General features: G+C 39.4%; 7 protein-coding genes across 14 annotated transcripts; 3 read left to right on the plus strand and 4 right to left on the minus strand.

The window, feature by feature from the left end:
• Positions 1-16,092: 16,092 nt before the first annotated feature.
• Positions 16,093-111,871, minus strand: ksr2 (kinase suppressor of ras 2). Of its 4 annotated transcripts, XM_058636234.1 has the most exons (22): positions 111,236-111,871; positions 101,661-101,801; positions 100,575-100,725; positions 88,358-88,393; positions 86,790-87,291; positions 67,642-67,814; positions 53,773-53,842; positions 52,376-52,459; positions 51,623-51,708; positions 50,430-50,450; positions 50,090-50,199; positions 48,824-48,992; positions 47,949-47,990; positions 46,304-46,373; positions 43,317-43,365; positions 42,040-42,401; positions 37,548-37,644; positions 37,328-37,461; positions 34,974-35,108; positions 33,218-33,347; positions 30,375-30,508; positions 16,093-19,819 (listed from the first exon to the last, which is right to left on the minus strand). In XM_058636234.1, the coding sequence occupies exons 1-22, from the start codon at positions 111,407-111,409 to the stop codon at positions 19,813-19,815; spliced, it is 2,877 nt and encodes a 958-aa protein (XP_058492217.1). In that variant the 5' UTR covers positions 111,410-111,871; the 3' UTR covers positions 16,093-19,812. The 4 variants fall into 4 exon arrangements, with proteins under 4 accessions (XP_058492217.1, XP_058492216.1, XP_058492215.1 ...); XM_058636233.1 differs by lacking the exon at positions 16,093-19,819 and having other exon boundaries at positions 26,845-30,508; positions 50,090-50,196; XM_058636232.1 differs by lacking the exon at positions 16,093-19,819 and having other exon boundaries at positions 26,845-30,508.
• Positions 111,872-113,532: 1,661 nt separating this feature from the next.
• On the plus strand, positions 113,533-118,518 carry rfc5 (replication factor C (activator 1) 5). Its single transcript, XM_058636762.1, has 11 exons — positions 113,533-113,703; positions 114,272-114,336; positions 114,777-114,913; positions 115,011-115,090; positions 115,190-115,263; positions 115,878-116,037; positions 116,164-116,245; positions 116,374-116,503; positions 116,787-116,864; positions 117,709-117,763; positions 117,872-118,518. The coding sequence occupies exons 1-11, from the start codon at positions 113,657-113,659 to the stop codon at positions 117,969-117,971; spliced, it is 1,008 nt and encodes a 335-aa protein (XP_058492745.1). The 5' UTR covers positions 113,533-113,656; the 3' UTR covers positions 117,972-118,518.
• wsb2 (WD repeat and SOCS box containing 2) lies at positions 118,479-128,668 on the minus strand. The gene is made up of 9 exons (XM_058636761.1): positions 128,453-128,668; positions 128,082-128,250; positions 127,188-127,396; positions 126,970-127,101; positions 123,083-123,183; positions 122,343-122,539; positions 121,113-121,202; positions 120,899-121,015; positions 118,479-120,018 (listed from the first exon to the last, which is right to left on the minus strand). Exons 1-9 carry the CDS (start codon positions 128,490-128,492, stop codon positions 119,805-119,807), a joined length of 1,269 nt encoding a protein of 422 aa, XP_058492744.1. The 5' UTR covers positions 128,493-128,668; the 3' UTR covers positions 118,479-119,804.
• A 271-nt stretch (positions 128,669-128,939) lies between these two features.
• On the minus strand, positions 128,940-136,847 carry vsig10 (V-set and immunoglobulin domain containing 10). Its single transcript, XM_058637180.1, has 9 exons — positions 136,552-136,847; positions 136,130-136,450; positions 134,051-134,356; positions 133,178-133,468; positions 131,215-131,499; positions 130,813-130,926; positions 130,652-130,664; positions 129,951-130,090; positions 128,940-129,870 (listed from the first exon to the last, which is right to left on the minus strand). The coding sequence occupies exons 1-9, from the start codon at positions 136,601-136,603 to the stop codon at positions 129,779-129,781; spliced, it is 1,614 nt and encodes a 537-aa protein (XP_058493163.1). The 5' UTR covers positions 136,604-136,847; the 3' UTR covers positions 128,940-129,778.
• Positions 136,848-138,491: 1,644 nt separating this feature from the next.
• On the plus strand, positions 138,492-140,733 carry pebp1 (phosphatidylethanolamine binding protein 1). Its single transcript, XM_058635955.1, has 4 exons — positions 138,492-138,696; positions 139,261-139,370; positions 139,731-139,831; positions 140,239-140,733. The coding sequence occupies exons 1-4, from the start codon at positions 138,562-138,564 to the stop codon at positions 140,454-140,456; spliced, it is 564 nt and encodes a 187-aa protein (XP_058491938.1). The 5' UTR covers positions 138,492-138,561; the 3' UTR covers positions 140,457-140,733.
• Positions 140,734-140,804: 71 nt separating this feature from the next.
• Positions 140,805-200,005, minus strand: taok3a (TAO kinase 3a). 3 transcript variants are annotated; one of them, XM_058635952.1, is made up of 21 exons: positions 199,853-200,005; positions 177,390-177,519; positions 170,833-171,069; positions 169,026-169,097; positions 167,925-168,026; positions 167,563-167,608; positions 166,180-166,276; positions 165,690-165,803; positions 165,330-165,421; positions 165,018-165,111; positions 162,527-162,608; positions 159,468-159,635; positions 158,275-158,472; positions 156,412-156,549; positions 149,710-149,946; positions 148,764-148,892; positions 147,673-147,876; positions 147,002-147,241; positions 145,804-146,016; positions 145,186-145,368; positions 140,805-142,180 (listed from the first exon to the last, which is right to left on the minus strand). In XM_058635952.1, exons 3-21 carry the CDS (start codon positions 170,962-170,964, stop codon positions 142,019-142,021), a joined length of 2,703 nt encoding a protein of 900 aa, XP_058491935.1. In that variant the 5' UTR covers positions 170,965-171,069; positions 177,390-177,519; positions 199,853-200,005; the 3' UTR covers positions 140,805-142,018. The 3 variants fall into 3 exon arrangements, with proteins under 3 accessions (XP_058491935.1, XP_058491936.1, XP_058491937.1); XM_058635953.1 differs by lacking the exon at positions 199,853-200,005 and adding an exon at positions 199,374-199,574; XM_058635954.1 differs by lacking the exons at positions 156,412-156,549; positions 158,275-158,472; positions 159,468-159,635; ... (9 more) ...; positions 177,390-177,519; positions 199,853-200,005 and adding an exon at positions 150,465-150,604.
• Positions 200,006-202,932: 2,927 nt separating this feature from the next.
• On the plus strand, positions 202,933-213,477 carry suds3 (SDS3 homolog, SIN3A corepressor complex component). Of its 3 annotated transcripts, none has more exons than XM_058636884.1 (13): positions 202,933-203,119; positions 204,678-204,747; positions 205,093-205,148; positions 205,990-206,061; positions 207,255-207,274; positions 207,383-207,539; positions 207,735-207,830; positions 208,652-208,713; positions 208,810-208,831; positions 209,487-209,516; positions 210,103-210,208; positions 210,915-210,999; positions 212,622-213,477. In XM_058636884.1, the coding sequence occupies exons 1-13, from the start codon at positions 203,008-203,010 to the stop codon at positions 212,718-212,720; spliced, it is 987 nt and encodes a 328-aa protein (XP_058492867.1). In that variant the 5' UTR covers positions 202,933-203,007; the 3' UTR covers positions 212,721-213,477. The 3 variants fall into 3 exon arrangements, with proteins under 3 accessions (XP_058492867.1, XP_058492868.1, XP_058492869.1); XM_058636886.1 differs by lacking the exon at positions 202,933-203,119 and adding an exon at positions 203,601-203,869; XM_058636885.1 differs by lacking the exon at positions 209,487-209,516.
• The last annotated feature ends 74,881 nt before the right edge of the window (positions 213,478-288,358 follow it).

Raw genomic sequence — 288,358 nt, forward strand, 5'->3', positions numbered from 1 at the left:
ATTGAGATAACACATAGTTAACAGATGTCAGGGACATCAGAAGGAAAGGTTTAAAAGAAATAAAAGTTTAATTAATTAACAAACAAAACAAAAAAAAGAACAAACAAAACAAAAAAAAGAACAAACAAAACCATGGGACAAAATCATACCAAACCAGACACTAAATACCAAGGAGATGCAAAACCTTAGGAGCGAGAGAAGAACTCAGTGTTGAGTAATGTGAAAGGTTGGTTAAAACACAGAAATAAGGACAGGCAATAAGAAAGATCAACTGACTGTTGAACTTCTCCAAATGAGCTATTGAGTTGACATACACATAAGTTCCCTATGGGCTATGACAGAAAAACCAATAGTCAGCTTACTGGTAAACAGAGTTCGGACTAAATTCCTCTGTGACACTGGAGCATGTAAATTAGTGATCAGACAAGATGAAGGGTGAAGAGATATTCCATTACAGGAAGGAGTGGGTTTAAGGGGTAGATCAGCTTCAGGTCATGTTGTCATCGAACCACTAACTAAACAAATCCTTATCATAGATCTACAAACCACATGAGCTTCTTTAGCCATATCCTCATTGTGCCCAGTAATTTTACTATGGTGAGATTTAAAAATATTATAAATGAGCTAGGAATCAGTGTAATACCCATATCTAGAGGCATTAGAGCATTCAGAATCTCAAAACTAAATGCACCAAAGAATAAATTAAGTTAAGTTTAAAGCTGTACTAGAATGAGATGGTAAACCACACTATAAGTGCAGACTTAACAACAGCAGGCCCAGGATCAGTGACAGAAAAACTAATTGAACGAATTCAGGTTAAGGTAACCACCTTGGAACCAGTGGATCTCCATTGTATGATGTATTATAATCAGTATGGGGACAGAGATCAAAATATGACAAATAGTTATTTAAGGAACCACAAACTTAGGCTGAGATTAACAGAACTCTAGTGGGACACAAATGGTAAGGTAAGTGCGACAGTAGAGCTATGTGAACGATCTGAAACCTTGTACAGGAGTACTATGGTCCCTCATGTATCTTGCACAAAACCAAGAGAGCTAATCTGGGAAGATGTCAGCATATTTGTTACTAGAGCAAAATAATCGAGGGCTCCTTGGGAAACTCTCAGTTCAAGTGTCCAGTACTCCTCAACATTGAAAACGTATCGCGTGAAATTAAACTGAAGCAAAAAAAGGTATAAAACAAGTACATCTTAGTGAGAAGAACAACTTGGATATGAATGAATGATACGTATTGACACCAGCAGGTACCAGCAAAATTATGGTCAAAAGAAAAAAAAAAATGAATTGAATGAATTTCTGTGATTAAATTACGCAGAAATAGCTCAATCCCTATTGAGTCTGATTTCCTCAGGGTTCCTCAGCTAGTTTCAGTTCTCCAAAATAATAATAATTATCTGAGCTGCATTAATGTATTATTATCACAACCCCATCTTACTATTGAAAGATGTAACCCTTTAACATTAATGCCACACGAAGGCGACGGTCAAAAACATGATTCCATTGCAACTACAGAACATAGAGTACTACCAAGATCAGACCTACAGGATGAACCACTTACCCACTCAAACATTGTGATGTTTGTAGATGGTGTATGCAGGAAAAGGCCAGATGGTACAATTGCTAGTGGGTATGATGTAGTTACTCTAACAAAAGTTCTAAAAGCAGAAGCATTACTGGGACATTTCTCTGCACAAGCAGCGGAACTTGTCGCCCTAACAGAGGCATGTAAAATGGTAAGAAACAAAGCAGTTACAACCTATACTGACAGTCAATATGTGTTTTCAACATTACATATTTTTGCCCAACAATGGAAAAACAGGGAAATGGTCACTTCCACAGGAATACACACAAAGATTTGATATAACAGCAATTTGATATAATACGGCATCTAGCCTTGAGAGATGCTCTGGGCTCTGTATGCCCCTTTGTGGCTGGTGTAGACCAGATACAGTGTGTTATTTCCCCTTGTTGGAAAATCCATGTGTTGGTGGATTTTTGGGATCACACACTTAAGGTCTGCATGGTTAAAGTCTCTAGCCACGGCCAGGAATCTATCTGGGTGTGCTATTTGTTGCTCATCGATAGTGTGGTAAACTTCACCCAGTGCATTGTTTCTGAGGTTGTTGTTCTTGTTGGGTGGGATGTAAACAGCGACCTGTACACAATCGCAGCACACAGCCCGCCACCACGGGTTTTACCTCCCTTAACGAGGGCTCTGTCTGAGTACGGGATGTTGTCGTTCAGCCATGTTTCAGAAGGTCCATCTTGTTGTCCAGGGAGCCGACGTTGGCCAGTAGAATGGTTGGGATGGCCGTTTTTTATGGGCAAGCCTGGCTCAGACACCTCTGAGCTTACTCCTCTTCTGCTTCTTCTCACGCCGGGTCAATGGACCACACTTTAGGAACCAGGTGATAACCCATTTAACAACTGTGTTGGGTATACAAATAAAATACCACTGCAGTTACCACCCACAGTCAGCAGGGCTTGTAGAAAGAACAATCCAAATTAGAAAAACAATGGCAAACTAAAAACTTGGGTTCAATGTCTACCTGCAGTAACTTTGAATATACATATACTGTATTACCAAACTCAACAGCCCTTTGAACCCTTTGAAATTCTCTATGGAAGAACGTTCAAAATACCACAAATTAGCTCTAGCATTAAATGATGAAGAATACTATGTAGGTTTGTCAGACACAAACAGAGTTGATGGGGATTATGTGGCTGTGATTGATGAGTACGATGATGCCAGCAATCATGCTGTGTTGAGTCTTGCAGATGTTTTTATTTTATATACTGGATGATGACTATATGGATTGTCTCTTATCTTTGAGAACATTTTCACTTTAACAGTCACTGAATATTTTTTGAAACTATGTGAGATTAAGTCAGATGGGAAGGTTTTAGTTTTTCATTTGGTTACATAATAATTCTGGTTTATTAACATTTTGGATTGACTGCGAGAACTGTATTTGTTTAATAATAAAATAAATCCTCCAGAATACAACTTGCCTAATCACTGTGCATGCAGTGAACATAACATTTAAATAAACTCACAATGTAAGTGAAAAGCTAATTAGCCAAACTAATGTTCTAGTGTCTCCAGTTGAATTTCATTAAACTTTAAGATGACATATTGAAAAGAGAACTTTAAAAGATAAGTGGAAAACATTAGTCACCGCAGACGTGATGGTTTAGGTTTTTTTGTCTCAGTGGAAATCTGTAATATTTATAATCATTAAAAGCAGGCCTGACTGACAAAATGCACCTATTTCCATTAACACTTTTGTTAAATAAATACAGTAAAAACATGTAGGCAAGTCGACTTGCCTACATGTGTTTCTTCAAGACATTTCACTTCTTGACCAAAATGTTTCTTCACTTTGAGGAACTAGTGAGAGACTACCAGGTTAACCTGTCAAGAGAGTTGTTATGTAAACAGTGCAGACTCACCCTTAGCCTGGAGTCAATGTGTAAATGAGAGTAGACACACAATCTGCTATTGTGTTATTGTTTGAGTTTAACTTGTGCTGTTCTTGCGATGAGTGCTACGTTTCACATAGTTTCTTTCACTCCTCCTTCAAACATGAATTTTTTGACCAGGGAGTCCTTTGTTAATGAGATAATTGGATAGCTGAGTTGTGGCCACAGGAGATGGCTTTTCTCCAGAGAACAGGTCAGGACAGTCCTCTCTGCCTGGTTAACCAATTTGCTTTGTTTTGCATGTGTCTGTTTTGTTCTTTCGTCGATGGGTGCAAAACAACTTGTGCATGTAATTAGGACTGTCCTGTAAGTCAAGCAAGTCCAGTTTCCCATATCTACACTTCTGATGATAGATTTACCAGGATGGCTGAGAACCTTCATTATTCTTCTCCTGAAACTATGGCCCTCTTTCTCAAAACTCCACACATACAAACCAAATCCATAGGCCCATGTGGCCTATAATATTTAGAAATTCCATGCATATTTAATGCCGGACATACAGTATTCCTAAATAGACACACATGAAACACGCACGCGCACACACACAGACACACAATCTAAGATTGAACAAGTTTTCATTGAATTCTGGAAAACAAATATTCCACAAACTGTAAACTGAGCAGGCAAAAATCAAACTATTATAAACTAAATGAGAAATAAACAATGAATACCCTACCAGAAATAAATTATGGTTAGTCCGACTCCTTTAAATTAAGACAACTTTACACACTTATCTATTGCGTGAACTTTGAAATAAATGATGAAAATGATGAAAAATAAATGTCACGATTCTCCGTTCATGTCAGTTTGCGTCCACGGTTCATTGAAGACGACTTCTTTGGGCTGTTTTGTTTTGGTTTTGGAGCAAGAACCCACATTCGGCAAGCACGCCGGACACTGGAATTATGGTGGCGATCTTCCCCAGTTTTGCCCCAGTCAGGCTAGATTTCCCCCCAATCCCTTATGATTGTTTCACCATCAGTTTGGGAATTCAACCCTCCATACCCGCAGAGCTGTCATCAGTGGCACTGCATCTCACTGCACGTCTGAACTACAACTTTGTCAGTCTACATCAGTCACATGATGACACGGAAACTCTCGCTGAGATGAAATAAAAAATACCCTTTAGAGTTAGGTTCTCTTGTTAACATATCTCATAGGTATCTGAAGATCTAATATGTCATTGATTGATTTGGCATTTTTTCCACCGGATATTTTGGCCTTTGACGATTTTTTTTTTGCCAGCCAAATTCAAGTCGAAAAGCCAGCATATACCTGCTAACGTAAACCCTGCACCAAAGTTATGATTTAGTTTGTATCACAATTTTCGACCCACTGAGGATGCTCACAGGTAGATTATTTACTATGCAGAAGATGCAATCTGACAGAAATAGGAGACTGCAAGGTGGTGCCAGGGGAGAGTGTGGCTAGGCAGCATCAGATGGGACTCTGTAGGATGACTTTGGAAACCAAGAAGAGGAAGCAAGTGAAGGTGGTGATTAAGGACAGAGATAGAGTATGTTAAGAAGATGGAAAGAGCACTTTGAGGAGCTGATGAATGTGGAAAATGAGAGAGAAAGGAGGACAGATAGAGGGGTGCCTTAGGAGGTGCAGATGATTAGTAAGGAGGAAGTGAAGGCAGCTCTGAAGAGGATGAAGAGTGGAAAGGCAGCTGGTCCAGATGGCATATCTGTGGAGGTCTGGAGATGTCTAGGAGAGATAGCAGTGGATGTTTTGGAGAAATATAGAGAAGGTCACGAGTCAAAAGGTCACTGTGTCTTTGTGGATCTAGAAGAAAGTTTATGATTGGGTACCAAGAGAGGAACTCAGGTATTGTATGAGGAATTTGGCAGTGGCAGAGAAATGTGTGAGGGTGGTGCAGGACATACTATATATACCTGGATGACTGTGAAACAGGTGCTACAGTGAAGATGCAAGGAGAAGAAGTAGTCAAAGTGGGGAAGTAGTCAAATACCTGGGGTCAACCTTTCAAAGCAATGGACAGTGCGCAAGAAAGGTGAAGACAAAAGTATAGACAGGGTGGAGTGGATGGAGACGAATGTCAGGGGTGATGTTTGACACAAGGATAGCAGCAAAAGTGAAAGAGAATTTCTAAAAGACGGTAGTGAGACCTGCTATGATGTGTGGCTTGGAGACAGTAACACTTTCTACAAGACAGGATGGGGAGCTGGAGGTGGCAGAGCTGAAGATGCTGAGATTTTTTTGGGAGTGACCAGGATGACAGGTTTAGAAATGGGAATATTCGAGAGACAGCTCAGATTGAGGGATACTGATTATATTGCATACAATGTTGAAGATGGAGATGCCAGGCAGGAGGAACAGCGGAAGACCACAGAGAAGGTTGGATGTTGTGAAGAAGGATATGAGGACAGTTGGTGTGACAGAAGAGGACACAAGACAGAGGACAAGATGGAGGCAGATGACCCGCTGTGGCAACCCTGAAAAGGAGATGCCAAAAGATGAAATGGTGCAAATAATCTTCCTCCATGAATGTCAAGGTTAAAACTGTGCATCATTTCTAACTGTAGTGTGTAAGTAATCATACAAAACACACAAAAAAAAAAAAAAAACATTTCCACCTCAGACAGGCAGAGAAATTAGCTTCTGTAGTTTCCATGTTTCATGTATGAACGTCATTCCTAAGGACACCGACATGACACATAATGCTGCTCATGCCCATCGCCCATTTCAGGACGCAAACATAACCTATCGTTGCAAACCAAGTCTCCCTCTTGACATAATCGTGCACTGGAAAATTGTTTGAACTCTCCACCACTGAGTCAACCTCACTGAGGTACCTATGTATGCAATGAGAAATAACATCAATCCAGACATTACAGCCCAGCTACATGAGCAGCTCTTATGGTTTGCCTCAAAATAGAAGGAATTTCCTCCATTTATAATAACAGGTTAAGACAGATGTTCTTGAAACTTCCTCTGTGTATGTCCCCTGTTATTATTTTGAAGAAACACATACCGTGCATTTAGGTAGATAGATATGGAGCCAGCCAACAAAATTGAGTTGATATGTTCAAAGTGGGGGCCACACGGTGGTGTAGTGGTTAGCACTCTCGCCTTGCAGCGAGAAGACCCGGGTTCGAGCCCCGGTTGGAACAAGGGCCTTTCTGCATGGAGTTTGCATGTTCTCCCCGTGTGTGCGTGGGTTCTCTCCGGGTACTCCGGCTTCCTCCCACAGTCCAAAAACATGCAATGTGGGGATAGGTAAATTGGACACTCCAAATTGACCATAGGAGTGAGTGTGAGAGTGAATGGTTGTTTGTCTCTATCTGTGTGTGGCCCTGCGATGGACTGGCGAACTGTCCAGGGTGTACCCCGCCTATCGCCCGATGTAGCTGAGATTGGCACAGCACCCCCCGCGACCCTCTGGTTGAGGATGAAGCGGTAGATGATGACTGACTGACTGACTGTTCAAAGTGTTGACTTATATAGGGTGAGTATCTCTGTAAGAGTTCAAAGATAAGTAAGATGAGAGCGGCCTTTGCTATAGACCAGCTATTTATTAGTCAGTATGTCCACTTGCAGACATAACAGAGTACAATTCTTGGATATCATCCTCATGCACACAGAAATGTACCAGGGCTTATTGAAAAAAAAAAAAAAAAAAAAAAAAACACTCTGAATCCATTTTAAAGTAGTATCTTTGTACATGCACACACTCATTCAGGACACACATACACCCACAATCCACATGTCATTATGTCAATCACTTCCTGCTTGAGTGGTACCATCTGCCCTCTCATAAAGCCACACACCATGTGGATCACTGTGCAAAGCCCCTGCTTAGCCCCGTTACGTTGCACATTGCTCAGAGTTAAGACGTGCAGTTAAAATTACATCACTTTCTTTTTATACATCTTCCCCCTTTTCCCTCATGTGTCCTCAGACCCTTACTTATTTTTGCATATTAGAGAAAAGAAACAGACTTGCATGCATGTGAATGGACATTTGTGTAGCTAGAGGAAATACATTTTGTTATGCCTGTATGACTACGATACATGTGCCAATGATTTGCTTGTCACATTTTATCCATGACTTACTGCTCTTACATTTCTACACAGTGTTTTTACTGTGATGGTCTCCGGCAGCCTCTTGAACCAACAACCACTCTTTTACCAGAGTGACAATCCATCATTGCATTCATTCTGAGCACATTTACTATACATTTAGATGAAGGAAGTATTATCACTGCACTAGTGCGGGCATACATGTGAATTTAAAGTGAATGAAGACTATAAAATGTGCATCGACATATACAGGTTTGTCTTTTCTCATCTTGCTATACACTGCTTACCTTTTACTAACATTTCCAAGACATTTAGTTAGTGAATGTTTTCAACAAATGCTCTTTGTTTCTATGGCAACTTTTAATTAAACATTCTGCTATTACATTCTGTGGGGATCCATTGTGGAGACTAAAAGCTTTATTAACATTTAATTTGCTATCAATCGGAAATAATTGTTTACAGCCAATATATACACAATTTGATTGTATGCAATAATTTCACAGTGTCACTTGTGAAATCAACTGAACAACGGATGGGTTGATGGAATGATTAAACATTGCACTCAACTAAAGTACTTGTGTGAAGGGATTCAGTGCAGGTCTGGGTGATTTGGTACTGATTACATATGTATTTGTGCACTTCGGTCAGTTTCACTGTTGTAAGAAAAGTCAATAAATGTTTTTTTTATCTCATGCAAATCTGAACTTTATTTGTTTTGCTCCAAAAACACCAAATCAAATACCTTGAATGTTAATAACTTTTAATAAAACTGATTCTCATTCAGGTGTACTTTATTTCTATAGTCTTCTAAGCATACACACACCATTTCAAAAGGTGTCAGAACCTTTGCACACTGGTTTCTTTTCCTGTGAAGTAGATTTTGATTAAAGGATTGAAGGAAATGTCTGCTACTTCAGTTTTTACTCCAGGTTTTACATCTGTTATTTTGTGATATGTGACTATTTCCCAGCTTGTAAATGCAATAGAAATCTTGAGTTTATTGAATTTTTTGCAGACTTGCCAGGTTTATTGGTTAAGTCTAATGTACCTTACTGTCTCTGTACTTTAGTTTTATAGGTTTATGAGACATAAATTGCATTACAAACTGAAGAGACTGAAAGGGCAGATGGGCTCTTTAATGTAGAGTACATCTGCAATCTAACCGGTTCCATGATATATTTTTCAAATGTTTAGTCCACAAAATAGGCTCCAGGATAGCCAAAGGACTTTGATGAATTTGATGAATGGACCGTTTCTGGTGTTGTGTATCAGTCTGGAAACTCCCTGAAACTCTGTTGTCTAATCTGGAATTTGGTTGATGAAATCATACAAGCCTTACTCAGTTTCCAGATGTAAAAAGGCTGTCTAACAATTAGCTGAAGTTTTTTTGATGATTTCATTTCAACATCAGCCTCACGATGTTCTATAGAGCAGATACAACTGAATCATACAGATCATAAATGCACTGCTACACAAAGAAGAGACATCATAGATCAAATCTAGGAGAATTTTTCCCCTTACAAGTAACATCTCCCTCTCTGACGTGTTATTTATGGAGCACTTTTCATATGCAAAAGCAGATTCAAGGTGGTAAAGGGAACATTCAAAAACAGCTAAATCTATAACTTAAAGTCATTTAATTCAGACCTCATTGACAGATCAACTAGTATAGCCTACCTGATGGTCACTAACTGACTGCCCATGCTCTTGCAGTGCAAGGTCAAAAACCTTAGCAGCGAAGCAAAGATGATAACCGGAAACAAACAGGCGATTGTAAAATTGTAAAATTCACAATTTCACTACAGAACACAGTAAGACCTGGGCTCATGAGACCACTAACGGGAGGCAGTGGGTTGTGTCCATTTAGATTTGTCAGAGTGTAACCTGCTGTTGCTTGCTTTTCCACACTTACAGCTATATTTACATTGAAATGTTTTGAAAATTCTAACACATTTGTATCTGTGAGTTAGTTCACCATGATAAGCGATAGTTGGCACAAAAGTCCATCTCACAATCGATAACAAGGTGCAAATGGTGGATGTAAATAAAGGGGCAAGTAACTGTTGATATAAGGTGGTGATGTGTTGCTGCCTTGAATCATATTATTGTCATAATATTTGGATAATATTATAGTATTATTTATTTCATCACTCGTTTCTGCCTTTTATCATTTTTTCTCAGTGAAAAGTGTTAGTGGGAGTGTATTTCAGTCAATTCATTTTCTTAAAAGTCCTCTTATTCTCCAATATATGTGACATTTTAAAACATTTCTAATTATCTGTGTTTTAAGTGTATAAATGAACAAGTTGAAAATGTGCATAGAAACAGGCTGATGGAATCCCATAAAAGCGGATACCTGTTGTTCTAACTGTTTTGTAAAACACACAGAACAAACCCTCCAGTGCGAGGAGAATATGTAAATGTGTTTGTACTTGCTGTTGCAAATTACAAAATACATGTGCATGTTTGAACCAAGATTTACTTCCCAAAAGACCTACATATCTTTTGAGCTGGAAAAAATTGGCAGTGGGAACGGAGGAGGAGGAGGAGGAGGAGGAGAGATTCCAGAGGATCTGAAATATAGTGTATTTTCCTCTCAGCATGAGTGTGAGAGGCTCAGATATGGCGAAGCTGTGCTGGAGAATTCAAAGCGAAGTGGGCAATGCAGGCAAAAATATGGTTAAATTGAAAAAGATTAAATACTGTATGTAAATGCACAGCTATACCAGCAGTTTCCCCGTCAGCTTTGAAGTGGAGAGTGCATAGCTTTTGATGTGATCCAAAACAGAACATCAATGTTGCTGACTGTTACGCCCGGTCGCGGGGATGCCAGAGCGTAATATAAAAACACTGACTCCCCCCCTGTAGCTCTCGAGCGAGACTGAGAATCTGTAAAGATCAGTGGCCCAGCGAGGCAAGAACACAGCCAGGGCATTTCACACAAATTATCTCACTTGAAAAGAAAACACCCACTCTTTGTTGGCACTGAAAATGTCTTTTAACCATATTGAGCACAGCTAAAAAAGGGTCAAAGCTACAGGACCGAAAAGAGCCAAGGGCAGCGCTGCACATGCCAATGTGCCGTTCGCACTCTGTCAAAGTCACAGGCAAAATAATTATCGAAATAGATGAGCTCCACTTTGTGACCGCATGTCAGCCTCACAACAGACTTGATGATGATAACTGCAGCCTGGGTGGTGTCAGCCCTGAAATGCTTGTGGGTGGTTTCCAAGAGTTTGCAGCATATAAGATGTGGGAAGTATTATATCCGAACCATATCATATTTTACATTAATACTACTGTCATCTTGTGGAGAAAATTATTGACAATGCAGATGTGAAGTATTTACAGCTTAAGCAAGGCAATGCTTTATTTACATGTTACACAACAGTTAAATAGCCTCTCTCAAGGCAATAACATCATTTAACACTTAGAAAGTGTTTTCCTGCCTCCAGTCACACTTTGTATGTATAATTTTCCTACCACAGTCATTTCTGAATGTTTTGTTATATGCAGTAAGAGACTTAAAGTAACACAACCAGCTTTCTTTTCTTTACGGCCATTTATCTAGATCCCACATGCCTTGCCCTCCAGAAATCTTCCGTTTTATGACAAAGAACATAGTTCAGAGGCAGGTTAAATGATGATACTTGGCTGGAGGGCTGGAGAACAGGTACAGAACAGCATAGCTAAATTGGGGAATAGAGACTTTATGTCAACATGACTGCAGCCCTGCTTTCCACCAAGTACATATAGTTTATATGTAAAACTCTAGAGCCCTTCACTTCTCCTGGAGCATAGGCCATTGACGATTGTCCTTCAGCAAGAAAGTTCTGTGCCCAGCTATCCCCATCCCAGTCCTGTCAGCTTGACGTCTGCGTCCAGGTCCCAGCACCAGTGTGTGGCCAAGGCAGACCCACTTTCTTCTCAGGATCTTTTGCTCCATGGGTTACTGATCTAAATTAATGATGACCTCTGGCCAGCAAATTGAAAGGATCAGACACAGACACTGATCGATGAAGGTCTGGATTTTAATCATGGTTTTGTAGTCCTCTATATTTCTGCTCCGCACAACAGTACAGACATGCTGTTGGAGTTGAACAGACACGTGCGGGGGCTGATCTGGATTCTGGACTTCCCACTTGCACCTGTCCCTCCTTGCTTATCCATCACACTGTCGCGGTATGCAAAGGACTCCACCTCCTCTAGGGCTTCACCTGGCCTCTATGGATGTTTAGTCCCACCTGTGCTGAAGCATTGAGCAGATGTGATGACTTGTCCTGCATCTACTGGTAGCTGTGTGACAGGGGCACATCAGCAAAATTGAGGTCATCCAGTTGACTCCACAGTGCCATTGGATCCCATTTTTCTTTCCGCTGGTTACATTCTTCAAAATCCAGTCAATGGACAGAACGGAGAGAGCAGGAAATCATGCCTCACTCCTGTCTTGACCAGGAAACTTTCCGTCAGCTGCCCATTGTGCACCATTCTGCATGACTGACTTTTGATTTATCCTATTATTGTAAACACCCCCTTACCATGAATGTGTGCTGTGGATGTAAACCATTAATTGTTTGTTTGCTGTGACTGAGCACAACAAACATGGGAGGGGTTGAGAATTTACCCGAACTGCAACTCAAATACCTGGCAATACCAAAGGTTTAACAAGATAGATCACTTTAACTAACCTTATATTGTATTATTATCGTAGAATTTAAAAAAAGATGACAAAAGGAAAATGGTGCACAAAAAATAAATGTATTTATTTATATAACCAGCTTTGATTATTTACTAAAGCCTTTGACTTTTTCCCTTGGTTTTTACAGACCTTTACCATTTGTGATTTGTTGCCCAATTGAAAATATTACAAATGTACAGCATGTATTAAAGGTTCAGTAGTCTGGACTTGTGGGGCATTATTATAATGTTCTGTTGTGTTAGAACTCTGACTAAACACCAAGATAAACCTTGACCTCACCCAATGAAGACAGAGTTGAAGTAAGTTTGACCATTTACTTAATAGTTCTGTTATACTCCCAACATGCACCATACACATGGCGCGAGTTGCGTCATCAACACGCAACATGCATGCGCAGCCTGAATTTCCAACTCCACCAGTAGATGTAGTATTAATCCCCACGCAACAAGCAGAAAAAAACATTTCAACAAAAGAAGAAGTAGTCACCAAAGATAGTCATCCGAGCCTTGAACTGTCGACCCTTGAAACCGGCTAACACCCCGACTCCCCTGCCCGACGGGCCTTTCTGCTGTGAACAGCTGGAACCAGATGAGTCCAAAGGAGCTGTAGCATCGTTCCCTTCCACTTTGGTAGGAATGCGTCCTATCCCCTGCCTCCAGACTTGTACCGCCACCCTATGGTGAGGTGGGATACTACAGGACCCTGACCCACGAGTATACCTTGGAACGGAGACATGGGCCATTAGACTTCATCATTTAGGTTGAAGCATGAGGTGAAAACTGAACAAGCAAATAAACAAATAAAACCATTGTCAGATTTCTTAATCACAACTTCCTGAAATAACAATCAACTAAATAATAATCAATGTAAATTGCTTAAATTACCTCTTGGTATAACTGCTACCATTGCATTTAAACTAAATACACATTAAACATGAATTGTAATGGAATCATTTTAAAATAAGTTATTAACAATATTTCAAATAAAGAGTAATTCATATTTCACTTTTAACATAGCAAACATTGACATCATCAACTTACGGCAGTGCTTCTATGATGTTTTACCAGAACAAACATTTCTGGACAGCATGTCCCATGGCTGCTTTGTTTGCAGCCAAACAGGAAGAAACCAAACAGGAAGTGGCAGCACCATAACTAGGCTTTAACAGGAAGTGATGTCACAGTTCAGAACAGTAAAAATGCTTAGTTCATACAGATAATAATTAACCATTAACCATTTGGAAACATGAATTAATATTAACAAATTATTTTCCAAAAGAAAAGTACAGAAAGTGAAATAAATTATTTAAGGGTAGAACTCCAGCACCAGCAACAACTTCTTACAAGAAATGTAATGTTTTAATGTTTTAGCATTCTACCAGTGAACTATAGTTATAATTATCTGTCATCGTCAAAATTCAAAAAGTAAGATTTCTGTATTTTCCATGTGTCACACAACAGACAGACTTGTGGTAAAAATCCACTTACTGTACTTACTGTGCACCTAACTCTGACAATATCATAATATCTTTTTGGCTTGCTTTGACAATGATTCCTCAGATCAATTAATTGACATTATGAATTCCTTAGTTTTAAAGCAGGCAATGTAATTCATTTATTCAAATTGAGCAAGTGTAATATTTGTCAATCCACTGACACTGACACAGGTAGAATTCTGGATTTACAAGTCCTTCACACAGCAGCCGCCTTTCACTCGTCATACCATGAAAGCACATTAACTTTGGCTCTTTTCTACTCAAGTGTGCTACCAGTCAATGACAGCATGACACTGAGCCAGGGTGCAGAATACCAGGACCCTGACATTGAAGCCAGTCACAGCCATCATAATCCCTGCTTTAGATACGTTGACATGTCAAAATGTGTGATTCAGTTAGGAATGAAAACAGAACAGGAGTAATGTGTACACACCTACTGTATGGCTCATTCTAGCTTTGTTCACAAACTAGAAGGAGCCAATACTTCAAGCAAGATGACAAAAAAATCATTTCAACATTTTTTTTAGCTCTGCACGTTGGTAAAAGAAATGCAACATTTTTTTTTTTTTTTACATAATCCCAACCGCCTTCACCATCACCATGTATATTGCTATTAGATATTCTCGATTATCTTAGCAAGTATGCCACCTGAATGGATGTACTTATGGTAATATGATGGTGTAAGAGAAAAACTTATGATATGGTCTTCTCTAAAATTAGCAGCTTTCCTAGCTTTCCACATTCCTTAGCACAAACCTAAACAACTCAGGACGGTGACAGCTGCAACTCGCTAATCACAAAGGCCTCGGTGTGACACCCATCACCCATAACTCAACTACGCAGTCCTCCCGAAGGTCAGCATTCCAAAACCTTTAAATACCATAACTTTAGGACTCAGTAGACTGACTCCAGATTTCTGACTCCAGAAACTCCATCCTTGGTTGGCTCTCTTGATAACTAAATATCCACAACAGTTGGTAGTTGGTTACATTGTTTAAGAACAGCTGTGTTTCCTCCACATTGCCTCACCTGTGCTTTCTCTTCAAGTAAGAACAAATGAGCCTTGAGGCTTGAGTTATTTAATCCACATCATGGATGCTTCATGTATCATGTGTCCCATTAGTGCATCCGTCGTGTGCACCCTTGGAAATAAAGGATTTGCACATATTAATCATGCGCATGTGGTGGAAAGTGGTGGCATGTAGTTTTGCTGTATTTACTTTACAGTACATACATAAAAATATGCAAATTTCCATTTAAAATTTTAATTGTGAATCAATGCTATGTTATGCTGGAAAAGGTGAAGAAGTCATGTGCTTCTCAAACCTTTTAAACCTTTTATTTCCCCAACCATTTAGAAGCAATGGTCTGAGCACAGACTGTGAAATCATGTTGCATTTGAAATTCTCTGATGACTGGTGGGATCAATGTGCTCACTTGGTCTTAAACCTTATCATCCTCCAGAGGCTATGACCATGAACAACTGTATATAGTTCACACGGGGCTGCTTTTACCTATTAGAGATTTCAAACTTGACTGCATCAGGTGAAATGACCATACCTTGTTTGGGTGAAGCACAAAAATGGCTTCCATGGGAGTGGCAAACCATCTGAATTTCATGATCTATCAGTCAGAGGATGAGCCCACTGGTGCTACTGATCTCTGGAATTTAAATTAGTTTTGATGAAACTTCTTCCAAACAAGAGCAGTTATGAATTCTGTTGGGATGTCTTCTTTAGAGTCAACAGGAGAGTACCTGAGAGAGAAGTGGACCTACTGCAAATACATGCTACACTTTCAGTGCCTTGAGAAGCAGCGGATATCATTTCCAAATAATGACCTTACTGACTGGCATTCAGCCATAGAGCTGCTGCTAATCTGCCTTGCTTTACTCATGCTGTGTGCTTCCTCCGTCTCATCTGCTCAGGCTCAGTTAAAAAAGGCATCACTCTGTGTGCAGCATGGGAATGTCGCCACAGACACGAAAAAACATTTAAACTTAAACATTTATATTTAAACATTAAATAACAGTTTTAAGATAAGCAATATCTTTTTTGTGTTATTTTTCCTGATTTGTGTTGTACCGTGAAATCTGAAATTCCACTGACAGTACAAAGAAAGATGATAAGACAAGAAGCATGCAGCTGATATTCCCCTAATTGTGAGGAGACGTTCTTCTCGTGTTACTCCAGTTTCTCACTGGCGTGACATCACACCATTCAAGCTGCGATTCAGCTGAAACCTGCAGTTTTTATTTGCACCAGAGCTCTGGGGATAGTAATGCTTATGTATTAATTTACTAAACCTACTGTGTAAGTCAGACTGTGGAATTAATAAAGACACAGATTATGACTAGAAGTTTTTATTGACGTTTTTTTTTTTTCCTCTTCTGGACAGCAGAACAAACCCAGATGTTGCACAAAAAAACACACATTTTATTACAAGGCCTAAAAATTGTAATTCATGGACATTCATTTAAACAGCAGAAACTAAATCCTTTCTGGACGGGTAAAAAAACTTTTTATAAACTTTTTTACTGTACAAAATTTACAAATGAAGATCCCTTTCAAGCCTTAATGTTCTTTTGAGTAAGGACATTGTTCTGTGAATGGTGGAGCTAATGGTCATAAAGGAGTTTTTTGTCATGACGATGTTGATGGTAAGGTTGATGCATGATTTGCTGGGAACAGGCATGGAGAGATTGGGCAGCAAAAAAGCATTTTTAGATACAATATGTCAACAACAACAAATAAGGCAAACAATATGAAATGGTTTTCAGAGAGCGAAGCCCTGGACAATAACAGCCCTCGAATAGAGCTCACAGTATCCACTCAAAGGATGACAGTAGAATCAAAAGCAGATGTCAGGAAATCAGAGCTTGGTTGGTGGCATCCATGATCCTGATTTTTTTTTTGCTCATCGGCATCGGCATCATCTGCTCGTGGCGGAAGGCAGAGGCTGCTTGACATCATTCCGTACATTCTCAAGTTTTGACAAATATGATTAAAAGTGACACAATTTCAAACCTTTCGCAAACAAAAGTGTTGGACAAATAAATACAGTGAGAAGCCCTTTCACTGTGCTCTGTTGTACAACAAGATTTCTCACAGACTCCCATGTTTCACATTGTTATTAAAGAACACAGACCTGCACTCTGTCATGTTTGTTATCATCAGTGTTGGCAACAAACCATGCACAGTTCAATTTAAGTTGGAAAACAAAAAAAATCTGCTCATCTGCAAGCAATCATTTGCATTTTTACCACGGATGAGAGTGCAACACCATAATTGCATCACCTGCAATTTTTTTAATTTTTTTTTAAATTGGAGGAAATTAAGTGAACAAGGAAAATAGAAGGAGTTATTTGTAATAATACCAATAATAATAATTATTATTATTGATGTCCTGCCTCTGTGTTTGATCTCAACAGCATCCTGATTACCCAGTGCACGGAGGAAAGTCAGAGTGAATTGCAGAGAAATAATTCTAACAGGGTCTGAGGCTGTGGCCACCGACTAATAAAGAATGACAAGCTCTATTGTCTGAATAGAAGTGAATTAAACGAACAGGAGCCAGGAAACAACTTTCAAATATTCAACTAGGGTCGGTGCCAAGATTAATTCCTATTTGTGTTGTTTTTTTTTGTTTATTTCTTTTCACCACAACATACATTTTAGAAATAAAAAATATAGAATTTCCAGTTTATTACATAGATGCACCATTAGCTCAGTCTAATGCAGTCTATTTCATAAAGTTTTAGCATTAAAAAAAATACTTGATGGTCTAATTAACCAAATAAACTGAGCAGTTCATGTAAGTACAACCTATTATCTTAGATAACATTATGTATGTAATCATTGGCTTAATCAAACCTTTGTCCTTTGTGTGAATTGTGTGCCCTGCCTGATGTTTTCAATTATAAGAGCCTGTTCAAAACCAATTGGCTGTTATTATTTGATAACTGGATACTGTTTAGGAATGGCTCAATATCCCTTTTCCTTGCCCGATACCAATATTACATCCTCAAGTATCTACCGATGCTGGTATCAGTAATTGTATGCATATTAATCTAAGAAGCTGTTAGCAACACATTTGTGCCATTTTAAGCAATTTCAAAGTCATACATTCTCCAACCGTGTCACAAATAATCTTCTTCCACAAAAAAAGACATAAGCAGCCCACAGTACGACTCGACCAAAATGTTGTTGCTGATTTTTATTTACATTTTTGCAGTCTGTGCATAGTGAAGCATGCGATATATAGGATTTTTGGATTGTATCGCACTGACATATTTCAAGTGTATTTGGAGATATTTTTTTTCCATAAAAGGGGAAGCTGAAGGGATTATGGTTGTTGTCTTTTTTACTACAGACTTGTCCCAAATAGGTAAAAGTGATTTCCAGGCTGCCTGTGTAGCCCATTGCAAAATTTACCCGAGCATAGCTTCTAGTGCTCTCATAAGGGAGTCTGCTGGCGGGTTGAGCTCACATGCATTCCACTATATGCAAATAACAAGAGATATTATGACATAGATATTGTTTTTTCCTCAGAAGGGATTTATTGTTCAGTCTGGACAAATCTGTAGATTCCCTTGTTAAAAGAAATTAGGTTACACTGAGATTTTCTGTTTTAAATCTCTGATTTACTTTTACTTACGTGTGTTGCGTTGCAATATTTTATCCAAAAGTGACTACTTCTTCAAGCTTACAAATTAAAATTTAGGATTTTAACGAAGCGTTTAGGGAAATGTATGGAGTCACTTGGTAGCTGTAGGCAGTTTTTTTAACTTTGTTTCAGGTTTACAATGTCTTTTTAAACAGTACAAAACTGACTGATTAGTAGTAGTAGTAGTGTTTTTTGGAAATGCTGGGATTATCAGGGAAATCTGGGCAACAAAACTGAATATTTTTTAACTACTGCTGCTGCTGGTGAGATGCCATCGAGCCACTCACCCTACAGACTACACTGGACGTATGTGCACATTCACATTATTGCACGTTCAGACTATCTTAAATTTGGTTAAAATTGGAATTTGGTGTGGATTTGTTTGTTGTACGGGTAAGATTCATTTTATTACAAATGCACATATGAAAAATTAAGAAGGGGGAGGGGAATAAATAACTTTCAAAACAAACAAATACTGTACAACAACAACAAGCTGTCTTGCAAATTCTAAAATTGTATGTTCACAAATTGGACATGTTCAATGTTAAAGTTAAACTCTTCTGCAAGTCATGGGAAATTTTACATTTGTACAATCCCCACATTGCAGATGTCCACTGAGTCAAAAGAAAAAATGGTAAAATAAAGTGTTTTGGAGAATTGTCTAATATGTAAAAAGAAAATATAAAATATTTGTATATTGTATATTTGAGGAGGTTCCAATGTGTTTTTATGGAGAGGAAATTAGAACGCAAACATAAAGGTTTTACAAAATATTGTTTGAATACAACATATTCAATCATTGCAGAAATGGAAAATACTAATGACAATCACGTCAAAATTTTACTTGAGTTGACACTGCCATTCAAATGAGTTTGCCATTTAAATCAGCAACCATGCTAATCTCATAATGTATCCCAATGAGTCATTGAAACCAACATGTCTATGGTGTGAGCTGTGGTGACAGAGCTGAACATGAGATGTTGTATTAAAAGAGACATATTTGCAGCTGAAGATGATTTGCAGCCTGATGTGAATGCTCATGTTTTGTACACACATTACAATTCCTCAACAGAGAGACATGGGTGTTTTTGGGGAAGGGCTTCAGGCATAGAGCGGAGAAAGGCCTCTTTGTATGAAAGTCTGCGGCATGTGTTGTAGCCCACTCTGGCAATAGTGGGCCACTACTGACCGCTAAAGGGTCCAATCAGGCATTAGGGGGAAACATGTATGTGTCAGCGCTGGAGCAAGAAGGAGGAGCAGGAAAGGTGGGAGCTGTGGTAGCAGAGTGGGGCAATAAGAGGAGGGTGGGTGGTTGGGAGGCAGGGCAGCCAGGCAGTGGAGCAGATATTGGAGAGCTGAGGACGAGCTTCATGCAAAGACACGGTCCCATCGATGCCTTGGTTACAGCCTGGAGCAGGAAGGGGGAGGGAAGGAAAATGGAAACAAAATTAAAGTGGAACACGGTCTTACAGGAAGAAGCCGAACTGTCAACAAACTAACGTTGATGCAAAAATGCAGAGCCCATGACCTTTAAAATACCCAAATAGGTTTTTATGTTAAGGGTGCTGATGACAACAGTGAGCATTGAGGCGAAAACCAATGGCTTAAGTTACAAACTTTGCACCTTTGCACTTTGATATTTCAGTCACAGATCATTTTTGCAATTGACCAACAAAATGCTCCTGATACACTGCCATGTGTGAAGAGTTCAAAGACACACAGACACTTGTCACAAATCCCTGTCAGCTGAATTAAACCTGCTCTTCCTGTCACTTCCCCCAATGACCAGTCAATCGTTCAGCTGTTCAGCTGTAGAGAAAATAATTGAACTGACCAACTACATGAACGCTTTTAAAGCCCCTTCAAAATAAATACTGTACTGCTGAAATATTTAGTGATTAAGGGAACAACCTTAATGAGCCATCCTTAAACTTTATATTTTTAAGAAAATAACAACCCCTTGAAGGCTGAGTTCAAAATCACCAAAAAAAATCTAATGCTGTGATTATTAAGTGTTCCCTTAATTTTCTGACTGTATTACTCAATCAACTTTTTTCTATAAAAAAACAGTGGATTGCTTCAATAACACCAGACCAGATTCTCTGACAAAAGTCGATTCAGTGAACATAACCTTGTTGACACTAAAGTTTGAAGTTGACGCATCGACTTTAACAGCTATGCATGTGTCATTTTTACTCAGCAAACTATTTCATGGGTGCCTCATTAAGCATGAGATACAATCTTAGGACAGCAATTTGTTTTTCCAATGTTCTTCAGGATGGACCCCTCTGGATATTGTTATGTTAGATGAAGGGAAATGTGTCATCACCCAAAAGCAATCATGCTGACTGTCACCAAATGAAAACCAACTAACGAAAAGACGAATAAACTGCCCAACAATGCTGCAGTGTAAGTTATTCTTAGGCTTTACATTCAGTTTTCATTCATCCCTTTCTCTCCTCTTTTGTATGAATGCATTGATTAAATTATTAGAGGCACAGGCATAACTGCTTACATTTTAATACACAGATATGGGGGAGTTACGAAATCTTCTCATCATATTCTTGGTATGAAAAAATAATGATTTTCCTTTCTAAACTTCTGCATTGACTGGTTAGTATACAATAAAATCAAGGGCTCATCTGAACATAACCACACAAAAACACATAGAGTCAATTACACTCACATATCTTTAAAAAAAAATCAAGGTACTGACAAGCTATAAAATATACATTGTTGATCACTGCATGTTGTGCAGATCAGAAATAGCGAATTGTACATTAAAGAATGGGTCTCAGTGAGTCTGAGCGGCAGTGTCTTTGCACATTATCTGCCAGATGGGCCAGGAAAGGGCCTGCTAGAGGGGAAGACAGGGTCACATCCTCCATCTTCATCCATTATATAAGATTTATTTTTGGGATGTACATTTCAAACCAGCATGGGTTTTCTAAGTGGTTGTCAGACAGTCAGCCACACTCTCTTGTGCATGATGTGGAATGACCACATAAATGTCTTCCACAGATAGATCAGAGCGACTGGTTGCATCAGACAGTAAGACATTTCCACCTCATGTTTTAGCTGCAGTATTTTCCAGCATTGTGTTAAATCTATTTGCTCTTTGATTCAGGACAACAGCTGCGTGGGATTTGTTGTGATGCACCTCCAGGTGTTGCCAGCATGTTTCTTTGCCGCAAGGCCCAACAAGCATTTCCTTTCTGGCACAACTTTCAGCTCAGTGAAGCTGAACCTTTAGGATGCCCCTTTATACTTCATATGATATGGCAAATGCTCCTGCGTCCACCCTCCTATCTTTCAGTCTGTCCTCCAAAAACCTGCTTTAATGAGATACGTCTACAGCATAATGAGCCATTTGGGTGTTTTTAAATGAATAAAGACAACCCCCCCCCCCCCCCCCCCCCCCCAGTCCTTAGAGACACTATGTGGCAGAGCTAATTCTGCTGCTCTAAATTGGCTATTTTCAAAGACATGTATCATGCGCTTCTTGTTTGTGAAGGAAAACAGTGAACCAGTGTATTTAACCTCATGAATCAGATCAAGGGCCTAACACTTAGTGGAATCCATTATAGCCTATGTCTTGAGTATGTGGCGTGTCATGCAAACATGACCGAAATGTTGCAGTTAAGAGAATATATAAGGAATCATGGTGGCAAAAAAAACAACCAGAAAAAAACTGCCTACAGCTCCATACATTTCCCTAAACGCCTCGTTAAAAATCCTTCAGATTGTTGCGGTAATGTACATGTGAGCAGAGAGAGCAACAAAAGAATAAGAGGGAGACAATACACAAATCATAGCATTGGACGTCTGTGAACTTCTGGTTGCAAAACCTCAACAAGGAGCTCATCAAAATGTGATTCTCGGGGGCCTCAGATGTGGTGTTTAGATTCCTATTTGTGACGTTACCACCACTTTCTACTTGCCATTACAATAATGGCTTGACCTAACAAGAGCAACAAGAAAAACAGTCTGCTTCCATCCAGCTATAATGTGTGCAAGAGTTCACACTGCTGTCATCAGTCAGTCAGTTCCTCATACTCACATTCCATCCCAGTAGCTGGTGTTAGTGGACAATTACGGTTGTTTGCCTTTTGAGTCAAGAAGAAAAGGCAGAGGTGTGTGCAGACACATTACACAGTACAGTACACATAAGCATCCATCATCGCTGTTTTCTTCTTCTTGAAAATAATAGCAAAATATATTGTGCCACATGGAGCATGCACAGAAGGAGCGGATCCTGTCTGCACAAACTGTAAGCAGACAGACCATTGCAAAATGAAATAACCCAGTCAGGGCTTGTTAAGAGACGTTTTTTGACTAAAGGTCACATAACACGCTCACTGAAAAGTGACAAAGAGAAACGTTGGCAAAAGGATAACATCAGGAGACATTCCTTGGAGCATATGGCTATCGTCACATCTGGTTCTTGCTGGCTCCTGCTGGTATTACCCTCATCCTCCTTCTACGACTCTCCTTCATCATTCCCACATACAGCTTTGCCACTGACTGCGTGACAGTCATAAGTAACTGACACGCGCGGTATATACTCATCTATTGTGGATTTAGGGAAAGGGTCACAGAATTTGAGACCCCACCACCCACAAGCTTCACCATTCAGGCCTCGTACTATTTTTTTATTATTATTATTATTATTTTTTAGAGGACACCGACATCAGTTAGTTTGCAGAGTGTGTGTGAGTGAGTGAGAGTGCACATATTAACACTTTTTTTTTATTTCATTTCACCAGGAATTATTATACAACCATAGATGTAACTATATATGTTGTGCTTAAATAACCATATTGCAGTATAAGTACCAGAGTATGTGTGTGTGTGACATTGTAAAGACACCAAATCTATCAACTCCATGGAACTGGACCATTTATACACTGTTGCTTTTGATATCAATGATAAAGTTAGCCTGTATGTGTATTACCTCATTTAATAATCTCTGTAAGATCAATTGTTTTCATTCTTCATTCTAAATGAACTGTAACAAGAAATGCACTGAACCTTGTCAGGATTCGACACTCTCAAGGATCTTGACAGAAGTCAAACATTCATGCTCCGATGGGATTCCACCTCCGTGAAATTGGGAGATGCCGATTTTTTACACTTCAGTGGCTGAGCCTGAACTTCTGGCCGTGTGGACAGGTAAAGTTCTTATCTATTGACTTTTCATTTCATTTTCCTGCTCTGTGGCCTGACTCACTCCCTCGCTCTCTTTCTTTGTGTCTGGTGCCACACACGGACACAATCAAACACATACGTTCTTTGTTGCAACTATTACATTTTGTGTCTTCTGTATTCAAAGGGAAGCAGTGGAGGATTTTTGTCATAAATTACACATGTCGCTGCTTTTACTGTTGATGATCTGATGATATGACGTTTTGTCAGAGTATCCATGACAACACCAGCATACACACACTCATCAGTCTACAGGTGTTAAGACAGTTGATTGAGATCACAGAATTTGAACTGTTTGAGGAACTTTTCTGGTAGTTGTTTCTCCTTCCCTTCCTTTGATAATGAAAAATAAAGCTGGGATAGGCAACGTATTAATGGTCAATAATTTCATAATAACCTCGACAATAACATTAATAAGCATGATGCAATAGATCTGATGGAAAAATGCCGAAGCAGTCGGGGACAGGCTGATTGGAAAGCGATTTACTGGATAACCAGATATCCTGAGGACGGGAGAGATGGAACACTGCTAGAAAACACACTCATGTCAGGTACTGTCATTGATCACGACGCTGAAGTTTGCGTCCAGAGTCCTGGTTGGCAGTTCAATGTGTAAACTTAAAGGAAACAGAACTTACAATGATCAAGATCATTTTTACACTTCTTGCTGATGTTAAAGTGCGTGTATGTAAAGCCTTACTCTATTTTGAGACACACTATGACGTCAGTGAAACCTTAATTTTATTTGACAGTTTGGGGTGTGATCATTGTAAGTTAACTTTTACTTAAGTTTCCCTTTAACTGTAGACCAGGAACCTGCAAATCTGGATGCCAAATTCAGCATCGTAACAGACTCCAATGCTAACTTAAATAGCTTGCTTTTGTTTGTTCTTTCTTACACGCATTTATTATGTTTTTTGTTTCTTAAGTCTTTCAAGAATAAAGTCATAAAATGAGAATAAAGTCGTAATCTTTCGAGAATAATGTTTTAATCTTTTGAGAATAAAGTTATGAGAATAAAGTCAGAATCTTGTGGACTGGGGAAGAAATGGCTGGTAGTAGTCGACTGCAGGCTATATCTGGTAACATCTGCCTTCTGTTGCTGTTTAATAATAATAAATTAGATAATGATAAAAAAGAATCTCATATTATTACGACTTTATTCTAATAAAATTACAACCTCATATTTGTAATATTATGAGTTTTTAATATTACGACTTTATTCTCATAATATTATGACTTTATTCTCGAAAGATTACGACTTTATTCTCGAAAGATTACATTTGTTTTCTCTTCAGTTTGCCCCTAATACTGCGTCGTATGTCAGCATTCTTCCAAGAATTGAATAAGGGTGTAAGTTTATCAGAAAGTTGAAGATGTAATGCTGAAAGAATAATAATGAATAATATCCATTTTAACTGTTTCTATACTTGTAAAAAGCAGGTATTAACAGATATATTCAGTCTGTCAGTTTATGTGATTTTTTTTTTTACTCGATCTCCATGTGCACAATACGTCTTGCATGAGCATGTGATGTTCCTCATCCAGAAAACATAAACTATAATCACAAAAATGGGACCTGAGAGACTCCCAACAATTATTTGTTTTTTATTATTCTCCTCTCTCAAGCAATATGTAATTGTTCTGCTTGAATGTGTCTGGAAAACTACTCTGCAAATGAATCCGTCTTACTTTCATGTTTTGTATCATTTATAAAAGGTGTCAATCATGAGAGCCACAGGGTGAAGGATTGCATCATCAGTGTATATTCATCATACATAACAAAGGTTCAACCGTTTACAAAATGTAACAATTAAGTTTCAAAGGAATTTTATACTTTTAAACGGTGACTGGACACTGAAAGGAAAATCAGTAAAGCTCATTTCTAAATGTCTTGACCTGAAAATAACAGACTCATTAGCCAAGTAGGTTGTGTCAGCATCGCCATTCATGGAAGTTAATACATGGATTTCTCACAGTGTGAAACAATTGGTGTGATATGCGAACAGATACTCAATTTATCTTTCTAGTTTAAGGTTACGCTTTCACTGAGAGCTGCAGAAATGCATGTGTTAACAAATTAAAGAAACATCATCTAGCTCTGGGTCAATCACACCAATGCTGAAGCCAAAAACTGTCTAATATACTCTGTGTAGAAAATAAATGATGGTAGAGAATCTATTTTCAGAGACATAGTGTGGAGTATCCATCCATTTTCTACCACTTCATCCTCAAAATAAGGGTCAGGGGGAGCGCTGTGCCAATCTCAGCTGACATAGGGTGAAAGGTGACAGTTCGCCAGTCCATCACAGGGCCACATAGAAACAAACCTCCATTCACTCTCACACTCAGTGTCCAATTTAAATAATCCCCATATTGCATGTTTTCAGACTGTGGGAGGAAACTGTAGAACCCGAAGAAAACCCGTGCACACATGGGGAAAACATGCTCACTCCATGCACAAATTGTTCCGACCAGGTCTTCTTAGTGTGGATTTTAATGACTGAAAATTTTAACCCACCTAAACTTTGAAAAATACTCTAGATGTTAGGAGATTTTAGGATTTAGCAACCGAAAAGGGGTACATTTGATGTTAATGACTTCAAAATGATAAACACTATACTTAATTTAAGTGCCATCTATACCATAAGTGATGATAAATGTAAATAATAGTAAATAACTACCTTAAATGTGGTGTTAATTCTAAATTTCTCTCCATGTCCCTGTTTACTGGGTCGCAAGAGTGACATTCATTTTTGAAATTTTTATTTTTTTGTTGTGTGTTGTTATATTTATTTTATTGTCTTTGTAAAACATAGTGAGGGACGCTGTATAATACTGCGATACCGACAACTGAAGCCAAGTGTTTGTGATGGAAATGTTTTTGAGGTCTGTCCTGTTAGTCGACATTTTTTTTTTACAATATTTTAAGCTCTACATACTGTTTGCTGAACGGTGGGATGTATTTACCCTGCTTGTGTTGTAATGCCAGTGAAGAAATGTTTGACTAGGGGGGACAATTAAGTTTATCTATCAGTGTGTAGAACAAGGATCATACAGCCAAAAGAAAAACAAATGAGTAATTATAAATGAAAACAATTATTGAGGTGGTACAAGCACTGGTACAAGCACTCTCCACCAAATGTGTTAAAAATCTCAACCAAAGTAAAATATGGAGAAGGGCTGACTCGGGGGGGGGTTGATGACATAAAAGAAACAGAAAACATCCAAAATGAAAACATATTTTTATTGTCATACATGATGAGTGCAAATAAAAGACCTTGTGATTAAAATCTACTCACCACTAAGGCATCATTAAATACAAGTTTGTTGAAGCTATCGTCTAGAATATAAGGACGACATCAAGAGGGGGCAAAAAACAACACAGTAATATGCAACTAAAACAGAGGGAAAGAAACTGAAATCAACAAAAACTAAAACAACCAAAATAAAACACAACACAATTTTACATTCAAAAGAAATAAGTCAAAAGAAACCCATAAGAAATATCTGTATTATGGTAATTGATGATAAAACATTTTCAACAATCTGTTATGTACACTTGGCACTAATGTTAGATCTTTGATTGTTGTCCAGTTAGGTTTTCAACTCTAGCATGTGCACAGGTCTTTTTATTCAAATGCAAGTTTAATGGTGTATATAATCTACAGTATATAAATATACTGAGGCAATCTCAAACAAAGATATTGAAAAGTTTTGCAAAGCCTGACGTATAACTTCTTTAGATATAGAGATCAGACTGCTCAATGGACAACAGTTCATCAGAAAAATGCTCACATACTTTTATATATAGTGTTCAAGGATTTTTTTTTTTCATAACAATAATTTATCTTTGATAGTCCATCTCATGCACTTGGAAACTGTAAACAGTACAAATATAAATGATCCACTTACAATATTTGAATCCCAGCAATTCCAAAATAGACAGACAGACTCCAAAAAACAGCAGCAGATTGTTTGTATGCATTTTCCAACACTGGCATATGTGTAAATAATGAGGTGGAAAATGGCTATTTACCATGATTGGATTGTCTCCACTTTTTTGACGTGGCAAGTGAGAATCAAAAGCAGTTTACAGCTCAAATGATGCCATGACTTCCAGCTCAAGATATGACTCCGATGTGTTATATCTCCAAAACATAAATTTTTAAATACATAAAAATTTACAGTATGAAGTAGAAAAATGGCCTGGGGTGGTTGTCAGCATCCTGATATGTCTTTTCTGATATGTTAAAGGGAAAGTTCAGCCATTTTTATGTTACATACTTGTTAATCAAATTCAACCTTTAGGTTTATGCAAATAATAATAATAAAAAAAGAAATATGACAAATTCAAAAAGCTTGAGATAAACGATTAACTTTTGGGCTGAGTTGCAGTCAAGAGAAGCAGAGTCTAGCCCGTGATTTAAAAAAAACAGTGTGTACGATTTAGTGGCATCTAGGGGTGGAGTTGCATATTGCAACCAACTGAAAAACCTTTACTTCACACGACACGTCCAAGTGTGTATGAGAAACTGTCCAGCCCTCCCAAGAATTTAATTTGTCCATTCTGGGCTACTGTACAAACATAGTGGTGCATCATGGCAGACTCTGTGAAATAGAACTCACTCTGAGCGTAATGTTATGAAAACAAGCGTTCAGTATTTTCAGGTGATCATGAATTAATGAATCATAGTTATAAATCATATATTAAAATCCTGTTAATAAATCCTCCCCACTAATCCCACACTCAAGTTTGTTTTCGTCAAATGAATTAGACAGAATGGAAAGGCTTAAATCCAAATTTAAACCAATCAATAATAAATAATAATAAAAAATAAATACATCACCACTTGTAAATGTAGCCTATTTCTTGTGAGTCATTGGACCTAACTGAGAAACATTAAAACAACTGCAATCTCTTTAACTCATAATTTAAAATAAACTAATAAATGCACGTGCACTATCATTATTATTATTATTATTATTATTATCATTATTATTATTAGATCATGAATCTTTGAGTTGACTCACAATGGTGGACATATCCAAAATACACAGCTTAAATACACAGAAGACTAAATTAAGATTGCTGTTGTTGGGGGCTAGAAGTTGAGTTGTAATTTAAAGTGACTACAACATTGTTTTGAAGCCACACCTGAACACATTTAAAAGACGCTGAAAAACAAACTCAAGGTGTTATTTGACATTTCTGATTTTGTTTTAAAGGTTGTGCGCTCCTCCCTTTCATGTGCCTAACAGTCGCATCATTACTCAACTAGTAACTTTCGAAAACTTTGAGATCCAATAAATGGATCCAAATAAACGATTTAGTAAAACAGTCTCTTTTGCAGAAAAGTAATGTCATATTTTCAGTATACACTGATTAGAGTCTACAAGATCCATATATCAATTTAATTCACTTAAAATGACTGTACTGACTTTACCAGGGGTCTCAAACTCATCTGACCTGGGGGCCACTGAGTGCCAGTAAAGTAAAAAAGTCAGATTGTTTTGAGAAAAAGATACAGAAATAACAATATTTATGATGATATTTCACGTCATTTCAAAAATAAAAGTGTTTCTTTTGATATGGAACAATAAATAGTTCATAAAATAAACATATTTATGATACAAAATCAATCTATTCATTAAAAAAACCAATACAGAAATAACTTGATATTAATGATATTATATGAAATTAATTGGGGGACCTCATGGGCCACAAGTTTGAGACCTCTGGGCTATACAGTTGCAAGCATTGAGTTTTGACCAGTATCTAATATATTCTGCAGCTATCAGTAGCTATTTTAAGAAAATGATACACATTTGGGGGATGGGGGCTCAGTGGTAGCATTTCTGAAGGGTAATTAGTTCTGCAACAACTGACGAGATACATTTCAAGTGTCAGCAATTTGACAGAGCAGCGTCAAGCTAGGGAGTCGTGGTCTGACCAGCGGCTACTGTGGGATTTATTTTCCCCAAGGCTGTTATTGTTCAAATGTCTCGTTTATGTTCACAGGCAATATTCAAAGCACAGGCTGATCATAGAACAGTCTCCTATTAATAAGTCATGCCAACACATCCCCACACGAGCAGTGACGCTGGATCCTTCACATTCAAATGGTTTTCGGTGTAAATAAGAGGACACTGTAAGTCAAATAAAGCTTCTGAGACAAACATGTAACTCTGTACAAACATCAACACATGACACCATGAGGTAACGCTGAGATAGAATGGTCTACACAGTTGACACACATAAGAAATGGCAGAATAGTGCTATGACAATATACAATGTGTGATGTGCAACAGTTACATTCATTCAAAGCACAAAAAAAAAGAAGAGAAAAATGAGGGAGAAAAAAAAATCTACATTTGTTGTTTTTTTGTTGTTTTTTTTCAAGATGATGGGATCAGTCAAAAATTACAAGCAAGATACATCCAGGAAATAAATCAAATACTATGAAGGGAACACGTCAATAATAATAAAAGAGCAACAAAGATAAAGGAAAGATATTCAGTATGGTTTAAATCAAACCAAAGGAAATTTGGGAAGCTGGACAGTCAACTTATCTGTACACACATGCCAACATTCCATGAAAATACACACAGCACGGGCAGTTTTTATCACTGGGCTGGCTTTTGGATTCAGTGCATTCTTTAAAGAGGTGGGCTATTTATGGAGAGTTATGGTGGCTGACTTTTAATTGTTGCTGATTGTTTGCTGTTTTGTGTCCCTAAAAGCTCATTTGACATACTCAGCTGACTTCCAGAAGTGCCCAGGGTGGGAAAGGCGGCGGTTCCGTTTTGGCAACTTTTCCAGTAAATCTACTAGCTTGGAGAAGCTGGGTCGCTCTTCCTGCTTGTAGGCCCAGCAGAGTAGCAGAATGTCCTGGAGAAAATACAGAGATACGTGGAAAAAACATGTGTTAAACATCACATTTCATCACAGTTAGGGTATATTTTAAATTTCTAATTTACGTTTCACTTCATATGCTAAATTCAATTTAATGAATGGGTAAATAACAGTCCCTGGATTGACTTTATTATTTATTATTTTATAAATAAGCACAGATACAGTGTACAATGACAAAATGAACACTGCTGTTATGATTAATGCTGCTAATTGGCAACACCAATCCCTAAAATAACTTAAAAAAACAAATAAAACAAAACAACATGCATATATATATATATATATATATATATATATATATATATATATATATACATATATATAACAAAAAAGACCACTAAACTGGTGGCTAAACAGGTGTCTTGTATGGGTATCCTTGTGAGGATCAAACACGTGTAAACCTAAGGAAGTGAGGCAATTTTGGGAAAGTCAGGACATTTTGGCTGGTCTTCACATTCTGTCACTGCTTAAAAGGTTTTTTTGGCAGAATGACATCAACTGCAGGGCCAAAAGACCCACTCCAAGGCAAAAGCACTTGTCCAGAGTGGGATGACAGAGCTGAAGAACAAATGGTTGCCAACTGGGGAGACACCAGGGGTTTCTTCAGTGCCCCCAAAGCTCTGTATGGGCCTAGCTATCAACGTCTAAATCCACCGAAACACTGTAGTTGAAATGGAAACCGCCAACCACATTCCCCAGCAACCTATCAACCAATCAAGGAGCACTTGACTGACGCCCTCCAAAAATGAGGACCTGAATACCATCAGGAAGCTGAGCAACAACAAGGCCTCTGGACATGGACACTCATTTGTCACGTCCATTGCCTCCTTGATAAGATTGGGAGGAAATCCCAGCAGAACTGAAGGATGCCCTGATTGTCAGCATCTTCAAGAAGGGAGATAAGGCGGACTGCCAGCGATCTAGCATTAATGGGAGCTACACGAAGAGCCGTAATCTCTCTGGCTGCTGAAGAGACCTGGCTCAGTGAACAAAAACTGAAATCCACACTGCACTGTCGGAGCCGGAAGAGAAACCTCCACGGGCAGCTGTAACAAGTCCAAAGCCAGCTGAGTGGGAACGACAGGCTGAGTCCATCGAGGGCATAGTGCCCGCCAAGATGCAGAAAAGACACCCAGAGAGAGGCAGGGATTAATCAAGCCAGCAGATTTCCAGTAATTTGATTTTCACCAAAAAGCCGCCTCTCTTCCCTCATTCTTCCAGGTGTCTGCAGCACAGGTGGGCCATCATCATGGATTAAAACAAAAATAAATCTTTTGACTGAAAGTTTTTTCTCCTCATTTTTTTATACCATTGACGAAAATCTGTCATCACGACAGAGGACTTTAATCGCTGGCCCGTATGGATGCCAAGATTGGAGGGAGACTTGAGATTTGATCTCCTTAATCTAATTTAAAACTCGATTCTTGAGCAATTCTGATGTCAAGAAGTGCTCGATGATCATACACTAGCAGAGAAGAGACATCTGTGAAGCAGTCACTAAACAGTACAACAGCAAAGACAAATCCAAACAATCCTAGCAGGCAGCTGGCCGTACACAGTGGTGCCATCTTGCAAAGATGTAACCCAGTTGCAGTTTTAAACTTGGGGGCTTTTTTTTTGCACAAACTGCTGATACTCCTCTCATTCAGACAGACACAGTTCATATTCTTTAAGTCGCCGTGCTTTGGTTGTCACATTGTGTGAAACTAGACGCATTTTTCTATGTTCTGGTAGATAATCAAGTATGAAAAGTGGAGAGCTAGTTGAAGAGAATATTTTTAAAGAATTGAACACACTCTAGGGTGTGATGTCATCCGCTGTAGCTGTGACCCTTCCACACAATACACAACAATGTCAAATTCTGGAATAGGCTGAAAATCCCATGAATTTCTAACTGTAAGTGCAAAAATGAGTGAAGGTCATGAAAGAGCCGAGTGCTGAAAGTCCCACTTTGTGTGAACGTTTTGAAGTTTGAATAAAGTTTTAACCCTAAAGTATGTCAAACCAGTAAGTGGTAGAAAAAGAGTGTATCGTGAAATCAGGGTGTGATTGGTCAATGCTTGCACAAATATTTTCAGCCATGGAGGGACTGGGGACACTGAACCTCACCGAAACTCATCGTCAGTGGAGGCAGGAGGTGTTTCAAGGACAAAGGAGAGAGAGGGGACAACTGGAGTACCATGTTGAATAGTGCACTTCAAAGACAGTAAAGGCCAAAAGCTCCAGGGGAGAGAGGACTTGTCAGACTCTGAAAAACCCCATTAATTAGACTAGCTCAGCACTGACACTCTTCCTAAATATAAGCGTAGAATATCAAGCCAAGGTTTTTATATCTAATAATATATTTTAATTACTTAATTATAAAGCTGGCTAGCAAATTATGTCATATTATAACCAACAGGGTAATTGACATTAATTTATTAATAATGATGTATAAAAAGTGTAATTTTATTCTTTAGAAATGTTTTTTTTTTTTTATTTAAAATGTATTATTTATTATTCTGTGTAACTGCCTATTGTCCACAAGACCCACTTGTGGAGGACTTCTTGAATCCAGCGCCAGATTAATTATTGCTTTCATCATGCAGAGCACGTTTTTCAGAAAGAGAACGTGTTGGAGCAAAATGAGAAGAAAACAATGACTCATGAATTGTGACAAAAGCAAAGAAAGATTAAGACCCTTACCGATATTTCCTTTCCCATGCCAGTTTGAGCAAGGTTGGGCTTCACCCCGCTGCCAATCTGCCAAATGATCACCTCCGCTGGTTGACTCTTGTAAGGCCATTCACGTGCGTGTAACTCATACCAGATGGTGCTGGGAGGACAGAAATATGGATCAGGTCACTATTTTGGATCATCTCTTCAACAAAACAATACCTCTGTCTTCAAATTTACATTGTGCATCAAGTTTGAAAGAAACTTCATCCAGAAGTTTAAAAATTCCTAATTACCACTAATGCAAAATAGCCACACACGACACTCCCTGTGCAAACAAGAGGTTGTTTTCATTCTCCTTCTGCATGTCAACTAGCATAAAAATAGCTCTTTGCCAGAAGTACGGGATAGAATAAAATGCTGGCTGATTGTTGATGAATATGTAAAACAGCCATGGGAGTCACCTCTAGGTAAAGCAGAGGCTAACAGAGCAGCTGGACATAGTGCATCAGCACTGCACCAAGTCCCTTTATAGCGACAAAAACCTCCATTTGGGGGAAATCTGAAGATGCAATTGTGTTAGGGGTTAACAGAATAATTGCCATTATTCTGACAGGAATTGCGATGTGATTTGCGATATCAGAGGGAATGGTAATTGTCGAAAAACATATTTAAAATGATAACTGTGTGATATTTGTGCAGATCTGTGAGAAACAAAGATGTTCTCTTCAGTCCGTAGAACAGGGTGTGTATAGATCAAGACAATAATTCATCTAAAATAAGACATTTTACAAAAATGGTGCCACCCTCAAATTTAACAACGTGGCTGGTAAAAAAATTCTATTCCAAAAGCATTACTTCTCTAGGCTTCTCGAACACATTTTTGTTAACTTGAATGCGCTTGTGTCGACATTGCCTAAATTAAACCTGAAAATGTAACATGCCACAAAATGGCAACCTTAGTACGTAGTGTCTACATTTCAGCTCAAGGTTACAGACACCAGTTGTTACTTCCATAAATATAAACCCACAGCATCTCTTGACGAGCGGAGACTGCACTTGGTAGGCAAACACACACCAGACTCCAGGTGCTTAAGGAGCCCAATTTTAAGAACCATCCATATCTCACAAGTGTAATCAGAAAATCACTTCATTTATTTTCTGTCTCCTCTACTTTTTCATTGCCTTCTCTGACTTAATCAGTTTGTTGGCTCCTCACTGTTCACACGTTCCCGCTTCCTGCAATTTTCTAATCAGTTTCAAATTTAAGAGGGTAACTCCCCTTTTCTGTTTTCTGTTATTCGTTTAACTGAGCTTCCAGATATTTACTTGCACCCAGATGAACCAGTCATGTGTCTTTACTCCTTTGCTTAACTCCTCCAGCTGTTGATGCTTATATTTGCTCACCATTTCCTCCTGCCGGGGCCATCATAACCAAGACCTAATTCATAAAGGAGTGTGTGCTAAGTGGAGGCTCAAGAATATAGACTCTCCCCAGCAATCAGTTGCATGGGTTAAAATCTGATATTTTTGAAGCAATTGACATTTAACATTGTTAATAGTCACAGCTTTAAACATCTAAAGAAGCAAAATCCTTCCTTATTATATTATTGCTGTGTACAGAGTGTTAGCAATACAAATCTGTATCAATAATGACATCTCAAAGCCAGTTAATGAGAAGTCCATTATTGTCGTGTTGTGGTGTTTTAGGATACATCTCTGTTGAGAATTTAATCTGTTCCCACACAAACAGTATATATATTATTTGTTTTTGTCAAAGACTCACCCAAAAGCAAAAACGTCTGACTGTTTGGAGAAGGGAAGCTTGTCCTCCTCCGTGTCTGGAGAGAGCTGTTGGATGATTTCTGGGGCCAAGTGACAAAGCCAACCATTGGGGATCCTCAGTTTATCCTCTCTCCGACTGCAATATGAAAAGTTGCAGAGAGACAACCTGTCAAAAAAAGCTGGTGTGCTGTTGCAATACCTCAGCAAAATTCTTAAAAAAAAAAGCTGCATAAATGTTCGATCCATTTTATGTTGACTGCCAATGAGGTTGTGTTGGCGGTTTGTCTGTGAGCAGGTTTACCCAAAAACAAATGAACACATTATTTTTGGGTCAATAAAACACCTATTTATTTTGGAATAGATCTGAGAAAGGTGGTGGACATAATTGGGAAATATTTCATGTTCATCTTAATCTATTGTATATCTGTGGGTAATACTGTGCTTTAATAATCGTGTTCAACCTTTGTTATCTCATTTCTGAAGGAGCAAATGCAGTGCATTCAATTTCCCCTCGGCGATTAAAAAAACATTGTGATTGGGATTCTAATTTTGATAATGCAGAGATCATTATGAAACTCAACGAGCACAAACCTTTATGTGGTATAGTGAATATTATTATATAATAATACTTTATTTATTTACGCATCTACCTGCAACGTGCAATATTTCTCTAGCCTTCATTCATTGTATATAATGTACATATATTTTTCTGTACAAAATGCACATAATTCTACACACATAATAATCTCTTGGTTGTTTTGTGTTGTCTAATTTTGAATGACTGTTTTTTGCTGCTGTAACAAGTGAATTTCCCCTTTGAGGGATGAATAAAGTTTATCTTAAACCTCTGGTCAGGCTACTTATTTTGCCATATAGTGTAAATATACCTCCCCTATCTTGCAAGGTTAAAAATTGTTTTAAAACTAATCCTGAGTCTGGATTAAGTGGATTAGGATTGCCACCAAATTTCCTCCTTGGGCTAAAACCCATGTCCCCTGAAAATGCAATCAAAATCTCTTTTACTTTCTGAGTTATAATCTTTTCTACCATTTTATTGTGTTAACTAACACGCTTGAAATTGAGTTCTGTTTAATACTACAAACATATCTCTTGAACCTGGCGGGTTTCCCTGTTCAAAGTAATATTAGGTATTACACAAATGACATAAAAAAATAATCTGAAACATTCTATTGCCTGCAAATTTGCTCTTTTGTCATGATTCATATTGTGCATTGGTCGCTGTACTTTTCTCATCATAAAAAAGTGGGTCCCTGCATGGTTTAGGAAACACTAAATCACCTCCATCACCCACCAGAGCTTTAAAGAAAACGTATGATGAAATAATGAAAATAATAAAGCCATGACCTCAAAAATACTATTTAGAAATAAGAAGCTTCCACCAGTACCGCGTTAGCTTAGCTTAACACATAGGACAGGATCCAGCTAACCATGCCTCTGTCCACTCTAAAACACAAACAACACATTTTATAAATAGATACAGAAATGCAAACATGACTTGTTGGTTTTTCTGGGAATTAAATGCTGTTATTTATGTGGTAAACAGTGAGTGGGGTCCTGCTGTCGTAGTAACGTTGCCAAGCAACCAGCAAAGACAATAAACAGTGCTAATTACTCGGCTTCAGTGACGCTGGTATGCAGATGTTTGGACGTTTAAAGCAACATAATGTAGGATTTCAAGATCATTTTTACGATATATCAAGATACAACAGGGTGAATGGAAAACCCTGTCAAGGTCTCCATCGCCTGCATTGGCACTATGGAAAGTTTGTGTCCAACATTATACTTTATGGCATTTGTCACAGACCGTCACTTTTTCTCATACTGAACAAAAAAGCAACAACAAACACCAATAAAGTGCAAGATTTGTAGGAAGAGTTTTAAAACAATATTCAAATATGTAAGTTGACAATTAAATTGTCTGTGTAATCTATACATTAGTGCAATATTTTAGATTAATTAAACTAAATCATTTATGGAACATGAGGGGGATTTCACTGTTAATGTGTATAATCTTGCACCAGTAATACCATTTTTCATTTCCACTACAAAACAGAAAATGTTTTTTTTGTAGACACTAAAAACAAAACCTCCTACAATAAACACCAGGATTAAGACTTAACTGGCAGGTGTGAGCATTACAGCTGCAGAAGGTCTGTAAAAGTGGACCTAGTGCAGGGTCTGACTACATCAAGTGCTGGTGTGTGTGGTTTTGACAATATTGCACATACCAACTATTAGTTCCATTATTGTCATAGTATAATACTGTTCTGACTTTAAGACAAAACCCTGTGTTGCAGGACAACATGCTCCTGCCTCTGACGTTACAGTGATTACCTTCCAGCCTGCAGAACCCCAGATATGGTGAAGAGTCCAAAGTCAGTGATGACGATTTTGCCATTGTCATAAAACACATTCTTTGACTTCATGTCTTTGTGTAAGATCCCCTTAGCGTGGAGGTAGCCCATCCCCTGTGGACAGAGTGGCATGTGACTGGTTTGCAAGACGAAGGTCATTGCCAAAGTCTTCAGAGGAATCCGTGGTGAGTTGTTCTTACCTTGACCATCTCTTGTGCAATCTGTCGAGTCTTGTTAACGTCCAGCACTACTTTGCCATCACGTACCACGGAATAAAGTGTCCTGCCTTTACACAAGCTGAGAAATGAGAGAGGAGTTAAGAATAATGACAATGACAAAAGCCAGCTGATTAGAACATGGTGTTTTCCTATGATTTATATATTATTTGCTGTTATTGCATAAGTGTATAATAGTTTTCCTCGCGCCACATAAATGCAGGTCCTAGAAAATAAAACATTGAACTTGAATGTGCAACAGAAGCTCCTCGTGCTCGGGGCACTGATCGCTCCTCTCCCCTCAGCAGCAGAGCTCAGTTACCAGGTGCAGATTAGGCATCTGTGACAGGTCGTGTCACGGCAGAATGAGCAGCAGTGCATTTCAAAAATGATACACGTCACTGTAACAACGCTGCAACGCGGCTTTTGTTTCATTTTCAAAAACTGCTTTCTTAAAAAAACTGGTGACACGACATACATATTGTTGTATGTATAACATATTTTTTGTATAATATTTTTTTATATTTTTTCTTTTTATACATATGTTTCAGTTTATATTTAGACTGTACATAGACTTGCATGCCTCTTATGTTTCTATCTTGTAACATATTCTGGAGCTGCTGAACTGTGAATTTCTTTGTGAGATGAATAAAGTATCTATTGATCTATCTACATTTATCTACTCAGACCACACAACGTTTCAATCACTTCTTGTATGTACTTGTATTTTTAATGTTCAATGTATCTTTGTCTTTTGGCTTTGAAGTGAAACACTCGTACGCTTAAGATAACATGTGTGAGACATCTATAAGATCATGCTCAAGGATAAACTGTCTAGACTGAAACATGGACCCACTCTGTGCCAGGGCGAGGCTGTTACCGCTGAGGTTTGTGGAGGTGGTATCATATTTCTGGAGGGGTGTCATCACTGTGGTGTATTAATAGACTCTCCCTGACTCTCACCTGAAGCCCTCATGCCTGACTCTGCCATGCAGGTGACCAACAAAGGACCTGAAGCATACAGCTCATGCATATTCATTACTTAGGCACCACCTGACAGCGGACGCATTTTCAGGTGCTCTCTGTCCTCTGGGTCTTTCAACCATAGCAGCTAGTGTCACTTTGCATGTATGAAAACGTTTGAGAAATTAAAAAAAAAAGTCATACTATGACAAAAATGATCGTGTAGCTGAGAAAAACTACTTTGGATGAAACAGTGTACAGGATTTCAGGCCAGCATGAGTCCACATTGTTGGTGTAGTTGCTGGGAGCTTATATTTCTAGTCATATAGTTGCCACCAACCGCTTAAATATTTTGCAGACTAGCTTAATCTGCTCCTCATTTCTTTTGCAAAATCAGAACTATTTTTGCACAACTGATGTGGGCGTAACTTGCTGGCCAGCTGCAAACAGCAGACAGTGATTCACACAGTTGTATTTCTGCAATATGTTATTCAGTAAATAGGTCCAAATCTTATCATCATTACTGACCTGAATTTTCACCATTTTTTCACCTTTTCAAAAAATTTTATTCCATTAAACTGTGCAATTTGTTTTTGACAAATAACAAAATAAACCAGTCCACATATCTAAGGCTTAATAACAATGTTTTGTCACGTTGCACTTTGGGCTGTATGACAATGACGATGGCTGCATGTTTAGCATCCATGTTTTACGCCTTCACTTCTATTCTGTGTAATGCAAGATGCAGAATTCTGATGGATAACAGAGCCATTTGTTGCACTGACATTTGCATTATTTGCAGCAATCATCATTGAGGGTTTTCTGAGAGAAAACAAGCTCCCCCCCATACTCACCACAGTTTCATCTGGCATTAACTGCCATCAAACAGCCCCAACAAAAAATCACTACCACCACTGTGAATGTGATGGGAAAAAAGAATACATTTCCCATTTAGCTATGTTTCCTGAAGCATTTTCTTAGGCCATGAAATCAGCATGAAAAAACATTCCCTTCATTCTTTAGTTCTTTCTTGACAGAGAATGAAAATGAAAAAACAAAAGGGTTTAATTCAATTATTATTTTACTTCCACCTTTGTCTGCAGCAAGGAGCAGGAAAATATCCGAACCATTTTCTTTTGAAGATGATTTGCTCCTCTAATTAATTAAACAAAAGCGTATTCATTTAACAAGAACACGGCTCCGTCTTCCTTGCCACAGAAAATCAAAACACTAATCTGTAAAATTATTAATGTTGTTCAGTATGCGACAGAATCAAGCTGAGTTCACTCCGACCCTTTACACTTTGATTATCTGCTGCTGCAGCCTGCACTCAGGGTAGTTATGCCACTGACTGTGCGGTGTGCATGGTTCCTGCATTCAGCCACAGTAGCAGACATTTCTAACGATAACCTCCGCATGCTTCAGTTTCAGCCACTCTAAACCCACAGAGCAGATCTGCAGCTAATTACAATGACCCCGTTGGGACAAGGGCTGGCTGTGGAGGCTGTGCAGCTGTCAAACAACAAAGTGACCACTCCAGATTTCAGTGAAAAAAAACTCTCACTCTCCTCCATAAACTCCAAGAAGTCCCGAATAATCACTGAAATTCCGTGAATAGATCACATCACCCTGGTCCCTCGACATCTGCACTGGCCCCCTATTAGATTTTGCATAAACTATAAACTATAATATTATATAAATTATAATCTCCTTCCGTATGTTGGGCGCCTTGGGCCTTTATGTAACCCTGTCATCGTTGTTGTGGCCTGCATGTAAACCCCCAAGGCAGCCCACGCGGAACAAAGTGAGTCCCTTTCTCGGGACAAAAGAGCCTTTTAGGGACTGCCTGTACGAGTCTCTATTTCGACCATCTTTTGGATCCATTTCTGAAAACCAAAACATTATACTCCGCAACTCCACGGACCACGGAGTCGAACTACGGAGTCAGACAGGACACAATCATCTCACCGTCTTATAGTGACCCAAGTAAGAGGCGTATAGTGTGACTTAAATAACTGTATGATTTTTTTCTTATACTCGTTCTTTCTTTCTGTTTCTTTGAACTTTGGCACCTTTGTTCTCTCTCCACCTACAAACTCTCTGCAAAACGTGGTGTGGTCATTGCCATTACACACACTTCCAATTTAAAAGTCGCAGCCATTTTGTTGCCGGAAGCAGGCGCGGCGCATTGTTTGCATTACACCCTATCTTTCCTGTTTTCCTCTCTCACTCTCTCTCTCACAGACACCCACTTGATGTATGATGATAACAGACGTGTCTTTTTGTTGTACATAGTTTGTTGTGTGCCAATAGCTATAATTGTTGAAGTTTATTGTGCTATTTTGACTTAATAAATTGTTGCAATTGTGTTTGCAAGAGGGAGTTTCAGGGGCGTTTCCCTGTGTCTTTTGTGCATGTACATGGTGACAAGCATTGGTTGAGAAAGCCAGTGCACAAATTTACTCCTTCAACGTTGTTATTTGAGGTATCTGCTAGAATATTACATACATATATACATACCAATTTTTAGACTGATTTTAATGGATAAATGAATACATTTCCCCTGGCTTCAGGGTGGTGCCCTGATTTGGCTGGTTAAATGTTAATGACATTCCCTTACTTTTTCTAAGTTGATAAATAAAGGATTATTCTTCATAATTATTTAATTATTATAAATAATCATATAATTGTCAAAAAAAAAATTCTCCCCCAACACCTACAAGGTTCTCCATAACCTTGCACCTCCTATACATCTCCAACACCCTCCATACCTACTGTACCACTCAGCATTCCTCCTCATCCATCCTCCTCAATACCACACCTGCTTGATTATCTTCCATGGGCTCCAGAGCCTTCAGCTGAGTAGCTCCTTGGCGAGAGAACTCACTTCCACAGTCCATTCATAACACTCAAAAATCCCACTTCAAAACCCACCTCTTTCAGATTTCTTACGCTCTCTATCTGTTCTAACAATGCTGATATTTTTAAATTGTTATTTTTGTATTTCTTTATGGTATTAGTTATACTTATTATTATTTGGAAAAAAATGCACAATTCCTATGAATCTCCTGACATGTGGAAATAAAGTATTTGAACTCCAGCAAATGGATGTGCATGATGCAATGTGACAGCCAATCAATGGACGGATTAAGCCCCTCCTCCTCCTCCACCTCCTTTCTTTTCCAGAAGAACTCCTTATTCATATGCTGAAAGATCTTGCAGCCAAGTTAGCGCAAATGACGCGAATCAACAATCTGCTTTGTGGTGGGTCCGAACACAATAAATGTTGTTTTTCACGTTGTAAAGAAATTTGCATTTTTCACATATCATAAAGCTATAAATTGCGATCTTTTATACTTGCACAGAAAACTTGCAGGCTTTATAAACATGTTCAAATAATTTTAAGTGAACTCAAGCAACAAATTTCTTTTTGCTACAACTTGTGACTAGATGAGCTAAGACATCCCAGCAAGTTCTGGCTACAGTGCCAGTAGAGTTACATCTTTATCCTTACCTAGTGATGATGGCCAGATGTGGTGGACTCATGCAGGCTCCCATAAACAGGACCACATTCTCGTGGCGAGTGTTGCGGTAGGCCATCACCTCACGCTTGAACGCCTTGAGCTGGTCCTCATTGTCACGCTCGATGTCAATCAAGCGAATTGCCACCTCGCCATGCCAGCGTCCATGGAAAACCTTGCCAAAGCGTCCCTTGCCAATCATCTCCCCAATCTCCAGCTGCTCAAATGGGATGTCCCACTCCTGCAAAAAGATGCTTGTCTGGCTGGCTTTGCGCGGGAAGTTGCGAGCCGACAGAAGCGAAAGGTTCATCTCCTCAAACTCGTCACCGGAGTCCTCGTCGTTGCCTTCCTCGTTCTGCATTAAGAAAAATGTAGGTGTTCCACTGTAGCTGCTACATGTTCACATTTAAACAGATTTAAAATGTGTCATGACTAAAAAAGCCCTTAAAAAACACAAAGAGGGGGTGAAAAATATTCAACTGAGAAGGGAAATATATGTTCTGGCAAATGGAATTGAGCAGCTTGAGGATTAGAATGAGCTAAATCCTCCTGCGTTTACAGGGGGAGTTTAAGAGAAAAAGAAAACACTGTGGTGCCTTGTGTCTTTATACATACGTACTCTTTCATGAATGAAATGTACTAAACCTCCAGAACTGCAAGAAAAGCCCTTCATTTACAGGATATGAATATATACACCATACATTAATGTATCATTAATAAAGACTGTTTGATATCATACATCATCGCTGACATGTTAAGAGAAAATGTGAAAAACAACATACTTATGTGTTGCCTCAGATATAATTTTGTCAAGATGTGTGCATTAGAAATACTGACTGCTATTTAGGCAATTATGAACATAAATAGAGTTCTACAAAGAGAAAGCAGCCAGAAGGAAAAACTGGCAGATTTATTCTGATTTGATTTTAAATATGAATTGAATTGAAAATGACCTATTCAAAAATGCCCGCAGGATTATTATTCAAGGCAATATGCATCACATTTTCTCAAATATATCATTGCGAGATTCTTTTCCTTTTTTCCTGCTTCTGATGCATAACTTAGCTTGAGGCATCTCGAAGAGATCAGACAAACTGTGTTAAACGAGATAACAATGCAAATCACTGGGACACATGATGATGTAAAGCGGTATTTTGTCTTCATTCAGATTCACAAGCAATTTAAATTTAAAAATGTTGTAAATGAAAAAACTTTCAGGCACACGCGAGTCTATCACAAAGGTCACACTCAGTTTAAAATAAAGACTTACATCTGATGTAGGCTCAACTTCGATTTGAAGTAAAGGGTTACCCTCATTCCTGAAAGCAAGAAAAACAAGTATGTAGAAACACATTTTTTTTCCCACACAAAAAACTGGTGAGCTCGATGTGGTTTCAAATTGTGTTTGTGTCTTTATTACCTAATAAAATCTGAATGATACACTTGGTATCCTGACAGTGTTTTAATCATTATTTAATCAGCATTTATTTTAACATTTGGGACATTATTTGAACATGTCTATTGTATAATTGCCTATTTTTCTTATTAGGGCATAATTTAATTTGAGGATGACAATTTTTGGAATTTTGTTGTGTTTGCAGAATGACTACAAAATCCTACTTTCCTTCCAAGATCGTTGAATCTTGAAAGTTTTAAAAACAGACAAAAACGTTATTACACTTATGTACTGTGTATACTACCACACTTGCACAGCATGTATACTAAATATTTTCCTGCACATGACCATAGTTATTTCTATAAGGTCTCCACCTTATTAAAGTACCTTGAGAAAATGTATGTGTATGAGAATAAGATAGCATGTACCTTTATTGCCTGTTATTAAGGGAAATTCAAATGAACACAACGGTACTCGGGGGGGAAATGTCATGAAATATACAGTAAGAATAAAAGCAGACTGTATGATAAATATGATACCATAAAGTACGATCAATTCCGACATCACTTTCAGTAACTGTTGAATTTGTGATTGCAATGTGAGATATGGTTTCCAAGTGATCAAGTAACCAACTTTTAATTAACTGATATTCTGATGCTTATTTTTGTTAGGAATAGTTACAATTTTCTTTGGGACTTTTCTGCTCAATCAGTCTGTGGTTGTTTTAAAACACACTGAAAATACTTAGTGCCACATGCTTTTATTCTGTAGATCACCTGCAGTGGAAAAATCCATATTATACAAAGACTATTTGACATATAAATGAAAGTGTGAACAGAATGAAATGCAAGAACGGCCGCTCCTAATTAGTGGTGGCATGTTCTGACCCTAATTTCTATTTTCACAGTCATTTTATGAAGTTTCAAGTGCATTTGTGCCCTGGTTCCCTATTAATTTCTGACCCCGGTATGTACGCGGTCACATACTCCATGGGTGCCACTGACATGACACAAAGGAACCTGCTTTCCCTCTTCAGCCCATCCTCCACTGTCCCCATAACTGCCTGTGTAACATCAGCATGTAACATCTCTCAACCTTTCTGTGGTATATTAGCACTGCCTCACAAAGCAATCCTGGACTCTGGGCAAAGACCACAGGTGAAGCGGCATATAAAATAATGTGTGATTCCTGTGGCGCCAAGAGTCTACCACCAGTTCGATCGCTGCTCTAATGAGGCGATCCTGCCGGGTGTAGAGGTCTAAGACAGGCCCTAATTAACCCTGGGATGAGGCCATTAAGACCACAGAAATCTAGCAGCTGCCACTGCAAGAACATACAAAGATGTAGGAGAAGAGGGACAATAGCATTAATTTAATCAGGAGACTGCGAGCATTGGCTTCGGCTCTCCCTGTCACCCTCAAAGGAAGCTGTACAGATAGATGGACTATGGGTTTCATCATTGTGTTACTTACTACTGCTGTATTGCATTATTGTTGAATTGTTGAAAAAAAATGTAAAATAGTAAGTAGATGATAAGGTTTCTCTTTTCATGCTTTTTGATTATTTACCAGCATTCATGTGACTACTTGAATCAAGAATGAACTGAGGTAAAGGTTATATCTCCTCAGTACTTGAGAAGCCAGTGTAAATTGCAAATTGTCCCATTGGTAAAGGGGGGGGTGATCCGAGTGACTTAATTAATTACCACCCAATCTCTAAATTGTGCTGCCTGGCTAAGGTTCCTGAGGCGTTAGTTAAAAAACAATTACGGGTCTTCTTGGATGCGTTTGATGTTCTTTAACCACCGTAAACAGGGTTCAGGCCGTGACACAGCTAGTATCAATGGGTATCTCTCCCACTAATTTACTGAGAACACTTTAATATGATATATTAAAATGTTCTATGAGACTTTATCATAACTATTATGCAAACAAGCAACAACATTATATCCAAGGTCTATCAGTGCCACATGGGAGTTGTAATTGTTGAATACTTGACACACAATAATTGTTGTCTCTTTATAAACCATATGGCTAAGAGGAGCTGGCAAAGTGCAGCTACAACAGTCACAATCGGTTCCAATGATTCTATAAAGACACTTGACATACATTTGTGTGTCATCAGAAATATTGTGCTAATTAATGTAACAGTGACCATCAAACAACCCCATTCTATTCACACACAAATGGAGCTTGCCGTGACATACTGTATGTATACCATTATTTGCTGTCATATTTTGTTCTGATTCTTATTATTTCCAGTCATTGCTTCCCATTAGTTATCTCAAAGCTGGCAGATGCCACAGGGAAGTGGTGTGAAAACATTAAATACACATTTTCATCATCATTTGCTGTTGACTATTCCCTTACAATCAATGGGTACAGTCCATATTTCATTAAAATTGACCGTGTGCTTGTAAAGTGACTTCCGCTTCTTGTGATAGATTGAGATCCTGATCTAATTAACATCTGGGTCGTAACGCATTTCATCAATCCTCCTGCTCTTTGGGTTGTTTTATCATGACCACTGGCTTCCTCAAAGAGCCAGTGGAAATCTGGCTGGCATCCCTAGTGTAGCATGAACTAAAGGCCATGCTAACATTAGTCTGGGATTCTTCCTCACGTCAGCACTGAAATTGTCAGCCAAATATCTGCGCTCCAATAAATCGGACTTGGCCTCTGATCATCTGCCACACGGAGGAAGTGAGATGGAGGAGAACAAAGAGAGAGAACAGAGGTGAACACAGGAGAACAAAGGAAAAAACATAACTTAAAGAAGAGATGTAGCTGAGGACGACTGGACTGGCTGGACTTTCTAAATGTATTTCTGTTTTGTTGAATAAACTCTCTATTATGACTCACCCTGGCTCAGACACTACAGGATGGAGGATGACCTGCGGTGCTCTGCTGGGCGGAGCCTCTGGAGCAACATCTGCAAAGAGTCAAAAAATAGAAAACCAGTAAATTAGAACAAAGGAAAACCAAGATTAGAATCCTAAACATTGTTTAGAATGCTTCCGGTGATATCTAATATCTAATAAATAATAGACCTCTGCATTAGTGATTCATGAAGACACATTCATGTGATCTGATCCAAAAGCCAATGAGTTTTTTGGGCCATAATTATTATATAATTATATATAAAATATAGAAATATTTTTTTGGAAAAAACAATACAAATTCTGTAATGCACAATGACGTCTATGGACCTTGTTTGCATGTGTGTGTGTGTGTGTGTGTGTGTGTCATTGTGATTATCAATGGACCTGCAGCATTTACTGCATGTCATATTATGATAAAACTCTGTACTCTTCTGTTGAACATGTAAAATGCAGCGGGGTCAGCTGTTGGCGCTTTGAAATTACCTTTGAAATACATCGGAAGATTTGTTGCCACACTAGCCATCTGTGTTGGAACATTCTGACAATTTGTGACATAAAGTGGCAGCAGAAAACGTTCCCTTTGTGGCATGGTGTATTACAAGCCTGGCAGGAGGACCTGTTTTTGTGTTTCTGTGTTGCGTGTGAATGGATATTTGCAAGGATTTACTCCTAAGACCAGCAAGCCAGGAGGTTTTCTAGGCTATAATTATCCAGTGGTGTGAAGCGATCACCTTTGTAGAGACAAAACAAGACCCACGATTTACAGTGAATTTAATTTGAATTAAATGAAATGAATGCAGCACATTTTCCACTCAGGTTTCGGCTCCATCCATACAACTCCATATTCGTTTTAAGATGCATAAATTCCGCCCCGGTGTCCACATGACCCCAACATTTCAGAGCTCAACAATTTGAGAAGTTTACGTAAATGAAAAGCTACATTAACACTAACTTTCACGGTCATTGGCTCGTGGTAGAAATACTGTCACAGAGGAAAGATTCAACTTCCTGTTTACACCAACATGTTTATGCCCAGTTTACATGGAAGGATATACAGTATGTGATATATGTTTTAGGCATATTACTATGGACTCAGGTTACTTCTGAAATGCAGCTAAAATGCTCGTCTGGAAATGCAGTTTTTAAAAGAAAATGTAGTCGTATGGATGTAGCCTTGGATTGATGGTATTAGCAGTGTTTCACCACGGTACTATGCAGCATGCACCGTAGAAGGTAGATGATTATATCTACGTGGGAAGGAGTCAGACACAGTATGTGTGGTTACAATTATTTCCAAAAATCTGTCTCTTCCCCACATCTCAATCTTACTTTTCTTTTCTTTTTCTCACACCACTTCAGGTTGTGTGCGGTGTAATAACCTGCAAAATGAGCAAAGGCTCTGTGGTGCCAGTGTGGACAAAGGCAAAGAGTCCGGGCATTGACAATTCATTACGAGGACCGACTGAGAAAAGCAATGAGTGGGTGTCAGGGCAGAGAGTCTTAAAGCAGGCCAAGATGAGGAGAGGAAAATCATGGCGACATCAAAAGAGCCCTCCTCCTCACTTATCCCGGGCAAGTTGCAGTGCATTGTGGGTAGGGGTAATGATCAATTATGAGAGGCTTACCTGGGAAGATAAATTGTTGCTTGTATTTGAAATAACTGGAGGCTGCAGAAAGAGACAGAGGGGAGAGTTGGAGTGTGAAGCGTTGCCAAAGCTAATCCGTCTGTTTGTTTACACTCAAATTAGTAAATGAAAGAATGATGAGACCGAGTTCTGCTTCACAAAACAAATACAAAGTTCACACAAAGATACTCCTGGTTATTAATTTACTCATATCAACTACTGATAGATGCTAGTCTATGATAGATATAAGAATAGGCTGACAGTTTTAAGCCTTGTAAGAAGTTTGGCATAGGCTGTTTGTCAGTCAGTCCACAACACCTCGACGACTGGGTTGACATTAAATCCCACAGTCATTCACAGTCTCCTCAATAATGTGTCCTACTGACATTTCCTCCATTGCCATCATTAGGCTGACATTTGTGTTTCTGAGTCACCGACTCAAAGAATAAAGTTTTATTCATGCCCACCCTCAGGACTCATTTTGATCATTTCGGTGCTTCTCACGACGTCAGAACTGACATTGGCTTTACACTCAGGTTTAGCCTCATCAATAATCCGGCTTTATTTTTTTGGTACAATTGATCCAAGGACTTAAGTTGGACTTGAGCTGAAAATATCATGTTGTCAAGGCTTCAGATACTCAGTCATTTCTCATCTGGGAATCTTATTGAATTACAGTCCTCTCGACACTACAACACTGGAAACTGACAATTATTGGGATACTGAAAAAAACCCTGTATATTGTGTAGATTATGAGGCAAATGTTTTTTTTTTTTTTTCTCTAAGCTTATTTTTGAAACGTTATTCAAGATCAAAACCGGTTAGGTTGATAGGCTCATACACGATTTGTGATAATCTTGTCTACAAGGCAATACCTGTCAAGTTGAACTGTTTCTGTTGCCGTGCAGACTGTGGGGAGGGGTGTAGTGGCGAGGGGGGCGTGGCACTGCTGGGCAGAGGAGGCGCTGGAGAGGACGGAGTGGAGGAAGTGGTGGAAGAGGGGTTACTGCTTGAGTCCGGTTGGTACGGGGCTGGGATGTGATCCTAAGAAGAGAAAGAAAGAAGACGGTCAACAGATTTAATATGACAGATTTTGAGTCTCTTTTACACAATGGTTGAACTTTATTTTTAGCCTCTCTGTGTCACAATACTAAACTTCTAGATGGATTTTCCACCTTCCAGGCACTTGGTTTTCATTAATTTTAACTTGCGTAGATTTGAAACATTTCTGACAGAGGTAATCAATCTCAATGTGCAAAATGCTGTGGTTTTCCTTTCTGGCAAAGATAGATTTTTATTGTGTAGGGCTGCAGATGTTCACACACTGGAAGCGCTCTTACAATTATAATGAGAGGTGCATTTAATGATGCTCCAACATGTGGAAAAATAAGATTAGCTAAAAAGGAATCAAGACAACTACTTTATCATATTCACGTCACATTTGTGCATATTGGACTCAATCAGCTGTTTAATTAAATGAAATCATTAGGTGAATCGAGATTTTGTTGGGAAAATTCAAAGCTCTTTTTTTTTATAGGCCGTTCATAACATCTTCAACTCGTGAAAGCGAAGCTCAGGGGGCATCAGTGGTGGGCCTTCACGAGTGGAATTAGACTGACCTCCTCATTATGTTTGTTAATCGGTTTTAATCTGTTAAATCTGTTTGAGTGAGTCTTATGTTTCGTGCTCTGTTCATGTTTTGTTTTGTGCATTATTACTGCCCAGCACTCTGGTCAACCGTGTTGCTTTAAAGGTTCTTTAGAAATAAATTGTATTGTATTGGATTGAAATGTTGATGTTGAAAATAATAAACAAGGGTCTGTTAACACAAACAAGCTGTGCATCTATAATGATCTCATATTTGCAAGATCATTTGGTTTTCACAATTTCTACCATACTTTTGCTCTCTGTGAGTTACTGTGTAATCAATTGTTGAATGCGCTGGCTGCAAAACATTCAGTGTATGAGGAGAACTCATCTGTGTAAACATTTATACCGCAGAAGATACTTTTTTATGGTGTCATGATCCCCTGGGAAAGACGGGATGACTCATAACCATTCCCCCACAAAATGGAAAATGTGTGGTATGCAGGACAGGTAACAAACAAACTGTAATGCCCACTTTAGTTTTTCACACTTGCCTTGTTGATTTTGTTGGTTTTGGGGAGCGTCTGACTGATGTGCAGGTCTGTGTACCTGAGCGGGTTGTTGATGTCACATGGCACTGATTCAGTCCGTACCAGACGAGCTACTACAGAAAACAAGCCCAGAGGAACAATGCAACACTGAGAGAGACACAAATCAACACAATACTCATCAGATAGTTTAAGTAAAATGAGGCAAAACTCATTAACAGCACCTGCCTATAATGGAAAATTAGAAAAATGCCCTTTCTTGAACGCCATCATTTGTTATCTCATACAGACAAAAAAAATCAAACTGTCTTCCGTCGAATAAAAGAAGTCTAATTAGTGGCCTTACCTTGAGTCGTTCCTTGTTGATCTGGAGGGGGGAGAGAGGACAAAAGAATCTCAGTATTGATAGCAGATGATGTACATTCTTCTTCTCTCTCTCTCAGTACAAATATCACATGACGCAATCACATCTGTCACACGTAAGTGGCTTTATTAAACAGTGGATAACTTATTTTTATCTGCTTAAACAAGCAGAGGACCTTTGACTTTTTTTGAATAGGAACTTTACTGGAAAGACGTGTTGGCAGTGGTTTCAAGGGACTGAAACATTGAAACATACAATGTGAGGACAGAAAACTGTGGCATGGTAACATGGATTCACAATCTAAACATCTAGTTTTAATCCAATCAGCCACATATACACAACTCAATTTAAAGCTCTTGTCTTCAGTGACCTTCGGGTTCTGAAATTATAAGTTTTGAGCAAGTTGACATAAAAGTTCTTATCAATTACCAATTTTAATTAAAATGGTAATTACGTTATATTCCTGATTAAGAGCAAACATTTGCATGTATCCTCTAAATCCTGCACAACCATACTTTACATAGAAATATATGTTTAAAGCTGCTGTCAGTGATGTAAAATCAGAAGTGTAAAAAGAGGCAGTTCTCTCCACTTATCAGCTAAAATGCAAATAATAAGGGGTGAGGGGAATGCTAACGGGAGCAACAGCTTTAACAAGTTTAAAAGCAAACATTGTACTGTAATGACTATTTGCAGGTGGGCGGAAATGCAGGAACTCTTGCAGTTAACTGGAAAGACAATCTGGTTGAGTGCTGAATTTGAACTGAGATCAGATATAACTGAGGAGCGGTGTTAACATGAAACAGGTGTTAGACGTTTTGGGCATATCTATCAATCACTGGGGGCCGGAGCAAGAACCAGAGTTCTGCAATGAGAGTGGTAAATATTTCATAATTAATACTATACTATAATACAGCACGAACAATAAGGACAAAATGGCCTGAAGTGACACATACTAATTTTGAGGTAATTAAAGACAACCATATCATTACTAGCTCCAGCAGGTGACATCTCACACCAAACATTGGGGAGCAAGCAGCAAGCACAATATATAAATGAGTAAATCTTGACTGGGAAGTTTCTTCTTTTGTTGGGAATGAAAACCACCTCCCGACAAATCCAGCCTCTGCACCAGATTAACACATAAATCAACGGAAACATACAACACAAAATACCTTTGAGAGATTCTCGTCCACCTCTCTGTATGATTAGTAAATGGCAAGGTGGGGCTTCTTTGGTGCATTTGTTGTGGCACTTCAGCCTGGTTGAATACCAAAGGACATGGAATTTGATTAGTGTTTGCTTGTTGTTGCTGCTTCTTTTGCCAAAGAGTGTTTTCACCCATATCTGGTGTTTGTTTATGGGTCACCAGAACTGATTTGCAACAATATGAGCAGTGGGGGAGGGACACATGACATGTTTTTGTACAAAAAGATATTTACATTGCATTTCTTAAAATGTCATAATAGAATTTATTACAAGATTACGGGTAAAAATTAAGTAAACAAGAAAAGAAAGCAGCTGAAAAGTTGTTGTTTTTTTCCTCTTACATGAAGGCAGAAGTGAATGACTGTGGCCTGATGAGGCCCAATTGAGATTAAACCCATCTAATGTGAGTGACTATAGAACATACGTTAAATCACAGGTGACAGGTTGGGCCATAGGACATGGGTTAATGTGGTCGACCCTGGCTTAGAGATAATTGTGGGTAATGTGTTGCAATAATGGACCTGTGTAGGCAACCTATGAAAAGTGGGAACATTAACATGTAGAGAAAAAAACTAAGAGATGGAATTTGCTGATTTATTATTGTATAAATGTGTCACCTAGAAAATGTATTTAAAATTCCTATAGCTATAATCAGTAAATAAGTGTCAGCAAACACAAATCCCAACCAATTGTGCAAATAATTATCAAGAAAAACCTACTTGCAGTTTTTACATTTCAGTCCAAACAACATTCCCTTTCCACACACTATGCATGTCTGGGACATCCAATATTTTGTGGAAAACCTGCAAGCAAAAGAAGAGAGAGAGAGGAGGAGGAGGGAGAGAGAACATAAAAACACATGACAACACTTTCAGCTTGTTGCACATTCAAATGACATACAGCTGTGGATTAGCATGAGGAGATCACAGCTTCTGACCTTTTGCTTTCTTCAGGCTCACTCATTATGACAGGCGGCTTTTACAAAAGACGGCCTCACATTCCCTGTGTTGCCTTTCTGTGAGCATAATAGATGCCTGAAGAGGGTACTTCAGTGAGCGAGCTCACCTTCCCACTCTCCAGCATTTGCACATTTGGTTTGCGTCCACTTCGTTTTCATTTCTTCGGTAACCTTGTGCAAATGCACACCTTGTTTCACCTTAGACATCTTAGTCGCTCTGCAGTGCAAGACTGAGGCCATGAAGTTGATCATCAATAAGATGATTTGTCCCAGTTATGGGAGCTTGAAGGTCTCAATCATTATTTAGAAGTCCAACACAATCACTGGTCAAACAAACAAATCAACAGTGTGATCTGTTATAACCACCGATTTCCCCACACTGGCAGAACAAGCAGTTAAAGCAGGTCACCGTTGTTGCCTTCAGTACGGCTGGCGTGCTAATGGCAAGTGACTAATGCTGTTTGACAGAATCGAAATGTGTTTAGTAGGCCCCTCCTTCACCTCAATTGAAGAGACATCTCCACCACCTGATGTAATTTATAGTGGACGCTGCTGTCAAATATGAATGATGATGTGACGGCTGAAGATTCGGCAAAAAGAAATCTTTCAGCAGAGACGAGGCAATAAAGCTGCAGTGATCTATTGTGACCAGCAACACAAATGCACTTATTCGAAGAGGCCAATTATGTTCAAGGGCACACATTGAGATTATGCAAAACTGACACCTCACGATGTTGGTGGGAAAAAATGATATTTCTCTTCAAATAATACAGAATCTTCAAATAAAGGCACAATAAATTACATTTGCGCTCAGGCTGGCTGCATGTGACTTTCAGCAGGCATAAAAACTCATATTGTGTAGCGTTACCGAGGTCACACATGATCATAATATGATATTGTGCCATACACAGGGGCAACACAATGTGCTTTACATAAAAACAAAACAGCAGTTGAAAGTTGGAAACATTAAAGTACACAATTTGAACAAAACCCACCCAATTACAACATAAATAGAGCACATAATATAACAGATATGATAATATAAAGTAAGATAAGCAAGAGGCCATTTGAATTTGACCTGCATTCCATATCTAATGTGTTAGTGTTTCACAAACACACACACACACACACTCTTGCAAACACGCGAGAAAGGCCTACCTGTGTTTTATTGAGTTTCCCAGATCTCTTCGGGGAATCTGTGGGGACCAGCGAGGCACTGAGAGAGTGTCTGGGGAAGAAGAAACAACATAATTATTTTCTCTTTTTGGTAAATGCTCACACAATTAACCTCTTACAAAAGAAAAGCTATCTGTAGCATTTTTCAGGTTTTGAATTTTCTTTCAGGCATAAATACTGTCTGTATGTGTCGGTACAGAAGCTATTTAAAAAATAATCCATAAATGACTCTATTAATCCGTTCCACTTTTCAGTTTTGCAATTCATAATCATGCATCTGCTAAATGGCTGTGGGGAGCACATGCTATGCAAAACATTGGCTACTTTCTGTAGGTGACTGAGGTGATGCTTCAGCTCTCTGGCTCATGACATATAGGATAAGAGCACCATTTGAGTCCCTTTAATTGATATAGCTGCTTTAAATGACTGCCAGAGCAAAAATGTTTCATCCACATTAGTGACAGGGACTTATCTTCACTCTTCCTCTTTTTGCAGACATCAATTACCCTAAGGAGGTGAGATTTTTTCCTTATAAACCGTTTTTATATAAAACCATTTCTTCTTTATCTTAGTGACAGTATGAGCTGCAGGTGACACAGTATTAACAGCTCTACTTTGGACCGCTAACTACCACTGGTGATGTTGCTAAAAAGAATAACTGACATTTTGTTTGTGGGTCTGTGAAAACCAAAATGTATTCTCTGAACTCGTTAAGTTTTTCTAATTTTACTCGTTGATGAACACAACCATATGGGTGAGAGAGGTAGTCTGAGGTATTATTGGGGCATATGCTAATTCACTATACGTATGCATGTCAAATATACACACTACCATGCTGAATTTGTGTCATAAAAGTAAAGTAAAAAGCACAATATAGTGTCTGGCAATAACTCAGTGACAGGAGAGATGTGCTGAAAAATGCAAATGCTGTTTCTCATTTAGTTTTTTGTTTGTTTTTTGCATTTTGTGGCATTCTCAGTTTTAAAGTGAAGGTAAAACCCCAAAAAACAAGTTGGTACCATCATCATTACCATTTAACACCAGCCTGGTGGGACCACCATCAGGGCCAGCAAGGCCTTCTCTGCTAGCCTAAACACCTGCAGAATCTTGCAGACTTATGTATGTGTATATAGATAAATGGCAATGAAATTGTTGTTTTAACCAATCAAATTTTAAGTTGGTGACGGCAGAGCCATCTAGCAGGCGTACAGTAGTGTCAGCGTTTTCACGTCCTCTGATTGGATGGTCAAAGGAGTGTATACCAGTCACAGCTACCAAACGGTATCTGTAGCTGTACTTGGATGAGAGAAAGTTGTATTTCGCATGTTTGCTGCGAGTTAACAGCCGTTTTCTCAACCCACGATGGCTGAAGGAGGGGAAGAAATTCATATGGTCGCAGAATTACTGACAAAGTCATTTTAAACACGGAGGAAAAGCTGGGTATTTTTAAGAACGGGCAGGCAACCTTGCGTTGGAACTGAAACTCACAGACATTTGTGAGATTGAAGAGGATGGATTTTGTCTACAAATAAGCAGGATTTTTGGTGAGTAAAATTGTCTTTTTTTAGTAATATCCTCATTAGGTTATTGATGTTTTTTTTATTTGTGTCGCAGTTGTGGCTGCAGTGAGACGTTTAATTGTGCTACATGGGTTTGTCGCTTTAATAATGGCATTTACTCTGGCTACATGAGTTAACTGTGATGCAACGACTCGTTATACTGCATTTCTGCATTATATTGATGGTTTCTATAGCCATAATGATGTTATTAGGAGGTGAATTAATCCAGGAAGGATGCCACTGAAGGCCTAGGTGCTAAATGCACGGCCCGCCACTGATACCAGATAAGTTTCCAAAGAGAAGCATTTTTAGTCATGGCATTACAAAGACTATAAAGCCCTCAAAAGATTTTTATAACATGCAATGACCTTTAACAGAAAAAAGGTCCCTCACCCCTGTTGTATGATAAGGCGACCATTGTGCTAACTGTATTCCATTTATGAGAAACTCTTGCTTCAAAAGATTTTCACAACAAAAGCCTTCCGCTTGGTCCATTAGTGTTTCCAATGACTCAGTAGCCAATACATTTATTTGCCACCTCTTAAGTCTAGGTGAGAACAGCAGCCGACACAAAATATGTGAAGCACAGAGATAAAAGTGCATTCTTGTAACGCCGTGTCTGGCAATAACTCAGTGACAGGAGAGCTGTGCTGAAAAATACAAATGCTGTTTCTCATTTAGTTTATTTTTTTGCATTTCTGTGGCATCCTCAGACGGTAAAACAGCTCAGTCAACAAATGAGCTTTAAAAGTGGCAGCTTTCAAGTGACAAAATAAAACCCAAGAGGACACACATGAGATCATTTGTGCTGAAGAGCCTCAGAGGGGTCATTTCCGTGACAATAACTACTTCTCTGAGAACTTGCATCCAAAGTTATTCAGAAATGACAAAATATTTTACTCCTAAACAACTTGTGGATTACAGATGAAAGCAATTTTAAGAAAGTGGTGGCAGACATTCCCTCACTGGATGAATTAAACCTGGTTGGAGCCAATGTTAACAGTCAACCATGGTTTCTTTTAATAAGGTTAATGGCATACACATTCTGACACAGTCTTACATAGGCTTCTTTTCTTCTGACTGTCTTAAAGCATATGGATCCATTAGCTGGTGATGCCCTAAGTCAGTGCTTGTTTAAAAACGTGTTATACGTTTCATTCAACGGTCTGTTCTGCATTAAGATAAGATCTCACACACACGCCTGTCTGCTTCTAATTACTTAAAATATAAAATAATCATTGTGGATATAAACAATTATTTTAGATATTTGACTATACCATGTAATAGCACATCATGTGCTGTTGTTTGTAGTAAATTAGTGCATGTGAAAAGAGGACCATACATTGGCAAAGGCTGCTTTTATAAGACAAATGGGTGTTGTAATGCACTTTATCTCTCTCTCTCTCTCTCTCTCTCTCCCTCTCTCTCTCTCTCTCTCTCCCTCTCTCTCCCTCTTGCGATGATCATTAATAAATAATAATGTTTTTGCATGTAATTTGTATCGTTTTATCAGATTTTGGGCCGGAAATCATCAGCTCTATCTGGCAACACTGGTAGGCAGAGGCAGTAGACGTCAGCATCTGCCTGCACGTGTGTGTGTGTGTGTGTGTAAAATCTGTTATTGCACAGTCCAACCCAATCATCTACCTCATTTGTCTAACATTTTCTGCACTGTTGTTTATTGTAACCCTTCTGTACAATCATTTATTTACTGTTTAACTTATTTGTTGAGTTTCCTAATTTTAGGTCGTGTCTTTACGTACGCAGAAAAAAGAAAAAAAACTGTCAATTTCCTTGTATGTTCGCTCATATGTGGCCAATATAGTTGATTCTGAGTCACACTTCAGTCATGTCTCCACATTTTAATAATAATGGCTGTTGGACTGAAGTAGATGCTCTCAGTTTAAAAAAAAACGACATCTTTTCATCTGGTGAGGGGCTCACTCAGCCTTATTTGATGATTACATGGCAGCTACTAATCCTCAGTCATCGTCAGCTCTAATCTCGTGGTCCTGGTTCCTAAAACACTCCTCTTCCCATCATCCTCTGGTCTCTCTGGAGGCCTAGTGCCTTCTCGCTGCACTCCGATGCATTGCCCAATTACACTCAATCAATCTGATAACTCAATAAAGGGGGGAACTGACATCATCTGCTTCTTGTCGGCCTTGTTGGCGACTGGCAGATGATTGGACCTGTCATCAGCTTGGTTAGGGCCGTTTGTCATAGTGTGTGCACTGTTGACATCGCTGTTTGTCTTCGGCAACAAAAGCTGATTATTCTGTTGTCTCTCTTTGACGCCAGTCTTTGACGATCCCCTTGGTCCTCAAAGAACAGGGGTGTGCAGCTTGACATTGCTAAGCACTTTGTAGAACAAGCTCACTTGTGTACTCACACATGCCAGTCATAAAAAAAAATGGATTGAAAACTCAGATCATGCAATAGACCTAGATGAATAGATGAAATGCAAGAAAACGTATTTGCAAGAAAACATGGAGCACTGCGCCGTGCTGCAGAAGGGCAGCGGGCTGTGTCTGTGAGAAGTGTGGCGAACCCTGCTGTAAACACCTGCAGAGTATGAATGTGTATGACATCATTTTGGTTTAAGATTCTGACATTTAAGCCCATGTCTGATCTATCTGAGCCCTATCTGAGAGCCATAGTCTACATGCCAATGTAAATCCAAAAGGACTAAAATGTAGTTGGTCTTGGAGACCAAAACCTGGTCCTAATGAGGCAGAACCTCATTTCTGAGGAAAGTTTAGAGCTAAGATTTGAATTATGGTTAGGTTAAGGTTAGACTTAGGCATTAACTGATTAAGGGTCAAGATTAGAGATCATGTTTTGTTTAGGCTGTCCAAATGAATGGAAGTCAATGAATTATACTTAGAAGAATATTGCGGCAAAACCTGTGTGTGTGTGTTTGTGTGTTGCGTGCGTGTGTGCGAGTATTAGTGTGACAGATGAGCACACAGGAACCCCAAGGCGCCAGACAACAGTGTCCTCCTCCATCTTCTCTGATAGGCTTCAGCTTAATTAAGCCTATGCTTTCCCCCTCCTCCACTGACTGGTCACATGATGACAAACATTGGGCCAAGGAGGTTATGTGTGTCTTGTGTGTTTTAACAGAAATACTTTCTGATATACAACACGATTCTGTGTGTCTGTGTGAGTATAACATGTAAAGGAGGGATTGGTGTGTGTGTGTGTGTGTGTGTGTGTGTGTGTGTGCGTGTGTGTACGTGCATTAACAAAAAAAGGAACTGCTCAAATCTAGGTGCCTATTTAGATTCAAATATAGTATATGTCATGTTATACAACGAGGCCTTTCCAAGTGATTGACGGAGAGCTAAACATGGCTCATCCCCATGGAGGTGAAATATAGATACAATGCGCCGCATTAAGCATAATAAAATTGTTATTATTCTCATTTTTGGCAGCGTCAATAATATATCATCTCACCCACACCTTCACTCCTCATTTAGAGAATCAAGGTTTGACAGCTCTGTGAGCAGAGAGTGGCAGTCCGGTCGTTTGGATAACCTTGAATGCAATCAAAAGCAAGGGACATATGTATGATATAATCTGTGGCTCGAAATACCAAACCCCACAATATACAGTTTCAACAAGAAAGCGCAGCCTTAATTAAAAAAAAGAGTCAAACATTATGTGTTGCATGTACGTTCTGGACTATTTGGAGCAAAGGAAAAAAGTGAATAGGACAGTAAAATAATGTGTGGGTGTTTTCAGCACAGTGTGCTGCATTAGTGTTAAAGGTTGCTGTGCACATACTCTTGTCTTTCCTGATCTAGTTGTTTTACTGTGACTTTTCAGAAGGTCAACATTCACTGACTGATCAAATATTTGCTTGGAATTGCATTAAGAACTAAGAGAAGGATGGAACTAATATGGCGTTTCTCTCCCTCTCTATCTCTCTCCAACTAAATATCTCTATGTGGGGGGGAGGGGGGGGATACTGTGATGAACAAGACACAAAGCCAGGTTTCACAGTTTCTATGACAACAGCTACACGTCGATCAGCCTTTTTGCAGAATATCATGCTGTCATCTTTGACTTTACAAATAACACACAAACACACACGCACACTCACTAATTCCTTGTGATCAACTGACAGCAGCAGCAATCACAGCAGAAGAAAAATAGCAATTATCTTGGATGAAACAAGTATCTCTGCAAGGCCTTGCAGATACTTGGTGTTTCCACAGAATGTGAGTTTAACTGTGTGACATAACAAGCATTATATGATGAATTAATCATTCATTCAGTCTCCTTTCAACTTGCTGTCTCTCTCTCTCTCATTTGTACAAGAACAGACTTTTACATGCTACCCAGCTAATTAGCTATTACTGTAGATTGTTATTTATGACTTGCAGGATTGACAAGTCAAGGTGAGCAAATCACAGAAACTAAGGGGTATCTTGTTTAATGTGTGTTAAGACAACCTCTCAATAAAGATACAGTAGGATTCAGACAGACTCCTGACTTGTGATGGTGTTTAACACCTGCCCTGTCTGTGTTAAACTAACTATGGGAACAAATGTAGAACTATTGACCAGTTCTCTTGTGTATTGAGTGGATTTGTGACCCCCTTCTCTTCAGGGTTTCATTAGTTGGAAAGAGAAAAGAGCTTCAACCCTTGGTGCTCAGATTACTTGGGTAATCTGCCGTGGGAATAATACCCAACTCCTTATATGGACATCCTGGGGGTCACATATTCAGGCTCTGTAATGTAATGTAACATATATGTATATTATGTATATGTATATATATATAAAATTGGAGCAGGTGAAACAGCTGGTTAGTTAACCCAACTGTCGATCAACAGTCAAAAATACAAGCAATGTTGGCCACAACTAAAGTTCTGCATGAGATAAGCAAATTGTTTATGAAGTCCTTGAAAGTTCAACAATAAAATTCTGAATAATATCAGACACTTTAATTCACTGGTAGTTTGTTGTTGTTTTTTTCCACACAAAGTTTAATTCTATGACAATTGTTAGAGAAGTCAAAAATGGAGCAGGTTCTTCTCAAGTTCTTGGACATTGTAAATAAAAAGTAATGCTAAACTGAGCTAAACCCAAAAACAAGTTAACGCTTGTATTCAAACTGCAGATCGTTGCCACCAATCCGATTACATTGTTTATTTTTGAATTGTTTATTTATGATACTTTACTTTATGAACTGTCCAGGGTGTACCCTGCCTATCGCCTGATGTAGCTGAGATTGGCACAGCACCCCCCGCAACCCTCTGGTGGAGGATAAAGCGGTAGATGATGACTGACTGACTGACTTTACTTTATGATACATTTCTCTATCGCCACTCAGTACTTATTTAATCATGCCACGGGAAAGCATGTCATCATTAAAAAGTCAATCATTTTCTTCAAGCATTACACCTGGAAATGTGTTCCTTTGACTGAATTACGTTTGACGCAAATTGTCTGTAACTTACTGCCTAGCCTTGTCTTTTTTTTAGCCCTAACCCTATCCTCATTAACACTTATGCCTAATTGAGTTAGGCATAAGTTAAAAATACTGCGCTACAAACGTAACTATGGGTCATATTCAGGGTTTGGTCAAAATGACCCATAGTTGGAGGACAGGTTGACACAGGGGTATGTGCTGGTTGAGTGTCAGCACTGGTACTCGACATCCCAGTGAACAAAGGCATCACTCAACTGTGAGAGCTCACTCTGTCAGAAGCTCAAAAATTGTGCCTCTGTGTGCCAGAAAATGCATTATTGTTTATGGTCCAAATGTAAATAGTCTAGACAACCATTGAAAGCACTTCACAGAACAGGCCTTTTCACTCATTATCACACATTCAGCACGTCTACTGTAAATACCTTTCTATTACACTGATGGCACAGCTGCGAAGTGCAATTTGGATTTCAGTGTCTTACCCAAAATCTAGAGAAGTCAGAAAACAAACCACAGACCCTATGGATACACTCTTGGTGTAAAACTTTGAAGTCCTTTGAGGCACATTTTGTTTGTGGTGTTGGGCTATAATATAGCTGACTTGACTCCTGACCCACAGCTGCCCTCTTGAACAAACAATAACTTCATCATAATACTTGGAACAAGACCAAAAACGCCTAGTATTTAAGTCGACCATGAAGACAAAGAACAACAAATGTAGCCTTTTAAGTCTGCACTGCACAGTAAAAGAAGAAAGAAAAGAAAAGAAAAGAAAAGAAAAGAAAAGAAAAGAAAAGAAAAGAAAGCAGTTGGAGTCTGAACATTGACACTGACTGATCCTAAACAGACAGGTCTGGTAACCTCAATCAGGATTGTGAGTCCTTAATCTTAAACATAGACCTAGCACTGGCTGACCTGGCTCACACACACACAGCTGTCTACTTTATCACACATCACCACTCCTTTGCCGCTCCAAAAATAATAACTAGAAATCCAAAGGGTTTGGGAAGTGATTGTTTTTGTGTTATTACTGTAAGTAATATCAATGCTTACTTTAAGCAAATATATAATTCAAATATCTACAAGAAAATGAGTAGGTGAAAATCTTAATGAAAGAAATGAGTGTGAAAAACAAACAGTCTTTTGCAGATTTAAGGGCTCAAAAGATTACAAGTGATATGGTTCGGCAAATGTTGAAAATATAAAATGACCTTAAAAAACACAGAAAAGACAGAGATAGACCTTGTTTTCCTTCTGGGACCAATTACTTTCATACTCATATCAGACATATCAGTTACACTGCACAAGTAACTGCTCTCAGCATTTAAAACTGTGATAAAAACAGAGTTTTTCAGCAGTCAAACCTGTGAAGGGGAAAAGAGGGGATTAGGTCACATTGTTGTGAAAAGTCTGCGATATTTATGAGTGAGTTTTGCCCGCCAACCTGGAACCTGGAACCTGGAAACTCTGGATGGAAACACGAGTGACTCCTTGCCACAGCAGACTTATCTTGGGTTTTAAGGTTTATAGGCATCATTCAAAACAATAACATCGAACTTGCTACTTCGAATGTTGCAGTCCAATCCAGAACAGCAAGATTTTAATAAAAAGGCCTTAAAATCTGTGTCTGTAGCACTATCTCGCCATGTAGCCTGGAGCAGATGTGGGGTTAGGGTTAGTGTGGACACAATACCTCAATGGATTATCAGTATGCAAACACCTATATGACCATCAGGTGTTAAGGAAGAGAGTGCAAGCAGGGTGGTGTGGGTGGAGACGAGTGTCAGGCGTGATGTGTGACAGAAGGTTAAGCAGCAAAAGTAAAAAGGAAGGTCTATAAGATGGTAGTGAAACCTGCTATGATTATGGTTTGGAGACACTTCAGGCGGGAGGAAAAGAGTAAGACCACAGAAGGTTCATGGGAGGACAAAAGACAGAGGGCAAGATGGAGGAAGATGATCCACTATGGTGACCCCTTAAGGGAAAAGCCAAAAGAAGAAGACGGTCTTGCTTGCAAACCCTGCAGACACCATCCCCTTCAAGTAATTCATCCATTTGGTCACCCCACAACTGTCCTGCTCTGCCCTCATAGTCAAACCCATCAGATTCCAACTCTTTGGCTTATTCAGCAGTTTCAAACAGCATGGGGTCCCCGCGAAAAGTATCTTTAGAAAAGTCATGCGTTTCTCCAGGGTTGTCTTCCAGAGGGGACAACGTGCACAAGAGTCAGGGTTTGGATGTGCGGTGTTAGCATGCAACATGCTAAGACACACCAGGTGGGCATTGTGGGCATCCTCTCCACCCCTTTTGCCCATTTATCCACAGTGGGACTGAGATGTTTTAGCTGCTCTGCTCCTCGGCTCTGGAACACCTTCAAGTAACATCTCAAAACACACCTGGCTTAGCCCTCATAATATATCTCATTCTATTGTTGCTGTTTTGTCTTATCTTATCATTTGGTATTTACATTTTTTTTTTTTTTTAATTTGTATTCTAATTGTTTTTTAATTGTTTTTATTGGTGTTCTGTAATAATTTTTGTAAGTTGACTTTGAGAGTCCTGAAAGGTGCCTATAAATAAAATACATTATTATTATTATTATTATTATTATTATTATTATTATTATCATTGTGTCTGTCTTGTACAGGGAAAAACCATAGGTGCTCAGGCACGGACGTACTTAGATGTCCTATGAGCTAAGCTTTCAAGACCCAGTGGAAGCATCTTCTTTTCTAGAACCAGAATGTGAAGCAGGATTCCCCTACTCATTCATTGGACCTTGTAAAAAGCCAAAAGAGTGTCAATAGTTTTGCCTAAAAACTATGCAGCTGAGACACAACTCTCATAGAGTGTCAAGTACTCAGTGGTCAGGTGTGATGTTGCAACAGAACAACTCTTGTGCGACACAAAAAGTACTGACAAAATACGGATAGTCAGCAATCTCATATGCCTGAAATAAGCCATGTGTTTCAGTGTGAAATGAATTATTTAATTAAAAGAATAGTCTGATCAACAGTGAAAAATACGATTATATCATCACAGGGAAAAATAACTTTGACTCACTTATGTTCAAATCTGCTGTTTGGCCTGGAGGGGGTGATGATTTAGATACCATTGAGAACAGTAAAACATAAGAATATGCAGACTATGACTCATAAATGGTGGAATCCCAATGCAAAAGGGTGCATCAAACAAAAAAACAAATACAGAGTAAGTTAGAGGTTTTGGGGCTAGTTTGGAGGTTTCAAACTAGACTGTTCTATCTCTATCTCCTGTTCAAAGCCAATCATATAATTTAAAGGTTGTTCTCACACAATCACTGTGTATCACCACTGAAAAACAAAGAGTGGAATGTGGAATGTTGTGGTGTTTTGTTTTCGTGCAAGTGTAACCGTCAAGAGAGAGAGAAGTGATGAAATAATGCTAAGCTACATGAGTATGTTTGAACAAGGATGTTTATGAAGTTAAACTCTCATTCAAAAGAGGAATTTATGGAAGAGAAGTTGCTGTCACAGAGCACGAACCAGCAAATTTAAACTGTGCAGCCTTTACCTGACTTATCAGATGCTCCTACTGTGCAGTTTTTACAATTCCTTCTGGCATTTGGAGAGAGGTTTTATTTAGCACATGGAAGGTAAACTGAAGGAACTGATTATATTGTTGAGGCTGTTTAGTGCGATGAGCCTGACTACCCGCAACACAAACTCATTGAGCTGGAAAGCAACAACAAGCTGAAAGCTACAGCAACAACCCCCCCTTGTTTCAAGCATTGAGGATATTCTGGGGAAAGATGTATTGAAGTGTGCATCCCTGTTTGAGAACTGAAGTGAGCTATTTTAGAAACTGCCTGTTCCTATCAACACTGCCTGGCCCAAAACTGTAAAAACCAATTGCAAGTGCAACAAGCATCAATATAATGTGACACCAGACACCACACCAAAGATATACAGCTTCAGTCAAAACTGATTCTGAGAGGTTAGTGTGATGTATGTGTTTAATAATTGAGTAAGACCCTCACACGGTGTTGTAAAAATTGAAATGGCCCTGCAGAAAAAAAGGTTTCCCACCCCGTCATAAAAGTTACAACAATGTGCTAGGTCTTAAATTGTAAATGTCAAAGTACTTAAAAAAAATATGGTACTAAGTTTTCATATTTTCAATTACATTTTCCACATAATCAGAGCTCAAACTGTTCAATGTGTCACAGTGTTGAGAGGTCTTGGGCTGGGGTTCTTATGTGCTTTAAAATAATCAATAAAGCATTAGGAAATGATTTAGTGATCATTAATGAAGCTCTTAATCACACTTTAAATCCCTTTCTAAAGAGTATGTGGTATAGAAAAGCTTATCTATTGTGGTTTGAACCAAATCGCAGTTGCACCCCTCTCTTAATATATGTGCATGCATTACATAGTGAGACTAAGCCAGCGAATTTATATCCACAGGGTTCATTTTTCGACTCAATGTCCGTATTTTTAAAAGTAATGCATGCCCTTATCTCAGTTTGATTATTCCATGTCATGCCCCTACTAACAAATATGCACTGCTTTGTCCCATCTTCATGTTCTTCAAGGTCTACAGCTATTCACCACGATAAGTGACTCCCATACATCACTCCTTTCCTTGACACGACCTCCATTACTTCATATTATGTCTGCCTTTCCCCATCTCCTCCTAAGACTGATGGCTTCTGGACTACGCTCATCATGCATCAGTCAATGAGGCTGCCAGTGTGCAGCGACACACAACCTCCGGTCATTATGGCACCAGCTGATTGTTCATTTGTTGCCGAGTTGTATGTTAAGTAAATTTTAATAAAAGTAATTATGGCGGTAAGAATGATGAGTGGCCTATTTGTCTCCCAGATATCAAGCATCAAAAGTGACTGCAGTGTCTGTCTACACTTGTTTTGCCCAGATTCATATAGCTGACTTTGACTTAAAGATATAATTATATAACAATCCTGCACTAAACATTATAAACTGCATTTTTTGAGTAGGGTACTTAAATTGGGGGTTCTTACTGCAATGAATTGTATAAACTTAAAATTGTATGAATTTGCAATCCACAATTGTTTTATTTTCCAGTATATCTTGATTGGGAATCAAATGAATACAAAGAAAGTGACCTTGTGAACTTGAATTTTAAATGTATTTGATTATTTCAAATCAAAAGAAGAGCATTTAAGTCAGAAATGTTTATGCAACAGCATTTGACCTTTACAGGAGTTACAGTTTAGCTGCCTTCTCGGTTTCATATAGGCTGTGAATTAGGGAATTGGGCAGATGAATGAAAAGGGATGCAGTGTGAACAGATTAGATTAGATTAGAATAATTAGAAAAATACAATACACAGAGTTATAAAAGATGGCCGTGATACAGAGAACCAACAGAATACTTTTTCACCATCTCTCAGCAGAGATGAAGCCTTCTTTATTTATTAATTTCTCTCCCTGACTAAGTGACTCATTGTATTCCAGGGTTTTATTAGTTGCATATGCCACACAACAATCATCAGATGTCTTAAAAGTGTCACACCAACCCCCGAGGTGACAGCAAAATAACAGGTTAACAACTTGCACAGTGTGCAAGTTTTCTCCTACACACTAACCTTCAACTCTCTGTGTATTACACAGCGGGGGTGGGAATCACAGGGTACCTCATGATACGATACGTGGGGGCATCACTTTATTTAAGAAATTGTGTATTCATTTCTTTAATGCAAAGTGTATATATTGTATTTTGTCTGATCTTGTCTGTTTATATCTTAGCTTAGCTTTGTTTGGTTTGACTCTTTACTTTAAAATCACTTTCATTTGTTAATTAAAATATCTATATTAGCCCTGGCATATCAATTAGTGCACGAGGAAGGATGGCAAATATTATTAGTTAGCCAGTGTATTGTCTTTGGGTTGAACATTTTACTGCAGATGTCAGAAACAGGTAATGACTACACATTCCTGTTCGCTGCTTCACATGTGTCATCAAACTAGGTCTTCTGTTTGATTGAGAGACCTCTAGCTGCAGAAATAACATACTGTATGTTTAAAATGAATTGAATGTTGTCTTGACCTTTTAAAGCAAAAAAGTAAACAGCAGATTTGTGAGTCTAAAATAACGCATTCAGAAGGGAAATTAAGGGTCTGAGATCACAGTGATTTTTGACTTCACACTACCAAATTCTATTCAGTGTAACTTCGAGTCCAAGTGAACGTTTGGACTAAATTTGAACAAATTCTGTGAAGATATTCTTGAGACATTGCATTCACAAATGCATACACATTTTGTGAGGGCGCTGTGACCTTGACTTTTGAATTTTGACCACAAAATTCTATTCAGCCATTTCTGAATTCACAACACTCTTAAGACTATTCCTTGGAGGTGTTACTGAGATCAAAATTATAAATAATAATGCATTTACTGAGGTCACAATTGCAAATGTACGTCCAAAATTGTAATAGTTCTTCATTGACTTCAACTTTTTATTTTTTTGTTTAGTTCTTAAGATAATGTGCACAATCTGCATTATGCATATCTCTGTTCCAGACGTGGAAAGCACAACAAACATGAATTATATCACATTCATGTTTGGCTTACAGTCTGGCTGCATGTTTTTGAGGAGATGATACAACAAAATGTAGGGTTACAACATCATATGACCTCAGCTCAAGTTTCACTGCAGTATAGACTTGACGAGAGCAGAATGATATACACAAAGTGAAACATCGCCAGAGTACTAAATAAGCGCACGTCAGAGGGGATTTCAATATGCAAGGGGTGTATTAAAGGCATTAAAAATCTTATTTCATAAATGCTTGAGTGTGAGCTCATTAAAAAGAGAAAAGTTCACTTACTTGCAGAGGGTGTTTCAGCATGGACAGGAGGTGTGGAAGGAATGAAGGAGGGGAAAAAGAAGGATCGCAGGGAGCGTTCAGTGTGGAGTGGTGAGCGCTGCGTGGGCAGATTCTCGCAGCTGCCCACACTACTGTGGATCTTAAGGTTCAAGGGCTTGGTCTTTTTCTTGGCTCTGTGGAAAACAAAAAAAATAAAACATTTAAGTGATTAACTCAAATCTCAACAATGGTTAATGATATGCTTTGTGCACAGGAGAGTCAACTCCTCACGCCAGGACTCAGGGACACTCTTTTAAAGATACAGATGTGCACATCTGGTCAGAGAAGACAGTTGGTTTGAAAGCGGGCTGAAGGAACTATGTCAATATAGAGAAACCATTTCTTAACAGAGGTGGTGGTGCAGACTAGCTGTTGGTAAATCTAGTTAGAGTCCATGATTTGCCAAGAGTTACACACGAAAACCATTGTTTATGTGTCTTCTTCTGCTCGCTGTGAGCACATTTCATAGCAACTTTTTACCTCTGCATGTCTCATTGAATCTATGGGGGCCCTGTAAAAGGTCTCTGAATGGTTTTGGAATCCCAAGGCTCAGCAGCTATCTACCATCTTCACTTTTATAACAAAGACTTTTATAAGATGTCAGGGACTTGCTTCCTATAGCTATGAATAGCTAAGGTGTTGAAAGCATAACCATTTTTACTTTCAGGGAATTATACACTAATGAAAGCAAAAAAATTATAAATATAGTTTCCTATACAAATTGATTCTTCTAAGTCCTTCACACTGGCTTTTAGATTTAGTCTAAGTCCAGGGAGACGGTATAGCTGTATCAATGTCACATTCTTACTTCTTGGCAGCTACTTACAAATAATATGTTAAACATATTATTAAAATTTTAGTTGTTCATGTCAAATCTCATGTCACCAATAATTTCTCATAATTGCAGGCTTTTATTTTTCCAACCTGGGGTCATTTGTGGGAGACCTGTTGTTTCTGAATTGCTTTTTGGATAATTAAGCTTTGAAAGTACAATTTGTCTTTGTCAGCTTGTCACACAACTTGTTAAAGTAAACCTGTGTCGCTACAAAATCACCAATAAGTACACAGAACCCCAAGTGGCACCGAAGTAACAATGGAATGAGTGTCACAGCCTACTCACTTGTTCTGGCTCATAATTACATGAGATATGTAATTTGATTGATACATATCTCACTGATCATTACAGCTTGGAATATTTCAACTGCTTAGTTAATTGGTTATTGTATTTTCTGTCTGAAACCAGGTGCCTGTACTGTGAAGCCGTGATGTTATCAACTGTCTTTTAGCATAAGGGTATAATCAGCGATGTAGCAGAAACAAGCGATAGAAGAGCAAAATAAATGCAAGCCACTATTTCAAGACACAGAAATACATATCACATAAGTCACGTGATGTGTGGAAAAGAAGATCACTGAACCAACACACGGTCTCCCATTAGTTTCTGAACTGCCAATTTAAAGCTGTTTGTCCAGCACCATCTTGTGAGAAGAGACCATATTAGGATCAAAGGCTGGAACTGGGCAAGAAGTGCAGTGTGGGTATTAATGGTAATGCAAGACCAGCAGGTCACCTTAGAGGACATCTATTGTTAATCACACCATAGCCATACCTTTTACCCTTTATTTGACTCCGAATTGGACCATCATTTACACAATGGACATTATGCTGTATTTAAAAAGACCTGAAAATTGTGATCAAGGCCATAAAGTCTTCAGTAAAATGTTTACGGATGTTATAAATTAAGTATGTGACTTCTTTTTGCTTTTCTTTTACAGCACCTCTGTTAAGAGACAAGGGTTTTCTCAGGCTTAATTAACTTTTTTTTTTTTTTTTTAAATACCTCTTAAGCTGGAATACATTTTAATTCATCCTTGTGGTGTTTGTTTTTCTAATTTGTATATCTTAATTTGTTTTAAGTTAAGGGGACTTCCTTTTGTATGACTTTTATACATGCTACTTTACTGAATGTACTGTGCTAAAATTAAGATTGCTATATAAAAATGGCATCTTCATATGCTACTTTTGCAGGTTTTCTCAATCACTAGTGTATTTTTCTGTAAAATCCACATATTTGTCTGGAATTAAGTCTATAAAAGAACTTGTAAACTTATGTCTGAGTGATGCGCAGGCACTAGACAGGCTAGACAGGGAAAGACAGGTCAAAGAGAGCGATATGGAGACTGGGCCAGAAAGACAGGATGACTAAAAAAAGAAGCAGAAAGAATTAGGAGTGACAAAAGAGTGATTTGAAAACCCAAAACAGGCCTAGAGACACAAATCCACAAATAGTTTCATATGCATCATAACAACATTTCTTAGGTGACAACACATCTGCCAAGCAGCAGCACATAGTTCAAGATCAAACATCGCAAGATGTGTTGTGGTTTTATGAGGGCATCCACCAGTGTTAATATGCAGAGGATGAACAAAAACAAAACAAAACAAAAGTACCACAGCATACTCATTGCCTAAACCTTGCCACATTGCTGACCAGGAACTTGTTATCATCAACCTAATTTCCTTATATCTGCCCAAAGCCCCACAAATAGTTAAAACAACATCAAAGTGGTGTAAATTCGGTTAAAAAAGTAAGCTCACACATTTCTGTGGTTTGCAGCAACTACGGAAAGATATGATCCTTGTCACAAGGTTTGAGGGACAAGTAAAAAAGGATGAAAATATATTCATCAAAAATAGACATTTTAAGTTAAAAAAAAAAAAAACTCAGGCTGTGAGCGAGTAATGATCATTAAATGTTAAAACCCAGAGGAATCTTTCCTCCATGTCAGTCACTGACTCAGGCAATTAGACCCATAAACCAACCCAGCACTTCTTCACTCCCATCTCCTGCAATAAGGAAGCCGCCTGCAGGTTATCACTTCTCCCTCTTATAGCTTTTGTCAGCTATTCCGATTAGCCCACTTTATCCCATTTGACTCTAAATTAAACCATTCATCTCCCGGCATGTGTGCCTTCATCCTCTCCTCTAATGACTTGTAGACGTTCAGGGAGGGAAAAGTGAAATGGATGTAAAGAGAGGGGAGAGGATTCCCAATTTTGTTATTTAAAAACGTGTATCAGTCGAGGGAATGGGGTGCTGTCAACTCCAGAGTAGTGAAAGTGTCTATTCAGAGTGGGTTTTTTTTCTCTGTGGCTTATGAAAAGTTAAAGGAAAAAGTGAAACAGACATACAGAAGAAGAGAAAGGTGATTGACTCTTCACATGTCAAGAGAAATCAGTGAGGGTGTGAAGAGTTGAGTTTCCCTTTGATCTCGTCTGGGGCTGCATATCATGATGCGTCTCTCACACATGGAAACCACTTGTGTTTTCATTTTTAGTCTTTCATCCCAGACCCACCAGACCCGGGTCTCCCAAAAATGGTAAACAGGGAACACTAAAGGTGTTTCCCGCCAAGACAAAAATCCTCTACTGTGCCATGTGCCATTACCTGCTTCTTTCATGTCACATTCTCTTAAATGTTCTCAATTTTCTTCAGTAAAGTTAGATTTTTTATTTGTTAAATACAAATACTTTGGGATTGATGTTCTCTATCTTGACCCCTTCCTACCAGATACAGGCACTTATACATGACTGAGGTGAATCTCTTGGTCTCTGAAATACCACACATTACATTGCGATGTTAATATTTGACTATTTTGAACTAGAATAGAGTCTCCTGTCACAGGCCAGATTTCTCCAAGTCTGTAAAAAGGAGGTGGAGCTGAAGTCAAGGTCTGTCTTTGTCCTTTGTTTGTTTTAACTAATGATCGTTGGCTATTTTGCACAATGAATTAAATGTATATCTGCTGCGACATGAGTATGCAAAATATTATGTTAATTTCTTGACAGAAGAGACTAAATGACCTCTGCAGTTGGGTGCAGGACAAAACATATATCTTGGTGCATCCCTAGACAATTGTACCAATTTTTTTTTGACATAATTCTTCATAGACACACATTTCCTTGAGGTTTGTTCTTGAGTTTTCACTTGAACAACATTAAAGCAAGGAAAAGTGTAATCTATCATGCTCACACATTCACCTTTACACACACACGCACACACACATCTGGAGACACTAGTAATTTGTCAAGGACAAAGTAGAGAGCAGGAGACCTAATGTACATTCCTTCTAAATGATATGTTCATCCTTTCAATTACAAGCACTATTTAAGTGGCACCACTCAACAGTGATGCAGTGATAAAACAAAACATTCAAGCCTTGTCTAATTAACACTGGTGTCCATCAAGGTGAGTCATTTACCTGCAGGATTCCATCTGCATATACCTTGACGTTTCACCTCAGAATTATGCACAAAGCTCTGCTGAGACCCATATGGCAATAAAAGCACCCTGTTACTTTGTATGCAAATGGGAACATGGAGTAATATCTCTGCCAGCCACAGCTCTTTGCTGCTTTAATAAAGTTGAAAATGAAATAAAGGTGGCTAGAATAATGATTACAACAGAGAATGACTGAAAAACACTTGACCACTTTTCATCAAGTTCTTCAGAAGACTGTGACATCAATCCGGAGTTGAATCAAAGTCTTGTCTCATCTGATGACGTGTTTTAAGTCAATTCTTAATCTAAATGAATTATGTGTTTATTCACGGGTACAATCATCCATAATATGATCAAACTAATAGCATTTTCAAACCTTCAAACGCTAGATTTGCGTTATCAAAACCACGATGATGGCTGAGAAAACCTGTGTTGTTTGTTTACCACAGATCCTGACGAGTCTCACAACCCCTGTACCTAGACACTGTCGCACTTTTTCCGCACACGTCAATACTAAATATAACACCGTGTTTGTTAATGCATGTGTGCCATGGACACAGCAAGGGCGTGTCTGGCAGCCCGCTGTGTGTAGGTGTGTGCCTGTGCCCACAAGCTTGGTTCTGGTCGTGGGTTGATGTCTCATCATGACGACACCTGTGGGTCACCTGTTGTGATGGTGCGGATGATAATAACGCAAGGATGAAAAAAGAAAAAAAAAATATCTCTCCTTCCTTCCTTCTCTTGTTATCTCCTCTTTAACTGTCAGTGTCTCTCACTGGGATACGGGTGGGTGTCAGCTCGCTGTGAGAGGGCAGGGGGGCGGCACAGTGGGGATGGAAATCGTGCAGCTGGGAGGAAACCGCACGACAAGCCAAGGTGGAAAAATAGAGTAAAACAATAAAGGGCTGGAAAAAGAGAGCACACCTGTGTGAGAGAGTATGAGAGAGAAAGAAGAGGTGGGGGAGTCAATGACCAGATGAGAAGTGAGGCCAAATGGAACCAGGGAGCAGGGATAGAGGAGTGACAGGTTGACAGGAAGGCGGAAGGTGACATGTCGTCTTTAGCTTTTCAGGGATGTGTGTCGTTTGTACGTTTGCTGCACAGCCTGACTAGATAAAAAAAAAAAATGTCCCCACACACTGTTGTCAAAAGAAGCCATGGTTATGTGGTTAAGGACATAATCAAACACATTCTCACACACTATTTTTACTGCGAGCTGCACGTCTCACAGCCAAATAGAGAGCAAAAATGACCTTTCACCTCAGTCTCATGTGCGATAAACACACTACATCCTGTTCCTGTGTCAAAGTAAAAGCACTCTAGCATTTCAGTTCCTCAATTCCATTCATTTCACTGGAATTTACACTGTAGTACAGTATAAAAAAGTACTTATTTCATGATTTTTTTTAAAGACAAACACAGCAGAGATGCTCCTGAGTAAACAACAGAGCTGTGTGAGACAGATCAGCTCTGTCGCCGCCACACGCTGCACACATGGTGCAAGAACCACTTACTCTGACTGTAACACTTATTCTGCTCTTTGCAGAATGCACAAAGCTCCATGGTATCAATCTGTGTAATGGAAGCACACCTGCAGTGAGAGACTATCGGGAGCTTGGGTGGAGGAAACAGAGAGTGTTGTCATGGCGATGGAGGAAAGTATCTGTGCTTGTCAGTTAGACGTGTCACTTTTAGTCCTTGTTAAACCACACTGACTGGCCACTTCATTAGGTACAAAGGACACATGATAAAGTGGCATGAGTGGCAGACGGTGTGGGCTTCTTAATCCATGTGCTTTCAGAGATCGTGTTGTGGATACATTTGTGGTCATTTGAGTTAATGTCGCTTCTCCATCATTTCAAACCAGTTTGGTCATTCTCCTCTGACCCTGACATCAACAAGGTATTCTCTCGCAGAGTACTGCTGCTCACTGGATATTTTCTCTTTTTCAGACTATTCTGTGGAATCCCTAAAGATGGTTTAGGGATGGTTGTTAAGACCAGCCAGTCTGGCACCAACTAATTTGTGCTTCTTGTACTTGAATGGTATCTTCCGGCAGCAGTTCACAAAAACAGGTGATGTCATGGGTGGAGGGTTGGTCCTTCTATATATTTTTCAAAGCATCTGGGATGTACAGATCTTAAGGAGGGGAGAGGACAGCCTATACTTTTCTGGGCAGTGATGATGAAACTCTGGAGTGCTTATTTTCAAATTGCATACAACAAAAAATACACATTGATGTCAGCACACTCTCTATGGAGCAGTGGTAGACAGCCCCAAGCAGTCCCAGAGTGAGCACAGGTGTCTCTGCTGTGCTTTCTTGATAAGTGCTGTGCTGTTTGTGCTCCACATCAGGGTCTCCTCAATGTGGTCGCCAAGAAACTGGAAGTCAGAAACTCTCTCCACGGAGTCCCCATTGATTTGTAGTGGCTGTAAGTCACTCCTGTAGTCCAAAATCAGCTCCATGGTCTCGGTGGCGTTAATGTCTACTCGATAAATCCCTCCGTAAATTACGACTGGTCCAAAACTCAGCACGCAACATCACTAGAACCCCCTCCATAAACCATAGAACTCCTGTTCGCCAGCAACTCCACTGGCTCCCTGTTAAACATCACATCACATACACGATTCTGCTCCTCACTTGGCCTCTCGCCTATGGAACAACTTACCACATGACAACAGAAACTCTGATTCTCTCTCCATTTTCAGTCTTTATACTTTGTACAGAGACCTGGAGTGTCCTGAAAGGTGCCTATAAATAAAAATGTAGTATTATTATTATTATCATTATATCCCTACCCTTCCTCTCTGTACAACTCTAACTCACCCCTAACTGACATGATTGAGTTCCGAATCAATACAAGATTCCTGAGAGTTCAAGCTTCTCAGGCTAGTATCATATTCTTTCCTAGTTTCCTGTCATTAACAACAACTATACATCCGTCCTCTGCACCATCCGGTGATAATTTGTCATTTCAACCGACATCATATATATATATCCACAAAAGATTCTGTACTGCACTGATAGCTCAGTTTAAGATGATAGCAGCATTATTCAGTGCCCGAAATGCTCTGCGAAAGCCCACAACCAGAGAAAGTTGTGACAATCGATGGCGAAAATTCTTTGGCATCTGACTTTTGGACGCTCGCCATGATGGAACTGGATTTCAAAAACCCTTCTTGCGTCTTCTGTGCCTCCATAAACTATTCTGTCTGCGCGTATCTCATTTGCTGCTCAATTGTTTGGGATGAAAAGGAACAAAGGACCATTCATCTCTGAAGTTTTAATCTAGTACAATACACCAGGTGCAGAATGACAGTTTTCATGATGGAAAAATGGAAAAGTGTTCAGACTCTGCACTGGAGCTACAAAACTTTACTGGACTGAAGAAGAGAACATTAAAACCTGATATGGGCTCCATCACAGAACAAACCATGTATGGGAAAGATGGACAAAGATGGAGATAATGATACTTTTTCTATAACAGAACTGAACTCAACAGCTTTTCTTTATGCCGTGTCGTATGTCTCATAACTGTGTGTGTGTGTGTTTTCTCTTGTGTCAAATTGAGCCATAATTTGCTTTTTTCTATTCAGTCAAAATGAAACAATAACTCAAACCTAAAGCAGCAGCTGCAGAGGTAAACACAGCAGCGTGGCCAGCAGTCATGCTGGTTATGTGGTAGGTAAGGAGCAAAAGCACAGTAATAAACAACAGAGGGGAATAAAGAAGAACAGGGGTCGTGGACATCTAAGCACAGATAAAATCGGTCTTGACTTGAACATCAGAGCGAAACACTGACAACACATCCCCCACTTGTCGGTCTGAATAAATGATGAATGGTGCCAATATCTTTCAGGTTGTCTGGTAATAAAAGAGCCTGATGTTTCATAAATCAGTTGGCAGCGGTCAATGTGGCCTCTTTCACTTCTTGGTCTCGGTCATGGCAATTGCTTTCTAACTCAACTACTAATGTATTGTTTTTGTTTTACTGCTTGACAAACTGAAATGACATGATTTTGTAAGGAAACATGGGATTCATATAATTAAATCTGTAAAATTAACTGCGTGCTATGTCTTTCCTGCAGCTTGGCAATCTCTCCTATATGTCACCTTCTTAGAAAACAATCACACAACTTTCAAGGGAAACATCTTATGACCATCTTAAATCCTCTTATCTGCAGGAACCAGCTCACACTCCTTCACAAATTATCACAAAAAGCCATCGCATTTTCCACAAGAAACAGAGGCATTTGGGCTAACTGCCACTCTTAAACACTCATATAAATTCATAATCATGACTCCAATTTCTCCGCTGCCGGCTAAGGCTGCAGCATGAGCGCTCATAGACGTCTAGAAGGATGGAGGACAAGGGTCTTAAGGGCCTGGTGTTGACATGCCCTCTCACCTGCGGTCTCATTAGTGGCAGTGGCTACAAAGCTCGGATTAACATGGATGAGCTTTTGTCCACACAAAAACCAAGATACACACACACACACACGGATGCAATTGCTTTCTGCCCACCCCCTCACCGCCGAAACACCCATGTATTCTTTCACTTCATTCTGTGAAGTACAATTAATACGCATTGAACGTCCAACACACCAGCATGCGTGTGTCCTGGGCAGTGACAGATTTGTATCTCAGTGAATCGCCAGGGGAGCCAGGGACATAATTGTGGCTGGCTGGATGTGATTTATTTTCTCTGTAACAAAAGGTAATAAAGCATCTTCATGGCACAGATATGTCCATGAAACAAAGCTAAGCTGCACCAAAAATGACTCCTCCCACTAAAGAGACTGTTAAAGTTAATGCAGTTTTTCTTTTTTCTTTTTACACTTATTTGTTTTGGAGTTGCTCTGATGCTTTCTAGTGTTTTTTACGGAAAAACAAATCTTAACACAGATGCTTAAATTCAATGAATTGTCTCTGATTGGTTGTCAAATCTGTTCAATTCCAAACTGGACAAATCTCTCCCAAACAAGTGATTTATCCCAATTCTAACATAACCCGTCAATTAAAAAAAAAAAACTTTGAGTTATAATCTCACCAGAAAGAAAACCACTGAACTGTATATTGTATCCAAGTTGATCAGTAAAGTGACGTTTAAGTCTCAATGCCAAAACAGAATTTAATTTCTTGCTTCTTGTTCATCAAAAGCCCCATATTTTCAAGACAGTTTAGTTATATAATACTTTTATTTTTGGATTTAAAATCTCACTGGTCCAGGTGCCAAAGAATGTTCCCACCACGACTAAACTAATAATTATTATTATTACATTATTACTAACTACTGAGACTTATGCTTCAGTAACAAGTTGATTCCTGTGAGCAAGATTTTTCTCAGAGCTTGTAAACTTCATCATCAGATGAAGTCATAAATCCTAAAGCCAAGGGCCATTGTGCTACCATTACAGCAATGTACAGGTTTATGTGAACGTGGAATGACTATATTTAAAACTGAGGCAATTTTAGAATACTTACAGAAAGTCTCACCAAGACATGTTGCTGACTTGCTTAATTTTGAGGTCTTACATAACTTGCATTAACCCTTAGAACACAGAGCATTTTGGCTGCTTTTTTCCATCGCTATGTTAAAACATACAGTACATACAGAGGGTATAAGAATGTGCAATATAGAGTGTCTTATATCCCTTTTTTTTAGCACAATCTACGCAATCTGATGAAAAAAAAATATTTTACCAACTATAAAATGAACCCAAAATGATTCAAATCGGATTGAGTTTGTAAAATTTGGAAATATGTCATAGTGCAAAGTTCACTTGGCTCATTTTTATGAACAAAAAGAAAAGAAAAACACTGTCTATTTTGTGACGTCTGCACAATTATTGCTACTTTATATCACTGCTAAGAATGCGATGTATAATGAATCATAACTCTGACACAACAACAACAACACATAGGATGAAAAAAAACACACCCCCAGGATGTCCATATAAGGAGTTGTGTATTATTCCTACAGCAAATGACCATGGATGCACCTCCGTGCAGATCTGTGCCACATGAACACTATGGGTTAGAATACCTAAACATTTATCTATATTTAAAAAAAAAAAAAAAAACAATAACAGGATTCATTCCTGCACAGGGGTTAACTTATTTGAAATCACAGACTGTACCTCTGAATTTCTTGCAACACATAATTGCCTCAAAATCAACACCAGTGAAAAAAGAAGCTCAATAACAAAAGTATTTTCTACTTAATTGGTAGCTGTTACAGATGCTATGGTAAAAAAAAAAAAAAACATTGACACGTTCTCAAAAGAGATGCATAATGAGTGTGGTTAGCGAAGAAAGAAAAGGAAACAGAAAGAAGAAGGGGGAAAGGAAGGAGATAGAGAAATATATGATGTGTACACTTGCTCAGTGAAAGCAAACAGCTAAATTAGTCATGGAATAGATGTAAATTTGCTTCCCCTGAGTGTTGCATGGTGGAATTATCCTGAGAGGAGCCGAGGGTGAATCATGCCAACCCTTGGTGCCATGTGATTTATTAGCAAACATTCAATTCAATGAGAAAGTGCTTAACATTCTAAAAGCTTTGGAAGTCTTATAAGGTGGCATTTACTGTATGATATTACCATTTCCACTGGTGGGGGGAGAGTAAGACAAGAGAAAGTGGAAACATATACACTACTTCCACTGTGACATGCCAAGTGGGGTGGTGTGACAGAGGGAAAACTCGCTTGGCCTTTTCCACGCACATGTAACTAATCATTAACATAGACAAGGAGATTTATTAATTGACACTTAAACCCAAAGAGCCTCTCTGCTTTGAAAAGGGCACGGAGTGTGTGTGTGTGTGTGTGTGTGTGTGTGTGTCCGTGTGTGTGGAGGGATGAGAAATAAAGACAGGACAGGGAGAAGGGGAAGACAGGCTGCAACATTAGCAAAATTGCTGCCGCTTCTCCCTGGAAAATGAAATTGTCCAGAGATGATGACTTATGCTGGGGACACTGATTTACACTTGCTGAGCTATAGAAGTGGACAGATAAAAAAATATCCCTCAATTCTCTTTCCTCTCATGACACAGACACCTGTACAATATCCTCCCCTGACAGACATGACCACCTGCTTTTATCCTCTGATTAAAAGTAAATATAAATATAGGAATTGTCTAGCCTGTTGCAACACTCGTGGATATATAATCAATTGAGTATTTATTTAAATTGTTTACCAATGTTACACTTTTTTAATGTTTCTTTCAAAATTGTCATTGTCATAGTAATTTTTCTAACAACATGGTTGGAAAAGAAGTCAGGTAAGTAGGTAGGTAGACTACAATGAAAGTCTACATAATCTGGTACTCCCAACATACTATTCTACCTGGGAAATGCACTGTTGAAGCGTCATAGTCATACATTTGTGGGACATGATCTGCGATCTGCTGGGAGACATCTAAATATGATGACACAGAAACTATGAAATGTCCATAAGGCTTGGTTCTTGGGTTAGAGATATGTTTTGTCTATGAGTGTCTACAAAAACAAATGTATCTGTGTGCTCAGTCAAGTGGGAAGCAGTTGATTGATTGACTGTAGAATGTGAGTTCCACATTTCAAAGTCAAATTAGTAAACACCGGGAAAGGATGGCATCATTAGGTAACGCTGATGTTGTTGACAAGAAAAAAAACTGACAGGAAAATCAATAAATTACTGTCTCTGTTGGAAATATGAGAACACCAAAGCACATTTTAAAAACATCAAGTGAGTCAGATCGCGCACTTCTAAAAAAGAATTCTGAATTGATTTTATAATGGACACAATCAATCATGTCACGCAAGGTTTGCAGTGATTTGATTACATTTTCAGACGCGCGCACCTGTAGATGCTTCCGTCATCACATCAAAAAACCAACTGTTGCATTGGCCTCACATCAGCCACATCAGTTCTCTTTAACCTTTCTGGTTCTGGGCAAAATGGGAGAAATGAGAAATTCTCTTTTTCCTGATTTCTTGTTTAGCTTAGAAATTTATTTATCAACTCTGTCTAGTTTTGTACCAAGTGTACTAAGTGCTTGCATTTTCTTATAATATACCTTCATGATAAATTAAGTTAATATCTGGCTCATATCTATATGACACAGGTAAGATGGATGACTTATCTCCACTCTGTAAGGGTGTGTTCACACCTCATAGCTTTGTTGGTCCACACCTGATGGAAGTTTAAAACACCTGTCATTTTTCAGGTGGTTTGGTTCACATTAACAAAGACAAATATCAAATGGACAATGGAGCAATGGCAGGTTAATGGCCATCTGCCCTGCGGCACTGGTGATTAGCAGCGCCCCCCGAAGGCCAGCAGAAGGTCTCCTCCTCCACAGGTGAAATAGTGCATTTAACTTTTAGCTTGCATCATCACCAGCTGTGAAACAGCTGACGATGCTAGTTCAACTGAGGAGCAGGAAGTTGGGACCTGAGGGTTGGAGCTGCATTCTCATTTCCACTGGGATATGTGGATGAGAACACCAAGGATGTAGCTGTAATGGTTCTAGTGAAAGCACCTTTGACCTTTGACAAAATAATCAACCAGTTCCAAGATCACTTGCAAGCTTCATTCACACCGACTCAAATGAACCATACTGGGAAAACACACCAGGGTTTGATTCAACCACACTAAACAAGGATTAAATGAATCCAAAATATTCTAGATGTGATTGCTACCATCTTGATATCTCATGACTGTGTTCACAACATCAAATTCCCACAATTTTTTTATAGCATATAATGATCAATCAAAACCAAACTTGTCTGAAAAAAACCTGTGCTCTTTGTACAATGTACTTTTTAGCTCATGTCCAATGCAGAGACGTGTGGTCAGGGGAGCCATAAATAAATTAGTCATTAATAAATTAGTTTTCTGTGTTATTCCTATAATTTTGATCATATTTATAGTCAAAATCTTATAATTTATTATATACACCTGTACTTTCCACAGTCTGGCTGATCAGACATAGAACCACAGTGAAAAGGCACAAGGTGAGGCAGACAATGCCTTGCCGCACTGAAAGTGGGCACATCAGGTGCTTGTTGCTGCAAATGCGCTCTCGCCGCTATAAATGTAACATTCTTTCTATAAACTGTCGATTTAATTGAGTTTGAAAATACATCGGACCGGAAGTAGTCAAGTGCTTGAAGTCGCTGTACGTCTGGAACAAAATAATTGTAAGTATCTAAAGTTTATAATCTGACAAATGTTAGATAATTACAATTATCTATTTTGGGGAAAACAGTGACTCCATGCCTGTGACTACTTCCAGTCCATTGAGCTGTTGCTCCAAAACTCAGTAGCCAATCAGCAGACAGCTTGCTACGCCCCGCCCATGGTCAGAATTGCCAACAAAAAACAAAGAACAAATCAGGGAGTGCAAAGTGTATTTTCAAACAATAAAACATAATATTTTTGAATGATTAAATCGATATTTTATTTGCTTCTTAAAAAGTGTTGCTTGCTTCCTGAAAAGTGTTGTTTGAAAATATTGACACAAATCTAATTCCATACAATGTGCATGCTGCCGATAGAGAATACACTACGTTTGTGGGCTTGTTTGTGGGTTCATAGATTTGTAAATCTGACTCTGAATGAGTCAGTGTCTCACCAGCCATGAACCTCATTGCACGTCCAATCCATGGAGGAAGCTGGGTTAATGATCAATACTGTCAGCGTGGGGGCGATTAAAGTGTTTTAGCTGTTGGTGTTTGTTTGTTTTGTTTTTTTGAATCATATCCACATTACAAGCGTAAAATGAATGCAACACGAATGCCGACAAAAAGTTCTAGGTTATAAAGTTAATCAGGTAAAGTCAAATGAATGAAATATGAACAACAATCTACAGCGATACGTTAGTACAGAAATGCAAAAAGAAATGTTTGGTTGCTTTACATCCAGGGGAGGAAATCATCTGGACGCTAATGTAAGGTTGGACCCATTAAAAAAAAGACGACTTTATCGGCTTCCACTTTAAAGAAAGGACACTGTGTCACTTGCAAATGACTTCATGCTTCAAGGCACTAATTGGCAAGATTGTGCTACTTGTTAAAGGCATGCCTGAAGTTCTAATTTTACATTACATCTATCAACCAGCAGAGTCATTACCATAGGAACAAGAGGAATCTGCTCAGGGTGAATCTCTGAAGACCTGCTGGAAATTTAAAAGTAATTTTATCCTTTGTATCTACATGCCACCGAGAATATTATCAGTATGAGAGGTCTCTCCACTCTCGACTGAAGGAGAATTAGATGTGTTTAAAATATATTATACGGGACAAAATGCTGACATGGTGAGATCGAGGTTATACGTTTAAAGGGCCATGACTAGCATGAGCTGACTCACCAGTTAAAGCTCCACTGCTTCTGAAGTTGCTTGTGCCTTTGGCATCAAGATTAATTATCACATTTGTTTAGAAATAATTATTTATTATGTATTAATAACTCTAAAAAAATATGTGTCTGTATGTGTGATTCTGCATCGCAAGTAGAGTAATTCCCTTTCTCTGTAACTGTCGGAGACATTTTTCATTTATCTAGTTCTCTTTCTGTAAAACAGTTTAATTGTCAGATGAACACATTTCAACATTTTTGGCCTTCTTTCCTCACCACACTTTATTTCGCTTAAGGCAACAGATTCCAATTAAAGGACAAAAAAAACGTGCCGTTTGCCCATGACCTCTGAGGTTTTCTGATCACCACCCACCATGTTTTATGTTGCCTTTTAAAATTATAAGTAATACATGTTGGGAAATGTGTTGTGTCATTAAGCACAAATAGGTCATTGGGCAATGATTGTTGATAGAGAACTGAATCACAGTTTTGTTGAGGCACATAGACCTTGCTCATAAATTGAACAGTTTACAGAAAACAGAAAATCCCTTTTTAAAGCTGAAAGGGCCTTCCTATGAACATGACTACACGCTTAAGTTTGTAGAGCAGCTGCACTCATTGTTCACAAATGGAAACAAGAGACAAGAGAGGCTCCTCTGCTCCCAAAACAAGGGTCATGATAACACTGGAGGTCTTTGTTACTTATTGTGCAGCTGCTTTGGACAAACATACTTTATCTGATGAATGCACAGATATTTACTAAATATATATATATATATATATATATACATATATATACATATACATATACATATATATAAAGCAATACAAAAGGTTGGATTTTCTGAATTTAAGTGCTAATAAAGACAACATTCGTTAACATGTATTCCTTTTCCTTGACAAAGTTGGACTAAGTTGGTAGTACTTGCTGTACTGAGAATCAATACCTGTCCTCTGCTCAGTCACTTGTAAAACATAGAAGTGACTGATGAACTTAACAGTCCAGTTCAATGGCTAAAGGTGAAGAGAACTAAGCATCCAGTGAGCCAAACTGATCCTTGTGACTATAACAAAAGGCACTTTTCCTCAGCACAGCGTTGTTGTTTTTTTGCTTGATTTTAGCAATAACCTGGTACCTGGTCATTTTTTTGTACTCTGGTGAGCTGAGCCAATACTATGCGTGACGTCGTCAGACTGCTGTGCACTGACTGGCAGAGTGTCGGCACTGGAAGAAGCATGAGCAAGACACTAGACACAAGAATCAAATTGAACAATGCCTGTAGCTCAATTAAAAAGACTTAAAAATCTCCCAAATTTAGCCCGAAAATGGTGTATTTAGCGACAGCACTGCTGAAAGCTTGCGATCGCGAATGGCGAGCCGCATCACAGCCCCTGCCGTTGTATTTTAGTTCAGTGACTGTGTCAGACGGAGTTTGTGTGCCAGTCATGCAGGAAGTACTGAACAAATCTTTTTAATGAACAGATTCTAATGATTCAGTACACTTAAAGAAAGCCACAGCAATTTCATGCAGCCGTCCTATGATGACTCCACCCACGTTGAGGAAGTACTATAGCAATGGAAAACAAACTAACCGTGCCAAGCTGAGGCGTGGCGTGCTGGGACTATGTAGTGGAAACGTGCCAAAACAAACAAATAAACTGTTCAAAATACAAATGTATGTGGCATAAAAATTCATATATTTGGGCTTCCAGAAAGCAGGTGGTGAAATATCTTCCTTAACAGGTAAAAGTTTTTGCTTTTTTAATCATCACAACTTGCAAAAGTGGCAGCTGTTTCATCTCCGGGGTGAGATTCTCTTGAATACATAGATATCACTGAGTTCATTGGTAAGGGGGCAATTTGCTCATTATTTCTATGGTGGAATAGAAACCAGCGGAAAGGAAAACACATTATCACACAGACAAACACATTAAACCAAGAAGCACAGAGCTATAAAGCAGAAGATGAGGGCCCACACAAACAGACCAAAGCATTTGCCTTTTTATTTAAAAAAAAAAAAAAAAAAAGGAAAATGACGGGAATCATTTTCTCCAGCCCATGATTGCAGAAACTGGCATTAACAGTATCTGAAAAACAAATCTTGCACAGCTGAAGAGGAATTTACATAGGAATGAAGGTTATTATGTTTTGAGACGGCTGTTTGGATTCTAAGAAAACACTTAATGCTTTTAAGAGACAATAAACATTAAGAAATGTGTTTTCAGGGAGTATTAAGCCAAAAAATACATGAATATTAAACATACTGATAAAACAAAAAGCTGATTTGCTTATCAATTACCAGTGCAGTGGCAAATACCTATTAATGACAGAAGTTTTGCAAAGTTAAAAACACTTAACTTTTGTTTGTATAAAGTTTGGTACAGCAGTTAAGTACCGGTAATCTCTTGTCTGTGAAGTATGATTTTTACATCTCATTAAATAAGGTGTCACTTCTAGCCGTCAGTGCCAAATTCAGAACCTCACTTTCCCCTCAGTCATGGTACACCGAGCGTTCTTGCTCATTCAGCTCTTTGTGTCGCATTACTGTATGCAGTGATGATGACACATCCTGCCGCATCTCATTAAGATAAATTGAGAAAACGTCTCCTGGGGTCAGAGGGTAATCTCTGGTTATTGTGTCCTGGCCACAGTGCCAGGCAATTAAGCAAGAGAAAATGAGGACCTGCAGAGCACAGCCTGCTTATTAAAATCACGAGGTTAGTGACAGTGGGAACCATGCATAGAGGAGGAACAGGGCATTGTAGAAAAGCAGCCATTAACCAAGGTGAGAAATAGCATCTTATCTTAATAAAAGATTCAAGACACTGTGTTACGGCATGAACCTCCATGCTTCTAACTTCAGGTATTTAGTCTTTCAATGAGGGAAAAAAAAAAGGCAGATGCCAACTTTGGAATGAAGCCAGTTCCCATGTGTATATAAACATATGAAATAAACAGACTCATGCCAGAACTGAACTACCAGCCTGATGCTTGCCAGCGCCGTCCTCCAACCAATTATGATGTATCATGAGAGGTACTTGGCGACCAGAGTGGCCAGCAGATCTGCCCCAGTCTTGATAAGTTGCAACATTTCCAGGAACACACAGGCCATTGATTAGAGCGACTCGGCTCACCGCCTGCAGTCTATCAGTGCTCAGGGACCGGTAATCAATTCTCTAATGCCGTTTGAGCCTGTTCACCACAGCTACGATCCACTCCTCACGGCGCAGATGCACCGACGCACGCACAGTGACACGTGGCCACAGTCCTGTCCACAAGGAAGCACGCAATGAACCCAACCCAGATGGCCATCATGAAAGCAGATGACAACTCCCAAATATTAACTTACCAAGTGTAGCAGTGAAAGGGCACTGTCTTCTAATGGCATTATCAAAATGAGTGCAGCTCTCCTGGGGCAGACTCTGGTTCCTCATTACCTGCCAGTGGTGGACCCTGTTTGTGGCCAAATCTGATCAGCATAGCACCAGACACAGACATGGCCGGTCAGGAACTCAGCCCCAGGCCCCTTATCTCTATTGACAGACTGTTGGCTCTATCAATAATTCCTCCTAGGAAATAATCTGATTGGGCTCTGGTGGAAAAATTGTGTTCTAGTAAAACGAAAAAGAAAAGGTGGAGCTCAAACTTTCTGTCTGTATGACTTGAATGAGTGTACGTAATTTAGGAAGGAGACCTTGGACACATCATGGTAGGGGGAGTGCTTAAGAACTCTGAGTGCTCGCTTCAGGCACTTTGCTGAAATTGACTGACCAGCACTAACTTGGAATATTGTCTCTAAGAAACTTAATAAACAAGACGACATTGACAGGAGAACAAACTTGTGCAATAAGAACCACGTCGCCTCGATCCCAACAAACAAATACTTAACACTGTTAAACACCCACAAACTTTCTTAATACATTCTAGCCAGTTGTATTTTCAATATGTTCAGCATTAGGAGCCTCGTCTTACACAGTCTTTATTCAGGCAACTGCTACAGAAAACGATGTATTGATTAAATGTAAGGATTAATCATCATCATCATTGCATTTTTGTATTTCTGCTGAAATCAGTGAGGTGTCTATATAACCCAGTAGTGGAAAGTCGCCTACTATATTTACTTTTGTACTGATTAAATGTAGTCAGGTACAAGTTTTTCTATTTTGCTTTCATGACAAATGTCACTGCATAAACCAGAACTGTTACCAAAATTCTTTGAGAGCATATAAAAGCCTAATTTTTCAACAATTATGTGACTAAAAATGAATAAATATGGAAGATTATTTACCCTGTATAACTAATTTGTGGTGGTGGTGTGTTTTGTCTACTACTTATATTGATAACGTTTATCGCAAGTGCTTTTATTAATTACTTTATGACCTTTCACGTCACTCAATTTGCAGTTGTGTTTTTTTTCACACTGCCTCATAGTTTGGGTCAATACGTAAACACACAAAGCTCTATTCAGGGGATTCAGCACTTACTTTGGTGTCTGTGTGTCATCCAAACGGTTCCCCAGCTGGAACTCATGGGATTTGCTGCGGTGCAGCGTGGTGAAGCCAGGCAGCAGATGAATGAGCTTGCGGCTGGGCGGAGGTGGCGTTCCTGGGGCTTTCACTTTGTTTCTTCGCCGCATGGGAGGAGTGCCTGGAGGGGTCATTGTGTTGATTACCAACGGAGTCCGAGGAGGTGTGTGGCCAAAATGCCTCTGACGGGGTGATGGGGGCAGGGAGCGATGACCGGAGTCCAAGAGTGGGAAGAGCCCTGTGGCCGAACTGTCAACAGTGAGTCGTTCAACGTACAAAGGGGGGTGCAGGGCCTGCGGGCTGTCGCACATGTGCTGGTTGTACTTGGACTGGACTTTGGGGCTTTGGGACAGCTGGAACCGAATCCACTGACTGGCCTCAGGCTGGCACACTGGAGTGTTTTCTTTGCCCGATTCAGAGGTGGGCCACTGGATGGACCAGTCCTGCTTCGACTGGCTCCCTGTTGATGGGCACAGAGACAAACACTGTGTTAACGTCAACACCCGGTTCTGATAAAAAAAAAAAATGCATGTTAAGGAGATATAATAATGATCAGCAGTATTATCAAGCAACGCATATAGCTTTGGTTTAATCCGCCCAGGTCATTAAGCGTTTTAACTCTACACCTTCTCCATTAAAATGACATCTGACAAATGAAACAGCTAAATTTTAGGAAACAATATTGTGGTCACTGGATTTTAATATAAATCAAGGGTTTTTTTTGCAATCAACAGCCCCCTGGTGGCAATTCAATGAATTTTCATTCCCTGTTTGACGTCACAGAGAAAACTGTAAGACTACAGTCTATGGCTGCACCAACAGATGTTCGGCCCCACACTGAAGAATCCTGGTATTTTAGTGCTCAGTAAGTGCAGCATGTGAAGATTATGTGAACAACTATATGCTCATGGAGCATCTGGTTGTCTCAATTAGCTTTCAAATAAACACCAAGGACCTTGTCATTGGACACTACTGACTCCTGAAAAGTGTGAACTTGTGTGAAAGTTGTTGAATAATTCATCAGCAGCGAGACCACTCTGCGGAAACTTGGGCAATTAAAAGCAAAACTGTCTGCGTGTCTAGATACCACTTGTGTTGAGTGAGAACGTAAGATTTTTTTAATATAATTTGGGTGAATATTTGCGTGTATTAAGTTCTAATGAATTGGTTCTTGACATGCTCTTAATGCTAAAAAATCCATTATCTTGATTGGAGCAGTGAGAGTAATCGTGGCAGCAGGCGGACAGTTATGACCAGCACATGTGCTCAATTTGGGAAATGAAAAATTAACTTTGCTTGTTATCTGATGTCAACATTTGAGAAGAGCAGCGGTGGTCAAATACACTGATGACGATGAATTAACTGGTGAAATAAAAGTGTGTGCCATGACAGAACAGGGCAAAGCTGCATGAGTCATAACACAAGCACAAGACGTCCACTGACACTGAACTTTCTGTTGAATGGGAAAGCAAGAACAAGTGAGCAGCCAAAATGAGTGTTTTTGAGCTCAGATGACAATACTTTACCTCCGTTACTGTGCAATTTATCCTCCTCAAGTTGTTCTTTAGAAAGAAAGAAACAATGTGTTTATTGATGTGGCAGAGACACAGCTGAAATAGTCTACAGCATCCTTGTCTTTAAATCTGCAGTTATGCATAGCCAAAAAGCTGTTCAGCAAAAAGAAAAGGTTGGTAGAATTGATCCTGGGTGCATCACAGACGATGCATCTCATGCAAGACTGAGTTTAGATAAAATTGACCCCACGGTCTCAGAAAAAAGAAAATGACTATTGACAGCCAGGCCACCATGAATGTAAATCTCTGTCAACAACACCATACACTTTTGTGTGTCATTATTTTCCATCCCTGAGTGACACTGTCTCTAAGGAATGCTGGGCATAAAAAAAAAATAAAAAAAAAAACACCACAAACTTCAAACACAATATCAACACCACTGAGATCAAATGAACCAAGAAAAATATCTATTCTAAAAAGGTCCCAGAGGAACTGGAAACTGGATAGGGGAAAAAAAAAGCCTGCAGCCTTTCCTATTCTGTAATGTTATGAAGAGGCCACAAGTGACGAAGTTGCGGGAAGAGACGGATGCATAAACACAAGGGACATAATATACATGAATTTTCAAGGGTCTCAGTTTTCTATTTTAAATATTTTTCCTGGTCTTGACTCGAGGTTGTCGACCTCTGAAAAAAAAGTCATCACATATTAGGCCTGCAGGTTTGTCCAATGTCCAATTTTGGATAAGTAAATCATTTTATGAATCAACAGTGTGTCAAAATACATGGAACATGCAAACCCACATCTGACTCTGCAGTCCACACAGTTATACGACCATTATAGGATCATTTAGAGCATAACTTAAGTATTATTGCCTTTTAACTGATTATTTCAGTTCAGTGTCACCAGTGAGAGCCAAGCAAGTAACAGAACCTCCAGAAAGTTATATAGTGTAAAACATTTTTATGCATATTTTACAACTTCAAAATGAACTTGAACGCTAATTGGATTTAAACATTATCAGCTGCACGAAAAGTTGATCATCAACAGATCAAGAAACTGACAAGACTCCATGGATGGAAGGCTCCTGCCAGTTACTGAAAAGAAGGCTGACTATATTGGTCCGTGCAAATGTTTATTTGTTATTCTTGCTCTGATAAATGAAAATAAATAAGTGAGAAGTGAGGGAAGATTTTAGTTTTTCATTTAGTTGCATAACGATGCTGCACTCTAATAGATTCCTAATAATTGTGCATACATAGATATTCTCCTGAGACAGTCATAACTTCACTTTTACTTTGTTAATTATTCAGGTTTGAGGTTTATTAACAGTTTGGGTAGAGTGCGAGAACTGTGTTTGTTCAGCAATAAAAATGAATCTGCAGGAATACAACTTATTACAACACAAATAATTGTGCGGGCAGTGTATACTTTTGCATAACTCACACATAACATTGCAAATACATCAAATGATATCACTACTCAGGTCATGCTCTCTGGCTTAAGTTCTCTAAAAAGTGAACCTGGTGTTGTCCACCCAGACCCATCTCATAAATATCTGGACTGTTGGACTGACAGCTGTATTTCACACACAAGGATCTGGTTGTAGCTTTGTTAGAATCACAATCACTCTTGCCCCTTAGCAGAGAGTGACATCTCAACCTTCCAAACCCCTCCAGGAGCTTATCAAGATGCAGAATGGGCGAGAGGGCCTGAAAGAGTGCTCAAGCACAAATGCAGAAAATGATGAAGAGGACGCTCAATCAAGCCTCCTTTATTAGCAAGAATAAGACCACAACAGGCCACTCAAGAATGTACCAATTCAACGTGACCTCAAATGAATGACTACAACTAATGAGTTATAATGAATTATATCACAGAGGCTGGACAGATTTTTAATACCTGATACAAAGGGTGCCAGTTTGCTCTGTGCATTTCAAAATGAGTTCCTTGCTAATATCAGTGGATAGTTTTTTGAAAATGTCAAACAATTACATGTAGTTTAAATAATGAGCTTAGACTCCGGCAAACAGCAGCCTCACTTCAGAAAATGCTTTTGACAATGTTTATCAAGCTGGAATGAAAATCCACGGCATAAGAAGCAATGAACTTGAATCACACTTAGAAAACTGTTCACGTAACGAGTCAACTCATCAAGCCCACTTGTATCTTAGCAACTGCTTCAGCAAAACAGTAACAGAACTTAAATGACTTATTTCACATGATCACACCTAAGCAGAAGCCTCAGCATCACTACGAGATGAGATGAGGAGCACAGAGTGAGCATAACCCCATCACAATTGTGTGGCTTTTGCTTATTAAAGAGTGAGTTTTAGAAGTTTATGTAGGGGAAATAAGATAGAAAACAAAAAAATATGTTACGCCTTAATAAAGGTGTAATTTACCACAACCTTTCTTCAGATCTGCCACAGAGAGAACACAGGGGTCTTTGAAAGAGGGGAAGCATAAATTCTTACATAAATTCCGCAGAAGAACAACGAGAACAAGGAACGATAATTATGCAAAACTGAAATGGTATAACAGTGTTTTTACTTACAGTGTACATGTACAGTACACATGAAAATGGTCTATATCGCTGAGCAAATAGCACACAGTGATTTTTGTCTACGGACTTCTCTCGCAAAATCCACAGGACTGAGGCAGAAAAGGCTCAGCTGTCGTGTATGTTTCTGCGCCTTTAAGACAGTTCTTCCAATCATCATGCAGAAGCCCAGCATCCACGCCCACTCCATTGACTCCAAGTGAAGCTGAGCTTCCGTGGAAGTGATGTGTTCAATAATCGTCGAGCTCACACCAGTAAAAAAAAGAAAAACAACATTCCGTGTCGTCCCATAGGGAACAGGTGAAGCTGAGTTTCAAGTGGTTTTAATGTGGAGGCTGCTACGGGAACACCCCGTAAGATGATCTGTCGTCTGTGATAAACAGCTGATTCTGAACAAACTAGTGACACGTTCCAATCACGTCCTAGCACACGTTTCTTATTGAAATGTAAACGTAAATACAACACAGTACATATCTGACGACATTTTAGAAGAAGCTGAGCTTCCCTTGCTGTCTTAGATCAATCGCCACTGCTACACATAAATAAAGTAACATGTCCACAAATTTAAACAGCACTATGACTGATTTACTGTGAAACTAATGTGACAGAAGTGCAATTAGCTGTAGAAGTAGTGCTGTGTGTACAAGTGGCAGCCATCGCAGCTTCACTCGTCTCCTTATTCTCTCACACAAACATGTTGACATTAGACACATACTGTATGTCAGATTTGTTAAAAACATAATTATATTCTCGTGACCAGATATTACATCAATGTGTGTTTGAATAAAAGTTGGGGAAAGACAGATTTGTTTTCATACAAGAGACGCATCCAAGACGCATTTAATGCCAGTGTGGACAGTCGTACTTAACACTATTTGTCTGAGCAGATCAATAGCTATGTTTACATGGACACAAGTAATCGGAATAAAAGCCTGTTCTGAATAAAAATATATCATGTAAACATGAAAACTCTGATCCGATCGTGACTTCTTGTTTTGGTGCTTCTGGTGACTGATCCACGTAAATGTCACAGATGCGGAAGAGGAGGAAAATGAGACGGATAGTGGACAGCGAGGGGACAAGCAGACACAAGTGGAAGGGAAGAACAAAATGGAGCTAAAATTAAAGATGGGACTTACTCCTGAGCACAAATACTATATCAAATCTAGATAATATACTGGATTGTAAATGTAGGGAATTATAGTTGGCTATATTAAATGAGTCAAAAACTGTTTAATAGGTGATAATCAGAAAAATCACTTGATCAAGACTTCAGCATGTGGGAGTGGTCTGATCAGATTTGATTGACAGTAAACAAAAGGCCAATACAACTGTAAATTAATTAACCTGATTTTGGAATACTAAGAGAAACAAATTCATAACTGGAAAACTATTAAGCATCACCTCAAGAAGAAACGACCACTTGGAATGGCCGTAAAACATTTGGTAGAAACGTCATACACATAGAACTTTAGCGTTTTGTTGATTATGTATGCAAATGTATGTGCTGCTTTTCAATTTTAATCAAAATGTAGTATTTAGTTTTAATGGACGGTTGCTGTCCACTTATTAGTCCTATAGTTATGTTGTGTTGTCGGAACCAGTGACCTTCTTGCTGTGAGCCAAGCCGCTTCACCATGGTGTGGCCCTTTACACAAATCCTCTACAAAATCAGTTTCTTCCATGCATAAAGTTGCTGATCAAATCGAAACAACATCACTGTGTTCTTTTCACCACATCATCACAATTCTACAATTTTTTCCTCTCGAATGAAAAACCCTGCGTCTACAAATCAACTGTTGAACCGAACAATGCACCTGAGACGCATTAAGGACTCGAGTGATTGATGTGAATAACACAGCCCAGCTGTAAATAGGGCAATCTTAACCAACAGTGAGGCTTAGAGGGAGGCAGATAACAGCCACATAATTGGACTAATTACCTGTGGATGTATTGATTCTGTAGACTTAATAGCAGAGAAATGCCACAATGACGGAAGCTGGTTTATCTTGCTGTGCCCTAAAACTGAATTTGGCCCAATGTCTACATTTGTGCAGCATCTCTTAGGAAACCTGGCTCTCTGTGGACTTACTTGCAGTGTAAACAGTGGGACACAAAGTTAGATTCTAGAAATGCAGTAAAAAAAATGCAGAAATGGAATACAAAACAAGTGTATTTTGGTTGTATTACCACAGAATGACCCTTACTATACCTAAGGTGGGGGTCTTCTGTAGAGGCTGCCATGTTAGACCACCATGTTTTTAACAGATAAAATAAACTCATGTTTTAATGATAACTGGAGGCTATAGGTTCTACATGCTTGGAAGGGAAGAGCAAGGAGAGGACTAAATTTTACACTTGGTACCTTTAGCAGTCACGAAGGACCACATGGAGCAGTGTTTCTAACCCGTCGAACACAGAATTTTGGCTGCTTTTAATATTATTACGTTTTATACATACAGTATATACAGGGGATGAGCAAAAAGTACTCAAAATGTTTAAGATCGGATTGAATTTGTGAAATTTGGAAATACGCCGCAGTTCAAAGTTCACTTGGCTCGTATTTATGAACAAAAAGAAAAGAAAAATTGTCTATTTTGTGACTTTATATCACTACTTAAAATGTGATTAATCATAACTAAGGGTTACTGTGAAGCTAAGGGTTAAATAGGTAATCAGAACCTCAGGGATTCTGTGGCACACTGCCAGGGAGTGTGCCATGAAATGTTTCCAGTTAGTTTTCATTTGAGGTGTGGCATTTTATGGACCAAACAAATAATTGATTAATTGAGAAAATAACTGACAGTTTAATTGATAATAAAACTAATCAGTCGCTGCAGCCCAGTGTTGATAACTTCCACAGGAGCCAATGTTGTGCTAAAAACTATTTATAGACAAATTATTCCAGAGGAAATACATAAAGAGATGCCAGGAAAAAATGGGAGTTTGACCAATGTTTTTTTTTTTCTAGCTCTCCTTCCCTCGAGAACCAACGTCACTACGTTCTTTTTCGCCTCTTATCGTCGATGCCTTTTTTCTCACCCTCATTTTCCTCTCATTTTATTCCGCTTCCCTCTCCCCCCTTGCACTTGCCTCCCCCGTTTCTCTTTCCTCTCCAGCGATCTGCTTCCCTTTCCTCTGCCTCTTTTCATTTCTTGCTCTTGCTGATGGCATTCAAAGCCAATTAGGAGTTCATATGTATGTGAAGCTGTCTCAAAGCGGAGCATGGGGACTTTCCTTTCAGCTTTCGAAGATTACAGAAGAAAGGTACCGTGGCAACATGTCGTGCTGAGCAAAGATCAACACTATTAGCCTGGACAACAAAAAAAACTCATGCTCAAGAAGTTTTCCTTGTGAAAATATGTGTAAGAGTGTGTGTGGACCTATCTAAAAGGGCAGGCTCTTTAATGTGTGTATATTGCGGCACAAAGAACCGACCGGCTGCCTCCAAATTGTATGACTCATCCTCATTGCAACTCGTAGACTGCAATCCCCTGAGCCTGTAGTGAAAAATTCTATTAACTTGCATTAGTTTCCTTCCTCCACCATTACCTCACAGAGCAAGATACATACTTATTATGTCCTCTGTTTCTAGGCGGTGTAAAGGATTGGTAAGTATCTGGATGTCTGCGGCTGCCAAATTTAAAACATAATTCCTGATGACTCATAAACCGGAGCAACATATTTTTTTTTTCGTTTGGCAAGTACATAAATCTTTAAATCCTTCATTCTGCTTTCATTCATGATGGTTGACTACAGCGTACCTTTGAAACAACCTCCACAGACACTCGGGACTTCTTTTTTGGAGTGCTAAATGCTCTCATGGGGCTGTGTAACCCCATTAAAAACACATGCAATTCTTCTGTAGCTGGAACAGAATCCAACCGACACACACACACACACACACACACAGATGTGTATGTGTGGTGATGTTTTCAGAACTATGACACATCTTGCTCTCCGAGCTCCATCTGGGTACGAATATGAAGAACGTTGCCGCACACCGTGTTTTTCACTAGACTGAAAGTACCACTTCACATTCTGCGAGGTAGCGCGGCGGTGCAGCGGTGCAGCGGTGCAGCGGTGGAGATGTTATTTTCACGTATTCACACACCTCCCAGTCGGCCCCCCCTTTTAGAGAGCCCATTAGTGGCTCTGTGTGGCAAGACCCTGCCTTTGGAGAGCCAGAGCGAGGGAGGGGAGTAGCTACGGTAGGAGACGACGGGCAAAGAGGCAGAAGCAAGAAGAGGAAGAGAAACAATAAGGAGGAGGCCGGGGGAAAAAGAGGTTGTTCACAGGCTGTTGGAGTTAAATGTACCTAAATGACATTTAACCCCTTCTCAGTCTACAATAACAATCAGATTTAGGGTAGGTGGTACCAGTGGTTAGGAGTGTTGCTGTGAGCTTTCTCCAGGTGCTCCAGCTTCCTCTCACAGTCCAAAAACATGATGATTGGGGAAGAGGTAATTTTCCATAGGTGTGACTGAAAGTGTAAATGTTTGTTTGTCTCTGTATGTTGGTCCTGTGATATAAGTAATGTGCCTCTGGCCCACTGTCAGCTGCCAGCTATCCCAACAACACTAAAAGGATATGTAGTGTAGATAATGGAAAGATGGGAGTTCTGCCACTGGCATCAATTAAATCTCCAATATTGAGGTTAAATTCAAATACATAGGAAGCTTTGCATTCACGATTATCCCTTATCCCATCTCAGTAAAGTAGATTCAATTGGTTCAATTTATTCGTCCATAAAAGTCCGTCCTAATGCTATATATTGTATAATATATGATACAAAATAAAACTTCTATTAACTTATTAAGTGTTTGGTCATTTTACCTACAGTTAAATTAAATGAATTCTATGTTAACTCTAATAGTTGAGCAGCCTATGCGAAAAGATAAAGGAGGACATCCAGAAACAACAGAGACTGGGGTAATCTCCTCTGTTTGCTGTCACTTTTTTATTAGGTGACCAAACTTCCGCCCCTTGGTGAAGTGATGACAGCAGAGCTATTTCCATGACAACTGAGCAAACTCCAACCTGCGAAGAACGTGAGATGAAGCTGAAAGCTCCAGGAAAACAGACACTAGAAAGAGCTGTCACTCTGAGAGATGATTTAGCTCTTAAAAAGAAGAATCTAAGAAACATCTCTGTTAAAGGGCACATACTTTACTCAAATTGAAAATATTTGGCTGAAGCACTTAAGACATTGTCAAGTGACAAATGCCATATCTGAAATGCTGTTGTATGTCAGACAGACTCTTTATACTTACAATGTCAAATAGGTTGGTCTGACTGAGCCTCAAACACAACACAATAACAGGTCATTTATTAAAGGTCTGCTTCCCCCATTTTTGAAGAATAAACTTAAAATCATTATGATGCTGCTGTGTTTGTTTACTTCACATTCTATTACACAGCTGGACTAAATTTGACCAATTTATTTCATTATTTTCTTACAGATCTTTTACTCATAACACTTGTCCATTGACAGAAACAGTGAAGAGCAGTGTGGGGCTTTTATTTTCTCTGAAGGAAGTGACTTTGACGTCGACTTTTTGTCAATTGTATTCATGTTTTTCGATCCCAAATGACTCCATTATTGAGGGAATGAGACACGAATGTCAGATCCACTGTCTGATGATCAAATAACACATTTGTCTCTGGAAATTAGTAAAAAAAATAGTATATTTGTTTGGGTACAGTTGGATTCTCTTGTCCTTTTTGAAATAGATTTTGGTTTTGGCAAATGAAATTGTATAGAATGGTTCCACAAACTCAACCCAATAAAACCTAAATATCCAAACCTGTTATCTCAGTTTCATAGGTTGTTACCTTTGACTGTTGAATGAACTAAGGCTTTTCCACACCCAACGGTCATTAGCTCTGTCGTACTTATTGTCCTGCCCCTCTAATAATGTCACATTCAGGCGGCAGATTGTGGAGGCAGATTGAACAATCAATATTTTGATGAGGGGGGGGGAATTCACATTTGGCTCTGTCCTCACTGAGTCTACAAGAAAACACTCAAAGTCCTGCATAGTGACAAAAAAATTGAGCTGGTCTCCAGAAACGCCTGAAGCCTGTCTGGTCTGAACCCAGCTGGACTGAGGCATAAGCGACTGGGATGCTCTGATGGACTGTGTATCTGTGTGTGTGTGTGTGTGTGTCATTCAAGGCATTACCTGCCTCCGTCTCTGAGACAGAAAGATAGGGAGGACGTTTATGTAGAAGCAGTGGGTTAGGCAATTCTCACAGACAGACTGACAAATGAGCACAGGGAATAACAAAGAGGTGTGAGATGAGGTACCAGAAGGACAGCTGGGTACCTGAAGACCTACAAAAAGACCATGTTTTGACGCAGCTTGTGGAAAAGAAGGACCTGTTTGGCACTGACATCTGAGTTATTTCTCATTATTATTTCTCGTGAAAAAAACAAAAAGAAAAATGAAAAAAAAAACTTTGAAGGAAAAACCAAATGAAACCTCCTCTGCTCAAACAGCATGTAAATAAAGCACTGTGGGTGATGAGGACACAGTGAAGAAAAACTATTCATCAAGTAAATTTGCTTAATAATGCAGTGGAGCCCTTTGTCTGAAAGGACACCTGTGTGTGTGTGTGTGTGTGTGCGCGCGTGTGTGAGTGCATGTGAGTGTGCATGTGTGTTACTTTATGAAACAGCACTGCAAAAGGTTACAACACTTTCAATGAAGCTCTACTGCCTCCTTCTGGTCATTTGGTGTCATTGCAAAACCTCTAATTTATCTACACTGCTGAAAACAAGCTACGGTCTGTGACGCCACCTGGTGTGTAACTTTGGAACTGTTGAGTAGTACAGAGGAGATGAGAGGAGAGGAGAGGAGAGGAGAGGAGAGGAGAGGAAAAGGAACCTTTTCTAGACATGTGTTAAATATTTCAACAAGCACCAAAAACCCTATAGCCCTACAGTCACATGCATCTCATTGCTTTTTTTTTTTTATTATTATTATTATTATTATTATTATTATTCTTAACAGTTTTCTATTGATGTATAAAGCCGAAAAGGAGGGGGCAGAAAGTCATTTGAGCTCTCAGATGACCCCTAATGGCACTGGTTCAGCATCGGTGTAGTATGACATAACAAACTTCCTGGATTTAAGAATCCCAGGTACTTTGGGGAATCAATTCTGCATGAAGTGAAAGACAGACCGTCAAATAAATATAAACAGAATTTGCAGATTATAAATTAAATGTTAAATTGTGAACGCATGAACTGCACCACTGATATGTGAGGAAAGTATTTCAATTTAAAATGTTTCCTTAATCTCTATTGACTTCATGGTCATTTTATAACTTAACACAATGCATTTCTTCCACAAAGCTCTTTTAATACATAATAGGAGAACTTGCTCTGCTTTATATCTCTGTGAAGACAATGTGTTGACATGTGAATTATTAGGAATACGCTACGTGTAGTATTCAACATTCATAATCCTTGTAACAATTGACATAAAAGTAAAAATATTACTCAAGACAAACACTTGTTGATGAGACATTTCCATGTGAGACATCGAGGATATCTTTGATAACATCACTGAGACACAAGACTCTTGAATATCTCCGAGCTCCATCTATTCATTGCTATGATGATGATGATTAATGGTGATAAAATGTAATCTGTCCCTCCATGATAGCTTTAGCTCGAAACGTGTGTTGTAGAAATATTATGTTTTATTCCTGAGAAGAAATTGTGATGCAGTTTGATTTGGAGTTTTTTAAGACCAGGGGCGGAGAGGACTGAATATGAGCAAATATAATAGACACAGCACCAACTGCTGTCGGCTATAGACACTGTTTTCAGAAGTGAAAACTCATTCTCCAGACCTGCTGTGATGTTCTGGTCATATTCTTTTATAATCTATAAATTATAACTGGATTATAAATGACCTAATACTTCAAACGCAGATTGTTGTGGCACTGGCATAAACACATTAACCTGAAGACAAACAATTTTACTTATGGTGGGCTTGTTGATTACATTATTAATTATCAGTGTATTCAATTTATCCTGCACATGAGGGCTGCAGGGCTGCTGAAGCCAATCTCAGCTGACACAGGGTGAGAGGCGGGTACACTGGACAGTCCATCACAGGGCCAACACACAGACATCAACAACCATGTACAATTTAGAATGGCCAAGTAATCTAATCTGCATGTTTTGGACTGTGGGAGGAGTTTTAAGGTGAGCATAAGTTCCCTATCAGTTAAAAAAGAAGTTACAATATTTTCACATCTTGCTGAAATGAAGTAAAACCAACAGTGGACTGGAAGATAATAAAAATAATTACAAAGAAATAAATACTCATGATGGTTCTACCTCAAAAATGTTCCTGAATTTAGTACCAGACATCTTGTTCCTTTGATTTACACATTAAAACTTTAGAACACAGAGCATTTAGGCTGTTTTTTTCCATTACTATGTTTAAACGTAAGTATAAGAGTGTGTAATATAGAGTGTTTTTATATCCTTTTTTTCAGACAATCTGATAAAAAAAAACATCACCAAGCAAAAAGTACTACTTTTAAAATTGGATTGAATTAGTGACATTTGGAAATATGTCACAGTTCAAAGTCCACTTTATATCACTACTAAAAATCTTATATAAAATGTGTCATAACTTTGACCAAAAAAATGCATTTTGTAAGCCTGAATATGGGACCTATAAACACACAACCCCAGGATGTCCTAAGGAGTTTTGTATGATTCCCAAGGTTCTCTCTCTCTGTACCAGAGTCTCAATTCAGGATCTGGATCCTGTGAAGGGTGCAGCTGAGGGACGAGATGACTTTGTACACCAAGAGGCTAAACGCTGCCCTCTAGAGTTCAAAGTCCTGAATCACAGTTCTCCTGCCTCTTGAAAGTCTGACTGTTGATTTAAGCTCTAATAAGCGAAAATAATCCCAACAAATCTGGTATATTTACACATATCTGATGTAAAAGAAACATATTTAAAATATATTTTATGTTTAAACACAGTTGTAGAAGTAATGGTAGTAGACTTAAGGGATTTTTTGTGTTGTACCTAGTGTTGTAGTCAAGACCACCTAAACCCAGTCCAAGTCGAGACCAAGACCACAGTGTATCAAGACTGAGACAAGACCAAGACCGTTAGCGTTGCTTTGCAGAATTTACACATTGCGCTGTGTTTTCTTTTGGAGGTATTTATGCACAAAAGGTCTTTGTGGTTCAGGTAACCAAATTTTATTATGGATGAGTTGGCTGACATCTTCTCACGGCCTCTTCTCCTGTCACTCACATGCACTTTTGTGGGGGGGCGTGTGAAAGGTGGCGGGAGGGGTGACAGCCGTTAACGGTAACAAAAATTTCAAATGATAAATGAGTCAAGTTATTGGTTTTACCCAAAGCAATACGATTTACGCAAAATCACAGGAATGATACTAACAAGTTAATCCAAAAATGCACAGGCAATTTATTGATATCCCCACAGTTGTGGTCTTGACCGGTCTTGAAATAAAATCCCGAGTCCGCTTTGTCTGAGACCGAGTAAAAATGCAGTCGATTCGAGACGAGACGTTAAGGTGATGGTTAAGGTTAGGGTAAGGGGCAAGAGAATGCATTATATCAATGAGAGTCCTCAGTGTGTGTGTGTGTGTGTGGACACTTACCAAGCTGGTGGGCCTTTCTGAGGCAGGACAGGGAGGCGTTGAGTCGAGCACACTCTTCTTCATTGGCACCAAATTTCTGCAGCAGCTCACACACCTGCTTCTCACTTATCTCAAGCAGGCCCTCCAGGGTCACTTCACCTGCACTCATCTCCTGCAAAACACACACACACACACATAAACATAAACAAACAGAAATAAGAAACATTTCAGGAATGAATTAATGTATGGACTAAAGCTGCATGCATTGAATGAATAATCACCAACTAGTTTTTATAATGAATTGCTTTGAAAATGTGTATATTTTCTGTTTTCATTTGCTCATCTGTGCCAATGAAACCAGAAAGAAATATTTTTATAATAGTGTGTAGAGCAACCATGGTATTTGAGGATGCTAGGACACCATTTTATGGACATTTAAAAAAATATTTTTACTTGGATGTCAGGAAAAAAAAAGTTGGATTCTTTGAAACCAGCATTCATCATGGGACATTTTGTATAGCTAATACTACTTTTTCAGATTCAGAAAACTTTATTTATCCTTGTGGGTCAACTGAGACGGCAGAGAGCGGCACATACGGGGATATAGAAATATAGTCCAAAGTAAGAGACATGTCACGCTGCAGAAAAGGTATTAACACTGGAACAAATGATGGCTGAATTCCATTTATCTGCTCTCGTGGTTGTGTTTTACAAGGACACTTATCATTTATCGCTCCAACATATACTGTAACTGTGCTTGCATGGGACACTGGCACCTCCACCTTTTGCTGATATTATTTTTGTCTTTTTTTATTATTTGCCTCTTTTCCAAATCTCAATTCCATATCAGTTACACATGATTTCTAAATTGAGTAATCACATCATATTGTGAGGGAAACTATAATAGGATAAATGTTTTTTTAGATAGAAAAAACTAAAACTATGTTACATCAAAAGCTGGGGCTGTTAAACACATTAAACATTAACGCACTTACGTACTTTTAAATGTGTACTGTTTGTACTGTTTATTTGTTGTCATAGTCTTTTTGTGTGTTCCTACTTACTTAATACAATTGTACTTTGTTGTCTTTCAGAAAAAAATCGTACCTGTGTGACCTCTTTCCTCAAGTTGACAATGCGGAACCAGTGTCCGAGGCGAGGGAAGTCCTCCAGCTCAGCACTGCGCTCCTCTAAGGCCACTTTGCACTTACACGACAGCTGGCGGCTGAAGTACTTCACCAACTTCCCCTGGGAGGAGAGGGCGACAGAGAGAAGGAAAAAAAATCACTTGTTATCAGTGTCCTGTTCCTTTCTCCCCCCCCCCTCTTTAAATATTTACATGTTATTGCTAGTTTGTCCACTAAGTAAAAACAAATATCAAACAGTGAAAACAGAAATAGACTCAGGATGACCCATTTTATTTTGGGGTGTGAACGGTTTCAGTATTTCAGTATTCTGACACAAAATAACCCCCGTCCATTGTTTACTGGACCTAAAGAAATTTGATCAAACAAGATTGAGTGTGTAAAAAAAAAAGGAAAGAAGGGTGCATACTGCAAAGAAGCATTAATGTCAGTTTTGTGTGGCATGTGTCATAGCATCTTAATCTCTTTAATGACAAATGTCTGCAGTCAGCAGCAGTAAATAGTTAGAAAATGTCACTACAGGAATCCCCCAGACAGACTGAAAACTCACTGCAGGGGAAATAAATGCAACAGTCCCTTTTCCACTCAACTACAACAACTAAGATCACTTAACACCTGTTTATTCCAGTGGGACTGCTCAGTGGTTATTGGCTCAAAGCTGTGGTAAAAGTGGGGTAACCTTTACAGAGTGAAACAGGACGTGTGATTGCATGAATCCAGGTTTATTCTGATGTGTAGCATTGACTAGTCATGTAAGGTTTTAACCCATTTACTTTACACATTTGGACAGATGTATTCAGGTAACACTTGCAACATGTTACTGTTTCTACCATGTAAATATGAGTATATTATATTATACATGCTGCATTATTAAACTATTAAATGTGTGCTTGACCACAAAGGTCAGAGATGTGTAGTGATGGTAAAAGTCAACAAAAGAACCAAAGACATGGAATCAAAGAGAAGACAGCAGGAAACTTGATTATTCTTTGAATTTGATTTTACAATAAAAAAAAAAAATGATAATAACTGATTATAGTGTCCCAATAAATGTAGCGGCCAACAAAAGAGTATTAAGACATTCATAAGTTCCTAGTAAAATAAAGGTTAAATAAATATACATAAAATATACATTGAATACATTTGTATGCAATGGGAATATTATTCTGATTTAAACTTAATGACATTAACTACATAGTGTAGTATCTAACCACTAAGTTTAAGTATAAATAATATAAATAGAATACAAAACATATTCTTGAAATTAGCAAAGTACTTTTCCTGTAAAAATAGTTATACAATTTTTTTTCTTTCATTTTTATTGAAAAAAGCGTCCTGTTTATACATTCTCAATTGCTAAATAGCTCATGTGTTTTTGAAAATCTCATTTGGCTTAGTTAATGTCAAATCTGCTTCAATTGTGTTAAACATTTGTTTCTCTGTCTGATCACGCGACTGCTCATTCCACACCTATAGAGAAACACACCTGGCTAAATGTGTGCACTACAATATCAAAAAGACAGAAGACATACAGCAAATGTCCAAAAGTCCGTGGACCGTGGGAGGAAGCTGGAATACTCAGAGAAAACCCACAAGCAAGCAAACACAAACACACACACACACACACACACACACACACGGAGAACCTGCAAACTCTCAAGATTAGAACCAGTGACCTTCTGATGCGATTGTACTGTGTTACCCAGTCTTACAATACATCAACCTTGCCAAGTCACTTGTTTTGTGCGATAAACATATTAAAAGAGATGTTTCACCGAATCGAATCGCAAGTGGTAGACGCTCGTCAGCTGAATGTTGAACAAATACAGTAGAGGAAAAGAGAAAAGGGAATCCCTCTACTTTGAAATAAAACAACTAAGATTAATGTGGCTCGAGTAACTGCAGCTGTTGATCATCGACAACATGACATCCCCATCCTAAAGCTGCAGTCACGTGTACTTGAAGCAGTAGCTACAATGCATGACAGTTTTTCACATATCTGTACTTTACTTTGTTATTTGTATTTCTGGCAACTTTCCCCTAACTGTCTTTGTTACTCATTACTACCAAATAAAATCAGAAGAAGAAGAAGAGATGGTAATGGTCTGTATTTATAGAGCACTTGTCCAGTCTTGATGAGATGCTTTACACTACAGATTAGCCATTCAGACACTTCAACATGGGGTTAAGTGTTTTGCTCAAAGACACATATAGACTAGCAGGGCCAGGAATTGAACCCACAACCTTGCAGTGGAAGGACAACTCGCTCTTCCACTGAACTACCATTGCTAAATCCCCTCCTCACTTTTTTAATAATTTAACTTTTACTTCTAAAATTCAAGTACATTTTATGTCAGAAAATGACATATGATACTTAAGTACAGTAAAGGTCATATACTTTAAGACTTTTACTTCAGTAATAGTATAAAATTTGATTTCATAACCCCGAAATCCGATTGCAGCCTTTGCAATATCTTAATTGTTCAGCGCTAGCATTCACCTGCAACACCGTATTTGTATCTTCAAAATGTAATAATCTTCATAAAATAATTATTTGCATCCATTTGAATGTTATTAACAACAAAATCAAGTTTACACGACAAAACCGGCATAGTTCCGAACATGCCGACAAGCAGAACACTGAAATGGAAGAGCATATGGCGTCATTCCCATTTGAGACATCAACTGAACTGAACTCCTCACTGCTGCTACAGATAATCCAGATAAACTGGAACACTTAGTACGGCACACTTGAGCTTCCATGCCAGCTTTATCTGAAATTTAAGTCTGGTCATTTCATCGCGTGTCAAATGTCCAGCATTTTCGGTGAAGCTCAAGGTTCTGAGTTTGACACAAGTTCACGGAAAGGCAAACCAACCTACTGATCTACAATTAGAATTTATCAATAGAACTGGTTTTATGTAAGAAAATAAACAGGGAAAAGATAGTACATGTGTACAAACAATCTCTCAAAGACCCGGTACACATAAGTGCCAAATGCACTTTGATTAACTTGATTGGTCTGGTTCACACTCACTGTTCTCACATTGTTTTCAGTCAGCCAAAGCAGACAGCTCAAGTTTTCTGATTTTTCAGCTTTTTAAATATGAAAATGATCTGGTTTCTTTACTCCGTATACATCAAAGAAATCATTCAAACTGAATCATTTTGAAAAATGATGATCAGCATTTGATGACATTGTATGGATCAAACAGACAGATTAATAGATTGTGAAATCTATGAATTAGTTGGGGCCCCAAAGAGGACATAAAATATGCCGAAAACACAACTTCATTAAATTAAATGACGTGTCTCTATAACTCTGGATGTGTCAGAGATCTTGCTCACAAGATCAATGACACAACTTACTAGGTAAAGATTTGTGACTTGAGTAATATGACTAGAAATCTAACTATACATAGCAATTTCCCAAGCGGAACAAGCTATTAAAGCAGCGAAGGGCCACAAGTACAAGTTTTCCAAGAAATAATAATCCTTGAATCCATATTTATATACAACATGCGTAACATTTACATTTCAAAAATAAAAATACTGTAAAAATACATACAAAACATGACACGTTACCTGACTGATATAATTAATTTCCTGTGAATATTTCAAAAGTAAAAGTCTGGTTGTGTGTTACTAATGCTATTAATGTGCAAATGAGCAAAACTTGATGTTTGGTCTGTATTTGCAGTAACTTCGTATAGTGCTCCACAGATCCTGAACATTGTCTCTTCATATGTCTCCATATCAGATTTTGCACCAAAATCAAATCAGCAAGAGTCAACTTGAGGTAACCTGTGAGGACGTCGCGGGCCAGATGAAACTGGTTTGCGGGCCACATGTTGCCCCAGGGCCTTATGTTGCCCATGTGTGTATTAAAAGTAAGGTTTGAACTTTTCCTTAGCAACAAAGCCCTCTGCAGCCACAAATGGTTGTTAAATCTGAATCTGAGAACAACATACTGTATATAATGTTTGATCAAACACACTGAACTCTCCGCTACAGTGAAATGATGGCTTAGTTTGTCTAAACATAAACAAGCACCCAAATATGCTTATGCAACACTTTCTGTCTACATAGTCATCACGACCTATTTCATAGACTTCAATATTAACAAACGGCTACACTTGTTTTAAGCTGCTCAGATTTCTATTTCCAGACAAAGGTGTCATGCTCTCTCGTGTGCCCGTATGTGTCCACGAGCCTGAATAAAGGAGATCATCCATCATGTGCGTGGATCACTCTATTGTATCCAAGGGACACCACCGTCAATGCATAATCATATTAATGGGAACCAGTATCAACACCACTTTCAGGTAATGATATAGGCTGCTATTCTTGGCAAAGCTGTTGGCTAAAGCAAGGTCAGCACTCAAAGCCTCCAACTGATTATGTCTGAGGCACAATCTGGGTCCTTAAAGTTAATGACAGAGAGGCAAAGCATCTATGTCACCCAAACACACCACACTCCATGAAGATCAGCGCAGCTTAACGAGGGCGACTTTGCGTGCGGATGACGTCATCGTGGCCCTCAACAAAACCCCGGGTGGATAACTTATTTGCTGCTGAGGCAATAAGAGGACTGAAGCCCATGAAAGGCCAAACTTATTATTACACTTCTAAAATGAACAGTCACAAGTGTTTTTTCTCTTTTCTCATGCATTTGAAATAGTTGTTCCCGTCTGATTAGCATTTCTTTCACACGGCATTATATTTCCACACAGAGGGATGTTTCACCAAATTAAACACACATAACAGACATATGCAGCTCCGCTCAGACTCAGCTTCTGCAGTGTAGCACGAGTCATACTCAGATCGGTCACAGATATTTATTTATAAGTATTTTATATTTAAGAGTTTGGAGCCTAAATTAAACAACAGAGGGAGTGCAGCCCACACCAGTGAGTGTATGACTACCAAAATATCTCACTCTGACCTGGATTCATGTTGGTGTTGCTAATATTTTGTCTGGAGGGCACAAACTTATTAATGACACCGTGGCCAATTATTAGCACTGAGGAGAGTAGCACTATTTGTAAGTTTAAATTAATTCGGTTCAAATCAGTCAAAAAGACAAAAAGAGAAGGATACGACTCCCAGTAGTTAAATTGTTAAATTATCAATACATTATCAGATTTCTATGCATTTAAATATATGGTTCACTGTTTGGATGCAACAAATGTTGAATTTAGACAACTGCACTCGTTATGTTGAATGTCATATAATTAAAGACTGACTTTGTTTCTGAGTGAAAAAATCTTCTTAGAGGGCATTACTCAACAAGCCCTTGTTAAACAGAGAAAACAACAAATCTGAGGTAAATCATTCAAAGCAGTTACGTGTCATATCTGCTATATTATTATATTACGATGATTATTGTTATTGTTTTATCTTCTAGCTCTGATGCAAAGCAACACTCGACCATAAGGGGCACAGAAGATGTGAAATTTGACACACGGTTTTTAAATGATTAATCTCATATTTATCATAATTGTGACTGTTTTATCATCATCATTTACGTCTGTGGAAGGAATCTGTTTTCAGAAGAACAACATTGAGAACAACATTGATTAAGTTGTTGTTGTACTTCACCTGCCCAGGACCAAACAAGAGCTACGCAGACAATAAGGCAACTAAAAAGTGAAGTGTTGAAGTGAATAAGACACAAATTCAATAAGACAGGGGTCTGAAACTCAAAATGACCTGGGGGCCACTGAGTGTCTTTGTTTGGTCAGTAGGGGGCCAGGCAAGTGAAAAAAAAGTCGCTTTTTTAAAAAAAGGAAATGTTCCGTAAGGATGGGTGATATGAGCTTTAAAAAAAATCCTTATATTCCATCATGATATATCAAAATGATGATATTTATGATGATATTTCACAGAATTTCAAAATAAAATGATTTGCTTTGATTTAGAACGATACATAGAACTAATTCATTGCAACTTGATATTAAGTGGCGGGCCACAGGAAGTTGATTTGGGGATTGCAAGTTTGACAACTCTGCTATAAAAAGGGAATATAAAGTGAATATTTGACTTACTGCACATTATCAAGAGGTTGGTAAATGGCTTTAAATTAATGCTAGGATCCTGCTGTGTCTGATTTTCCATTCTTTCAAATCATTTTTGAGGTAATGAGTCAGATGTTGTTTGTGCTGGTTATTCTGCCCCAACATGCCTTAAAAAAAACAGTTTTAAAACCTAGATTTGGTCAATGTCCCGCTGCTGCTGCTGCTGCTGCTGCTGTTGGCAAATACAAGTTCACGTGACTCCATGGAAACACACTTTAGATTAGTATGAGATACTATGTAGAAACTGAAGATAGATTTTCCCACATGATGACAACAAAGACAACATCCCATAAGATTCCCTGCATTCAACTGAGCAGAATCACATCAGGTACAAACAGCTCATTGAGGTGTGAATAGCTTGAAACAGCTTTGATGAACTGTCCTCTCTTTTTAGTGTAAATCCCTCCAGAGTGTTCTTTGACTGCGATATTTACATCTGTACTGAAAATGTGTCTCCAATGAACAGACAACATAGTGTGTGTATTATTTCCATCCTCGAAGGCCAAATGATGTTATATTTATGTTGTTTGTTGACAAGTGCAGAGGTGTGAGAACAGCAGGAGGTAAGTAAATCAGTGATATAATATTATATCCATTCAAAAACATAACAGACAACAGACGAATATAAGAATACTCATCAGCATGTCAGATGAATAGATGTTTTGTTAATGTGGCCCAAAAACATATACAAAGAATGTGTCAAACTAGTCATGATCACCTCTCATATTAAAATTAAACTTCTTCAGTTAAGCCACTCAACCAAGTTACACTGATAAATAAAAATGGCAATATAAGGAAAATGACACACTCTATACATCTCACAGCAACACAATAATCCATCTGTCCATTTCCTACCACTTTATGCTTCACATGAGGGTCATGGGGGGCGCTGGTGCCAATCCCAGCTGACATGAGATGAAAGGTAGGGTACACCCTGGACAGGTCGCCAGTCCATCACAGGGCCACATAGAGACAAACAACCATCCACTCTCACATTCACACCTACGGTCAATATGATCCAATACGGTCCAATTTGCCTAATCCCCAAATCTGCATGTTTTTGGACTGTGGGAGGAAACCCACACCCACCCACACACCCACACACACACACACACACACACACACAGGGAGAACACGCACCAAAACAATCATGAAATAAATAAATACATCAAGTGGGCCAAGCCCCAGATCAACAGAGAATAAGTTAGGCTATTAATAAGAGTAAAAAATAAAAACACCTTGTAAGAATAATACTAATACTGGAGTTAGTAAGGGACCTTACATGTAACACACCAACCCCAGGTCATTTTACAACAGGTCATCTTAAATCTCCTCATGAGGCTGAAAATGCATCTTGGGGGGCCCCTGGTGGCTCGGGGGGCTCTATGCATTTGCATAGTCCAGATATAGCAAGAAATGTCTCCGCTTGAGAGTTCATTCCTGTACTTAGAGCTGTCCACTTGTTATGACTTCACTAAGGACAGCTGTTTCTGTAACTTCAGTCAGAATGAGTATTAAAGTAATAGAAGGTTATTTTTAACCACAAACACGTTACTGCTAATGTACAAAGTTTTAGAACGTAATCAATAAAATGTTGTTGTAATCCATGTTTGCCGGGAATGTTTTGCCTCAGATTGTCACAATGATTCTGTGTTTAACAAATGTTTGTTGTTTATGTCTATAAATGAGTTTTAAACTACAGTGTTTTTTTTACAATAATATAATAATAATTCTTTGTAATAATCCAGTACCCTTGATAATTTACACAACCGTATGAGGACATGAGCTTCTATCTTCACACTGTAGCCTGCTTACAGTGACAGCACAATAACATGAGTAGTCTCTCCTTCCTTGGAATTACAAACTTCCCTTCAAAGCCCAAACAAGGCACTTAAAGATGTATTTTGTAACTTTTCATTATATTCAAACCAACGTTAAATGAGTTCACGTAATACTGATAACGCCAGATAGACAGCGCTCCATGAATCTCACTATAGCCGCGTTGTGTTTCCATGTCTGTGGTGACACAGGGTGAAGCATTTTTATTTCACGACTGACAACAGGAAAGTGGAAGCATAACAGCTACACTAGAAAACTAGTTTGGCCATTTGCAGAGTACTACGAAAAAAACCCTGTGCGCCTGTCTCTCTCTCACACACGTCACGTCACTCTCCTCACGAGGGAACGTAACATTAAAATGACGGTGATTTGAGTGCAGCGCCGCCGCGCATGGGTGGCAACAATAGGAATAGCACTAGGTTTATTAGTGGAGACATTGACAGATGTTCGGAAATTGGTACGTAATAAGTGAATAAAACCCTTATTGATACATTTTACTATTATTTATTTCAGGAACTTAGCTCCCCCATAATTTGAACCATGAATGTCAGCAATCTTTAGGTTAAGGGATTATCCCCAGTTCTCCGATAGATTAGTGGGGTAAAATATTGAAACTAACGTTGAAAGGGAACAGTTGGACTATAGCGTGGACCTTTCGGAAAGTTCTGCATGGGTGAGTGACAACTGGCAGTGTTTTGGTAACCAAAGTTACACACTGGAGCTTTAACACAAGTTAATATCTTATATGATAATGTGTCTGCCTATGTTCCTGCACTTTTCATACTCAAGTGACTTTTTCTCTTTGCTATTTCTCTGTAACAGCTCAATCATGTATTTCCACTGAGACTCTGAGTGTGCTGATAGTGCATACAGACATACTCAGTGGTGAGTTTATGGCAACCTATTGCACTTAGTGGTGTTTGTTTTCATCTCCTGAGGCATCGCCAAAACGTGGTGACAGGCCTTTAGTTTCCAGTGACCTTATCGCACTTTATGGCATCTTTATGTGTCCTGTAACAGCCTCGTCAGTGGCTTGACTGCTTTAAGTGCTCTCAAAACGGACGGTCTCGCATCTCAAACACAACACTTGGATATTATGGACATTACGTAACGCAAATTACGGATTCACCCACGGGCCAATTGAAGGGATAATGATATTTGGTAACAATTCGAGGAATATGTTCCTTTTGCGATACGCAAGGGCCTCCGCATGGATGCGCTGCGAGGACTGTCAGCTGCGCAGGTTGGCGTATGGATTGTAAACACACGGGCTGCCTATAGGCCTCACATGTTCTGATGGAGAAGAGCCACCTTCTCTCTCCGCCACCTGCAGAATGCGCAAGTCCATAATAGCCCACTGCAGCCCCGTGGCCTCTTGATTTATTGCACTGCACAAAACAGACATAGCAGTGCAACTTTTACGCAAACCTTTGCATGTGTGTGTGCATGTGGGAGCAGAAAACCCGTTAGTGTCGCTGGAAAATGCACTGAGAAATATGCACAGTGGCCTAGAAATAAATGAGAGACGGTGTCAGGCAAACCCCTCTCTGATGATTTATATGAATATGCACAGATTCAGCCATTCTGTTCAAAGGCTGCTGCTGCTGCTGCTGCTTCTTACCTCCAGCGTTCGTATCTCTTTTTGTGTCAAGTCGTTGGATGTGGCACATTTGGTCCGTAAACCCTCCAAACTAGAAATGCTTATGTCAATCATATTTTGCACCAACTCGCACTGCTGCAAGGCTTTCTGCAAACTAAGATGCTGCTCCTCGCTTTTGGTCATCTCCTCGTTCATAATTTGATCCTCTTTCCCCTCTTTGCGCTTAAAAAAAGATTTTAAAAAAAAATAAAAGATGGAGAAAAAAAATATATAAAATGATTCAGAAAAGAATCATGGAGAAGTCCACGGAGCAGAGCGACCTGCAGAACGCCATGAAACGAGATGTTGTGGGTTTACAGACGCTCTTTGAGCCGTGGGAGAGCCGACTCCATTGCAACAACAGTCCTCGTAGTTCCTGCTGTTTCATCAAGGTGTCCCTGTCTCAAACCAAATACAACACGAAGACGCTGAGCGGGACTGCACGGTTTACCAGCGCATCCATGGAGTGTCCCCCCACCCCACCCCCCGATTTCAAATGGATGTTTTTAAAAAAAAAAGAAAAAAAAGAAAGAAGCTGCTCAGCGCATGATAAGCAGACGTGTGTCAGGGGAAGAGCCCGCTGGTTTAAAGGTGCTGCTGCGGGGACTGGATGCAGGTTCTCCCTGTCTCCCGTGGCAGCAGCTGCATCCCGGTTCGCTCCCACCGCACCGACATGTTTCCTGTCAATCAAACCCACAGCAACAGCATCGCATCGCCCAGGCAGCACCGCCGAGAGCAGCAGCTCTCGCGAGATTGGCGATGACGGTGCAGTATAGGCTCAGTGTTCCATCCAGCCTCAACTCTTTTCACATGCTCTGAATTCATTTATTGAAATGTAGTTGTTTTTATAATAAATAGATGGATAATAAACAAAGTCAACTTAACAGAAAAGGAGACAATCCTTCTTAATTTTCTCTTTATTTTACTCTCTTGACTTTTGTCTCTCAGTACTTTGTTTCATTATTTTCTATACAGTTGCTCATATGTCTTGATGTTGGTGCCATATTGTTTCTATTTTGCCTTCTGTTGGTTTAAATAATGGGGAAAAAAAACATGTTGGGAAAAAATAGGGGTCTTAAAATCTTTCATAATTACACTTAAATGTGCACTGACATCCATTACAGTTCACCCAGCACCTAAATCCCCCACAGGTCTTTATTGACTATATGTTTTTAATTTAAACGTTTACTCTCTTTGCTGCTGTAACAATGTAAATTTCCCCACTGCCAGACTAAAAAAGGACTATCTTATCTTATGTTTACTTGTTTGTAGCCTGTGCTCCCATTTTTTTATCAAAATGTATATATTTCATAGACTAATGTATATTTTAAATAACAACTAAGACAAGCTGGCAAAATAAAACTAATAAAAAGTCAATAAGCAGTATGTAAAGAGGAGGGAGAAGATGGCATGATCAAAGCTAGCACGTAGAGAAAAGGATTTTTTTAAGACCAAACACAACTGAAATGACTTTTTCAAAAATAGCTGTCATGTTATCAGTTAGAGATGATATTATTTCTGTTCAGTTGTATTCAAGAGGATCAGAAGAGAGTCTGGACTGTTATGAAACTTGTTGATACTATCTTGCTACATTAATCACATACACAATATATACTATCACCTGATAGTATATGATTAAACAATAATCATTTGTAATTCTTAGGGTACCACTACAACTATGGGGAAATTGTTGTTTAAGCAGCAAAGAGAATGGTAAAAAGTGCAGTGACTTACCTGCAGTTGATGCTGGTCGAGATTGTTTGTTACACTCCTCAATGTTCATGTCTACATGCTGCTTCACTTTGAGTGAGATTCTTATTTAATGCATAGTTTACATAATAAACAAACTCAAATTGCAAAATAATCTCATATGGATATAAACTATGGAAGTTTTCCATGATAGTGGTGAGGAGTAAATCACCTGTGCTTGATTACTCTGCCTGTACACCTGTGCACAAGGTCAATTACTCCATAGTGGCAACCCCTGTGGCAACGTATGAAGCTACAACTAAACGTAAACACACACAAAATGATGCAACTAATATGAAACTAAACGACTCCTTTAAAAAGTAATGACTAACATTGAAATAAAAAGCTACAAAATGAATATATATATACATGATTGCACATAATGTACATGATATTTAATGTTTCCAGGTGTATGAAATATTGTATTCGTTCCAGAAATGTACTATTTTACAGGGAAGCTCATGTCACCGAGGCCCCGCCCATGAAGGGGTGGATGGAGTTGTGTGATTGGCTGTGCGCCGTGACGTTACGCCACGTTTTGTTGTGGAGCGCGCCAAACACTGCAGGCAGCAGCAGCAAGTGTAGAGAGGAAGTGCGTGCAACAAGTATTCTTATTATCCCAACTTTGAGCCACACTCACTGTTAACGGGAAACATGACGTCCATAAACAAAGCGTCGCTACAGACGCGAAATCTTCCCTGGTGAGTTTAAAGTCATCGTCCATGTCAGGAGAGTTGTACTTTTCACTGCTAGCTAGCTAGTTTGGTAGCTAACCTCTATACTGTGGATAGTCACTAAGACCAGAACGCCAGTGTCTCGTCTGTGTGCAGGTTTACTTCTCTGATAATAACCAATAATTCATATTATCTTACTCACCCCTGTGAAATGAATATGCGATCTAAAGTCACTGGACCTTGGCTTTCATTCGGCTCACATGACGACCAAATAATGCGTCGAGTTTCGCTTTGCTGCCTCTGCTCGAACCAGTTACTGCAGCGTCTGTTGTTAATGTGTTTATTATATTAGCACATAGTGCCAAACTATATGTGCCGAATTGAACAGTGGCACTCAATCATTTAAACTAGATAACACTGGGCAAAGTATAATGTATATTTTTCCTCTTCCATCAGTGAGATGTTATAATATAGATTAAATTGAATGAAGTCCGTTTACACCAGTACATTTTACACGACTACAGCTACTTATTAATGCCCTGTGTTTGTTAATGATAACAGTATTGATTGGTGTGTTTTCTGCTCCATATTCCAGGGTTGAAAAGTACAGGCCACAGACACTGGATGATCTAATCTCACACAAAGATATTCTTAGCACCAGTAAGTATATGGACAGTCAAAATAAATGCAATGCTTAACACATGTATTAGAAAACATACATATTTTAGAAATCTTTCAAAAACGTGTTTAAAACTAAAAATGTTATTCTTACTTATTTGGCAAGTAACAAATGATAAAAAAATTAAATAATAATTACCAATGCTGTTCATTTAGGGCAGCTGTGGCTTTGGGTGGTGGTCTAATAAGTTTGTTAAGCACTGTATATCATCCTTAGTGATAGGTAGTCCATCATGATTGATCATGGTTTGAAACTTTCAAATAGTAAATGAAATAAAAAAACAAACTGTATTTTATATTTGTATTATTAACTCCTGGATGGATAACATTCTGTTCTATCTGTCATAAGAAAGCTGTTAAAGCAACCCTGTCCTATTCAGATTTGATGCCATTATTTAAAATGTTGCTTTTCTTCTCCTCAGTCCAGCGGTTCATCAGCGAGGACAAACTTCCTCATCTTTTGTTCTATGGTCCCCCTGGAACAGGAAAGACCTCTACCATCCTCGCTTGTGCCAGGCAGCTTTACAAAGACAAGGAGTTCAACTCTATGGTGTTAGAGGTATGATACTATTCCTCGAGTCAACCTTTTAATTCATCCTCACTTCTTCCTCTTGGTTCTCGAACAGATAACACATATCTGATCTATTATTTTGCAGCTTAACGCATCAGATGACCGAGGTATTGATGTCGTACGAGGCCCCGTTCTGAGTTTTGCCAGCACCCGGACAATCTTCAAGTAAAACTGAAAATACACAATCTTAACACTCTTTTATCTGCAACACGTAAACACAAAGGGTTTACTGATGTCTTTTTGACTGTCCCTCTTGTCCTCCAGGAGGGGCTTCAAGTTGGTGATACTGGACGAGGCTGATGCCATGACCCAGGATGCCCAGAATGCCTTACGTCGAGGTAAGCCATCTGCTCGGCCGAGCATCGCCCACTGTGAGCCACACGGCTCAGTGAGCAGCTAGAGAAGTTGGCTGCTGGTGAATTACAGGCTCTCTGCTTGTTATTCAAATAAACAGTAGCTATATTGTGTGTTTGCGAAATACAGTGAATACAATACAATTTGTGTGGCTCGTGACTGTAGATGCCTGACGCCAGATTATTACTGCCAGTGAGTGAATTATAAATAATAACACACTGAACAACTAGACCACATTTCATGTTGCAGATATTATAGTTGTTATTAAATATAACCCATTATTTTTTACTATTATTAATTGCATGCTTTTCTGACAGAGTTATACTTTTTAATTGCCACTTTATGGATTTAAGATGCTCAGTTTATAATATGTAGTACACATGTATATAATAATTATTTGCAGTTTCTCAACAAAGTAACATAGCAGTGTGGCATTAAGGACAGGGTTCCCATAGCTCCTTGAAATCGTGCAAGAATTTAAACAACAGCAGTTGTAAAGTATTTTGAAGACCCTTCCATTTGTTCAGCTAAGTATATTTTTCTGTTTTCCCTTCTTTTCCCTTTCCTCTCTCTCTCTCTCTCTCTCTCTCCCTCTCAGTGATTGAGAAGTTCACAGAAAACACTCGCTTCTGTCTCATCTGTAACTACCTGTCCAAGATCATTCCTGCACTGCAGTCTCGCTGCACCAGGTTTCGCTTTGGCCCGTTGAACCCGGACCAGATGATCCCGCGCCTGGAGCACGTAGTCCAACAGGAGAGGTGTGTTGTGTCTAATGGTTTTGATATGTTATATGTTACTCCCAGAACAGTAATTTAATTAATTAACTTAAACCTAGTATTTAATTTGGAGGCAGATTTTTAAAGAGTGACTATTTCTTGTTGTAGTATTGATGTATCTCCAGATGGAATGAAGGCCATTGTGACTTTATCATCAGGCGATATGAGAAGATCTCTCAACATACTGCAGGTACACTACTCATTGTCGCCACTGCTCCTTTTGTTAGTTTCCTGACGAGTGTTTTAAAGCGTTGCAGGTTATTATATAGCGTCAGGTAATGTTGGCTGACTGTACATCTACCTACCCTGTGGTTTCAGAGCACCAGTATGGCGTATGGGAAAGTCACAGAGGACACAGTTTACACCTGCACAGGTCACCCGCTCCGCTCAGATATCGCCAACATCCTTGACTGGTCTCTCAACAAAGACTTCACTTCAGCGTATAAGCGTATCCTTCACTGTGCTCAGTCTCTTTGAGAACGGGCATTACTGTGTTCCCTATTCACTTCTTACAGCTTGTGAAACTGTTTTTAGTGATGTTACAATTGACACAGAAGGCTATATATATATATATATATATATATATATATATATATATATATATATATATATATATATATATATATATCTTTAAATTGCATATATGTAATGTATTTCTTTTACAGGTTGGTGTTAAATAGGCCGTAACGGTTCATGTTAAACTAGTTGTTTCTTTAACGCTGTGCTGATAGAAATCCTTCAGCTGAAGACTTTGAAAGGTTTGGCCCTGCATGACATCCTCACCGAGGTTCATTTACTCATACATCGAGGTGAGGCCACAGTAAATCACATCATGATATAAACTTTATATACGCTGGAGATTCACCCTGTTCTAACTTGATGTAACATCAAGGCTGAAATCCTACATTGTGTTGCTTTAAAAAAAAAAAATTGATCCGTGATCCGTTCGGATCAATATCTTCGGTTCGGCACACACGTAATCCGCGGATTGATTTATGAAAAAAAAAAAGTTGTGCACACACAGCGTGGTCATCGCGAGCGGAGGAACGGAGGAGCTTGAACGCCCCGCGTCATTTAAATCCCTTGTATTGGAGCATTTTGAATTCCCTGTCAAATATAATGATGAAGGAAAGAGGTTAGTGGATAACACCGTGACAGTGTGTCGGCACTGTGGCACAAGAAAACCACATGACAGTGGAAACACATCAAGCATGGACACGCATTTGAAGCGACATCACCCTGGTGTTTCACTGACAGGAGTGAAAACGAAGGCTGCTCAACAACCGCTTATCACCGCGGCATTTAAGCAGCCCCTTGTTGCACAATCAGACATCACAAACACTATCGGTGTGTTTATAGGTGCAGACATGAGGCTACATTATGTTGTGCAAAACGAGGGTTTTAAACACATGCTGAAAGTGCTTGAGCCACGTTACGACCTTTTTTTGCTGATCCGAAAAATGATCCAATCCGTGACTCTGATCCGCGGAACGATCCGATCCGTCAGTTTTTTGATCCGTTGCACCCCTAATGAGGAGTGGGTGGTTTATGTGTTGACTGATGCATCGCTTCACAACAGAACTACTCAATCCTTGTACAAGCTTATATTGATGGTGTCATTCATTTTTCTTTTCTTCTTTTACCCTCTTGAAGTGGACTTTCCTCCAGCTATTCGGATTGGTCTGCTCATCAAGTTGGCTGACATAGAGTAAGTGGGACAGTTTATGCTTCCTCTCATAAATGAAATCAATTAATATCAATAAAGCATGCAGATGATTGGAAGTTTTTTTTGACTGATCACGTGTCGTCTCTTCAGACACCGACTGGCCTCTGGAACCGATGAGAAGATCCAGCTGAGCGCCATGGTCGCAGCTTTCCAGGCTGTGAGAGACATGGTGGTCAGTGAGGCCTCCTAGACGACACAGTTGCTGCTTTACCACACACACAACCAGAGACACGTGAAGAGAAAGAGTTCAAAGACTCATGAACAGCCAGTTACGCTTTTAAGATCTAGAACTAAGGCAAAATTCTTTCTCTTCTATCCTGCTCTCAAATGTAACTGAAGGCTTTTTAACAGCCATAGTCTTGCTTCTGTTAATGTCCTTGTATAGTGTTCACTTTGTTTTTCTCCCTGTGGTTGTGGATTACAATGATGCCGTGAAGAGCCGAGGACAGGTAGATTTCAGGTAATTTCACCAATAATAATAATAAATAGGTGAAATTGCCCATTTGTTTTTTGAAGAAAACAGATGTTCTGAGGATGTCTCCACTGCCTCGCACTGACCCACACTCTGAATAAACAGTGCAGCAGACAGTTATCCGAGTCAAATGGAAACCAGCTCCTGTGGGAATAAGGAAAATCTCATCATCGGTGTAGAATAAGTTACTCATGTATCTTTGGTGGGAAAAAAAAATCTCACATGTAAATGTTTGCATAAATTTTAATAAAACAATTTCCTATAATTGATGTGTTTTTTTACATTAATATGTGAAGGTACAGAAGCAGGATGGGTGTTGTTTAAAGATAAACATAGGATTTAGAAATACATGTTACGTACAGAATAAATTAATAGTATAAAATTGATATTCAAGTCAGCATATGAACATAGTTAATGCATCGTCTTACAGTAGTAGTGCTTTAAATGAAAACCTTAGTGCAGGAATGTTGCATTTTAACTTAGCATTAAGAGCTGCACTGTGTGCAAAACCGAGCCGTGAAAGCCGTTCACATACAGTGCAGATACAGTTATTATCATTATTTTATTTAAAAAGATGTGCAAATGCATGTCAGATGTGCACAAAAACAAGAGTGGTGCATGTGTTGTGATATTTCACTCCAACATGAGTGCAGCAAGAGCTTTCAATAAGTCTTTCAATACATGGAAGAACAGGTCTGTTCACTCATAATCCCTGAGCCTCAATCATCCAGATCAAACCCCTGAAGCTCAGACGGTGAAGGAAGAGGATTAATTATTATTATTTGTATTTATTTAATGTGTTAATTAACCCAGTGAGGCTGCAGCAAGTGTGGTCACCCAGTGAGCTGCGTGGGTATGTTGTCCTATGCACTGCAAAATGAATTTCAGTAATAAATGACAATAAAGTTGGTTACTTAGGGTCCCTTCATATCTGTAATTTGTTCAGATTCAGGGAATAATGTGTTACAATTAATTAGTTACATACACGTCTGATTCCTTCAACAGTTTTGTGATTGGTCGGAATTTTGTGTGAGAGAGAATCCCTCAGAGTCCTGTATCGCAAATGGATTACCGCCAGGGATTGTGGGTAATAGCATTTACTGCCGTTCTCTGGATGGTGATATACAACTAGGCTGCACAGAGAAAACAATGCCATATATCTGATGATGATAAGAAGACGCATAGATGCTGCATCCAGACACCTCTGAAGGAGAAGACGTCTTCTGGATATAAGCATATAATGATTTAATCACCGGAAAATCTGCATTCCGAAGACACATCATATAAGCCTGGTTGATTTGTGCCAGAGCTGCATGCGATTGTTGGGTTCACACAAGCCCATTAGAACCAATCTAGGGGGGAATACACTTAGTTTTGGAATGACAAGCCAAGTATGAAAGCAGCGTGGCCCTCTGGTTAAACACCACCCGAGCTTCTTCCACGTGTTTTAGCTGCTGCATGTGAACGGCCTCTAAATAAAAAAAAACAGTAAACAGAGGCATATTATTAGTGGTATGTCATTTCCAGTTTTTTTTTTTTTTAAATGTTCATTTAATCTTCCCACTCCTCTTCCCCGTTGGAGCAGCAGGTCTTGAGGCATTCAGGGATGTTTCTGTATGTGAGGTATTCCATGATCCTTTTGGGGAGGGGCAGCGGCTCCAGTTGGTACGTAGAGACCGAGTGTCGCAGGATGGAGCGGCAGAGGTGGCACAGGCTGGGCACCGTCCTGGGAGCCCTCCAGAACCTGACATGACCATCTCTGGTTCTGTGGGTTAGGTTGGGGGGGGGGGGGGGGGGGGATGTTCAGTCTTAACACAGTGTCTGAGAGAACCTGATGCACTGTAAATGAAAACCAACCAGAAAACACTATCTAGTTTACCCTGAAAACATCACATTTAAACACAGGAGGTTACAGCGTCTTAGAAATCTAACCTGTTTAAGATTAAGAGTTTTATTTGAAGAAGCACTGAAAGCAGCTGAGGCAATATTTGAAAAGTTACTGATAAACCACATGCTACCTAACAATATAAACAATATTGTAAAATTCTGTTTTCAATTGTTTTGTTAGAGGTTAGGGCTGTAAGAATCGACTAGTAACTAACTTGGGTGCTTGGGTGTCAATAAAACCTCTTAGATGTGAATATTTCAGATTTCTCTGCTTCTCTCTGATAGTAAACTAAATAGCTTTGGTTTGTAAACGACACATATAAGGATGTTGTACAACGTATCAATTAAAAACTAAATGAAGAATATGACTTAAATGTTACAATGTGATCATACACGTCAGCTCTATTTGTTTATATTTAGAAAAATGGCAGAAATTGAATACAGATACTTATTTTTCACATCCATCCATCCATTTTCAACTGCTTTATCCTCCACATGAGGGTCGCGGGGGGCTGACACACTTGTCCTTGCCCATGACTTCTTTCAATGCTATTTGGTGATTTGATTATGTTGCAATAATGATCGTGAGTTCCCACCCACTCACCAAACTTGCATGGACTGAAGTTCAGGTGCTGAGTGTGAATGAAAGACGCTCCATTCTCACTATTTTAAGTCAGTAACTCCTCAAAAGTGATTGTAAGGCAGTCATTTCTAGTTAAAATTGGTGTTGCATTTAGTGTGGGAGACAACATGTTTACCCTGTGGCAACCACCCCACCCTGTGGATGGTAGTTGCAGCAGAGTCCATTGGCGTCTTGGTCTGCTTTCGTCTGCATCACCATCCCTTTCTGTCCTGGCGTCCAGATCCGCAGAGCTCTGCAAACACAACATGCCAGCATGAAATCATTCCATCACGTGCGTGTGGAACATCTACTTGACAAGATTTCTGGGATGAAACTGATAAACAACTCACCTGCCGTCAGTCACGATCGCCAAGTGCAAACCGTTGGGGGAGAACTGTATTGCTGAGATTTGGTTTTGCCCATGGTTGTCAAAGTAGTCGCTGTGTATGAAATAAACACGCCCGAGTTTATCAGGACGATGTGCAAAGCTACAGCCAGCAAATCGTTGTGTTGATGTGTTAAATTTGACATCCTCATACGAAGAGTAAACAAAAAATGTGAAACACATACGGGCTGGATAAGCCACAGAACACCAGGGGCCTCATTTATAAAGCTTGCATATGCATAAAAGAAGGCGTACGTCAGATTTCTACTCTGACCAATGTGTACGCACATAAAAATGAATACAAGATATATTTTATTGCAAGATATTATAAATAAATGCTGTAATTGTTCAATACTTATGTGGTATAAAGTAATAAGGTAAAAAGGAAGAAGAGATTACACAGATCCAGATTATAAATTATTATATTGTGTTTCTAATGATATTTTCAAGTTTTGAGTCTGATTTCATTCCTGCATTCTAAAAGCTTTTTTTATTATGAAGAATGTTGTAAAATTGATTAGATAACGGGCTTCTCCATTCAAACGTACTATTATTATCTTTATTATTATTATTAATATTATTATTGTCATCAAGACTGTCGATCAGTTTAATTGCCACAACTGAAGCCACTCAGATTCAATCAGATGGGAAGGGAATAAAAATAATGTAATCACAACGCGCAATGACGCACAATAGTCTGATTTTGTCTGAGCGTGAGGATGAGGATGAGACAGATGGAATAGTCAGATGATGAATGGATTACCACACGTTGTCCTGCTGGATCTCTGCGCCACACAGCGTCAGTGCGCACAGAAAATGGCTTCTATACATACAAATCCAATTTGACAAACAACCCTCTCACAAGGTATAACCATTCACTAACCTTGTAGGCGACAACGACTACCCACATCCGCCTTCTGCATTTACAGCATCTGACACATTCTGTTTTTTTTAATCTTAAGAGCAAAATTAAGCAAAATGTAAGCCATTGGTGAATATGACTCTACTGACGTTGATAGTGTTTATGTCCTGGTGAAAACTAGAAAACAACGTTTTACACTTGAAACTGTTTACCTATAAGAGTGATTTTTGTTTTATGTGGGTCAATAAGTGGACTAAGGTGTAATCAAGGGCCACTTAGTGGAGTTTGCTGTGCCAAAAACATATGGAGAGTGAAAACTGGGTGTACACTCACACCAGAGTGGTCAGCTTCTCTGCTGTATACGGGTCCCAGAGGTCGATCCACCAGCTGGAGCCGCTGAACGCTGCTGTGGCGAGCAAAGCGCCGTCAGGGGAGAAGTCACAAGAAGACAGTAGGTATACGGTCTTCCGTGTCCCTCCAGTCAGGTTTCTGATGAACGTATAGGACCGTAGACTCCACAGACACACCATCTGATGGAGGTTAAATAATTATGGGAAAGAGACTTGATCAAAGTTAAATCTAACATTTTGCAAAAGCTGCAATGCTGGAAAAAACGCATTGATTTGATTTATAGTAACATACCGACTCGATAAAACTTTAGCAGAGAGAAACAAGCCATATTAAAATGTGACAATGTCTGGTACAATACTATGTGATATCATGTCAACGGAATCTCGTAAAAGCTAAGTATCACTTTAAATATTTACATAAGTAGAGAGAGGAAAACCATTTAGAGGGAGAGGGTCACTGAAAAATAAACACGCTTCTTCTCTCTGAAATGCTGTGTTTTTACATTTTATACACAAAGATGGTAACTGATGAACTGTGTCATTAAAATACCCGATATGACACAAAAGTGCTGCAGAAAATGCAGACACTGTAAAGACTTCCTGTCTTAGTTTCAGACAACATGGAGTTTGAACCCTTGCACAAGACAAACAAATAAAACCTTGTCACTCGTTCACGTAGGACCGGATGCGTTTCATAACTTTTAAAATCCCCATCTCACTCACTCTGTCAAATCGTCCAACAGACGCAATCATGCTGCAGTCTGACGACACACAGCAGCAGCTGATCCAGTCTTTGTGGCCAGAAAGCACCTGCACCTTTTTACCTGAATAAAAGAAAGAGTAATAAAGACATGAATAAACTGTTAGGCAGTGCTGTGCGTGATCAACTTGAACATGTGTCTGCTTTTCTATTTAAACAGAAGGTGTGGTCCAGCCTGACTACATGGTGAGACGTTATTATCAGTGCAGTTTGCAGAGCCTTGAACAGAGAACAGGTATGTGATGCCAAAATGTGTATTTACTCTCTGAGGGCATAACACTTACCAGTAACTCTCTCTCTCTCTCTCTGAAAAATGGCCTTGGTAATCTACTACTACTACTGTTAATATAATTATTATTATTATTATTGTTGTTATTATTAGTAGTAGTAGTAGTATAATTATTACTGGTTTTTTTATAATCTTTATTTCACATATCACTAGTATTTAAGGTTCAGTGTGTAAGAATTGTTTACATGCATGTTAAAAGTCTGATTTTAGTCTTTTTTTCTTAAAGTCATGTCAACACGGTAGTCCAACTAAAATCAAGGTAGTCTCAGTCGGACTAACATACCTGGATAATGCGATTTATAGTCCGATTACTCCTGCATGAAAACGCTTAGTCAGACTGGAGTCAGACTTTGTGCTCTGTGCATGCGCCAGAATTTCCTTCCCGGTCTTTGACCCGGACGTAGAAGGCGACGACGTATAAAAGAACAAACACAGTTGCGTCCGTGAGAGTAAAAGCTACGGAGAAGACCCACTTTTGCACTGACAAAGAGACGGGTACAGCAGGTAAGAAACATACAGCACGGTCCATCTCACCATCCGCTGTTTATTTTTCTGTGACATAAAAGTCAACTTATAGAGAGATACAGCGCCACCTACGGAGGCGGAATCAGACATACATGGCCAACAAATTGTTCTCCTCCGAATGTACAGTATACTCGGACTACGGCCTTAGCGCGATTAAACTGTGCATGTATACGTACTGACTCACACCTAATGAAAACACAAAGGAATCATCCACTCACCCCTCCCCTTCCCAAGCGCATCATAGTTATAGAACATTTGCATACCAGAAAGGTTGTTGTTTTATTCATATGCACATCTGATTTAAAATATTGTGGCTGTTTGGGCCACTGTACAGACATACCAGTGCAAGATGGCCGCCCTTGCCATAACAATACATTATTAAAGGCTTATACGAAGGCAACAAAAATCTAACTAGCTTTTACTTAGTTAAACACATACACTTATGAGTGGTGCATTTAATTTCTGCTAATAAACCGAATTTTGCATTTTGTTTTTAAAATGACTGAATACAAAAAGTGTTCCCTCAAGGTTGCTTAAAAATATTTTTTATGAGTGTCTTTGAACCCACCATTTTTTTTTACAGCCCAAAGACAACATTAGACAAGAAAATATTTGAAACACAAGCTCTGGGGTGGGAAGTTCAAACAAAAATACACGACATTAATACATTACGTTTTAGGAAATGTAGGCTACTTCAATGCACTGTGCAAAACGATTAATATCACAAGGTTTGTGATGAGCTACTACATGTACAGGCATGTACAACTGACAAAAACACGCCATCAAAACAGATGATATCTCATAACAGAATGCATCTTCAGAAATAAAGAACCAGCCTGGAATGTAAACGAAAGTATTTCCTAAAACTATTCACCCATCAAACTGTAGAGAGTAAAAACATAAGTAAAAACTGTCTGCAAACGCCACTTGAAATGATCTTGACCTTGCTCAGACCCAGTATTAACATCCATCCTGAGTGATCTGATCTTAAATGTACGGTGCTTAGTAAAGACGCTTTTCCATTAGATGGATCTAGCACTGCTCAGCTCTACTCGATTCGACTCTACTTGGTATGAAGCACTGCTCTCAGTAGACCACACATTACATTACTAGGCTATTCATCCCACGCGCAATACTGTGATTTTACACATTTTTAAGTGCGATATACATATATTATATCTCATGTTCAATCTGTGTTTATACTGTAAATATCAAGCCCATACTGTATATATCCTGGAAACTGTCTATAATGTACATTCTAACTATCTTATCTTATCTTCCATTACATTATAGTACCTCCTTAACGTGGGAGGCTGTCATCATAGCACAGTTGCGCAAAACTGCTGTGGTGTCTAAGCAGGGCTAAGCAGTTATTGTTAGTGACTCATTAAAAAGATATGTTCAACGAATCGTTCAGTATTTGAGTGGAGTCTCTATGTTAAATTGGGATTTTAGATATTTCCTTGCTAAATTTTGGAGATCAACTGATCTACAGTTCGGCATTGTTACTTCATCCCAGGGAGTGGGAGTGAAGTCTTGTTTTTGGTGGCTCTGTCTGTGTGTGTGTGTGTGTGTGTGTGTACTTCCGCACTTGCTTGCAATATGAGCAACAGAGGCTTGTTAGAATTCAGAATAACTTTTTTTTTTTAGAATTGACCCTGACGTGGCTTTTAACGCACAACCTTCTGATTTGGAGTCAGACACTGTGTGTCTGCCATCTCTGATTGCCTTGTTCGGTTTGATTCTTATGTTAGATGTAGGGCTCATGGCTCTTCCACTAATGACACTCTCTGTCGATGTCACAGTTTAGTATCGGCTCACCTCGCTTGGAACCTTGTCAGAGCAGGTACGAAAAGGACCAAGTACCAGGTACTATCCCTAATGGCAAAACAACAAGAGTGAGTAGAGCCGAGTTGACCTGAGTAATGCTCGAACTGTATAAAGGAAAAGCGACATTATTTGTAGCCACCCCCACAATATTAACACCCGTCATCACATGATTTTTTTCAAATTATTCAAATCCTATAATGTTACAGCAGCTTGAGCAGTGCTTTGGGCCAATGCCTGTACTCCCCAGGTGCCTGTCATTTTCAGAGAGTAGCTTAGCACTTCTCCTTGTGTGTACATGGCCGCAATTCCATTCATAGCAAAATGAGAGTCCGCCTACTCACATTCCATCCCAGAGCTCACCTCATCTGTGTTGCCTTCTATTCTTTGAGCAATGGGTTGTGCGTGTGTGAGTTCCAGCAGACCTGCTCACAAATACCAAGAACAAGTTCAAGACCGGAAGTCCTCATTGGGATCTGAGCCTGGTTCTTACTCACTCACTCATGTTCTACCGTATGAGGGTCGCGGGGGGGCGCTGTGCCAATCTTAGATGACATAGGGCGAAAGGCAGGGTACACTCTGGACAGATGTAAACCTGGTTCTACTGAGGCAAGACCTCATTTGTGAGGAACGTGTTAAGGGTAAGGCTAAGATATGAACTGTGGTTAGGTTATGATTAGGAATAGGCAATACCTGGTTATGGTTAAGGTTAGGGATTATATTTTATTTAGGTTGTCCAAATGAATGGAAGTCAATGCAATGTCCTCAGAAGAAAAGCTGTGTATGTGGATGAAGGGGACAACACCAACATATGGAGAGCATATCCTTGTGGAGAATAAAATATCCTCAAAATAAAATACAACTGTCCATATTAGTGATAAGATCAGCTTCAGATTGAAGGTCATTGAGTGACTTTGTGAGTGCGTTCTAATGAGTTAGGGGTTGGACAAAACAAAACAACAGAAGTGAAATTGGCTTAATGTGGAAAACTTCAGCGCCGTCTCTGACGTGTGAGCAGACAGTCAATTTGTTATGGCAAGAAAGGGAGATGGCAAGACACATGTCAATACCAGAGAAAACAATAGTACTTGGTGCTGTGCTCTTGTGATCAAATCACTCAGGATTTATGTGAATATCAGCTCTGAAAAGCACCAATAATTAGCATCTTTTTCATCAGTTGTCCCCAAACACAACACAACCTGCACATACCTTTGTGAGCAAGGTCCCAAACCCTCAAGGTTTTGTCTCGAGAGGAGGACACAAGGGTGAGTGTCCCATTCTGGGGGAAAACCAGGTCCCTGACGACTCCTTCGTGGCCATGGAGGTCAAATACAGCATAACCTAAAAGTGAATGAAAAGCCCTTTAATATCTGAAAACAGCAGACAACAACAACAACAACAACAACATCCACGGCAGCAAATCTCACCTGATAAGACATTCCAGATTTTGATTACTCCATTCTCTAAGCCTGTGGCCAGGAGCAGGCTGTGGTTCCCTTTTGTTTTTGCATTATGTGGCTGTGCAGCAGTGACTGACTTGGATTTTGGGGGTCTTGGTCCAAAAGCGAGGCCCCACACTGGGTGACCACAACTGAAGCTCTTGTCTTCACGGTCAATCTCTCCACTCTGACTGTCTCTGTGGGTGAGAGAAGATCCACATGGAAGCAATGTGAAGCAGGAGTGAAAGAGTGCATTATGCATGGATGGAAAAGTATTAATCACAGCTCCATAAGTCAGAATTTTCTCGTCACAATTATTGTAATTTTGATCTAATAAAACCCAATTGATCCGAGTCAATTTTTTTACTTTCCCCTAACACGATGGGCTTGAGTATTTTCTTTTGTGCTAATGTGGATGATTTTAAGTACCAAAATGTCCCATTACAAAAACGTGTATGTGTATTGTGTGTGTTTAAATAATCAATGTACTGTATATGTGTACATGAATGTATAGTTACACTTGTATTTATTTCTATTATGCACTTAAATGTGCTAAATGTTTTTTCACTTCTCAACTGTGTTAAGTTTGTTCTATGTCTGCTCTATGAGCCCTCGAATTGCCCCCTGGGAACAGTTCAATTATTTCAAATTAAACTGAATTTAACGTGGAAGTAAATACAATCATATTCAATTATGTAATATATGTTATATTATGTATACATTAGCTCTTGTCATGGTTTATATGGTTGAACTGGGTCGCAGTGGTTGGTCTTCTTTAAATAAAGTCGGTACCCAGATAAGAAAGTTTGGCAGTCGTGGAATCGCCGGTGGCACGTGAACGCATCATACGTGGATTAACAGCACAGGTAGAGTCAAACCTACTCGGAATCGAGAGGCCAGGCGACAACCCACACGATGCCGTGTCCCATCGACCACGCGAACCAGGCTCCGTCCGGAGAGAAGTCCACGCTCCAGGTCTCACAGCCCGCCCGGCCCACCAATGACGGAGGCCGCCTGGTCTTCAGCTCCAGGAGAAGAGCGGGGTCGGACGCTGGGGGAGGGAGGGAGGACGGAGAGGCGGCGGCGTCAGAGTCAGTTGAACGTCTCACAGATGCATCATTTACTGACAGCTCGTAGATGTAACAAGCTGTCTCTCTCTCTCTCTCTCTCTCTCACACACACACACACACACACATACAGCACCACTTGGTTACGCACAGTTGCGATGACAACAACATATTCAAGTCACTTACATGACCGCAGCAGCTCCGCGTTGTTTTCCGTGGAGCACATCCTGTTTTGTTTGTTTGTTTTTCCCTTTTTTTGTCACATTATTCGCTTTACCGCTGACTTCCTGTCTTCGTCCTCCGTGTCTGGCTGTTAGTGTCCATCTATTCTACAGAGAGACCCGGGACAGACCGCAGGGACGCGTTGTTTACCTCCGTCTGAGACAAGTGTGGGAGAAAAATGTCCAGCTGATTTCCTGAAGTAAAGTCCCTCTGTATCATTGGCCGCTGCGCTTCACACTCAAGTCACGTGCTCCTCTCATTATGTAATGAACAGCCATAAACCACGTCCCCCTCTTCTTTTTTTTAATAAAGCTTGTGGAGTTGTGTCATATACTTTAATATCATGACATGTTTTACATTGTTGCTGTTACACACACAAAAAAATATATTTTTAAATGATGTTCTGCTCCAAAATATCATGTCAGTATGTTTAGACCACAGACAATTGTAATTCATAATTTAAATTATTTATTGCATTAACTCTTCTGACACATACAATCAAATATAAGGCCAGACATGGTGTATACACAGAATTATTCAACAACTTTGTCAAACAAAAGAAAAACATGGTCAGGGAAAAGATAACAAAGACATATAAAGACTATTCATTTATGTAAGGTACCATAATAGTGAATGTCTCAGTCCCACTGCCTTTACAAACATAGATGAATTACATCCAAACTAATAATTTGGCTGGATTTTTTTCTCCTTTTAACATTTTTCTAAATTAACAACTCACCGACTTATCTTTGTATGTTAAATGCAACAAAAAATTAATGGAAACACTATCTTTGACTTCACTTCAAAGTATAGCTGTATACATTCGGACTGATTATATATGTAACTATTGAAACATAAGGAACACTATCAATGGATTACCTTGATTAAAGTCATTTAATTTAGGTGAGAAAAGTTGGATTCTTAGACACGATGATGAGTGTCAAACTGACATATGTCATAGTTACAGGGGTGGAGACGGATGTAGATCTATGTATGAATCAGGTGTAAGTTAGCGGACGGTCCACCATGTCACCACTAACCAATAAACAGCAACGATCACATCTTTTATTGAACAACTTCACTTGCTGCATTAAGTAACAAAGCAACATATTCAAATTGCTGTACAAGAAAAAAAAACCGACATAAAATTTAAAATAGTCACAACCCCATTAAAAAAACAAAAAACATTTTTTTTTTTTTTTACACATCTTCTGGTTCTGTTCACACCGTCATTGGGAGTAAATGTTTTTTACCCCAAAATTAAAATAATATAAAAAAAACCCTAATAGCCTAAAATGTTACAAGTTCCACTGGCTCTTCTTTTTGTACAGTATCTTCCTGCTTGTGTGGGCTTGTGTCACCACTTGCATCTTCATGGTCACCTAAAAAACACGTTTTACATTACCAAACATACATCAGCAAGAAACCACAAACATTTAAATTTAAGATGAAGAAGTCGTACTCGATGGGATCCGGTGTATCTGGACGAGTGTCGTGTGATTTCCGTTGGTTATTGGGGGAAGCCGGGGAACGGCATCTTGAAAGATCTGCTCATCATCGGATTCCACCAGATCCAGCACATCTCCTCTGTCCTCCACTTGCCTAGAGAGCACGACACACGATTATGGGCTACATAACCACAAATTATGGGACTCTACTACACATCTTCACATCTTGATAGGGATTATTTTTATGCTGCCTCAACAATGCCTGTGTCCAAATTCTAAGAAGGTCCGGGATGTTTCAAGAAAGCAGTGAATTAACACTGTGTATGGATTCAAACAGTGACAATGGTCACATGCACATGAGACTCCACAAGAGTCCACTTTAAATTAGCTCAAATGGGATATACTGTATATACACACAGACACACACTTCCTTTTATCTCCTCAGTGATACAGTTGTAATATAAGAAAAGTGTCAATAGGTCATTTGATGAGATGTTTGCAGGAAATATGAACAATTAACTACCAAAATAAAAATATAATAAAGTAATTGGATTAATGTAAAACACTGTGGACAGCTGTAGCTGTTATGAAATTAACTTTATAAATAAGACATTTATATGTCAAAATAATTACAATGAAATCAGAGTTGCAGTATGTAAGTGTGTGGTTTAAATCCCACTTGTGTAAACTGAATAAGTTAATGTGAGATACTCACCCAAAGCCACCACCTGAAACAACAGGATAAACAGAAATTGTGACATCAGTATCCGTGGATTTGTATGATAAACACCTTTTTTGTGATTTTAACATTTCAAATGACATTTTAAGTCACGTTGCTTGCAATGGTAATTGTATCAGTTGAGCTTTGACTGTTACCAAGGCAAATTCGATGTCGGTTGGAGAAAATGGTTTTGGCGATGATGGCGGTTGATCCCACGATCAGAGCGGCTATAAAGATGCCGATGATCACTCCTGTGTATGTGGAGGAGGCTGTGGAGAGAAAACAGGACAGCGCCAAATTATTAGGAGGCGGAGAAAAGGGAGGAGCAGCAGGTTTATCAGCATTCCAGCGGTGGAGTCGACACCTGCAGTGACTGGCTTTTTGTTTCAATCTCTTGTCTGTTTAATATGTACAGGACTTAAGGTTCAGCTCATTGTTTATCATCCATCATTCCTCACGATGTACCAGTCTGCACTTGTTTACATAAACATTTACAACGCCATAAAATGCCAAAGAAGATTTAATTCCCGAAATATTTCCTCTCATCCCACACTCACTTTTCACAGTGAGGTAGACTTCCAGCTCGGTGACGTTAAGGGTGTTCTCGCTCCGGCAGAAGTAGACGCCTTCGTCGTCCTTGCTGATGTTGAGTATGGTCAGCTTGAGGACAGGGCCTTCCTCAGACAGGACATACTTCGACCCGGGAACAATGTTTTCCTGCTGCAGCCCCCTTCTCCATGTGGTTCTTGCAGGGGGCATGGACACGGACTCGGAGCAGGTTAGTGTTATGCTGGTCCCCTCCAGTGCCGTGGCTATCGGCTGACCTTCAGGGTACGGAAGCTCTGGAAGAGTGAGGGGAGAAACACAAGATTCTGTTCAGATGCTTCTTTCTTAAAACATGACTTGTTCAAAGAGTCCACTTCGCTTTCATTTTACACTGCGATGAGAATCCAACTGCCATCCAGTGGTACAGGGTTTGACATGTGATTTATTTATTTCATTAATATATTATATATACAGAAGTTAACAAACACAGCCTAACAGCATCCACTAAAGCAAAAGAGCACAGATGTAAAGATAAAGTTTAGAATGAAGAACTTGAAAACTAATACACACATTTAGCAAAAGATAATCAAAAAAACTTATCTCAACTATTTGATGAATCAACTGACGTTTGGGCATGTGTTAGAGAAGATGACCTAACGGACATCAACATGAAACCTTTCATGAACTGCACAGTGATTAAAAATGTGCTCGTATCATGTGTACTTTGCAAAATGTCAAACAACGGTGATCAGCAAATACAAAACCCAGATACACTTCTCAAGAGTTTTACACAATCCTGTCCTATGTTAACCTGTCACCACAGAGTGACTCACCCACTGTGCAACACAACACTTGTGTCCATTGTGTGCACACGGTGGTACTTGAATTAACAAAGCTAATTATGATAATAATAATAATAATAATAATAATAATAATATAAATTATTATAATAATAATTATTATTATTATTATAATAATAATAATAATAATAATTATGGAAATCAAACAAGAAGCTGATAAATACTTAAGTCTTGACATTACAATGCCGTTTACACAGTGAGTTAGAGCACTGATCATGTGATGTGCTTTGGTCACCTCATCACCTAAGGCTGCCAAGTGCAGCAAGGGACAGCAACTTTAATTATTACAATCATAGTTTGACATTCTGAAATATTTGCTATATAAAGGTGGGGCAGGGAATATAATTGATAAATAACATCTAGGGTCCACTTACTGCCATGAGGAAGTGTGGCCTATAATTGATAAATAACTTCTGCACCTTATCTAGGCTCCACATACTGCCATGAGGAAATGTGGCCTATAATGTCCACTCATGTCCCCTGAGTGGGAATGTTGATATTCCAGCAATGGCAACAGCTATTCTGCAAAGCAATCTAGCAAACAGATTAATAAAGACAATAAACTGCATGTCAATGTGGGTGGAGCCTTTCAAAGTTGAGGAGATTGTCTCCAGTCTGTCTGTGTTTGTCTGATGGGAGGACCTCAGGACAGACAGCCTCCATCCCAAAACATTATTACTAACAACCTGAGGATGAAAGTCAACAAAAAAATTAAAATTCTAGTGATCTCGCCGACTAGAGGGGATTTAAGGGATTTTTTAGGAGTGAAATGCTTGTATCAAGTCATACTAATGGTTTTGTGTCTCAGTTATTGGCACTAGCTTTCATTTTCATTTGAACAAACATCTACCAGATAAGAGGTGTCTGTGGTCAATTATCAACAGAACTTTACAACTTCTTTTAAATGTCAAACCATGAGTCAGAATCCTGTTGACCTCCTGTTGAACAGTGATAAACTTGTAGCGTGGCTCTAAAAAACATACTAAGATTACTGAGTGAACACTGTAGAGTCTCACCGTGGCTCAGTGGCCTCTTAAGTGGAAAGTACATAAAAAATTCAGTGGTTGCACATCTCACGCTTGTCGTACGGCCCATTTCACCACAACAAACTTACTGAGGGTAAGGGAACACGACTTCTCCTTCCCTGGAGCGAGTGTCAGGTGCTGGCCCATGCACCACACAGTCTGGCCAGCGGACAGCAGGGAACGGTTCAGAGTCACTGACAGACTGTCCGTCACTTGTGTTGCATAAATGTGTTCCTTCCTGCGAGCTCCTTGTTCGCCTCGGTCTTCCCCCAAGAGCAGAGTTGGGGTGGGATATGCTCCAAACCAGGTGCAGTTGAAATGGATATGGGATGGGTCCTGAGCTGGTGTCCACATACACTCTGGGTGCCGGTCCGGGGCATCTGGTCAGGCCAAAAGCATCAGTAAGGAACTTAAAGTACACAAACAAATGTACGATTACTTAAATATCGGATGTATTTAAGTCCATCACCCAGGACGGTCAGCCCAGTTGGCAAAGAACAATGTCAATTCCAAAACAATTGACCTCAAGAATTGATTGAATTGCTTTAACTTAACGTGTTTATGCCAGGACACAGTGTCTTACTCATTGTCTACCACTTTATCCTCAGGTTGCGTGGAGCTGGAGTCAATCCCAGCTCCACGGACAAAGATGGGGTGCACCCAGGACAGATCGCCAACACTGAGACAAACAACCATTCACTCTCACATTCACACCTACAGTCAATTTATAGTGTCCAGTTAATGATGAAGCTAATGATTGTGGACTGCAGGACAAAATCAGAGCATACCAACACGCATACAGGGAGGACACACAGGAAGGCTCTTGGACATTTTAACAATAAATATTTTAAACTAAGGTACTGGAAGTTATCATTTTTGTATTAGCCTTGTGATTTGTATTAGCACAAATTTTAACAAAAGCAAAAAAAATCTGAAGCACATTTCTTCATGATGGTACTCACAGTAAACCAGCAGCTGTGAGCTATTGTCAACGGTCTGATGAGAGACGGTGTTGTGGGCGCTGCAGCGATAATCTCCCTGAGCACTGGGCTGGATGTCTTCTATCCTGTAGTCCAGCCAGGATCCAAGCGTTCCAATGAGTGACATGTTGGTGAACGAGGCTCCGTAAAAGCCCCAGATCAGACGCTGAGATGGGTAGGAGTAGCCGGAGCAGTTGAAGAAGACAGTCGCGCCCTGGTAGACGATGAGTGTCCCGTTGGACAGAGCAGTGGCTGGGCCAATGGACATAGATGCAATTTCTGGACTACCTGAAATAAACATGTGCAGGGTATTACAACTGTGCATAATCTCATCTGTAATAGTTCAGAAAAAAATACTGTGAACTGTAGTGTGTGAATATGAGCAAATGTCTGTTACATTCAAACCAAGGCTGATCGATTTTGAATATATATCTAACTGCGATCATTTTGACAGGAAGGGTCGCCACGGGTGCTGTGTCTTCTTATTCTTATTTTCATTTGAAAAACATATTTGAAATGATGATTACTGTGTGATAGTTGTGCAGATCTGTGAGGAAACAAAGATCAGTCTGCAGAATAAGATGTATATAGGTCAAGACAATAATTAATCAAAAATGATATTTTGACAGACATTTTGGCTTTAACAAATATTGTGCCTCCTGTGATTTGATACAATTTCGATTAATTGTTCAGCCCTAATTCCAACCATTGTCAAATTGTCTTCACACAAGGTTGATCACACAAGGACTTTCTCTGTATTTCTCAGTTGCTGGAGCAAAAAAAAAATTGTGATAACTTTTCCATACAAAGTGCATGCGGTAATCTACATTTGCAAGTAATCTGACCCAACATGCATGTTTACCATGTGCTTGGAAAGCCTGAAGAACCCGTTTGTGTTCACAGGTTTACATGCTGCAATCAGTGCTGACGCCATAAAGGTGGTCGCGTACGGAGCCACCACAAAGAAAAAAATAATACTATGTATATATACATACACACATACATACATATAATATATATATATATATATATATATATACACACACACACACACACACACACATACATACATACAAACATACATACATACATACATATACACATATATATACGTATGTATATATATATATATATATATATATATATATACACACACATACACATATATATATATATATATATATATATATATGTATATATATATATATATATATATATATATATACATATACACACACACACACATATACATACATATATACACACAAATACACACTTTGCACAGTGCGCACTTGCAGGTGTGTCATGCCATACCATGCGGTGTAGTGCACACCTAAAGTAAACAGTGATGACGAGTTTCGATGACAGAAGCAGTATGTGTTATTTCTCTTCAAATGAATAGGTGCACAGGGGAGAAAATGGAGAAAGAGGAGGAGGAAAATAAAGCCAAACATAGTATGTGTTGTCTTTGACTGACAAGATAAATAAAATTCATGACTTCATCACAAGTTTGGGGTACGTGTTAACGTCTCTGGCCTGCCCTTGACAGAGCTGATACAGCAGTGTGAAACACTGAGAGCAATTCTCTGAGCTGCACTGGACACTCAGACCTGGATGGGAGGGAACTGCTGCCTCTAAAAATGCAGAATTCCCCACGTGTCAAAAGCCACCACAACCAATGTGTGAGTGACCCTCAGAATCACTGTAACTATTCAAGTGACAGTTGCCAGTGCAAAAAGGAGCTCCTCAACACTAAAGCTGATAAAGACGACCATGAGACGTACAATGTCTCAAGAGTGACTTCAATCGAACACACTAGCATAAATCAAGATGTTGATGTATGCACAATTGATGACTTTACAGCAAAGATGTGTCAGATGTGTCACATTTAAATGATCTGTAATGAAAGTGTTTTTATTACTTTTACTTTTTTGCAAACTTTGCTTGCAGTGTCCATACTTCTATTCTAAACTTCACTCTTGACTAATTGACCAGTCGCCTGGGGCACTGAAATGCATAGGGCCGGCCCTGGCTGCATTAATAAAGAATAGTGGAACTCACTGGCGACTTGAAGCAGGACACGTGCGTGGAAGGTGTTGTTGCCAGGTAATGTGGAGCTGCACAGGTAGGTGCCTTCATCTCCACGGATCACCTTCATGATGTTTAGGCTGCCGTCCCGCAGCACCGTGAGCCGCTGGGCTGCGGGAGACGCGGGGGTCGCGGCAGAAGAAGGGTCGCCGCCTCTGATAACTTCTTCTCCATCTTTCAACCACGTCGTTAGAGACGGTGTCACATTACCGGCGGTGTAACACGGAAGTAGAGCGACGTCGCCCGGTGCTGCTGTCAGTGCCGTTTCGGTGTCGCTGTCGTCCGAAACTGCCACTTTAAGAAGGAGAGAAAGAAAAGCAGAAATCTCTGAACTGTGATTTTTTTACACTCACCTGTCGCACCTGTTTGTCTGTGACAACAATCAAAAAACTCACCTGTTGCACACAAGCACAAATACAGAAGCGCTGCAGTCGTGACCGTCTTCATGATAACTTCTCTACATCGCCTTCAGACTGAACAAAAGACGTTCAGAGTCAAAAACCTGTCTGACCAGTCCACCTGTGTGTTGTGCGCGCGCGCGTGTCTGTCTGCAGCCCAGTGGACACCAGTCCTCCCATTATAACCCACAGTGAACCGAGGACACGGTCAGAGGACGTGACCAATCTGACATGATGTGCCTGCTTCAGTTTCTTTGATACCGCGTTCAACCTCGTAGCGCTTTGTTTACAGAACATGCTAATCCGGAAACTATGCCACGAACAAACCACACCCTAACCTCACCTTTTTAAAGCTACAGTAACACTCTCTGTGTGTGTGTGTGTGTGTGTGTGTGTGTGTGTGTGTTTGGTCCAGGTATTACTAATGTTGTGGAGACCTAAAACTGTTAATTCACCACATTATTACAAGAGCAAGTCCTCATAATGTAAAGTACTACATTTTAAGGTGAAGACATGTTTTAACTTTAGGCTGGGGTAGGGTTAGGATTTGGGTAAGGACAGTAGTGTCCACACGGAAACAGATTTAGGTGAACACGCATCCTTTTTTTTGGCAGAGAGATGTTCCGTCCACACTGAGACAGCGTTTTAGGAGACCTGAAACAGTGTTTTTTGAAAACGCCTCCCAGAGTGTGAAAATCTCAAAATGCCGGCCTCATGTTTCCATGTAGACCAGCGAATACACTACTTTAGGAAAACGATGATGTAATACTGTCATTCATTGTCCTTGTCTTTGGAGATTGCTTGACAGTGTTACCAACTACTGTCAATGAAAAGTAACTAAAGTCAGCCTGAAAAGATGTTAAATATCACAAGGACTCATCCTGTCTTTACAGATTTCATAGGGGTGAAAAAAGTGTTTAATCATACAATAAAGAGAGGAGAAAACAAAACAAATCAGTGACTGTTGCACTGCACATCCACAGCACCTTCTTGTCTGTGACGCTGTTTGCACGCACAAATATGCGTGTGTTATTACACATATATTAAATTGTAACACTTCCATAACCGTATTGTTATCAGTGAGGAGGCACTGTTCGGAGGCACTGTCAAAATACTTCCCGAACACTGGAAAATACAAACCTCTACGATTACTACTACTATTACTGGTTCACAATAATTTAATTTATTTAAAATAATTTAATTAATTTAATTTAATTTTCTTCTAATTTATATATTTTATATATATATATATATATACTGTATATATATATATATATATATATATTTATATTAAGAAACATTGTATTACAAATGCCATTGTGGTGTTCACGATTCACAGACTCTGTTAAGCAAGTCTTTGACAACCACGCCTTTGTTGCTATAAAAAGGGATTTCAGCATGGAGAAAGTGTGTTCATGGAGAATGTAAACAGCCGCAGGGCTGATTGACAGCAATGTTAGCAAACGATGTCGCAGTGAAGCGACAGCACCCTCTGCCGGCCAACCACAGATGCTGCTGAAAGTGATGTTTTAGTGTAGGTCAGAATTTGAGGGGGAAAAAATGCATATACGGCATTGTTTAAAACAAAAAGTTAATGTGTCTACATATAGATTTAATATTTCGCTATGAGGGAAGGTCAACATGTATATATATATACATACATATACGTGTGTGTGTCTGGTCCCAACAACTTTAAATGGCTTTCTCAGGGTTAAGACCTGGTTTTAGGTTTAGGGTAAGGGGCTTAGGGAATGAAATTCATGAATCTTCACTAAGCTATAATAACGACCTGAAAAAAGTGCTCCGCTCTCTTATAAATGCTGGTCAAAATATCGTGAGTGAATGCGTAAGTACAGATTCCACACCGATGTGAGGCAGCAACGGGAGAACGTGCGTAGTAATCTGCTGCAAAGAGGGAGAAAAGAATCGCTCATTTTCTTATGCCGTGGTTCGTGAACGCAGCACAGCTCCGTCAGCCGCGTCTACGAGACAGCTACTATACACAAAATGCCAGTAGATGTGAGCGTGTGGTCCGGCTCTCTCGAGCTACAGCAGGTTGACGAGAAGCCAGCTCTGCCCCTGACAGTTAAATACGGCTCCGTTGAAATAGACGAGCTCGGCAAAGTGCTCACCCCAACACAGGTTCGTCATTTAATCATGTTTAATCATGTTGGCTAGCCACGCTAACAACTTTGCTAACTTAGCATTGGTTCTGGGTGTTAGTTCAAAAGCTACCATGCAAGCAACGCACCAAACTGACTTTATTAAAAAAAAACAAAAAAAAACTATGTTTTGTTGTTGTTGTTCGTTGAAGTTGCTAATGTTTTACAACAAATAATGGGATTACATAATTCCTCCAGCTTGTCTGCTGCAGGTGTAAAAGACGGCGAACAGCGCCGCCAAATGGCCAACGTAGCTGCAAACACCCACAGCCCTTTACTAGAACGTTCCTGATTACGTTGTTCCAGCAAATTTAACTTTGAACATTTTTAAGATATATGTTTGATAAAAGAATCCCAACTTGGTTTTAAAGCTTGTTATGTTAAACATACTCATTCATATCACTTTACCTAAAAGCTAGATAAGAAAAACATCTGCAATTTTCTTTGGCAACCCCTGCAAAATAATCATCATTTGTCCTTATGCGTGTCTGGACTCAGACTCTTGAAATGGCTCATCTAAATAACAGTTGTGTCTGACCTGCAGGTGCAGAGTAGACCCACCTGCCTCGAGTGGGAGGGATGTGACTCCAGTAAGATGTACACTCTGGCTCTTACTGACCCTGATGCTCCAAGCAGGAAAGAGCCCAAATTCAGGTGAGAGGGGCAGTTAACGGTTTGAGCACAACTTAGTAAAGCTTGAGTATTGAATGGATACTTGCAATGAGTTGGCAAAATAAAAAAGTAAAGGTTTCACTTAAGAAGAAACCCCCTCATTCTTTGTATAAAAGAAATGTTAGATCTTGAAATTAAGATTTTGTTTATAGCCCAATGAAGAAATGCTTAGATGCTCGTGGTGATCTTGACATTGATCTCTGTGTTGGATTTTAAAATTGTTGTTGTGGATTGACCTAAGGGAGAGATAAGGGAGTGAATGGAAAGTGAGCAGCTGTGACAGATGTTTGAGCTCTGTGAGTTCTTTAGTTATTTGATATTGTTGTGCGCCTTCCCTTTCAGAGAGTGGCACCATTTTCTGGTGGTCAACATGAAAGGGAATGACATCTCGTCTGGCTGTGTGTTGTCGGACTATGTGGGCTCTGGTCCTCCTAAGGGCACAGGTAAGAGAGACTGAAGCATTGACATTGTTTTATCCTAGAGCACAAACTTTGCTCATGGTACGATATATGAATTATTTGGGTGACGGATGTTTTTGCTGTTTCAGGGACCTGCATTCAATATGAAGCTATCTCCATTTACACAGTTACATTTACTGTATATCTATTTGAATGATATTATTCTGCTTTTGTCTTTTGTGAATAGAAACAATGTAACATTAATTATGTAACATCGTGTCATGTGACTCAGTCTGTTTATGCCAAGGTGGCAGGAAAGGCATACTAAGTCTCTGTTAACCTTAAGCTGGATCTACAGCCTGGTCACAACAAGTTCAGGTTTTTTTTTTGTTTAGTTTTTTTGGAGATTGTTTTCCAGAAACAGCAATGTGATGTATTCTTCTCTGCCTCAGGTCTGCACAGGTATGTGTGGCTGGTGTACGAGCAGCCAGGCAGCCTGTCCTGCTCAGAGCTCGTCCTCAGCAATCGCTCGGGAGACGGCCGTGGCAAGTTCAAGATCCAGAGCTTCAGGCAGAAATACAACCTTGGCGCTCCGGTGGCTGGAACATGCTACCAGGCGGAGTGGGACGACTATGTGCCCAAACTGTATGAGCAGCTGGCTGGAAAATAAATATAAACTTAATTCTAGAACCCTCAGCACTAGGAATTTCTGATGGTTTACAGGAAATTCCCACACTTGCAAAAGTTAAAAGAAAAAACCCTTTGTTTGCCACTGATAGTATCTTATTTTCCCGCTGTTGCCTTCCATGCTGTAACAGAAATAAAAACTCACTGTTACTTAAACTAATTTGCAATAAATTAGTTTAACACTGATTTGTGTGGAAATTATTTCCGATCATGTGGCAGATGTTTTGTTTAGAAACTTATTAAACCTGTTTAAATCAGCAGCTTTCTTTTAAACTACTTCCTTTGTTGACTGACAGTATTAAGGGTTTGTGTTGGACATACATTACACGTCTTCAGTTTGTGTGATGAGCACTTTATTTACAAATATAATTAAAAGCTCTGACAGAGATCCATGCTTTCTTTTATCCTGGAAAAAAAAATAAAGTGCATGCAATAATAAAGCATCATACTGGTCTGGTTTGTAAGAAAATACACAACTCTCAAGCTGTGTAGCGCGCGCCCCCCCAAAAAAGGTTGAAAATCCCATTGATAGTTGACTGAATCTCAAATATGATCTGAGGAGCGGGGGGAGGAAAAAAAGCATCTTTAAAAATTATTTTTTTGATATGAGTGACAGTTAAAATACAATACGAAAATAAGTAAAAGCTCTCCATAAATCCTTCTATACACAAAGTACAAGTTGTCGTCCCCCCATAAATGAAGCCCTTTGTGCTAGCTGGGAGTTCACACATCACATGTATTATTATTATTATTATTATTCACATTGGCTGCCAGTGCAGAGAAATCAGTACGATACATCGATTACCATGATTTCACCCTCCCCTCAGTAATTAACACAGTAACACATTTGTTTAATTCTACTTATGTCATCTGTGATTATTTGTCTCTCAAAAGTATCAAATTATTCAAACCTGTCATAAAAATGTCCTGATGAGCAAAATATCAAAGTGTTGAGAGAAGCAGTGCAGAAGAATTTTTTTTTTTTGCTTTCAGAGATTTGTTTTGTTGTTGTTGCACCGCTTGAGACCAAAAAGACAAATGCATCAGGGGGGAAAACACCTAAAACTGGAAGGTAAGTGGAGCGATTTCACTCGTCCAACTGTCCTTAATTTTCTCTCCCTCCGTCTCTTGTCTTTCAACGTTGCACAAGAAACATGAAACACTTGACTATTACGTCGTCATTATTCGTACAAAAACGTGACAACTACAGGAAGTCATCCAGCATATGTTTTGTCATCTTGTGACACCAAGAGAGTCAGGGTTGTGGGTGGTGGGAGAGTTGAGGAGGGTTTGCCGTTGACTGGCCCAGGAAACACACACTGGTGCTGCTTCCTTAGAGCCGTTATTTTTCTGTGTGTGTGTGTGTGTGTGTGTGTGTGTCTTTGTGTGGTTTTGTGTGAGGACGTCAGCAGCGGTAAACACCTGCACTGTCAGGTCAGGTGAGAGCAGAGAAGGTGTTCTGAGGCAGGCGGGACGCCCCGGACCATGAGAGACGGAGATGGCGGCAGCGGCGGCGGTGGCGAAGACAGCGAGGACAGCGGCTCCTCATCTATAGTCGTCCTTGGGGAAGTCCAGGGTGCACAGGTTCCCGAAGCCCAGACGCATGCTCTCCATGTCGAAGCTGTCGATCTCCCGCTCCTGGCGCTCCAGCAGGTGTTTGATCCTGTCAGTTCGCTCCTTCTGAAGGGAACCCAGCTCCTCTTCAATCTACACAGAAGACAGGAAACAGGAAATACCTGTGGTTAAGAGACTGTAAGAAAAGGTTTTATTTGTCCTGAAAAGAAAGTGAAATAAATATTTCTTAGGAAAAGTTAAAAAGATTGTCTCTCTCTCATGTTGGTAAATGAAGCACTATAATTCTATAATATATAATATAACTATAATAACTTGCACACGTTGCACTGCAATTATTGGTCTGTTTTTACAATGTTTTAGGGTTTTCATATCATATTTATTATTCTTTATGTTTTCATGTGTTTTTAGAGCAGATCTGCTATTTATATTCTGTGAATGTTATGTCCTTTCTTAGATGTCTGTGTCATACTGTGTATTGTATTGTCCTACAGCACTTTTTGTTCCGGTGGGAACAATTAAGTGGATTTGATTTGATTACAAATAAGAAATGCTGTGCATCATTCAAAACCAGGCAGAGGTAAAGCTCTTTGTTGAAGTGACGATAATGCTGCAGATTTTAGAGACTTTAGAACTAATCTTATTTCTGTTGTTGGTGCTTGAGATCCAGAAGTGAACAAAAACAAAAAGCTTGTGTAGAGCTTAACCATTACCTCACTGACGCTTTTACTCATGCGTCATTTATTTCAGGGCCTGCGAGTTGGTGCAGAGCTCTTCATCTTCTCGTCGTCCTGCGTGCTGCTTACAAACGGTCCGTATCATCACTGAATTATGCTGTAAATCTGGAAGCGGGTGAACTTATTGTCATGTTTTGGTGGCACCGAGTGTGTGCGTCACATCTCCCGGCCGTGCACACACATCCACAGGTGCAGACAAAGTGCTCTGTGGCGCAGGACGCGACTGAGCATGCACAGAAAACTCCAGACTCTGACCATGAACCGAACCGGAGGACAATAGTGCTTCTAAAACCATGACATCATACTGATCCCAGAGTGCAGACGCAAACGCAGCCAGGAGAGGGCGACAGAGACTACACTGGCTGGAGCCAGCAGAAGTGAATCAGAGCGGCATTTCAAATGACTCTTTGTTGTCGGAGTGCTGTCTACTAGACTGTGGCGATGACGTCGGCCACTTCGGATGGAGGTGTATTTGGCCATTTTAAACCGATCACAAGTCAGTGCCGCAGGTAAGAGTGTCTCAGGGGACACATACAGTATGTGGTAATATGTGTGATTGCATATTATGAAAGTTAGTTGTCGCTGCTGATCCTGCTTAATAATTACAGCTACTGATTAGTCAAGTCAATAAAAATGTCAGCTGATGAGAGATTTATAGACAATAGAATTAAGAACAAGATATAACTATAATAAGTGTGTTATTAAAAAAAAAGAAGAGAGAAGACAATGTGGTATTAATAGAATAATACGGTCGTGTAGAGGTTTCTCCACCATCAGGAAAGGGTGCGTGGGAGAGACATGGTTGCATGCTCCCTGCAGGAAGGCATGCCACTGTCATCACCACCTGTGGTGAGGGAAATCTGTGCGTGTGTGTGTGTGTGTGTGTTTCTGTGTGAACTCATGAATGTATGTCTGGGTCGCCTTTCATGCCTGTGCAGCCTGCTGAGGTGAAAGCAAATCTGCATCCGGACCTGTTCACTTACACATGAAGATGCTGCTGGACTGTTGGTGTTTCAGCACATTAAGCACACATATGTTTGCCTGTTGACCTGTACAAGGGCTCTGTTTGTGTGGAGGACATACGTAACCTAAATAAGAATCAATATTACCTGTAAATAATTCAGTATCAGTCAGACGGGGACTTTTGGATTTTGAAGGAGAGGCAGGATTTTTGTGTTTTTGTTAAATTTGTGCTCGTCTGTCTCCTCGTTTCAGGATTATACTATTAAGGGATTTATTTAAGGGATTGAGGAATTTTATTTTAACTTCATTTACGAGATACAGTGGGGTTTTTTTGTGTTTTTTTTTTTACATTTCTTGAGAAATAATGCAGAGATCATTATTATTTTAAAAATTAAAAATTAGGCACAATTTGGTGAAGATCTGGATATCATCCATATGTGACTCAAAATATGTGTTTAAGGGGGGTATCTTTATTCAATAAACAGAAATAATTATTTGCTTGCTTTTTTTTAACATAACGTTCATGCCCACAGTGTTGAGCAAAAAGGTTGTTGGTTAGTTTTTTTCCCGTTTCTGTTTTTTTTTTCTCTTATGTTCTCATGCAGGAGAGGATCACGGTGGGTAAATGAATGATATATATACATATACATCCCCACTATCCTTTTAATTCGGATTATTAACACACCTAGTAAGTTTATAAGGCGACTCCACACACAGTCAGAGGCTCTGTTCATGTGTGACACTATCACACTGCACGGGAGATCTGAGACTCCTGTGTTTGGAGGTTGTCTGGGTCGTATACGACCACATTCGTTTATTGTAAACAGACTGATAGACCGTCTCCTCAGCTGACATCCACATGACTAACTCTGGATTTTTGCACATGTTTGATATGCATATACTTAGGTATAGAGTTTAAAATGTGCACGTTGCATGATGAATATCACGCACTACTCCCTTCCCTTTCAAGTTATGTAGCCTTAGTTAAAAGAAGTTTAGTTTGTTCATTGTGGGCTATTGTTTAAACATGGTGGTCCGAAATGGCGAACTCTGGAGAGCTGACGCAGTTTCTGTTATAAAAATAAAGGGCTTATCCTGGGGTAATGGAAACACTTCATACATTCAGGCGTTTTTTTGTGTTCAACCTTATTTTAGTCAGTACTTTCCCTATGAAGCTATAGGTTGCTCTCTCTCTCCCATCAGGTTTAGGACAGAAATTTAAATGATAGTTTAGTTTTTAAAAAGCCACATAACCATGTAAGTCAAAGTTTTACAAATATTTCTGAAGTAAGTGCGTCTTGAAGCATTTCTTTTTCTCTTTGGCGGTTAGAAAACATGTCCTTCGTTCTTTCATATCGTCTGTATTGATCAGTGACGCCTGCAGAAAAACTAAACTATAAAAACTAACTAAGTGTAGATATAGTGTTTCTTTTATCACACCTTTTGTTCCAGGTGAGCCCGGCGCAGCGACACCTTCTGCTCCAGCTTCTGCAGCTCCCGCTCGTGCTGCGCCTCGGTCTGCATCTTGATCTTGCTCTGGTAGGCATTGAGCAGCTCCATCTCCTGCTGCAGCTGCTGCCTCAGGGCCTGGCACTCGGCTTCCTGGGCTTCGTCCAGACGCAGCTGACACAGGCGACCGCGGACCACGGCACGGGAGAGAGGAGGAACAAAGAGACGCGGGCAGAGAGGAGGGGAGATCGGGGTTGGGTGTGGTGGGTACGGTTAAAGTACATAGAGAGAGATGGAATAGACAGAAATATAGACAGGAAGGAGAGGAAGGGACGTGGTGATTAAAGGATGGAGGACAGACAGGACATAGAAAGTAGAGGAGGAGGGAAAGACATGCAAATGAGGGTGAGAAAAAGGTCAAGGAAGAAGAGAATGACATTAGACAAAGAAAAATGAGGAGATAGCATAAGTAACAGGTGGGCTGAAATTATTCATAATGTCCTTCTGAGATCTAAAGGTCTTGAAATAAAAGAATGTCTTCCTGCTTTTATGAGCACAGTTAATTATTGCTTGTGACAAATTTGACCGTGTTAACCTGTCTCGACTCACCGCCTGTGAGGCCATCATCTCATTGATGCTCTGCTCGTACTGCTCAGCCAGGATGGCCAGCTTGCGTGTCTGCTCATCCTTGAGGGCCTTGAGTACCGTCTTGTGCTCGGACTTGGGCGTTATTTCCATCTGGTGGTGGCGCAGGGCTTTGTACTGCTTGGTCTGCACCTTGCATGTGTCCTGGAACTGCTTTTTGATCTGCAGTTCCAAAGCCTGGTGGGGAGAACATAGACAGAGAGGGAGATGCAGTTAGAGAGTAGATTCCACACTTCTTTAAAGACTTTCTTCAAGATTGTCTATGTGAATGTGTGCCCATTCATTTTATAAAGCATTTATGAGTTCAGGCACTGATGTCGGACAAGAAGGCCTGGCTCGCAATCCCTGTTCCAGTTCATCCCAAAGGTGCAAGTTAGGGTTGTGCGGGTCAGTCAAGTTCTTCCACACCAAACTCATCTACTGATGTCTTTACAGTCCTTGCTTTGTGAGCATAATCATGTTGGGAAAGAAAAGGGCCTTCCTCAAACTGTTGCCACAAAGCTGGAAGCATAGCATTGTCCAAAATGTCTTGGTATGCTAAAGCGTTAAGATTGTCCTTCATTGGAGATAAGGTGTCAAGCCCGAACCCTGATTGAAACACCTGAATTCTATACTTAAAAAGTGCATCCGCTCCCTCTCACACTACTATTTCAATATGTCATTATTGTCATTGTTATTATTATTACGTCACTATTTCAATATCTGTTTTTATGTTTGATCTTAAAAAAACAACACAAAAATACTCACATGCACATATTGAATGGGTACTGTATTATCTGTACATAAATTCAAGGAATGTCCGTCTGTCTGTTAATTACATAACTGTCCAATGGTTCCCTTGACAGGTGACTTACTAAGGGCACCAGTGTGTGTAGTGCAGACGCTGATGTTGTTTAGTTAAGAAATTCAAGAAAGTGGGTACTGCACCCAATAAAATAAAACAAAATTGGGAGAAGGAATATCTTACATCCATGTTTCATCATTGCATTATCAAAAAAGATGTTACTTATCGCTTGCACCATCTAAGCTGGGGATATTATTTGACTTTTTAAAGACAAAAATATTAAAAAACAAAGAAAAATCAAATAACACTCCCAAATATTCAGCAACAAGCCTCAACATCCTATGACCACCACATCTAGAAAATCCAGTGTTGACTCACTTTGAGGTTCTTGGGCTGCTGCCTGAGCTCCAGCACGTGCTTGCGGTGGAGTTCGCGCTCACGTCGGTTGTTGTATTCAATCTGGTTCTCCAGCTCGGTCTGGTGCTGCAGGCGTATCAGGTCCATGCGCAGCTTCTGCAGGGTCTTCAGCTGCCTGTGCTCCAGTTCCTGTGTGGACTCGTCATGGCGGATCAGCATGGCGTGCTCCATCTCTTTCTGGGTTTTCTTCCTGTTCAGTTCCTGGAAGAGAGGAAGAGCATGAACTTTAGTGGTAACTTCATTACTATTTACATTTGTATTGGTGTTCTGCTTGTGTATTTTCCCACGGAACTCTTTTAAGATTCATTTCACATTTTCAGCTTTTCAGATTATGACATTGTGGCCTTGCTTTCCTCTGAAATAATAATCTTCTTACAGTTAATAGGTAACACCTCCGATCAGATCAAAGAACAATGGGTGTAGTTATTAAGGACACGCTGGTGTTTGCACAGAGAATTAATTTGTGTTTCCAGTCACGTTGGTTCTGTTCATACCAATAACTTTTATTCAAACTTAATAAATTGTTTTGGTTGGACCTGACTTGGATATCTATCAACTAAATGAGCAATGAAACCCATTGACTGTTTTTAAAAAAAAAAACATTTTTAGGAATATGTCTATATCATCCACACCTCTCGGATCTGTTCCTGCTCCACGTCGTGCCTCTTAATCATGACTTTGCGCTTGAAGGCACGGCCGTTCCTGTCATAGAAAACCCTCTGCTGGGCCAGGAGGTGAGCCTCCTCCTCTGCCTGGGAATGTTGCATGTTCTCCTTGTGCTTGGACAGACGCTCCTGCTTCTCCTTCTTCGGTGTGCTATGGTCCTCGTTCATCTCCTGAAAAGAGGGGGCAGTTCAAAGAGGAGAAATTATGAATTGAATATGGGTGGTCAGAATTTTATTAAGGTCATTACTGTGGTGGGTATGTTTCAGATGATCCATTATGGTCATGGAAATACTAACTTGTAGGTAAAACTTCCTATAATGTGTACTACAAATGATGTCGGAAGGTCAGTTGGAGTTTGCAGTAAGCTCCACAAACTACAGCTGACATTCAATTGGCTGAAAAAAAAAAAAAAAAAAAAAAATATATATATATATATATATATATATATATATATATATGTATATATATGTATGTATATATATATATATATGTAAACATATATATGTATACTGTATATTCATTCTATCCCTCTATAGAACAGATTCTCTTTCTCTTTCATGGGCTTTAAGGTAATCTACAACTCTGGCTAATACACTTAACACATGAGCTTGATCCCCCACTCTGTGGCGTCTAATTTTGTTATAGACCTAAATTGGTGAGAAAATATCTCTCCCTGCCAGAGACGCTGTCTTTTAACAGTACTGACCTAATTTTGGTCACTTATCTTTTAACTGAAAAAAAAAACACTGTGAATCACAGTCACAGGAGTATCATCTGGACTCCATTTTAAGATGCACATACAGTAACTGCTACATGGATGAGTGGGTTTCCTTGTTTGTGTGTATATACATGTGTAGGTACATAGTGAGTAGGCCGGGTGACTCACTAGGCAACTTCCAAAAGCCCACACTGGAAGGGACTGAATGTGCATGTTTGTGTGGAGGAGGGCTGATTCAACAGTAAACAGCATACAGGACCATGTGTCACATTTAACAGAAGCGCACAAAAAGAGTTCACCCGAGGAGAGAAAAAAAAACAAACAATAAACACAGCACACCTCCTTGATCTTCTCCTTGCAGAGTTTGTACTGTTTCTTTTGATTATCAAGAAATGTGGTCAGCTCCTTCTTCTGCTGCACCACAATCTGCTGCTGGAACTTCTTCTCATCCGCCAACGTCGTCTTCATCTGAGGGGGATTGGGAGGAAACAGGAATGAGGTGCTGTTATCTGTAAATGGGCTACAAGCTCAGCACTGAACTGTGAACAAGTAGTCATATTGTATGACTGCAACAAAAATGCGATCCCAGCTTCTCCAATGAGATTATTTAAATCGTTGTTTCATTGTAAATGGAATATCTTTGGGTTTTGGACAAAGAAAGATGTGAAAACAATTCCTTTTTTTTAACTTTACTTTTTTTTTTTTAAAGCTTAAAAAAAAACCCTGAATCTTTAAAATAATTAGTAAATAAATCAACTGGAGTTAATAACCTTTTAAACACAGCTGACTGACTTGCTAAAATGTATCACTCATGCAAACAGTTGGTTTATCAGTGACAGCTACATACAGTATGAAATGTGACGTTTTCTGTTTATGTTGGTACATGACGGTCTACATGAGTAGATATACTATCTCCCTGGCTGGTGCAGCACGTTGTGTGCTAATCACAGAGATATGCAGCTTGTTTTTCAGACCACGACTGTGACCTACTTCTGCCCTTGTGATTCATCTCGTGTGTCATTGGGTGGCAGCACAGCAGCATTACAGCAGTGTATTACGTCGTAACGAAAACTTCCCTAAACTTTTAAACAAACAAATAATTACATTATCAATATCATCATAATCAATAATCCACATTATTTAATCTCTTATTTTTTTATAAGAAAACCTTATTCCTTAGCAAACTGTTGCCTGTTGTGATCATGTGTGAAATAACTTTGGGCTTACTGTGCTTATATGACCTCTCTTGCCAACATCCCCAACCACACTCGAACAAAAATCCCACCTCCTTCTCAGTTTGCACAGCGTGGCGTTTTGCTAGCTTCTCCAGCTCGATGTAGGCATTGTTGGCCTGCGTCTCCACCTCCTTCTGCAGCTTGAGCCGGTGCTCGTCCATCTCGGCCTTCAGTTTGTTCTCCAGGGCTATCAGCTGCTTCTGGTGCTGCCGTCGCATGCGCTTGTAGCCCGACATCTGCTCCCGCAGCTCACTCTCCTGCTCATGCTCGTGGATCTGCTTTGTCACCTGTGGATTGATTAAACCAGAAGAAAAAAAACATGTTTTTTAACATGCACAAGCAATTAAAGAGTTTTAAAATGGATCCAAACAAGGACACTTCTGTCACCCTGTGGTTACAATGTATTCATTCTATCCTTTCAAAGAAGAGCTGAGAACAGAATTCATTCAGTGTTAAGGAATTACAGGTCAACTGCTGCAATCACTCTAATATTAACTTTATGTATACTCCAGAGATCATCAAGATTTTATCCTTAATTTTAAATGTACAATGACAAAACGGGGCAACAATCTTAAAAACCGACCTTATGATATGAAGTCCCTTCTGGTGAACAAAAGCTCTTTGATTTGACCATCACACACATCAGTCATCAAAGAGACCAACATCCAGACAAGGATCAGTGAAAGGACATGCCATTTGATTATATTTAATTTAAGGCAATGACCAGAATAAGACCAGAGTAAATAAAACAGAAAAATATTTTCTTTTTTCTTTTTTTTTACAGAAACCTACATCTGACACCAACCTGAGCACAGAAAGGGTTTCCCACATCTAGGTAGTACTCGCTCCGCATCTTCTCATAACTTCCACCTGAGCTCCTCAGGCCAAACATGATGGCGACTTTAGCCAAGAGCACCAGCATCCAGGAACCTTGTGCAGCATCCTATGCCTGACAGAACCCTGTCTGAGCTCCGATGCCACTCTGAGATGCCCCCCCCCCCCCCCCCCTCTTACTGGACGAGGACCCCACACACGCACTCCCCCACCTCCCTCTCTTGTTCGCTCAATCTCCTTGGTTCGCGCCCTGGGCACGCAGCGGCCAAGGCAGGCATGTGAACTATGAATGAGACAGGCCAACTCTGCAGGCCAAAAAGAGCACAGAGCGGCCCTTCAGTCAGGCTAACGCTAAGCTGCGTACAGCAGGTGGGTCACATGAATACCTCATTGACAAAGAGTGAGAGAAGTTGAAGAGAAGGGGGTTAGAGAGGAGAAGCCAGAGAGATGAGGGGAGGAGGGGAAACAGCAGATTGAGAGTGAATGGGAGAGAGTTAGACAGCAAAAGAATTTAAATAATGAGGTTAAGTAACAACATAGAGAGGGAAAATGTGACGACGTCTGAGAAATAGATATAGTTTGAGCTCCACTCCTTCATAATCTGCACCGAATCAATGCCCCGACTGTAACAGAAAGCTCCCAATCCTTGTCAGTTGCTTTGCTGCCTCCCTGCATGCTGCCACAAAGGGCCAAGTCACGTCATGTGATGGTCTCTTTCACACAAGGCTCAGGCACTGGAAAGGAGATCATATTCAGGGAATGGAGGGCGGCATGCAGGCAAAAGGTGAATGTTCGAGTAAGATCAGCGGGAATTAAGCAGCTGAAGTCGGTTACTTGCTTCTTTGTCTCATTTAGGGTAGTCTGACTTGAATGATCTTAGTGTTGCATTGAAAGCACATCATTTGTTGATAGAAGAAATGCTGTGGTGGATGCAATTCATTTGTGTAAAACAGATAAGTAAGTACAAGCACACAAAGATTTGAGCAGTGTGTATTCTTGAGCTGCAATACATTCAATTAATTTATGCATAATCGACTACAAAATTCATTCTAATTTTAATAAAGTTCTCTAATTTCCTTCATTAATGTAATTAAAATGTAATCAATTTCTGATTCCCTTGCTCCTTTGTGACAGCAAATGAATGAATGAATTTATGGACACAAGAAGGTTTTGGGAACACTGTTCTAAATTATTCACAATTTTCTGAAATGCAATGGTCAAACAGCTAGTCAAGGAATTCAAGAGAATTAAAGGGGTGTTTAAAATGCTAAAAAAATAAGTTATTCATGTGTCTGACACCATAAGGGCCATATTTCTACATACAAGAAATTGATACAGAAGTTTGTTTTTTTAATTTAACTTGTGATTTGAGTGACAATTATTTAACAGTGCAGGTCAAGGTCATCACCCTGACAGAATTCGGGCATTTAGCTTCTTGAAGAGGCTTTGCAGGACATAAAAAATGTTTTTGTTTTTTTTACTAGACTACACTCATTACATTGAAAAAAGCACAATCGTTGAAGCCTGGACATGCTCTTTGGCAGGTACGAGACCGAAAGGAAGAAATGGCTGAACTTAAATGCTGCTACAGATGTATAGGAACATATGGTGAAGTCATCTGGCTAAAGAGGGGAAGCTGAACGCCTCTGCAGAACCTCATTTACTGCCCTGATTTCCTGTAGATTAACAAATGTAGAGGGCTCAGGGTTCTCGTACATCAACTTGGCCACAAAAGGGGTGGAAATGTAAAAAGAGGTGCGTCTGGCTTAACCACAGTGCTTACAGTATAATTTTCTACTGAATTATTATGTAGCATACATATATTACTATGAGTTATAAGCTTTTTACTGCATGTTTTGATGAGCTTAATATGAGTTAAGTGGCAGATGAGGTGAAATAGTTTACAACAATGTTGTCTCTCACACTGCCTTAAGCTTCATCTGACCTATAATAACCCTGCCCTCCCTCTCAACTTGCTCTTTCTCCCACTTCTTTTTGCTGTGTCCCTCCTCATCCTTCACTTATATCTGACTTGATCAATTCTCACCTTGCTCTTTTTTGCCCTTTCCACATGATCTTTTATTCAACCTTCTTCTCAGTGTTACCTCTCACATTTCTATTCTTCTCCGTTTTCTCTCCCATGCTTTACAACTTTGCTTCATGTCACCTCTGACAAAACCTATCACCAATTTCTGCTGCTCCAAACTAACGATCTGCACTGCTCTTTGTCTCACCTCTGTTGTTTTCATCTACCTGGATATATGCCGTCTGTGTCCTCCACCATGTCTCTAACCTATTTCCGCTTATACACTCTTTCAATTGATTCACCCTTCAATGTCTTTGAATCACCCTCCATCATCGTGATTTCTTCCTTTGTCTTAGAAACACATTTTCTACTCCAGAATTTGTATACTTGTGTTTGTCAGAGCACACCTTGTTTCTGGCATCTGTTTTTACCTTTTTTTTTTCCTTCTTGTTTATGACACTTTCACTGTCCTCCATTTGTATCTTTCTCTTTTCCCTTCTCTTGCGATCTGTCACCATCTGGATCACCCCCCCCATTCTTCGCTCTCCCGCTCTCTTTGTCTACCTGCTGATTCCAGTCTCAGCGAGTCGAGGCCAATGTGAGGACATCTGCGCTCGGCAGAAAAAGATGATGTCATCTCTCTGGGAGGCAAGACCAGCATTATCACAGCATTGAGATGCTTTGGTTTACATAATGCCACAACTGTCCAACACAGAGCCGTGGTTACATCGAGCAGCCAGTGTAGTGTGAACCATAGGGATGGGGGAAACATTTTTAAAAATCAATATCTGATTCTTTTGATTAAAAAAATGTGTCTCCCCAGAATCATAATATTTCTATTTACCTTAAAAAGTACTGGACGATCTGTTTATCAGAGAGAAAAAAACTGAAGAGAAGTTTTATATCCCTTACTAGTTTAAATCTGTGCGAGTAGAAACAAGATAAAAGCACAAGTCTTTCGTGTGTTGGATCAAATTTTACTAAAACTTTTTTATACATGTCTCACTAGAACACAAAGGGAGGAAGAGGGAGAGTCATTGTCACCATGTATCATTATAGCAGGAACAAAGTCCTCCCAAATGGTGTCAATTTTGAAAGGAATCTTCAATATAAATTCAATAAAACGCTCATCGCCGACGTTTTCTACAGCTTCTCGATTCCCTAACCACCTCAACTGGCTCCTCTTGATGCAGAGGAACATAAGCTTGACTCCAAATGTCCACGCTCCTCACTCTCTTAGGCTATTTGGCCATTTGTATCTGCAATCCTGCGCTCCACTCTATCCATGTACCATGACCTCAGATTTAGAGGTGCTAATCCTCATCCAAACCACACTCGACTGCAAACCCTCCCAAAGCAAGCTGCACGTCGCTGTTTGATGAAGCCAGTCGGACCACGTCATCTGCAAAAAGCAGGGACGGAATCCTCTGGTTCCCAAACCCGACACCCTCCACCACCCTGCTGCGCCTAGAAATCCTGTCCATGAAATGTATGAACAGGATCGATAACAAAGAGCAGCCTTGACGGATTCCAGCTCTTACTGAGAATGTGTCTGTCTTATTGCCAGCAATGCGAACCAAGCCCTCACTCTGATAGTACAGAGATCCGACTGCATATTCCCGGAGTACTTCACAAAGGACACACCACGAAGGACACGATCATAAGCCTTTCCCAGGTCCACAGAGCACATGTAGACTGGTTGGGCAACCTCCCATGTCCCTTCCAAAAAGTCTAAACACATTTTTAGTGTTACTATTCTTTATCATTATTATCTTATATTATTTTATGATTGTTATTATATGATTTGTTTGACATGGTTTTGGGTTGTCACTCCCATTCTTGAAAAATACAGTACAGTGCGAGAGATCACTGTGTGCTCTGTGTGGGCCATATCAACGCTTCCTGGACTCCTTGTTCGTCTTTTCACGGAATATACTGTCTTACTGTCATTGGCTGTATGTTTGGTTCATTGTCCTGCTGCAGAATACATTGGCAGCTACTCAGATATGTCCCTGGAGGTACTGCATGATGTATAAGAATCTGCCTAAATTTCCGAGTATTGAGGATACCATTAATCCTGACCAAATCCTCCACTCCATTTGCAGAAATGCAGCCCCAAACTTGCAAGGAGCCTCCACCACGTTTCGCTGTTGCCTGCAGACAGTAATTTTTGTACCGATCTCCAGCCCCTCGACGAACAAACTGCCTTCTGCTCTGACGAAAAACATTTCAAATTTTGAGTCATCAGTACTGAGCACCTCAGTCTTGCCATGGTTTATGACCTGACATGAAACAGTCTTCCACAACCTCACCTTGGCAGCAAGGTCTCTTCCTCACTGTTTTAAGCCTCCTACAGCTTTTTCAGTTTTAGTTAATAACTGTGTTTCAACCGACATATGAAAATGATGATCATTAGCACCTGTTTGGTGTAATTGGTTAATCATGCACCTGATTATGATCCTAGAAAATCCCTGACTTTGTGGTTTGGTGGTGGTTTGAGGGCCAAGGGTGGTCACACCAAATATTGAATTGAATTAGACTTTTTTTTGTTAGCTCACTTTGCATTTTATAAATTGATAAAAAATTACACAATTAAAATGTATACTGGAATGCAATCTTACTTTACAGCATTTTTCCACACCTGCCTAAAACGTTTGAAAAGTACTGTATGTCCACAAGTCTCTACACCATAATCATAATACTATGAGCCAATACTGTGACTTTAAGATGCTATGACTTAACTATAAGATAATTCATTATTAATTCATAATAACAAGGAATGGTGAAACAAAAGACTGAAATAAAAGGTCAGCGATGGGCTCCCACTTTGCTCCTTGGTGAAGTCTAGTAAACATACAACCAGTGACCTGGGGTCACAAGGTGACATTTCTTCTTTTCAAATGGTCATTGGCAAATTGTGTAGAGGCTTTGTGTGAAGGTTTCTGAGGAGAAATACTGAGATACGGTTTCCCCCAATGGGGCAATATAAGAAAGAGAGAATTACCTTTTCCAATTAAACAAATGAGGGCTTTGTTTGTGTAGGATTTGCGAGGATATACAAACTTTCAGATGGAATTATACAGATATGAATGTCTGTATGATCGCATTTCATTAGGCTACAAGACACAAGAAATCTCCAAGATTAATTCAACAGAATAATAAACACACAGCCCTAGACTGTCAGTGATGAAAGGCACTGGTCAAGGACACCATGAGGACACACACACACATACATATACATATATGGACACTGCTCACACTGTCTGATATCTGGTTCAAGACCTGACAGCAGACAGGACTCACAATTATAACCAGTGTCATGGATGGCTAAACACACACACACACACACAACACCACAACTACTTACTAGTTACTAGAGCTGGTTTCCATGACAACAGACAGGGAGGGCGAGCGAGAGAGAGAGAGAGGGAGAGAGAGAGAGAGAGAGAGACCCACTCCCTTCAACAAGAATATTAAGTTAGATCTGAGAATGCTGTATTATCAAAAGTAAGAATGGGAGAAGTAGAAAAGAAGGAGCGGGTAGACAAATTGGTAGTGGTGCAAAGCGTACTGAAAGATGGGAAAACAAAAGGAGTGAGGTGAGTGAAATGACATGACAGTGGTGAAATGGAGAACCGTGGAAGAGAAAACTGGAGAGCTGAAACAAAGAGACAGGAATAGGTAGAAACATGAACAAGTGGATGAAAACAAAGACCAATAATAGGAAGTAGGAAAGAGAAGACAAAAACAAGATCACACCGATGGAGAAAGCATCTTCCCTGTCTTTGCATGGAGTGTAAACGCTCATAAATTTGTTGAGTTTCAAAACAGCACAAATGATCACAGGTGAATAATCCTAAAACCATTATGGCACATGGAAAAGAGGACTTACCAGTGAGGCTGACTTTATGGTGGCAAAGCGGCCCTGGCTCCTATAGTTCTGGGCCTGACTGCTCTTGTCAGAGGAAGCGTGTCTCGGCTCTGGTCTGTGGTCCCTGTGGATCCCATCATCCCAGTTGTACTGATGGTCCTATATGAAACACAACACATTGGTCTTATGGTGCTGAAGAGAACATAGTGAGACAATGAAGGTGGATTTGAACTCCCTCAAAATGGTTGCAGTAGTAGTGCAACTTCAAGTAACAAAATATCCATTCATTTTAATCTAAATATCAAAAAGAAGCTTCAGAATTGGCAAAAACTGTGCCAAATGCAACTTCACAAATGAAAAGTAATGAAAGTGACAATATGTGTCACTTTCATTTGTTCTCCGTTCAGGCCCTGAACTTGAAACAACACAGCGACTGTCTGTTCATCAAGTGCACTGTCAGAAAACAAAGAGCAGATGAAGAAAGAGAATGGCAGAGCAGTGACAGCCCTCTCAGCACAGATTTCTCCATCATATTCAATATTCATTGAAAATGTTAGTGGCACTGTGTTGACCTGTGTGTGATTCTGTTTGTGTGTGTGTGTGCATAGTGAGTGTAAAGCTTTGTTGACATGTGTACATAGCCTTTGTTCTCAGAGTGGGAACAGTGTCTGCCATGAACTTGAAGGAATCTGCCAAACAGTGAGGACGGAGTCGATCGTTTCCATGGTTTCAGGGTGGGAGGGATTACACTTACTCTTGAAAACAGTGAGAGAAACCCAGCGAATGTTTTCAACAGAGCCGCGTGTTGTTTGCATCTCTGGCGTGTGCAGTTATTACCAGAATTAGTTTGATTGTGCTCATGGACAAAAAACACACTTACAAAATCAATATTACTTTATCATTTCATAGGAGAGAAAATATGAGACATTTCTGGTAAAGAAAAAAGTAATAATAAGATTATTTGGTGTTTTCTTTGTCTCTATGTTAGAGAAAAAGGCTGAATGAAATAGATTTAATGAACACAGTTCTCAACCAATAGCACATAAATGTGTGGTATCATGATTACAAATTTCCTGTTTCTAATCACTTATTGTCTTCCTGATTGACTGACAGGAAGGTGTGATTGTGGCACACATTGGGACACTGTAGGACACTGTGCATGGGAGACTGGGACATTGTGCATGTGAGACTGTGAGACACTATGGGAGAAGGTGGGACATGCAGCCTCCAGCTTCCAACAACATATCCTTGTGTTTCTATTTCTATGCCAGTTTTGCAAAATCTTACGCTACATAGGCAATAAAAACACATATTCTTAGAAAAAGGAATGGCTGCATGGTGAGATGGTGAGATTAGCATCACCACATCACAACAAATAGGATTGCTTTTCTGTGCGGAGTTTGCGTGTTCTTCCTGATTGTGGGTGTGCGGTTCACCACGTATACTCCAGCTTCATCCAGCAGTCAAAAGAAAGATTAGTTTAGCTGAAGTCTCGAAGATTTTAGGTGTGAATGTTTGTTTGTATCTGCTTGTTTGGGATGGCAAAATGGGATGGGATAATGTCAAGGTGTAACCCTGTGTTTAGTTAGGACTGACACATCAGATGGATGGATATTCTTAGAAAAAAATATGTATGAAAATGTAGGCAAATGTCTACATTATCAACACTGATTTGTATACATGCAGTTTCAAAAACCAATGAAACATAACGGATGTCAGTAAAGGTGTATTTGACCTCATTCCATCAGACAAAAGAAATTTTAGAAATCGTCACACTGCTTTTTGAGTCTCTCACTGTTATTTTGGGATAGTTACGGATGGTTAGAAAGGTTATTGTTGTCATTCAGCTCCAAATATTCTCCACCTTCCACCCCTGACCTGTACCTTCTTGGTATGCAGGGAGGAGTCCAGAGTGCTGCCATAGTCCTGAGGGTGCATCATGGTCATGTCGGAGCAGCTGTCGTCTAGCACCTCCTGCATGCTGTTTACGCTGCTGCTCTGGCTGCCTGTGCTGACTGATGTGCTGGGGATGGAGTGGTTGCTGCCCAGGCTGTTCATCTTAGAACTGGCCGCCTCACTGTCCTGCAAGTGGACATCCACATGTGTTTAACAACAAGCTTCTACAAATTAGAACTTGAGAGTCATGTACATTTAAGTCAAAGTCATTCTTAAGTGCCCATTAACCTCTAATTGCTCAACTGTTTATGTTTGTATCATTCACCTGTGTCAGTCCTAATACTAATATCAGACTGACTGATATGTCTGAGCTCGTACATCCACTTCAGTGTGTTTATAAAGTGCAGAACTTAGTCCAACACTACTTCCAGATGCTATAAACAGTTTTTCCACATCCACTGCATCTTCCCCTGAAAGCAGAAAGCTTTGGGACCTTTGGGACGGGCTTTGTCAGTGAAGCCTTCAGTGGTGTCTTGTTGCTGTGAGGTTGTGGTGGCTGCTCTGAACGACATCACATGGTGTAGGATGACACTGCTGTGGCTGCTGGCTGTCCATTATTTTTCACACTGCCTCAGTCCAGGTCAACTGAGGGGCATTTCATCTTAGTGTCAGGCTCCAGCAGGTAAAACATCACTTCACACAAAGACATCTGTCCTCTCCCTTTATACAGAGAGTCAGAGATCCTGTGTTGGTTTGAGATAATACTACTGTGCCATTCACAAAAAACTCTCTCACTGCCGTGCCAGTCAAGCACTAAATTAGAAGAAAAAACTATGCACTGCAGTAGATTTAAAGGACATATGTCAATATGTTCTGATATTTTATAGACTAAAAACGAATTTAATAACTGATTAATATCTAATTAGATATTTAAAAAAATGCGAGTAGCAGACATCTACTGTTACTGTATGTGTTGTTTCTAATGGACTGAAACTCGGGCAGCAGAATAAGATGATTGTCAACATAATGTAAACTTGAATTCCACTAGTTTCATGTTTTTAACCCTTCATTCTCCACAACACCATACAATTATTCAATTCTTATCCGTACATCCTTTCCTTTTCACTAAAACTGTGTCCAGTAAACTCCCCCATCTTATTCTCTCTGCTTCTTTCTCCCACCTCCTCCTCCTCCTGACTCTCTCCCATGAGCCCATTGTGTTTCTCCTGGTAGAGGATCTTCTTCATCTTGCGGTACTGCAGATTGTCCAGCTCACGCACCGCATCCTTGGTCCTGTGAATGAGGTCGATGAGAATGTGCGGCGACCGTTCCCGACGCACAAAATCATGCTGGACAGAGAAAAAGAAGTAGAAAGTGAGTTAGGTGGGTCATAAATGATGTAATAGGATATTTAAAATGATCTTTCTTACAGTGTAATCTGATTTATTAGTTCTGTTTTTAACTAATTTAAATTTTCAACATGCAACACATGCTAATGGTTGTTAAATTAAATTACATTTTCCATTACTGCTATTCACTTAATCTATTTTTAGCTGTATAGCAATATGTAAATGGTTCTGTAATTGTTATAGAACTGCTATAAAAAGTCATTACACCTATAAAAATATATTATCTATTTGGGAAAAAAGTGGCGTTTACTATAGATGAAGATGTAGAAAAAGTTAGTCAGATTTAATAATTAGTTACTTCGTTAATATAAAAAGTGTGATTTTAGAAAACTACAGGACCTTAAAGCTTCTTATGGAGCTCACAATTTGTGTTTTAAAGGAAATCTAAAATGACACTGCCATTAACTTCCCTCATCTAGTGTATTATTTAAATAGGCATCAAAACTGCAACTATCACTAGAGGGCGCCTCTAGGTTGTTCAGCTGGACCTGGGACTCCAGCAACTTCATGCTCTCAGTGAAAAATGGGATCTGTACTTGAACTGTACTTAAAACTGATTTTCACAACTTTGCTCCAGTACCTAATATCTTAACTACATTTGCCTTTGTACCAAATTAATGACATATTGAATTAAATTACAGCAGATACAACTGATGGATTATGCTGGATTTTGTTTTTATTTTGCAATCCAAGACCTACAAACATTAACCTGACTTAAATGAAACAGCTATAGTACAGTGCAAAATATTTGTTATTTAGCATTGCTACCATGACGATGCAGTATAACTATTTCTTGGAACACATGAATACAACAAAGCTGGTGCAAAGACTTTTGGAGAGTAGTGTATTTTAAGGGTTATTATAAAAGCATCATTCAAACACCAAACCTGGTACCAGAAAATGATAATACTCACTTTCTGACAAAGTTCTACACTACACTGACTTACTTTCTAAGGAACCAATCTTGGCTTGATGAAGGTATAATTTGGGCCAGTATGTACCGTGTAATTATTTAGAGGTGCGATAGGCCTCCTGGGTTGGAGGCAGGTTTTGGTAATATAAAATTAGAAATGTTAAAGTAAATATAACAAAAAATACAGCATCTTCTGCACCCTGCATATCCACTTCACTACACGCATACACAGACACTCACACCTTCTCTTGTTCACTCATTCATACATTATTGGGTCTCAAATGGCTAAATGAATTGTCCAGAGCACTGGACTAAATATATATATGGAATGAATGGAAAAACAAAAGTTTTGTTTTTTTAATTACGCTTCCTCCCTACACACTTTCCTTTCCATGTGACAGATGCTGGTGTAATGGGTTAGTCAGGACACTGGGGGAATGACATCACACTCTGAAAATAGAGATGAGAGTGATTTGTCCCATTTTCTGATGGACCTTTAGAGCCATCCCCCGTCCCATCAGCCAGTGAGAGGTTACCTACAGGATTTTTCCTCATTATACAGACAGCATTATCAGCCTCTGCTACTCTATTAAGTATGAATATGCAGAATGGTTTTTTTTTTTTACATATTTAATTTGATTTCCTGGGCAGGATACCTGGAGAAATTTCATCATTGAGACTGATTTTAGATCGATAGTGTGGGGTTTGATCCCGGGCTCGACTAGTCTACATAACAACAAGTCCTTTGGCTAGACTTTTAACACCATATTGCTCTGGCGGATGTGCCAACAGTGTGTGAATGGGTATGATAAATGTTGGATTTACATGGGCTGTTTACTGATCCACTATAGTGACCCCTAAAGGGAGACGCCAAAAGAAGGTGTGTTGAAAAATGTGTGTGAATGGGTGTGAACAGGTGAATGGCAATACTGTAGCATAAACGGCTTTGAGTCAAGACTAGTAAGCCACAAACGATGTACCATTTCTTTGTCACACCATGGATGTGCAGATGTGACTTAATGAATTCAGGTTTAAACCTTAAACTCTAAATGTATTTTTTTGAAAATCACGTGTTTTCATTACCTCTACTGTCTCTCTTTTGTAGGTGTTTTATTTTCCCAAAGTCTTCACTATGTCTATTTTACCTCTTTTACGACCAGAATCAGGTGGTATATGTGGGTTAAAAATATTTTTTTAAAGATACATTTGTCTTCCTTTTCTTTCTTCTTCTTCTTCTTTTTCAGTGTCACAACCTCTCCATAAAACAAACAACATTCAACACACAACAGAAGAACGCACCATGGAGAGCACTGACCATGTCATGGTGATTACTCTTTTATATCTATAACTTGAGTTCCTTATTCAAAGTCTGTAGCAAGTGCACAATTTTAGACTGCTGCTATAACAGTGTGCATTATAATGTCACATTGGAAAAGCTGCAGACATAGAAAAGCAGCCGATAAAAACAAGTCTATTGCAGAGTAATTTGACCCCGAAGAAAATGTCAGTTGAATGTCAGTCTTTTCCCATTGCAGATAAAAGCCAGATATTGAAATGGAAATTTGCTTTATTCAATAACAATTTTTAAATGTTCCTAATTTCTTTTTATATTTTCTGGTCGGCAAACTCTAATGAAAGGACTAATGCGAAACCAGCAAATCAACAATCTCAATGGAGCTTTTAAGATCCATTGTACAATATAAATCTTAACACAAGCACAAGTTATGACAAATGGAAGGGAAAAAGTAACAGTTCTCAGTGGGGTGCTTGATTCCTGTGCTTGAGGAATACACTGTGTATGTGTTTGCATATTAGGAAGCCGAGGGTGGGTGGGAGTGACTCATCTGCATGGCTCGGGGACTAACTGAGGCAGGAAGTGAGGTCACAGCTGGAAGGATTACAAAAGAAGCCCACTCACTCTTAGCAGCTCCCCTGATGAGGGTCTGTCCTGAGGAATTTTCAGTAGGCAGTAGTCGACAAAGCTCCGGAAGGGGTCAGACCTGAGTGAGGAGGACAGCGATATAGAGGTCATAGATTTCCCCTCTCAGTCAATCATGTTTATTTCAAATCAAAATAATTTCAGCCGATATGACAGAGGAAGTCTAAAAATAGGCTGGTAGTCAGTCACACCTCCTCTACTCACTGTCAATGAATGCTTAATTTGAAGAGTAATCTCTTCTGTTTTATTGTGTTACATTAAGTCACATTGTATCATATCAATTAATTAAACCGGCACAATCCTATGTAATCCCTCAGTGTATATGCACCACATACAGATTATGTAAATATGTGGAACAACGAAAATATAGGTCACTGGAGCTGTGGAAGACTGTGCCACTGACTCTGATCTAAAAATATGATCAGGATAACTTCACATATTGTTGTTGTTACGAGTCAAGTAGCCTCTTTACATTTGGGATCACCTCCTCAGCCTCTACATCTAGCGTCCTCTGTGCTTAGCAAAGGTATGTACATCAATACAGTGCGGCCTTGTGTTTGTGTAGTGAAAGCTATGGCGCTGATGGCTCTACTCGTCTCATCTGGCGGGATGTTGCCTACGCCTTGGGCTGCTGGAGCTCCTCCTAAAATACCACAACCACGTGCCCCCTCACAGTCGCTCACCTCAGCACTACACTACAAACCAAAGCTAATTTTACAAAAGGCATTTTCAGTCGTAGGTAGCAAATTCCGACCCAAAAGACCCCTGCTCACTCTTTTTTCTGATGACTTGATTTTTGTCAAAGGCCCACAATTCAAAGTGTGAAAATTAAGCCTTATTTTAATTGAGAGCTTGGGTGGAAGACACAGGAAGGCCACTGATGCCTCCAGGCTGTTCTGAGAGAGAGGGAGCGAGAGGGAGCTAGCAACATTCTGCTCGCAACGGCTATACAGATGTACTCTTGCAATAAATTACACAATAAAAAACTTGCATGACTCCACATGCCTAGAATCTACAAACACAGAGGGAAAGGAGTAGTTCATGAGTGTTATTTTCACTCACAACAATCACAAATCATACAACATGTGAGCCTGTGTGTGCGTTGGTTTTCTCTAGGTTCTCCGGCTTCCTCCCACAGTCCAATAAAACATGCAATATGGGGATTAGGTAAAATGGACACTCTAAATTGACCATAGGTGTAAGATTGTGTGCTCCAACAGTAGAAAGCAAAGCAAATCAAGCACTCCTGAAAACCACTGCCTATATTGACATTGGCATAATTGACTATAGCAATTATGATTTCCCTATCTAAGATACTGTAAACACTATTTACATACATTTACTATTTACTAATTACAATATACTGCAACCCCATATTAACAACCATCCATCTATTTTCTACTGCTTGAGGGTCACAGAGGGTGAAAGGCAGGGCCACATAGAGACGAACAAGCATCCACTCTCACGCTCACGTTCAGTTTAGAGTGTTCAATTTACCTAATCCCCATATTGCATGTTTTTGGACTTGGAGGAAGCAGGAGACTCCGGAGAAAACCCACACACACATGCATGGAGAAGTTAACAACCAGGTTACATTAAATGGACCAGAAGTCTTTGGAAATGGATCGCTTACATTGGTCTATGGGATGTATAAATTCTTTACTTTTAAGGGTAATTATGTATGCTTTATCAGTTTCCAAATTTCAATCGCATGTTTTATGGTCATCATGATTCATCTTGACCTGGTCAGCCTGGTTTCATCCATTAACATTTGGTACAGAAGATATTCTGTATTAGCAGAAATCCTCAACTTTACACAGTTTCTTTATTTATAAGCTAAACTAAACATTGAACCGTTGAGTTCCATGTTGAAAAAAATGTTAAAAGTGGGAGATGTGAAGGAGCAACGACTAGACTTTAAAACCTACTGGCCCAAATTAAACTGCTTAAAGGTTCTTGATGCCTGGAAGGATATTCTCTAGAGAATCTATTAGCATCCACAGTCATGAGCTGTGAGGCTGTGAGCAGCCTAAAGTGATGAATAAAGCAGGCGGTTCTCCCATATTAAATTTAGAACACATATACAAACAAAACAAACATCCGAGTTACTAGAGCAAACAGAAAAGTGTGAGATTGAACTATAAGTGATAATCACACTGCTTTGCTTTGATGTCAATATACATTAAATTGTGCTTTATGGTGCAGCAGGAATAGTATTGGTTTTTCACAGTATTCATTTGGTGGTGACTTATCAGGTAATTACATAAGAGACTTTGAGTGTGACCTTGCACAAGGACTGTCGCCATGGACCACAAGTCCTACAGATTAACAAGGGGATATTTAAGCCCAGATCAGTGTAGGCTTTAATATTTACAGCTGACTGGAGGTATTGTTTCAGCAGTTTTACTGGAATTTATTTTCGATTTATTTTAAACAGCAAGTTGATCAATATTTTTGGTGTTCAACTCACCACTCATTGGACTGCAGCGCGGGAGAGTCGTTCTGGGCGATGTGATATAAGGCACTCATGGCGTTCATGTTGAACAAGGGCGGTTTGCGCTCCGCTAAAATAAAACAAGAATGCAAAGACAGCGGCAGAAAAGAACAGATGACGTGATGTTTCAGTGCCAAAGATTTTCCACAGTCACCACAGTAAGCTTCTGCCTGACTAACGATATATTCAAAATTAAATGTTTGCTTTGACCACTTGTTTCATCACTTTTAATCTTTAGAGATAAATTGATATAATTTTCAATACCAGAAAATTCAAATGTATGCTCACCCAGCTCTATACAGGTGATACCCAGGGACCAGATGTCCACCTTCCCCTCATACTGACCCTCATCCATGGCTAGGATCACTTCTGGAGCCATCCTGAAGACACACACAACATGCATGCACACAGTTTGGCAAATATGAAGTCAAATCCACAAACTACTGTATTTTTACATAAAAAAATGTGCATATCTGAAAAGGTTTACAAAGAAAAACACATCTTTGTACCAATCAAAAAAAATCTTAAATGTATTACTGCATGATGGAAACATATCTGACAACATATACATTTCTATTAAAACATTGCAGTTCATGTCAAGGACATGTATTCATGTGTGTCTCTGACTTGTGTCATGTGTAAACTGACCAGTAAGGTGTTCCCACAAAGGAGTTGGCAGGTGAGGCAATGGAGGCGGAGCCAAAGTCAGCCAATTTGACCTGACCAAGCTCAGTCAGCAGAATGTTTCCAGCTTTCACATCTCTGGACAAGGACAAGGATACAGAGATAAAGTTTATGTCCGAATACAAAATATGACACTAGTCTCTATCAAATGTGAGGCAGGCCTACAAATGAAAATAAGAACACAACACAACAACATTAAGATGCAAATCATTGTCTTTGTTTAATAAAGATAATACTGTCAGCACCAGTTAAACATGGAGGCTGTTCCCTCCTCACAGTGATATATAAAAAAGGGGTGAAACCAAAGAGCAAACACAAGGTTTTACAACCACTGTCTCATTCAATGGTGCAATAACGGGGAGAAGTGTGCCTCATCTAATCTTATGACATTTTTGTTAAAGTCACTGTATGTACCTGTGGGGAAACATTTACGTGGAGAAACAAATGAACTCACCTATGAATCATATTATGGGAATGTAGGTAAGCAAGTCCTAGCAAGGCACCGTGGGTAATGGCAGCAATTTCAACCTCTTGGAGTGGTTTCTTGTGAACTTGGTGAGAAATAAAGACAGTGGAATTTATTAGGGATTAAATGACATCATAATGAATTATAACAATTAAACATAATTTTAAAAAAGTGTCTTCATACACTTATGATGTATCAATTTAGTGGCAGAGCTATCTCCTGGCAACAGGAACTGGGATTCTAACTGGTGACCGGAAAATGCTAGCCACTGTATTCCCTCTTGGTATCCATGATAACATTTAAACAATTATACTGGCTCAATGCTGGCTCCCTCTCAACTACAGCGGTAACAAAATCATATCCTAAATCAAAGAGGCTATAAAGACTTTTTTAGTTGGTATAATTCAATACAGGCCAGAGTTTAAAACACATGCTGTGGTCAAGTGTCATGATCCTTGTATCTACATTAGTGATGGGTGCACACGTATGTGCTAAAATTAACATGCTTAGCTTGGCAATGTTTAAATGGTGGACATTTCAGAAAGTTTATGTTCAGGAAGTGTGTTTTTGTTCTTTACAAGAAGTACATGGGCTATAAAACTACAGATATGGTTTAGATAATCTTATGCACAAAACATCTGAAGCCAGACCACATAGACACATTAAATTCACTTACAAAACCAGAAGATTATACTTTTTTATCTAACTCCAAGAACCTACTTGAGGGTACTGCTGCATCTATTGACCTGAATCGTTTATGGAATACTTTGTCCTGTTTAGTGGTTTGTTTTAGTAGGATTCACATATGAGACAGTGATAATGATAACATACAGTATAACCACAGAAAATAATCATAAGTTTATGGGTTTTAAGAGATGAATGCAGCCATCTGATAGCAGACAGCTCGTCATGTCTGGCAAATCTAGAAAAAAAAACAGAAGTTGAAAAGTAATCTGGACCGGTGTTTGAATTCAGTTAGAGTGAAAGGAATTGAAGAACCTACAGTGGTTACATGTACAGGCTACTTAATGACTTGTCATTAAGTCGTTTGTGTAGAGTTCAACTATTAAGATCCATCCATCCATCTGACTGTGGGGAGGTTACCCGGAGAAAATGTATGCACACACAAAGAGAACATGTACTTTACATGTTCTGATTGTGTGTGCATACGTTCCATTAGAGTCACAACTTCTGTTGAGACAAGACTAAAACTGAAGGAGCTCAGTAATCAACATGATCAACATCTATACAAAAACTCAAATTTTATCTAGTGGTACGCTTGGCTTTGATTTTATTATACTTATTACATTAATTACAGATGTTTCAAAGTGTGTGTCCACTGAGCATTTAAATAACTACAAACACACTTACCCTCTAGTAAATCTGATGCAGAGCCCAGGCAGTACTCCATCACCAGCTAAAATTGAATACAACAATAGATCAATAAGTCATCATTCACATGGTATGGCACATTCAATCATAAAAAACTTAAAAAAAAAAAGTGTTGTGAAAACATGTGATGTAGAAACAGAAACTGAAAACGGATCGTCAACAGTAGACTACACTGGCAACAGTAGACATAGATAGTTTTATCAAAATCTATAAATAGACAACATAGTCAGTGGAAGAGGAGCGACAAAGAGGAAAAGACTCAGACAAAGAGGATGGAAAGAAAAAGATAAGTCTGAGACAGGAACAAGGACAAAAGGAGAAGTGAGGAAGGATCCACTGACCCAGGCAGTGTTGTCTTTCAAGTAGCAGCCTTTGTACTCTATCGTGTTTGGGTGTCGCAGCTGTCCCAAAAACTTGACCTCCTTAATGATGTCCTGCCACTTCTACATAAAAACAAATTCAGACACAGAGACGGTTAATCACTATAGGCACAATCACATGAACACAGAATTGGTCACAACTGGCCTCATTGTGCATAATAACGATTCATACACAGGTTTCTTTGTGTCTTTTACTCATCTGTTACAATTTTACAAATAGGGAACGTTTTTACTTGCACCACAACATATAGTATTGTGGAAAAAGTCTTAGGGCACCACCAGCTTTGTTGTTTTTATGTCTATCAAACTTTGTGATGATTGACATTTGGATCGGAAGCTGTCAAAGAGTTTAACTTCTACGACATGTGTATGTAATGATCAAGCATGTATTTAATAAATCTGCAGTAATAGTCCTTTTTCACAGCAGATCTTTCTTCAACATGAGGCTACTGTGGTTTTAAAACTGCATATATGTTTCCCGTATATATTCTGGATGGTTTCCGACAGAGTAACTGAGAAATAATTGTACTGTATGGTCATTATAGCGTTACTAAAACAACAAATCTAATGGCCTAAGACTTTGCACTGTAGGAGTACTGTAAATACTTCACATAAGGGTAAAATAGTCAGAAACAGTTAAAAAAATGTCACATGAGAGAGCCATAACACAGAACCATCAATTATAAAGAAATGTGGGCTGAAGTTCAGTTGTGATCACAGAGAGTGTCTTCTGAAATACACTTATGCTGTGTGCCTGAACTTTCTCTGTGGTTTGCATAAGAGTAGCAGACAGTGACAGCAATCACTTATTTATAATTTATAATAGTACATTATTTTTGGTCTTTCAGGGTATCTAAGCACCGCAGAAAAAGTAACTCACAAGTTAGTGGTACGTTTTGTTTGGAGTCGAATTAAATAAATGATGTAAGACAGACATTTTTACACTTTCACAGTGCCACCATGTTCTTTGAATACAAAGTTTGGTGTGTCTGCTGCAATTCTGTTTAATTCCAGTGCATGTGTGTGTGTGTGTGTGTGTGTGTGTGTGTGTGTGTATCTTACTTCGGTAGTCTGCTTGCCATTATAGGACATCTTTTTGATGGCCACCACCTCGTTGGAGGAAGAGTTTCGTGCCTAAAAGAATTAAAAGACAGACAATTTCAGTCAAATTTTAATCAAATCTCAAAAACCTCTATAAAAACCTGAGAAAAGATCTCTCACAAACATTAGTTATCATCTTATAAGGTATCGCAGGTCCCCTGATTTAGTCTCCAAGCTCTAGATCACTTTCACAATTAATAAATTAGAAAATGATGCCCTTTAATATGGCTCAGTATATAAACGTACTTTCCTGCAAACAAGTGTTTTCTATGTGCTCCATATACAGATAATATATATTTTTAAATGCATGAAGTATTGTTCTATTTGACAACAGAAAAACAAAGCAGGAAACAAATGACTTTTTACTGGACAGTAACTTGCTTCAAAGGGGATTAGAGGTGAGTTTATCAAATCCCATGCATTTAAAAGATTATATAACAAGCACAAATACATTTCCATCAGAGAGATGTGGCACAAAGAGATTCAGGCATTTGAATGTATACAAATGTTCGCATGGTCAATCCAAACACTCAGTGATGTGACTGGGGGGAAGTCTGCAGGTACGTGCTAATGCTGGCTACAGTAAGTTGTCTGTGCACTTTCATATGGCCATGTTAAACTCGATGTGTTGAGGAATTTGACTTCAGAGACAGCTACACTGCAGCTCAGCCTGATCTCATATTTATCTCCCTTAAAAACAAATGGGAGTTTCATGTTGACATTCAAATGGAATGAGATTAACAGCAGGCAAGAGGGTATTCCCATTTGACTTTATTCAGATTCATTTGATCCCAATGATTGCCCATCAGTTCATGCATAATAGCAATTCCCTCTTGTATAATCTATAAATCATTGGCAATAGCTAATGCAAAAGTTCATGTAATGGAGAAATACTGAAATACACTGAGAGCGATATCTTTGCAAGGGGGGTTGTATTCTTCCAACATACATCTTTGTAGTATGCATTCAAAGCCCTGGGTGATGGGCTTCCACGCTCAATCGAGGGTGTTCCCCCTGTTCCCTTTGATAGAAGAGTTCCTCCGCCGTCCTCCCATTCATTAACTAAGAATGCCTACACAATTGCATGCATTTTTTTGATTATGCATGAATGTAGATGAGTAATCCATGCTTTGGCAGCAAAGCAAATCCTACCGCACTATTAACAGCTTCTCTGTATTTCAATACCAGGGCAACATCTGTCTTAGAAGGGAGGGAGGAGCCTTATTGCACCTAGTTTTGCATCTAATGTGGGGGCAGAGAAGAGGAGAGGTGCAGCATGCTTTCAACCTTCCTCCACACAGCTTTAGAATCAAAGGCTTGATGAGTAATTAGTGATGATGAGACGAATAAGAAGAGAAAGCGCTGCGAGCAAATCAATCTCCACTTAATTGTATTCAAAGACCCATAATGTAACGAGTTATACTTAAATATGGTGAAATCAGTGAGTCGATAAATTCATATCTAGGGTAACTCTAGTTCATAAACCAACGCTTCACTTACACATACCCATGATGTAGTTCAGGACTATCAGTGCTTTGATTAGAGTTGGCTAATGTTTAAATTATCCAGGCTCTCTTTCAAATGCAGTTATTCGTTCTGAATCTAAAACTCACGGAAGCTAAAAGAACCTGCTTAATACATGTTCCATCCATCTTCTACCACTTTATCCTCCACACGAGGGTCGCAACTTTCAACAGAATTTAAATCCCTACCAGGTCAAGTCACATATGATAAACTTGGTAATTTCTTTACATGAATTAGCACTTACAAAATAAACGGCTCCAAAGCTGCCATGTCCGATCTCGTGCAGGTCACAGAATACATCCTCGGGATCCTCTTTGAAGAAGAGGTCAGCCAGCTCGGGGTCCTTCGGCACTCCTTTCTGTGCAGACGACGGCATTATGGGCTGCACATGGGCTAGGCGCCGGGGACCACTCTCACATGAACACTGCTGTTGTTACCGCCGCCAGATGTCCACGATGGGCCCGGCATTGGCCAGCTAGACCTGGGAAACATAACAGAGAAAGAGACAATGAGCTGACAATTTATTGTTGTGCGACTGCACTGGACAAGATCAGCACATTTGTTTATTTCAAGCTAAATACACAAATAATTTGTGGTGCCGGGAAACGTACATGCATCTCAACCTGTAGGAAAGACAGCATTCATCATAACCAAGAAACCAAATATTGAAGCTCTCTTGATAGGGTTTCAACTATTAAATCCTGTGTAGTTAACCTAACAACATTTTTTTATTATTATCATAACTTTTATTTAACCAGGAAGGCCTGAATAAGACTAAACATTTTCCAGTGTCCTGGCTAAGACAGGCAGTAACACATTTAACAGACAAAATAACAAATCAAAGTAACATTTACAGATATAAGATACCAGAACATTTATTATCTAAAAAATAAAGAATATACACCATAAAATGTACAGCATTCTGGGATAAAACAGGACATAAGTGATTCACTTATACAAAGTAAATAAATAACATGCATGCACACATAAGATTCAGGATTGTCAATGTAACTGTGTGTGTGTGTGTGTTTGTGTGTATATCTCATGGACAGCTGACAGGTGATGAGACAGGAAAAACAACAGTCATATGATTGAGTCCCACTGCTCAAGCCTGAGTCACACTTACTCATGTTAACATGTCCACACACACACACAAAATGTCACAGCTCACGCTGAGTCACTGATGCTCCATTTTTCCACACATGCATGCACACAGTGTAACAGTTGCCCTGTGTGCATGCAGACGGACACACAAATGCTAGCCGTTCTGTATCGCAACACTGCAGCTGGGCTGTGAAGCGTGTACGCATCCTGGACACCCCACTCCAGTTAGCTTCACTGCACATGTCACACACACACACGCACACAGTCATACCATTTCTATCATTCCAATATCTCTCTCTCTCTATGTCTTAGCCATGAAAAAAATCAAGCCCCACTCAAAGCAAGCATCGAACAAACATCCAGGCCAAGACACTGAGCATCAGCATCATCCTAATCCCCTCCTTCTAACGGGTTCTTAGCCATCACACCCCCCTTCAAAAAAATCAGTCTTATAGGCAAAGTCATGTAAGCTCTACTTCATGACACCAGATGCAAAGAGTTGGTAGCCTCTTAGCTTTTGGGGGACATTACTTTAGGTGAATATGTCTGTGAAGGTTCTCAATCATTCACGTCATGGTAGTCTCTGAGTGTGAAAATCCAAGGCAACTGGACTCCAGTATTTAGCACGTAATGTTTTTAGCACTTAAGGACTATGTCAGTGTTGATATTAACACTGACCTTTTCAGGACCATACAGTAGTACTCATGGGGATCAAACCCTGGTGATCCTAATCTTCCTAAACTTCATTTCTGAGGAACTGGTTAAGGTTGGGTTAGGATTAAGGTTAGGATTAGGCATTAACTGGTTATGGACAAAGCTTGACTTGGGCTGTCCAAATTAATGGACGTCAATTAATTGTGCAAACCTGTGTGAACTTGTGTATATCTATGTGTGCTTTAGCAGTGTACCTGCCTGTCTCGCATCTTCCCAGCAAAAAAGAGCCTGATACAGCCCCATAATACAGGATCATGCTCTGTTCACTCATTCATCTTCTACTGCATTATCCTCCACATGAGGGTTGCGGGGAGCGCTGGTGCCAATCCTAGCTGACAAAGGGTGAAAGGCAGGGTACACCCTGGACAGGTCACCAGTACATCACAGGGTCACAAAAAGACAAACAACCTATCAACTCTCACACACACACCTACGGTCAATTTAGTCCAATTTACCTTATCCCCTAAAAAACTGGGAAAAGGCAGAGTGAAAAATTCAGAGAGACAGCTCAAGACAAGAGAGAGAAAGAGAGAGAGAAGCACGGATAGAAAGGGAAACAGATTTAAAAAGAGTAAGGACGCAGTTCTAACCCATATGAGACAGCTTAGAAAGCAGATCTAAACCACAGGGATGGAGAGTTGAAAGATGAGCAACAGACTTTAAAAATTTAGTAAATGAACGCTGAAGTCATGTGATCACTGTGGAGACTGCAAACCTCCCCTAGCACCCTCCGTTTCACTCTTCCTTCTCTTCTCTTAAGATGTGTAAAGTGATGCAATGTGGCAACAACAGGTTGCAACACGGGAGGCTTGATAAAGCTGTTACTAGTCCGACGTAGTCGCTCGACGCTTGGACAATTTGTGTTTGTATTTTTATTTTTTTTTTACTACATCACCACTGCACGATACTATACTGTACTTCTATCTATGTATTTGTGCATTAATGTGTACATTTGGGGATACCACATACATTGCATGGCCGGCTCTGGTATCTCAGTAAATAAGACGATGTGTGTGTGGGTCACTGTGGGGGTGCACCTTGGGCCTGAAGGATTTGTCATAAACAATAAATTATATAGAGAGAAGATTATATGGTTTCTGCTAATCTAGCCTGATCTACACATAAAGACACATGCACGTGCACCACGTTAAGTTTGACACGCATGCACAAGAAATCACTTGAGAACAACCACACAAACAAACGCATGCACGCTCCCGCCCCCAGGCCTAAAACTGGCATTGCTATGACTAATTGATGTACCAACATGTTGTTGTAGGACTAAGTCCATCAATCTGCTGGATATGGCTCTATAAACATGTGCTGCAACGGTCACATTAAAATGGGACATCACACTTTATGCTCTTTGCTAATTATATACAAGAATACTTTAAAGAGAAGATCCCATCAGACTGAGCCACAGTCTGCAAGTGGATTGTGAAAAAGATACGATTTGTAATGCCTGAATACACTCTTAAACTCGCACAATATTACAACTTAATCCAAGTCCAACGTTCGTTCAAATTAAATAGATCAAAATCACAATGAAATTACTGGATGTAGATTTATTTTGCTAGTGCAAGATGCATAAATGTAAATGTATGCCAGTAGTAGAATAACTGAAATTATGTCACTGTATTCAATTCAATTCTATCACCAATGTATGGTATAGTCATCTCAGAGCCATACAAGATAAAGTTTGTCTTCCTCTTCTTATTTTGTTTGTCAACTGGAAAACATCTAATATCGACACTTTTGCCACCTAGCATAAAAGAGACGGACACATTTCATTCCATCAATTGATTCCCCACAAGTGCTTCTATACTAGGAGAAGAACATTAGTCCAATAAGTGGAAATGTAATGTCCGTCACTTGGGTTTGCCAGTAGTAGTTAAAATAAACTTTTACTAAAGGGTATAAATGAGGTTTGTTTCCAGAGGTCATGTATGTAATATATAAAAATGCATATATGTCTGTAAGTGCAGCAGTATGCTTTCATGCATGTGTTTCCAAAGAAACAAATTGCACCGTTAAACTCATAGCACACAAGTGTCATTGTCCGTGTGTGTGTGTGAGCTGCCGGGAGGTTTAACGGCTAAATGGCCCCCCTTCTGGCTTTAGGCAGGAAAAGGAATTAGGGAAACTGTGGGAATTCTTGCTGGGATTTAAATCTCCAGCTCTAATCAGAAATGGGGGAAAAAAAAGCTAAATCTGCCAAATTGTGTGAGCGAGAGTGTGTAACACAGAAGGAATAAGAATTACGTAATGATCCCATTCCTTTAACTACATTACAACATTACAGAGAGCAAGCTTAGATCTTTGGAGTTTTTGTGTTTTGGTGCACATGGAAGTATGATTGAAGTCTGGATCATAGACTCACTCAGAATAAAAATAATCACTGCACTCTACAGTGGCTGTGTCTAATAAAAACTTAAAACTAACCACATTGAGCCTGACTTCTCAGCATGGTACAAGATCCCTGTAGAGCACTGTGGTGTGTGTGTGTGTGTGTGTACATGTCTGTAGCAGGCTGTGAGGGCAAATGTTGATTCAACCCTAGAACATTGTTCACAAATTTAAGAGCTTTCTGATGGTTCAGACTTTTAGGGTTTATTCTGTGTCCCATTTACAACAAGTTCCTGTTGAGGTGTCGGGGGAAAAAAAACATGGACACAAATGCATCTCAGGTTAGCTATTGTAATCAATAGCAATCAATACTGGCAGGAGCCATCATTGAATCCCAGGGGTTAGGGGTTGGTGAGTTTGCTACAAGTTTCAGAGTTATGAAATTCCAAGTTCTGACTACAAATGGAACACACCATTAGGTTAGGGTTAGAATAGGCATTTAGTTGTGATGGTTAAGGTTAGGGTGGGAGGGTAGGGAATGCATTATGTCTTTGAGTGTCCTCACTGGGAATGCTGTACAAGAATGTGTGTGTGCATGCCTAGTGCATGGCATTAAATGGGTCAGCCTTGTTATGAATAATATAGAAGCCTATTTAAATGCACAATGCAGGGCTGTATGGTGATGCTGACTAGAGTTTCTTATCAATGGAAAATCTGAGAATGGCTGTAAAGTGCATGCTACAGTATGAGTCAATACAGATTGGCTTGCATGAAGAGTAGAAAAGGTCATTGACAGCATTACACTTTCGGATTGAGGCCATGTCAACTTTATTGCAGGTACACCACCATTGTGTTGAGTTTGTTGTTGGTTTCTAGAGAGTAAAAACAACATAAGCCTATGACCTATATAAGCTTTTTGATGTATAAAATAAACTACTACAAAGACATCAATTATTTTTTGTACTTTTATCTCCAAGTTTTTTATGAAGCCACAAAAGTGTTATTTTTTTAACTTAAGTGTTATTTGTTTCTGTGACTTCATGGATTCCACAGGTTTTGGTTTGTTCTGTCACTGTGGATTTTTTTCTTTTGATTTGTGTGCGTTTGAAACTGAGGTGATCTTTATGCACAAGGTTCTTGGGATTGCCAGAGGCAAAATGAACAGATGGACTTGAATAAAAATGTTGATCAAAAAAGTGCTGTAATTTTTTAGTTTATCCTTTTCACTTTTACAATTGTTTTTAGAACTTTGTAACGATTCTACTGCCAGAAGCTACTGTACTTAAAAGTCACTCTCCCTGCATTTGTGAGGTTACACATTTACGTATAGCATCTGCACAGCTTCTAGAATGTAGTTTAAACTACTGGCAACACGCACACATTTTCTTCTTTGAGTAACTAAACTGATTCTTAATTTTCTAATTCCTGATTCACCTTTCAGATTTCACTATAATATAGATGAGCATATAATATGGATTGTCGTCATTAAAATGTACCAGAAATCAAGGAACCACTGTACATGAATATATCTGTTCCTTATAACCATGCCTTACTACAATTTATAATCACTTCATTGGGGACCCAATGAATTTACCAGGGACCCATATAAGACACCACATGTGGAACTTGGGACTCACTAAACTGAAAACCTATCAACATCACAGGGCATTTTAAGTTTGTTTTTTTGCGTTTAGGATCGTCCTGTGACCCAAATTATTCCCTTCCCTTTCACCACACCCCATCTCCTCAAGCTCTTTTCTTATTCCGGGTGTGGATTTAGCAACAAGATTTGCCCATAGAACAACATAGAAACACCCAACTTTCTGCTCAATCCAATAATGGCATTGGCGCTGTATGTGATGATGACGACAGGTTGACAGAAGGTCTTAATGTATGTTATTGTTTAATTCATAAAAGAATCCAACCACAGACAAACCCCAGGTTTTCTTCAAACTCTATAGAGCTTTTTGATAATTGAGCATCAAAACTTTTTAAAGGAAAAAAAAATAAACCACTGTATGCAAAAGTCTAACAAGCCAACCATGAAAGTGGTCTGAGCTACCAGGCTACCACTTGTAAGTATGTAAATGTTTTATTTGCATGCCGCCAACATGCAACCACAAACATTTTTGCTGCAGCAATACCCACACAGAGGAATTCCTGTGGATGCAGACACACAGGCAACTTGAAAAAATTGTTCTCATAGGTCAGAGAAACTTTGCCTCCTCCCAAACTGAGCTTTAATTCAGTGTGACAGAGGGCTGGTTAGTTGTTATGTACATCAGTGAGCCGGAAGGGCAGCAGGCTTTCATTACGTGAAAAAAAAGACTTGAGCTTGCAGTCGGGTGATGCCTCTGCCGGCTGTCTAACTGCAACATGAAGGGGATTTTCTCACCCTCCCCCCCTCTCTCTCTCACACACACACACACATTTCTTTACTGAACAATGTCTGAAACAGAATGTTCTGTTTGGGTGACATCAATGGAAAAAGGTTATACATCACTTTTATGGCCTTTCAGACATGTGTGTAGTTAACTCACAGAGAGCTGGAAGGTATAATCAAAATAAAGACAAATATAAACACCCAATAAGGCATCCTGATACAGAAAATAAATTAAACTAAGTGAGAGTCAAACTTACCTGTAGGGAATGTGTGGAGGGGGAGTCAGACTGCCTGCTGTCTCCTTCTCTTTCTGCGTTATTCTTTCCTCAGTTGAAATCCACAGTTGACATCTTGATGACTTTCCTCAGGTTTGGAATAATACTGTACCTGAGATAAAACAGAGGAAGAAGGAAAGGAAGATTTAAAACTTTAGAAAACTGTGCCAATGACTTGAATAGGGTTAAAACTATAAATGGAAATAACTTCTTCGCTGGTAAAGAGAACAATAATCAGCAGCAATTCTGATAACAGATTTGTGTGGGTTTTTTTTTGTAACACTGACTTGGTGGTTTTCTTCTTGTAAATATTGATTTTAACAACCAGTTTGAATATTAAAATGAAAAAAAATATTGCACTGGAATCATTTAGAAATTGTTTTACATAAATGTAAAGCACGTTTAAAATAAGATTATATAAAACAAATGCTTTTCACACTGTACGTAACCGACAAGAATAACAGACTCCTCAAGTATCTTTACTTTATAATATATGCCAAGAGACAGATTTTATAGGAAGAAAAGTCCATTCAGTACCAACAGAGGTAAAGCTTCTGTGTTTCCTTGTGACAGAAAATAATAGCATGACTTAAGAGACAATGAAAACCTGCAAACACCTGCATTCATGATTCCTTTTTTTTTTTTTTTTTTTTTTTTTTTTTTTAAATCAGCTTCAGGAAAAAGAAAACATAACTCTGAATCTTACAGGGGCTGCCACGGGACCATCATTGTAAGAAAAAGGAAACAGTACATGGTGCTGGTGTCTAACAAATAAAAGGCTAATTATTTTGTCCATAAGGTTACGATAGGAACCATTTTCCCATTAGTTAATCTCGTATACCTGCTTGTTATTATCAGGGTCACAGGGAGTCCAGTGTCCATCCCAGAATACATTTTGCAGATGGCATCACATTCTCCTTCTCTAACTCTTGATTTTATCCATATGTTTTTCCATACTCTTCATTTGTCTTTTTGATTGTGCCGAGTGGCAGATCGGGTGCTCAGGAGAACCCCTTGCAATAATAAAAGAAGAGGAGAGAATGAAGGGATGAGAGAAAGGGGATAAAAATGTATCATGCCCTCTCTGAGTGTCCCTGAATGATTTATAACACAAACTGACACTTGCAAAAGCCTCTGGGAAAGTTGTGGCTGCACTTCTCCTCCTCGTCTTCCTTGCTCACTCCACCCTGCTTGGCATTTGTGACCAACCAACCAACAGAGGGACATAAATAGAGGTAGAGAAAGAGTGCGAAAAAAAGTGCAATGGCAAGACTATGTTTGTGTCTTTTACTCAAGTACATCAAGTTGACCAGCCTCACCATGAAGATACGGGAAAGAAATGTTACCAGGTTAAGGAAAGAAGTGAAGATCAGCAAGAAATATGGGTTAATTCAAAGGAAGAGTACCACAGATCCAATGTGTCCAGTGAAAGCTTACAAGGAGTATGTAAGGGTGGCACAGTACATGTATGAGGACAGTGAGACAGTGGTGAGATGTGCAATTGGAGTGATGGATGGGTTCAAGGGGAAGGGGGGATTACATCAATGGGTCAGGTCTGAGCACCTTCTTATTTGCAATGGCAATGAAAGAACCAACAGATCAGGTCAGGCAGAAGACCCCGTGGACTATTTTGTTTGCAGATGATATTGAAATACAACATATTAATGTATGTAGTGAGAGTAGGGGGAAGAGAGTCTGGAGAAGTGGAGGTATGCATTGGAGAGAAGAGGAATGAAAGGTAGAAGGAGCAAGACAGATTATATGTATATATATATATACATACATATATACATATATGTGTGTATATACACATATATACACATCAGTACACGTATACAGTAAGTATAATTGAATGGCAATAAGTCTGTCTAAGTCTAAGTGAAAGTACAACCCTTCTCATTTGTATCTCACAAAGTTCCACATTATGAACATTAAAATGAATGGGAGCAACCACAAATATAAAACAAATTTGTAGAAAACAAAATTTAAAGTCAAAAAACTAACTTTCTGTAGATTTTCTTGCTAACCTTTTTTTTTTTGCCATATTGCACAGTCCTACAGGCGATCTAATATTCCGTTATACTGATGACATTTAAAAAGACAGAGAAAACCAAGAGTCATGCTGGCAGTAGGTATGCTTTCGATCACACGTCTCAAAGCAAAATACTTTTGGTTTGAATAAAGCTCCAACAACCCAATGTGAGGCAATTTCTGCAATATACAAAAATGATCCCAGCTTGAAAATAAAACTAATCCAGTGAGATAGAGAGAAACTAAACATTTGTCCTGATTATCCTGCCAGGGCGGCAGTGGATTTTTATAGCAGTGACTCATTTTCACAGAGCAAAGTGTGCACAAGTGTGCGCACACACACTATATACTCTCCACTCTAAAGCAGGATTTGGAAACTTTGGGGCAGCTCTCATCTTAGAAGCTTAGTGACACTGTTGAGATATGTATGTGTACACACACACACACTACAGTTACCTTCTCAGATAAGCTTTTAGGCTAATGCCAAAATAAATGTGGGTGAGGGACAAATACAAGACAACTAAATCCCTAGTTTATTTAAAGTGATTTCCCTTACTTGATTTAAAGCAACACCAAACGCCCCCATAATATTGTAGTTACAGTATATGTCCAACAAAGAAGATTTAAAGGTTATGTTTCTGTGTTGTACAGGCCAAATAAGTGATTTAACTGGGTTTCATTGGATGAGTATCTCGTTGTTCTGATGGAGAAACCGTGTGAGAACTTCAAGAGGATGTTGTCTAAATGCTGATAAGGGCTGTTTAATTGTTTATTTCTTGGACACAACTATAATCAAAACAAAATTGTAACACTTATGTCAATTAATCCAAGCTTCAATGAATGTTCAATGAATGTCAAACACGCTCCTCTCCACGGACGTGTCTGTAGATTAGCTTTCAATAGTACCAAGCCAAATCATTCACACATTTCAATTTGCACTTTCAATGATATAAATTCACAAGGACCGATATAACGTGAAGAACACACATGCACATGCACACACAATGACCCATGAAAGCCTCAACACTAGTGTTAAACACACTCTTTTGCCCCCTGCACACATTCACATATGGGTTCTGTGCAGCCATGCAATATTAAGCTAGCCTGGGGCTTTTGAGAGGTATCTAGCGTAGCCAGCAGCTGAAAAGGGAAGATACTGTCTCTCCACTATGAAATATGGTGCATGTTATGGCAATAAAGTTGGGCATCATTCCACTATGGTACAAGCTTCTCTAAGATTGCTACATTACCAACAGTTTCCTCAGAGATCCTCGAAAGGTGCATTTATGTGGCTTTTCACACAGGGGGATCACAATGTCACCATTTTCAAAATATGAATTCTTTCAGCTAAAATGCAATGGACAAACTGTGAGCACTGGACAAGACCTAATTAAGAGCAATAAGTCTTTTCTCTTTTCTCCCAATCTGGAGAAAAAAAACAGAACCTTGTACAATTCAAATATGTAGTGAAACCTGATTTCCTTATAACCTTTGGGGACAGCGCTTTTAGTGAGGCTGCACCTTGAGAGCCATCTTTTCAAACAGGTCTATGGCTGATAGCCACCGTCTTGCCACTGTCCTGTAAAACATTCCGTTTTTCTTTTTGTATTGTAAAGCATTCTTGGGTTGTTTTTTTTTTAAAGGCACTATATAGCTATTTGCCACTATGTATGGCACTTAAGGGAAATGAGGGTGATTTTAACTATTACTACACAAGGCACATGTGTGAGTTAGGAAAATATCAGATTTTGCCCTCATAGTGTCAACATCTTCAACATAAAGAGCACACTGTGTTGTGATGTTAAAGGGGAAGTTGAGAGATTTTTGAGGCATGGTTTTATGAGGTACTCTCATTGTTTGCACTGACTTCACAGTGTGCCTCCAAGTAGGCTGTTGTTGTCAAGAATCAGCCTCATAAGTCACTTAAGTCTCAAATCTATGCCTTGTTAAGTCTACAATGGCTTATCAATATGTTTGCTTTTTTATCTTGCCATTATAGTCTTTTACAATTGGGAATTTGAGTTAAACAACCACCGTTGCTTCCATAGCTGAGGAAGAGTTTCTTCCTCAAGTACTTATGAACAACATCATTATTGTGGTCTGTCCAAAGCAATCTGGGAGAAGGAAATACAGTTCAGTAGTGTGGGAATGCAACTTGTGTGAAACAAAAATAAAATATATTCATCTGCGCACACACACACACACACACACACACACACACACACACAAAGAAGAAAGCTATCCCTCGTTCAGCCATTATAGATCATTCACATTAATCCAGAGAGGTCCATGTGTGTGTCCATCCCTTTGGGAGAAAAAAATGGAGTTTTTCTCTATTAAAGCCATTCATCCTCTGTGGCAACTATCAGTGTTAGCGACTTTTCATCGGATTTTTTTTTGTTTTCAACACTGTCAATAGTGTGTGTTTGTTCACCAATCTACACTCTCGCTTTTTACAAACCCACACTCTACACTCTACTCTACACACATGTAGAGACAGATTTCTTGTTGAAAACAGATTATTAAAAGTTGGGAAGTGGGAAAACATAAAAGAAGGATGATTTATGCCTGGTCATCCACCTGGATTAACAGATATAAAAAAACAAGAATAAGGAGGCTTCATCACAAACTCATGTAAAACTTTGTTCTATTTTTAGAGTATGTGTGGTTCGATTTTTATCTGAGATTGTAGAAAAAAGTACTTCAACAGCAACAACTGCTGTGAAGCTGCTCAGTGTTTTTGGCGCCATATGAAAAAATGCAAAGTTTCATCGGAAGACGATGTACTGGCACCGACACGAACATCAAAACCTTTTGAATCATAACCACACCTACAAGCAGCACTAACAGCATCATGTGATATTCCTTCAGTAACACACATGTGGGAGGTCCATGTTTATATAATTTTATGTTCTCTCCGGCAACCTTTATTAAAAGAAAGGGGGGAAAAAAGCCTTGTGGGCCCAACACAGTATCAGTTCATTATTTTCAGAGCACGACTCACGAATCACGAGCACCACCTACTCTAAACTGACTCACTTTAACACCACTATGCACATATGTTGCATTTTATATTGAAAATCTATTGTTTATTACTCTGAAACAGCAGGTTTTAAGAGAACTTGTGAGTACACGTTCACCATAGTGTCCGTCACTTGTTATGTGACACCAAATGAATAATTAAATATTTTTAAATCCGTCAACCATTTTCATTTTTTCAGTGTATGATGCATTTTCACTGAAGAATGGAGACTCTTCTTTTTTAACATGGGTGAAAGGCAAGGGCAGCTCTCCTAAACATGCACACAGACGGATCCAACTCTTGGGGAAAATAATGGAAAAAACAAAGGTGCGATCATGCTTCATTAGAGTCAGTGCTGACAATACTTGTTCCACAGGCAAAATTACAAATGAGGAGAAATATAGAATTTACTGTGTGTTATGTGTGCTAACATCTTGGAGGCCTTCATTCTAGTACTGGGTGTATACAGGTTCATACCTCGTTCAACCCTGCTAGAGCAGGTACTAAAAAAAAGTACCTGATACCAGGTACTATGCCAGTGGAAATGCAACTTAACCGTGCCATGCCGAGGAAAGCCGGGGGAAACACGCCATTAGTGATGAGTGTAAAGCCTTTGACTTTCACTATCTTTGGCCTACCAATGGAGGAGGTGGTGGTCCTGCTGGCTAATGCTCTCATATCACGACAAAGACAGGGATAGGTGACTCAGTCAATCACAGCTGTTAACATGTGTAAGCTGTAAAGCACTGACTGACACACAGACATCAGGGTTCAACAGAGAGTCTGTCAGTATCTGTCAACACCAACTTAATTCCAAAACACCCACTTTAGTCTGCAAAAATGAACATGCCAGTGCTCACAATGCTGGTGACAAGTGATTCATAGTATGTTTGAGTCAAACAGTATCAATGTCAGTGCCAATTTTAAATGACACACCTCCCCTCGGTACAAAATTATTTACGTTTAAGGCATGTATAGTATACAGCCTCAGCTGGAGTATTATTTGGAGTACTCAATGCAAGTAAAAGGTATTAATGTTGAGGCTTTTAAGTTTACATCAGATATGACAATACATGGGAAGTGAGTTTGCCAATAGGAACAAACAAAGATGACTGTGACTAACAATCTCAACAGGCTCAGATATAGATGTGGAAGCAACGGACCTATTTAAGCGGGGGTTTTTGATTTGTTTCTAAAACACGTTTAATTCAGACGTCATGGAATGACTGGCTGGTTCACCCATCTGTCAGACCTGACTACTTGCAACTGCCCTGCCCATGCTCTTGCACAGTATCATCATAACAAGCAGAGAGACATAAACTAATAGCCAATAAAGACAATAGCCAGAAGTTAGGAAGCAAATCTGTGAACAAAGTGGCAGAAAAAAAAGTAATTACAAAGTGCATCTGGGGTTCTGTTCAAGTTTTACATGGGCCAGTCTAACATTCCATTCTAGCAGTTTTCACCTTCATTTGTACGTCTTTATTCTTGTAATCTTTATGTACAGAATGTGCTGTTAATCCACCAAGAAATTTTGCTCCTGTGTTGTTTTGAAAGGATTGCTTTCCACAGAGGTCCATGAAAGGTCCATGTGGACCACTGCGGAAATGGGCAGATGACAAAAATTTACATCACGGAGGCCCTTGCAGACCTCTGTGGAAAGCAATCCTTTCAAAACAACACAGAAAAAAGTTTCTCTGTGAATTAACAGAACACATTCTCTACTGCATTTATCCTACTTTTGCAGCCACAGTTAGCCCTCAAACTTCGCCAACATGTTCAATGTAGCACTACTGGACCAGAAAGTTTCCAATTGTAAGTGCTCTTTTCGACAATGTTGACAATGATAAAGGCAATAACCATAGAAACTTGTGTGAGGTCATATGAGGAAATCCACTGGTATACACATGTATACATACTGTTATACACTGGTACATGTATAACTTGCTGCTTAAAGATTACAAGACCGTACACATGAGGGTGAATTCCTGGTGAGAAATGTACACTACTAGAATGGAATATGAGATGGAGTATGTGCGAACATAATGATAGACTGGCGCGGACCCACTGAGTTGCTATCGACCCTTGCTGACACATCAGGCTGCTGCTGGTGCTAAATTAATGTGAAAACAAAGGAAGGGCCATTTGATAAGCACTGGTGTTTTCATCAATGCCGTGTAACACTCCCTACCACTGGCCACATCTGCCCAGGCTCAGCTGGGACTTGATGGACCATATTGACTAAGTAATAACCCAGGGCCTGTTTATGACACTAATCAATTCCCAGCTGTATTGATTTTCATTGTAGCTGCAAAAATGTTCCTTAGTTGCACCCCCAAACACATGGAAGATGTGGAATCACACATTAAAATCATACAAAAAAAACCCCCCACACACAATGTGCATGCTTTCTTGCAAAGCCGACTATAAAGAAATAATACTAAGTGTGTATTCTACAGTACTGTGCAAAGGTCTTAGGTCATCATTACATTAGTGATAATGATATAATAATGCCACACACAGTACAGCACTAAGAGTGGTCAAACTGGGGCTGCCAAATGACAGCACTACAGATTAAACACGATTAACACCCACACTGTCATCGCTGAGATTTCAGCTTTGATATAAAATATTCTGGCTCTTCAAAGGCTCAAGCGCTGTTTACATGCATGTTTTACACATGAAGAGACTGTGTCCCTGACACCACATGGGTTTAAACTCTGTGTGTGTGTGTGTGTGTGTGTGTGTGTGTGTGTGTGTGTGTGTGTGTGTGTGTGTGTGTGCGCGCGCACACAAGAGCTGAGTAGAGTGAAGCACTACAATAAAGCTCAGCAGGATTTTTTAATCAAGAGCAGCAGGAAGATTACTAGTGGCCTATTGGAGGCTCTGATGTGAAATCAGTGTAGAAGACAATTTCTAATAGTGAGTAGGACATGCAGACATTTGCAGAGTTTTTTTCTTGATGAAAAAGTAAAGAGATATAAATTAACACACAGGTTTGAGCTGCATTTGCTGGAGTGTGAGTGATGCTCTCATACCATGAGCAGAAGCAAGCTATAGCATTGTTCTTGTATTTTTTTTTCCTCTGCCTGTGACCTGATGCAATGTTCAGAATTTGCCTAAAGAAATATTTTAATCTTTTCAACAGCTTTATTTCCTATATGCCTTTGTTGACATATGTGTCAACAAAGGTTTGCGAGCTTCAAAGAAATACCAACTGCCCGCCAGACAAAGCCAGATCTGCAAACGGCTGTTCTTAATGTTACAAACTTGCCTGGTCAATGGATCCAAGTATGGATCCCATATTAGATGCCTGTGCTGTCTGAATGACATGTCCTCTCTGACTTTCTTGAAGGCCATGTTCTTGGCGTGAAAACAATGATGTCATGCAGTCATTCGCTGGGGCCTCAAGGGATGGCGGGGGATGTTGTGATTCATGGTTATACATTTATGTCCAGGACTCCCACAGTTATCACAATCAAAATAAACTGCTTAAAAATGTCCTGCATCCATTAGTGTACTGGGAGTTATACTGTTGCTGTTACAATACAATTGTTACAATAAGAAGTATAATGTCATCATATAACAATGAATCTGACAGTGCTGTAATATAAAGGTATGTATGTATGTATGTAATATGATGAAAAGGCACATTTAAAAGGTGAGGGTGATATCTATTAATTAATGATCTGATTAATTATCCTTCACTTCTTTCTCCCAACTATTGTCATATTTTGCCGACCTCTAAGGTATAGTGCCTTGATATAAAGAACTGAGAAAGAAACCAGAAAAGTCTGCACGTAGTTTCAGACTAAGATAAAAAAAAAAAAATCAGTCCTACTCATCAAGTACTAATGTGGAAACATACCCCTACTGATAGAGGAGCTGTCATGTCAACACAGAAATGGCTTGATCACCACAGCACATCAAATGTGACATGTCTGAGAAGGTGGCGGGTAATTTGACTCATCAAACTGTAAAGTCTCAATAGATGTTACTCAGCAGGAGAAAATGAGGCACACAAACCTCCGACTTTCATTCTCTCGTTTAAGAAAAGAAAGACTGATCAACCAAAATGAAACAAAGAAACGGGAGGAAATGAAAAAGGAAACATGCATCTAGGCCACTGAGTCATTTCCCTTGCGTTTTGCCTCTTCCTCTCCTTTTTCAAATATACACTGACAGTATAAATTATGTACATCATCACCGGGGTTTACACAGAGTGGTAGAGGGCCCATGGGTTTTAGACCTCAGAATGTATCCCCTGTAAATTCTGTCCACAATTAGTTTGGTAACTAATGCAGGCTCAGAACTTCCTCTTCTTCTTTTAGATTTTCCCCTTTTAGATTTTAATCTTTGCCTCTGCTACATGCACACACATACACAGACACACACCTACACACACAGTGGGGCAAAATAATATTAGAATCATAAAACAGAGACACATCTGTCATACAAAGACACACATTTTTCCCACACAAGTGTCAAAAAAAAAAGGTATAATTGTGTGTATAATACACTAACTAAAGGATGTGCAATGCCCTTGTTACAATGGCTATTAACAGTATGAGTGTAAAAACAGCTGTACACAGTAAGGTCAGTTACATAAAAAGATTCAATTAGCATCAATATGTCAACTGTAGCTTAATAGTTGGGTCTCCATGACCAGCAGCACTGAATTACTAATGGGTTTTGCTAAATGATGTTTTTGAGAAACTACACATTTAAAACAGACCCAACCACGGGAAATAGCTTAGATGTGAGCGACTGGTCTAGATTGTCCCCTCCTTATATTAATGCAGTAGCCAGCACAACTTGCTTTGTGATATAAATGTCATATGTGGTCCTGTCTGTGGGATTCTGTTTTAGTGATTTAAGCTTATCCATGCTTTTTCACCTTTGGCAAGTTTGGCCCATTATCTCCATTATTAATTTGCTGCTATGATCTTTTTCCATTGAAGGCATTCACTATTTGAAAATCATGACACAAGATCTAGAAAGCTAAAGGGTAATCTTTGCATTGCATTTATTTTTGGCAACAATTGTGTGCCAACTAAAGCTAATCGTTTTGTAGTAATTCAACAAATGTTTTGCAAACAGCACATAGACAAATTTCTTGGGCTATTGGCACAAAAATCGCTGTATTAACCAGGCTTAAGATATCAAGGACCGTGTCACTCAGTAGTACACCATAAAGTAGCCTGTTCCTAAATATTCTGCTGTTTTTCCCTTTGTTACTAACTGATCCAATTGTCCAGGCTTGCTGTTTCTGATGGGATTTATTTATTTCTGCAAACTCTCACACTGTCTCTTTGGGATCGAGGAATGGAAATGTGTGGTTAAAGCAGTTGAAATTTTCTTTTATTCATTCATCTATTCTTCTATTGCTTTATCCTCTGCACAAGGGTCAGTTGCACCCCTTGCAGTTCAAATTTTCTTCCAGTAAATTTTCACTATCACTACATCTTCCACTTTAACTGTTCAGTCTGATCTCACCAGATCACACAGATTAGTTGTCATGACCTCAACAATCCACTAAATCCTGTAGTCCTATATGCGTTTTCAATCAATACATAACAAAGTGAAACTAATTTCAAAAACTGCAAATATTAGTCAGAAATAGATCATAAGACCACGAAGACTATAAATAAATAATGAGAAGTCATTATTTATACAACTCACAGTCCAATAAATCAGAGTAAGCAAGGCATGTGTGTGTCTGAATAAGAAAGACTATTAGACTAGATTGATGTCGGGGAGTGTCAGATGTAGTCGTACTTTGTGTCCATGAATGAAGCCTCGATAATAGTCATCTTGACTTTGTGTATATGTATGTGTAGTGTGCATGTTGGGCGTAGGGGAAATCAGTATTCATCCTGGTCTGCTTCGAATTTCCTGAAAGGTTGATGACTTCCTGATACACAGTCACAATGTCCATTTAGATTTGAAGCAATCAGCAGTTCCGAAGCTAATCTATGAATGACTGTTTAATTGTCTTGTGTGTTATAGTGATGACAGAGCATCAATAACAAAATTCAACCTGTGATTATAGGTGAGAACAGTAACTTGATCCTTGAAATGTAATCCAGCTGTAATATTTGCCTGCTTTCTGCTCTTACACTGTGAACTGTTATTACCAGACGTGAAAGAAACAACAGCTGGACATGGGTCGTGGAAGCTTTCAATAAAGACCCAAGAGGGGTGTGTGCATATGCATGAGCTTCTTCGATATGCTCACGGCCTGATAATTTCACCATGTTTCCCCTTTGCCCTCTAAGACGATATCACCCCTGCAATTATCCTAGGGTTCATGGTGTCCTGGCTTTGGAGTGCTGCACATCTGGTTCATTTGTGTGAGTGAGAGATGAAATGAGAGAAAAGGGGGAGGGAAGAAGAGGGGTGGGGGATTTGCTGGCAGTGTCCCCCAATATGACACACTAGTCACAACCATTCTGATGAATCAAGGGTTAAAATAGCAGCAATGCCCATGAAGTGTTAATCTTATTGGCTGAATTTTCTTAAATTCAATGCCATTGTGAGAAGGAATCCTTGACTAACCATTCGCTGCGGAGCTGAGGCACAGACTTAACTAAAAGTCACATTTAGCCTGGTTCACTGTTGGCTTGTGAGAGTAACAGCACAATCTCCCCCAGATTCATCAGAGGCAAATCTCCACTTGACCCAATGGAGGCTGTCCAGTCACAGCATTAGGGATGCACAGAGCTTGGGGAAAGGCCTAGTTTCTCTTAGGACTGGGGGAAGGGGGGTTGGCACACACCCCAGCAGCCTGATAGATGAGGAGTTACCAAGCAGTCATGTCAGGTTTGGTGGCAGGTAAACTAAAATGGTTTCTGGCCAAGTACCCCCCCCCCCCCCAATAGTAAGCCTGTATTATATACTATATTGCCATGGAATGTAAGCATGATCAGCTCTCACTACATGTTACCAAGCTTCCAACAGTGTCCACAGTGTGTACCGCTGTGCTGACCTGGAAGTGCTCAACCAACTCATTGAAAATATGTGAAAAAAGACTTTGAGACACAACAGTAGGCAAAGGAGGCTACCAAAATAGATCAGGGTGGTGCACTGTATTACCTCGCCCCACTCACATCAGCAAACATACACATCACAATTATGTATCCTAAGCCTACTGACATGCCCTACTCTGTTAAGCTAGCAGTGAGCATAGTTTTCCCAGCTGGATGCATGCAGGAGAGAGTCAGCAGAATGGATGCAAATTGTAGGCCTATGACATGACATTTTGAATTTTTTAAAAGACCCCTATTACAGTCAAGCATGTGGTCCTAAAAATATACTCGCCTAAACCCTTTCCTTCATTCTGCCGGGCTAAATTAAGCCCTAGACCCAGGAGGGGTGATGGTGGGCAGAGATAACACAAGTCAGCCATGCAATGTCTCTTTAGATGATGGTGATGGCTGCTCAAAATTCCCCACCAACTTGGCCTAGTCATGGAACAGCCAAGAGAGGCTGGAGACAGATGTAGCTGGACATAATGGGGGTTGAAAAGGGGGAGTAGAGGGGGACCAATTCATGGTCACAGCTGCAAACCCACCAAAGCATAGGATGCATGATTCTAATGAAGGGCTGTAATCAAGTTGCTCATGCTAACCTCCCACACCCAATCAGACTGACTTGCCAAAATGCCTCTCTTATGACAGAGAGTTTAGCTTGAGGAAGAAAACAAAGAAGTAATACTTCATGTAATGCATGAGAAATTCTTATGAATAAACAACCAATCTGTCCCACATTTTGGCATATAGCATATAAATTCATGTGTCAAACAAGTTAATACAGATGCAACACTATGTGAAAGACAGAGGAGAAAAAAAGATAAGATGTGCTAGGTGAATCAAGGTTGATATGTGCCTCCAGACAAAAGCCACAATTTAAGTCTTCTAATGTGAGCAATATTTTCAGCTATTTGATGGGTGACAGCTGATTCTACCACTTGCCAAAGATCCAAACAAGATGGTGAAACACAGACGATTTCCAGCAGTGCAAAGTTGCGGCTCAAGAGCAGAAGTGGCACCCTCACGGGGGAAGCATTTGTTGATGAGACATCTGTTGGACCATAACTTCCTCCACTGCCTTCAGTCGACAAAGGCCATGACTCAGGTCTGCACCAGCTGCCGGGCCATGACTATGATCATATTAAATTTTTCCCTCTTACTCCATATCATGGTCATTTTCCAATACATCCAGAGGTGAACGCTTTTGAAAGAGTTTCTGATTTTGACTTGGTCTTTTGGGCCCACATGGATATGGACCCCTAGATGTTTTTATTAAAAAAGACATTTTGTTTAGGGGCTGAGGATCTTGAAGTATGAAAGACACACACATTGAAGTAAAATGAGACAATAGATAAGATAGTGGAGTCTTTCTTGGGTATAAACACTGCCTTGATGCCCACCAAAGAAAATATTAGGAGACCACCTGTTGTGATGGTGGGCATGTGTAAGCAGTCCTCACCTTTTGGTAATTTAATGAGATGCTAATGCTACTGTAGATTAATCCTGCTACAAACAAACTGCTGCGGTTCTCTCTAGCTAGCTTCACAAGACTAAGATCTTATAGCAGTGAAGACATTTGCTGTCTTTTGATTAAATGTAGAACACATGAGCACATCTGCTAGCAGAGGGGGGTGGGGTTAGGGAGGGAATAATTCTCCTTGTCATCCGAGACAGCATTCCTGTATTAGACATACTAAACCAGATCACTGCAGAACATTAGGCCTGACAGCAGCACTTTAATATTTGATGTGCTCTGCTACTGTGGCAAAAAACGCCAAATTGAGAGTAGTACTGGCTAAACAGACAATTTGTGAATATGTTTTTTCACAAGTCACCTCTGTTGCATTGAAAAGGTATTCAAGCTCATCGGCTTCATCAGGGACTTGTAAGAGATGCTGACGCAAGTTGAAGAGGTCAACACGCATTACCGCAGTTGGTTGGTATTGCAGACACCATTGGTATTCACAATCTGGCTAAAGTTTCATATATCAGAGATTAGATGATATATGATTAGATTATGCTTTGTGAAAAAAAGTGCAATGAGTTGATCATTGTGAATTTTCATTATTGGAATAATAATATGAGTGAAGTGAAAATACTGTTTAGTTCAGTGGCCTGCAATTTTTCAGTCATTACTGGGATGTCATTATGTATAATGATCTATACTTAAGATTCTTGTTTTTCACTGTTTATCAGAAAATGTGTTATCTGTGATGCGGATTGAAGAGCCCAATCGCATGTGAACAAGCAGGTTGTCAACAAAATTAGTATTGTTGAATCTATTTCCTGTTTTGAAAGTTAATGTAATAATTCAAAGCTCTGGTACAGATAAATTATCTTATCAGGATCAGATATTCTCAGCAAAAGAGTGACAGACTTGGAGCACACTGAAGTATATTGGATACTAGCCACTGTGTGGGTTTGAATCTGGTCACTAAATTTGGGATGTCCTTCCCATTGTTCTCCGTCATGCTGTTTTGCCTTCTCGCCAAGCAATTTTAAAGCTTTTCATGGATTAACTGCATCCATGAGCAAATCCACTGATCAGTGTATACAGATTAAATGAAATTTGTACAAAATGTTGCTGCCATAAGTGCTGGTGTAAGCTCAGCTATAACCACTGTATGGGGTATGGGTATGGGTATGAATAGCTGGAGAGTAGCAACAGTCACTTCCTCCTCTGCTTTATAATTTAAACTTTACTCACACCCTGGTACCTTTACAGAACAGAACCATATTAAGCCTACTGTAACAACCTCCCCTACAGATGTCAGAACATGCCCACAATACATTGACAAAATTTGAAATTGCATTTTTGTCTTCTGACCTATCTTTCGTTCTGACCTCATGTCTTAATGTGTGTTGGAATGACAATAAAGAAATCTTGAATCATGAATCTTTTCTGCATCAGTTTCTCCTTTCATAAATTATCATCTTGACTATGCTCTCTGTGGCCCAATGGCATATTAAAGCCATCATACATAATCGGCATCAATTATCAGCCATCGGCTGCCCTGATTTCTAAAACAAAAATCAGTGTAACTCTAAAGGACATTGCTGGGTCATGAACCCGGGTCTTCTTCCCACTTTTTTATATATCTTTTTAATTAAAGCACAATAGTAAAAGGGATGCAACGGTACAGTTTTCCCACAGTTTGGTATGCATCACGGTTTTTGGGCCAAAATAATTTAATGCACAGATATAATCAAACCACTAACTCTGTTTAAACAATAGTGCACTCAGATCAAATTGAACAGCAAACATAAAACCACACAAATTAAATATAAAGTTTAGTACTATCCAATAAAATTAAACAATTTTAACCCACTCACAGAAACTACTTAATACTACAACTACAGATACTGTACAATCAAATGTGAGCATGACAAGGCTGTCATGTTCACATTTGATGTGTGTGTTGGAGCATCTGTGTGTAACAATCAGCACGAAGGGCTTCTGCGGTCGCTCGGTGACGTGGCATTGCTCCGTCCAGGGATATGGCTGATGGTAAAGCAGTACGGCTGCATGAACAGGTACCAGCAGGTAATCCGTGCATTTGAGTTCCGCATGCGGCCCATCCATTTCTCATCATAGTCTACGCTGAATCCAAAAAAGATCCCACACAGCGGAATTAAACAAAGACGGTGCCTCTTCAAACTTTCTTTTTTCTGAGTCTCGTTCACTTGCCATTGTTTCTGCACTGTTAAGGCAGCTGATTGGCTCCGGGTAAATTCAGCAACATTCGGATTGGCTCTGAAGACGCCATGAGCAGAGCATGACACTGAGCCTGAACAGCGCAGCGCTGCTCTCATGTCTCTGCTCCTGAATGGATCTAGTTTTGTGATGTACCGAAATACCGTTGTTTGTCATCGTGTATTCAGTTCGGTAAAATACAGAATATTGTTGCATCCCTAATAGTAAATATACAACAGAAAACAAGATGGGTCTCTAAAAACGAACAACAAACTGGATTCTTTTTTATAAAAAGACACATTTTAATTGTTTGATTGCACATTTCAGAAAATTATATTATATAACATTATAATCATGTATACTATACAGCAATGCATAAATCGCTACAGATATCAAAGCATATCTTCCTAAGTTTCTGAGTACAGCATAAAATGCACAACTTCAACACAGCAGGTGTTTTATTCATATACATTTCATTGCAAAGGCATAGGTTAGTGGGTGTCATGAAACCTTCAGCATATTAAATAAAATACTAGCCATGTTGATTCATGTGGCTAACTGGTCGTTGCACATATAGTCATTAACATAGTTCTTACTTAATTTGCTTACTTTAACTTATTTAAATTAAATTAGGAATAACGTTCATCTACTTTTATGCTAATGTTACCTTGTCTGTTGTGCACTGGATGCATACACTGGGTTGATATGCTGAAACATTGATGTCGTACTATAACAGTAAGCTAATTCCACATTGAACATAAGTTTCCTTAAATTTCAGGTTGAAATTATCACGCAAACTTTTTTGGGCTCTCTTCGCTTCCCTCATCAATTTTTTTGTCCCTCTCCATTTTGCAATATGCGCTGCCTTCTCTCCGTTGTGTCTGCTCATTGTGCATTGCATTTCTGCTTTTTCTTCAGTATGTGCCGCGGTTGGCATTCAAAGTATTGCAGCATTATTATCACCCTGTCCTCTGAGCTAAACACAGAGCTCTGTTTGAACAGTAATCAAACGCCGCCTTGATGCAAGTTTTCCAAACTTCTCCAAATCCAGCTCATCTTCACCTTTTTCCAGCATTTAGGGTCATCCATCCACACATATTCAGGGCAAATAGGAAAGTAGGTTAATTTCATTTAGAGTTGTTCCGATTCCGATACCAGTATCAGAAATGCCTCCGATACTGCCGAAAATGTGGGCATCGATATCGGCGAGTACTGGAGTCCATGCACCGATCCGATACCACGTAATTTATTAGAGTTCCGTTAGCTCTGACACGATTCTTCTTTGCCGCTCTTGAAACAGTTGCGCTGTGCTGTTTTAGAGGTGTGAAGAAGAACTGATCACCCATCACCTGTAGACAAGGAGCTAACATTAGCTCATCATGTCTGCGGTGTTTGACTGTAGGTGCGCTAACGGAACTGGAGCGGCCCAAAAACAAAAAGAGCAGTACCTACCAACTAACCAGCGTACCTGTGTCCTGCGTATGTATGCCTCTGTTTTTAAAGTTTAGCATTACTTCAGAGACTAATTTTAACAATCTGGAGTGATGTAAAAATTATGTCACGCGCGTCCTTTCCCGGTCAGTCGTCATGGAAACATGAAGCTCTGCCAGTGCTGCGTTGTTTGGACCAGAGTCAAAACAAACGTACAAGCTGAAAAACTAAATAACATATCACTGGTAAAAAGAAATGGTGTCCATTTGCTGTATTCGTTCATGTTTTACAGAGGGTTTTACCTGAGCCAAACCTTACCACCAATGATAATCATATCACAGTCATGCAGGTGTAGTATGATATATTTTTTTATACACACTGGTATCGGTATCGGTACTCTGTATCGGCCGATACCCACAGCACAAGTATCGGAATCGGTATCGGGAGGGAAAAAATGGTATCGGAACATCTCTAATTTCATTCTTTCATCCACAGCAAAGATATCAGAATAATTTTTCACCATATTACCACTTCCTCTGGCTACTTTTGTTCTACTAGCAATACCCTTAATACTGCATTGTACTGTAGTCAGGAAAAACAACCTTAGACTAATCAAAAGAGAGATTATACTTACACACAGACACCATCACATGCTATATAAGCAATACTGATAAAATTTTTCATCAGCTCTGGTTGCTCATTTCAAATTCTAAAATAGAGCAATCACAGAGTACAGCTTTAGATATTCACGTTAATTAGCTTTAATTTAACATACAATTATAGTTACCATATCATCATCATCCTCTCTTTTATTTGTGTTTATAGCTGAAGTTTTATTGGTATACTATAGGACAGAAACTTTGCAGAAGTGGCTAGGCAAATTCTCCTACAGAGGCCATGTATAGATTGCTGTCTTGTTCATTGTGAAGTAGAGATGTAACAATATGAAAATTTCATATCACGGTTATTGTGACCAAAATTATCACGGTTATCAATATTATCACGGTATTGTTAGATGTGTTCAAAATGTTCCAAAAGTACTGAACACACACACTGAAATCTTTTAACCAAGTTTTATTTAAAAAAAGATATTTTATATTATATGATTATTATTATTATTATTATTATTATTATTATTATATTAATAATAATTATCATCTGACTGACTGACACACACACACACACACACAGGTCCTCACTCTGTGTCGGATAATAATTAAGTAGCAGCGGTCGTACACAGCATAAAAATTCAATGAAAAAACACAGAAACAAACACGTTTTGGTCTGCTACGTTACGTGTCGTCTGCACACTACTCGCTTTCGCGAGACAAACCATGACGTTTCCCACTATTCCGAAATCCCGTTTTTGTTGACTTACTCGCTGAAAAGTTGTGTGTGGTGGTCACGGAGATGGCTCATCATATTGGAAGTGGCTTCGCGGAGATTTTTTTTTGCATTTTCTGCACAAGGATTGATTGTCTTCAATTATTTTACCCTCAACATCCTTTAAAAATACAAAATATGCCCAGACTTCTGATTTTACGGGGGGTAATCTCTGGAGCGCAGGTGGCTTCAGCCGTGTTGTCGCTGGACAGACAGTGCAAACTGCGCATGCGCGCCCGCTTGAGCGAGTGCCGTTCAGGTGCTGCTGCTTCTCCAGGAAAAGAGCAGTATCACTGTGAGTTTTTCGGTAATCAGTTGCGGTAATCAATCACGGTTTTAACGATAATTAAAATTTGAAACGGTATGATAACCGTCGGGAATTTTACCGCGGTTTATCGTCATACCGGTAATCGTTACATCCCTACATTGTGAAGTCACCACTAAAGGTTCACCTATTGTTGGTTTTAGTATTGCCTTATCTGATATCTTAGTGATTGTAAACTCAATATAAACAGTTCCTGTCTTAGTACGGGAACACATTGGGTTAAAAGGCCATATTACATACATATATAAAAGCCACAGTATCTACCTAAATTAGTGCCATTAGTGTAATGATTGTTACAGTATGGTGCTGTTCTGGTGACACATCACCCTTTTGTCACATCCTCCAATATGACTAAGCGGGTAAGCGAGTTCCAGCATGTAGCCAACTGAGTGTTACTTTTCCTATTGGATGTTGCCCTTTTATGATGGTGTGGCTCAGCCAGTTGCCATTACACCATCAGGGAGTGTGACTAGTTTCTTTTGGCCATTTTAAAACTCTCAGCCCCAGGGTCTAATGTTTGCCAAGTTCTACCTTCGAAGGAATGCGCATGACAAAGCATAAACTATCTGGGTCAACACTAGCATTACAATGCTGTCAGCAACCTGGCAGAATTTCATAACTGCAATATGACCAAGACACCAACTTTATGTCTACATGAAAAAGGAAACCAACAAACAGAGCTTCACTTTTGTACACATCCAGGACATATATGCCATATTTCAACCGGCTCTACTCGCCTCGCCTCGCCACAGCACGGTTTAAGTAGTGTTTCCACTAGCATTGTACCTGGTTGGTACGATGATTGGTCAGACTTCCACCACTGATTGGTCAGAGTGCCGTCACAGGACGTCTGACACAGAAATCAAGCCAAACAGTGCCGAACTGTAGATCAGTTGAAACTACTTAACAATCCTAAACATGTGGCTTAATCTCCAACAACTACCAGGAGACTGTGCTGGTGATCGCAAGATCTGCATCACATTCACTGCCATTGTATTTCGGTTAGACAGAAACTGTGCCCCGGTCATGGAGGAAGTACTGAACACATTTTTTTTTTTTTTTTTTAATTAACTGATTCTAGTGATTTGATTCAGTTACACTGAAAACAACTGCTTTACAAGTCACAGGTCACTCGTGTGTGTGTGTGTGTGTGTCGCGTGTAAAACAAAGTCCCCTGCAGTTTCACACAGCTGTGCAGTGATGACTCCGCACAAGTTGAGTAGGTACTTTTTTGTAGTGGAGATGTAACCTAAACCGTGCTGTGTTGTGCCAAGGTGAGGCCAGGTGAGTAGAGCCCATGGCAATAGAATAATGAGTCAATGGCTCTGATTTGAATTGTATTTTTGAATTGATTAATTGATTATTAATCAATTAATCATTTAATTTTGCTAATTGATTATTCAGTTTAGAGGTTTTTTTAAATGTGAATATTTCAAATTTCATTGCTCCATTTGACAAAGAAATCATTAAAACTGAAAAATACTGACTGAGAAAATAACCAACAGATTAATTGACCATCATCACAGCACTGGTACTCCAAAGGATGTGTGCAAATTCATGAGAGAACCCCTGGCTAATGTCTCAATCGTCTCTCACACAGTTTAAAAAAACAAAAGACATGACTAAAAGCATTACACTTGCCAGTAGGAAGCTCGCTGTCCTGTTACGTATACAGACCAGTGTCATCCGGTGTTTAACAAAGGCCCAATGTTAGCAGAAGAACATAAGAACAATGAACAGTAATATTGTAAGCCTATGAAAAATATCTGTTGTTACTTTTTGTCCCTTTGACCCTTGGTCTTTAACGTCTCCAGTTTCATAACCTCTGACATAAAAAGCTTTTATGTCACCAGATGTAGTTAACCTCAATTAGGTCCAATGGTACAAGACTCATAATGTGTGTATTATCAGCCAACTGCATTGACGTAAATACTACCTTTAAAATGGTGCAATCAGTGTAGATCATAAAAGCTCAACTGCTCTAGATACAATTACTAATAAGGAAGTGTGTCACTTTCGGTTCCCTTTATCAGTAGCATGGTTAGTAGGTTGACAATAAATCTACAGGGTGATGTCAACAAGTGGACTTGCACTATGGTAACATAAAAAAACAAGAGAACTGTATTTCTGATTCTTAAAGCTAGGGTCTCTAAGTGTAGAAAAGCTGACAACAGGACTACACTTTGAAAAAATGCAATGGACAACAAAACCATTTGATAGTAAAAACAAGTGTTGGTTGCAGCCCTATTTAAAACTGCTACACTTCTTTGTTCTGCAGAACAAATTTGTGTGAAATGAGTTCACGCCACATCCCTGCTCTAAACCTCTGAACAGAAAAAGGAAATGAAGAGGGAAAAAATACTATAAATATTTGAATACCATGGGAGGGAGGGACTATGTCACAGTGTGGGATTAAATCCTGAAATTGCGTGGGCAGGCCTCTTCTTCATTAGAGTAACGTCTTTACAAACGATACGCATAGAGGCACGCAGTGAAAGCCAGCGCTCTACAACACAAAACAAGAGATGACATCATGTTGGGTCAGCTTGGGTTTTCGTGCTCAGCTTGTTCTGCACATCTGCCATGTCGAGCGCGTTTGCATTCACTTTTAACCAAGCGCCGTGCATGCAGGTGACGAATAAAAAGGTAAAATAACGTACAAGTTGTTGACTATGGCTTTTGCTGAACGCAAAAAGATGTCATACAAGATTCTGACGGGTTGATGCCTGGCTGGTTGACGACTGCACGGAGGCGTAGTAATTGTAGTAAAATGTGGTTCCGTGAACGACGCACGGACTCAACTGAAAGCCAGTGGGACTGTGCAGTAATAGTAAAAATCTCACTCACAACAATGAAAGGTGCAATGGAAGGTGCCACGGTCATTTAATGTGTGACAGACTCACGCACGGCGACCCACATTTTATGACAATATTTAAACAGAGTTTGCACAGCATCCAGCTGCTATGTCGTCATTTAAAAACAAAAATAAAACCCCATCTTCAACTGTGCGCTTCATGTTCAACCTGTCATCCGTTTTCTTCATACTCACCCGCTGAGGACGAAACCAAACAGAGGAGAGAGAGAAAAAGCGTCTCATCCGCCGCGTTACAACCGTCAATATCCCACAAGTATTCAGCGGAGGTTTACAGCAGGTGCACAAACACGTCAATCAGCAAACACACACTCGGCTGAGGACCGCGACAACCAGCAGACCTACGCACTTAAACACACTTCACCCCCCCACCATCGATGCTACTGCTGCCGCCGCTCTCAGTGCTCGCCACCACTGACTGGACTGGCGTTCACACACACACGGCAAGCCGAACAACGACGAAACCAGGCGACGGTGCTCATTTACAACTTCAGGTGCAAAACCTCCAAGGAAGGGCAGCGCGTTTGGGTCCACTATAAAACCGCGGTGCTGTGTAGCTACTATAGCTTAGCCGCTCAGACAAGAGGAAGTGTCACATCAGTTTGGAGAGCTGTTAACAGAAACAGTGACAGCAGAGAGGGAAACTAGACACTCACCTTTTTTTGTAGAAAACAGAAAACTCGTCGTAGTTCAGAAGCCGGTGCACTTCAGGAGCGTTTAGTCAGACTCTGAAGACGTCGGTGTGACTTAAGTGAAGTGCTGTCAGTTGGTGTGGACTTCCTGAATGACGGAGTAGCACGAGCTCAACCCCTCGCGCGGGTTTGACAGCTCATTTGACAGACAGTCGGCCGGAAATAAAGTTGCAGTGAAGCACGAGCACAGAATTGTCCCATTTGCTCTCCCCTTTTTAAATACAAAATTGCTTGTTGAGCAAGTATGCTCAAATGAAAAGCAGAAAACAGAACGCATTTCCTATCTCTTCAGCAAAGTTACCATGAATAACAAAATGTGCCAAAAAAAAAAATCACACACCTTATTTTCTTTGCCATTCATAAAAGATGCATGAACTGAGTCACCCCGATTCTATTGCAACTTTAGAATTTACAATCCAGCGACCAGCGCGTCTCCTGGGTGTATTATGTAGTGTAATGCTGCCACCTGCTGTTTGTATTTTAAATTCCAGCTGTGTTATGAGCAAAGACTATGAACCCGGTCGAAATTAAGATGCAGTCTGGCTAACCACATACATCTTGAGGGGGAAAAATGAAGCCATTAGGATGCATTTATTTTATAAAAACAATATTTATTTAAAAAAACAAATATATGGTCTTGTCAATTAATGATAACTTACATCATTAGGGTGTTCTTGTTTTTGTGGACAGAATGTAGCCTATGAATAACTGATAAAGCACATCTTACTCTGATTGTACCTTATTGTATTGTTGTATGGGCCACACAGTTGGTGTAGTGGTTAGTGATCTTGCCTTTGCAGCAAGAAGACCCGGGTTTGAGGCCCACTTGGAACAAGGGCCTCATCGTGTGTGCATGGGTATTCTCTGGTTTCCTCTCACAGTCTCAAAACATGCATTCTGAGGATTAGGGAAATTGGTCACTCTAAATTGAATATGAGACTGAATGGTTGTTTGTCGCTATATGTGTGCACATGTGATGGCCATTTAGCTTATCTTTTGTTTATGTGTGGTCTTTAAGCATTCGTGTCAGGCATTTTTGTGGTGTTTTCCATTTCCCTTCTTTGTGCATCAATGTGAAACTTACGAAAAACTTTTGAAAATCACTTATAGCATTGCTTTATTTTCCATCTTGAATTCCACTTTGCTTGTTACTTCTTTCCTTTGATAAGAAAAATAGTGTCCATCAATTAAAATTGTATTTGTATCGGTTATAATTGATCATATTGCCCAACAGTCCAATAGCATAGAAATTGTAGGCTATACACAAAGAATATCAGAGATGATTTTCACCTTGTGAATACTGTAACTGTGCTGTAGCAGATGTCTGGTACAGCTACGTACCACAGAGGGACTTGAACCCAGTGCCATATCCACTGGGCCACTAGGGTAATGTGCAAATCAGAGCATATATAAGTGGGAACATACATCAGCATGAGGTGCTTTTAAATGAAGTATTGTTTATATTGTGGAGTAAAATCAGGTAACCCTGGTAATATTCAGTGCATTCAGTGTCTTTTATGCTGGGTCAGTTTCCATGGACTCAAAAATGGATGGATTCATAAGACCCCTAGTGATGTGTTAAAATGTCTTGCTTTGTCCAAAAATGTAAAATTATAAAATAAGTCAGCTTACTGGTGATTGAGTTTCATTTTTGGTCTACCATAACGCCATGTTTACACTCATTGTACATTTTTACCACCGAGAGAAACTGCACCTTATTACATATGTATATTTATTTATTTATATATATATATATATATATATATATATATATATATATATATATATATATATATATGTAAATAATTTCCTACTTGTATTACTTACTTGTATATTGTTTGTTTGTTTTTTATCTATTGTTGAGCTGCTGTAACGCCGTTTTCTCTCCACTGTGAGATAAATAAAGCTTATCTTATCTTATCTTAATAAATGAAACTATTCATGTCTGATAAGCTTAAATCAGTGAATCCTCTACTCCTGGTTACATTAACATATTCTTTCGGCTTCCTGAAAAGTAGTGTACATAACCAAGTACATAACTCTGATGAAATTATCAAAACTGAGTATAACATTTGTAATTATAGGCCAAGCGTTTTTTTAAGTACATAAACCCACAGATTAAGATAGGATTCTAGGTGGTTCCCTGTGGCGTGTAGTTGTAGCTGTTGTTGCTGGCAGCACTGCGGTGTTAATGACACATAATAAATGTAACGTTTGGTTGTCACATAATTCTTGATCATGAAATGGCAGAGTTTGTTGTGACTGTGGACTTGAGAGAGAAAACAACAAACACAAACATAAATATCCCAAGTTTATTTTCAGAACCTTATTCACTATTACAAATACCCAACAGACATTAACCCTGTCTTAGAAGTGATTTTTGCATTTTCTAATGAGCCACAACAGTGACAAGAATCGTGATTGTACACATACTAAAAATTAAGTGCACATCTGTTTTAGCACTAAATTAATACCTATAATACATCATTATAAAAAACTTAATGAAAATACACCTTGTACTAACTTTTAATCTGTTTTTAAACCAACTATGACGGGTGCTGCTACGTTCAATGTCTAAATAAAAAAGGAACTTGTATTGCTCTTTTGGAGCCTGCGAGTTAACGCATAACAGGGCATTTATAACTAGGCACTTTTATGGCAGGTTAACAGACAGGAGTTTTTAAAAAAAACAACACTTTAAACGGTGGTAGTTTGAGAAAGAAAAACATAATTATCACAGATTTCCCTCGTGTTTGGAGGACAGTGAACGTCGCAAACGTGTAGTGAACCAGCCGAGTGCCAAAACAAAGAGACCCAACAGCTGTAGGTGTTCGTAAACATGCCATTTTAAATGATTTTGCTAAGGTGTTAAATGTGTACATCAAATATACTGCTTTTATTTATTTATTGCTTTATCTTACACTACCAGTGCCATTTTTTGAAAAATCGATTGCGTTTCCTATTATCAACATTTAATAATAGAAGCATTTTACACAGGCATAAGGACAGACAGCCGGATCCTCAGAGGTCCTGTCAGTTGTAGGCGCTTTTCCCAATCCAAGCTGCAAAACACAAATCGATTGTTTTTTTGTGTTTGTTTACATTTTTCCAGCGAACAAATGGCTTCGACTTTACTATCGCCTATGGTGGATTATTACAACGATGAGGAAGAGGTTGATAGTGTGGATGACGACGACGACCGTAGTTTCAGGGGAAGAGACTCGGAAGAAGGTAACGTTAAACGAAAGCTGCCTGTTCGTCGGGCTCTGACTACTTGTTGGAACGGAAACGGACTACTATTGCACAATTGTAACTTATTTTAAACGCAGTATGTGGATTGCTTTTCGCCACAGGTATGCTGGAAATTGATTTCTCGGGCATCATTATTCAAATGCAAATCCACTTTATATTATGCCCACTTCAAAGGCTACAGAGCTGCACCACACGTACAGTTAGCTTGCTAGCTTAGCACCATGTAAGTTAGCCGCCAACCAAGTTCCTGCCCAGAATCATTTCAGCAGATGTAAAAATAGATAAAGCGCTTACGCGGCCGCGCACCAGAAGCGAATTCAACGCAATTTCATTGACGCTTAAAATTAAGAATCATTTATGTTTGAAACCAGCTACGGTTACGTATAGAACGTCAAAAATACTTTAACCATATAATTACCCAGGCGGATATAAGTAAAAAAAAATACAATAAGTTTAAACTAGTAACGTTAATTTAGACCTCCTTTGCTCCAGCTGGCTTTTACTAATACAGCCTTCATGAATAATTTCTAAATGGGGGTAAGATCATAGCGTTAATTAGCCAATTAGCTACGTAACGCTGGTTGTAAGCGTTGACAGTTCGCCAGCCTGGCGAAACCCTGCGTGTTGTGTCCACTGCACTGCCCTTTTCACACTATTCACCGAGACGGGACGGTTGCAGAGAAAGGGAGACAAGGGCAGAGAGAAGCAAGGCGATGTCAACACTACAAGGTTAGCTAGTGTCAGTTTACTTACACCGATTTCAAAGCGATTAGCGTTTGTTTGTATTCCTTCCCCCGGATGTGTTCGCGCTTCTGTTTCGGGGTTACTCTTTAAACAGCAGACTGAGCTAACTTAAGCTAGCGCAAATGCTAACCGAAAATGAAAGCTGCTGTGTCAGCTCGGCACGACCGGGCCTCGGGGGCATCGAAGGTAACATCAGGTGACAGCAGCTTTGCCTAGTGTTTGCGAACTTGGTTTGTAAGTTTGCCACATCATGGAAACATCAGCCTCTGTCAGACACGTTAGCTTCGCCCCGAGAGAGTCGCTGCTGGTGTGACAGCGCTGCTAAGTTAGCCGGGGACCGTTTCTGAATCCTCTCACCATGCGGAAAAAAATGCTTGACGCCTCGCTCGTTGCAGCAATGACATTACATTTACGAACACCGGTCGCTGGATGCAGACGCGCTCACCCCAGCTTTGTCTCACCGAACTTTTGATCTGAAGGTCCGTGTATGTAATGTGCCAACACACCGGTATCCGAATCCAACACACCAGAGGGCATTCCCAAACTATTCACCATTACCTTTCCACTGCCACGCACGTCCTTTGATCTGATGCCTGGCTTGCTGTATGCCTGCCTTCCTGTCTGTCTGTCTGTGAACTTAGCTCAGCTGCACCAAGTTTTTGTCATTTTGATAATTGTCTAATGGTGCACCATGCCGAACATAATAATTTGGACTGTATTTATATCTCAAACAGAATCAGTTTTAGTTTTGAAATATGATTCCGTTCTTCTTCTGTCATTGCCTTTCCCCCAGACACAGAGGATGCCAGTGAAACAGACCTTGCCAAGCATGATGAGGATGACTATGTGGAAATCAAAGAACAGTGAGTGTTTTTTTGGGCCATCCCATAGTAATTGATTATTAATATTATGAAAATGAATGTATTTCATGCCGTCTAAATTCACTATGATATGTATATTATAGTCGGTTTTCACTGAGATTCAGTTTTGCAGCCTTTGATAGCTCCTTTTAGGAGAATGCAACACAAAATAAACTAGTGCAAAGATGCTTATATTTACAAAAATATCAAGTGTGTTTGTACAATGCATTATAAAATTATTATCGGTATATTTATCTTATGTTGAATTGATATTGAAGGAAATTGTATTGCAATAGTTGTTGTAAAAGAAGGTAATAGGAAAATCGCCTCTGGTTTATTCCATTGCAGAATATACACAAATAAACTGGCCTCCCTGAAAACACAGCTGCAGCAGTTACAAGAAGGTAATCACTCGGATATATTCTTATGATTGGAAGAGTCACTTTTTATTTTTCTTGCCAAGTGTGACTGACTGGTGCAGTTTATTTTGTGGGATTTGTGAGAGGATGGGGGATTTAGTTTCACTGGAGATTTTTTTGAAGAACACAGCCAAATCCTTTCTTATTAGTCACAGTGGTGGAGTGGGATTGCAGCATTGGGCTGTAAAGGAAAGATTCATAGGTGGTTTAAAAGCTCAGACGGTTTCTCTGGCTGAAAAGAGAAACCATTGATAACTGATGACAAACCATTGTCTGCAACGGACCACCCTTTAATATCAAGGCTTTATGTTCATTGATACTAAAAGCTCAGAGTCAGACTGATGCTGAATGTAGAAATTGTGCAGGGAATTACATGTTTTGGGCTGTAAAGCTAAATGTAAATATATCGATGTAATTCACTTGGGTGGGTGGTTGTTTGTCTCTATATTTGGCCCTGTGATGGAATTACATAATAATTTAACCAAAGACATAATGTTTAGAGACCTGCAGATGTATATTTTTGGGGACTGACACCGTTACTCGGAAGTAGAAATTTTGCAAGCTGCAAATATTGACTTATGTTAATATTAAAACCTTAAATGACGTATAGATGACGTCGTCAAATCCTTACAAGATACGTTTTTACCATACTATTCATGACAAATAACTATGAATTGAAAGAAAACACAAATACAACCGAAATGCTTTTGAGATCTTAAGTATAGCACCTTTCACACAAGTACAATTCAGAAAGTGCTATTTTTTTAAAAACATACATAAACAGGGATGCATCCGTTTCTTGTTAAATGACACTCTCTCTGTGCAGGTACACTGCAGGAGTATCAGAAAAGGATGAAGAAGTTGGACCAGCAGTACAAAGAGAGACTCCGAAATGCAGGCAAGTTAGAGACACTGCCGTGCTGCCTCTGATTGATCCACACTCACATGATTGAATGAGATTATTAAAGTGCTGAGGGCTGTTGCAAGATAAGGGATTAAGCCAGGATATGTCAGTTATCCTGGCTGATTTTAGCCTCGAGTCGGTTGGATGACAGCAGAAAATAAATGTGAATTACAGTTATTCATGATCTTCTGGATGTATTTTAGCTAATTTTTATTGGCCTGAATCAAAATATTACAGATAATCTGTAATTCAATCAATGTCATTTTTATTGTGATAGTCATTATTAGGCTTATGGATTTTATGAAACTGTTTTTTAGCTATAGTTTTTTAGTAGCTTTAGCTTCTTCTATTCAATATTACTGCAGTTTTAGATGCTTAGAAATGGCTTGAGGTTGCAAAGACGGTTTCAATTAAATCAGTGACAAGGGCAATATATAAAGTCCATAACATGATTTACAGTACAGATTCCACAGATTCAAAGGCACCCAACCCCTGTTTGACTTATATAACCAACAGTTGAAAATAGTTATTTTGCTCTGTAAGTATTTATATTCGTCTACTTATGCATGCAGTGGGTCCGCCAGGCTTTTTTATGATCTTATTAATAGAGGCTGTATTGCCTTTTTTTAATGCATCATGTATCATGTAGAAGCCATGAATGTGCACTTATTAGTTACACCTGGCTTTCACCAAGCTGCACCTGCACATCCTGGTTTGGTGTTTGTGCACCCGACTACGTCAGAATGATCTCAGTAGCATAGGTTAAGCCTCACTTTCTCAGATAACCTACTTTCCCATGTTTGTGCAACAGCCCCCTGGAGTGCTTCCTAATTTAGTTTGGTTTGTTTGGCAAGGGCAGAACATTGGCTTTGAGCAGTGCTTTCAAAACAACAGTGTGCAGGTGATAACGAGAAGAAGAAATCAGCCCGAACTAAAGAGTGGGGGGAGGGGACCAAACTTAGTCTGTATGGTTAGTATGCATTGCAAAACAGAAATAAATAAACCAAAAAAGTAAACTCTCGATCCAAAAGATTAAGCTCTAATGCAGCAGTATTTTTCAGTTTCCTAAATATTTCTTCTCTTTTTGCCTAAATAAAGCTTTATTTGACAGATGTATCTAATGTGATGGTGACATTTAACTGATGCTTGCTCTATATGACCATTAATGGTTCTCTCTACTTTTACAGATCTTTTTCTCCAACTTGAGGTGAGTACTATTCTGTAATTTATTTGAAACTAACCTTCCTTTTTTGGGGGTATTACAAAGGAAACATCCTTTATTCCTCTGTCATTTCTGCTTGTCAACCCTCTGCAGACAGAGCAGGTGGAGAGGAACTACATCAAGGAGAAGAAGGCAGCAGTGAAGGAGTTTGATGATAAAAAGGTGGAACTGAAGGAAAACCTAATTGCAGAGCTGGAGGAGAAAAAGAAGATGATCGAGAATGAAAAATTGACAATGGAGCTGACAGGTGGTAAGGGAGCCAGGATTTTATGATTAATCAGGAACGTGATGAGCAGATATGGGGTCAAATTTTATGTTGGCACAGATTTTCTCTCAAGTTAAACAAGTTGCTGTCTGACATATTGATATGTGTGGTTGCATTTCATAAAATAGGAATGTGACACTGAATACTATCTCCATTTGTCATTCTATCATTCATTCACAGATTCAATGGAAGTAAAACCTATCATGACTCGGAAGCTGAGGAGACGGCCCAACGATCCAGTCCCGATACCAGATAAAAGGAGGAAACCTGCACCAGATATCCTTCCTATACTTTAGATGAATGTGTGAGAGGTTAATTATTTAATAATATTTGCGATTAGTTACTGACGCTGCATGTTTTGATTCCCTTCTGTTTTCAGTCAAAAGTGAAGTCAGAGGTTGCCAACTTAGTGGCCATGTCAGTCTCTCGAAAGGACAGCATTATAGCAGTCACTGGGATGAAGCTTTCTTGTTTTCAGCAGCAGACACGTCTGTGGCTCTTGATTAATTTCCTGCTCAACTCACAACTGACAACATGGCGTCCACTTTTATCACCTCACAGTAAATGGTCACAGGTCTTTAAAGCTCTAGTAGGCAGGATCACATACAGTAGATCCTCTCTTTCCTGAGTTCATCCCACCAGATGTGCAGAGACAGATGACCTGAGCCAATCTCTCCACTCTCTGTCAGACTCCCTTATTTTTTTTAAGGTTTCTTTGTGTATAGACATGCCAATGCTAGAAAAGCAGTCGTTCCACCAAAGAGATGTGGATGTGCAGCTGTTTAGTATCACAGCCAATAGGTGTGCCCTCTCTCTCTCTCTCTCTCTCTCTCTCTCTGAGCTGCCCTGTGATTGGTTAAATCTCCTGCCACATTCCAGATTTCCCCAAGACTAGAACTATAGACTATTATGGAATTATTGCTCATTAATGCCCAAAATATGTCACCTACCTCACCCTTTTAAAAAGAGTAAGTGACACGGCAAAACAACATATCAGCAGAATCCTGTAATCTTTCAATATGATGAACCTTTGCAAAACAAATGTTAGTGAATTATGTCTTCATAATGTCTGCTTCATCTTCCTTAACTCTTCAAACCTCAGCTAAATTATTTGTTAACAGATGACCAAATAATGGAAGATCTAAGAACACTTAATAAAGTAAGTGTTTCTGGATTAAAGTCACATCATACATGGACCTGATTAATATTTATTCTAATAATGTACATACATTTCTTCTCACCATCTTTTCCACAGCTCAAGTCACCAAAACGACCAGGTATGTCAGCTATCCCCTTCACTTTATTTACACTTTTGACTTAAGTAATATTTTTTTATTAATTTCAGAAAATGTACTTGATCGTCTAATGGCTAATTATGCAGCTGCTCTCGCAGCAAAAAACTAATAAGTTAGTAGCCTGGGTGAACCCAGACGAGTCGGCCAGCGATTTCATTTCACTGTGCCAATAACTGTGTCCTTGCCAGAAGTGTCAGCAAGGACACAGATTTGGCCAACTACAGAATCTCCTAAAAAAAAGGGAACAATCACAAATCAATGGTGCGTTCGAGATGGGCTTTAACGCAATCATGACATCCAACACGGCGGCCACCGAAGAGCAGCTGTCTTTTGATTCAGCTGTTGGGTCCGTTTTAAACAACTTGCTCCACGGAGCACCACCCGAGCAAAAGTCATCGAAGTCATTGCTAGATAGCCATTGCTGATGCAACACGCACGACTGTTTCATTGCTCTACGTATGTTGTCTGGATCAGGTGTACAGAGGTATTTTCATCTAAATCCATTGGTCACGCCTCTTAAGAGTGGGAGGTGACTACACTAGGGATGCACGATATTGGACTTTTTGTCGATATATCGATATATCTGGAGTGCCCAATTGCAGAGGTAATTTTTGGCCCTTTTCTACTTTGTTCCCAGGTCAACTCGACTCGACACGGCACAGTTTAGGTTGGTTTTCCACAGAAAAATAGTATCTACTCAATGTGGGCGGAGTCATCACTGCACGGCTGCATGAAACTGCCATCACACATCGTTTTACACACAACACACTAGTGACTTGTAACGCAGTTGTTCATTAGAATCAGTTAATTAAAACTATTTGTTCTGTACTTCTGAACCTCGCCAGAGGAGCTGCTAGAAAAAGTAGCTGACACCAGGTACTATGCTAGTGGAAGCGCAACTTAGGCAGTGGAAACACACCATTAGTCTCTTCTGTAGTAAAAATGACATATTTTGCATACTCATGTTGCAGCTGATGTAGATATAACCTTTTATAATAGTAGGCGCGGCCAGCATAGAAGTTAAGGTGGTAGCAGCCTATTTAGCCTACTGTGGTAGTCATTTGTCATATCGGCAGATCTTGGTGCGTTTGCCGATATCCGATAATACATTTTAAAGTCAATATCTGCCGATACCGATATCATGCATCCTAGAATCCACCCTTTCCAGATTCATACTTGATCTCAAATGAGATGAGATGCAGTTTGGCAAGGTTTAGCATACTTTTGCTGATCAGACCTTTATCCCTCTTTAGTGTCCCCCTCGTCTCCAGAACACGTCCCCACAGCTCCCATGGACAACCCTTCACAGCGCTACGAGGCACGCATCGAGGAGGGGAAACTTTACTACGACAAAAGATGGTAATTATTGAGTTTCATAGCCAAAAAACAGTCATCCTGCTGCTTCTCCCTTAACAGTGTAGCTTATGTCACCACTAGATGGCCATGTTTCCATGGTTTTGATGGCCTCCCGTGTTTGGCTGGTCCTCATCATCATTTTATAAGCACTTGGAGCTCTTTGATGCAGCTTCTTTTTGTCCTGGCTACAGAAAGAGATATTACTTGGCAGCCACTAAGTAAGTGCTGGTACTTGAAGAAGGTGATGAATGTAAAGGGAATAAAAATCCTTGATCAAACAGCTCTGACGCCCTTCTGCTCGAGTGCAGACCTCTGCGTCAGCCATGTGTCAGGACATAAGGTAATTTAAAGAAAGGCAGAATCTTGTTAGACACAGGCAGGGAAAGGAAGGTGCAGTCATTTGCAAAGGCAGAGACACGCGTCATTCTTTTTTTGTTGGTTTTTAATGATCAAGTGCTTTCATTGTCAGTCTTCTCCCTTGTGTCGGTTTTGTCCTCTGACAATTTGAAGCCATTAAAATAGACTTTTTGTTTTGACTCTCTACTCCAATTATCTATTTAGTGCCATCTCAGGAGGAATGTGGTTTATTCAGCTGAGTAAAATTATGAATAATGAACTGCTCTCCTGTCTACACTTGTGTCATTCCTCACTGTAAATGCCAAACGTATGGTTTTTGTTTTTAACTCTTTGTATGTTTTTTTGCTGATAGGTACCACAAAAGCCAGGCTATTTACTTGGAATCAAAGGACAACACAAAGATTAGCTGTGTCATCAGCTCAGTAGGAACCAATGAGGTGAGCTTCAGCTCATGTTGCATACACAACTGATTTTGCTACTTAAATGTGAGGATGCTGATATTTTAATGTATAAAAATGACAATTCTGAGACATTTCTCTGTGTAACTAGAGCTTGACAAGCTTTTTCTCTTTGCCATTGAGCTCTACTGTTGTCCAACAAACCATTAAACGCACACTAGTGCCACACGTCCAGTCATTACCACAAATTCACACTAGTTTGACCACATTCACTGCTTTGCTAATGTAAGTACTCACTAGTACAATAGATGGGTACTAATACACTAGGGCTGGGTAAAAAATATTGATTTTTCTGATTTCTTTCTGATTGATTCATAAAATTGTTAGCTCAGTCATAAGTTGTCATTGTCTCTATTGTATTACTTTGACATCTATGATGTAGAACCGAAAATACTCTTTTCAGAAGCTATTGTGTCGTGATTGTCTGCTCAGTAGGACAGTTTAGTTTGTTTCCTCCATCATCATTGCAAGAAAACCAAAACATTACTGATGTAGTTTTCTAGTTTCTGATGGGGGCATGATGCAGGCCAAGCTCTGCTCACAGTGCCCTCTGCTGTACAACTTGGTAAATACATCAAACTGTCTGACCACTTCATAGGCTGTATATTTTGAGTTTGAATCACAGATGACTGTCCTGAAGCCTTGGACTGTGTTGCCATAGTAAATAAAAAGTGCATTATTGTTACTACTGCTGGGTCAAATTTTAATGTAAGCATTAATATATTAGATAATGCACCAGGTTAAAGAGATCCAAATTATGAGAATCTCTAAATAAATCCATATTGTTTTGAATTGCGACCTTGTGAATCAGTAGCAATACCCAGCCCCAAAAAAGTTTTCATCAAGTATTCATGACCTATTTTTTTTTTTTTTTTTTTTTTTTTAAATGGTGAGTTCAGTGGAATCTATTGTGCTTTGGTCCGTTGCCAAAGGAAAGTTGTTCATTGCCAGTTCTGGTTGTTTGATGGGATTTGTTGGCAGTAAAAAAAATACTTAGGTTATTCAGTGCATGTCTTTACACAGATTTAAGTGTCACCAAATTTAACACTCTGAATTCAGTGGAAGACCAGACAATCCTACTTCATCAGTGTTGGAGTGGGAAGACTTACTAGTAGGGCTGCTCGATTACGGAAAAAATAATAATCACAATTATTTTGGTCAAAAGTAAAATAACAGCTATTTCAGACAATTACTCATTGACATGAACTCGTAAAAAATGGAATTTATTGCACTTAAAAAATGTGTCTTTAAACATGAAATTTTGAATGAACCTTTTAAATTTACCTTTAAAATAACTATAAGTTATTGTATATTGTGTATCTTCACTCACACTGTGTGTTTAAGCCAGGGATTCCACTGAACGCCTGTGCTCCATTTTTGCCAGATCACGAGCATGACAGGAAGTCAAAAACCATTACATTGTTTTCTAAAGATAACCATTTTGGATGTCCTCTCACAGCCTGGTTCATAGTAGATAGTGATGGCTTGCACAGACGTGTCTCACCAGCGACAGCCACTCTGGAGGGCATCATTTTGTTTGGTTTGGTTTGGGTTTTTTCCATGACTACACTGAAGTATTTTTCTCTGTCTTTGCTCTCCAGATTTGGGTGAGGAAGACAAGCGACAGCACAAAGATGAGGATCTACCTGGGACAGCTGCAGAGAGGAGCATTTGTCATCCGTCGACGGTCTGCTGCATGAAACATTACCCCACCCAACGCCCATCTGTTCATTTATCCATTCATCTACTCGCTCATTCTTCTGCCATTTTCCTATTGGCTGCGTCGGAGTCCAATTTGTCATGTGGCCTCAACAACCACACACACACACACACACCAACATACAGTCTTCTTTGACCAAGGATTGTTTTCCCGCTGTACATTAAACAAATGCGTGTACAGTAACAGTGGTCATACAGACAATTAGCGACTGTTTTTCAGCATTATTTGTCACTATGTGGCATGTGTATGACAGAAGTTAGCGGTGGTAAACAAGGCTACCGTCTTTTGCTGTCAACATAAATCTTTCCTACACAGATGTGTTCTCATTTACATTTAACATTAAGTTATTTTGACCAACAGAAACTTTCTTTACGCCTTCCGAATTGTAATCAAGCAAACACAGAATTCACATTTTGTAACAGGATTTGTGCTACTGGAATTACAAAAAAAACAAAACGGAGCAATGGATGTGTATAATAAAAGAAATAGAGATAAGTAATTCATCCCTTATACCACGAGTAATGTCCTCTTTGCACTCATCCACACATGGTGACCTGCTCTGCTCAGATGAAAAAAAGAAAATCTATTTTGAAGATTTTATGTTAAAATGTTTGTTATTTTTCCATCCTCTCCATATGTGAACAATCTCCGATACTTCATCTGTATTTGCATGCAGAGCTTTACGTTGACTGTTGATTTGTACTGTTCCATTTTATTAAAATGTTTTCTGTCTTTTATCACCTGCTGACTTTGACTACTTAACAAAACAGGACGTGTAGTCCCACAGTTGTGGGTCTTCAATGGAATGGAAATGATTAGTGAGGAAAAGTCCATCCATTATATACTGCTACTACTATCTATACACTCGTCCTTGAACTGGAGCCAATCCCAGCTGACACTGGACAAGAGGCAGGGTTCACACTGGATACATCACCAGGAATGACACACAGAGACAAGAAACCATTCACAACATGCAAACCCAAACCAGGATTTAAACCAATAACCTTCCTTTGTCACACCAGTGCTACCATATGAGGACAAATGTTTCAACCCTGCATTAGAGACGGTGACCACTCCAAGGAATTCTGTTTGAGAAGCAATGTTGCATAGAAGAAGTCCACAGTAAATTCACAAAGCATGCTCATTTAAAGGCTCTACAATAATATCTTAAATATCCTATTACATATCATGACGTGACAATTGACAGTATAAAGCCGGGGGACTTTTGTTTCAGCACTCTTTGTCCAGGTCTTCTGCAGGGAAATATGTTTCCACATCACCTCCAGTGACTCCACAACAACCTGACCGTGTCACCTCAGTTTCTGTCCGCTCACTCAGCTACTCTCAACGGTCCCTATCCTGCACCGACACGGCTGACTTATTTGGCATTCAGCACAGGTTCCTGCTGCTTTTACAAACAGTCTGTTCCCTCTTGTGTGTCCTATATCGCTTTAACCGGATGCCATGTTTCACTTTGCCAGACTTAATGACACACACAGACAAGGAGAGCAATTACTATTTTTGCTATGCTGCACAAAATGCAAGGCTCATCTCGAACAGGCTTGTTGTCCGGCAGCTGTCAGGTGAGATTGCTCTGTCTCTTGCAAGGGCATGAAATGAGCTGATAGTGAATATGATGCCTGTAGGCTCCCTATATTGCATCCAATGTCTGGCTCTTGGTTGAGGCCAGAATAACATGCACTACAACACTTAATATAAGATCTACAGAGTATGGATTTCTTGTGAGTGTTTTTTTTTTCAGAATTCAGAAATCAGTTGTGATACTGGCCCGAGAGACATTAAATACCCCGACCACATAAGAGATAAATGTCAAACCACAGTCAGACCCACAGTCAGACCCAGACTGATGAAAAACAACAAAACAAACAAACACGAGCTGCAATACCTGTCAAAATGTTGAGATTTTATCACAAATTGTGTGTTGGAGCGCTGCCATCTTTGAGTTACCACTGCAGTTAGTGTCTCCAGGACCGCATTTTGTTATAAAGGCATTGAATCAGGAGCAACTAGACATGGTTGTAGGTGACTGTGACATGGATGAGTGGGAATTTCCACGGACACATTTTGCCCTTGATGAAAACGATAGGCTGTGGCAGCGGTTAATGGCCACTCAACTGAAAGCCAAAATGACCATAAACAGTAAAAATAATCAATGAGTAATAACCAGAAAAACATGATAAATGACCAGAGGTGTGCAAACGTGATAATATGATAGTGTGATATTGGCGATTTCAGTCTCAGTCTAGAACACATCAGGGATCTTAGAATCTTTTATTAGAATCAGAATATGGCCAATTGCTAAATAGGTTTTTGATGTTCAATTGGTGCAGAACATACGTATCAATACAATATGATTAAATAATAATCAACACACTGCAAATTAAGTTAAAAAGTAATATTAGTAAAAAGTGACACTGCAAAAAGACAGTACAATTAAATTAATCATAAAATTAGGTATTATAATTATAGTTATTTTCCCATTTCCGAAACTTGAGACACAGTGTAATAAACAGGCAAGTTTATTTACTATGCATATCCTGTATATTATTATATTCATTCATATTTTTCTACGCTTATTTAAAGGTATTTTTATACTATCTAGTCTACACCCTTGCACTGTTGTAGGCACCTGTGACAAACAATTTACCCCGGGGATCAATAAAGATTCTGATTCTGATAAAAAATAACACTTACAGTTGAGGCCAAAATTATTAGCCCCCCTTGTGAAATTAGACAAAACTCTTTATTTCTCTCTGGAAATTACCATTAACAACAAGTGTTTGTATTGCATTTGTTTCCAAAATAACAAAGACAAAATGTCCACTAAGTTTGATGAGAATATTTTATTGATACACTGAATTGAAACAAAAAAGGGCAAAAATGAGATGTCCAAAATTATTAGCCCCCTGGCCATTAAGTCAATAGAGTACCCTTTCTGAGCCACAACTGAAAACAACCTCTTAAAGTAGTTCTTTACTAGGTTGGCACAGGTCTCCTGAGGGATTTTGGCCTATTCTTCCATTGCAAATTGTTCCAGCTGGTCCAAATTGCGTGGTTTCCGAGCATGGACATTCAGCTTGAGCACCTGAGACAGATTCTCAATAGGATTGAGGTCTGGGCTCTGTGCAGGCCACTCCAGGACCTTGGTTTTGGTATCCTTAATGAACTGTTGAACCAATTTCAATGTGTGCTTCGGGTCATTGTCTTGTTGGAAGACCCAGTGACGACCTATGGATAGACTACGAGCAGATTTCTGCATATTATTCCTCAAAATTTCAACATAATTTTCTTTTTTCATGATGCCATGCACCCGAACAAGGCTCTCTGTGCCCAAGGCTGCAAAACAGCCCCACAGCATGATGCTCCCACCACCATGTTTAACAGTGGGAACTGTGTTCTTTGGGTTGAAGGTCTCTCCCTTTCTTTGCCAAACATACGCCACATCCATGTGCCCAAACAGTTCCAGTTTTGTCTCCTCAGACCAAAGCACAGACTTCCAAATCTCATCTTAACCTTTCAAATGTTCACGGGGAAACTTCAGTCTTGCTGTGATGTGCCGCTCTTAGAGTAAAGGGGTTCTTCTCGGGTGATGGCCGTGAAGCCCAGCTCGATGAAGAGCCCTCACAACTGTGTTCCTTGAAACATCAACTCCAGAAGAGGCCAGGTCAGCAACAATCATCTTGGCAGATGTCCGGGGGTTCTTGCTGACATCTCTGACGATTTTCCAGAGTTTTTCTCTCCAGAGTTCTTGAAATCTTGCGCTTACGACCATGCCCAGGTTTGTTTCTTACTGAATTTGACTCCTTGTACTTGGCAATGATGCAATGTACAGCGGTTCTAGACACTTTGAAATGCTTGGAAATGGCAGTATAACCTATCGCCCTTCTCCTGAGCCTCCACTATCTTCTTTGTGAGCTCAAAGCTTTTTCCTTTGTCTTTAGCATGATGAGTAAAAAGTAATCCCTCTCAATGTGCACATGTGCCATGTTCCTTGGATTCCTTTTATGCTGATTGAATGCTCAGGTGTTGTCAGGAAGCCAATTGACTGCACAGGTGTGGTTTGAAACCTGATTGGTTAATTAGGTTTGTTTTGAAAATAAAAATTCATATGGGGGCTAATATTTTTGACCACCCCATTTTTCACTATATTGGATATAAACCAAGCCAAAACATTTATTTTATATCCAAAATGTACCAAAAGCTACTAAATGGCACTGGTGATGTTTGATTATATCAAGTTTTATCAATGCTGCAAACATTGGGAAGAATTTTAGGAAAATGTTCCATAATTCCTGGGGGGCTAATAATTTTGGCCTCAACTGTATATCAACAATATGAAAATATGTGTGAAAAACAGAATGCAGAGGTGCGACATGTCCACAGTGGAATGATGATGATGTGTGTGTTAAAGTAAAGTAAAGTAGGTAGGAGGTTTTAGCATTAATACTTAGACGGTGTGACATGGCAACTCAGAGAATGACAGGAGACTTTGCCAAATTATTGGGCTGGTCAGAAACTACTACACCTACTCATGTATACAGGTCCCTGCAAACAACTTTCTATGCAGCAAAGAGACCTAATAAAACAGGAAAGAGACTAAAAGTCGGATATTAGAAGCAATAAAACACATTAGCACAGTTGGAAAGATTGCCTCGGGTCATTGTACATAATTGTATATTGCACAACTTGTTTTATTACACATAAACAAGTTATGCTCATCTGATTATGGGGCTCAGGACAGAGAGCTGGGATCCCAAAACATCAGCATTTAAATAACCTGTGGATGAGAAGGATAACATATAGGAACATATAATATCCATAATTGCATTTTATATTGGATTTTTAAAAGCTTGCTTCTGGGGCATTCATCATTTATTGCACCTGGTGCTAACTATTGCTAATATTCAGTCTATTAGTGCCAAGGCACGGAGATTTAATCGAGACAATTTGCATTTGTCTAACCCCGCCCTCCTCCCACTCTTTTTCACGGATGGCTTTTCACAACAGAACTCCCATTTGACATCATTGTCTTCACAGATTCCACACACAGATACACATTAAGTGGTGTGTCGACAGCCTGCTTTTATTGCCTTATAATCTTCACATTTAACCAAGCAGTGGCGTCGCACCCTCCCCTTCGCCCGTTCCTTTTAGACGAGACATTTCTTGCTGTGTGATGGGGGCTGTATCAATATTAAGCTTTCACTGCAGTTGGATGTTTACACCGTCTTAAATCAATATGCCCAGCAAGCAAGAAAAGGAGTCGGTGCACTTAGGCGTGTGGACAGTTCTCTGGTGATGAATCAATTTTTCCTCCTCATGCAAGATGTGTTAGCACCTGCTGGCAGCCACCATGTGTAAAACCAAAGGAGGCTCACGCTGCTGTGACCACAAGTCACAGCAGCACTCTGACCATAGTTTGGGTTTATTGGTAAGTCTCTATGCAGCTGTATCTCCAGTGGTTATTGCTTGTGTGCATAAAAACTCACCCGCGGCATCAATAAAAGAAAAAAAAGAAAAATCTAACCAGTATTCCAGCCCTGAATTCCGTCTTTCATCCTCCCCCTCTAAATTGAACATTTGCTCCACTGCATGTTAGCACTTCCATTCATGGCTGCAGGGCAGAGAGCTGCATCTCTCTGCGTGCTGTCTGGTGGAGTGTGGTCCAGGCAGACTTGGATTTGCCCCTGGTGGTCTGAACCGTAGCTCCTCGACAACCCTGCGAGGCCCTGCATAAGTGTGTGTATAATTGTGTGTTTGTATGTGTGGTTTATCACTCTGCAGCAGGTCTGCACCGGGTAAGGGATTTGTTTACAGTCCAAGCCTCCATTTGACTCTTGATATTTGACCCCGGGGTGGGGAATATAGCGTGGGAGCCTCACTAGACTATTTGGCAATATTGATCATTTCAAACATTTATGTCGTTAAGCAGCTGCTGCTGCTCGTTACAAAAAGCAGGTCATCATATGAACTATTTATGCACTATTTATTTTTGGAACTTTTTCTCTTTAGCTGTTCTTTTGATGTTACGCGTTTTAGAGAGCCTAAAAAAAAAAGAAAACGGAGCAAAGTTAAATAAGTCATCTATCTCAAAGGCGATTTGGTGTGTGAAGTGGGTTGGCTATATTTCAAATAGTTATATTTTAAAAGAATCTGGCAGATATACCATGGCTTTAGATTCACGGCTATCTGCTTTTTAAAAGCTCCGATTCAAATGCTTCCAACCAAATAAACAAAGCAAACCATCCATGAATAGTCTTTTTTAAAAGCGCTCTTTGCAAACAGTCTTAATAATACCAGGAAAAGTTTAGCTTGTACAAACTAAACCGCTCTCTCACTCTCTGTCTTTTTTCCTCTTTTCTCTTACAGCCCCTCTGCTAATTCCAAGAGCACTGCCTAATGAAACATCGTCTATGTTTAGCTCTTTTAGCACTTGAAGTGTGTCTCGCAGCTGTTCCCAGCTGTTCTCAAGGCTGCAGCACGAGCACAGCTCACGTTTGCATTAGATATGCAAAAGTTCAGAAGTGTTGACCAAATGGGTCCCTGCATATTCATTCTGCTTTTTTCCATCACAAATTAAAACATACAGTATATATAGTGTCTTGTATCCTTTTTTTTTTTAACACAACTTAGGCAATCTGATGAAAAAATGTTTTTCATTTTCAACTATGTAAACACACCCGAGCAAAAAGTACTCGTATTGAATTTATGAAATTTGGAAATACTGTATGTCACAGTTCAAAGTTCACTTGGCTCGTTTTTATCAACAAAAAGAAAAGAAACACGGTCTATTTTGTGACTTCTGCACAATTACTGCTACTTTATATCGCTACTAAAAATGTGATAACTTTGACTCAACAACACATAAGTCTGAATATGTGACCTATAAGCACACGCCCAGGATGTCCATATAAGGAGTTGTGTATTATTTCCACGGCAATTTACCAAAGGTGCACTAATATAATATATAATTATATATAAAATAAAATTTCAGTTCATTCAGACTAAAATTAAAATATGAAAATATTTTAATGTTAGTTAGTTAAATAATAATAATAATAATAATAAGGTAAGCTCCTTCTGTCTTACTCCTGTGTGGTGTAATATTGTTGTACGCCAAGTTTTTATTTTTTGCGATGAAAGGTAGTTCTGAAAGTCAAATTGCATTTGTGAGTACATACAATAGGACCATCCTTGAAGCTGCAGTGTGCAACTTTTAAATATTAAACAATGTCTTTCCTTAAAGCCTTTGCCTAAATGAGTTTACATATTGCCGATTGCAGCTCCACACAACTTTCTGCATTTCTCATTCTGTATGCTGGTGTTTTGAGTTCATTTACTGCGCAAGAATGGACGAGTTTTATGTCCAGACGCCGGACAGAGGCAAAGACAAACAAACACTCTCAGACTCTCAACTCTTTCAGACACAGAAGGGTGCCCTGTGCGTCTGTGAGGCAACGCCGTGGGACGTGACAGAGCGGCAGTATGTGACGCTCTTGGAATGAGAACGAGCTGCCGAAGACTAAAATATACAAACCCCTATACACGCTCATACCTCTATTATTCAGCCTACCACCTGTCCTGTGCCCTTATCATCCGCCATACATAGTCATCCAACCCTGGACGAGTACAGAACATGACAGTAGACAAGGCCAGCATGATTGCCTTAACATACAGAACAGGTGATTTGAACAAGGAGTGACAGAAGAATGGCAGGTACCTTTGAAGAGAAAACCCCCAAGAGGGTGTTTTCACTGTCATTACTGGCACCAGTGGTGCAACTGCTGTATCTACAAGGTGTTGACAAGTGCCTGAGTGGCCATAACCACCTCCATGACTACTCTCCTGGGTATCTTTTTAACTTCAGGGACTAAAAGACAAGGAAGCCGTAAAGAAAGGAAAGTAGCTCCCCGGGTAATACTCGACTGAGCACAGAAAGTAGGTTTTTGCTTTTGTTTGTGTGAATTAACACATCTGATAAATCAGCTTCCCTTGCAACAGTTATATAAGGAAGTGATAAAAGACAAGGCAAGTACTTGATGCACCATCATCTTCACATTCATAATTGAACAGGGAATCAAATATGAAAAATCCTCACCACACGACGTGGAAATGTAAGTGTGATGTAATTATAGTATCTGGTGAAGCTTTCATTGTAAACACACACTACAGGAGAGAGCAAAGCTTTTACAACCACACCATCCAAGATGGGCATGGCTTCTTTTTTGTCAGCATGTTCTTTCATTTATTAAAAAAAGAGCAGATATGAATTCACCCCTCTCACATGTTACATTGTCTGAGATCTGTGAGGAGCACAAAACCAGCGCAGCAATCAGAGGCAAGTTAGGATTCACAACAAGGTTATTATTGTTAACGAAAACTAACAAAATAACAAAAACTAAAATTGAAAAAACATTTGAAAAAATAAATGATTACGAAAAACAGACCAAAAAATAAATGACTCAGAAAAACAAACCAAAAAATAAATTACTGTGAATACAAAGCACTTACGTAGTGTGTTTACAAAACTTAATAAACTCGTCTTTGTAAATTTATTTCATAATCCTTTTGGGTTCATATAAAGTGTGTTTATTTTTTCCTCTGCAGGCAGTTTGGAAAGGTTATACTTTCATTCATAATGAAATGTTAAAATGATGGGGTACAAGGCCGTGCAAGTAAAACACAACAATTGTTATGTAGTTAATTGTGTTGAGTTGGTTCATCGAAGTGAATCAAACCTCTAGTCTTCATGTTTAATCAGCTCATGCTTTTCCTCAGACTGAGCTCCCTGAGACTCATGGCTCACAAACAATGTGATGTATCTCATGAGGGTTATTTATTATCATTTATGTTAGGTTCATGTGTGTCTTTGGTCTGAGGGTTATTTGATTTTTACTTTTCACACTAATTGCATCCAACCTCAGTACTATGATGCACATTTTGCACTTCAGTCTAATTTCTTGTGTTGTTTTATTTGATTCAGGGATGGTTGTTCATTTGTCCTAATACATATTTAAAATGGCATCTTTTGCTGGGTTTTTATGACACAATACTTATTATGACCTTTTTGCATCTTGCACCTGGCAAGTAATCCATATTACAAAAAACTCAAACTAACACTAAAACTAATGAGAAATCCAAAACTATCCTAACCTTGCTTCAGAAAGAGCTGGGGACTGAATCCCTGACCCTCTGGGTAGCGGATAACTAGCTCCACCTCCTGAATCAATTTCAATATATCTGTGGCTATCATCTCAGCTCCAAGCAATAACCTTCAAACTGACTTTGGGATCCAGTTGGGAAAGCGAGATCACTCTTCCCCTGATAAGATTTGCTTTGATAAGAGGAAGCTATCTAGTGAGTCATCTCAGTCTCTTCACACAAGCTCCCCCCCCCCCGAAAGAAACCACGACTCTGCCTCCGCAGGATCCTCACCAGAGGTGTATCAACTTTCTTTGTATTTAATTCAGAAGTGTTCAGAGATAAACAGAAACAGGGGGAAAGTTTGGATAGTATTGCAGCCATCTTAAGGTGCTCAATCACCTCAGGAGATGTTCTTGCCTTAAAAAGTTAGCTTGACCACAGGTGTACATGTTAAAGTGAATGCTTGTTCATCTCTGTACGCAGCCTATCACCCCCCATGTCAGCTGGGATTGGCTCCCCAGCAGCTCAGTGACTGTTATGTGGAGGATAAAGCTGTAGAGAATAAACTAATGAATTGTATATGGTGAAAACAAGGAATAGTCCGGGACATTGTAATAACTGCAATTTTACAATCGCTCATTGTTTCCATTGGAAAGAGACACGCTTTCTTTTTGATTTCAGCCACTGATAATAACTTAACATTTACATATCTGACTTTTTCCACCATTAGAGCAAATAAGTCCCCCCCCCCTAGTCAATGCACATTATGTCATTTCTGCTGCAACCTAGTTTGATGACACTGAGATGCAGCATTGGATCATGGGAATTGTTGCCAAAGCTTCGGCAGCAGAACACGCGGCACATGTTAATGAGCAGTCGTGATCCGTTAGAGACACATATGTACAATAAATTAATATAATTAAACCAGTAGTACCAAGCAGATACATAGCAGAGAAATGAAGAAAAAGGTCAGTTTACATTACATCTACATTAAATGTGGAAAAGTGTTAATATAAGATAAGATAGTCCTTTATTTGTCCCGCAGTGGGGAAATTTACATTGCTACAGCAGCAAGACAGTAAAGATAAAGATAATAAATAATAAACATGCATTACCAAAAAAGAAAATGACAATATAAAAAGATATTAACACTTAGACTATAAAAAAATAGTTAACATATGAGTACACCACTCATTTTAATGCAGAACACACTGACAATTTGAAGTCTCGACAAAAGAGCAATGTGCACTGCAACCTTAACAGATACTAGAACAGTTGATTTGATTGATGAATACTAATCAACTACATCTGTGGTAACTATGGCGAACAGACTGAAAATGAATAAGATGAGTATGATTTAATGAGCGTCGTTGAGCTTTGCCTCAGCAGCATGTCATTTTAAAGAAGGAGCATAATTGTTTTGACATATTTTGTACGAGTACGCAGACTGGCGCTTTCTAGGAAAGTCTCTTTCAGCATCCTTGTTGTGGAAAAGACTGGGATCAATATTCTCTGGTGTCCATTGCTGTCCTGGTGTGAAGCAATGGTGGCCTCCGATGTCAAAATCAAGGGACTTCCACACCACATTACATACAGTATTCATGATTCTCAATCGATAAGTGGCCACTCGATGGACAGTGAGAAGGCTGTGGTCACCAAATGAAAACAATATCTTTCACACGTGACTGAATACATGCCAAAGTGACGCTGTAGGCACACTCACCACTACTTTTCATTGAATCAAATGACTGTAGGCCTGTTTGAAGGACATTTTAATATGCATCCACTTGGACTACTTAAAATCTTTTTTTATATATGTATATATTTTTTGTCAGTCACTGATTTTGAATAAAAATGTCCTCTGAATAGCAATTTCTTGGTTACAACTACACAAATAAACATCATGGGAAACATGGCTATTTGATTTTGTGAGAGTATTTAGAATTGGTTGACCTAAATCAAATAGAATAGAGCACAACATTGTCTTCGGTCTCATTGTAAAATACACACACACACATATTTAGCAATAGATATATGTGGAGAACAAACGAGGTAGAATCCACTGACAAATACATAAGTTATGTTTTTTGTTTTTTAAAGAAGGTAATACATTTATGGTAATTTGGTTTCAAACTGTACTAAATAATAATAATATGGCCGTAGATGTCAACGATGTTTCACAGAGTCTTGGCCCAAATATCTGGTGGCTTCCCAGATTTCAATTCTTCATAGCCAATGGGTGTAGGGACATTGCCAAAAGGCACTTTGAAATAGTCAAATTAATAATGGCTGTCACATTTTCCTGACTCACATAGATTAAACAGAGCCATTGTCACTGGGTTCAGTAACAGCTGCACTTTTCATGCTAAAAATGCTCAAGTAAATGAAGAACAAGGAGAATTTCCATGTGGGGACGCCCGTTACCAGTGCTGAGAGGTAGCGGAAAATGTTGATAGAATGTCTATTTAACCTGAAAGATGTGTATCGAGTGTACGGCTGGTGCTTTAGAAAAGCTATGGCTTCACCCAGTTGTGAGTAGTTTCCCTGTTCTTTGTTTTCTTTTCTTTGCTGTGTTTTCCACAATGTTTTCCTCAAAATCTGTATAATTTGTGACTGACTCAAACTTTTCCCCGCATTTGACTGACATCTGTCTAGCAGCTCTGCTGTGACAACCACCCTCCCCTTTTTTTTTTTTTACAGGCATTAAATCAGTGTTTAGAGCCATGGGTTAAAATGTAGGACAAGGGAAGCAAATGCTGTGCGGTCACCTGTTCACCCTAACTCAATCTCATTGGCTAATGAGCAAAGCCAAAAACTGGAAAACCAGTGAATAAAAAAAAAGTCTAAATACTGGACTTACATTTCAGTGACATGTGCAGGACTAATGTTACCCCGTGTCTGGTATAGCTTATGTTTTAGCAATGAGGACATTTTATGTTAGGACTGTGGACGTATTAAATATTTGTGGGACTTTTCTGCTCCCAAGTGACCAATTCTCTTCAGTCCTAATTCATGTCGGTAGCTAAAACTTACTCTGTGTATCCAGGGCTTGTTTATAATTGCAGTGCCCTGAACTTATGACCCTTTACTTCTTCACTGTACTTCACCCACATGAGCAGCACGTTCCCTTCCCGTGTTATTAATGTCGACTCAGCTCGAGAAATCTTCTCTTTATTGGTGGGGGGGGAGAGAAGAGGATAAATGGACGTGATTAAAGCCCATTGATTGTGAGATTTCTTCACAATCCATTGAGGAGAGCTCTAAGTGCCTGCCACTGCCTCATTTGGAGAAGAAACGAGGGGATAATGCACCCAGTCTGGTCATCCCTGCCCTGTTTGTGACAGTTGGGATGTCATCGGTTTTATGACACTGTTGTTGGCTGTCACTCTCTCCTCCATCATGACATACATTACGACATCTACAGGAGCTTTTATTTTTCCAGGTTGACGACTGACAGCACATGCTTGAATAAGAAAGAGAGACCCACCCAGCGTCTAGAGATTCAAACTGACAGGCAGACAAGTGCACGGGCTATACACCACAATGTGATACCTCTGCTTCTCTTAGCTTTAATAGGAGCGAGTGCAAAATGACTTCCAATTAGACTTTTGTAGACAACATGCTGGCTATGCATAATAACAGTCTTTATCTTTCAACCCTCACTTTTCACCCACTGTTTTTGCAGCTAGGAAATTGTCTTGCCTCTCCCCTGTTTTTTCAGCAGTCATTTTGTGAGTATCTGTCTGGAATATTAAGAAAGGGAATGTTGAGTCTTCTGTGATTCTTGCACGTTTACAACACACACATAGAGAATGCACACGTGTGTCATATTTAATGATCCCGTTATTTTGGCCCCGTTTTGACCCACTTAGTGACTGAGGACGTTATTTACAACATTGTTCGCAAAAGAATACTTTGTGCGGAGCAGCAAGATGTCTCTCGTGAACCAAGCACCTGGCAGCCAGCACGCTGTGCTAGACATGCCATGTCCCATGGAACGCAACATCTGTTTCCATTAGGTCCGATTATAGCAACACTCTGCCTCCGAATACATAAACCAAGCTTAAGCGCTACAGGCGTCACATGCTGATGACTTCACTCTCCATCTGCCACAGTTTGAATAATGGTGAACGAAAAATGTCCAATTCATTGGAGAGTGAAATGCAATCACATAGACTTTCACTGTGGAGGCACATTGAGCTGCACAGCTTAATCTAAGATTTTTCTGAGAATTGTAATACAAGGATGGAGACAGCTGCTGGTTCTCTTGAGGAGTTTACGTGGGTCTAGATAAGCTTTACACAACATATCAGTGGGTATTGAGGCAGTGGAGGGCTGAGAAATGTTCACAAAATAAACACTCAAGCAAACATCATAAGTTTCGTGCTAAAGCGTGTTTCATAGTCACTCAATTTGTGCAATGCTCTCAGTTTCAGGGTTATTTGTTGCAAACAGGACATTTCTTTATTCTAATGAATTCTAATTCTAATGTCTAATCTAATGTCCTGCTAACCTCTACCTACAGTAACCTAATGTGTCAATGACAACATGCTTTACAGGTTAGAATTAAAAAGGCTTGTAAATACAGAACATTTAAGTTTATAACTATTTAACCCTTTAACACCGAGCGTATCACAGACGACACGTTTGCACATGACCGTAATTACGCAAAGGTTTGTGCTATCGGTAGAATTCCAACGGTTTCTGAAAGCCTAAAGTTAAAGTTAACATGTGGTTATTACGGGGATTTCACCTGCACTGTTGCAGGAAGCAGGCAAATCCGCGCCTTTGACACCAGAGAGCAAAGTGTTGGAAAAACACCTGTACATAGTTTCCATTTTTTTTACCCGTTTTGTGGACATTGAGACTAGCTCAAACAAATGTCATCCTAAATATGTTTTATGCTGTTTGAATTTTAAATTTAACATACAAAATCTGGTGTTCATGTACAGCTGTGTTTTTTTAAATAAAACTTTTTGTTTTTCTTAATTTTAGTTTTAATACACTACTTTGACATGCAGTAAGTAAATAACTGCCAGACATTGAAAGTTATTCTGGAAAACTGGGCAAAAGCACTTAACCTACAGGATCATTTTCTGGGCCTTTTATGGTTAAAATAAGCAAAAAATATTGTAATTTTTTATTGATTAAGTAAATGGCTGAATAGAGGTGCAGACACTGTAGTGTATGCGGTTCATAGTGGGTTTCCTCCGAGTACTGCAGCTTCCTCCCACAGTTCTAAGACGAGCAGATTGGGGTTAGGTTAATTAGAGACTCTAAATTAACCTCTGATGTGAGTGTAAATGGTTGTGTCTCTGTATGCTTGCCTTGTGATCGGCTGGGTGACCCGTCTTCTCATCCAGGGTTAGCTGGTGTTGTCTCCAGGGCATGTGCATAATAGCTGGAGGATTAAGCAGTAACATATTCATATAATCTACTTGCAAACATAAAATACAGTCAGTCAATTTACTGTAGATAACTGGCCAAAATACAACATAATCATAATCTGCTTATGACAATTGTTATTTTAGCTGATAAACCAATGACCTGTTGTTTCAACAAGGCTGGTGTTTGTATAATCATACAAGAATGTTTCAAAGGAATGTGATATTAAAACTAGACACAGATAGAAATTAAACTAGATATTGTTTTGTTTCATATTGTGGCTGATAATAATAATGATACAAATGCACTGAGATGAATTAGTTATTTTATAGGACAAAAAAAAAAACATTGTCCAGTTGTTTATTAAATATCTATAAAACTACATTACAACCATGCAATGATGGAGAGATACACCGCTAGACCCCAGGCAGCTGCTGGCTGGAGAGTATAACTGCTGTGGCATTACAAACCCTGGCCAGGGGCTCTCTGTGGAGCTCTGATTGACTGAGCAATGTTTAATGATGCTGGTGTGTAATGATGGTTGGCATGAAATGATGCTATTTATATGCAGCAGAAGCGCCTACCTTGTGTTTATGGCATGAAATGTCAAGGGTGTTTCTCCCCTCAACATCTTGTCTGCTGCAATGGGACACAACAAAGATTGTGCTGTGTCGGTTTCTTTTAAGTGATGGTGTGATCAAAATGGAAATGACAACCGAATTTCGTTGCCTGTTTTGCAAAACGGTGGGAAGATGCAGATATGACATGTCCAGAACAATGCATTTTCATCCAAAAAGTCAGTCTTTTATAATTAACCCTTTAACACCTAAGCCTCAAAAAGTCTGTCTGGAATTATTTTTATTATTTTAACCATAAGGGCCACAAAATGTCCTGTAACTAAGTGCTTTTGTCCATTTTTCCAGAATAACTTTCAATATCTAGCAGATATTTACAAATTACGGCACGTTAAATAGTGTATTAACAATTTAAAATGAAGAAAAATGGTTTATTTTCTTTAAATAAAAAGGTTTTATTTAAAGAAAACACTGTAGTTGTACAATGCAAAGTATGCTTGCGCGAACGTGTTGTTTACGCGTGGTGTTAAAGGGTAAAGAATGGTTGTGACTGTTAAATTGATATTACGCCATTGTGGGCTCTGAGCACAAACTGAAATGAATTTGAATGTAAGAAACGAGGAAGTCTGAAAGATCGGTTAATAGTTGTATCACAAGCTGCACTTGTACTCAAAGTACTGCTGTGCACAAATAAAGCACAGGCTATAGATGACTTGACTCTTGACACCAACAGTACATTTGTTTGCCAAGATCTTAATGAAAAATGCATAAAACCATTTCTGCAATAGTTTGTTCCTATACACACAGAAAGGTAGGTGAAATTCAGCTTGTAGAATAGACTATAAACGCATAAAAGGCAAATAAAAATGAAAACGGTAAAAAAACAATTATACAAGCAGTTGCTAAGTCACTCAACAACATACATCATCCTATCAATTGAAGCAGTGGTGTGGCAGTCAATGCCTCTGAGGGTTTCACATTGACTTTTCATTACACTGCCTCCATGCGCCCAAACACAGTTACAGTTTATAGATGAACCTTCACCACTGAAGTGAAATGTGCCCACATTGCAACACACTAAAGCAGGGGTGTCCAAATTTGATAATGTGAAGATTTCAGACCTTTTTTTAACACTAAAAGTTACATACAAATACATTGTTTTATAATCATTTTACTTTCATTGTCACAATGATCAGTTTTAAATGGCAATGTAACCAAATCTAAGCCACGCAGGAGTGAAAAACAAAGAAAGTCTGCCTTTCTATCACATCTGGAGTCAGATATCATCAGTGTTGGTCAAGTTACTTGGAACTAGTAATTAGTAACTGATTGCTTCTCCAAGAAAGTAATCCTGTTACTTTACTGATTACGTATTTCCAAAAGTAAGTAGTTACTAGTTACTTTTCAAAAACATGATGTACAACCTGAATACGCTATAAAGCAATAGACCTTTCAGCCTAATTCTATTATTTCTGCATATTCCATCATATAAAATTGAATCAAATAAAACCGTCTCCTTTTCGAAACTCCTTTTTATTACATGCGTTACTGCCCATCAGTGGATATAATAATAAAGGACCGATGGATGTGTGTGTCTGTCATGGGACTCTAGTTTTAAAGCTAAACTCCAGATGAGCTAATGAGAATGACATGTTACGTGGACATGCCTGCTTTAAAGCATCAATCAACCATCACTTTATGAGATTCACATGGTTAGATGTTATTTGACAAGATGTCTGCTCTAAATAAACAAGTTCTCAAGATGCATCACACACACACACAGGCACGCACAGATCCCATTGTGCTAGAAAACAAGATGGCTGAAGAAAAACCCACACCAAGAAGCAAGATGAACGTGGAACTAACAGTGTTTCAGTTATGACCAAGAAATCCTCAAGAGGGCGACAGAGGTTGTGCACTGGAGCTATAAATGTGATGATTTATAACTATGGAATATGAAGACTTGCGTTATCCTCACAACCCCTTGGACGCATCATAGACATAATACATTGCCTAGCCCCTTACACTAACCTTAACCATCTTACCTAAGCCCAGTTCTAACCCTAAAACCAGGTCTTAATCCTTAAAAAAACAACAACACTTTAAAGTTGTGGGAACCAGACACAAATGTCCCCACAAAGATAGGTTTTTATGTTTTTGGACCTCACAAAGATATAAATACAAGTATAGTAGACACATACACACACCTTCTTCCTCAGAAGCCCCATGTGACTACTATACTGGGTCTTTGCCTTGTCTTTAGCAGAACTGATGGCATCACTGAGAGTCGACAAAGGTCTTGCTAATCACAGCTGCAGCATTATTGGAACATTTCTCACCTATCTGTGAAAAGAAAGGGCTGCATCAGCATCATTACCCTTTTTTGTTCCACTTGCCCAGACTTTCAGATTAAGATGTTTCCAGATTTGCTTTTCAAAAGGGGACTAATTTTGCTGCAAAGAAGAAAGAAAGAAAGAAAGAAAGAAAGAAAGAAAGAAAGAAAGAAAGAAAGAAAGAAAGAAAAATAACTACAGTTTTGTCAGAAGAAAACGCATTACTTTGCTGTTACTATCATCATTAACAGGGCAGGGGTGAGAAGAGAAGAGACCAGGATCAAAACCCTTATGCAGCACAGATCAGTGCCATAATTTGCCGTGTGAATAAAACACAACTCCTTATATGGACATCCTTGAGGTGTGTGTTTATAGGTCACATATTCAGGCTTAATATAAATAAATAGATCGTTTTTCTTTTCTTTTTGTTCATGAAAATGAGCCAAGTGAACTTTGAACTGTGACGTATTTCCAAATTTCACAAATTCAATCTAATTTCAAGCAGTTTGAGTACTTTTTGCTCAGGTGTGATTATACACATAATTGGTGAAGATGAAAAAAAAAAGTTTCATCAGATTGCCTATAGGTTGTGCTGAAAAAAAGGATACGGACAATGATAAGACACCCTATAATGTCGTATAGTCTCTGTATATACTGTATGCTTTAACATAGTAATGGAAAGGCTTCTATTGTTAAATGTCCTAAAACTATTCAGCCATCAGAGCCTCAATTTCAAAAGACATTTGGACAGTGATGGATGATGTATGAAAGAGTGCAGAGTTGAGTTTGCAATCATGATCTAATGGTAAGATGAAGTAAACATGTCATCATAATCACATATTTAAAAATGTATGATTAAGTGCAGACATTATCCACTTCTCAAAAAAACATTCTTTCATGGATACACAGTGAGAAGTATCCACAAATCCACAAGCCAATCATGACTGTCTTTGTGTAAGATCATTTTAGTAAAATGACGCCATCATGAGTTGCATGATTAGAGCAAATAACATTTCATGTTTGATAAGGACAATTAGCACTCAGAGGCCCACCTACTATGCAGCCGGGAGGGAATGACTTCATGAATACATTATGTGATGAAACCGATTCATCCTCCTCTTGTCTCTGGTAGTGCTGAAGCCAGTCTTTGTGGTAATCTGCAGCCTGGCATTTTCTGGAAGAAAAAGTGACCTAATCTTATTTTCATGCCTGTTATAAATCAAGTTGTTCCTTTTCTTATTCCAATCAATATTTCCTTGAATTGTTTAGTACAGTCGTCCGCAGTGTCTGTGACTGCTTTCCTCCTGCTCTCTGCCTCTGAACCTGAGTGAGGCGCTTAACGGTTACACATCTGTCAATCAGCCAATATAACTTCCTTTGTTTTACTTTACTGTGCTATTGGCTTAAACATAGCACCGTCGCGTCATTTGATAGTGTAAAGTTTCTCTTGACACTAACCTGTGACTTTATTGCAAGGTTTCTCTGTCCTCTGTCCTGGTCCCGTGGACGATGTTTCCCATCTCCAACACACCTGATTCAAATATTCAGCTCATCAGCAGAACTGCACAAGCCTGCTAACGACCCATTATTAGAATCAGGTGTGTTGGAGCAGGGAAACATCTAAAACATGGAGAGCAGTGGGTCCACGGGACCAGGATTGAGGAAAAACACTGCTTTATTGAACAATAAAGTTGTACAAGACAATGGGGTTTAGTTTGTCAATAATATTTTGTAAGGCTGTCAATAGATACAATTTTTTTTTTTTTTTTTACTAATTAATCTCACATTTTGAAATTCATTCATCTAGATTAATCGTAAATAAAAGTTTGCTTTTCTTCTAATGACTAAATGAATGCGTAACAGTGAACAGTCAGACATTGTTTAATTGTACGTTTCTTTTTAAACACAGAACTACACATAGAACTATGTGATTTCTATCAAGTGCCAACCAGGTCATCTTAAAATAAAGGCTCAGCGTGGATGACTGCCATCATGTATGCAACAAGAACATGTGTTAACATCAGAAGCATCCACCTGAGAAGGTCCTTAGAAACTCAGACATTCACATTTGTCATGAGAGAGAGAGAACAGTGGAAATGGAAGTCGCCGGGCAGCTGCCAGCATATTACGGGCACTATCGGTGCCTAGAGTGGTTCATTTGACAGTCAAGGCAATGGATCGCAACTTCCAGTCATTATCAAAAAATTGTGCCGTGACACAGCATCAAACTTTTGTTTCATCCATACTTCCGTCGCTCAGCTTCTTAAAATTAAACCAATGTTTTGGATTGCATTTGGACCAAGTTTGATTCTTACATGTGGACGCATGAGTCAGACTTCCTTACCGATCTGATTTTTGATTACGAGAGAAATATGTCCTCATTTTACATTCATATTTTTCAGTCCTACTTGGTGAAAACTCTGCCCTTGCACTGTGTCCCCAGCTCACACACAAACGTGCTCTGCTCCTGTTGAAAAGGTTCAGTCTGTGCTCAGACATTCTGCTGCCGGACAAAGGTCCCCTACTTCAGTTTGAGTCAGTCTCCTCAGACTCTCGCTGCTTCCTGTGCTGCTGCAAAACGCATGCTCTCAGATTGCTGCCCTCGTAAGTGGATTGAGGGAGTGCTTCTCGCTTTCATGCTGCTCTACAGAATATGCTCAATACGCTGTCAGCATAGTTAGCACGCATTAGCTCAGTGGGTAAGATGGACTTACTTACTATATTGCATAACTCCCACTGTCACCCTGAATGGCCAGTGACTGGATGGAGAAAGTGAAGCCAGCGTGGCCACTCGGGGCCACTTTGTGGTAAGTCCTCACCAATACAGCATTACATCCATTTAGGAAATTACAGTCCCATCAAACAGATGATAAAGATGGGTATGATTTAGGGACGCGTCTATAATTTGATTTAAAGTGGATGTCATATAAAATATAGACACAAATACAGTGTTGCACTTCGAGTAACAAAGTACAAATACTTTGTTACTAAGTCCAAAGTTCACATATCTGTACTTTACTTTGTTATTTATATTTCTAGCAACTTTTACTTTTACTCCACTACATGTCCTCTAACTATCTTCGTTACTCATTACTACCAAATAAAATCAGAAGAAGAAGAGCTGGTAAAATTCTGTATTTATATAGAGCTTTTCTAGTCTTGATGAGCTGCTTTTACACAGTCAGGAATTGAACCCCCAGCTTTCCAGTTGAAAGACAACTTGAAAATTACTTTTGAAACTAAAGTACAGTAAATGTCACATATTTTAAGACTTTTATTTAAGTAATATTATAAACTTCTTCAACCTCTACCAAAGTGATTTTCTGGTGAGATACAAGACTGCTTAAAAGGCTTAACATCACTTCACAAAGCAACAGGTGACATCATGGTGGGTTTTCATTTCCGAACTCCCATTCCAACATATGTCTTTTTTTAATGCATACTTTACTACTTTAATGCTACTTTACAGGCAAATTGGGCTGATTTTTCCACTTTAAGTTGTGCATATCCCGATAATATTTTAATGGCAATATAACTTTCTTCAAATTCCACTATGGAATAAATATGCACTAATATAATATTTTTTGCTTTTCCATCAGACATTTAATTAGACTATTTCTCTAAAAGCATTTACTGTAGTCACACCCTGCCAGCAAGTCAATCAGGATTATTGAGTGCAAATGAGGAACAGTCTGGTGAAGACAGTCTGAGTCAGGATAGCTGACCGCCTGCTGAATCTTGTTTTGCAATCCCTCCAAGATAAGACCTGTCAGCAGGTTTTATGAATTTCAGGGGCATTTTAAGTTACATATTAAGAATTTATGGGGTGAAGTCAAAGTCATATTTAGTGATATGATTGAACTGTCCCAATGAAAGGTCTAATCTACTTTCCCTTCCTACTTTCAAGCTGAAGTCCTAAAAGCAATCGCAGCGCCTTAGACAGTGACAGGGGTTTGCTCTCTTACTCTTGAGAGAAAGAGCACGTCCCTGTAATGCACTTTGGCTTTGTGTTTTTCACCCACCTTTTCATAAGTGTCTGGCTGCATCCATTTCTCCACCTCTTCCTCACAATCAGTTGCATCAACTTCACGGCAGCAGATGCTGTGCCAAACGCTTTGAAACATGTTCGAGGTGCTAATCAGTGATCACCAACGGCTACAGCCTTGATCAGTTGCTACTGCTTTATTCCTCTTTTGTGTTTACTTGATATATTTTTTTTTTTACCATCTGGGGTTTGGGGCAGTTTTTTAAAGATAAAGTTGTTTTCTGCATCTAAAGCAAAAGATTTACAGGCTACGGTCATTTTCTGTTTTATTGGTTTTATTTACCAGCTTGACTTTTATACATTAATGCAACAAATGGCTTATTAAGAAACATATGTGAACAGCGATTCATTCCATCACCTCTACACACACACGCACACACACACAGAGTTGGCATTTATTTGAACCTGCTTGTAATTCAAATGAGTTAAATACATTGCAGTCATGACGACACTGCAGAAAATCTTCCTGCACGATAATCTACCATGGAAGGCTGCTTTGGGCTAATTCCTCTGCCATTATCATCATTTTCCTCAGGTTGTCTGTCAGATGATTTGTATTCATAATGAGTTTGGAGTAAATTAATATTATGTGGTATAGGCCAAATGAGCACAGAGTGAACAATTGTGAAATGCACGTTGTTAACTGAGTCACCACAGCTTACAGGTTTGTGCAGGGTTTTATCACACTGACAAAAACACAAACACCTTTGTAAATATTTTATTTTTTTTTATTTTATTTTAAAAACAAAATCTAATGAACATGAACATTAATTGTTGTTGAGTCTAATGATACATAATTTACATGGTTGACTGTTTGGGGGGTTACTGATCTATAAATATGCACATTAGAAGCTATGTTGATTTCTATCAGAGGAAACAAAGCTGTTGTAAATTGTTGTGCAACTCTATGATCTTGGACTATGGTCCCTACTCTTGGATGTTCAAAAGGTGCACAAGAACCTGTTTCATCATTATGTGGAAAAGATTGGTTTGGTTTAGTCACTCAAACAACTTTGGCAGGTTTACAGTTTTTTTTTGCAGTTGCTAACAAGTTTTTTTTGTCAAAACTAAAACTCTTCACACAGTCAGCAAAACAGAATTCTATGTGGCACAAACAAACTGAATCAAAACCTAGCCAGGTGACCTGTATTTGGTCTCATTAGCAAGCAGATGGGGGATATGGCTTCTAAATTTATTTTTTGGTCAAATCAAAGAGGACAGTTTAGTTAAAAGAGAGAGAGGATAGAGGCAGGGAGAAGGAGAGATGGAGAGGAAGACATAGAGCATGTGGTCTCTGATGAGATAAGGACTACAGTCATTAACCATGTGGTGAGACATGGATTCTCTTTGAGACGGGCTGATTTAAGGGTGCAGCCAAACTTATATATATTGATAATTTTCGGGCAACACAGGTGAAACATGTATCTCTCAATGAATAAACCATTTTATATCATGTAGGAATCAAAGATCAATTCCTACAAGAGGGAGGGGCTGATATGTGGGGTTTGACTTTTGCACGGGGGGGGGGCGGGGTAACCAACAATACTGTGGTGTGATATGCAGAGACAACAGACTACATACAGCAAGTGGAAGACAATAGCACCAAGCCTGCGATAAAGTCACATAAATCACATGGGCTCAATTATAGTTTCTGACCACTTTAATTACACATAATCTGGGCTGGAGTTACATAGGAGCCGAGCTCACATAAAAAGTAAAGTCATATATCTATATATAACAACCATTTTTCATTGCCTATCATTTACATAAAAGAGATAAACAATCGAACAGCATGTTTTCCAACCAGCAGCGATATACAGTATATTATACCAACAATGTGGATTTTACTTTGGTTATTTTATTAGGAAAGTAGAGAGGACGAAAGGTGAAGCGGTACCATACAAAGTACCATTTAAAAAAAATAGAGAACGTTTCAAGTTCATGGTCAAATCCATTTATATAGCACATTTAAAACCAACCCCTGTTGCCCCAAAGTTTTTTTACATGCTTGTGTATGAAAGAACTCCTTGATCAGTTTGTTCAGGTAAGATGTCTCTTCAATCACCAAGCAGACATACAAGTATATGTGTAGACTATGTATGTCCAAAACACTCTGCAGTGGAAGAAAGGTCATTTGGGCAACTGTGGATGTCCCAGGCCAGAGAGAAGCAATGTGTGCAGCCCTCTTTTGTACAAACCTCTCACTGGACCCGACAATACAGAGAGACTCATTGATTTCTTGGATGAGCTCCATGATCAACTTGTGCCAGCAGGGGAAAGAGAGGTCAAAGGGCAAGAAACTGACTGGTTTGCTGCACATCCCAGGATGTCTGTCCTGGAGGAAGCTTTATGACCGCTCTCCACATGACCAGCTGTCCTTACTGGACGCCATGAATGTGGAGATATTTCCCCTGAATTCTGCCAGGGTTGGATAAGACATTCTTCCCAAGGTGCATTGCCAAGGAAGATATAAGACGTGATGTTATTGAAAACGTGGCCAAGTAGAGAAGAGAGGGAGTGAATGAGTTATACATTTTTGTCTTTATTTTCATTCTACCCCTGGACCTTTGTGGTTTCTTTTTTCTAAGTACTGTTAATCACCTTGAAGGGATATATAACACATAAATGTGAATTAATGCAGTGCTGATTCATGCTTGTTACAAATTAATACAATCATTTATTACACTCAAGTGCAGATAACGTGCCTTTTACGTAAAGGTCGCTGTTGTTAGTTGCAGTTCAGTGTTTGCTTATTTTAAAACATGTATGATGTGTTCGGTTGGTGAGAAAGAGAATGTGGGTAATGCAGACTGTGTGAAGAGTTTTGAAAGCTTCAGTATTGACCAATGCTTTAAAATAATGACTTGACCCTTGTTGTCCTGGTTCCATTAGTAAAGAAACAAAAGGAAACAAACAACAACAACTATTAGTGACAGAGACTTACAGTACATGTCTGAAACTCAATGGGTATGCTTTGGTTCCTTATAATGAATCAAGCACCTTGACAAACACAATTCAAAAGGTATTTAGCACACTTTTCATGCGGTTTTCCCGCACTCCACCTGAAGTGCCACTTCTACGACGCATCGTTTCCAAAATAATGCTGTGTTTGATAAAGCCATCACTTACAACAGACTCAGGTTTAGAGAAGAATATTTTTTAAAGTGGGGACCTTGGACAGGATTTAGTCAATAAAGTTTTCAACCGAAACGTCATTATTTGAGTGGGTTTTTGAAAGTCTATGCAGCAGGCTGACACTGACCTGAATCTGATCAGTGACTGGATTCAGCAGGGATCATCATTTATCCTGTGGCATACTGCTTGCACTGTACTGGATTTGTTCCCCATACTGTCCTACTCTCAAGCCCCCCAAAACATCCTAGTGGCCAGAGATATTTAGACATCATGTCTATCATGCCGGAAATAACATGGATGTTGCTTTTTGAATATTATTGTGAATTCACTTTTCACTGTGTGATGCAGTGTTTTCAACTGATACCAGATCATGTCATCCTCATCACTGCTCACCAAAGGCATGTTAGGTCATTCATTTGTTTATTTATTTGATCTTTCAAGAACAATTGTGAAGGGTGTGGATCTGGGGAACAGCTGCACATAGGAAATACAATTATGCACATCGATATTATCGATAAATTTTGATTATAGAATCATGTTAGGCACAATAAGCTTGAGCTTCAGTCTACACCTGCTGCTATTTAATTTATAAGTATGTGTGTTTAATATGTGTCAACACAAATGTACCTGCATTTATTTGTGAATACATGTGACCAAAACTAACTAACTAACTAACTAACTAACTAACTTCTGTTTTACATGACACATTTTTACTTTTTTTATTAAAATAAATATAAATGAATGAACAATGACAGCCCAGCTCATGTTTGAATACTTCTTGACAGGACTTCTAATAAAAAAAACAACACCCCTGAAATACCCGATGAAGTATCAGCTTCATGGGGTTTGATTTGTTTCCACATTACAAATGGAGGCTCTATTGTCTCTGTGTGAATTAAAGGGGCTTTTAATTTCATTGCTCCAACAACAGTTAGAAACAACCGATCATTAAAACAGTCAGTATTAAACCATGTGGGGGTCATGATGTTGGAGCGGCAGATATCTGTGCAGCAAAAGATGATTAGGAATAAGGCTGTGATTAAAAAAAAGTAAAGAAAAGAAACACACTAGACTGTGGTGATACCTTATTTCATAATCTCCGGCTAAATCATGGGTCACTCAATAACCATGGGGTTATGTTTTTGTTGACAAAAAGTTTGGAATAAAGATTTCGGTGGATGTAAGTTATCTCCCAAAGTAAGAAATGATTAGATAGTGGTGGATCCGGATTCAGGATTTTACTAAACACAAATCTTGACCTTGTGTGACCGGGGAGTGCACTGATGCAGTGGGAAACTGAGAGGCTTTGATGGAGGTTTGTGCTCTCTGAGTGCTTTCTCTGCCCATACTATATCATATTCATATGATAATACAAATGTGCATGCTCTGCTTTTATTTTAGACCACTGGGAACCCTGTGTATACATTTGAAGAACCTAATATTACAGCAATTTGTTATTCATTGAGTAATACTAATTCATTATGATAAGAATCAATGTCTCCAGGTGCGACGTTCATCTGCTTCCCATTAAAATGTATAACATATTTCAAGTGAATTTGAAGGAGAAAAGAAGGAAAAGAAGGTGCAGCTTGATACTGTTACTGTTCCCAACTGTTATTGTGATATTTGGATCTAAGCAGAGAAATGTTTCTGCTGTTTTTCCAGTGCAGTGTCATTCAGAAGGTAAAGCTACAAGTGATTTCTAAATGTCATCCTTTATTCACTGAATCGTTGTTATCAGTGCATTCATTTGCATTTACCTTTTATTAACTACCAAGGCAAAACCTTTGGTGCAACAATTCAATTTTCTGTTTTTATTTAGGTTTTCAAAAAAGGTGCATTTACAACCGACTGACTGAAACCCACCTATTCTGAAAAACTGTCACCCGTCTGCCTTTCAGGTTATTGTTTTGATGTATTACCCACAGCTTTGCATGTTTTGTTTACTCTCACGCTCATCAACCTGGTTTCCAGCAGATGTTTTCCTCACATTTGCTCGCTCACATATCTAATGGTTGCATCATGTCACAGAGTGGTCTGCAGGTGAGGAATAGCTGTGGGTGCAAATGGAGCTCTAATGTGTTGAAGTGAGTTATTTGCTGTGTTAGATTTAAAACAGACCACTTACTTTGTGTGAAAAGCTATTGCGAGCGATTAGGAACAGGAGACCTATTTCCTCTCTGGGCTGTGCAGAGCTTTTTTTACTATTATTACTATTTTACTGTGGGTGGTTTATTTGAGATTGGTTGCTGCTGTGGAGCAGAACAGCTGAGTCACTGAATGTCTAGATCTTCTTATTCTATCTGCTTCTCTCTTTAGGGGTCACCAGAGCGCAGAGTCTGCCTCCCTCTTGTCCTCTCCCCTGTGTCTTCATGTCCTCCTTCACAGCATCCATGAACATGGATTCCTCTTCCTCTTTTCCTCCTGCCTGGCAGCTCCATCTTCAACATCCTTTGTCCGATATAATCACTATATGTCCTCTATATTTTACATAAGCCCTGTAATGTGCCATACAGTTCTAAATTATTTTGTGTCACTGTGAATAATGACTAATTGTCCTTTTTTCTTATTTGAAAATTGTGGTTCAGAAAACAACCTTTGGTTTTAGATTTATTTTATATATTGATATCATTTCTGAACTACTTGCAGGGCTAGTCAGTCAGAACTATAGTGAACTAATCATGAACACAAGAACTTCTTGCTGTGAAATTTAGCATTATTTCTATATTTAGGAGGGCAGAGTTTCCCAGATCTATCCATAGACTGTAGATAAAAAAGGACAGTTTTTTAACCCTGTAAACTCATAGTCATTATCGTCCTACTGTATGATGCCCAATGTGCCGTGCTTTATCATCTAAATGGGAGGGTCATTTTCAATTTTGGACTCATCTGGAAATGTTTACACACATTTAATGCACAAACAGATTGCCACTGGAGCTGGAACAACATTTTTAAAGCTGGTGTAGACTCAAAAGCCAGTATATTATTGCTCATCACTTGGTAAATGGTCTGTATTTATACACTGATTTTCTGGTCTTGATGACCACTCAAAGCTGCAGTTTTTCCATTCACCCGTTCACTCACACATTCATAAACATCTATGTGCAGCACATTTTTTTATCACACACCTTTCATACCCATTCACATGGGGCTAAGTGTCTTGCCAAAGGACACATCGGCATGTAGACTAGTGGTGCCGGGAATCAAACCCACAATCTGCACAAATGATCACTTTTTAGCCATTAAAGATCACACACGTTATTTAATTAAACTGTAGGCATTTTCACCTCAAAATCAAAAAATAATGTTGATAAAAAACAGCAATTCAGATTTTTCTTTGAACTGTGAGAACACAGAGACAAACAAGCTCAGTTTTTCTGCCGACCACTCAGTGTGTTCATCCTCCTCGAGGCACTAACCTTTCACTGGTCCTGAAAATGGAACAGCCAGAGTGTTTTTATAATTCTGTGACTTTACATGTAGACATTTTACAGTTATTATTAGCTTTGGTGAAACAGCCTTACTTTCTGCAAAGCAGTATTATGAAAAAAAAAATCAACATTGTAAAAAGTTTAAGCCAAAGTTTTATCTATTTCAGGTTTAAGAAAATGAAAAATGTTCTTCTTTCATATTCATTTGCATGAGAAATGAGCTGAGAAAAATGTGTGAATGATGTATATTGTACTGACAATGGGCTCCATATTGACTAAATAGACACAAATTTCAGCACTGGTCACATGTGGGAACATAAACAAAGATCATTGATTGAGTTTCTCCTTCTGCAGATTAAAACAAACAATTCTCTGTGGTTGTCCGGCATGCTTCACCGCTGTGCATCATGCCAATGAAATCCTGTTTGTTATAGGCAATAAAAGAGTTGCTATTATTCATCAATTCCAATTTCTGAGACCCAAGAGAGAGGAGAACATGTCGGCACAGGTTTGGATTGTAATCATAACCAGCGAGCAGCAGTGCGTAACATGTTCTGTATAAAGATGAGAATCACGCAGAAAAAAAAAGAATGAATGAATGAAAGAACCATGAAATTCTAATGAAAGATCAAGTGAGAGAAGGAAGATGACTTCAGATGTGTGTCAGATACAATAAGGTCACATTTTGCTTGTGGATGTTTGAGTCACTGTGCAGGAATAAGTGCAACAAGGCCAGTCAAATTACCTTCAGAAAATGGCTGGGCGCTGTGTGGCAAATGGAAAAGGATGAATTTCATTGCATTGATTTATGTGGAGATATGATCAAAAAATGAAGATATTCTGCTTTTTTTTTTGTGTGCTATGCATTCCAAAGGTACCCACAGAATCATGGCTGGAGATGGGATATGGTTTATTTCCAAAAATAGTTGAATGAGCAAAGGGTAGGCAGGTGATATGACAAGCAGGTACAGTGGCTGTAGGAGGAGTGGAAGTTGAAACTGGCTGGTGTGGACTGAGGAGGTGGAGAAAAACCCGGAGATCTAGGCACAGGAGAAAAAGTGTCAGCAGACGGACTAAAACAACCATACTTGTGAGGACCATGATGCTATAGCATGTTGTGAGGACTCCCCCTTTCTGATAATGCTAAAAATAAGAAAATAACAATATTTTTACCATTAGGTGGTTGTAAGGAACTACAAATCACTTCAAATATTGACAAACACAATGTTATTAAACTGGTGAATTTGGTGGGGACCAGACGGTTGCTAGGCAGATTTCACATCACACACAGATCAAACATTTCCAAATGTGGTTAGGATTAGGCACTGACACTTAGGGTTGGGAGAAGATAAAGTATAACACACCGGAATCTCCTCTTGCTCTCGAGAAGGATGGAATGACATGTCAACAATTTGGGGAAAAGTATGTTTCTTTTGAAAATGCTGCTTTCAGACATGCACTGAACTCATAATACCAGCGTTTAATCAGCTTTCACTTCTGCAGGTCAAATGACTCAGATCGACAAATGTGGGAATGCAAAACGCAGGCGAACTTTTGTCTTATTCATTTTTGCAACGATGCAAATTCCTTCATTATATTGGTGAAATGCTTTGACGCACATTCACCCTCTAGCTGTTTGCATGTAAATAGCCATGAATATTTTTTGTTTTATCAGAGAGATAATTTGAGGGACTGAAGTAAAAGATAGACAATAGTAGCCACCGTAACATTGTCACTGAGCTCCATGGTGTTGTTGTTTTCTTCCTACTCTGATTTGTTTTCTTTCTAGCGAGTTAATTAACAAAAGGGTGATGCAGGGGCAAAAAAAAAACAACCCACTGGATTCACAAATCCCAAGTGTACCTGTTAATTATATGGGTCATACACACAAAAAACAAGTTCAGGAGAAGTTTGTTTTTAATCGTATCAGGTTTTTATCCACACCGAACCAACGCTTTGGGAAAATCTCATTTAGAATTAGAATGAGTTCTATTTGTACATACATCATTAAAAGATAGTGAATTTGACCTATGCATTCAACCCATCCTTTTTAGACACCAGAAGTGAACACACACATAAACCAAAGCTGCCCATAAAAAAATGCTGACTATACCAATGTAACACTTTATATTACACAAATTATTTGTAGTTGTGTTATTTACACCAAACCATTTTCATTCTTTGTTTTTTTTTTAACTTTAGAGGGAAGTAAAATGACAAAAATGACCTAATATTAATGTGCACATATTCAAAGTGAAGCACAAAGTGTGGTGATTGGGTGTAAAAACCCACCCAAACATGCAAACTCCATTGCAACTGGGGCTCGAACCCAGGTCTTCTTGCTGCAAAGGCAAGAGTGCTAACCACTACACCAACTGTGTGGCCCATAAATAAATTCACATTTCTGTATGGAAACTCTTTAGATTCTCCCAGTGCTATGAATGAGTGTGACCCTCATGATCTCCTGCTGCATTCATCAGATGTGAATGCTAAACTATAGAGAATGTTGGGACCTGAATGAATGGACATTACCTACAGTTCATGTCTGAAAATAGTTGTGTGGGAATGTGAGAGACAGAGTTGTTAGAATGGACATGGATATGTAGGTTACACACATTTACTATAGTGTAATAAATCTTTTTTTTAATCAACACCTAACTTTGAAGACACTTTCAGACAAAATATAAAATACAAATGTCCTTGACTAACCAACCATACATTTTACAGTGAAATGACAGAGGTGTTTCTATCATTCAAATTGAAGCAGCACTCTACATTACATACTTAAGTAAGAATATTCAGAAAACATATTTCTTTGGTCACACTTTGAGTCACCAAGGCAAAGCAGACTTTTGAAAGTGGAACGTGAAGATGATTCCCCAATATCCTTCACAAATAAACCTTCCCTCCTTCCCGACAGACCTGAGCCTCCATCCTGCTGTGAACCTTGTGTGAATGGAGACATTACCGGCCCAGCTGTGAACCTGTGATAGACGCTCGGCTAATTCCTCATTTCAGCTCCAACTGTGTGACCAAGGATGCTGTGAAAACTCTGACGGAAATATTCCCCTTTGTTGGAGTCATACTCTTAGTTCATAAGCTGTGGACTGTTGGAGTTAAGAGAACTGAGTATTGACTGAAGCAGTCACTGAAGTAACAGGATTTTGAGATTCTCCAGCTTCCTTCTTCCTACATTTCTTGATGAAAACAGTCGAGAGGTGGAAATTCAAAAACAGAAATTGGTCCCACAATTGTTATTATTACATTTTAGAATTTTGGTTTACCTGCTGGCATAAAGTTACAAGAGAAGTAAACACAAATCATTACCGTAATAATTGAATATTAATTATTGTTATGGTAAGTGGCCAGACAATTGTATTGCCCTGTGGACAGCAGCACACCCTGTGGGATTACTCAAATCAAACCAATCAAATCACTCACTCGTTGTCAACCACTTCATCCTCCACATGAGGGTCACTGGTCACTGGAGCAAATTCTCCTTCTTCTGGTTTCTCTCTTTAGCGGTCACCACATCGGCATATTTCCACTGGCTCTACTCGCCTCGGTATGGCACGACACGGCACGATTAGGTTGCATCTCCACTACAAAAAAGCACCTATGGGTGGAGTCATCACTGCACGGCTGAGCAAAACTGCGGTGACGTCGTTTTCATGCAAATTTTTTTAAATATATTTTTATATATTATTTTAGATATATATTTTTAAATTTGATTACATTTATGCTCTGATTGTTGAAGCAATAAATTAGAAGTTACTCAGGCTCACTTCCACCTGCCCCCTATTCTCACTACAGGTTACAATATCATCTGCAAACAACATAGTCCATGGAAACTCCAACCTGACCTCGTCTGCCAACCTGTCCATCACCATTGCAAATAAAAAGGGGCTCAGAGCTGATCCCTGATATAAGCGCACCCGTCTCAGTGTCCTCATACATGTCCTGCACCACCCTCACATACTTCTCTGCCACTCCCGACTTCCTCATACAGTACCACAGTTCCTCTCTTGGTACCCGATTATACGATCACTGAGCAAGGGCCTCTGGTCTTCTCTATTCCTCTCCATCAGCACTTTTAAAGCAAACATGGCATCTGTGGAACTCTTTCTTGGCACAAACCCATACTGCTGCTTGCTGAGCTTCACTTCTTCTATTCATCTTCATGGTTCGGCTGCTCAACTTTATAGACTTAGACTTAGACTTAGACTTCCTTTTATTGTCATTGCACAGAGAACACAGCAGTGAAAACTGGCAACGAAATTACGTTGCTTGGCAAGCAGATAAAAAAACCAACACATAGCATTGAAGAGGTAGATTATTGTGTACTGTGATTAGTAAAGAAATAAATAAGTGTTTTTGTATTATAAATATATATAAAGTAGTGCAAAAAAACAACAAAAACAGGAATGAAACCTGTGAGCAGCAGAACAGATAGCAGCTAAATATTGCACAGATCATGGATCGAATTCCAAATTCCTTATTTGGAATTTAGTAGTCTGATGGCCAGCGGAAAGTAACTATTTTTGAGTCTGTTTGTTCTGCAGCGGATGCTGCGGAACCTCCTGCCAGACGCCAGCAGGGAGAACAGTCCATGGTGGGGGTGGGTGTGGTCGTTGAGGATCTGGTGAGCCCTTGTAAGGCAGCGCTTGTGTGCAATGTCCTGGATGGGTGGGAGTGGAGTCCCAATGATCCTCTCCGCTGATCTCACCACCCTCTGCAGAGACTTCCAGTCGGAGGCCTTGCAACTCCCAGACCAGACAGAGATGCCACTGGTCAGCAGGCTCTCGATGGTCCCTCTGTAGAAGGTGGAGAGGATGGGAGGGGGGAGAGACACCCTTCTCATCCGTCGCAGGAAGTGTAGGCGCTGCTGGGCTTTCTTCACCAGGGAGGTGGTGTGAAGTGTCCAGCTGAGGTTGTCTGTGATGTGAACTCCCAGGAACTTGGTACTGCTGACGACCTCCACCGCTGTGCCATTGATGAGAAGTGGTGTGTGGCTGGGACGGGATCTCCTGAAGTCGACGATGATCTCTTTTGTCTTGTCAACATTCAGGAGCAGGTTGTTCACCCTGCACCAGTCCACCAGATGTCGCACTTCCTCTCTGTAGGCCAGTTCGTCGTTGTCCTAAATGAGGCCCACAACTGTTGTGTCGTCCGCATATTTTAGGATGTGGTTGGTGTTGTACCTGGGACGACAGTCGTGGGTCATCAGGGTGAACAACAGGGGACTCAGGACGCAGCCCTGTGGGGAACCGGTGCTCAGGGAGATGACATTTGAGGTATTGTTACCCACACGGACAGACTGGGTTCTGTCGGTGAGGAAGTCCAGCAGCCAGTTGCACAGGGGGGTGTTGAGGCCCAGTGGGCCCAGTTTGTGAACCAGGTCCTGGGGGATAATCGTGTTGAATGCTGAGCTGAAGTCCAGAAACAGCATCCGCACGTGGGTGTTCTTGTCCTCCAGGTGCTCCAGGCTCAGATGGAGAGCAGTGGAGATGGCATCCTCAGTGGAGCGGTTAGGTTGGTACGCAAACTGGAGCGGGTCGTATGATGGAGGCAGTATGGAAATGATGTGGTCCTTAACCACCCGCTCGAAGCACTTCATGATGGTCGTTGTTAGTGCAACAGGGCGAAAGTCATTAAGGCATGTGATGGTTGGTTTCTTGGGCACTGGGATGATCGTGGCAGACTTAAAGCACGGGGGGGACAACAGCCTGGATCAGTGACGTGTTGAAGATGTCTGTGAGCACGCAGGCTAGCTGGTCTGCGCACTCCTTGATCAGCCGTCCTGGGATGTTATCAGTGCCAGATGCTTTCCGTGCGTTAACTTTTCTCAGGGCTCTCTGTACAGCAGTGGTTTCGAGCCTGAGTGCCTGTTCATCGAGGTGGGGGGTGGCTTTCCTCACGGGGGTGAGGAAAGCCAAAGAAGTTGTTGAGCTCATTGAGGAAGCTGATGTCGTCTCGGCAGGGTGGGGGTGTGGCTTTGTAGTCTGTGACAGTCTTGATGCCCTGCCACAGTTGTCTGGAGTTGCTGGGGTCATGGAAGAAACCTTGGACCTTCTGGCTGTGGGCGCGTTTTGCTGCCTTGATGGCCCGGTTCAGATTGGCCCTCGCTGTTCTGAGTGCCTCCGCTTCACCGGATTTGAAGGCAGCATTAGGCTCCCTCAGTCTTGTGCGCACCTCCTTAGTCAGAGTCATACCTCTGTAATTACTACAGTTACTACACATCGCACCTCATTCTTGAAAATCGGTACCACTACACCTCTTCTCCATTCCTCCACAGGTATGCCATCTGGACCAACTGCCTTTCCACTCTTTATCCTCTTTATAGCTGCCCTCACCGCCTCCTTACTAATCCTCTGCACTTCCAGAGGCACTATCTTTCTCCTTCCATCTTCTCAACGCACTGTGTTTACTTGTTTACATATCATTTAAGACAGATGACTTATGAATATTATAGAAAGTGGAGAAGAGAAACCCAACAATTAACACAGTGACACATTTGGCATCAGTGGAGAGAAAAAACTCACTTAACGGGGAGAAATCAAGGAAGAACCAGACTCAATGATGTGCAGCCACATGGGAGACAAAAACGGAGGAGAGAAAAGGAACAAGGGAGGCGAGGTAGAGACAGACCAGGAGTTCAGTTGGGATAGTTCTGGATCTGATATTTTATAGTATTATAATGTCAATCTACTGCAAAAATGTATAGTGATATTAATATCATTTTCATATCAGTGTACATTTTATGAGTTGGATGAGTTGTGATCTCACATTAATATGGATTTTATTTCACAAATTTTGAACTCAAAGAAAAGACCCAGGTTCCCTCTTTAGGTTTACAGCGGACTTTTGTTACTGTTACACATTAAACTGTTGGCTGTAAAAAAAAAATAAAAAAAAAAAACAGATAGGGAGCAAAATGACAAAAAGACCTGTAATAAACCTGTAATAAATGCAATGCATAATTCAGCATGGTGTTATGGTATATTCTAATGCAATGGGGTTTCTTTTAATTCTGCACATTATACAATCACATTGCATACAACTATTTTACTTTACTTAAATGTTAATCAATAACCTATATGTATATTGGTCTGTCAAACACTGCAATGTGCACTGTGGTCTATAAAGTAACATGCACAATAATGCAACAATGATAAAGAAACCAGCTGAAATCAAATGTACTTTGCCTAATGACTTCTCCGTTCAGAATCTGAACACATAAAGCACCACCACTAGCGAGTGTTGGCTACATATTCACAAAGCCGTCTGCAACAGATTTTATTGACAACAATTGTAAAATGTGCCAAACATAACAAAAACAAAACAACCTGTTTAGAGCCATGAATTCAAGACAAACAAGAGAAAACTGTGAATTTTGTGTTCTGTTGCCTAATGTGCAGCACCACCATGGAGGGAGACAGTTACACAGCAGATGGACAATACAGCAAAAGTATTAAGGATCCTATTTGCATCTGTTCTACAGTGAATTTCAGCCTGTTTCTCCAAATTATGGAAATTCAGGCGTCGGTTTTCAGGAAACAGATCTATTCAATCATCAGGGCAAGATGACAACACTTGTATCCAGGATATTTAGGCCTCATTTCTGAACAGCTGGTGTGGAGACTGTTGTCCACCTCTATATGCAGTTAGCATTAAGTCTTATTTATGGTCCCATGTTGTTCCTGGGCTCGATGCATCTCCACATAAATGTAACTATGCAACTTGCCTAAATCAATTTAAACAAAGAATGGATAAAATCAAGGAGAAGCTGACTGAGAAAGTACAGCAACATTTGTTAATTTGTAGAATTTGTTTTTTTTTGACAAGGTCACACAGGTGGTAGCAAATGAATTTGCTATTAGTTGAAGTAATAAGTGGGGAGTCAAAACAATACACAAGGACACCACCACAGTACAACTGCAGAGTGACACATAATCACCACCACACAATGTAGGGCAGAGTTTTCCACTCCTGGTCCTTGTTTTAGATGTTCCCCCTGCTCCAACACGCCCGATTCAAACACCAAACTCTGCGAAAGCCTGATAATTATCCATTCATTTGAATCATCTAAAACATGCAGGGCAGGCGTCCGTGAGGAAAACGCTGTTTCAACTGCTCCAACACACCGGATTCAGATGAATGGCTCGTTATCAGGCCTTTGCACAGCTTGGTGTCGAGCTGACTAATCGAATCAGGTGTGGGTCCAGAGAAACCCTAGTGTAGGGAATGCAAGATTACAGCACTGCTGTATGCAGGTGTCTGACTTTACTCGCGCACTGAACAGTAGCTGTTGTGCTTCCATGTTGCCTCCATTAGTCATTATACTCCCGTGTGCAGGGTGGAACGTGATCTAAACACAGCTATTGTGAGAGCCACAGAGAGCGGAGTGTTAATCAGCATCATTGTATCAGACATTCATTTAAAAATTACGCATTACAGTATAAATGACCACCTAAGATTGGTCATTATGTGAAATCGTGCAGGGGAGGATTAAAAAAGTGTTTCCTTTCCCAAATCATTTCACAGACAGCAGAAAGCTCTTATCACGTTTCGTCATATTTCACTTTTCTTCTTCAAAATTTTAATACGGCTGGATGGATAAACATTAGAAAGTGACACACAAGTGATCTTTTGTCTGTGTGTGTGTGTGTGTGTGTGGGGTGGAAATCATCCACTCTGTGTACTCTCCCTGTCATGTCATGACTGCAAGTTTGAAAAGTTAATAATGGTGATCTAAAAGGATGTCAAACCTTTCAAGGGGCTGTAAGGCATGCAAAGTCTTGATGGGCTAAGTGCCAGTGGTTTTGTAACAATAGTACAACATGGAGGCTTTTCAGATAAATCTATTTGTCGAAAAAGTTAAAAACAAATGAACAAACAAGTGCAGCGTTTGTTTGGACTCAACCCGGAACAATCTATCATTTACTGTGCAAAAATCCCTATACGCACTTTCATCCACATGCAAATGCCAAATGCATTGCCTACACTTTCTGTTGGTGAAGTATATTGTTCCTCAAACATCATTTTCTTTATCCTTGTTCCAGCTCAAAAATATTCAGAGATTCATGGCCAAGTCATACTGCTCATATAATGTGTTGACTATTTGTTGAATTACACAGGGCATCTGTTTTTCAGATGAAACAAACAGAGACTGAGTGTGCATTTACCGGATGTGCTTCTAACTCATTTATTTGCGGATCCATGTGTACCCTAGAAAACAATCAAGGGAAAAAAAACTGGTGTGCTGATTCCACACCTTTGCTGCATTCGCACACACACACGCCCATGGAGGAACACAGCATGCATGTTTGTCCGAACCCAAAGAAATCAATCCTAGAAGAGGAAAAAGTTGATTATGTGCCAGTTGTTTTTGTTTGTCTGGGTAATTGAGTAGAAAAAAAAAATCAATGGTCTCCCTTTCATTTACCAAGAAGGGTTCATTCAACATTAATCCTGGAACGCAGAAAATGACCTCAGCACGGTTGTTTGCCTTTTTGGTGTGGCCTGTCTGCCAAAGAAGACTTGATAAGCTTGGAGCTCATTCCGTACATCACCGTGATTGAGAGCTTGTTTATTAGGATTTCAACAATGCAAATGTGCCTTGTTGGTGCTCTTTCCTTGTTAAAAACCAGGGTAAATCTAAATGACACAGCTTGATATTTATCTACAACTTAGAAAAACACAGTTCGCTGCTCCTATAGTTACTACAGTGCCACTGCAGCTTCTCCTTTGACTGAAAATGAAGAATTGGGGAGAATTGATCACACATTCTTTTATCAGGTAGGACAATATAACCCTTAGTAAATGCTTTCGAAAAACTGCATCTTGGGTTCAGATACCATCACAGACCCAAACAACATTAGCTGGCAGCTAGTCTGAGCGTCTAAATACGCTGCCAATAGCTACTCCACCACACCTGCCCACCTGCTGGTCTTCTTCAGGGCACTGCTCATCACCAATGCAGCAGCGCAGATAATCCATAATGTAGAAATTGCAAAGGGATTTGTCTTTTTACCAGCCTACAAATCTGACCAATAACTGAGTGGTGTTTCCAATCCTGAAAACTGGTGTATAAAATTTCAACCAGGTGTGGACCAAAAAAGACTATTAGGTGACAACACACCCTAAGGCAGTGACTGGATACGATCATTAGGGACATAGAAGTCATTTTTTTCCTCTTTAACAAAGACAATGCATAAGATATTGCATATGTCAGTGAATCAGAGTGAGCCGCACCCACATTGGTCCTCCCTGTCAAGCGGCTGCACTGTAGGACCGCCTTATGAACTGTTTTTTTTGTATGGTGTTGTTATGAGCGCTGTGTTATGGTGCTGTGTAAGCATGAGTTATTTTTTTTTCACATTAGACGCCAATGTCTTCCCGGGGCGCTGTCTGCCTCAGTGACTCTCCCCATTTGAGTGCTCATTCAAGGTTGTGTGCATGCAGCTTTCAGCTTTTATAGGTTAGTTTTGAGCATCAAGCAAATGTGAGTGTATTTAAAGTGTTAGTGTATAAAAGTGATATTCTTCCCACAATATCAATACAGGAAGTAGCCTAAGCCTCTTCTGTGTGTAATAAGCCATGTTTGCCTGTCTCTTCCTAAAATAATCCAACCATACAATAAAAAGTACCAATCACTCCTACCATGTGAGCAAAAAAAGGATTTTCTGACACATTGGTGTCATAAACATATAAGTGCTTATGAAAGGCACCCTGCAGAGGCGTATGTACTAAATCAGGACGCAGAACACACATTTGTATTAAACACAGTAACCTAATCGAGCATAAATGTGTGATATTGAAGCATATTCCCCTCTTAGAGCAGCTGTCAAACACAAGAGGGAAGTGTTCTCTGACAGTGCACTTCCACTTAGTGAAGCTTTGAGGTTACAAACTGTAACCGTAGTTGCTGTGGCTTGTAGTTGTTGGATGGAATTTCTTGGGGGAGTGTTGGGTCACAATGTATTCTGGGGATGCTGATGAGTCACGGCTTGTGCGGAGGCAGTGACAGAGATGGAGAGCATGTGCTCTTGTGTCAGCCGTAAAACTCAGGCTGACATGTTTGTCCTGATCTAGTACGGCACTTCCCACAGCAGTAAATCAACGCGATACATTTGTTTCCGGTGGTGCTGATGTGTTCAAAAACAACATTTACATCCTTGAGCTGCCCCTGGTTTTTTTTTTCTTTCTTGTTTTTATACTTTTTTTTCAAGGGCAGCAAAACTTTTCGATACTTAGGCAATACCTTGCCGCGAGAGAAAGTCCCCTCCAATGTGATTCAAAGCCTGTGAGTATAACAGTCTGCCCCACTGAGTATAAGAGTGAAAACCTAACCAAGCATGAGGAGGCTGTCGTGTCCACTCACGCACTGACACATTGCTGATTCATAGACAGTCATGTTTTTTCTTTTTTTATCTTCGGGGTTTTGAGCGGTTGAAGCAGTGACAAGAAGAAAAAGAAGAATCACAAGAAGTGTTTGAACAAAGTGCTTGTTGAGTCCATTTGTGCTGTCTCCACTGAACTAAAGGCAGAGATTTTCTTTTTTATGTTTTGGCTTTTGTTTATTTAAGAAAGTAAAAAAAAACAACACACTTACAGAGAGAAACAGAAAATTGGATGCTGGAGGTTAAAATTAAGCCTCGGTGTCTGACTATTCCTGATAGTTACCCTTGGAATGGATAAACTGCGGTAAACAAACAAGCCAAACAGCCCAAAGATCGGTTTATACCAAGCACAACAAAACATATCTCAGCTGTTGTAGAAAATGTGTTGGTGAAATCTAACTTTTGCTGGCAGGATTTCTGTCTGACCTGTCTGACCTCCATGTTGGTCCACACTGGAACACTAACATTAAGCTGAGATTTGTGGATTACTGGAGAGATAACCATGGAAGTTAATAGTTTCTCCCACAACTTTTGGTCTAATACTTTGACCTATCACCCTATGTCATCTGAGATTGGCGCAGCACCCCTGCGACCCTCATGTGGAGGAAATAGCCGTACAAATTGATGGATGTATATATATATGTATATATATATATGTAACTATGATATAATTACAAAATGACAGCCTCAAATTATATAATATATATATAATGATAAGGACAAAGATCGTAGGTATCACATTGTGGTATGTTCTGATCATTTGTTTGAGGCTATAAAAATGAGGTGAAACCTCATGACTGACAGCTCAGATTGTTTAAGTGAAGCGAAGATAAGCTAAGCAAGCGTGTAACTTTTAGTGATTTAGTGACGCTAATACACAGCCTGTATGAAAGAGGCTGTGTATATTAAAGGGAAATGTAGTGGCTAATTGTGGTTGCTTCACAGCAACAAGGTGTTGGGTTTGATTCCCGGTCTCGGTCTGAGTTATAGCAGGCTTATTGTACTTCTTTTGATTTAAAATAATCAAGTAAATTTAAAAGTCAAATAAAGTAACTGCCTTTACATTAATTTGATTTCCAATCAAGATACAATAGAAGAGGTTCTTTATATTCAAGTGAAGTCAATTTTATTTAAATCACAAACACAGTTTTGCCTCGAAGGACTATACAGACTATACAGCAAGTGACACCCTCTATCCTTAGACCCTCACATCATTTGACTGGTTTGTATGTAATGGACATTTCTTTTCAATTTTAAAGTTATGAAAAACAGTTGTAGGTTAAATTTATAAATGTATTAGAGCAATCATGTGTAAATATGTGTAAAATTCCAGTATTGCATATTATTTGCATAGTGCACATCTTTGGGCTTGCGCTCTTGCATGTAATTGCTCCATTGAGTGACTTTAATAAAAACAGGAACAAATAAAAGGACACATTTGAGTGAAGCACTTTTGTTTACTCAGCATTGCGTTTGTTGTCTCACATCCTCAGGGTTGAGCGTAAAATAATTACACAACATTTTCAGTTATATTAGATGCGAGAATGTATGTATTGATGCATATAAACATGATTGAAGGCAGTCCATGACAACTGTTGTCTTTCACTTCGTATTATAGCTGATCATTATGTGTACACACAGCATTACACACAATTATGTTATGTTATAAGACAACATATGATAAGATAGTCCTTTACTAGTTCAGCAGTGAGGGAATTTACATTTTCACAGTAAAGATAAAGGCAGTGCATAAATAATACATATGCATTTGCACATAATACGCCTATAAAAAGGTAAAAAAGAATGTACATTATCGACATTAACTTACCAGAAATACAGTATAGGCTTGATATTTACAGTATAAACAGGACTGAACATGATGGTGGGTGGTGTGGCAGTAGAATGAACACAAGAGATGTGGCATCTCAAGGACCTGTAACATCTCTTGCAGGTGGTAAATAGGAAATTGCCTGAATAAAAATTTGGGTTTTAACACAAATAAGCTGTCACTTAACTTGAACAAAACCAAATGTAAAACAAACAAGAATGTTCAAATAGAGATGGCTATTGTGGGGCTAGAGCGATAAGACCAAAGGTTTTTAATGGAAACATGGATACATAACATATGTTTGATCTAAGATGCTGCAAAGTATTGAAATTATACTAAAACTAGGCATTTCTTGAATTGTAAATTACTACACACTTACAATATATTGCCATATCTCATTTATTGTGTAGTCTATAACAACTCAACTACAAGAGCTTATTATAATGCACATACTGCAAAAAAGGGGCAGTAAGCAAAATAAATAAGGCTGGATATTGTGATCATACCAATACATTATTTTCACAGTCAATGATTCTGAAATTCATGGCTCTAGTGAAATTAAGAACATCACAGGCTTTGTTTAATTTGATGAATTGCTTCCTGATAACCTTCAAGAAAAAGCACCAGTATGTTGCAGTTTAAATACAAATATAAGTAATTTTTTCAGTACAGAAATGAGGAAGGTCAGCAAATTGTTGATGCTGGATTAATAAATGATATGGTACTGTTTTTCGAGGTAATATAAAAGATGTAGATTAAATGGTTGAGTACAGGTATATATGTATGCATATATTATTTTTTCTTTGAAGTCAAAAATTAAGTTGATATAATGAGATTGTTTAATTTATCATTTTGATAATGATTGGTTGCTAATCACTGGAGAAATGTTTGCATGTCTGACAGTTTATTTGCACACAGTTATTGGCATCTCCCAGACTAAATGATGCTGGACACCATGACCAGCAGTCAGACAAATGTCCAAACAACATGCCATCTACAACACATTTTTTTTCTGACTACCATTAAACGTTTGGTCAGACATCAATCTTTCTTTTTCACTTAATGTAGAAATAGAGGTCGCGGCTTGTGATGTAACAGACAGTCTGTCTATGCTTCTAAAATGGAAGTCTAGCCCAATTTCAAGGTAGAGTGCCTGGCTAAATTTAGACGCTGTAATTCATTCATCACCCAGTTAGTGAATGCACCAGAGATGCCCATTTTTCTCCCTGGGTGTTAAATCTGTCCTTCAGGGTCTTTGCCCATGACATTGAAACAGGCTGCTGAACAAGGTTTCCTCAGCAAATCCACCCGTTCCCGTGCACCTGTATTGTATAACACACAGCTCTGTCATCACGTTTGATCTGTTCTGATATATATAATTATATATAAAAAAGGAGTTAGCATTAAGCATGAAAGGTAGGCAGTGCATGTCTGCACATTTTCTTTTTATCACTCAGTATTAAAGTTGTTTTCTTACAGTTTGCAGGATTTGTAGGAAGCCAGCACTTTCATCATTGTGTCCATATACTGTATTATGACGCCAGTTTGTAAAGACCAAACACTGCATTCAGGGTCAGTGCCAGTTATTAAACTGAATTACTGTGGTTGTAAATCAACAATGGGACTGAGAAAAAGCTCCTTACATTGACCCTTTGCCATGTGGTGGCACTGCATTGAAGTATTTCAACAGGTGGATTGTGGGTGGAGACTCTTCGAGTACAAAACATAACAGGTCGACGCTCATGAATTCTTTTCCTCCATTTGTTACTTTGTGCATTCGTCGAGCCTTAGAGGAGATCAGAGGCAGTTGGAACATAATAAAATAAAAGAAACTATATTCACAGACACTCAGAGTTTCACCTCTTAATAAAAAGACTCTTGCTTGCGAAAGGAAAGGAGAAAAGGCCAAGGCTCTTTGACAGCATTTAAAATGACGGTAACTGTAGACTCGGCCATATAAATCTATTCACTAGGACTCTTCCAAGTCCTATACACCATTACAAGCACCCGTCATTGTGCGACAGAACCAAGGCATCAAGTCATGCCGATTCATCCAATTCAGTTTTGCTGCAGACTGTAGTTCAGCTAACAGTTTCACATTCAAGGCCAGTTTTCAAAGACAACAACTCCAGATGGAGTGACAAAGAAAAATGATCACTCTCACGTATTCTGTTGTTCAGCTGGCTCTCATAAGAGACCACAGAGGTGAGAACTGTACTGTGATTATTGTCGAGTGGGAAACTGCAGTGTGCTCCAAACGGTGAGTTTTATATTTCATTAACATAGCACTTTAACAGAATAGCTGACTGTGCACCAAAGTGCTTCACAAAGGCAGACATTAAGCGTGCAGACACATACAAGTGTACAAATGGACAAAGAACAAGTCTAAGCCCAAATGATAAGCTTCAGCAGGTTGGACAGATATGAAAGCCAGACAGCTCTGACAGATCATAGCAGGGAAAAGGTGCCACCACAGAAAAAGCCTTTCTCAAGTCTTTTTTTTCCCCAAACAATGAGCTGACAAACACTATAGTGAGAGAAACATCTGAGACACGTCTGTGATCATGTGGTAATAAGCCAGGAGTTCTGAAATGTAGTATCAAGTGTATCATGCGTAAGCAGCAAAACACTTTAATGTTAAATGTGACATAGCCCGGAAGCTCCAATTAACGCTGCGTATGTGTGTGTATCTGCGTCATTACGTCGTTTATGAAACTCTAAAGTTTCAGAACAAACAGTTCAGCCACTGCTGAGAAAATAGGGTTTTATTGTTTTCCTGGGCTCTGCGAGGCGGATCGGCACTTCCGTATGCTGATGATGTCATCAGTGGACAGTGGAAAAGCTCTCGTTGGCTGGCCAATCACAACACAGTCCACGTTCTGGGGGTGTGATTTTGGTCTGAAACAGCACGTTTGACAAGATCGTCGGTGAGGAGATAATTTGATCGGCTCGTTTGCAGCGACTATGAGGTTTTTAACAATGAAAACAAGTTAATATATGTAAGTAGACCTCCATAACTATCATATACAGTATGTGCTATACAAGCATTCTATGTCACCCTTAAACAAGGTGATTTAACATATTTAACGTAAAGTGTCAGCCCTCAAATCTACTTCCCGGATAGTCCATGCTCCGATGTAGCTTGTAGCTTGGAGCCAGTAGGAGATGCAGGTGCTGCCTGAGATGCTAATGGCTAAATGAGGGCTGACACTCAGGCTCCTGAACCTTAGTTGACACACTTGTATTGCAAATGGGCACTGCATCCTCTGTGTTTTGTTGTTTTTGGGGTTTTAGAAATAAAGAAATCCGGAATTATTTTCGGTGCCGTTCTTTTCTCTACGTCATTTTTGACTGATGCTGACCCTCCGACGGTAGCTCAGCGGTAGAGGTTGTGTGTGCTGGCTCCACTACTCTACATGCTGACGTGTCCCTCGGTATACGACGCCATGTTGCTCCTGACAGCTGTGCCTGCAGCATGTGAATGAAAGATGTGTGATAGAAAACACTGCTGCACACAGCGCTATATGAAAGTGTGAGTGTGAACTGTAGTGTGAAGCAGTCTTACACACTGACCCAAGTGTGCTGATGTCATCATGTTAGATAGTTGAAAGTAATAATTCAACATACTTGTTTTAATATAGTATTATATTATCAGACAAGCAAATTATCATTCATGGGTCACTTCACTTCCTGTGCACCCGATGAAGTGCTGAGACCATGGAGACAATAACAGGGATTTTTGAAGAAAGCTTGTTAATACCTTATTACACACAGCATCCCACTGCATTTATCACCATCACTGGGGATTTTAACCACACCAACCTGGACTCTGTTTTACCAACCTTCCACCAATATGTCGACTGCCCCACCAGAGACAATAAAACAATTGACCTTTTGTATGCAAATGCTAGGGATGCATACACAGCCACTGCCCTTCCCCCCCTTGGCTTGTCTGATCACAACTTGGTCCAGCTGACTCCCAGGTATGTCCCTGTAGTGAAGAGGCTTCCTGTTGCCACCCGCTCAGTGAGAAGGAGTACACAGGAGGCTGACATGGCCCTGCAGGACTGCTTTGAGTCTACGGATTGGGATGCGCTCTGCTTGCCACATGGGGAGGACATCAACTCCATGACAGACTGCATCACAGACTACATTAGGTTCTGTGAACACACGGTTCTCCCTGCCCGGACTGTCCATTGCTTTCCCAACAACAAACCTTGGGTTACCAGAGATCTGAAGACTCTCCTCAACAAAAAGAAAGAGGCCTTCAGACATGGGGACCAGGAGGAGCTGAGGAAGGTACAGCGTGACCTTAAGGAGAAGCTGAGGCAGAGCAAAGACACCTACAGGAGGAAGCTGGAGTCCAAACTCCAGCAGAATGACATGAGGGAGGTGTGGTCCGGAATGAAGACCATCACTGGATTTAACGTGAAGGAGAAACCGACAGAGGGCTCTATCGAGAGGGCTAATCAGCTGAACCTCTTCTTCAACAGGTTCAGCTCACAGTCTTCCACACAGCCCCCTGCTGCTTCCCCCACACATCACACCTCCCTCCCTCCCCCCCTGCCTCTACCTCTCCCCCCTCTGCCCCCCCTGGAGAACCGCTTGGACACTCTATCACCTCCCCCCCACCTCTCCACCTCTCCTCCACCACCTTCTCCCCCCCCCCTCTCCGTGACAACCACCCAGGTCAGAAGACAGCTGGAGAGACTGCAGCAGAACAAGGCCGCAGGCCCAGACGGTCTTAGCCCCAGGCTACTGAGGGCTTGTGCTACCCAGCTGGCTGTGATCCTGCAGCACCTCTTCAACCTGAGCCTCCAACAGGGGATGGTCCCAGCGCTGTGGAAGACATCATGCCTGGTTCCTGTCCCCAAGACAAAGTCATCAGCATCTCGTGAACCCGGGGACTACCGCCCAGTGGCTCTGACGTCCCATGTGATGAAGGTGCTGGAGCGGCTGGTCTTAGCTCACCTTAGACCGCAGGTAAAGTCCTCACTGGACCCACTTCAATTTGCTTATCAGCCCAAACTGGGGGTGGATGACGCCCTCATCTATCTGCTGCATCGAGCTCAGTCTCACCTGGATGGTGCTGGAGGAACTGTGAGAATCACTTTCTTTGACTTCTCCAGTGCTTTCAACACCATCCAGCCACTGTTACTGGGAGAGAAGTTGCAGGGGGTGGGGGTGGACACGCCCACCATCTCCTGGATCACTGACTACCTGACAGGCAGACCACAGTTTGTCCGACTGGGTGGTGGTTTGTCTGATGTGGTGGTTAGTGATGTAGGAGCCCCACAGGGAACTGTGCTGTCCCCCTTCCTGTTCACCATATACACCTCAGACTTCAAATATGACTCTGTGTCATGCCACTTGCAGAAGTTCTCTGATGACTCTGCGGTGGTGGGGTGTATGAGGGATGGACAGGAGGGGGAGTACAGGACAGTGGTATCTGACTTCGTGAAGTGGGCCAGTGAGAACCACCTGATTCTGAATGTGACCAAGACCAAGGAGATGGTGGTGGACTTCAGGAGGAAGAGGACAGCTCCACAACCTTTGAGGGTACTGGGGGAGGATATTGAGATGGTGGAGGAATACAAATTCCTTGGTGTGAGGCTGAACAACAGACTGGACTGGAAGGCTAACACCGGTGCTGTGTACAGGAAGGGGATGAGCAGGCTCTTCTTTCTGAGGAGGTTGCGATCGTTTGATGTATGCAGCAAGATGTTGGAGTTATTTTACCAGTCTGTTGTGGCCAGTGCACTGTTCTTTGCTGTGGTGTGCTGGGGGAGCAGCATTGGAGCCGGCGAAACTAACAAACTCAACAAACTGATAAAGAAGGCCGGCTCCATCATCGGCTGCAAACAGGACACCGTGGAAACGGTGGTGGAGAGGAGGATGCTGAATAAACTATTTTCCATCATGGATAACACCGATCATCCTCTCCACCACATCCTCCAGGCCCAGGAGAGCACATTCTCCAATAGATTCAGACAGCTCCGCTGTCACAAGGACAGATTCAGGAAGTCATTCCTGCCATCAGCCATCAAAACTTACAATAACTCTCTGTAATAGTACAAAAAAAATACTGCTCATTTGCACAATGCACATTTTCTACTGTATGACATTGCACTCCATTATGCCACTCCTTTATTATTGCACTTTTTTCTTTTCTTACTGTTGCACATTTTACATTTTATGTTTATAATATTGTTTGTATTGCTGCTTTGTTAAAACAATTTCCCCTTGGGGATGAATAAAGTATTTCTATTTCTATTTCTATTTCTATTAATAACAACCACATTTTCAATTGCAGTGAATATGAGCTTTAACTAACTCTGAACCCAAACTTAGATGTGAGAGTTACTTTAATTTGTCTGCACTCTATTAATGCTTGACTTTCTAGATCAGAAATTAAATGTAATCATCCTCTGGAAGAGATCACTGTTAGTTACTGGACCAAAGAGGATGATCTCTATCATGTTCATATGAAAGAAATTATGAGCCATGACCTGATTTCTGGAATTGACCTGAAGTATCATCTAGGCTAATCTAGTGGTATTCTCAGAAGGATAGAAAAGATATAACACGGTATAACACATTTTAGTAAATATATTAAAAGTTACAAAGTTCAAAATACTTTTTTTAAAAAAATGTTTTTGTTTTCAGTTTCATCCAGGTTCACATAAATCTAATTCTGTTCAAAAGAATATTAATCCACTGTAGGAGTTCACTTTTAATTTAAAAATGCAAGGATTACAGATTAAGATTTATAATGAGATCTACAAAGGAAAATTAATGCAATATGGTTGTGCTGTTACAATCAGGTATTGTAACAACATTAACCAATGTGAAATTAGCATGTACACCTTCAGATCTGAGCCCATTCACCGAGGATTATTTTTGCAGAAATAAAAAATAAGAGTCAGTTTCTTTGTCGAAGCAATTTTACACAGCCACAGATTTGGAAGAAAAGATGATTAAGTGTGCTGCTGAGTTATAAACTTCTCAAGTGATCTCATACATACAGTTTAAGAAGTTAGTCAGCGGGTGAGACATTTGTGTGAGCTCTTGAAAAATGGGAGGCTTAGCTTTGTAAAATTTCAATTAATCAAATCAAATCAACACTACAGACCACGATAAAGCAGAAACAACAACCATGTGATGAAACATCCACTGACACTGGACTGTGACAAAGACGATTCAAACCGAGAAAGCTTGTTAACACACTCACATCACAGAGTCAACTACATCTTGGCAAAGAGAGCAACAATGGCACTTCCTCTGTCCACTGGGCATGACTGAGCTAACAAGAGGGTCAGTGGCAGTGATGGAGGAGATGGGCAGTGCTGGCCCCCGGGGGATGCATTACTCAGTGCTTTAATCATTGCACTGATAATCATCTGTGGCAGGAACTGCAGGGAGGCAGTTAAAGCCTATTTGCAGCTCAGACAAAAGCGCACATGCTCAAATGAACAGTCTTTTGCTGACAACGCCAGAGACACAGGTGAGACTCGGGCACAACAGACAACAGACGCAGTTGAGAGAAGTTCAAAACACACTTTATTGGAGTCGTAAAAGACAGGATGGGAAAACAGAGAGCAAAGCGATTCAAAAATCCAGACGACCAGTAGAGACAAGGGCAAGGCAAAAATCCACAAAAGCAGGGAGCAAAAAATGAGTCAAAAAACAAACGCGAGAGAACAAGGTACACTGGGGTAACCAAGACAATCTGGTGAGGTACATTGGCTGCAGGTGTGGTTGAATTTTGGCGGGAAACAATTTTGACAGGAAATTATAACTTTGAAGGTTTCAAAATAAAACAGGAAGTCAATGAATAACAGAAAACAGAGTCCTACATTTGCACAAAGGCGATCATGAACACTGCCTTCCCCTTGATTGTCACACATGGACAAGTTTAATGTTATTTTATAGTTTTATTAGCATTAATACGTTTTTAAATTCACATTTGTCTGTCTTAAAACTGATATTTTTTGGGGGAAAATTCTCACCTCAAGGGCAGATAGGACGGAGGTCGCACCAAGCAACGTGAGTGCATTTTCAGTGTTTTGACATGTAAACATGGTGTGAGAGGATGTTGATGCTATGAGGAGAAAATGTTTCCTCGCTCTAACCAGGTGCTTCAGATGCCTAAACCCAACCACAGGTTACTCACTGTGCTAAACCACGTTCATAACCAGAAGATGGTTATCACCAACTCATTTCCTCATAACTGCGAAAACACCACAAACAGTACAAGTAAAATGGTTGACTGTTGCATAAAACAATTTAACAAGTTTTCAAAACCTAATTGAAACTGCAGTTCAGCTGTGCTCGAACATAATTTTTTAAGTGGTATTAGAATTCAGAGAGTGCATATATCTCCCAAGGACCAACAGTCCTCTTAAAATAAACCAAACCTTATTGCAAATCCAACCCCTGGATCTGCCCCTTTAATCTGGATGTGGCCCAACATTTTATAGGTTCTTCTTTGGCCCATTCCCCATTCCTCTATAAAATCTTTGGCTAATCAAAGTTTTCATCGTTTTAATTCTCCATACAAACAAGCAAACCAACAGAGCTAGAAAACTTCCTCGGCAGAGGTAGAAATCTGCAATAATAGTTAGCATATTACCGATATTATTATCAGGTTCTCATTCAGTTTCCTCACCAACATGTCACTTAGACATTTCTTGCCTCCATTAGGACATGATCCATCAGCAGAAACTTCCACTTCTGGGAAAAAGCTTCCTTGTTCTTTCCAAGCAATTACTCTGATAGGGCCATCCATGAAATTTACTGCTGTTACTAATCACTACCATGATGCTTATTAAATGTTCTTTAAGACAGGAGCTTCAAATGACAGTGGAATTTATGTTTACCACTCAGAGTTTAGAAATGCTGATACTTTGACGTTTTGTTTCCATTTTTTTTTTCGGAGTCAATGCACTGCCTAACTCCCTCTCTAATCACACTAAAATGAAAAGGGATCCACGTGAAATCGCTTTTGCGCATTTTTCGTAGCGGTAAAATTTAAAAAGGCGAGAGTCTCTCCTGATTGAAAGAGCAAATGGAGGGTTTCTATTTCATGAATACACAAACTGATATTTAGGTTTGATTTCTCACATTCATACAAAAGTACCTATGCATAGAGTATTCCTATGTGAGTAAACAGGGAAATGATGAAGTTTTTTTTTACGTTGCACACTGGCTTATATCGCAGTCTCAAATCATTTCAACAGCTCCAGCACAATTTACCTTCAAACTACTGCCTAGTTGAGCCTGTTGTAGGGAGGATCTGATACGCGACTTGAGTTTATCTCAAAGCTTAAAGCTTCAACTCAATTAAGAAATGTTATCAGTGTACACAACACCATACATTGCATAGTCATATAGTGATAGTAAGTGAGTGCTGAGCTCAACGGCTTTTTTGCATTCATATCAGCATTCTTCCTCTCCTAACAGTACTACCCACAATGCAGTGTAATAATGATACAATGCCTGTCTTGACTACTAAAACTGTGAAGTATATGAGCTATTACTATGATATAATGTCTGAAAGCCTCTGAAGCAGTTCACTGACTAAGCAACTGATGGTTCTTATTGTAGCCATCAGCCACTCTGGACCACCAGTCGAGATAAATCAGCGTTAGTTTCAGGATTCTTATTAGTACAGATGTATGACATTTATTAACGTCTTCTTTGACATATAGATGCTCAGCAGTGCTGGTTATGAGTTCTGGTTTTGGAATTGTATCAAATTCAAAATAAAACGATAACTTAAGTTTAAAGTGCTGACTCTCAGCTTTACATTAAATGTATTTGAAAGTGTATGCAGCCATCTTTACAGTTTCTATACAGTGACACACAATCAGAATTTGTAATTTTACTTTTAATTAAGTATATTTTTTTGGAAGTACTTTATCTACATTGTACATTTGTACATTACATCTGTGATCAAACCTATTTTATTTTGTCAGCACTATAATTTGTAAAGGTTTGCCTTTAATTAAAAAACAATTAATGTGAGATTTGTTTCCCATTTTTGCACGACAGAAGAAAGAACCCCAACCTTGTTAAAAAAGTAGCTAATGGCGCATTTCCACTGGCTCTACTCGCCTCGCCTCGCCACGGTTTAAGTAGCATTTCCACTAGCCTAGTACCTGGTACCAGGTACTATTTTTTAATACCTGCTCCAAGCGGGCTTAAGTAGGTACTATGCGATGATTGGTCAGACTGCCAGCCGCTGACTGGCCAGAGTCCCGTCACAGGAAGAGACCTCCACACAGAAATCAAGGCGAACAGCGCCAAACTGTAGATCACTTAAAACTACTTAACAATCCTAAAAACGTGGGTTAATCTCCAACAACTACTAGGGAAACCTCTATATTTAACAGGAGTCTTTTAAAGTGGAGTGGTGTATTTAGGGACAGCGCCGCTGATCGCGAGCCACAGACTGCTGCCGCTGTAGTCTGTGGAGTAGGAGGCTGTACTCCGGAGACGTGCGGACAGAAATCAAGCCGAACAGTGCCAAATTGTAGATAAATTAAAACTACTTAACAATCCTAAAAACGTGGGTTAATCTCCAACAACTACAGAAGTGTGGTGTAAAGTCACTAGTCACTCGTGTGTGTGTATGTGTGTGTCACGTATAAAACGAAGTCCGTGCAGTGATGACTCCGCCCACGTTAAGTAGGTACTTTTTTGTAGTGGAGATGCAACCTAATCGTGCCGAGGCGAGGCGAGTAGAGCCGGTGGAAATGCCCCTTTAGAGACTTTTACTCGTAGAGTATTTCTTTTTCCACCTCTGCTTATTACATATTGTAAAGGCTGTGTTACATTCAAGCTGTGTTACGCGTCGGCACATTTGTGAGTTATGTTTTGTTTTAGGATTCACGTTTTTGTCATTTCCTGTTTTATTTTGGTAAGGTTTTAGGTTTTCCTGTTGGTCTGCACTCCGTCTACCTTGTCCTTGTCTTGTCTGATTACCTTGAGTGTTTGCACCTGGTGTCACTCCCTGATTGTCAGCACCTGGTCCCTTTTCCCTTTCCCCTTCTTAAGTCACTCACTTCCCTTTGTCCTATGTCAGTGGGTTATTTTGTCTCCATGTTCCTCGTTACATTGCTCTGCTTAGAATCGAGTTGATCTAGTTTTTTTGTTTCCACGTTTAGTCACGAGCCATGTAGATCTAGTTTTGGTTTTCAAGTTATCGGTTTTGCTTTGCCGTTTTCTCTTGCCTTTGGCATTCTTTTATTTTCACAGCGCTTATGCTCTTGCCTTCGGCAAGTTTGTTTGTGTTTTTTGAGAGAGCAATTTTGAGCATTTTGAGTTTACGTATCTGACTCCGTCTCGTGCATTTTGAATCCAAGGTTCTGTGGTACTAATCCTGACAAGCCGTTCACACAATACATATTAAGCCTATTTGTACACAGAAAGTGATTTGTTATTTTACATCAAGACAGAGTGAAGCGAGAAGAAATCAAAATAGCTATTTAAAGTGAGACGTTTTTGCAGTAGGTGTGAGTAAAGCTGAAAACGTCAGGCAACAAGTAGTAACAGAATGCTTCAGATGTGAATGCTGTTGCTAAAAAATCTGGATGTTTGACAGAATAAAGTTGAGTGAGTGAGTGAGTGTTGTGCAGAATCACCTACTTCATGTAGAGGCGCCAGAGGTGTTTTGGTAATTACACAGAAGTTGCATAGTGTGACTTTGAAGTCTCTATTTTGTTTGTTTTTTACTGCACATTAACTACAGTATAGATAGATAAGGTTATGGGAAGACTATGATAACAGTAAATAAAATAAAGTATAATTACATAGGAGGAAAGACTGTGATTGTGGTTTATAAAGAGGAAACCACACCATTCTGCTGTGCACTGCGTCACCTTTATGATCCTAACTTTCCTTTTATTTATGTGTTGTTCTGCTAATCTGAACGTTTCATTCATGTCAGTCACCTGTAAATCCCTTTGACTTGCATTTGATTTGAAAACTGCTATATGAATTACTACCTGATTACATAAAATCATCATTTGTGTCCATTATATTGCTATCATTGAATGTATTGCTTTATCTATTCACTATCAGTGAATGTATAAGAAGGAATTAATTGTATTAATTTTTTTAATACAAGTCAAATAAATTCTAAAATAAAAACATAGTAGTTACTTAACAAATATATCAAAATCTGACCTGATCTCACTCTTCCTCTGTTTGTTTCTGGATTTTAACTAACATCCATTAACACGTGTCATCCAATATCCTGAAATCGGAAAATATTGACTGTTGTGTGAGGAACAGTATGGGTGCCATGACAAATATAGCGCATCAAAGCGCACAGGGAGCAGCTATATTGTGCCTTACTCGACTCAATCTCGCAATATTAAATCTGTCAGGCATAATTGGTTTCCTACCAGATTAAAACATAAAACTGCAGGGATGACACTGTTCCCAGCTCACCACCATCTGTGCTCTGCGATGTATGTGACACTGCAGCAAGGCCCAATGAATTATTAGGGCATTAAACTCAATGCGTTTAGAGTTGAAGCTCACTAACCTGAACTCTTAGTGGTTTCGGTGTCTTCTCTCCTTTTGCCTCCTACTTTGCTCCCTGTGATACCTGCTGGCACCGCGCCTGAAGCAATTCCCACAGATCACACGAATGAACGGCCATCCAGTGACTGCTGTGTTGCTCTGGAGCTATCAGCCACGGGACAGCTGTGTTTCCCAGTCACAGACAAAGCCTGGCAAAGCCCCAAAGCACACTTCAAACAATGTTTGCTTGTAGAGACACAGCTCCCTTGCAAACTGCATGTGTGCTTATAAACCAGGCTTGGAGCCGTGTTTCACCTCGGCTGATGAAATTAGATGGAGGTGAAGTTTCTCCTCACATTTAGCTGTTTTTTTTCCCTCCCAACACATTTCTAATTTATTTTCATGAGCTGCATTATTGGGGAAATCAGGCCTGGAAGACAAGCAGCATTATGAGCTTTGGAACATTTAGGAGTTTAAGACATAACCTTTGTTTGTGCTTTGACATGTTTGCTGTTGGAGTTAATCGATAAATCACTGGAGATAATTCAAATACCTTAGGCATAAAAAGATAGTGGTATTAAAATCAAGGGAAATAAAATCAATTAAGGTTGATTAAACTATAAATGCTCGCAGCTCAGATGGGAGAGTGCATAGGAAATTACATGCAGAATTTTCTTTAAAACAAATTTTATTTAAACAATTTTGAAAAAAAGAAAGAAAAAGAAAATACCTTGGGGAGCTACCATTTAAGATTTTTCAATAAACTTGATCTTCTTAAATTATAGCTCGTGGGTGTGCCACCAAAGACATATTTTTATAAATGAGCAAAGATTCAGAAATTTTAATGGAAAAAAAAACAACTTAAGTAAGATTCCACCTCATGGTTCCTCACAGGAAGAAGGATTTACTACCAGTGTCTGTGACAGTCTTTCTCCAGGCTCTCCAGGTACTCCAGCTTCCTCACACTGGATTAGGTTAACCTCTAAAATGTGATTACATGTGTGAATGGGAGTGGCCCAGTGTCTGCTGGGATTGGCTCCAACTCCACCCATGACCCTCAGACAATAAATGGTAAAGAATAAATGACTGAATAAATACAAAATAATATACTGCAGTAAAATGTGGAGAGGGTTTCATCACATCACGATTTGAATACAAGCACAAACCCTAGTGAAATACAGGGGTCCCTATGGGAATTTAGGACAACACTGATTAATTGGAATTTGGGATCAGGTGCTCATGATTGGAACACCAGAGTGACAGGGACAACACTTTAAATATGGAGATACCTCAACTTGGAAAGCCAAGCCCATTAATTCCTGTGTTTACCACGGCCCTTTTCATTCATTCATTCCTTATTTTCACTTCTCAGTCTTGATTCCAGTTCCACATGTTTCCCTACAATGGGAGAGAATGAAGCAGGAAGATTAGCTAACACGAAAGGAAAGTAAGTCACAAACAGCCCAGTGACAACACCATTCACTAAGTTCTAACTCAATGTGTTTTCAGTGTCACAGGGAGAAATACCCTCCCTGAGGCTTCTTGTTTTGTGTTTATATTTGATGGCTGGTAGGAAAGAAGCAACCCAAACTTTATAAAGTGTGTGTGTGTGCGTGTGTGTGTGAGGGAGAGAAAGAAAACAACAAAGTGCCAGAAATGACCATGTGCTGGTTCTATTTTGTGGGAGACTGCTATAGATGAGTGAAAAAATATCCTTGCTGGCACCATGAAGGAGCAGATGCCTCTGATTAGCTGCCATTACTCTTGTGTGGTGTCACACAAACATATTCCTGCTTCCCCCCATGGGCGATTTGGGTCCAACGCTATCTTCTCTTTGTGTGTGTGTGTGTCAGTGAGTGATAAACAGGGAGATGACACACAAAATGGAACAATGAGATTGAGGGTGCACGGTAGAAAATGAGTGAAAGAAGTCTGTGCAAGGAGAGAGTGAAGAGGCATCCAACCACAGCTCTAACGCTCCGTCTCTCTCTTTTCCTTCATGTCAACAGATTCAGGTTGGATGACATCATCAGACCCAGACACACACACACACACAGACAGGATCCTCTCAACACTAGACTGAAGCCAGACAGCTAGCTTTGTTGCTGGCTCTGCTCCGTGGTGACTGGGGTGGAGTGGGATGGAGAGCTGGAACTCAAGCTTCTTCTCCCTGGCTGTAGAAACAGTTCCCAGTGGTTTGGACTTATAAGCAGCACCAGATATCATTCATGAAATGATGATGAATGATTTTACTAAACTGGTATTTACTGATGCTGAACTGATGCTAATGTGACACCATGTGACACTTTTTTTTAAAGGGCCACCAATTCACAGGTGTTCTTAATAATCAGTAAATGCACTGATTGCCGAGCGCTATCAACCTACACTTTTATACGTGTGTGTTGCTGCTGAGATTGCAATTTCTGAAGTTTGCTATCTTATCTTCTTTATCCTTTGTTTACTTACTTACTTGCCATACCGAGCTTGTCAAGATGACTGAATGTGTCTGTGCATGTTGCTTCTAAAATATCAGAAATGAGTCACCGTAACTGATATGCAGTGAAAACATGAACATATGACACTTTGAGTAGGACATCTTGATGTTGTCATACTTTAATTAAACCTGCTGTTAACTATAGGGTAAAGAATGGCTTCAAAGACAACATGCAGTGAAGGTCATGGACTGGATTTTATGGAATAGCATATACAGAATGTTTGCCCTATCATACTGAATCACCGGGACATCAATGAAGCGCACTATAGCCGGCAGAATCAATCAGTCTTTCTTTGTTAGCGGTGTTTGTTTGTGTGCTTCATCTCCTCACTGCTGATGATCTTGAGGGGCATTCAAGTCTGAGAAAATTAAGGCCATCAGTGCATGTGTCATGTAGAGTGGCTGATTGCAAATTCCCACATCGGGAAGCAAAGTCCATTATCATTAGTTTTCCTCAGATACGTGCTACTGAAAGTCAAGGATGATGGAATGAGGGGATGGCAAGGAAGGAGGAAGGAGACTGAAGGAGAGGAGAGGCAGTGAGGGAGGAAAGACAGCAGCAAAAGAATGGTAAAGGGGGAGAAAGTGAGAACAAGAGGGAGCTATTGATTTTTGCCTCTGCACCTGCCATAGTGAAAGAAAAAGCACCACACAAAATCAAATGTCATTATTTGGGAGGAGACTGCCAGGTTCCCTGACTCATCTCACCGAAAGGCCACTCTGGCTGTCACCTGACATTCGCCCATACTTTCATCAGCATTCATCACCACGGCCCAGAGTGAGGTTCATGTGGAGAAAACACTGGACTGGAATGTGCAAGCATCAGTCAGAGGAAGGTGGTGCAGTGACGTGTATATATGTACAAACAAGCTGACAGAAGGCATTTGTGTGAGGATTACAGTGGAAACGTTTTTATTCCAGCATTGGAAACTATTGCCTATGCTGTAAAACAACCTCAAAGAAAAACTATTTTAAAGACAGTTTGATGAAGATGAAGTGATTCTCACAGTTCATGAAGCACATGCACAAAGCCTTGCTCCTAGTAGTTGTTAGTATTTAACAACCAACTGTTTGTCATCTTACCTATTTAAAAGTACAAATGGAGTGCTGTCAATATCAATATTCATCCTCTCAGTGCATGTAGTTTTGAATCAGGACAAGCAAATGCGTGAATGTTTATTTTACTGTGTCCTTGACTAGAATACACCTCTCATATCAGGTAACACACAGCTTTTCATACTTCAGTGTATGAACTAAAATGGTCGTCGACACATTATTCAGATTAGACAAAATGCTATTGAACCCCGACGCTGGAGGCCATGATTTCTCATGCTACCTCTTTGCAGTTTATTTATCACATATTTGGTCTGACAGTCCTGTTTTTCACTCCTCTCTTTGGCTGGACGGCAAACTTTTCCCACTATTACTTTCAAGGACCTCCTCACAAAGATATTGAGAAGAAAACTGTCTTCATTTTCAGAACCAATACAAAGGTCAAAGTGTGTTATCTGTAAGAAATAACCTTTTTTTTTTCCACAGTTCACTGCTCCTACTGTGTTTTCTGGCTCCCATCGTTGATAAGTGGTAACATGTTCATGTTCAAAGCAGAAAACAAGTGTAAAAATCCAAATTTACAACTTTTCTGCTATAATGTTGCTGCAACTGTCTCTTGTCCGGTTGAATGTTTATCCAGCGAGCACAGACTGAGGCGTTGTCTTCTGAGGACTTTATAAAGAAAAAACCTTCTAGAGCAAACACCAGGGCACTGACGAGAGGAGACTGTGATGTACAACGGCGCAGGACTAAATTTGGGCAAATGGTAGTGTCCATCAGAGGGACACAGGTTTGGAACACACTGCCTGCTCATGTTAGAAATTGTGACAATTATACTACTTTTAAAAAGACTCTTAAAATGTGGTTGAAAACATGCCAGACCTGCTCTCATGGGTAGCCTCTTTGGTTTTTCTGTCTTGTGTGTGGACTTTTGACTTTGGGGGGATTGGGATTGACTTGTGTGGAATTTCTACATGTTTTGTCCAGTTGTCATGGTGCATTGTCTGTATATGTATATATTTTTTTTTATTTTTGGTGTGTGAAGAGGATTTTAAGCAATACAGTACAAAATGCTCCAGAAAATGATCTCCCACTCTACCTTTAAATGTCTATTTCTGCTTTAATGAGATATTCATTTTGTTCTATTCTTTTGTCTTTGAGTTAAATGTCTTGTTTGCTACTAGTCAACCTAAATTGCTGTATTTGCTTGGTGCCTTCGTGGTGTGCAGTCTGGGCCTTGATACCTGTACAACAATTGCCTCTTGACCTTGGATGGTAAGATTCACAGTGCAGCTGGAAGTAAAGGTGTGAGGGAACGCACTCTCAGTAAAACTGCCTTGACATCAGTGCAGGAGGGCAGGGTCCTTAAGAATACTGTTTATCAATGTGAAGTGTTTGCAATGAAGGTGTCACATAAGGAGCCAAAGGAGAAGGAGAAGCAGGGCAACTTCACAGCTTACGTTATGCAATATCCATGTTTGAATGAATTCCACACATCTTTTAAGCCTCGGGATTCAAAGAAAATGTTCCAATGCTGTTATATAATAAAGTAGTGAGGTGGAAACTGTTTGCTTTATTAAAAAAGAAAAAAGTCAGTGAAACTATGTATTTCCATATTTTTTTATAGTCACAGTGCTATAGGCTGTTTACTTCACTACCATTACCTGCTGTTTTGTGTTTCATCTACTTTGATGTTTTTAAGATCGTATAAGTGAAGCACCCAAATGTCCATTTACTGCGGTTAAAAAACAGTTTTCTTCAACTGTTCTTGTTTCTGGGGAAGAATATTTCAGTACTAGATGCTGCAGATAAAGTCTTCTACTGAATCATATAACCATTGAAATATATTTTCGAAATACAAATTTAGACCATATATGAATTTTACATTACTATCAAATACAATTGAGTTTTTTAGCATAAATAGTCACAACATCTAAAGATTGCAAACAGCAAATATTGGTATATACAGGCTGTATTTTGAAGCCTTTTCAAAAAATATAAACATATATACAACTTAAATTGATGTGTCTGGAAGCTTTCACACAGACCCCCAAGGGTACATGGACCCCCATTTGAGAACCACTGCTGTAAATAGATTGGGTAGACCCACTGCATGACATGGTGACCCGTCTTTTTGCAGCCTGAATACAGTGTTCCACTGTCTGCCACTCACAGCAGATGTGAGCTGTCAGTCACAGAACCAGAGGGTGAATGAAGGACCAAAAGGTCAACGCCGGAGGTGACGGAGCTGGCTGACACATGTCGTTTCTTCCTGCTAAGATTCAAAGAGACATGTCTACACTGCTGCGGCACACACTTTGAACTCAAATGTGACAGTACATTTTTACATGTATACACACTTACACACACACACACATTTATACTGCTGCTTGTCATTCCTTCCTTTCAACCTGACTCTGCAGCGACATGCTCCCTTTTCCCTTTCAAAACCTTTTCCTCCATCCTTTTAAAATGGAGATTTCATTGCCATACCTTTGCATTAATCCGTCCGACTATAACACCGTACGAGCAAGGCCAGAAAAGTGTGCGAGTGAGTTTCAAATGGAACATTAATCTGAATATGCCATTGGTGCGTTTGCATTTGAAAACGTTTCCTGCAGTGCCAATCAGGAGAAACCTATAAAAACAAACTAGAGTTTGTAAAATCCCAACAATGAAAATGATTGTGAACAAAGGAGAACGAATTTGGCACCTACAACCCAGCAACGTGCCATGACGGCAATCTGGTGGGAGGATTTAACCCTTAGAATACTGAGCATTTCAGCTGCTTAAAACGTACAGTATATACAGAGGCTATAAGATATATGTGCAATATTGAGTGTCTTATATCCCTTTTTTCAGCACAACCTATAGGCAATCTAATTTTCACCAACTATATAAACACACCTGAGCAAAAAGTACACAATGTTTAAATCTGGAAATAGGTCACAGTTCAAAGTTCATTTGGCTCATTTTTTATGAACAAAGAAAAACAGTCTATTTTGTGACTTCTGCACAATTATTGCTAATTTATATCACTCCTAAAAATGCGATATAAAATGAATCATAACTTTGACTCAACAACACATAATAAGCCTGCATATGTGACCTGTAAACACACACCCCCAGCATGTCCATATAAGGAGTTGTGTATTATTCCCACTAAGGGTTAAATGAAGGACCACCAGGCATCATGGGACAGGGTGATCACAGCGCTGCAGTGACAGTGAGTGAGAGAGAATTTGGAAGTTTGACAGCTGATGAGTGATTGGCAGTAGGTGAGGTGTGAATGCATGACATTTCACATAAGATTATAGAGCAGGAAATTGGTAGATTATAGAGCAGGAACTGTGTTTGTGACTTTGAAAACTTGCACTTTTCTCCAATCTGTGAATAAGAATAAACCTCCACAAATAAAAGTAACAAATAACCTTCTTTTTCTGTCTTATATTCCCATATCGTTCCTTGTGACGCACATTTTCAGACATTCTTTAAATTATAGTAGCTGATGCAGCAAGCAGTTTTTATAAACATAAAAACAAGGGATGTGCCTCATTTCATGTCTTTCCCTGTTTCCCCCTGATTTAGAATATATGAAAAATGATCTGTAGAAAGTATGTCTACGGTCATCTGTTTTTCTTTCTTAAATGAAGTTTTTACCTTCAATAGTTTTCACTGTATAGTTTTTCACTGATTGTGTAATATTCTCTCCTTGTTTTTACAGTGCTGGCATTTGTAATTGCTTTATTTTTCTACTTATTATATCTGTAATGGACTAAAACTCCCGTGCAAATTCCTCGTATGAGAAAACCTACTTGTCAGTCAACATGATTATACATTTGATTCAGATTATTTTTGTGCACTGCATAAGTGGTAAGAATGTATAAGGTGAGGTCTATTTGCTTTAAGCTGCAGTGCATCGAGCTGTACAGTTTTTCTGTGTACAGTTTGGATAGACTCATCGCAACCTCTTTTGATGGGTTTTTGTCATACTTTAAAGGATGGAAATTCAATGAATGGAAAGAGCTGAGCTGGCAACTGGGACAAAACATCCAACCAACAACATCTCCCCAGCACCATGACGACCCTGAGCCTGAGCATAAAACCATAGACAGTGCTCCCATGCTCTTATCCTGAAAAATGTACTCACTCCCAAGGCCACGGAGTGTTAGGCGGGGTGGGGCTCTGGGCAGCCATTTGTGAGAAAGCTCAGTGGCACAAAGCATAATGCCACTTGTAGATAAAATAAAAGGACGAAAAAGAAAGAAAAAAAAAGTGGAGGCTATAAAAAGAGCAGAGCTTTTTTTGTAACCGGGGCGACTCAGTCTCAGCAAAATCAAGGTTACAATGAGAGAGCAGATACACTTTTACAGACACTGTAACAGGATTAGTTTCACCACAGAGGATAATGCCGTTCTCAATGTGCTACAGTGTGTGTTTGTTTGATTTCAGGACAAAACCATCCCCCCACACACACACTGGTCTGGTTTCCATGACTTACATTTATTTCCCGGAGACTCTAACCATAACCATATCTCTACGTAACCTCATCCTATAACCATACGACATGTCTTCACCTTAAAATGTAATAATTTGTGTTATGGGGACTTGCTTTTTGTTCCCACAAGGAAGACCTTTGAGATAATGTATGTATTGATTTAGTGCTGCACAAATAAAACTGAGTTGAACTGAAATGAATGTTCAGTAATTACTGGTTGTGAAGAGCAACCCAAATGGTGCCAGACTCTATAATAGATAATATAATAGTCTAAACTAGTTTATAATAGCCTGACTACAATAGACTATAATGTTACATAATGTAAGCCATTAAAAAAAACCTTTCCGTCACACCTCCTGTGTTCTTGCTGAGCAGCAGCATCACTTCTTCCTCACAGAAGGATTCATCCCACACCTGTCTCCTGTGAGTTGGTGTGTCGCTCCACTGTGGTGCCTGTTACCAGAAGCCTTTCAGAATTGATCAAATATATTCAATGATCAAAGATATTAATGCATAGGGTAAGTTCAAGACCATAGATTAAGTGCACAGTACAAAGATGTCCAAGCTGCAGTGATGAGGATTTCAGAAAAGTAGCTCTGTTGTCACATTAGGACTCTGAGACATATCTTTAAGTTAATGAAAAGTGATAGAGATCAAATACAAAACCTTTAGGTGGACAGGGAACCAGGCCAGGCAATTATGTTTCTTCCTTTCTCAGGTATGTCCAGGCAGCCAGCATTTCTAATTGAGATTCCACTCCAGTGGTATGGAGGTCCTATAGGGGACAATGTAGTGGGAAGCACAGGACGTCTTATCTCCTCCTGAGAAATTCCTTCTGAAGACTCACTCCCACACACAAGCCCAAAATCATTTAAAAAAGAAAATAATCTTTGGTTTTTCACTCCTGGGGTGATTCTTCTGCTTGGAAAACATGGCAGTGGCATTATGAGAAAAAGACAATTCTCTTCCTGTTTGCAATACCTAACAACAGCAGACGACGCAAAGCCCTGCTGAGCTCACAGTGGTTGGTAGAAGAACATGAAGAACAAAAACATAGTCGATGTTTGGAGTGTCAAATGGTGTGAAGCTTGCGAAAATTCAACATTTCTGCAATTTCACTGCAATGTACCTGAACTCTAAGAACTAATACAAGTTGTAAATGAACAATTCATTACTAATTGACTACACACGTTATTTCTGAGAACAAAACACAGGTATGGAAGGGTGGGACATGATAAGCATTGTGCTACTTCCTGCTCCTTCTCAATGGTTTTTAATTAGGATGGAAATTGTATCCCTTTGATGTATGGATTTCTGTGTTTTTTCAGCTTTATTATACTTTTCCCTAACAATGCTGTTTGAGAAAAAGAAAGAAAGAAAGATAACATAAAATGTTGTCATTAGTATGATATCATATTGTTTGACTTGACATTAACACATTTTCTACTAATTATCACCTGTCTAACTGACACAATGTGTTTTTGAACAATCAGATAATAGTTTCACCGTCTTTAAAATATGATATGTATAAGACGCATTCAAATTTGTCTGCTTTAGCTTCCTAAAACGAACTGATATATCTTTATGTTTACAATGACGCTAAGAAAACCAGCTGTATCTGCTATATACACAGTATCTAATAAAACAAAACAATAAAACAGTATCTAATAAAAACACCAAAAAATAGACACATTAAAATACATTGTTTTTGACAAATTTAGCTTTATTTCTAAGACTATTTTAGAGTTTGCCTTTTTTTTTTACTCGATGGGACAGGAACATTTGTCTCTTTTTATCTTTTGATAAAACATGCAGTCAAATATATTATCTCTGCTGCAAAATAAATGCACCGTCTGCTTTGTAACATTAAATTAAGACTCGACAATGATAATAACTGATAACACAATATTAATTTCCTTCTCAGTTACAAGCACATGACCTTTCAAGGAGGAAGACAAATCTTCTACCAATGATTGTAGCAGGACTGTAGCTCCCACCTCATTTTCCCACAGTCAATTATACAGGTACATGATGTAAATACAGCACCTAATAATCATGGAATCCTGATATCAGCCAATCTTCTAATTTAGGAGAAATATTCATGATTGCCAGAAAATAATGTGCTAGCCCATGTGTTAATTGCATTTTGGGATTCAGAATTGTACACTAGTTGGAATACATGCCATTTCAAAGCAGCTACTGTGAGGATTCTTGGTGAATATTAAGAGCTGGGATTATATAAAGCAGAAAGCAAATGCGATGCATACAGCTAAGAAAAGTAGCAGTGGGGGAGATAGGCTGTTGGTATTGTGAATGCAAATATTCACCTCGTCTGACTTTAAAAAAGGAGAATGTTTTGTTGTAACTGCTTTCCACCTCAAAGCAGTTGAAATGCTTAATGCCAACTAAAAGCCAGCTGCATATGTATTATTGCTTTTTTTTTACAAGATAACTTCCTGTCAAAGTTGTACCTCATATTGCTTAAAAAGAAAGAAAGAAACAAAAAAACAGTCTGTACTGTTGAGCTGAATCATTATTTGTGTTTTGTCAGTCAATAAAGCCAAAAATGGGTTTGTTTACAACAACTCTGAAAAGACACAAAAGATAAAGACACTGCCATCTAAAATGACAAGAGGTCACCAAGACAGTATTGTGAGCAACAAAGCTTTTAGTGCTGGATGCTACATTGGATTTTAAAGTCAAAGTCAAAACTAGCGTCAATATACTTCATGAAAATGTTCAGGCTGCAAATTCTTTTCCCAGCTGCTGTTCTTCCTTGAACAAACATGTAAGTGAGGGGAGAACTGCAAAGCAAACTGGTAAATGTTTATGTTCCATTATCAGGGATTTACAGTGGGACAACAGTGAACTGCCTCTGTCAATTGAACAGGCAGCGAGCCAAGGGAAATGTGATGATGAACGTTCAAGGCAAAACTAAACAAGATTCGTCTTCAGGTTTATCTGCAGGTTTAAAGGAGATGAGCGACACATGGCCTAAATAAAATACTTTAAAGACATATTTAATGTTTATCGTTCACGGAATACATTAAACATGGATACACTCACACAATGTGATGAGAAAATGGTTGACGAAATAATGGGGGAAAAAATAAATCTGACCTAATTCGCCAGGAAAGTACTTAACAACCCAAATAAATTGACATCATATCAATTGACATTATAGCAAAATTATTCCACACTGTCTATGCACATTTTTAACCATGATATTACCAACTCTGTTGTGTCAGACATCATGAAACATGAATATTGCCATTTTGGTGCTTTAAGAAAAACATTAGTGTATTTTACCTTTGGTAAGTTTGATTGGCAGTGGCATTCAAAAGATGGAGCTTACTTAATGTAAATTGACAACTTACAAAATTCATAGTATCATAATAAGGATATATATTAAAAAAACAACAACAAAAAAACAAACAAAAACAAACCAAGAGCCAACAAGTGCAACAAAACAAACAGGAGTGTGAAGATGTCAATCAAATATACAGGCTGCACCTGTCAACACAGTCTAATTAAGTAAAATGAAAACACCTGTGTGGGAGCACTGCTGGTGCAAAGGGGCTCTAAAATATACTCTTATAATTCATTGTCTCATTTCAACATTTGTATTCATCTGATTTTTAAACAATTAACTCCTACATTTATTTTGTTTTATTGTGGAAATTAAAATATAAAACTACACCTGACTCTGACTCTGAATTTTCAAAGACTTTATTGACTACTTTCTCTCAACATGTCAAATTCTTGTAATGTATGTATTTGTGCATCCAAATGAGTATGTACATGTTTGATGTTTTTTTAGTTATTTTTTTTTTATATAGTATAAATACAGCACACAGTTGCACTGGAGTGGTGACTAAAACAGGGACAGAATTTATTGTTAAAAAAATAGGTGGATAAATCATTTGCAAGGGTCATAATCTAGAAAATAAAAAAAGGACCAACAAATGAATCCCAATGATTTGCGTCAGTAGTCTGGATTATTTCTTTGTTGTAACAATACTTCTTGGCAATACATATTATACCATTGGGAAGCCTGCTTATTTCCCTTTTAAATGGTGCCACATGTGTAAGGGATAGGCATTTATGGGTTGAGCAGCAGAGTTGAGTATGTGGGTTGCGCTCATGTAAATCTTGCCAATTTTTTCTCTGCCAATGCCCGTAGTATAAGATTTATTGCCAAGAAGCATTGTTACAACAAAGAGATAATCCAGCAAACACACATTTCCTTAATTTTGTGCTACGTTCAGTTAGCTTTATCTGATTTACCCGAAAAATAAGTAAGGGTATTGGTGCAGTAGAAATTAAACCGAATACCAGAAAACAATGTAGCCTTAAAAGTATGATACAAGAAGGCTGCCATTTGAAAATATTGAAAATGAAGTAGACCATTGCCACAAATCTGCACCTACTTTATAATCCTTCAAACACAATGTATATCTTGTAATTAAATACAGAAGGACAGACACTAACCATTGAGAACCACAAACCACTTTGAAATTATTTCTTGTTCTTTGATTTTTTTTTTTAATATGTTCTCTCCTGCTCCAAGGTTTTATGTTTTGTATACGGTTGGACTCAAAGCCCTGGATCCAAGATATTTTTGTATTCAGTTTCTTAAGATACCATTCAGGGGACAAATCTTTTGTCTTTTAAATGTTTGCCTTTTCTCTCAGTGTGAGGCGGGAACAATTACCCGAAACATTTCCAAAGCCATTTTGTGCATCACAGTGGGAGCTGATTGCAGGGAGGCACTACATAGCTCTACCTGTGCTATGTATAATGCAAACACCATTAAGGTTTCCAATAAAGGCACTGCACATTCTTTCACATCGCTAGCTCAGTTCTGTGGCCAAATGGAAATGGCAAGTTGGGAACACAGCGGCCCCCTGCTTCCTCTGCAATATTAGGTTATAGTCTGTTTATTTTGCAGTTGACAATACTTTTAAGTGTTGCCCCTCTGGTCTGTAAGTAGAAACTGTAGAATTTATTCTCCAATTAAATACATACTGTATGACCTGCTGGGATGACAAACAAGTGCTCAGTGACATACCCTGGAAATATACAAAAAATAACTGTTCTTGTTCTCTAACTGCACTTAATATGGAGCCTGTAAAGCCTGTACATGAAAAAACCTCAAATTGTCTTAATTACATCGTAGATACATTTTTAACAATTCAATGATTTCCCCACATTCCTATAAAAGCTGGCAAGGACTAGCTTTGAATAATCTCTGACATTACAAACATTCACAAATGACAGTGTGTAACATAAATGCACATGGTAACTGTTTTACAGTTCACAAAATGTCTATATTAGCCCTTTACGTACTTTCACATGCATAAACAAAACAAAACAAACCTCCTTCATGTGTCTAATTAGCATTTCTATTGTTCCATGCCTGTTAGCTAGCCTATTAGCCACAGGTCTGCTAGCAGTTAACATCTCTATTTTCAAGACTAGAAAAGCACTATATATACATATATGTGTATATATGTATATATATATATATATATATATATATATATATATATATACATATATATATATATATATATATATATATATATACACAAACCATTTACCACAGAGAGTGCTGATGTAGAGAAGGAGAAGCATTGTGTCTTTGTGGATCTAGAGAAAGCTTATGATCAGATGCTAAAAGAGGAACAGTGGTAACGTATGAGCAAGTCAGGAGTAGCAGAGAAGCACGTGACGGTGGTGCAGGATATGTATGAGGACAGTGAGACAGAGGTGAGTTGTGCAGTTAGAGTGATGGATGGGTTCAAGGGGAAGGTGGGATTACATCAGCCCCTTCCATCTACCTTTGGTTTATTAGCTTTTGTTACAAATGAATCGCTGCTATTTTCACAATGTTACATGTCTGTGATTCGTTTTTGTTTTATTTTTTTCTAGTGAATTGTTTCTGTACAAGTGACACCTACTCCACTGAACAAGGGGAGTGGGTGGATCTGAAGGTCAAAGGACAGAGTGTAAAGCCCTTAAAATGTCACCTGTCAACTGTCACCCCAGAATTATGTAAAGACACTAGAATATAAGTTGGGTTACAAGATAAAAAAGGCTTACACATTGTCATAGAATTTAGATGCTCAAGATTTGGAAAAGCTATCTTTGAGTTGAGTAAGTCGTAGCCGTGTATAAGTTGCTGAACACATCATGCACAGTCGTTCCTCCACTGATCTATGAAATCTTTCCCATCATCTTGTCATGGTGGATGGATCTAAATACAACAATATGAGCCTTGGGCACCGTAACTATGGAGAAGAAGTAGTTTAGAGCACAAACGGAGAATCCACTTTGATCTTTTATTTTTCCAAAAAGCACAGCACTATATACGTGATCAATGAATTTCCTATGCCTTAAGTCAGGATTGAAATGTTGAAAAATGTGTGGTCCCTGAAAATGACATGATCAGTAATAGGCTATAACCCAATGTAAATAAAGTCAGTCAGTAGGAAAATTGACAGAAGTTGCAGATCATTTAATGCCTTAACATCCCCAGAAACAACTTTACTGTACACAACATACTTTCTGCATAGTTCTGCAGAGCTGCAACTAGCATAATGTATCTTTAACAGATATCATATTCCTTTTCTATGTGTTTTTGCTTTCACATGAGACTGCTCTCTGTTAAACATGTGCTGAAATAACAATATTGATCTGCGACTGTTATCCATGACCAGAAATAGGTACCATTTGAGCTTTCTTATCTGTATTTGGACATCAAGTAGTGCAATTATGCATGTGGATCAGAACCCTGGTGGATAAATGACTTTCCTTTGTTCGTCAGCACTAATCAATCTATGCCATGACTCCGTTACAATAACTACACCTTCAGACTTCAGAAAGTGGTATCCGTTTGCCCTATTGATTTCTACTACGGGGCTGTAACTATGCTAACACTACCTTTGAATAATGAATTTGTATATAATTTTAATACATTAATCAACAACCACTGCAGCTGTAGTTACATCTACATATCAACAGCAATAGACAATCTCACATAACCATTTACCTGGCCATCATTTCTCATGTACCCATCATAGCTACTGGAGCTACCAGTTATAAAGGAGGTAGACATCCCCATTAATCCCAATAATCATACTTTTTTATCATATGAAAACAAATTGACATAGTCAGCATCTTGGGGTGATGTCATCTTTCTCTGTCATTAAAAAACTGCCATTCCTCACCTCATTCTTCAACTCCCATCGCCCCAGTTCATTACCCGATACTGTTATGTGCTCAAAGCATGATGGATAGCAATCTAGTGTTTTGAACACATTTTGCACCTTAGTGTTGCAACACACAAATACAGAATAATAAGGGCAAATATTGCATGGTGCATTTAATTCTAAGTTGGTCTATTGAGCGTATCACCTTTTTTACAATACACAGTTTGCTAAACTGTTTTCCTATGGCAAAAATAAGATCACATTATAAAGTGACAGCAGGAAACAAAAAAGCTTTGCATATGGCTTTACAAAGCAATTAAATAAAGGTTGCATTGCCTGAAGGGGGTATAGTAGAGCATGGTCACATCCATTTGGACTTGACATATCTGTCTGAATCCTTTCAGACATTTTTCAAATGCTCAATATATATATCTTTCTTATATCTACAAGTTTGTTGACAGTGATTTATAATACACGTGTTTTCAAACAGCAGTAACCACAGTAACAGTTATGTGTTATGACAGAGTAACATTGGATATGATCATAAAAGCCGAATGGTCAGTACTCCCTCAGGGTTAGGTCAGGTTCTAACATGAAAATGCTTATCTAGTTTACACATGACATATGTGCATTGTCCCACTGAAACTAGCTTTCACATCTTAAAAACCCACACATGCTCAGGTTAGTAACAGATAACAAATGCGATGGATTGGGGGAATAGAGTCATCATGAAAATATGCTTCGACAAACAATAGCCCTCTCTCCATATTGTGCAGTCTTGACTGTAATATGTTATAACAGCAATAGAGACTCAGCAACTCTGACAGTGCAGCATATCAACTTCCATAGCCAGAAGTCTGTGAGGAGCAGACTGTGTATATTAATAATTTGTGATATTACTTTGCTTGAAAGAAAGTGGCTTCTGTGTCATTATGAATCACTGTCAAGATACATTAGTGACAATGAAACCTCTGTTTGTTGTGTTTGTTGCAATGCTTTGCTATAAATTACATTTAAGAACTGAGGCTTTGAATTCTAATGACACGAGAGGCAGTTAACAACAGAGTCATCCATCAATAAAGAAAAACTCAGAAGCAGCTCAGAAACACTCCAATTCCTTCATGCCCTCGGAGAACACAGAGGCAATCTAAAGCTAATTATAATGAACAGCATGCTACAATAGCATTACAGTGAGAGTTCCAGCATATCATTAATCCCATGGCAACTGATGCACTGTCAGTGTGAGACACAGCAGGTCCCCACTTACATTGAACTGAACTCGTCACACATTAGTTGAACGCAGGTGAATTGAAACGCAGAACCAGTACGTACCATTCAAGAGGCCGCTGCTTCTTCAGGACATTAAAACACTAGAGCCACCTTTAAACACTTTTCCACCTATGGTCCCAACTCCACTCGTCTTGACTTTCCATTATAATAATAGTACCTCGTCAACATGGGCGGAGTCCTCACCGCAAACGAGTGACTCGTGACTTCTAAAGCAGGTGTTGAGAAAAAAAGTGGAGAAAGCAGATGCTTGATAATATGAAACAGAGACCTCAAGACATCAATGGTGTACTCTACATTTACAAAGGTTTTCTTATAATCTTATAAAGAATGTTGCTTATTGCACCTTCAAGTAAAGACGTAACCTCTACATTCAAAGCTTCTATTTTGGATTGACCTGGAAGATTGTCAAATGAATTCTGAGAGATTCACTCTTTTCTTCTTCAGCTTTGTTACATCATTACAGCCTTCAACCTCTCTTATACACCCTCACAATACTTGCTTTGAGAGGGGGAAAAAAAAAAATCTCTTCATGATTCATGATTCTTCATGTGTTTGTTTGTTTGTATCCCATAGCAGGCGAACATCTCAAGTGGGAGAGAGAATAAAGCCTAATAACCTGAGCTGCTGACTCCGCTGCTTCATAATTTCTGTGAGTTTTGGGCGGTGTTTTGAATTTTATTATCGTTCAGGCTTTGTGAGGCTTTCAAAGTACAGTATGTTGCTTTCATTTCCAAAAGAGTAAATTGGAATTAGCTTTAGTGTAACATTAACTACAAGGCTTTCACTTTTGTTTTTTAACGTTCCTCGTAATATTCAATATTATCTTACTGCCTTCTGAGAGAGGGTAGTAACCTAAAATAAAATTATATGGCATGAATATGTGAGTTTTCTATTAAAATAATGTGCTGGAACTACAGGTACATAGAGGGTTGATCTCAAATGGGACGCTGCATTTACTGATAGTATGATTTTCATGTAGGAAGTGATAAAGAAAGCTTTATGGTCACTTTCTAAACAAATACTTCTAAGGTTTATTACTCAATGTTTTCAAAGAGATCATTTACTGATGCTCCACTGATAAAAACAAGGGACAAGCTTGTTAAAAAATAAAATATTAATAACAGTAATTGATGTTAAGCCTCAATGTTTGTTTTGCTTTTTACTTTGTAGCCGCAGTACTATTAATGCAAAACTAAAAAATACTGAAACATGTAGCAAAGGTGATGTGATGATATCACACAGCTTTTGTACCATTTGTTTTTGATATAGAAAAACGTTTGACAATCAGGGGATAAATACTAACTATTGGTGTTTGCTCTGTTTGTTTTTGATTTTTTTTCTAATCCCTCGCAAAAGGGGAGGTATGAACAGGTCCAAGACTGCCTTTGTTCATAAATATCAAATTATATTAGTGTATCATAGACATGAATCACTGACAAACCAATTGATCTACTGAAAGAAAAGATTTATGTCTTTTTTCGTCTCATCTGAAGCACAACCCTTGGTTACACAGGGTAATAATTGTGTTTTTTTGAAGTAGTGTTTGAGACAAAGACATTTTCCTCTATTAACTTTGCCAAAATCTAATTGTATTGAACATAAGACCCATTTTACTTTTAAGTCTTGTTCTAGATCACCAGTTTCTGTCTTTAAGCTATAGTGATAGTCTCTGTTAGGCAGTCCATTACTGATGTCTACAGCAAGTGAAAGGCCCTTTGAGCAGATAAGGACAAAGCATCTCATCATCAGTACTGCTTTTTGAAGAGAAACCACATTCAAAAGTGCTTTGCTTCAATATTATTTTTCTTCTGGGGCGATCTCCTGTAAGTGTGCTCACCCAGTGACCACTTCGACATTTAGTCTGCATGGAATGACCACTTGGACACACACACACACTCACATTTACACACTCATGCCTCAGGCCAGAGGGTCCATCAATTAGAGTGGATTCAGTCAAGTCATCATCATTGTCCTCTTTTCCTTTTTACTCCCTCAGTGCACAGAAGTGGCACAATGGACTCTCAAGGCCTCTGAGCCCCTTATATCTGGAACACTTGCACGGGAGTCTGATTTACTGGCACGTAAGCGACAGTAAATCTTAGATTCCATGCATTTTTGGGAATGGATCTTGTTTTACATCAACAAGGAAAGGTGCGGAACTCTGGAGGATATGTTGGGGAATGGATATTGGCGGAATGAAGCTCTGATGTCCACTGTCATAGATATAAATGCTAATGTGCACGACTGCTCATGAGTGGTGTGGGGGTGTTTCTACTGATCACATTACAAAGTGTAACCTAACCCTAACCGTAATGAAACCAAAATTCAAATCTTAGCCCTTAACTTGTCCAGTTCCTTACAAATGAGCATATGGCATATTAGGACTAGGAATTGGAATCAGTATCGGTCAGTATCAGTAAATACTGACCACAGTGGTCAAAATCAATGGAAAAATGTCAATCCTAAAATATCATATATTGCTGTTTAATGTAAATGTAAATAGAAATCAGCAAAAGCATTTTAGCTGAGTCATGTTTGGGCATGTTTATTTCTTCTTTTGGGGAGAATAATATTTGTTACACAGTTGGACAATTATTTCTTAATGGTTCATAAATTGTCTAAAATTACTGTATCCGACTAATATTGGTATCAGTAGTTTGTTATATCGGTATCGGACACAAAAAAGTGCTATTTTCCCATCCCTAATTAGGACCAGGCTTTAGACTGCACGCCACAAAGATGCACACACATAACTTTCTGTTTCATTTTATATAATGTTGTGTGTAAGTGGTGGGTCATATAGGTCTGCAGGGACCATGTGACGTAACTTCCGTCATCCTCCCATTTTTTGATGTGGACTGTGAGGACCATAATGCAGACGACAGCGAGCAAATGGACCATACACACCCTGACTGTGCATGTTCCCTGTAGCACAACACTTTCCAGTCCAGCTGGTGATGCACTTCGTAAAAAAAAAGAGAAAACAAAAACAGTAATCATGGAAATCCACGCACACATACATCCCTGCAATACATGGATTTTAATCATTATTACCGAATTATTACACACATTAATAAGTTGTGTGCATGTTATTTCTGGGGCTCCTTACCACTCCAACAGTAAATGTTTCCGCTCTAAAACCTTTATCTGCCTTGCTCCATGCTGTGCCCTTCCTGGTCAACCTGTTTTGTAAACAGAGTGCACTGATGGAGTTCTCTAGCACAGGGGTCAGAGCAGTGGCCATATTGTTTTTGCTGTTTAGAAAGACAGTGGAAAAGAAACCGAGTCTGAGCGCCCGAGGGTGTATCTTTTTTCACATCTCAGCCTGCCTCTCTGTTTACCCTAAGTGCATCTTTCTGTGTCTGTGTTCTCACCATCACTGTCGCAATTCTGTCTGTCTCTCTCCTTTCTTTTCTGTCTTTTCTCTCTCTAGCATCTATGATCCACATACACTCCTCTATATAGATGGTAATTTTAAATAGGAAGAAAGAAAATAATGACTGTCTGCCAGCAGCTGTTAGGAAACCGAGCTTCACACAATATGGTGTTTGGACTTTTTTTTTTTTTCCAGTGCTGTCATGGATTTTCCCTGACAAGTTGTGAAGTAATGCAATTAAATGGGCTGCACGTTGTTAAAAAAAGGGGATTGTTTTTCACAGCTAAAGCTCATTAAATTTTCTTTGTGCTTTTGGTGCATGTTTCATACTGAGAGGTTTAGTTAGCACAGATAAAACCAAAAAAGAAAATGGAATAAAATTGGACAACAATTTAGGGAGGGTGTCTCTCCGTAATGCACTGAAATTCAGTGGCAATTAAATGATTTGGTCATGACCCTGGATGCAGTCTTCTGGGTTTTAGAGAAGCCCAAGAAGTAGAACAGAATTAGCACCTGAGGGCGACTCTGCTGGTGCAAAAATAAGCCCCTTTGAATTCAAATCTATGGGGAAATGAGCTTAGTTATCATTTGATTTACGAGCGCTGGTGTTGTTCAATAGGCTGCAGTTAACGTCTTCTGATTTCAAGGCTTCAAAATGGGAGTTTGTTTTGAAACCTGAAGACTATACATCCATTTTTATAATCAGCCTGTGACCAAGATGATTACATTTTATTTAGTAATAGATAGCTCAAACTACAGAACTATTGGAACATTTTTATTTGAAATATTATTGGAAATTCCCCACACAGTATAAATAAAGATATAGTGCATAGGGAAATGTATCCCGAATTGAACTAGAAAGTTCTCTAAGAGCATACTTATTTCAAATTTGACCTGTTCATAAATGTGGGAAAAAAAAACCCCGTAGTGTTGAAATTGTCTTCTATTGTTCTGAATTTAAAATAAAATAGAAAAATCGAATCAAATCCAACCCCATCAGCAGATCTGCTCCAAAAGTTAGGTGCACACTTCGTCCGTGTCCCACCCGACCACCAGGTTTGAGGAAAACTGCTTTATCAGTTTATCTGCAATCCTACGGCCATGCAAACACACACAAATGTCACAGAAAACAAATGGCCCTCGGCCCAGGCAACAATAAGAGATCAGGTCATGATAAGATAAGAATTAAACTGCAACAGTTTTTCAGTCTTTGCTTATTTATCTCCAAGTCAATTTTTTTGGTTTTTGGTCAAGAAATAGCAGCTGTGTTTTTTGGCTTTTCTGTATTCCATTGGCTCACATATCATATCTAATACCAGCGATCCCCAAACTTTATAATGTTGCAGCCAATTTTAAAATTTCAAAAATCAAAAACAAAAGCTTAAATTATAATGAACATACACAGACAGAATACAACATTTGCACTGAAAATGTGATACGCTCATTTTTATCTCTTTTTTTTTTTACATCACCTGCAAGTGACCCACATATTGATTTGGCAGAACCTTTTTTTTTCTTTCTGCTGAATGCCCTTCCTGACTCAGTCCTCTGGGCTTGGGACCAGCACTGGGAGTACACTGGATGTGCCAATTCACTCAATTAACCCAATCAATAGGGAGCAATGAGGATTGAGCACCTTTGCTCAGAGGTACCGTAGCCGTTGACCTGTCGGGATTAGGATGAGAATCCCTCCTGTACAAGCCAAGTTCCTTTTTCTACCAGGGCTGCCCAATTTTTTTTAACTTTTTTTACTTACAAATAGCATGGTTAATAACCTGTTTTTATTTACCTTTCTTAAATCATACAGAGCTGTATATTCAACAGGAGCATTATTTTTGTTATATTATATATAACATACATATT

Source organism: Solea solea, chromosome 8 (assembly GCF_958295425.1).
Source record: "Solea solea chromosome 8, fSolSol10.1, whole genome shotgun sequence".
NCBI classification, from domain to species: Eukaryota; Metazoa; Chordata; class Actinopteri; order Pleuronectiformes; family Soleidae; genus Solea; species Solea solea.

Bases quoted from the DNA above. Each gene is read 5' to 3' on its own strand.
- wsb2 (XM_058636761.1), bottom strand. From the start codon at position 128,492: ATGTGCTCCACGGAAAACAACGCGGAGCTGCTGCGGTCAT. The intron at 128,251-128,452 runs GTAAGTGACTTG...TCCCTCCCCCAG, and splicing joins CGCGGAGCTGCTGCGGTCAT to CGTCCGACCCCGCTCTTCTC. The intron at 121,203-122,342 runs GTGAGTGTACAC...TTTCATACACAG, and splicing joins GAGAAGCTGACCACTCTGGT to CGACTACTTTGACAACCATG.
- rfc5 (XM_058636762.1), top strand. From the start codon at position 113,657: ATGACGTCCATAAACAAAGCGTCGCTACAGACGCGAAATCTTCCCTG. The intron at 113,704-114,271 runs GTGAGTTTAAAG...TCCATATTCCAG, and splicing joins CAGACGCGAAATCTTCCCTG to GGTTGAAAAGTACAGGCCAC. The intron at 114,337-114,776 runs GTAAGTATATGG...TCTTCTCCTCAG, and splicing joins CAAAGATATTCTTAGCACCA to TCCAGCGGTTCATCAGCGAG.
- suds3 (XM_058636884.1), top strand. From the start codon at position 203,008: ATGGCTTCGACTTTACTATCGCCTATGGTGGATTATTACAACGATGAG. The intron at 203,120-204,677 runs GTAACGTTAAAC...CCTTTCCCCCAG, and splicing joins GGGAAGAGACTCGGAAGAAG to ACACAGAGGATGCCAGTGAA. The intron at 211,000-212,621 runs GTGAGCTTCAGC...TTTGCTCTCCAG, and splicing joins GCTCAGTAGGAACCAATGAG to ATTTGGGTGAGGAAGACAAG.
- pebp1 (XM_058635955.1), top strand. From the start codon at position 138,562: ATGCCAGTAGATGTGAGCGTGTGGTCCGGCTCTCTCGAGCTACAGCAG. The intron at 138,697-139,260 runs GTTCGTCATTTA...TCTGACCTGCAG, and splicing joins AAGTGCTCACCCCAACACAG to GTGCAGAGTAGACCCACCTG. The intron at 139,371-139,730 runs GTGAGAGGGGCA...CTTCCCTTTCAG, and splicing joins AGGAAAGAGCCCAAATTCAG to AGAGTGGCACCATTTTCTGG.
- vsig10 (XM_058637180.1), bottom strand. From the start codon at position 136,603: ATGAAGACGGTCACGACTGCAGCGCTTCTGTATTTGTGCTTGTGTGCA. The intron at 136,451-136,551 runs GTGAGTTTTTTG...TCCTTCTTAAAG, and splicing joins TTTGTGCTTGTGTGCAACAG to TGGCAGTTTCGGACGACAGC. The intron at 130,927-131,214 runs GTGAGTGTGGGA...TTCTCTCCACAG, and splicing joins AGTCTACCTCACTGTGAAAA to CCTCCTCCACATACACAGGA.
- taok3a (XM_058635952.1), bottom strand. From the start codon at position 170,964: ATGCCGTCGTCTGCACAGAAAGGAGTGCCGAAGGACCCCGAGCTGGCT. The intron at 167,609-167,924 runs GTCAGTGGATCC...ATTCAATTTTAG, and splicing joins TGAAAGACAACACTGCCTGG to CTGGTGATGGAGTACTGCCT. The intron at 162,609-165,017 runs GTGAGTTGAACA...CTCCTCACTCAG, and splicing joins GCGCTGCAGTCCAATGAGTG to GTCTGACCCCTTCCGGAGCT.
- ksr2 (XM_058636232.1), bottom strand. From the start codon at position 111,409: ATGAACGAGGAGATGACCAAAAGCGAGGAGCAGCATCTTAGTTTGCAG. The intron at 100,726-101,660 runs GTACGATTTTTT...TGTGTTTTGCAG, and splicing joins TGAGGAAAGAGGTCACACAG to GAGATGAGTGCAGGTGAAGT. The intron at 67,815-86,789 runs GTAAGTGCTGAA...TGTTTTCCACAG, and splicing joins GATGACACACAGACACCAAA to AGCCAAGAAAAAGACCAAGC.